The sequence below is a fragment of the Sorex araneus genome, chromosome 1 (genome assembly GCF_027595985.1).
Source record: "Sorex araneus isolate mSorAra2 chromosome 1, mSorAra2.pri, whole genome shotgun sequence".
NCBI classification, from domain to species: domain Eukaryota; kingdom Metazoa; phylum Chordata; class Mammalia; order Eulipotyphla; family Soricidae; genus Sorex; species Sorex araneus.
The window spans coordinates 301,335,894-301,619,470 of record NC_073302.1 but is presented as its reverse complement, the minus strand read 5'-3'; the positions used below and the strand labels follow the sequence as shown (position 1 = coordinate 301,619,470).

Sequence of the window (283,577 nt, the reverse complement as noted above, 5' to 3'; positions counted from 1 at the left end):
TGTTGAGATGGTGTCTTGACACATCCATAAGAAAGCCACTGAGGGGGCTGGAGCAATAGCACAGCGGGTAGGGCATTTGTCTTGCACGCGGCCGACCCGGTTTGATTCTCAGCATCCCATATGGTCCCCTGAGCACCGCCAGGAGTAATTCCTGAGTGCAGAGCCAGGAGTAATTCCTGAGTGCAGAGCCAGGAGTAAATCCTGTGCATCGCCAGTGTGACCCAAAAAGAAAAAAAAAAAAAAACAGAACGCCACTGAAATATTCAAGAGTGTCCAGAGGAAGAAGTCAATCTCAATGCCAAGATTCCCCTTGGAGTTACTCTCTTATTTCTCTGGGCAAAATCACAGTTTGTACTTACACCCCCATCTAGCGGGCTCTGGTCTCCCTCTACTGGAAGTTTCTTTGCTTTAAAGTAAACAGTATCTCTTCCTCCCACCCAGCCACCAGCAGAAGGCACATGTGACTTTAATTTTCAAAACCATGAAGGCAATTTGGTCCCTGGAATGAAATCACACAGAAAGAGCTACTAACAGGGGCCGGAGCTATGGGAGAGTGCGTAGGGTTCCATCCCCGGCACCCCAGATGGTCCCCCTGGCACCACCAGGAGTAATTCCCGAGTGCAGAGCCAGGAGGGATTCCCTGAGCATCCGTGGTAATTACACAACCCACCCCCGACTCCCCCCAAAAATACCAAAAAACAAAAAACACCTGCCTAAGGGGCAATGACAGTAAAAAAGCAAAAGGAAAAGATGCTTCATTACTATTTTGCAGGCGCAAAAGAACCTTTACTGGTTAAGAGCAACACGTGAGCCGTCTCGGGGCGAGATCCCAGCTCCCGGAGCAGCCACTCGGCTTGGCACGGCGCCCCCCGAGTCCCTGGAACCCCCGGGAGCATCCGCAGCCTCAGGTCGCTTCCCCCCGTTGCCCCGGGAGACGGCGCGCGGGGACTTCTGGGAGTGGCGTTACGACTTTTAACGACACTTTCACGACAAGCGGGGCGCTTGGCGGCTGTGGAGTTTCCCCGTGCTCTGAGCTGCTGCTGCTGCCGGGGCTGCTGCTGCCAACGAGCCAAGATGAAGCAGAAGCGGAAAGGTGCGCAGGGGAGGGCGCGGGAGCGGGGTCGGGGGGTCGCGAGGGGGCGCCCGGCGCCTGCGCCCTGCGCCCTTGCAGCCGCGGCCTCGCAGGGGTGCAGCCTCGCAGGGGCTCGGAGGGGGTCCCGCGGCCGCCTAGTTGCCTAGCCGTGATAGACACGTTTCACTTAAAAATAAAATAAAATTAATTTGGATCTTTTTTAAAAGCCCCGAGGGGCTCGAACAATAGCACAGCGGGTAGGGCGTTTGCCTTGCACACGGTCTGACCCGGGTTCGATTCCCCGCATCCCATATGGTCCCCTGAGCACCGCCAGGAGTAATTCTTGAGTGCATGAGCCAAGAGTAACCCCTGTGCATTGCCGGGTGTGACCCAAAAAGAAAAAAAAAAAAAAGAAAAAGAAAAGCCCCGAGTTTAAAAAGAAATTTAAAAAGGAAAACTGCCTGAAGATCATGGCATTCGGTAGAGCAGTTAAAATCCAAAAGTAATTAGGATTTTTTTTTTTTAGCCCCGAGTATATAAAAAAAAGAACAATTCTGACCATCCTGGCATTCAGTGGGGCAGCTGCTGCAGTGATTCCCCGTTGCATTACGGCTCTGGGCATCTGGTCTCCTGAGTGTGTGCCCTGGTCCCTGACCCCCAGCTTCCTGCTTCCTCACCCACCTTCGTTCGTAACTAATGTCTGAGCGGTCCTGGGAGCTCGTGGCAGGCCCACGGAAAGATTGTCACTCAGATTCTAGTTCTCCCCTCGCCCCTTCTTTGGAGCACTCTGATGAAGCTGACAGCATGACAGAAATGGTTTCTGTTGGTTGAGCGTTCCCTAATAGTTTTGGAGCCGGTGTCATCTCCATGTTAGAGGCGACGAAGCTGGGAGGCAAAGAGTAGAATGACTTTCCCAGCCTGGAGTGAAGCGTGGAGAATAGAATTGGTTATGTCAGGCTGCTGGGAGCCCCATTCCCCGACTCCCTAGCAGTTAGAGGGAATCTCGGGTCAGGGTGATAGCTTAAAGGGCTGGAGCTTATGTCTTGCACGCCTGAGACCCCCTCACCAAGCCAATGTCCTGCCGCCAACTCTTCCAAGTGTGGCCCTGGTGACCCCCAGCGCTGCCCCCAGATCCCAATGGTCCCCAGCCCCTTTGGGCTAGCATCAGATCACCTGGACCAATCAACTGCCAGGACCGAGTGTTTCCCCAACCTCTGTTAGGAAGCCGCACACCTGCCCCAACCTCCCCCAAGCAAAGAAGAGAGTGGAAACTCCTCCCTTAATCTCCGTGCCCCTGGCCTCTGCCGCTGTTTCTGGTCCAGTCAGTTGCCCAGCGGTGCAGCTGCCTTTGCTTTTGCTTTTGCTTTTCCCGTCGACAGATTCTACGGGTCCCAGATTAATGGTTCATCTCAGCCAGGTGGCTTTTGTCTCCATCTATCCCCATATCCCCAGCCCTTGTTCTTACCTTGAAATGGCCTGGAGGAAGTTTATTTTAATACATATTGGGGTCTTTAGGTGGTGGGATGGTCACGGGGTGGTGGGAGTGGTGAGTATTACAGAGAGGCATGAAGCTAACGCTCCTGAAATTCCATAAAATGAACCCATGATAAAGCAAGAAGAATTTTGAATTTTTCTTAAGACTGTTCTTCATCAGTAGCTGTTCTTAAGGCAGGTTACTTTGGGCACCGTCCCCAGTGGTGCATTTGGGGCCAGAAATGCACCCCCGGGGTGCTCAAGGCTTACTCCCGGTGGTGCTCAGGGGACCCTGTGTGGGGCCAGGAACTGAACCAGTATTGTGGGCACTGCTGTTGCAGTGCAAGGCAAGTGTGTCTCGCCCCTGTACTGTCTCTTGGATCCCGAGCTGCCTTGACCCTTAAGATCATTGGAGTGGGGGGGCGGGGAGGGGGGCGCGGGGCACTGTCTCCCGGCAGTGCTGGGAGTTGCAGGTGAGATCAGGGACTTTCTCCTCTCTCCTTTTCTCTGGCGACTTTTATACACTGGCTGGCCTCCCGCCGTTCACCGCTGGAGAGAGTTGGGAGATTTCTGCCTAGGGGTAAAGAACTCAGGTTAGTCTGGCCGGTGTGGCTGCCTGTCCTAAACCTGTCAGCAGGGGAGATGGGCCACGACGGCCAGGCCCTCTCGGCGTTTGCTCTTCAGCACCTCCATTGCCCAAAGGAAGGTGCTGGTGATGGGACAAACAATCCCTCAGAGATGCGTTAAGCCCTTTAGACACCACGTCTGCAGTTTGTAAATTGGCTTCAGTTACCTTCCACTCTTGGTAGCTCTTTTGCGGGGTGGGAGTGGGAGTTGGGGCCAGAACTTGCTGTGCTGAGGCTTACTCCAGGGTCTGTACTCAGGGATCATGGTGGGTGATGCCAGGGATCGAACCTGAGTCCACTCTGTGCCAGGCTAGTACCTTGACCCCCTATACAATTTTTCTGGCCCCCTTGGCAGCACTTCCGTGAGGTGACTGCCATTCCCAATCTCTTCCCTCCATTCTGAGAACCAGGTGAAATAATGCACCTGCATGTTCTTGAACTGCAGTGTTCTGCAGCTATCGGCAGTTACATACCTGGAGATAAAGGGAGGCGGTTCTAACTAATTTGGTCCTTCTTGGTGTAAGTTCTTTCTCCTCATGCTTGCCTCCTTCCTTTATTGATCTTTCCCATGGTATGATTCTCACGTGTCTTCTAAAGCAAGTGCTTCCCATGCATGCACCAGTGAAGCCCAGGTTAACTCAGCAATAACTGAAGATGAGGTCAAATTGTAAATGCCGCCAGTGATGTGTCATAGGAACTCGAGCTGTTCATTTGGCATGATTGTGAGAAAAACAAAAACAAAAACCTGCCATTCTGTTTCGCAAAGCCAGACTCCATTTTTGTGCCTCCGAGTCATGAGTTTACAACCTGGTAAGAAAAATGTGCCAGACCCCAAGGACATGAACATAAACACCCAGACATCTGACCAGAGATAACAAGGGGGATCCAAGTCAATGCAACAGGATGTGTGAATGGCTGTTTTGCTTCTGTGCCCTTTGCTTGCCTGTCAAGGCCATGAAAATGCACCTGGTAGTGGGTACCTGGGCACGTAGGCAGGAGGGCAGAGGACCTAAAATCTCCTGGAGGGTGATTTTAAGCTTCCAAGTCTCTTAAGCTTGCGCACCCTCAGTGCTAAATCCCGTGTCTGAGTGTGTTCCGGTGTGTGAATGAAACCGTGACGTTTTCTGTCCTGTCTCTGTGTGTCTCAGTCGGCGGCTGAGCTGAGGCTTGTGGCCACCTAACCTTTGGAGGTCCCACCGCGATCTCTGGCTCCTAACAGTCGGAGTGCCGTGGGAGGAAGACAGGGGCGGCGGAAAGTCTTGAGTGAAGAGTGGGACATTTTTTCCCACGGTAAATGCCTTTCCAGGAGATCTCAGCCCCGCGGAGTTGATGATGCTGACCATCGGCGACATCATCCAGCAGCTGGTGGAGGCCCACGAGCAGGGGAAGGACATTGATCTCAACAAGTGAGTATGTCCAGCCCGTCTCAGTGGGCACGCCCTTAGGAAACCATCAGATCCGTGCTTGCTCTCGCTCGGTTTGCTTTTCAGCGAGGAATGTGTTTTTCTGTCCTCCCCGGCCCTCGTTTATGACAAAATTGTCTCATGGTGCAACTGTTAGTAACGGCAGGTGACATGCCTCGGACGCCTCCTGCATTCTGGTCACTAGCGTGGCCACGTCCTGTGACTCAGTCAGTTCTCAGAAGCTTCAGGAGACAGACCCTCCGCTCGCCCTCCCTGGGGTCTGAGCCCACGGTGTGTGGGGGCTGGAGCACCCCTTGGTAGCCCCTGCTCGCGAGGCTTCTGCATCCCCTCCCGTCTCCGGAAGCAGCTGCCTCTGCCTTTTCCTCCTTCATTCCGACTCGTGCTTTATCTCCCCGACCAGCTCCTCCTCCAGGCCTTTTAAATCTTTGCCTCCAGCGCTGGTCCCCGGCCTGATGTCGGGCAGAGAGGCTGGAAGCTGCTGATCTGCCTGGTAGGACGGCTGGGCCGTTCCTGCTCCAGGTGGGAGGGTTGGGGTGCACTGGTCTGGCCCAGGGCCTGGCTGCTGCCCCTCGCTCTCCCCACCTCCCATCTCCTCGCTGCCCCCTGGTTCCTATGCTGGGCCTCTGGTCCCCTTGCAGGCCTCGGGATGAGCCATGGGCCTCCCTGCAGGCTCCTGTACCCCGCGGGTGCAGTCTCTCGGTCTGGCTTCCTCTTCCTCTTCCACCCTTCCTGCATCTTCCCACTCGATGTAGCAGCCTCCTGCTCTGGCACGCTGACCCACTGTGCCCTGACTCAGGCATTGGGGGCATTTGTTGGCAGAAAGGGCTGGGTGGTGGTGGTGGTGGGGGCATTGCAGCCCTTGGTGCACTGAGCAGCCCCCCAGTGAAAGCAGCTGCCTTGCGGGGGTGGGGTGCATGAGTCCTTCCATCCGGTTTGCTTCTGGGGCTCCCGGGTGAGAAGGGGGCATCTCTGGCTCACGGACGTCCTGCTGGCACACCTGCCATCCGCAGACAGGACGGGGGTGACCGGGGTCCACGTTCTAGCTTGTGTTGGTTTGGGGGTCACACCCAGTGTGCTCGGGGGAGGGGGCGGGGGGACCCGGGTCGGTCCGGAGACGCTGGCCAGCCCTTGCAGCCCTGTGCGGTGGGGCTGAGGCGCGTGGTAACGCCCAGTGCTTTTCCGCAGGGTGAAGACCAGGACGGCCGCCAAGTACGGCCTCTCTGCCCAGCCCCGCCTGGTGGACATCATCGCCGCTGTCCCGCCTCAGTACCGGAAGGTCCTGGTCCCCAAGCTCAAGGCAAAGCCTGTCCGAACTGCCAGCGGGGTGAGTGGTGGACCCGGGGCTCAGGGCCCCACCGCGGGTCCGTGGACGTGCAGCCTCCTATGTGTGGGGTGGGGGTGGGGAGGCGCTGCTGTTCCACGGGAGGGGCTGGATCCGGGCGACTATCAGGAAGTCGTGTCATCAGCCCCTGAGGCTCGTCACCCACCGTCCTCCCGTGATCTCCCCTACGAGACGTCAGCAGACTCGAGGGAAGCTGGGAGTCCAGCACAGAGACCCTGTCCCCGGCCTGCTGGAGCACGCTCAGAGCAGGTGCCCTTGGTCCGGGACCTGACTGGCCTGCGTGCCCCTGCCCTGGGCCTGCATCCTGCATCCCTGCCCTCATCCCAGCCGCATGCTGCCTTCCTGCCCTCTCCTCCTGGCTCCCATCACCTGCCCCGTCCCCTCGTCCTCGCCCCCTTCCATGGGGAGAGTAGAGGAACCACCCCTGCCTGTGCCTGCACTGTCCTGGGCTCGCTGTTCTGGGCCAGCTTTGGACCACTCTATTTTTTTTTTTGGCTTAACAGTTTTATAATGTATTTATTGTTTTTTGTTTGTTTGTTTGTTTGTTTTAATTGTGTTGAATCACCATGAGATAGTTACAAGCTTTCATGTTTGGGTTACAATCTCACAGTGATCAAACACCCATCCCTCCACCAGTGCGCATTCCCCACCACCAATATCCCGGGTATACCCCCCCTTTTCCGCCCTCCCTCTGCCTCCATGGCAGACAGTATTCCCCATACTCTCTCTCTACTTTTGGGCATTATGGCTTGCAGCTCAGACACTAGAGGTCATCATGTTTGGAGCTTTGGACCTCTCTAGGAAACGCCCATGTCCTCATGCACGCCCAGAGCGTAGGTTGAACAGTGGGTTTTCGGCGTCCCCCTCAGCTCCAACCCTGAGTTCACCCGCTCCCTCCTTCCCCTGTCCACAACTTCCCCAGCAGCGGGAAACTGGGCTCCAGGCCCATTCGTGGGTTTGAGCCGCCACCCGTGCAGCCATCTCCCGGCATACCCCACTGCGGTCTGGCACCCCGAGCCGCGTGCCTCTGTGCATCTGGCTGTGGGTCTCGTGGTCTCCACTCTGAGGAGCGAGGCCCCGGGGGCTGCAAGGGCCTAGGCTGAGTGTTGCGTCTCCTCCCAGAATGGACACGTTAGTAAGAGTCAGAGAGAAGGTGTGGCTCTCAGTCTCGGTCTCATGCCGGGCTGCAGACCTGACTGTCAGCTGGTGTGTGCACTGCCCCTGAGCCTCTCTAGGGACCCCCCCCCCCCCGCTGCTACACATGTATGTGAAGGGCCCAGACCCGGCCCGCAGGCACGTCATCAGGCACTGAGGTGGGCTCCCCGAGGCCACCGCAGCATCCTGCAGCCACGTGTCACTGGGTCCTGTCCGGGAGGGTCCCTACACTCCGCCCCTGGAAAAAAAGAGATACCACCAGTTCCACGCCGTTGTGGCCTCGAGAGAGAACCGTTCTCCGGAACGTGCCGCCGACGTGTCTGCGACCCACGTGCTCCTCCTTTGCAGATCGCCGTCGTGGCTGTGATGTGCAAGCCGCACCGGTGTCCCCACATCAGCCTCACGGGGAACATCTGCGTGTGAGTGGTCTCCGCGGGCGGGCAGGTGGGCACGGATGCCGCCGTCCTGGCCACACCCCCCAAGACTTGGGTCTAAGTAGTCATCCGTCATTTCTGGGGAACAGGGGCGAGACGTCTCGGTGCCCGGGAGACGGCTCTCTCGAGGCTGGAGCTGGTAGCCTTTCTGCCGGAACCTTTGTCTCCCACGTGCAGTGCTCTCCCCTCTGGGCCGTGCAGAAAGCGGGCGGCCGTGCCTGTGGCCACACGGAGGGGAGCTGTAGGAAAGAGACCCCGGAGCCCCGTAGTGCCGCAGGTCGTGCTGGGGCAGGCGGGCGGCGGCGAGTGTCTGGCCAGTGAGCAGAGTGGGCTGCAGGCCCTCCCGGGAGCCCAGGCTTGGTTGGGCCCCGGAGCACCCTGATAAGTGTTTTAGAAATTTTTTTTTTTAAGTCTCAACTATTAAAAAAAAGTTTATTCCCGTTCACAATGAAAACACATAGTTTCTAGAACTTTAAACGCTGGCACACTATTAACTTGCTAAAAGGAAGGTGGAAATAGTGAGCTGCCTAAATCCCAAATAGCCAAGACTTGAAATGAATTTGATTGAGAAGGTCGTCGTTATAAATGACCTTTAAGGGGGTTCCTTTGCGGGCTGTAAAGCCAGTCCAGTGTAGAGCACGGGGCACCCTGAGTTTGACCCCGTGCTGCCTGGCCCCTCCCCAGACATCCGCAGGGAAGGGCCCCGTCAGAGTAAGTTGCCAGGCTCTGAAGTCCAGATCTGTGGGAGGGAGAAGATGTGGTCGCGGGGGGCAAGATGAAGGCCTTAGTTCTGTTTGGGGAGAGAGCACTGTGGGAGCCCTAGCGCAGCTTCCTATCAGAGTTTCAAACTCTCGGGGCTGGCGGGGCTGCAGTCAGCCCCAGTTTGAGCCCCCGGCCCCATGTGTGGTCCAGTGCAGCCCAGGGAGGCCCCTTCCCCAGCCCGGCCTCAGTGGCACCATGGCACCATTCCTGAGCGGGTTCATGGCCGCTAACCTGCTGACTTCACTTTCTTGTTGTCTGCAGATACTGCCCCGGCGGCCCGGACTCCGATTTCGAGTATTCGACCCAGTCTTACACCGGCTATGAGGTACAGTCGAGTGGGGCAGAGGCCCGAGAGGGCTCGGACCCAGGGCCACTGAGGTGGGCCTGGCGAAGCTTCCCCTGTGTCCCCGTGCCGAGATCCTGGGAATTCTGTCCTGTTCTGCGGAGACACTTAGGAGCCGGGGGTGAGGGGAGGGGGACAGTTTGGGGGGGAGGTGGCAAGGCCCACCGGGATCTCGCCCCAGTAATCGGAGTGAGAGGAAGGAGCACCCTCCGGGCGCCTGGTCTTCAGAGCTGCAGGGAGCGTTGATCACAGCCCTTTCGAGACGGGCCTTCCCGCTGAATTTGGCGTGGGAATATCCGGTGTGTTTCTCTCTCCCCTTAGCCCACCTCCATGCGCGCTATCCGTGCCCGGTACGACCCTTTCCTACAGACGAGACACCGGCTGGAGCAGGTAGGTGCCCTCCAAAGCATGTGGAATGGGGTTTCACCCTCCTGAAGTCTCAGTCCTCGACTGGCACCTGGCAGAGGGCGGCGTCTGTGGGACCCCTCGAGGTCAGGCCACTCCTTGACTTCAGGCTCCATTGGTTGCCTGCAGGGACTTGAAGGTTCTCTGAGCTTCCGGTCTGTGGAAAGTGGCGCTGGGCAGTGAATATTAGCCTCCATCCTCTCTGCTGGACAGTCCTGTGGCTGTGTGCCCCAGGTGGGGGTGACCGAGACAGAGCCCCTGGGGCACTGGGGTTCCCCCGACACCCTCCAGGGAATCTAGCGCCACCCAGTTCTGAAGAACTCACGTGGGAAATGTGGCTGATGCACATCAAGGAGCGTGGCCATGACCTTGCTGTGTTCTGGGTATCAGGACAGATTTTTTTTTTTTTTGACAATTTTATTTCACTTGTGCCTGTTTTTAAGAAAGAGGAACCTTCATCCTCACACATCTGGCGACATTGAGTTCTTTTTTTTTTTTCCTTCTCCACTTTAAGTCCCTGGAGCTAGCTAAATGTCTCTAATTGCTCCTCATTTTAAAATTATGCTGATGGAAACATTACAATTAGGAATTTGCAGTGCCCGGGGGGCAGGCAGCTGGGTGCTGATGAGTTCCTGTGTCTTTCAGTTGAAACAGCTCGGTCACAGTGTGGATAAAGTGGAGTTCATCGTGATGGGCGGAACGTTTATGGCCCTTCCGGAAGAATACAGAGATTATTTTATTCGGAATTTACATGATGCCTTGTCAGGACACACTTCCAACAATATTCACGAAGCAGTCAAGTAAGAAACCCCCTTTATCATGTTCTTCAAAGGAGTAGTTGGGTTTATCTCTGTAGCAGAGATAGGCCGATGAGAATCCTTCTGTTCCTCGTTCTTACAGTTACTGCTTTTTGGTGGAAAAGATCTTTTTTGGTTGATGTTGAAAATGTTCTTTAAAAAATTTTTTTATTTTTTAAGTGGGCGTGGTCTATTGACTGGGCTGGAGCAGTAGCACAGTGGCAGGGCGTTCGCCTTGCATGTGGCCGACCCGGGTTCGATTCCTGCGCCCCTCTCAGAGAGCCCGGCAAGCTACTGAGAGTATCTCACTCAAATGGCAGAACCTGGCAAGCTCCCCATGGCATATTCGGTATGCCAAAAACAGTAACAACAACTCTCACAATGGAGACGTTACTGGTGCCCGCTCGAGCAAATTGATGAGCAATGGGAGGACAGTGACAGTTGCAGGTCTGTTGACTCGAGGAACCTCAGAGGAAGGGTGATTCCCAGAGTCAGCACACAGACTTTTCATCCGAGACAGGTCTAGCTGGGGGCTGTTTGGGCCGGGTGAGTGGGAAGAGCGTCAGTCCAGAGAACCGCCCGTGAGACAGCGGGCGCCCTGTCTGGAGTGACTGCCGATGCCCACTGGGGAGCTGTGGGCTTGTGTGGTTCTGGGTCCGAGCAGGATATGCCTCATAGCTCAGCTCTAGCGGTGTCGGCTTCAGCACTGAGTTTCCCCCGTCAGGTCCGAGGCCTGAGGGCTGCCTGGACGGGCCCAAGGCGGTCAGCCTCTGTGCTCTGTGTGAGGCCGGGGCGCAGCACAGGACCAGGAGAACCGTGGCCTTGACCTTCAGCGCTTCCTCCCGGCTCCCGGCCGTGAGAGCTGCCCCAGACCCTGCTGTGCCCGAGAGTGGGGCCTTCTGCTGGGGACACGGTGGCCTCAGCTGGGCCTGGCAGCATCGGGGTGAGCGTCAGGCCCGGAGCAGAAGGACAGATGCTGGGGCAGGGGTCACGGGGCCGCGGGTGGGAGCAGGGTATGGGGCCGTCTCTGGGGGTGGGTCTTTGCTCCGCTGTGTGGTGCTGAAGCAGATGAGGCGGAAGCAGTGGCGGATCTCTGAGTACGCCTGTGATTCCCACGTTCTTCAATATTTTCTTCCTTCTTTTTTTAAAAAATAATGTGGGAGTACTGGGGCCAGAGCGATTGCACAGCGGGTAGGGCGTTTGCCTTGCAAGCGGCCGACCCGGGTTCGATCCCCGGCATCCCATATGGTCCCCCAAGCACTGCCAGGAGTAATTCCTGAGTGCAAAGCCAGGAGTAACGCCTGAGCATCGCTGGGTGTGACCCAAAAAGCAAAAAAAAAAAAAAAAAAAAGTAGGAGTACTGCTATTTGTTCAGCCATTGATTAAGCTGATTGAATTGGGCATGAATTCCACATTACTTTTTTTTTTTTATTTTATCACCGTGAGATACAGTTACACAAAGCGTTCATGTTTGAGATTCAACCATACAATGGTGGAACATCCATCCCTCCACCAGTGCACATTCTCTGCCACCTGTATCCCCCTCCCACAACATCTCAGTCCTCACCCTCCCTCTATGGCAGACAGTTTCTGCCAATACTCTCTCTAATTTGGGGCATTATGTCATGCTCGAATTTTCCCACCACCATTTAAGCCTACCCGCCAGGGGCAGATGCTAGATAATTTATTTTCCATTGCTCATTTTGAATATCATGAGAGCACACACGACCAGGGTTATAAATGTAAATTTCTAGATTATAAATGGTTGGGTTCCAGAGACATCTCTGTATGGCACTAATCCATTTTGGGATTCACTGCGGAGTCTGTGGGCAGGGCTGTTGGTGTGCTAAGATGGCACCCGGAGGCACATTGTGGGCGTGACAGCCAGGCTGCTGGGTGGGCGTGGACCTGGGGAGGGACACCAGGGTCCTCCGCCGCCATGCAGCCTGGAGATTTATTCCTGGAATCTGCATACTAGGGGCCTTGCTTGTGGAAGCTCTTGGTCGCCAGGATTCCATCTGGAGTAGGCGGGGAGACTGCACCTGCTCCCTCTGGGGTGTCCCAGTGAGATTGGCTCGGTATGGGGCCCAGAGAGATCTCTGCCTCTGTGGTGTCTTCCGGGACTCGCGGCTGTGTCTCTGGGCCAGGGCTGTTGGTGCGCTAATATCCACATTGCAACATTTTCAGCAGATTACAGGGTGGTGCTGGAATTGGTTCATGGGGGTGACTGCCAGTGCTTCCATGTGTATTGGGAAGTTGGGAGGAGGTAGCCCACCCCAACTCTGAGAAAGCCTGGAGATTTTTGTCGCAAAACCTGCGTACCAGAATTTCCAGCAGATTATATCTTGGTGAGGTCCGTCCTGAGACAGTGGAGTCAGGCCGGGGATATGGCGGTGATTTTGTATTGTGGAAGCAAGTGGCTGCTGGGGGCTCTGCCCCTCCCTCTCTCCGATTTACCCCAGTCTGTTCAGCATGCTCGGGTCCAAGATTAACTGGTTTTTGATCTCTTTCAAGATTTATCTATGGGTCTCTGAAATAAGGTCAATAAATGTCCTTGTATAGCTGAGCCAGTGGTGGTTTGTGTGTGTGGCTCCCACATACCTAGATTTTGGCCATTTAATTTCTTGGTAAACTTGGTCCCAAGTTATTGAGGTCTGGCCAAAGACACAGTGGCAAATTTGGGGGTCTCAGGAAGCCTGAAGACACCATCAGGCTGCTGATGCACTCGCCCCCGCAGGTACAGGTTGACCTGTTGGTGGCACCATACCCCCTCAACATTTTCAAAGAATGGAAATATCGAATAATAAAGATGCTCAAAGTTGCAAAGTAGGAAAGTTGAATGGAAAGTAGAAGAGAAAAGAAAAGGAGCTTCTCATGTGGTGAGGAACTTAATATAGGACTAAGTTAAGGTCAGGGAGTTTTGTGAAGGCCATTTGAAGGGCCCCTGGCATCCCTTACCCCTTGGCAAGTATTTATGAAAGGTTAACAGAAAATCACAATGATGTCCAGCTGGTCTAAATCTCTCTGGGCATTTTTGCCCCTTATCTTTGTCTCCCTGTTGGCTGAGGCTCGGGACGGAGTTTTATGGGCCTGAAAATCTCTCTGACTGCAGGGGAAGGATTTTGGGAATGAAATGTGTCGGGTCAGTGGGGGACAGGGGGCAAAGGGGAGCTGCCTGGAAGAAGGGTGCTTCCTTCACTGGCAAGAGGAAACAAACTTTCCAGGCCTAATTGGCAATTATCTCAGTTTCCCTGACAGCCGAGACTCCAGGATTGCCCGTTATCTTGTGTCCCTGTCAGCCTGGAACTCAGGGCAGAGTTTTATGTTCCTGGGAAGCCCCAGGAATGCTGAGCTGGAGCCTTCGGGGTGGAACATGTGTCAGGGTGATGGGGGAGAGATGGAACATCTGGAGAGAAGAAACTTGCTTTCCCTTCCACTGGCACGGGGGAAACTGAGGCTTCCTATTCCTGTAGGAATGATTCACAGCAGGGGACAGCGCGTGGGGGGGAAGGACAGGAGGGCTCTGGCTGAAAGGGGACACCAGCTCCAGCACTGTCCTTGTCCCTGCCCCTGGCCCAGCTGCTGCCGTGATGGCGGGGACAGGGTAGAGTCGGGAGGTCTGAGCACTGGGTTGTGGGGGCCACTGTCAGGGGCTGGGATTGGCGCTGGGTAAGGAGGGGGGTGAGAGGAGCCCGGGTTGGGGGGAGCTGCCCTGGCGGGGTTGTTTGACGTGCCCGCGAGGCAGGAGAGCATGGGTGCTGGCCCGAGCTGCACGTGACTGGCCCCGGGCCACAGCAGGGCCGGCCATTTCTGCCCCTGAAAGCAGCCTGGCACTTCATTCTCACAGCCAAGTTCCTGGCCACTGCCTGCCATTGCGTCCAGCGTCCCCGGACCTTCTGTGTCCCCCCACCTCCCCAGGACAGGGTCCGTGCCATGGCCTCCTGGCCCACCCTAACCACAAGGTCCCGACAGTACTGAACCTCCTGGCCTAATCGGCCAGTGTCATGGGAACCCCCGGAGTACTGCTTGGGAGCCCCTGAGTCGCCCCCACGCCCAACACAAAAAGGGGCGAAGAGGCCTATTTCCTCTACCAGACAGTAGTACTTCCTCAGCTGGCCTCCAGGGGGCGAAACACTTCACTGCTGGGCTCAGTCTGCCAGTGTCTGGGTTTGCGGCCCTGCCAGTGTGCCAGATTGTCTCCGTTTGCGTCTTCCCCACAGCCCCTGACAGCCCGGCCAGGCGGCGGCAGGTCCAGGGACAGGTCCAGGGGCATCAGGGCCCCACCCGCCTGCTGCAGAGACAGGCAGGCCTGCCCCTCCGCATTTCGGGAACTCGCCCCTTGGCGCCCAGCCTACTCCTGGCCCAGGGATCGGGGTCAGGTGGGCAGTGCCGAGCCTGCAGCCAGGATCAGCTGCGGGCTGGGCCGCCCCCGGTGTGGCAGAGCCGCTCTACTGGCGGGTTGGACCCCAGCAGTGTCTGGGTCAGCCCCCCACCCCCCGGCCACTCGCCCCGCAGGTACTCGGAGCGGAGCCTGACCAAGTGCATCGGCATCACCATCGAGACCCGGCCCGACTACTGCATGAAGCGGCACCTCGGCGACATGCTCACCTACGGCTGCACGCGGCTGGAGATCGGGGTGCAGAGCGTCTACGAGGACGTGGCCAGGGACACCAACAGGTGCCCCGCCCGGCCCTGCGCCCTCCCCGCAGGCACCAGAGCCACCCCCTCCTTGCTCTGTACTTCCCCTCTGGCTGGGGCCCCCTCCCGTGTGCCATGGCCGTCCCCACCAAGGGCGCCCGACACTCCCCCATCCCACGCTGCCGTGGCCTATCTCCACCAAGGGCGCCCGGCACTCCCCCATCCCACGCTGCCGTGGCCTATCCCCACTCAGGGTGCCTGACACTCCCCCATCCCACGCTGCCGTGGCCGTCCCCACCAAGGGCGCCCGACACTCCCCCATCCCGTGCTGCCGTGGCCCATCCCCACTCAGGGCACCCGACACTCCCCCATCCTGCGTGCCGTGGCCCGTGCTCGCTGAGGGCGCCTGGACACTTGTGTATGCTCTCTCCCCAGGGGCCACACCGTGAAGGCCGTGTGCGAGTCCTTCCACCTGGCCAAGGACTCAGGCTTCAAGGTGGTGGCGCACATGATGCCCGACCTGCCCAACGTGGGGCTGGAGCGGGACATGGAGCAGTTCACGGTAGGTGCGACGCTGCTGGTCCCCCGTCGTCACAGACGGACGCCCCTGTTTCACTGTCGGTTTCCCGGGTATTTTCCTGCTCAGCCTTTCCGGGTGGGGGGGGTGATGTGTGTCCGTGCCCCCATACCCCTGTGTGCTGACAGGTGACGGCACAGGGGCTTTTCCTCTCCTCAGCACCGGCAGTTCACGTGTTGCCGCTTTGGCGTGTCATGAATGGCGGTGCCAGGAAGTGGCTGACACCCCTCGGCTTTTCTCCTCCATCGGGGTTCAGGCTGCGGAGAGTGGCGTTCAGCACCCCCGCCGCTGGGCTGGCTGGCATTATCCTCTAAGGACTGTTGAGTTGTTGCTATGTAAATGCTCGCGGGGAAATTACAGCCAGTTACAGATCCCCGAGACCAAACGTGGCTAGAGAATAGTGTCGAAGAGCAGGCTGGAACCCGTCCCCTGCCCGTCATGAGTGGGAGGCCCTGTGGGAATGACGCAGCTCCGCGTCAGAAGCCGGTTCCGGGGATGTAGGGCTCGGTGGGGGCACAGGACCGGTGGGCACCCACCGCCTCCCAGCCCCGCCCGATTCCCTCCTGGAATTAAGGTGGGCTCAGTTCTCAGTTCTCGGTGGCTGGTGGCGGTGGACAAGGGAATATCTGCTTCTTCCTGGATGGCCCAAATGAAGAAGTGGCCAGCTAGGATTATGTTGAGGAGCAGGCCGTGACTGTCAGAGCCTGGCGGGGTGCTCAGGGGCCCGTGTGTATGTGTGTGTGTGTGTGTGTGTGTGTGTGTTCACATGCGTGTGTGCATGTGTATGTCAGTGTGTGTGTGTATGTGTGTTTGTGTGTGTGCACGCACCATGCCGGCCTCCTTCCACCAGTGTGCCGGACTTTGGAGCAGTGTAGTGTTCTCTGTGGAACCGAGACAAAGAGACGGTGTCTTTCAAGGGCCCGTATGGAGGGGGAGGCAGTGACGGCAGCTGAGACATCAGGGCCAGAGCGCTAGGACGACGGGGAGGGCACAGGCACCTGGTCCGTCCGGTCCCCTGAGCCCCTTGTACGTAGGGAGCCCAGAGCCACAAGCACAGCCAGGAAGCAGGACGTCAGTCTTAGGGAACTTGCTGCAGTCCTGGGGGAGCCCTCGGGGAAGGGGTCAGGGCTGCTGGGGACACAGAAGAATGGGGACAAAACGGGAGACGCTGGAAGTCGCCTTGGTCTGTCATCCCGGCACAGGGTGGAACTCGGTCTCCGCCTGCTGTGGCCAAGGGGGAGGGACACCGGGCCAGGCGGCGCCAGCACTCACCACCCTCCTCCTCTCCGTGCAGGAGTTCTTTGAGAACCCCGCCTTCCGCCCCGACGGCCTGAAGCTCTACCCCACGCTGGTGATCCGCGGCACTGGGCTCTACGAGCTGTGGAGGTCGGGGCGGTACAAGAGCTACTCCCCCAGCGACCTGGTGGAGCTCGTCGCCCGCATCCTCGCCCTCGTGCCCCCGTGGACACGCGTGTACCGCGTGCAGAGGTAGCGTGCTCATGCCCGCATCCCAGGGGGCAGAGTCTGATTTCAGAGTGGGGGTGGGAGGGGCAGCAGACCCTGAGGCGGGAAGGACGGCCCAGCCACGACGCGTGGACTCATGTCCTCGTTCTCCCATGAGCCACAGATGAGCAGGGGGTGGTCAAGAGGTGTGGGTGCGGGGGCCCGGGGGAGAAAGCGCCGCAGCATCCTTCTCCGGCACCCACCGGGCTGCCCCCAGGGTTCTCAGGCCTTCCTCCTGGTGGAGCCCGGGAGACCTCTGCAGTGCCAAGGATCGAACCCGGACCGGCCACGTGCAGGGCAAGTGCCTTAACTGCTCTGCTCTTGCCCTGCCCCTAACCTGTAAGGCAAGCCTAGGCCATGCCTTGCAGATTCGTGTCAGAGGCGGCCTCTGAGCCTGAGCTGGGTCTGTGCCTTGACCCCCCGGGCACGGGCTCTCCCTCGGCTGCTTCGGGATCCTTCTCCTGGGCTTCAGGGTGAAGCATACAGTCTCACACGGCACTCTGCGTGTCATTGTCACACACTCACTCGGTGATCTTCTCGCACAAGCTCCCCTCGGACTTCACTGTGGTTTTATGGTTTTGATCTAGGAGGTCACATGAGGCACAGTTTGGGGTGCGTGTGGGGCCAGGGATTGAACTTGGGACTCCAGTGCAAAGCCTCCCGGCCGCAGGTCCCTCCCCGCTCCCCTGTGTTGTGTTTGGGAGTCTGTGCCCGTGACTCCCTGACGCTCAGCACAGCCTGCATTTTCCCGTGAGCTCACGTGAGCTCCCTGGGGCCCACTGTCAAGGCCGGATCCGCTCCCGGGAAGAAAGCTGAATGGAGCCAGAGGGCAACATTTCTCAGTCCATCCCCCAGGGAAGGCCCAGGAGGAATGGACGGGCAGCCGTGACCAGGTGCTGGACAGATGGTGGCAGAGACCCCCGGGGAGAGGGGAGATCCAGGGGCTCCTTCCAGCTTGTTTCCAACTTCGACCCATGTCAGAGTGTGCAAGCAAGTCTGTCGTATCTTGCTGCAGAGAAACCATTGGCAAAGGGGGGAAACCTCGTGGGGTTTAACCCGGCTAAAAAAAAAAAAAGAGTAAATTTTTGCTTGGAATCTGGGAAAGGCATGTGCCTCTCTGCCGGCACCCCCCAAAGCCAAACTGTGCCCCCCAAGGCAGGCGCAGCTCCCGGCGGGCGCTTCTCTCCTCATCCACCGGGAAGCTGTTTTTCAGAAAGTAAGTTTCAGGTTATTTCTCCGTATCTGTCAGAAGGGCGGAACAGGAGCAAAAGTAGATGGGGAATTGGACGTTGCCGGGAACGTGGTGCTTCACGCTTGCTTTCGTTCGTATTCTGCGTCACTGACCCGTCATCAGGCATTGTAAACGGGCCGTTTCCCCCTCCCCCCTCACCCCTCTTCTGCCCTGACCCATTTACACTCACCGTTTCCTCCGAGTTGAGTCACCGCGCGTCTTCCCAGCTGTTCGAGGCGGCGGCAGCCTGCCGTTAGGTGATTATCGCTACCCCCAGGCCTCGCTCCCTGCTTAAATGCACGATTCTGCTGAGCACAAGCCGAGCGCCATCAAAGCCCGAGGGTGAGCAACAGCTGCCAGCCTGGGTGTGGGGTGATGGCGGCGGCCCGAGCTGGGGATATCAGTTCACAACCACAACTGGCCTCTGACGCCCCAGGAAGCCCCAGACGCCACTCGGAGGGGTCGTGATGAGCAAATCGTGGATGTTAACTCTCCCGTCCTGTGGCCTCGTGTGTGCTGGCCGTGCTGGCGTCACCGCCATGAGTTCTTTTGTTGTTGTTGTTGTTTGTTTGCTTGGCATAAGGACGCACCGAACGTGCTCAGGGATCACTCCTGGCCACCTCTGGGGCCCGTATGGATGCCAGGGATCAAGTCTGGGTCAGCCACGTGCAACACGGGCACCCTCCGTGCTGGCCTACCACTCTGCCCTCCTGAGCCCTTTTTTAATTTTTTTAAATGAATCACCGTGAGGTACAGTTACAGACTTACAAACTTTTGTGATTACGTTTCAGTCATACAATGATCAGGTACCCATCCCTCCACCAGTGCCCATTCTCCACCACCAATGTTCCCAGTGTCCCTCCTATCACCCCCCATCCCACTCAGCCCCGCCTCTGTGGCAGGCACATTCCCTTTTACTCTTTCTCTCCTTAGGGTGTTGTGGTCTGCAATGCAGTTATTAAGTGGCCATCATGTTTGGTCTGTAGTCTACTTTCAGCACACATCTCCCATCCTGAGCAGGCCCTCCAAGCATCCTTTACTTGGTGGCCCCTTCTCTGTCTGAAATGCCTTTTCCCTCAGCATGTGAGGCAGATTTCCAAGCCTCACATGTGGAGTAATTCTCCTGATCCTTATCTCTGCTCTTGGGTGTTAGTTTTCCATTCTGTTACTTTATATTCCACAAATGAATGCAGTCTTTCTATGTCTGTCCCTTTCTTTCTGACTCATTTCACTTAGCATGATACTCTCCATGTTGATCCACTTACATGCAAATTTCATGAGTTCATCTTTTCTAACAGCTGCATAGTATTCCATTGTGTAGATGTACCAAAGTTTCTTTAACCAGTCATCTGTTCTTGGGCACTCAGGTTTTTTCCAGATTCTGGCTATTGTAAACAGGGCAGCAATGAACATTCGAATACAGATGTCATTTCTACTGTACTGTTTTGCATCTCTGGGATATATTCCCAGAAGTGATATTGCTGGGTCAAATGGGAGCTCAATTTCTAATCCTTTGAGAAACATCCAGCCCTTTGGAAACTGTTTTCCAAAAGGGCTGAACCAGTCAGCATCCCCACCAGCAGTGAAAGAGTCCCTTTCTCCCCACATCTGCCCCAACACCGGTTGCTTTTGATCTTCTGGATGTGGGCAAGTCCTTGAGCCACTTTTTTATCCCTTTCCCTCTCCTCCCAGCAGTGCTGCTTGTCGTTCAGGGCTGACTCCTGGCTCTGTGCTCGGGGATCACTTCTAGTGGTGCTCAGGGACCACGTGGGATGCCAGGGTCAGCTCCGTGCAAGCCCAGCGTGCTTCCTGCCGTGCTGTGTCCGCAGCCCCTCCCGTCTGCAGTTCAGCAGCACGCATGCAGCCTTCCACGTCGAACTTTGTGGCACAAACGTGTAGACCCTGGGTTTGAGTTCTTTGGAAAATACCTGGGCGTTCAGTAGGCATGAAGAATCTTCCACTCTGGTTCCGTCCTGTGATAGAACTGGAGGGTCCCAGCCCAAGTGCTCGCTCACCTTCATGCTGGCAGAAACTGGACTTTTTTATTTGCACAGCTTTCCTTCCGGCCAGCCGGCTGCCAGTGGCAAAAAGTATTTGATTTTAAAGTAAACGCCAAAGAAGTTTAACTCTCCTGAAAACAACAGGCCGCCTGTCTCCCTGGCGTCTATGGTGTGAGAGGGAGGTCTGCCTTCTCTCCGGCCCCTGGGCTTCCCGCCCTCGGTCTGGGCGCCTCCATGCCGCTCCAGGGCCAGTGCATGTGTGTGCAGGAGGAAGGTCCCGCTGGCGCTTGAACGGTCGGATTAGCGTGTTGCAGTCCCTGTACCTTCCGAGGCCTGAGCAAGGACCAGTCTCTGGGTGTCCAGAGCAACCGTGAGGTCGGCGACAGCTGCCGTCTCTTCCCGTCTTTCTCCGAGCCCCCAGGCGGGTATTCTGGGCAGACACTGGCTTTCACCGGAGACTCAGCTGCAGAGTCTGGTCAAAAGGGCGAGGCTACCGGGCCCCTGACTGGAGCCAGAGTTCTCGTCAGGGTGCTCATGGGGCTTTCCCTGGTCACCACCTCAGGGCCGGGAAGTGCAGAGCAGCCCTCCCTGTCCGGGCAAGGTGTCTGGCGGCGGGGAACTGAGAGATGGGGTCTCTGAGGTCGAGCTGCTGCCGTTGGCACTGGGTCTGGGCACGGCCGGGCAGGAACACGCGGGCAGCACCCAGCCTGAGGCCCTTCATTGCGGTCTGCCTGGCACAGGTGTCTCCTGAGCCCCCACCCGTTCTGATGGGTGTGCTGTGTGCCACAGCACAGAGACCCCCGCGTGGTGAGTCGGGGCAGGACGACTTGGGGGACCCCCGTCTCGCACACAGGACCTGGGGGCAGAGGAGGCCTGGTGCCCTGAGCCGGAAGACAAGGCTCTGCCCTGCTTGGCCCCCTCGCCCTCGGCAGCTGTCCCCACCTCACCTCTCCGAGAGTGACTTCCTCCCAGCAGTAACCCGTCCTTGTCTTGCAGGGATATCCCGATGCCCCTGGTCACCTCGGGCGTGGAGCACGGGAACCTGAGGGAGCTGGCTTTCGCGCGGATGAAGGACCTCGGCATTCAGGTAGGACCCCCAACCCTGACGCCTGGGAAAGCGGGAAGGGAGCACAGGGCTGCTGCGGCCCTGGTCCTCCCGCACCATGTCCAGCCCTGCGGGGGTGCTTTCCCCCACCCCCCCGCACCCTCCAGGTCCCCTGCTTGGCTTTCAGCCATGCGCTCGACTCTGGGGTGCGAAGGTGCCGGGGATCAAACCAGGGTCAGCAGCGCAACTCCCGTGTTAGCCCTCTGGCTCCTCAACTCTTTAAAAAAAAAAAATATTTAGGGCCAGAGATGTGATACAGCAGGTGTCATACACTTGCACATGGCCCACCACGGTTTAATTCCCGGCACCACTTAGGGTCCCCCGAGCACTGCCGGGAGTGATCGCTGAGCACAGAGCAGAGAGTCGGCCCCGAGCACGGCCAGGTGTGGCCCAGAAACCAAAACTAAAGCTTTGTTATTGGGGTGTAGGTGAGCGGCCCTGGTGCTGACTTGCAGGGCCCTTGCCCCCGCCCCATGCTGTCTGAGATAACCCCTCTGCACCGCCCCTGCCCGCCCCTCACCTTCCCCCCCATATCTTGATGGCGCTGGTCGCTCGATTTTTTTGTTGTCGCTTTGTCAGCATTTCATAGATCCTGAGTGTCGATGTAGGGTGTGCAGATGTTTTCTTTCAGCCAAGAGGGCGTCTTCACTTTAGCCTCCAGTTTCTTTTGTCATGCAAAAGCGTTCTCACTGGATGCAGTCCCGTTTGTTTGTTTGTTTTTGTCATCTCTGCCCTTGGAGTCTCGCACTGAGGGCACCTCTGAGGTCCCTGTCCAGAGGCTCTAGGCTGTCTCCCTGGGCGTGTCTCACATCTGGGAGAGAGGACCCCGTTTATTCATTCATCTGTTTTGCCCCCTCCCCCAGCAGGTGCTGCTCTGGGGTCCCCACTGCAGTTCTGGGCCTCCTGGGCCTCCGTTTAGCACCAGAGCCGGAGGTCACAGCGCTTCCTGGGCCCCAGTGCCGGGAACACCTGGGCCGCCAGTGGCTCTCAGCCGTGGAGTCACCCTTTGGGTTCATTTCTGCGCTGGCTTGCCGGCGGCTTATTGAAATGCAGCGGACGCTTGTGTATTGATTTGGTCGCCGGCTGCCCACTTGCATGGCTTTTAAGAGTTCTTGGGTCGTGTCTGTATGTCATCGGCTCACCTTCGTCCGTGATGGCTTAACTCCTGCTTCTCCGCCCCGCTCCTGATCGCTCCTGTGTCTAGGGTGAGACCACGGCGGCCTCCTCGCCTGTGTCTGTCTCGGGGGGACCCCCTCACCCACTCCCCTCTGAAGGGTCAGAACTGGAGAATCACGAAGCCTCCGTCAGTGCCATGCCCACAGCTCCGGCTCCCAGCCCAGCCACCAGTTCTCGGTGACCTGTTGGTTCCGGAGCCCGAGTGCAGCCTGCCACTCGCTGGGCAGCTTCTCGGTCATGGCCAGGCTTGACCCGCACATGCAGAACTCCCCTGGGGAGCTGGGCGGGTTCTGGGCCTCCGGCCTCCCTGGGCTGGAGTCGGGGGGGGGCTCGGGAGGTGGGTCTTATCTGGCCTCTGCTCTCGCACCCCCGACCCCTGAAAGACAGAAGCAGCAAGTCTCCATGCCAAGTTTGCTTTTGTGCCAGTCGTGATCAGGTGGAGCTGGGCCCGGATCCTTGATCTTTTACGGAACTGAATCAGGAGCTGTTGTCTTTCTAATTGGATTTGCGCAGATTCCTGGCGTCACATGACCTAGGATGATCTATCCTCGGGTGGAAAATGTTAGCAACTTAATAATAGTTTCTGCAGGGAAAGGCAGGGAAGGGCGTCAGGCAGGCTGTATCACCGGATGCCACCGTAGGCCGAGGTCAGCTGGGAACCTGTCACCTGCATTGTGGGCCTCCTGGATCCTCCGGCCATACCCTATCCAGGGAGACCCCCAAGGTTCCAGTCAGACTCAGTCAGTGGCCCCTGGTCCTGTTCCCTCATTTCTCCCCCCCCACACCTTCTTTCCTCCTTTCGCCCTTTCGCCCGCACGATCTCTGCAATAGCAGCCGTCTCTGCAGTCTTGATTTTGACATTTATAAATTGATCGAAATAACAGCTACTAAAACACAGTAACTCTCCCAGAAAGGCAAGTGTGTGGGATTGGCGGGGGGCGGGGGCAGGAGCGGTGCTTCTCGTCTCCTGCAGGCCTGACCCTGAGCTGACTGCAGGCCGGGGGCCACTCGCGCCCCTGGACGCTGCTCTGGTTTAAGTTCTCGCCCCCTGGTGTGATTTTGTGCGTTCGCCTCCCTCGGATTCTCCTCTCTTGACCGCATTTCCCTTCTGCTTTCTCCCATCAGGTTGGTTAAAGCTGGCTGTGTTTAGTAATTCCGGTTCTTTAATCTGGAGGTGATTATACCAGAACTGGGCTCTCACTCCTCCCTCTCGTTTGCTTCCGGCAGTGTCGAGACGTGAGAACCCGAGAGGTGGGGATCCAAGAAATCCACCACAAGGTCCGCCCGTACCAGGTGAGTGGCCGTATTCTCAGTAGCAGTGGGGCCCTCCTCCTTGGCCAAGCGCAGCTCAGCCCTAAAACCAGAGGCCAACAAAGCAACCAAGAGCAAAGCGGGGTTGAGGCTCAGAGCCGGATGTGAAGCCAGAAACGTGGGAGTGACGCGTGGCCGGCTGCCCCGTGGCCAGGCCAGGAGAGCCACAAGACTGAGCCTCATTTCAGCTCAGCTGGGTCCAGGGTAACCTAGCCTGGGGTTGGTCACGTTCTGGAACCTTCACTGTCCAGTGTGCTGTTGGCCATCAACTGCTGAGCCCCTCAGTGTGGCCTCACTGAGGCCGAGCAATGTCCACCGAGTTCACCTGAATGTGCCCCACAGGGCGCCCCCCACTCAGAGCTGGCTGGACCTGGCCACCTCTGTGCTGGTCTTTCTCTCTGTATGGACGGTCTGCCTCCGGGCCTGTTCCCGGTGGGGTTTGTTTCTCCGTGGCACCCCCAGAATGCACCCCCTGGTGTCTGCGTTGGCATGTCTGTTCTCCAAGCCCAGGGTTTGAGAGTTTTTATGTTTGGGGCCTTTCGAGAAAAGCAGAGAGACCACGCAGAGGTCATTGGTTTGCCCAGTGAGCCACCAGGGATGCCGCGAACATCCCATCGAGGACGAAGGTGCTGGTTCAGCTGTTCCCCTGGGGGTTCAGGCCGTCCCCTTCCAGCCAGGCCTGGGGTGCATGTTGTTACCTTCTGTTGTGTCTCTGCGGGGCCCATGGGCACCTGCGTCGGGAATCAACATCAGAAGCCTGGAGCCTGCCACAGGTGTCCCCCCACCCCCACCTCCCCAGCCCTCTGCAGTGGTGGATCTGTCTCGAGCTCACTCTGCGAGATGCAGTGTCCCTCGGTCCAGGGGTGCTGCCCTCTCCAGAGCCACCAGGGCAGGGGTGACCAGTCACACAAAAGCAGGTGTCAGTGCGTAAGGTGAGGGCCGCAGGGGGCGTGCTGGGCAGTCTGGGGGCCTGGTGGTGCCCCCTGAGAGCGATGCCTGTGGTGTGATCTTAAACTGGTTTCAGTATGGGCACCTGAAGGCAGGCCCAGGCCAGATTCTGGATGCCGTGCAGGTTAATCCTAGTAACTGTCAATGAAATTATAAACTTGCTTTTCCTTTCCCCGGTCCACGAAGGGGGCGAAGTTCCTACCCCATCCGAGACTAAACAGAAATCAGAATGCATGGTACACTCAGAGAATACATTTTGGGGCTGGAGCGATAGCACAGTGGGGAGGGCACCTGCCTTGCACACATGTGACCTGGGTTCGATCCCTGGCACCCCGTTAGGGTCCCCTGCACCTGCCAAGAGTGATCCCTGAGCACAAGAGTCGGGAGTCAGCCTCGAGCATTGCCAGGCGTGGCACAGGAGGGGGGGTGGGCTGTGCTGACCCGTCCCGTGGCAGGTGGAGCTGGTGCGGCGGGACTACGTGGCGAGCGGCGGCTGGGAGACCTTCCTGTCCTACGAGGACCCCGAGCAGGACATCCTCATCGGGCTGCTGCGGCTGCGGCGCTGCTCTGAGGAGACCTTCCGCTACGAGCTGATGGGCGGTGTGTCCATCGTCCGCGAGCTGCACGTGTACGGCAGCGTGGTGCCCGTCAGCAGCCGCGACCCCACCAAGTTCCAGCACCAGGTGCGTGCTCGCTGCTGCAGCCGGGGGCTCGGGCGCTCTCCGGGCAGTGCTCAGGGAAGCAGGCGGGGCCGGGGGCCAGCGTGGGGGTCTGTGCGCCCGCGTGGCGGAACTGAAAGATGGTCCAGTGAGGGGGAGACTCGGGCGGGGGCTGCGGGTGGCCTGGGCTGGGGGGGAGACGGGGGAGGGGCCCCTGTTAGGAGATGGAAGTTTCCTTTCTCCAGATCACGCCTTCTGGGGCTGAGCTGGGGAGGGAGGGGGACACTGGGGTCCAGATGGTGGAGTCCAGCTGTGTCCCACAAAGATGGTGTTTCAAATTGGGGGCCTCCTGGTAGTTCCTGGACCCCTGCCGTGGGCCTGAGCGTCTGTCCTGGCCCCGGCTCTGCGGTGCTAAGGCCATCGGGGGCCATTCAGGCCGCACCGGCAGTACAGAAGGGAGTCCCGGGCTGGACTCGAGCAGTCACAGTCCTCAGTGGCCTGGGGGGCTGCCCCAGCTGCCCGTCTGAGCCCTCAGCTGTCCCTCCCTGCGCCCGCAGGGCTTTGGCATGCTGCTGATGGAGGAGGCCGAGCGCATCGCCCGGGAGGAGCACGGCTCGGGGAAGATGGCCGTGATCTCAGGTAAGGGGGCGCGGGTAACCCCGGCCACCGCACTGGCTGTTCTCTACGAGAGCTGGTGCTGCGGCTGCGGGCGGAGCTTTCCAACCACGGCCCGGCGGTGGCCCGGGAGACTCGGACCCTGGGCACAGGGTCACCCTGGCCTGGCCCGAGTCCTCCCTTCTGTGCTGGCCATCACGAGGTCTCGGGGACGTGGCCGGTACAGAGGGACGGATGGACAGTGGGACAGATGGGCAGGCCATGGACAGACAGATGGACAATGGGGCAGACAGGTGGACGATGGGAAAGGTCAATAGGCCGTAGCCAGTTGATCCACCCAACCATTGCTGTGCCCTGGGCGATGCGGATCACAGCCGCCCGCCCGGCACATCCTCAGCCTGGTTGCCGGCTTCTCCTTACCCCTGCTCTGTGTGCGCTGCTCTGTGGGCCCACTGAGGCAGGGGCTGCCCAGGCGTGCTGCTGGTGGCTGGAGAGGCCTGGCAGAGCCTGGCAGGGGCTGGCAACCCAGAACTGGATCTCTTGTCCCTCTGCGGGGGCCAGCTGAAGGGCTCGGAAATTACAGTATCTTCTCCGGCGTTTCAGTCCAGAGCTGCTCTCACGTCGCTGGGCTGGGCTGGGCTGGGCTGATGGCTTCTGACGGACCCCGAGGTCGGGGTGGGGCCCATGGCCCTGGGCAGGGAGAGGAGCCCCGATCCCCGCGTCTACCGGACACCCCACCTCCCCGCGGTTCCTGAGCCTCGGGCCTTCCGGGACCAGCACCCCTGCCCTGAGTGCCCGCGTGCCACGCGCCGCGGCTGCTGTCCGGGACTATGGTCACCCGTGTCCACTCCCAGGCCCTTGCTCTGAGTGGCCCTGCGGAGCGTCTCCTGCTGTTCACCCCCGGGCAGCAGCTTCCTTTTGGGTCTCTTGTGGAGGTGCATGTCATGGGCAGTGCCGGGGTTCCTGCCAGCAGTGCTGGTGACCCGGTGGTGCCAGGTGTGGGGCCAGGCCCGGGCCTCCGCTGAGCCCGTCCCCCGTGTGTGGTTCTTACGCTGAGGGGTCCTCGGGGCACAGACCGGCCTTCCTTGGCTGTCCTGCTGTGGACAGGTATTCACTGCGTTGGGCCAAGGGCTCCACCTGTCTCTGTGCTCAGGGTCACTCCTGGTACTCAGGACCCTGTGGGGCAGGGAACCTAGCACGCGGGGCTATCCAGCTGGCTTGGGTGTCCCCGGGAAAGGGAGAGGGGAGCTTTTCCCAGCAGTGGCACATGAGTCTGCCCCTGCCGCGTCCCCTCCTTCTTCTCAACCTTACCCTGCTCTCGGCCTGCCCCGGCTCCAAGCCAGAGGCCTCTGTGTAAGTTGGTCGTCACGCCGGCTGTTCTGGGTGCTCAAGAATAGGAAGTCACTCGGGTCCCTGTGTCCTGGGTGTCGTGATGGCAGAAGCTCGTGTTTGTAAGGAGCTGCTTTGAGTGTTGCTCAGCCCCACTACGAGCCCTCACCTCAGACTTTGGTTCCACTCCCAGATCGTGTTAGCAGGTGCCCAGAGGCTCTGACTCAGTTTCCCCGGCCCCAGGCTTGGTTCTTCCCCACGGAAGCCCGAGCTGCTTCTCTCTTACCCGGGCCGCCCTGTTCCAGGCTCGGCTCGACTCAGAATTAACGTGTCAGAGTAAGAAAACGTCCTTTTTCCGCATAGAGAAAAGCGTTTTTTCTCTCCATGTAAATCGGTGGTATTAGAACAAACTGTTTACAAAACAATGTGTAGGCGGGAAATAACAGTTCACTGCTGCTGAATTTCCAAGCGATTAATTAGTCCTTATTAAGTCCAGGGGCTTTGGTATCGTTTCCAACTTACTCCCGCCGCTCCCCCACAGGGATCTGTGTGAGGTTAACAGACCTGGTTTACTTGGTGCCCCTGATGTTCACCCACCTAGATCATTAGCATTCTGCCTTCGAAAAGGCTCCCCGGAAGCACTTTCTGTCTTCCCTCTGCGGGGGACATGCACGCCGTCACCCTTTGGCTCCCGAGCACACAGTTCCGAATGCCATCACCAACGGTCACCATGGAAACCAGAGGTCCCCGTGTCCCCCCTGCCCGCACCATTTCCAAAGGGCACTCGAAGCTGTCGATGGCCACCTCGCGCGCGCACACCTGCCCCCTCTCGCACCTTTGGCAGCTCGGTCGGCGCCGCCAGCACAGGGTTCGCGTGCCAGGCTAATTGCTATGCGCGGCCAACCCCCTCCCCCGCAGCCGCGGCCTCCGTCATCAGCGTCTTCTATCTGTGCGCGCTGGAGTGGAAAATTAATCTGGCCATTGGCCAAGAACCACGCAAGGCCGGACCCACACGAGGCAGAGGAGAGATGAGGGGAATGTGTGAGCAGCGGGGGACGGACGTGGCTGTCCTCAGCCCTGTGGTCGGGGGAAGGGACGGAGGCGGCACACGGCCCCGCACCCAGCAGCCTCCTCTGTTTCAGGCGGGCTGCTTGTGTTCTCCACAGCGTGGTCTAGGCGGCAGCAAGGGAAACGGGGAGTCAGATCTGTCCCCCCAGGACTCGGGGTCCCCCGGGCTGCCCGGCTCAGCTCCTCGCTCTGCAGGGGGACTGGGGGCGCCCGTGCCCACTGTGCGGGGAGGGCTGCCCCGACTCTGCCCTTGGAGCCAGTGACCCCTAGCAGCTGCCCGCCGCCCGCCTGCAGCCCTGGATGCCTCTGGCCCCCTGTTTGGGTTCTGACGAGGATCGATGGGTTTCTTTGTCAGTGCTGGTCCAACCAGCTATTGTGCAGCTTTTCTGCAGGGACGCTCTCCACGGCAGCGTGGTCGTGAGTCACCCAAGCGCTGAGGTTTGGCTGATGCTCCCTGAGCTAGTGGCGGCCAGTCCTGGCGTGGGCCCACCCTCACTGGCCACTGCGAGCGAGGTGGTGGGGCCTTCCCTGCCACCCCTCTCCTGCCAGCTCCCCCCAGAGCTCCTGGTGGCTTCTGTGTTTTGTCGTGGTCTCAGGCTGGCCCTTGCCGTGGAGACAGGGGTCCTGGCTCCCTCTCTGCTCCAGCTGTCTCGGTGCCTTGTCAGGGCAGCCTAGCGTGGGGATGGGTGACGGAGCTTCATCGTGTCTGCCCAGGACACACGAGCTAGCTGGCCCTTTCAGAGCGCTCGGGGTAAGCCCCTGGTCCGCTGCAGCCAGAGGCTCGCCGTCCTGGTGTTGCCGAGCTGGAATCAGGCTCCTTTCAAGAGCGGATGAACAAAATTAACAAATCTGTTGGCGTTTATTAATGCCACTGTGTGGCGTTCTCAGTGCCTGATTAATTGATCCCCCACAAGTAATTTAAACAGCTTCATTTTTCACTAATTTCACTGCTTTTTTAATTAAATGATGATGAGTAATCATCTATATTATGTATCTAATCAGAAAAAATATCAAAGATTCGGGTTTGGCTTTCGGGCTGTGATGCATCCAGCCCAGTAAGAGCAGTGAGCCGGAACCTCCAGGTCCGTGACGCGATTCCTGCTCGAGACGTCAATGGGCCCCAGGGCTGGGCCAGCGCTGTCCTTGGCGTGAGCGTCCTCGCCCGGGCTCTGCGGACACCACAGGACACACTTGGCCAAGCACATGCCCCGTGCCTCTGGGACTGTGGCTGTCAGTGTGTGACTGGGACTGTGCCTATCGCTGTGTGACTGTGACTATGGCTGTGCCTGTCAGTGTGTGACTGGGACTATGCCTGTCATTGTTGCTGTGACTGTGCCTTGTCACTGTATGGCTGTGGCTGTGGCTATGCCTGTCACTGTGACTGTAATTGTGCCTGTCACTGTGTGACTGTGACTGGCTGTGCCTGTCACTGTGTGACTGGCTGTCACTGTGGCTGTGGCTGTGTTTATGACTATGTGCCTGTCACTGTGACTGTGGCTGTGACTGTGGCTGTCACTGTCACTGTCTGTGACTGTCGCTGTGCCTGTCATTGTGCCTGTCCCTGTGGCTGTGACTATGCCTGTGGCTGTGGCAGTGACTGTCACTGTGCCTGTGACTGACTGCCTGACACTGTGTCTGTCACTGCACCTGAGCTCTTTGTCCAGCTGGGATCCCTGAACTCGACTTTCCTCGCTCATGGAGACTTGATTTCCCCTACGAACGATGTTCACGTGGTTGGAATGAATCAAACTTCTTTCTTTAGGGCGTAGCCAGTAGGGGAGTCTGAGAACTGGGAAGTGGTGAATTGCGTCACCGCTGCCATGAGCCCAGCCCAGCCAGGTCAGTGCGGTTGTCCCCATCTGTAAGCGGGCCCATTCCCAGTGCATTTCCTCTCGGGTCAGGTGGCTGGGCAATGTTGTAGGCGGTCATGCTCCTCTTCACCCTGTCCGGGATTCTGCAGGTGTCTTCTGTTCGTTTCTGCTCCTGCCGCGTGAGTGGTTTCTGTGTGAGAGCGTTATCGGGCGTTGTGCCTTGAGGCGCTTTGGCGTGTGTCTCTCTGAAGCCTGCGCTGGGGTGCAGGCCGCACGCTGCAGAGCACGAGCGTGTGTCCAGCTGTAGTTCTGTAAAGTGGTTTTCTAACGTGCCGGCAGGCCGCACTCCTGCGTGGGGGGGATGGGCGGGAGGCTGCGGCTGCCATTGGAGTGTGAAGAGCGTGGACGGATACTGTGTGGCTTTCACATGTCCCTGATAACGGCACTGCTGAGCACTTGTTCAGGTTCACGGCTGCTCAGCTGGCCTCTTGGCTGGAGTTGGCGTGTGTGGTAAAATCCTCACGGTGTTGTCACTGTTGCCGACAGTCCATAGTCGCCATCCCTGGGCACAGTCACCCAGTACGTGCGCCTCAGTCCTTTGAGGGGCGTTTTTGGCCTGGCAGGAGGTGGGGGTGGAGTTCTTTATTTTTACGATTAGCAGGATTCTCTGTTCATGGACATCCGGGTAGCTTGTACACTTTCCTTTGTACCAGAAGAATTTTAGTGATAACCTGCAGATAACAAGTCACTGCTGCTCTGATAGTATGAAATGCCCTTACTGTTGCTTCCTTCTGTGTTGATGTTTGGGCCACCCACCTGGAGATGCCCAGGGGTCACTCCTTGCAGAGCTTGGGGGACCATCTGGGGTGCCAGGGATTGAAACTCAGGTTGACTACGTGCCAGGCAAGTGCATTACCTGCTGAGCTTTGTTTTTTGTCCGCTAACACCCCCCCGCCCCCCGTGCCCCCGTCCTTTCAGTGGCCTTAGTGTTCACCCTTGTCATCAGCCACTGCTGCTTGTCCCTGTACAGAGCCAAGAGCTGAGATCTGGGCTGTGTGAAAATGGGAGCCCTCTGGTCACTTGCAACCAGGCCCATCGACTGTCAGCCAGTCATTTAATCTTTTACCACAGAATTACCTTGCGGCCAGTTGCATATACAATGGAAATGCCTACTGTTAAAAAGATAGAGTGGAACAACTAGGACCAAACATTCCTCAAATTCTGTTCAAAAGCAGCAGAATAAACATTCTTTTTCAAGTGCACAGGCAACATTCTAGCAATAGATCCTGTATTTGGCCACAAATAAACTCAAGATCAAAATCCTGTGAGGCACCTTTTCCTACCCGTGTGGGATAAAATAAGAAATCCAGAGACTTTGCCACAGCCCAGTGATTCTACCGGGGGCTACCAATAACCACCGGGCCGGAAGAGAAGTTTAAGAAATAGGACGAATGAAAACAAATACAACACACCAAAACGGGGCTGGGAATGGAAGTGGAGCAGGAAGTTTAAAGCAGGTGCCCGCCTCAAAATCGAGAATGGAAGAAAATCTCCAAACAGCTTTACAGCTTAAGGACATAGTAAAAAGACAGAACAGAGCCAAGAGCTAATAGGAGAAACAAAGGTAGGGTGGAAATAAGTAAAATAGAGACACAAATCAGAAACAAAGGAGCTGTTACAGCTTATACCACAGAAACACAAAAGGGTTAGTAGACTTGTCAATGATTATACATCAATATGTTGAAAAGTAAATAAATTCCTAGACAAGTATAAGCTGAATCAGCAAAAAATCTGGACACCACCAGTTACTGATAAGGAGGTGAAATCAGAACCAAAAACCAAAAAAAAATCTCCTAACAGACAAGTCTAGGACCAAATAATCTCACAGGTGAATTTTACGGGTGTATTTTGAAAAGAAGTATTACTATTGATTCTTAAAGTCTTCCCCAAAATAGAAGAGGGAGGAACACTTACAAACTCATTGTCCGAGGCCAGCCTTCCCCAGCATCCAGCCCAGACAGGAAGGCTGTCAGGAAGCAGCATCTGCAGGCCGAAACCCTGACCAGAGGAACAGCGAACGGACTCGGGTACACTAGGAGGGAGACCGAGAAGGGGCAGAGCTGCCTCTCCAGGGACAATGGGAGGCGTCGGCATCTGCTCCGCCATCAGCACAGTCATCAGATCATCCCGAAGGAGCGTTTGACACAAGGCAGCATTCACTCATGATTAAAAGGCTGGCTCTGGGGGGGGCACAGCTGCGGTCGTAATGGTGAGAAGCTGGAAGCTTTGCCTCCGTTACCAGAAACACGATGGCTGGCTTCCACTCTCACCAGTTTTATTAGCATAGTCTTGGGGGTTCTAGCCGGATCAACTAATCAAGAAAAAGAAAGGGGGGGGGGGCAGAGCAGCCAGCTCAGGTTCAGCGTCCAAGCCTTCCAGAAGTGATCCCTGAGGGCAGAATCCCCCACAAAGGAGGGGTGGAGGGAGAGAGAGAGAAAGGAAATGTTTTTAACTCAAAGGGAAGTTGTTGCAATCTGCAGAAGACTTCAGGAAAACTGTTAAAACAAATTCAGTAAAGTTGCAGGATATAAAATAGGCTCCAGAAATGACTAAAGAAAGGAAAAATCATCTAATTCAAAATCGCATCGTAAAGAATAAAATCTCGGGTAGATGGAGCCGGAAGGACCGAGAGACCATTCACAGGAAACCGTCAGGCCCTGTGAAGGCCCGGCACGCGCAGAGCCGCCACTCGGGGATCTGGGGATTGGACTGAGCACACCGGGACCACCCTCGGCACAGATTCTGCACTGCCCAGGAGAGGACAGGGTCTGGGAGGGCCACTCCCTCGCTTGGTCCCCAGAGCTGTCGGAACAGAATCCGCGGGACTAGCCTACAAACCACACAGGGACCAGACACAAACATTGATTCACTTCAAACCCAGAGCGGGCGGTGGGAACCCCACCCTGTAGGGCGCTGGGGTAGCTCGTGTGTTGCAGGGCAAAGCGTGAAAGCGGCTGTTACTTTTACATCGCGAATATTAATTGACTGAAGGCTTGAAAGCATAAAATTCCTTAACAGTGATTCAAAAAAAAAAGTATGCCCAAAGGCAAAGGCAATGAAAGAATTAAAACTGTGGGACTTAAAAGCTTCTGTGTAGCCAAGAAAACCATTCACAGCACGAAAAGGTCACCCTTCAGACGGGAAACAAGATTCATGCCTGTCCTGCTGATGGGGACAGGGTGACTCCCACTAGGAAGGGGCCAGGGGGGCAGCAGAGGCCGCAGCTGGTGCAGGCATGGATTCAGCTTCCGTCCGCAGCACCGGGGGCTGGGGAGGGGGCAGCCTCAGCACTGAGCTATATCTCCAGGAGTTGCCCCCCGGGCACCCCTAGAGCCCCCCACATCCCCATGGCCCCCTGCCCAAATGGGCAGAGAATCTGAGTGTTTTCCTAAGAAGACAAAGGTTCACGCAGAGGCACTCGGCACCCCTGACCATCGGGAAGTGCAAGCCAAGGGCCCAGTGAGGGTGGCTCACGCTTGGTGGGTGACAGTTCCCAGGAAATATCAAGTGTGGGGGAAGGTGTGAGGAGGGCCCGTGCAGGGCGGGGGCAGCTGTGGTGGGACACAGCACCCCGAGGCCTCCTCGCACACAGAGCCTGCAGCCAGCAGCTTCCCCCCTGGGTGTCTGCTCCAGGGAAGCGCAGCCTGAGCCCGTGCGGGTGCTGGGCTATTCCCAGGGAGGGCCCTGTTCCCCTGTTCCCGCTGTCACCCGCTCTACTGTTCCCTGGCCCCGCGCGATCCTTACCAGAGGCTGACACCAATGTGCCTTCAATACCCGCAAGCACGTGCCGGGTGCAGACTGTGCTCTCAGGATGCCCGAGTTTGTCCCTGGCACCCCATGGTCCTCGGCGCACAGCCAGGAGTTCTCCCCGAGCGGGGAGCTGGGAGTCGCCCCCCAGCAAAACCCACCAACGGGGCTGGAGTGCCAGGACAGCAAGGTGGGGCTCTTGCCTGGCACGTGGCCCACCTGAGCCCGGTCCCCGACGGCCCGTGTGGTCCCCTAAGCCCCACCAGGAGTGATCCCCGAGCACAGAGCCAGGAGTCAGCCCTGAGCACCATGTGGTATATTCCCCACCGCCACCACCAGAAAAACAGCCCAAACCCCACAAATTATAACAGTAGAAAACTGGCCTGAGATCCTGCTGCTCTTCCTGCTCATCCGTTTTGTTGGTGTCGCCAGCACCAGCTAAAGCGACACCAAGGTGGAGGAGTTCTGGGACGCTGGTTCCACGTGGGTGGGAAGGACGCCAGCAGCCACGTCCCCCTGTCCAGGTCCGCGACGCCTGGGGACTGGGGTGTCTGGGGAATGAAATTCAACCCTGCAGCCACCCCCGAGGTGTCACCATTCATGGGGCCAATGTGTCGCCCCACCTCACAGCCACCCCCGTGGTTTCATGTGGCTCAAACATGGAGCGTTGAAATGTCGCCGGCCTGAACCACAGCTCTCTCCGGCCAGGGCTGGGCTCCGGGACTGGGTGGAGCGGGAGTGGGCGTGGGTGACTTCCAAGAACCCCGAGTCACACTCAGTCTCTTGTGTTTACTCTTTCTAGGGGTCGGCACCAGGAACTACTACAGGAAATTGGGCTACCGGCTGCAGGGCCCCTACATGGTGAAGACCCTCAAGTGATGGCCCCGGGGCCACCCACGCCGGGTCCTGAGCGAGCCCCACGCCTCCCAGCACCCCAACCCGGAGCTGCTCCTCGTCCTAGAAACCACTCGGCGGGCCTGGCGGGTGTCTGGGGGCCTCCTGGACAAGGGGTCAGCTGGGGCGGACGCTGCAGTTGACAGAACTAGCCTTGGCACAGTTTCCGCTGAGAAGGCCTGGAGCAGGGCGGGTGGGGGCGAGCTGGCCCGAGCCCTCCGCGCGGCCCCCCGCCCCACCAGCTCTCCAGCCCCGGGGGGCGGGGGGAACCAGCGTTGCAGACCCCAACCGTTTCATTCCACAGCGAGGTTGGGAGTCACGGCGTCTCGAAGAGGCATCGAGGGGTCGGGGCCTCGCATCCGCCCCGGCCACCGCCCGGAAGTTTCCGCACTGGGTTCTGTGCTTCGGCCACTGTAGAATGTGGGGGTGGGGTGCACCCCAAGTCAGGACTCGCTGCTGCAGACGCTGCCCCGGCCTCTGGCCTCTCTAAGGCGGTTTTCAGTTGGTCTCAGCAGAGGGAGAAATTCAGCTCGTGTGAGAGAGCAGAGGACGGGAGAGCTCAGGAGGTGGGATGGGGGTGGGGGACGTCGTTTCCCAGGTGCCTCGCGGTGACCTGGACCCCCACTCCTGGCCTTCCCAGAGCTGGGTGAGAGGGAACTGATCCCAGCTTCATTAAATGGCATTGATGGCGCAGAGGTTTGAACAATAAAGCCTCCACCTCACCCAGGGTTTCTCTCCCAGTGAGTTCTCTGACATTTGCCGGGGGCACAGCCCCCCGCCACGCTGCGCCGCGCACTGCCTCTCCCATGGCTGCCCCCCGCTGCCGTTCCATCAGCACCGAGCAAATGGTCGTGGCCTGCCGCCGCCTCTGTGTGGGTCAGGGCCTGTCTGCGTCCCAGTCCCGCTTCTCTGAAGAAAAATGATGCCATTAAACTCATCAAGCACCCCGGGCCCCGGGGCTGTGGCTGCAGCTGTCCTGATTACCAAAACGCTCCCAGAGGACCAGCAGAACCGACACACCAGGCCCTTCAGGTCCTACACATGTTCCCACGCCAGGCGTGTGGAGCAGAGCACAGACCTGAGTCCACTGCCCAGAGGTCACCCCGCAGGGCCCAGCTGCTGCCGCTGCCTTTGGCCTGGCCTGGCACTGAGGACCCCAGACAAGCACAGGAATCTCCTCCGCCCCTCCTGCACCTGAGGTCACTAGGACCCTCGACGGTTGTGGCATGGGGGGTGGGGGGGTCCCCCCTGCTTTGGGAGCAGCTCTGAGCACTGCCAGCTCTTGCTGCGGACGGGCAAGGAGGGGTCTGCTAAAGGCAGGATGTGATGGGGTCACCTCTCCCAGCCCCCCCCCCCCCCGGCCCCAGCTGCAGCCGCCGAAACACTTGTTCTGGTGGCCCCGGGGAAGCCCTGCACGCCCCCTCCTGTGAGCTGGCGCCCACGCTGGGGTCCCACCAGCCTCCGTTTCTGTATATCTGAGCTGGAGTGCCCGGTGCCCTGGCGTCCCTCTGGAGAAAGCCCCGCACGGTCAGGGCCATGGAGCGCCCCAGGACCCAGCCCCTGTTCAGCTATCTGTGCTGCATAGTCCGCGGGCCCAGAGCCACTGGCCAGGCTGGCCAGAAATGACCCGTGATCTCTGAGCGCCGCCCGAGGGGCACAGAGCAGTTCAGTAGGCTAGGCCTGGGCTCACTGCCCGCGTCCACAGGGTGCCCAGGCACTACTGGGTGTGGCCCCAACCAAAATAGGTAAACAGGCTGCTATTCATGACCGACAGTTGTGGGGGGCTTCCTGGGAAGTTCAGAGTGGGGGAGGGCTCTCCCCCTGGGAAAGTGACGGACAGGGGACAAGGTCCAGGGGGGCTGGAGATGTCCTGCTTTGCTGGCCACCCTCAGGCCCTGCCCGCACACCCCGACAGCCCAGCCTTGGAGGACGGGCCCTGCCGCACCGTCATGCGTCCACTCTGCAGCTGAGCTGCGTGAGTCAGCCCCGTCCTCTCTGCCTGGGGGAGATGGCTGGGATGAGTCATGGAGAAGCAGCGAGAAGGAGTCACTGAGTCACACGCTGCCGCCTTCCCGGACGTATGGTCCCGCGTGCCGCTCCCAGGCACAATTAAGAATCCATTTCTGTGCTCCTTACCCCCCCACCACCATTATTCACCTGGGACTGGCCTCCTTGGCTACTTGCCCGCCCGCCTGGGAAGGAGAGACAATCAGATGAAGGCCCTCACTGTTTCTAAGCGATAAGACAAGTTCCTGCCCCCGACAGAGACGCTAAAAAGCTTTCCTGTCTGTGTGAAATGGTTTCAGAACGATTTCCAGCGGCTTTGCAGGGAGGGAAGGGCAACAGGCCTTTGAAACGGATTAACGTCCCACCACAGCCCAACTGGCTCCAAGATCAGCAGGCAAGAAAAAAAAGAACCTAGATACATTTTCCCCCACATTCAACCGAGAAAGACATAAAGCAAGAAAGTAGCAAAACTCCTGCAAAGATTAGGGAGCACCAAGGAGAGATCCCGGGCTGGAGTGTGCGTTAGACCAGAGTTAGATCCTCAGTTAGATCCCTGGCTAGATCCTGCTTAGATCCCGCACCACAGGGTCCTCTGGGCCTGGCCAGGTGTGGCCTTGCTGGCCCCAGACACTGCAGAGTGCCCCCAGGAGGAAGGTAATTGAGAAGAAATTCTAAATCCTTGGCACCTGTGACAATTTGGGTTTGGCTCTGACACCAAAAGGCACAAACCCTGAAAGACGGTGTAAGGTGGAATCTATTAAACTCTCCATGTTAGTAACGGCTCTACATTAAACAGGCATATCGAACAGGATATCCAGGCTTATCTTTAACCTAGCTGAGACAATCACTGGCATAAATTCTGGGAAGGCATGTAAAAGCAGAATGAGCAACAGTCCAATCCCCGGCATTCCATAGGGTCCCCTGAGCACCACCAGGAGTAATTCCTGAGTGCAGAGCCAGGAGTAAGCCCTGAGCATCGTCAGGTGTAACCCAAAAAAGCCAAAAAAAGAAGATACACAGATAAGCACATGCAAAGGTAACATCTCAGACACAGCAACAGCAGAGCAGGCAAGGGGACCTGCCTGCGTGTGGCTGATCCAGGTTCGATCCCCAAGCCCCACCAGTAGTGATCTGAGCACTGAGCCAGGGGTAAGTCCTGAGCACTGCCAGTGTGGCACAAAAGCAAAAGAAAAAGTTGGGTTTTTTCTTTCTTTTTTTCCTTTTTTTTTTTTTTGGTCACACCCAGCAATGCACAGGGGTTATTCCTGGCTCATGCACTCAGGAATTACTCCTGGCAGTGCTTGGGGGACCATATGGGATGCTGGGAATCGAACCCGGGCCAGCTGTGTGCAAGGCAAATGCCCTACTCACTGTGCTGTTGATTCAGCCCTTGGGATTTTTTCTTGTTAAAGAGAGCTTCTCACATCATTTGGGAATTGCACAGTGAAAGGAGATGCTTGTGGAAGCCCGTATTTGGGAACTGTTGCACTGGTGTGGCCCTGGGAACACTCTCAGTGGGGGCGGGGGCAGCCCCGGGACTGTTCTCATCTGTGGGGGGCAGGGGGAGGGTGAGTAACAGCATCTGTGGGAGGCGATTTCATTGTTTCTTATGAATCTAAATGCAGCGCCTTCCTTGTGGTCCAGCAATAATGCTCCTTGGCGTTTACCCAGAGGAGTCTGTGGTGTCCCCATGAAAGGCTAATCAGATGTCCAGCTGCTGTACTCAGCACTGCCTAAGAGTGACCAGAGTGTCCTTTAAAGTGGATGAAGAGATACACAATCCTTCTGGAACATGGAGACAACTGGAATATTACTCGGCCCTGAACAAAACCCAAGAAGAGGCCGTTTGAAGGCATGTTGCCAGCAGTGCGGCTCTGGAATGGCAGCGCAGACAGCACCTCTGGGAAGGGGCAGAGTGGGTGGCAGGAGATAGATAGGCAGGTGGCTGCCAGGGTCAGGGAGGGTTGCAGTGTAGGAGGAGGACTGAGGCTTCTGGGAACAGCTGTGGAACTGACTCATGACATGGTCCATGGCTATCACCTCCTGCCAAAACCCATGGAATGCGCCAGAATGAACCCAGGGGCAGCTGCAGACTGTGGAGGCTAGTAATGTGTCTTGTACGCTCCCTGGTGTAGCCCTGAAAATGGAAGGCTGGCGTGGGGCGTGCAGGAACGTGAACCCTCTGCTCAATTTTGTCGTGACCCAAAATCACTCACAAAATAAAGTCTCTGGGGAAAATTATAAGGGGAAGATTAAGAATACGTGGGGCAAAAGGCATAGTACAGTGGGTAAGGAACGTGGCCTTACACGTGGCTAACCCAGGTTTGATCCCTGGGACTGCATAGAGTGTAGCCCTGCAAGGAGTGAGTCCTGAGCACAGAGCCAGGAGTCAGCCCTGAGCACCTCCAGGCCTGGCCCCAAAGCCGAAGATAAACAGACTGTCAGGCTCCTGTTAACTAATCGCTGCTCTGCGGAGCCGGGCTGCCGGGCCCTGGCTTGGCTCCGACTGGGAATGTGCCTCCGAATTCTTAAAACAAACCAGCCATGAGTGACAACAGTGATTTTGCTTGAAAAATTGTTTTTCTCCTTGAGTTTTTCTTTTTCTTCCTCACGCAGAGTCCCAGGAGAGGGGGAGTTATTGCCAATTCTTTGGTTGAATTAACAAGTGTATTGGCCAGGCTCTGAACAGCATTTGGAGGCAGAGGCTGAAACGGGGAGGAATGAGATGGGACTCCACGGGAAGCTGGAGCTGAGGCGGGGGTCTCTTGGGGTCCCCCCAACCCCCCGGCCCCTCCAGGACTGAAGGGTGGGGTGGAGAGAGAGGGACAGTGGGGTGATGGGGACAGTGGGGTGATGGGGACAGAGGGGTGACAGGGACAGTTGGTGATGGGGACAGTGGGGTGACAGGGACAGAGGGGTGACAGGGACAGTCAGTGATGGAGACAGTGGGGTGACAAGACAGGGGTTGACAGGGACAGTCAGTGATGGAGACAGTGGGGTGACGGGGACAGAGGGGTGACAGGGACAGTCAGTCAGTGATGGAGAGAGTGGGGTGACAAGACGGGTTGACAGGGACAGTCAGTGATGGAGACAGTGGGGTGACGGGGACAGAGGGGTGACAGGGACAGTCAGTCAGTGATGGAGAGAGTGGGGTGACAAGACGGGTTGACAGGGACAGTCAGTGATGGAGACAGTGGGGTGACAGGGACAGAGGGGTGGCAGGGACAGTCAGTGATGGAGACAATGGGGTGACAGGGACAGAGGGGTGATAGGAACAGTGATGGGGACAGTGGGGTGATGGCGGCAGAGGGGTGACAGGAACAGTCAATGACAGGGGCAAAGGGGTGACAGGCACAGAGGCGTGGGGCCCTTGTCACTGACCCTACTGTGGTCTTGAGCACAGGGCCCGAGCTCGTCTGTCTGTACTTGCCGGCGCTCGGTCATACCGGGACGCAGCCCATGACCTGTGGAGCACCACCCCAGGCACGTGCGTGTGGGGTCGGGCGGGACCCTCCGCCAGAGCCCCCTGCAGCTGCAGCACAGGAGAAGGTATCCCCGGGCAGGCCTGGTGCTCTCGAGCATGTCGTCTGAGGACAGCCTGCTGCTGCTATGCCAGGTGCCCGGGCAGTGCCCAGCAGGGACCCCGCGGGGCAGGCATGCCCCAGTGCCCTCTGGGTGCGGGACCTCCCCCGAGCAGACGGGTTGCACGGTGCGCAGGAAACCGTCTCCACAGAGCCGAACAGTCCGACCCTGTGTGAACACAGAAACCGGCAGACTGCCCCAATTCCAACAGTGGCACCTGGGGGGTCCCAAGCAGTGCTGGGAGTCCAGGGGGGCCTCCAGGATGGGGGACCAGGGGCCACCAGCCACAGGTGAGGCGTACCTTAACCCCTTCCTCTCTCTGCCCCAGCAACTCACTGTCGGTGATTACTGTTCTGTCCTCAGCCCGCCTGATTCGTGTCCTCCAAACAAATCAGATCCACAGGGCACATGAGAAGGGGCCCAGACGGCGTGCGGGTGTGCGTTTCCTTAGGTATAAGATACTGTGTGTACGTGGGGGTGAATGTGCCCATTAATATATAATGTATGTTATATATTAATCCTGGGGGGTGTATGCGACTATAACTGCTATCTATATTAATCCTATGTATAACTCGGGTGGGCTGGAGCGATAGCACAGCAGGTAGGGCGTTTGCCTTGCACGCAGCTGACCCAGGTTCAATCCCTCCACCCCTCTCGGAGGACCCAGCAAGCTACCGAGATTATCCCGCCCGCACGGCAGAGCCTGGCAAGCTACCCGTGGCGTATTCAATATGCCAAAAACAGTAACGACGAGTCTCACAATGGAGACGTTACTGGTGCCCGCTTGAGCAAATCGATGAGCAACGAACGGGGTGACAGTGACAGTGAGTAACTCGGGCCAGATCCCGGCTCTCAGCAGCAATGCGCCATCCCTTCCAGTTTCATGCAAACTTCCTCCAGACACCATCCAAGGTTGTCTTGGGAGGGGTCGGGGTGGGGGCTGGAGAACAGAGGAGCGGAGCAAGCATGTGGGGGTTGGGGTGCCAAGAGAGAGAGTGGATGTGCCAGCGTGCTCTCTAGAGAGCCACGTTGGTGGGAAAGATTGATTCTCACAGTAACCAACTAGAAATCATCATGAATTCAATAAAGCACATCTATCAGAAATTGAACCCGGGTCAGCTGTGTGCAAGGCAAGCACCTTCCCCGCTACACTGCCTGAGTGCTGGCAGCCACTGACCCCCAGAAAGTAAGTGGTCTTGAAATCACAGGCCCGTGTGTGTGTGTGTGTGTGTATGTGTGTGTGTGTGTGTGTGTGTGTGTGAATCACCACAATTTCACTGGTTCTCTATTTTCAGGCCTAGTAACCCTCACTTCCGCCCTCCTATTGTCTGCCATCCCCTTGAAAAGTTGAAGACAAGAAACTTGTCCGTTGTTTTCCTTCAGTTCGGTGACTGTACAACAGCATCCCAGAGGGCTGAGTGACTCAGGACTCAGGGCCCTGCCGTCTCCGCACACCAGCTAGAACAGCCCCGGGAAGCCAGACTCCATTTCCACAGCCCATTAACTCCTTAGGGTTCCGTCGCATTTCACAGGGGTTGGTTTCCCGGCCCGTTTGCTCATTTCCTCTCCTGCATGAGCTGCCTTCAGAGCTCGCTTCCCCCAAGTTTTCAGTCACCCCCTCCATGCCACGGACTGCCCCGCACCCCAAGAAGACATTCTTCGTTTCTTGCCCGCATCTGCCCTGGTCTGTCCTCCGGACTCTGGCATTTCCCTGTGTCCCTTTTCCTGGCTTACACCCCGCTGTCGCTGGAGAACATCCTCCGGTCACCTTCAAAGAAAGGTAGACCCTGAGGTTAGAATTTGAACCAACTAAGAAGGTCTGGACTCCAGCAGGAAGGGCATTTGCCTTGCACGTGGCTGACCCAAGTTCAATCCCCGGCATCCCATATGGGTCCCCTGAGCACGGCCAGGAGCGATCCCTGAGTACAGAGCCAGGAATAAGCCTTGAGCACTGGCAGGTGTGGCCCCAAACCAAATAAACAAATAAGAATTTGAATGAAGGGAACACAACTCCCAGTGCTGCTTAAAAATAATAATAATAAAATAAAATCTAACAAGAGACATGTAGAGTGCATCATAGAACAAATCTATGACTTGAAAGAAATGGGATGGGATGGATTCATTCTTTTCAAAGCAGAGCCCACGGAGGGGGAGAGGGCAGAGGTCAAGGCAGTGCCTGAAATCCGGGCCCCGCTGTGGGCACTCCCCCCATCCCAGCACCTTCAGGTATGGCCCCCAAAGAGAATAGAAGCTACAGATACTGTTGAAAGCCTGGATCAGTCCATAACCTGGTGATGAGCTGACTCGTCCCCACAATCTGACAGCCTCAACAGGTAAAACCTGCTCCTCAGGAGCGAACAGGCCCTGCCTTACCCCAAACCCTTGAGAGCGCAGTGATACTTCTGACTACTTGTGTCTTTTTTTTTGTGGGGGGCTTTTTGGGTCATACCCAGCAATGCACAGGGGTTACTCCTGGCTCTGAACTCAGGAATTGCTCCTGGTGGTGCTCAGGGGACCATATGGGATGCTGGGAATCGAACCCGGGTCAGTTGCGTGCAAGGCAAACGCCCTACCCGCTGGAGCACTCCAGCCCCTGCTTGTGTTTTTCTTGGGTTTGGGTTCGGTTTGGGGGCCACACCTGACTGTGCTCCTGGCTCTGTGCTCAGGAATCACTTCTGGTGGTGCCAGGGATCGAATCCCGGTGGGCCACGTGCAAGGGAAGTGCCCCCCGCTGGGCAGTAGGTATGGGCACATGCCCCGGCCCCCAACGTGCAGTAGTTCTGAACCCGGGGGTCCCGGACCACCTTCCCACCTGCTTCACCACCTCTGCAGCAAGAAATCCACTTCAGGGACGCAAAGCCCTAGTGGTCGGGGGGCAGCTGCCCACCAGGAGGGGCCGCCAGGCGTCCTGAGCGCAGCGTGGGAGGCCCAGCAAATAAAAACCGCCATGAAGGGAAGCTCCACAGTCAAGACAGATTCAGTTGTTCACATTTGCACAGACGAGAAACACCTGTGTCGGGTGTGGCTCTGGCGGGCTCGCAGAGGTTCTCAAGAAGGCGAGATGCCCGCACCCCAAAGAGGCGAGAACTAGCAGAGCACAAAGAACGTAGCAGGGGAAGCCCCTGGGGACACTGTGTGTGGGGGGGTGGGGGGTTGCGGTGAGAGGGGGGGTGCTCCTCATGGGTGCTCAGGGATCACTCCTGGTGGTGCTTGGAGGACCAGACTGGGTGCCAGGGATCAAATCTGGTCCCACGGCATGCCAGGCCAACGCCTTCCCCGCGATCCTATCGCTCTGGCCCCCCAGAACACTAACCAGAATCGCTGGTAAACAATACCCTGGCGTTCTGAACCGAGAGAAAGCTTTGGGAAGGGTTGTCCTGACGCTTACTGGGAAACACTGTCTAGCAGCTTAAGGGAGAAACACAGTCCTGGCTGCCCAGGCTGTGCTCCTCGGTGCCCAGCGACTTCTAGAAAGCACACAAGTCCCCATACATTGTAGCATACACACACACACACACACACACACACACACACACACACACTCACTCACTCACACATCCGTGTTCTCTTGAAGAATCCCTACATCCTGGGAGATCTCCAGGTGTTGGGACTGGTCAGCCAGGCCAGGCAGGGCTGGGTCATTACGTGGCCCCAGCTCTGGGGGCCAAAGAGCTGTACCTGGTATGAGCCTGGAAGGAAACAGCTGCTGGGTGCTCTAGAGTTTTCCATGAGACCGTTGCCTCCTTCCTAGAAAGCAGCCACCCTGTTCTCTGGGGCGCTGGTGGATACAGTCACAGTTCAGAGGGCCCAGCCCACACCCCACATGGCCTCCACACAGGCCCAGCCCTGAGCTGGCACTCTTTCTCTCTGTCTCTCCCTCCCTCTCTTCCTCTCTCTTCCTCTCCCTCTCCCTCTCTCCTTCCCTCCCTCCCTCTCTCTCCCCTCCCCCCTCCCACTCTCTCTCTCTCTCACCCTTGCCTTCTCTCTCTTTCTCTTTCTGTTCTGGAGCCACACGTGGCAGTGCTCAGGGTTAACTCCTGGCTCTGCACTCAGGGATCACTCCTGGCAGGGTTTGGGGTCCATACGGGGTGTCGGGGGTCAAACCTGGGTCAGCTGTGTGCAAGGCCAGCCCCCTGCCCCTGTCCAAGCCGCTGAGAGTATTTTGGTCCCTGGGTTATGATTCCTCGGTCCCTCTGACCTTAACACTCCCCTCCCCTCCTTCACTCCTCTCTCCCTCCCCCCTCCCCTTTCCCTCCTCCCTTCTCGGTGCTGCCCAGTGGACGGTCACGTTCACATTGCCACCCTCCCACACACAGACAACAGGAGCCACGGGGCCCACCGCGCCCACCTCCAGGCTGGGCCACGAATCCGCAGGGACCCTCTAGGGGGCTTCAAACACAGAACGAAGCCGACACTGCCACGCCTCCGTGCCCAGACCCTGGCAGGGGCGCTCAGAGGGAACGGGCACTGGCTCTAAGACCAGAGCCGCAGCGGGACCCACTGACCAGCCCGGGGGTAAGCACCGGGGGCCCGGCCCATGGGGAGACCGCTTCCCCCAGCCCAGATCCACCGGCCTGTGGAGCATGAACTCACGCTTCTGTTCCCCCAGGTCTGTGCTCAAGGGCACACAGCTGAGGACCCTCCGGCTGCTCTGATCCCGGGAGGGGACAGGCGCGTCTAGCCTGACAGCCGCAGATCCCCTGTATGTCCTGCGCTGCCAAAGCCCGTGAGCTAGGAGGGGGGACACAGGCCGAGCCAAGGAGACCTCCTGTCCTCACCCACACACACTGCTAGGCAGACTGGCCGACTCTGCCCGAGGTCGGCAGCCCCCGCGCTCAGGCTCTCGAGGGGCAGGTGGGGGAGGCGGGAGCTGGTAAATAAACACCAGACAGAGGGTCTTCAGTGGGCCTGGCCGAAGCTGCCCGCAGTGGCCAATTTCTGCAGCTTAAAAGCGCTGGGGTGAGTCCCAGGTCACAGGCGAGAACAAGATTTCGGGAGGCGGGGACTGGAGAGAGGGCAGGGGTTCAGGTGCTGGCCTGGCACACGCTGACCAGGGTTCAATTCCCAGCACCCCTTGTGAGCCCCCAAGCCAGCCAGGGGGGACCCCTGAGTGCAGAGCCAGGAGTAAGCCCTGAGCACAGCCGGGGGTGGCCCCCAAACCGAACCAAACGAATTCTAGGAGCAGGAGCCCCAGTGCAGCTGAGCTGAACTTGGCCTCGACACAGGTGACCTGGGTGCCATCTGCAGCACCACGTATGTGCCCCCGAGCCCCCCCAGGAGGGGGTCTCTGAGCAGAGAACCAGGAGTGAACCCCGACCACCACCGGTGTGGCCCCCTGACAAACAACAACAGAGAGGTGCAGAGAGGTGCGGGTGTTGCAGTCAGAGCGAGCCCAAGGGTGAAACACAAACTGCCTGACCCGCAGACCCCACGCATGAAGCCCATCCCCCCCAGCTCACATGTGCACACACATAGGAAGTGTCTGGAGCCCCCTCTCGGGGGGAGGAAACACTGGGGTGGGGGCTCCCAGGCCCTGCTCAGGACCGAGGGCTCTGCAAGGCCGGGAGCAAAGAAATCCTTGATGGCCCCCACCTGCCCAGTCCTTCCTGCTGAGATGGCCCCCACCCCCTTCTGGGCATGTGCTATATCCAGGGGACTGGGGCAAAGGGAGGGGCTGTGCCACCAGTAGAAGCCCCCTCCCCAGAGGCCCAGAACTTCCAGAGGGAGGGGCTCATTGATGGGGATGTACATCCGAGGCCAGAGGGCAGGAAATAGCAGAGAGACCCAGGTCCTGCTGCGGGGGGGCGGGGGGCAGTGGGGGTGTGGACAGCAGGACAGCAGGGCCAGGGGACCGTGTCAGTCCGGCCCGACAGCTCAAGTCTTGAAAAGCCCCCCCGGATGCATTCACCTGGGACATGGATGCTCCAACAGCAAGAAGCGCCCGAGCAGTGGCCCTGGGCAGCGCTGGACGTGGGTCAGGGCCGGATTCTCTGCTCCTCGGTCCCAATGGCCTGGGCAGTGAGGCTGCATCACCACAAGGTCTCTCTTCCAGGGCCCCCAGCTAATCGAGGCTCCAACAAGTGCTCGGCAGCCAGGGGCCTGGGACCCCCACTCTGGCAGGGGGCCAGGAGAGAGAACACCCACTTCCAGTTTGCCCCATCACAGGTCGCTGGGCTCGAGGGAAACCGGAACCAACCCTCGCTACCGCCCAGCTGGACTTAAGAGACAGGCTCCGGGCACCTCACGGGATCCCCAAACTGTGAGGACCTACTTCTCACTTGTCTGAGAGCAGAGCCCTGGGACGCGGGATTGGCCATGAGGTGGCGGGTGGCGAACTCCAGAGAAAGAAGAAGCTGGATTTTGGCAAGGGCCACAGCTCCACGGGACTAGAGGCAGATCTGGGGGGGAGGGGACCTCTGCACCCCCCTCCTCTGCAGCTCACTCTGACCTTCCCCACAGAGGCGAGGTGACCAAGAGCTGCTCCTTGTGGGTTGGCAGATAGGAAGGTGCATCCCACGATCACCATGTTGTTCTCTAAGTAACTACATCATGGATGAGGGGGACCCCACCCCCACAAGGGGCCCTGGTCAGACGGAGCCTGGCTCGGGACCTGTGGCCGCACATCTGCTGGGCTTTTGCAGGAAGCGGCTCTCTGAAACACACCCGGGGGCTCGGGGCGGCGGGGCGGTGAGGGGGGGCTCCTGTCCAGAGTCAGAGCTGGGAGAACGAAAGGCTACTGGCACCCCTGGCCGGGACCCTGAGCAGGTTCAGGGCAGGAGTGGGGGCAGGAGTATACCGCAAGGCAGCCGGGCACTGCCCTGGGGGCTGCGGAGTCCATCCCCCAACTGTGGGGTCCGTCCCCAGGTTGTTGGTACCTCTACCTGGGACTATGGGGTGTCCATCCCCTGGGATATGGGGGTCCGTCCCCTGGGACTATGGGAGTCCATCCCCTGGGACTATGGGGGTCCATCCCCTGGGACTATGGGGGTCCATCCCCTGGGACTATGGGAGTCCGTCCCCTGGGATATGGGGGTCCATCCCTTGGGATATAGGGGTCTGTCCCCTGGGACTATGGGGGTCTATCCCCTGGGATATGGGAGTCTGTCCCTTGGGATATGGGGGTCTGTCCCCTGGGATATGGTTGTCCATCACCTGGGACTATGGGGTGTCTGTCCCCTGGGATATGAGGTGTCCATATTCACAGAATAATGCTCCCCCTCCTGCAGCGCCCACTCCCACACCCCCCAGTCCTCACCTGCAAATAGCCCCGAGGGAAGGAGGGCAGAGGTGGGTGCTATGACCTTTGCATTTCACCTAACTAACCATCTTTGCGGGTGTGTCCTGTGCAGAACTGGGGGCGGGGCATGCCTGTCTCACGGATGATCACGATTCTTCTGCTGTTCAGATTGAACTGCGTGTCTGGGATTGTATCTGCTCAGTCGGCAGAGACTCGGCTCGACCTCTCAGGGAACGAGGAGGAACAAGAACGGCCGCCAGGAGAGCGCACGGCCGTAGCAGGAAACCATTCCCATACCTGAGCCCAAGGCCGCCAAGCTCATCCATCTCGGGGCTGCTAAATTTAGCTCTGGTCAAAAACAATTATGGGAGGTGCTGGGAGCGGCAAGCAGAAATCATCTCCAAGACGGTGGCGAGCCTCCAATTATAACTTTATCTTTTCCACGTTCTGCCCCAGCGGCTTCATCCCCTCCTGGTTTTTGAAGTGTCTGCGCATAATGAATAGGACTAATCACACTCTCCCCGCACCCCTGGGCTCAGTGGCAGAGGTATGGGCTGACTCGAATGACAATGGACTGAATCCTGAATCATTGTTTCTGCTCAATTAACTCCCAGTTCCAGATTGGGTCACTGAGCTGAGCTCTGAGCCCAGGGCCTCCTGGCCAAGCCCCTCTTCACTTGACACTCCCTCCTGCCACCTTTCTCCCCCTACATCCCCCACTCCTGTCACCCCAGGCTCTCTGTCTTGAATGATGTATACTCTTTTCTCGCCTGCATCAGGATCCCTGACCCCAACAACAGAAGCATTAATGGGTTTGCAGTGGTATCACACTTGGGGGGTTTAAGACTTAGGGGTTTAAGACTTGGGGGTGTCAGACTTGGAGGTCTCTCTAGCAGCCTCCAAGAATGAGGGGGGTTCATGCCATCAGACCCGCTGTTCCCACTCCTTTTCCTGTCTTGACCAGGTCCAGACGGCGCCAGCCCTTGGATGTTTCCAGTCAGTCAGTCAGTCGGCAGACTGTATGATGGGCACAGATCTGAGCCTCACACGAGCACAAAGAATGGAGGCTTGGGGAGATGATTGTGGGTCCAAAGCCACATCGCTGGTGAGGATGGATCCTTCAGAAGCAATGTGGAACAGGAAGTGTGAAGCAGATTGATTCTCACCACAGGCCCCTCGGTGAGCTGCATAAGCCAAGAATCTGTGTTTCGAGTATACGGGACGCAAGGAGATGGCTTCCGTTTCCTGCAAATCTTCTGACATCATTAAGACAGTCATATCTGGGCACTCATTTTGGTTTTTTGTTTGTTTGTTGTTGTTTTTTTCTTTTTGGGTCACACCTGGCAATGCACAGGGGTTACCTCCTGGCTTTGCACTCAGGAATTACTCCTGGCAGTGCTCAGGGGACCTTATGGGATGCTGGGAATCAAACCCAGGTTGGCCGCGTGCAAGGTAAACACCCTATCCACTGTGCTATTGCTCCAGCCCCTGAGCACTCATTTTGGGAATCCTCAAAACTATATGATACAGGGCTGGAGCAATAGCAGCACTATTCCTGAGTGCAGAGTCAGGAGTAATCCCTGTGCATCGCTGGTGTAACCGAAAAAGAAAAAAAACAAACTATATGATGCAGCAATGAAATTAAGTGACATTTGTTGGATGGAGATTCTAGATAACCCAGCAATGCCAGGTGTAGGCCCTGGATCCTGAGGCTATGAGAACCATCATTTCAGAGGAGGCCTGGCTGACACAGTCTCGGGACACGATCCTGCAAGGAAGCGCAATGCCTGAGAAGCATTTTCCATGGTCAGAGGGACAGCGGGGAGTTAAGGTGCTTGTCCTGCACGCGCAAGACTTGGGTTCGATCCCCAGCACCCCATATGGTTCCCTAAGCCCCACCAGGAGTGATCTCCGAGCACAGAGCCAGGAGTCAGCCTTAAGCACCACTGAGTATGGTCAACCCTTCACCCCAAGAAAAGCACTATGTATGGCCGCTTCTCAAAAAATTATAAATTGAGGGGCTGGAGCAATAGCACAGCGGGTAGGGCATTTGCCATGCACACGACCGACCCGGGTTCGATTCCCAGCATCCCATTTTGTCCCCCAGCATCGCCAGGAGTAATTCCTGAGCACAGAGCCAGGAGTAAACCCTGTGCATCACTGGGTATGACCCCAAAAGCAAAAAAAAAAAAAAATTAGAAATTGAGCTCCCATTTGACCCAGCAATTCCCACTATACTCTGGGAATATATCCCATAGATGCAAAAATATATAGTGGAAATGACATCTGCACTTATATGTTCATTGCAGCACTGTTTACAATGGCCAGAATCTGGAGAAAAACCCAAGTGCCCAAGAACAAATGACTATTTAAAGAAACTTTGGTAACATCTACACAATGGAATACTATACAGCTGTTAGAAAAGATGAAGTCATGAAATTTTCATATAGGTGGATCAACATGGAAAGTATAATGTTAAGTGAAATGAGTCAGAAAAAGAGGGACAGACATAGAAAGATTGCACTCATTTGCGGAATATAAAAACAGAATGGGAGACTAACACCCAAGAATAGTAGAGATAAGCACCAGGAGGATTACTCCACAGCTTGGAAGCCGACCTCGCATGCTGGGGGAAAAGGCAGCTCAGATAGAGAAGGGACCACCAAGTAAAGGGTGCTAGGAGGGCCCGCTCGGGATGGAAGATGCGGGCTATAAGTAAACTATAGACCGAACGTGATGGCTACCTAATACCTCTATTGCAAACCACAACACCCAAAAGGAGAGAGAGGGCAAAAGGGAATGCCCTGCCACAGAGGCGGGGTGGGATGGAGGGGACAGGGTGGGGGTAGTGGGAGGGATGCTGGGACCATTGGTGGTGGAGAATGGACACTGGTGGAGGGATGGGTACTTGACCATTGTATAACTGAAACACAAACACGAAAGTTTGTAAGTCTGTAACTGTATCTCACGGTGATTCACTAATAAAAACTTTTTTAAAAAGGCACTGTGATATGAAGCCACAATTCTGATTTGGATTACACAGATCACTTAGTGGGTCCAGGTTTAAGCCATTTCTAGGTGCTCCATGTGCATTTATACTCATCTCCAGTCTCTCTTATCTGTTCCAGCCTCGCACACGCGCTGGCCCTGCCCATCCACTGAGCCAATCCCTGGCCCTTAGCTCCTTTCGAAAGGAAGTCCCATTTCCAGTCATCAAAATAAAAACATTTCATCCCGTGCTCTTCCTTGCCCACGGAGAAGGAGGACAAGTAACGCTGGCGGTGACCTGGCCTGGGTCACAACCCACATCTGGGTGGCTTCTCTCTCTGCTGCGACACCAGTGAGCTCTGTGGTCCTGACGAGCGGGCACCAGGTACAAGCTCGCCCTTCTCCACCTGGAGGGCCGCTGAGCGATCCCTTAACCCGCTCTCGGGAAGCGGCTTTTCACGCTCCCGCGCAGCCCTCGAGGGTCCCTGTGAAGAGTGCCCGAGGGTTCTGCATTGATTTCCTTCTCCTGAGGAGCAATTCCGCGAATGCCAGGGAATAGACAAACTTCTGCCGCGGCGCTGTTTGCACCGCTGAGAAATTCTGCATGTCCTCCTCGGTATTAAAATTCATGATCTTCCAGCCCTCAGGCAGGAGTTTTGCCTCTGAAGACAATAAACACATCAGTGGACGATGTACTTGAACAGAACGCTCCAGGCCTCAGGAATAAAGTCGGCGTCATTACCCAGCCCCGAAAGACCTGTTTTTATTCCCACCCTCAGTTTCTCTCCGAGGCCCAGGCCACCTCAGCGGGGGAGGCCCATCCCCACCCCCAGAAATGCTGGACGATTCCCATCTCGCTCCTCCTGGGACCCTGGAGTCCAGATGTGAAACGCAGGTTCTGTGATTTCTGACTCCGGCCAGGTGAGATGGGTGATACACAGACATGGAAAGAGGCCGGTGGATCCCAGGGACCTCCCACCCACAAGGGGGGGCCACACCAGGCGAGTCACTGGACAGAGGGTGTAGCGGGGAACACCGGGGGTCTTCACGGGGTCTCCACAGGGAAGGTCAAGCAAACCCGGGAGGTGGGATCCGTCTTGCCGGCAGGCACCGAGCACAGCCCCAGATGGGGCGCCTGGTACTGGGCCGGGCAGGACGCGGGCACAGCTCTGAGTCCAAGAGCGGATGGTCCTCAAAGGCCATGCAAGGGATTTTCTTTTCCTCCTTAATTTCTTTTGTGCTGGGGCTGTGCTCAGGGCTGACTCCCGGCTCTGCGCCCAGGGATCACTCCCGGGGAAACTTGATGGGGTGCCGGGGATCGCACCTGTGCGAGGCGAGCACCTCGCCCGCAGTGCTCTCTCTCCAGCCCCTCAGACCACATCCTTCCCTGTCTCAGGAAAGAGCAGATCCCGGAGGGGGCACGGCCCGGTCTCAGCTCACCTCCCCACCCACCCCCATCCCTAATCCGTCCAAACCTTGGGGTGCAGGGACAGCAGCGCTACACAGGAGACACCCCATCAACCACCTTTGTTCTCGTGCTATGCACTCACTGGTCAGGGTGACCTCACAGTGCCAGGCAACCCCACCTAGACCTGTGCCCTGCTAGACCACCTCAGACGCCTCCCCAGTCTCCGGCACCGTGCACAGCCCATAGCCACCCCGTGCCTCTCCAGCAATCCATGCTGTTCTGGGGATCCACGAGACAAGAAGCGCCACACCTGAGTGCCCCTGGCGTGCCAAGAGGAGCATCAAGCAGGCTGGCACAGCAATGCGCAGAGAGGGCTCTCCTCCATCAGCACCCCATGTCCTACGGCACCTTTTTAAAAAAATTTTATAACTTTATAAGTCATCAGTTTAAGGGCTGGAACAATAGCACAGCAGGTAGGGTGCTTGCCTTGCACGCAGCCGACCCGGGTTCAATTTCAAGCATCCCATATGGTCCCCCGAGCACCGCCAGGTGTGACTCCTGAGTGCAAAGCCAGGAGTAACCCCCGAGCATCACTGGGTGTGACCCCCCCAAAAAAGTCATCAGTTTAGTTACAGACATTCAGTATTCCAACACCAGTCCCACCACCATCGCACCTTCCCACCACTATTATTTCCAATTTCCCAACCATCCCTTGAGCCTGTCCCCATAGCAGGCCCTCCATAATTTATTTTATATTGCTTGTTATAAATAATAGACTAAAAGGATGATCCAAAAAAAATTTCCTTAGAATAAAGTTAGTTAAGGACTGGAGCTATAGTACAGCAGGTTGGGCATTAGCCTTGCACACGGCTGATCCAGGTTCGATTCCCAGCATCCCATATGGTCCCCCGAGCACTGCCGGGAGTTATTATTGAGTGCAGAGCCAGGAGTAACCCCTGTGTATCACCAGGTGTGGCCCAAAAAGCTAAAAAGGGGGGGAAAAAGAAGAAAGTTAGTGAGATTGTTGTATCTCACCATGGAGCCCTTAAGCCTTTGTTATAAGAGATTCCTAAGATGTTACAGGTTAAGCCTTTTTTGTTGGTATTTTTTTCATCGAGATTGATTGATACATTGCATCCCATTCAATCTGGTGTGCTGTTCCTGGTGTATCAGTGTTGTAGAGTTTGACTGTTGTAGAGTTGGAGGTGTCGACATTCACGGTCGTGTACTCCAGGGTGTCCAAGATTTTTAATGAAGTGATACCGCTAGAGTTAAAGTGATAACAGACTGGCAGCTTTGGTGTGTGTGTGTGTGTGTGTGTGTGTGTGTGTGTGTCTGTCTGTCTGTCTGTCTGTCTGTCTGTCTGCCAGGGCTTTTGGAAGTACAGGACAAGGCAGGGAGGTAGCCCATCCCCAACTCTGTGAGATCCTGGAGCATTCAGTCATAAAAACCCACATCCCTGAGTTTTTCGGCAAATTAATTTCTGGATGAGGCTCATCTGAGCAGCAGAGTCCGGCCGGGAGCACGGAGCTGACTGTGGAGTGTGGAGGTTTCAGCTGCCAGGAGGGCTCTGTTTGGGTGGGCGCTGGGCTCACTCGCCCCCCCCTCTCCAGGACAGCATTTTAAAATAAGGCTCACCCTTTTAAAAATAAGGCTCAACCTGCAGCATGGTAGGGGGGGGTCACCCACAGCAGTGTAGGAGGGTCACCAGGAGCAGTGTAGGGGAGTCACCCAGAGCTGTGTAGGGGGTCACCCACAGCATTGTACTTCTGCCCAGGGCCTCCACAGCTGTACCTGCCAGTGCACCAGGGGCCCTGCACAGTGACGGGGTCTCCACCGTGCCAACCTTGTACCTTTGCTGCCCTCTCTCCCTGGCCACAGGCTTCAAGCTCCTGGGAGCCCCTCAAATGTGGCTTTCCATGGTGAGGACTGGGATGGGGAGGGGGAGATACTGGGGACATTGGTGGTGGAGAATGTGCACTGGTGGAGGGATGGGTGTTCAATCATAGTATGACTAAATTTCAAACATGAGAGCTTTGTAACTGTATCTCATGGTGATTCAATAAAATAATAATTTTTTTTAATGTCTGCAAAAAAAAAAAAAAAGTGGCTTTCCAATGAGTTCTGCTCCATGTGCCCCATGACCCTGGGCTTCCAAACACCACCAACGTCGTCACTGTGATGAATGAAGAAGTCGCCGAGGGCGGGGAAACAGTCCCCTGAGCTGGATGCTCGGCGCTGAAGCGTGGCAGACGAGATGGCAGAAAGGCAGCGCGAGCACACGGACCCTGTCCTGCAGGCAGTCACACCGCAAGGAAGAGAAACGGGCACCAAGGTCGTCTCAGCCCGCTCCTCGCCAGGGCCTGGCGGAGCCGCACGGGGCTGAAGCACGTAGGGCCCCACTGTTTGATCTCTGGAAACCCTGTGAGCTGCTGGCAGGGGAGAGGGGCCACAGCACTCACTAGATCTGTCGGCTCCACTTTACAATCGCCCAGATTGCTCTTGGGGGGAGGGGGCTCCCGAGCAGTGCTGGGCGGGGGGGGTCCAGAGACATCCCTCATTCCCCCCATGAGTCACAGCCAACTGTGCTGCAGCTTGCTGCAAGGATTCCCAAGGGTGTGAAGCTGTGTGACCCCTGCAATACTGGGGACGTCCGAGCCCCATGGTACGGGGGATACCAGCCTCTCTGACAGTGCTGAGGCCTCCAGGTCCACACCCAGGTCCACACCCAGGTCCACACTGCTGATGCTGGCCGGGGAGAAGGGGACCATGTTGACTCATACCTGGGTCAGATGCATGCAAGGCACAAGCCCTACCCACTCTCTCATGGCCTCAAGATTGCTTTCAATCAGTCTTATCTGTTCCATTTTTCCAGTTTCTCCCTCCACCACCACCACTATTTTTTTTCCAATTTAGAAAGAAGTGCTCCACCATAGTTGGCAGCCTGCTTCCTGAGATGGGGGAGAAGGCAGCTGGGATTGAGGAGGAATCACTAAGACAATGATGGCTCAAGGCATTGCTCAGGATGGGAGATGTGTGCTGAAAGTAGATAAAGGACCAAATGCGATGACCTCTCAGTGTCTGTATTGCAAACCATAATGCCCAAAAGAAGAAAGAGAGTGTGGGGGAAATTGTCTGCCATAGAGGCAGGGGGAGGGATGGGATGAGGGGGGTATACTGGGGCCATTGGTGGTGGAGAATGTGCACTGGTGGAGGTATGGGTGTTTGATCATTGTATGACTGAAACTCAAACATGAAAGCTTTGCAACTGTATCTCATGGTGGAAAGAAAGAAAGAAAGAAAGAAAGAAAGAAAGAAAGAAAGAAAGAAAGAAAGAAAGAAAGAAAGAAAGAAAGAAAGAAAGAAAGAAAGAAAGAAAGAAAGAAAGAAAGAAAGAAAGAAAGAAAGAAAGAAAGAAAGAAAGAAAGAAAGAAAGAGAGAAAGAGAGAAAGAGAGAAAGAAAGAAAGAAAGAAAGAAAGAAAGAAAGAAAGAAAGAAAGAAAGAAAGAAAGAAAGAAAGAAAGAAAGAAAGAAAGAAAGAAAGAAAGAAAGAAAGAAAGAAAGAAAGAAAGAAAGAAAGAAAGAAAGAAAGAAAGAGAGAGAGAAAGAGAGAGAGAAAGAGAGAGAGAAAGAGAGAGAGAGAAAGAAAGAAAGAAAGAAAGAAAGAAAGAAAGAAAGAAAGAAAGAAAGAAAGAAAGAAAGAAAGAAAGAAAGAAAGAAAGAAAGAAAGAAAGAAAGAAAGAAAGAGGGAGGGAAGGAGGAAGGAAGGGAGGAAGGAAGGAAGGAAGGAAGGAAGGGAGGAAGGAAGGAAGGGAGGAAGGAAGGGAGGGAGGGAGAAAGGAAGGGAGGAAGGAAGGAAGGGAGGGAGGAAGGAAGGAAGGAAGGAAGGAAGGAAGGAAGGAAGGAAGGAAGGAAGGAAGGAAGGAAGGAAGGAAGGAAGGAAGGAAGGAAGGAAGGAAGGAAGGAAGGAAGGAAGGAAGGAAGGAAGGAAGGAAGGAAGGAGGGTGGGCTCCAGAGGTAGCACAGCAGGTAAAATGCTCGCCTTGCCCATGGCCAGTGTGGTCCCCCAAGCACCGCCTGGAGCAATCCCCGAGCACAGAACCAGGAGGAAGCCCTGGGAATCGCCAGGTGTGGCCCCCAAGCAAAGCCTTTAGAAAGAATGTTACATTACATTTGTAAGGGGGACAATGTTGCTCTGGATTCCTCTGCAGGAGCCCAGTGTCCCTAAGAGATATAGACCATTCTGTAAATCTCCCTTCTCTTCCCTAATCTGCCCCTGGAGGGGTCAGTGGGCCTCCCAGGGGGCGGCCTCAGCCTCGGCCCTCCCTGCTGTAGAACTTCCAGCTTCTGCAGCCTCGGAGGAACTGCTGCATCTGGACGCTTGTCCGGAAGACCCAAGGGTGGGACCCCCAGGGCAGGCCCAGTTCTTGGCACTTCCACACGGAAAGAGCTGGCAGAAGGGGTTTCCCGGAGGTAGGCAGACCCAGGGCCCTGCCCGAGCTCTGGCTTCCGCTGGGCAGGCGCCCTGCCTGCTGAACTACCTCTCTGGCCCCTCTGGCTAGCGCCCCAAGGACACCGCCCTGAGCCTCTGACCCTGTGGCCCGTCCTCCTGGACACCAAGAGCTCTCTGGCCTGCTGTGGAAGTCACAGAAGTCTCTAGAAGCTCCCACAAGGGCCGGAGCCATAGTACAGCGGGTAGAGCACTTGCCTTGCATGCGGTCAACCCGGGTTCGATCCCTGGCATCCCGTATGGTCCCCCCAGCACCACCAGGAGTAATTCCTGAGTGCAGATCCAGGAGTAACCCCTGAGCATCACCGGGTGTGGTCCAAAAAGAAAAACAAAATCATAAAGAAGGCCCCACGAGGCTGGCCGGAGCTCAGGCTGGGACCCCTCCTCCTGACTGGGTTCGGCTTCTCTCCTTGGGGCCTCTATTTCCAGCCTGTTCCCAGCCCCTCTGCCGTGGCCTGATTCCGGCTACCGCCACGTCACAGCCCCACACCGTCCACGCGCCGTTTCCTCTAGGGGCCGAGGGACTGCTCTCGATGCTCATTCATGCTCAGGTGAGAACCACCAGGAGGGGGAGAGGATGTCAGCAAGCACATTCACCTCCTCAGCAGGCGGCTGCGCAGGGTAAATTTAGAACTTGATCAAGGGGAATGATTCGCTACGAGCATGGCCGAGCCGGTCAGCCCCGGAGAGAGGCCGTCTGGCCTCCAGCAGGTCACGGTCGGGAGCTGGTCCCTGGCCCTCCCGCTCTGGGGTCTCTCGCAGGCTCTGGGAGAAATCCAGAATCTTCCTTAGCATCATCCCCAGGGGCCTCAGCTCGCCGGTGGTCCAGGGGAGTCCCCCAGTGGCCTGAGCCCCAGAGCCGTATTCCAGAATATTCTGCTCCCAGATCTGCATTGGCTGCTGGGCCGCATCCCCCTCGCACAGCGAGGCCAGCAAGAAAAGGCAGGTCCAGGACCCCGGCCCGGGCGAGGAGGCAGTTTGGCCTCAGCATCCCCGATGCAGGGCAGAGGCCCTGGGCTGTTCTGTAGATCCAACACGTCCTCGGTGTTTGGGGTTCAGAGCCTCCCTGAGAAGCAGTCAGACGCCTGACTCCTGAGACTCGGTCCCAGAAACAGAGCCCCAACTCGGGAAGGCTGGCTCATTCTTCCCCGCCCCAGAAGGCAGTGTAGACCCTGCCCACTCTCTTGCACTTTGGAAGGCCAGTGTAGACCCTGCTCACTCTTCCCAACTCTGGAAGGCCAGTGTAGACCCTGCTCACTCTTCCCAACTCTGGAAGGTAGTGTAGACCCCACTCACTCTTTCCACTCCTGCTGATCAAAGCTCAGAGCCGAGTTGTTGCTCCAGCCACACTGACCCCTGCAGCCAGCCAGGGCCTGTCCTCACTTCCTGCTCCCAACACACCTTCCCTGCTGGGCACAGAGAGCCAATCCACTGCCTTGTCACCGGCCCTGCCTCCAGACCTCTCTATCTTATTGTCACTATTTTTTAAATTGTGGCACTGTGATTTACAAAGTTTTGTTTTGTTTTAGGGCCACACCTGGAAGTGCTCAGGGCTTACTCCTGGCTTTGTGCTCAGGGTTTACTCTTAGCTTTCTGCTCAAAGAACACTTCTGGCAGTGCTCCAGGACCTTTTTGGTGCCAGGGATAGAAGCCGGGTCAGCTGCCTGCAAGACAAACATCCTACCCAGCTTCCTGTCATTCTGGCCCATGATTTACAAAGTTATTCATGATGGATGCAAATTTAAACAAATTTTATTAGCTTTGATATTAATTAAAAATAGTGATGTTAAAACAATAGATTATAAAAATTAGGAAATGAATGGTAGAAGTATTAAAAATATGATGCAAGGGAGGGATACTGGGAACATTAGTGGAGGAGAATGGGCACTGGTGAAGGAGGGATGGGTAAACGATACTGTATGACTGAAATGCAACCACGAATGTTCATAAGTTTATAACTACCTCATGGTGATTCACTAAAAAGAATTTTTTTTAATTTCAAATAAAATAAAAATTAAAATATGATGCAAGTAAGGGCTGGAGCGATAGCACAGCGGCTAGGGCGTTTGCCTTGCACGAGGCCGACCCAGGTTCGAATCCCAGCATCCCATATGGTCCCCTGAGACTGCCAGGAGTAATTCCTGAGCGCAGAGCCAGGAGTAACCCCTGTGCATCACCAGGTGTGACCCAAAAAAGCAAAAAAATAAAAAATAAAAAATAATGATGCAAGTATAGCAAGTAGTTACTATGTTTTAATGTTATATGGTAGGTATTATACTATTTTTTTTATCTAGTTCCATGTTTTTATGTAGTTTGGAATACTAAAAAAATGGACTGATTAATGAAGAACAACATCATTCATGATGGAGCTGAAGGCATGCAGAGCCCCACCCCAGCCACTTGAATCCCCTCCCCAGTGTCCCCTTCTCCACACCAGTGTCCCCAGTCTCCTCCCACCCTCCCCCCTGCCTCCTTGGCAGGCAACATTCTTTTCCCTTCTGGCTCTGTGCTTCCAATGGCATTACCTAGACCGGTTCATGCACACCCCTTTGCCCCCTTCCAGCACCCCCGACCCCAGAGTGACCACTTCCCTCTGCCCACCAAAGTGCCCAGCCCAGTGGCAGCCCCTCCTGGGACCTGTTCTCTGGTCTCCGTTTCTCTTCTCTTCAGGCCTTTGTCATCCCCCGACCATGTTGTTTCTCGATGTCCCGCCTATGAGCGGTCACTGTGCGTCTGTCCCCTCCCTCTGACTGGCCTCCCTCGGTCCATCCACAGAGCAGCAAGCCGCCCGAGTGTGTCTTTTCTTACAGAGGCTCCGTGTTCACACAGGGGCTGGGGAGGCCGCGTCTGGGCTGTGTCGGGGGCTCCTGGGGAAGGGGTGAGGGGAGATGGTGCTTTAGCCGCTCTGAGGGGTTCGTGTGATGAGTAAGCACCTTGTAGAGGGACTCCTTACACGCTCATCTTCCCGGGAGCCGTGGGCCACGCCACAGTCTGTCTGTCTGTCTGTCTGCCCATCACCTATCTCACCACATTTCCTTTTCCGATTTTCTGTATTTCTTTAAATGAGGTGTTTTGATGACTGGTTGAAGAAACTCTGGTACATCTATACAATGGAATACTATGCAGCTGTTAGAAAAAATGAGGTCATGACGTTTGCATATAAGTGGATCAACATGGAAAGTATCATGCTAAGTGAAATGAGTCAGAAAGAGAGAGACAGACATAGAAAGATTGCACTCATCTGTGGAATATAGAATAATAGACTATAAGACTAACGCCCAAGAATAGTAGAAATAAGTACCAGGAGATTGTTTCCATGGCTTGGAGGCTGGTCTCTCATTCTGGGTAACTCAGGGAAGGGACCACCAAGTAAAATGTGGTTGGAGGTCATGTGGGGGAAGGGTGATGCGGGCCGAATACAGACTAGAGACTGAACACAATGGCCACTCAACACCTTTATTGCAAGCCACAACACCTAATCAGAGAGAGAGAACAAAAGGGAATTCCCTGCCATAGTGGCAGGGTGGGGTGGGGGGAGACGGGACTGGGGAGGGGGGGAGGGATTTGGGTTTACTGGTGGTGGAGAATGGGCACTGGTGAAGGGATGGGTTATCGAACTTTGTATGGGGGAAACATGAGCACAAAGATGTATGGATCTGTAACTGTACCCTCACGATGACTCTCTAATTAAAAATAAACTAATAAAAAATAAATAAATAAATAAATGAGGTGTTTTGCTTTGTTTTGTTTAGGGGTCAGACCCAGCAATGCTCAGGGGTTACTCCTGGCAGTGCTCAGGGAACTACACGGGATGCAGGGATCGAACCTGGGTCGGCTGCGTGCGAGGCAAATGCCCTCCTGCTATGCTATCCCTCCGGCCCTCCTAAATGAATTCTACGTGGTAACAGCTTCAGGCACACGAGCCCCACAGAGCGGCCCATGTCCCGTATCCCCACGCCCTGCCCGGCCCTAGCCCTGCCCCTGCCTGCCGTGATCCCTTTTTAATCTTCAGGGGGCTGTGGGGGGGGTTCTTCAGGACAGCCTCATGGCGGGGGGCTCCCTCCGGGCCAGGCCTTTAGCTCAGAGTCGGGGGGACACCCCAAAGGCAGTCGCACACAGCGGCATCATTTCAGAGAGGGTTTTCGGGTGACTGAGTGTTGAGGGGGAGTCACCAGTAGCCTCAGATTCGGTGACCAATTTCCTGCCCTGCCTGCACGAGGTCCCCTCCTGGTCCCTTGGTCCAGCCACAGGCAGTGCCCCCTCTGCCCTCGGCGCCCGGTTTGCTCTGTGGCCCTGACACGCCAGGTGCCACTCACAGTGGGACCTTGAGGCACCACGAGGCGCGGGGCACCCCTCAGACCCCAGAGGGTCGGGCTACTGTATCCAAGGGCTCGAGCTCCCAACATCTCGGCAATGTCTGGAAGCCAAAGCTCAAACCAGCTCCCCCAGCTGCTCCAGCGGCAGTGAAATGACTCCTTCTCCAGTGCTCACCTGCCAGCAACTCCACCTTTGGTCCCTGACACCCCCTGAGGAGTTCCCTGGTGCTCATCAGTCCTTAGTGCCATTCGGCAGCCGAACGGGGTACAGTGGGCAGCAGGACAGCAGCAGCGACAGTGGGCCGTGAGGGTCCCCAGTGAGCCGTGCCCCTTCCACCTGCAGGAACGTGGGGAGGGCTCAGGGAAGATCAGCAGCTGCGGGCAGCGCAGCCCAGCCTTCCCCGCACCACACCCGGGCTCACGTGGGGGCACAGGAGCCCCGGGAAGTCGGGGTCTGCTCTGCTCCGAGGCTGCTCTCAGCGGGGGCTGGGTTTGCTCCACAAAAGAAAAGTTTACAAATTAAGGCACGGTTTGGTGGAGGGACAGGGGCTGCGTGAGGCCCGCGGAAGGGCCCCCGTGGCCAGCCATCAGCAGTGCCACCGTCCACTCTCCTTCAATACACCCTGCGGTCGCCGGGGTGCCGGCACCACAGTCTGGGCGCACCCCCCACCAGCTTGGACACGGAGACACTGACCGGGGTGCCCCGGGGAGGGGGTGGAAAGCAGGAGAACAGGGTCATGGACCAGGCGCTGCTCAGGGACTTCGGGGCACCCCACCCCCAATTCTTCTTGCTTCCTTGGAATGAGCAGTCTCCTCCCGCCCCCCCCAGGCCCGCCTTGAGCACAGGACTGTTGAGCACGCAGGAAAACGCTGCTGGGGCTCGCCTGGAAGCTGCACAGTCCCCCCAGTCCGTCAGCCCCACGCGGCAGAGACCTTCGGGGGAGGTTGATTCGTGTTGGGACGGCCGGGGGAGGGTTGAGGCACGTGGCAAGGATGACCCACGTGGCTGAAGCCCCCGGGCAACCCATCATCAAGTAGTGTGTGACCCACCCTCCAGGGGGCTGCAGTCAGGGACATGCCCCCGGGAAGAAGGGACAGAGGTGGTCACCAGGATGCGAGGAAGCCCCGGGGCCAGCGGAGGGCCCAGCTCAGGGATTCTAGAGCTCCCCCCATACCCCATCCTGGGTGTGAGACGGGACCCCAGCTCTGCACACCACCTGCGGCCTCCACGAGAGACCCCAGACCACAAACACCGCCAAAGCCAGTCGAAAGGATCTGAGGAGGATGGGATAAAGGGAAGGGGGATGGGAGAAAGGGAGGAGGCAGAGGAAGGACAAGAGGGAGGAGGACAGGTGAGAGGACAGGGAGGGGGAGGGGGCAGGAGGTGTCCAGGCCCACGCCGGGCCTCGGTGAGCACCCGTAGACCAAGCAGGCGGCACGGGCAGCAGGCGGCTAAGCGGCTGGCAGCCCCGCTCCTGGGTAGCTAATTATGACTGTCAGCTCCGCATTTATCTTCATCTCTAAAATCACAGGCGCTGCCTCCCCTTGGGATCAAGGCTTCTGCTTGAGGAAGCCCTTCCAGAATTTTCAAAGCAGACATGTTTGATTTCTCCACCACACGTACCCCCTTCAGAAGGCAAAGGTCACACGCACTCTCAGAGGCCCCCGTCCAGACAGAGAAATCTAGTTCCCATCACTCCCTCCCCAGACTGGCAAACTAGTGTAGAGTCGGTGCAGACTCCCCCAAAAATGCAGTGAACAAAGCCATTGATTTGTACAAATGACAGTAATTGAAACCACATGGAACTGGAATAAGGACAGATGCTCAGATCAATGGAATAGAGTTGAGTATCCTGAGATAGAACCTCAGGCACATGACCAGTTAATCTCGGATAAAGGAGGAAAAAAATATAAAGTGGATCAGGGAAAGTCTCTTCGACAAGTATTGGGAAAACCGGTCAGCTACATGCAAAAAAAAAAAAAATCAGACCTCTTTTAATGCCATTAACAAATTAAAACAAAAATGTATAAAGACCATGATATCAGACTCGAATCCATAAGGGACATAGAGGAAACCAGAGGCAGATCCATCCATGACATTGAAGCTAGAAGCATCTTTAAGGATCAAACATCACTGGCCAAGCAAGTAGGAGCAAAGATAAATCAATGGGACGACATTAAATTAAGAAATTTCTGCATCTTGGCCTGATTGTTGGGGGAAAATTCCAAACAATAATAGTGAGTTCTCTATTGAAATATTGAATGTATTCAAAGTATAGAGAGAATAAAGTGAAGATCATGAGCTACTTAGGTGGCGGCTGGGTGGGAGGGGGGTATTTTGGGGTTCTTGGTGGTGGAACATGTGCACTGGTGAAGGGATAGGGGTTCAATCATTATATGACTGAGACTTAAACATGAAAGCTTTGTATTTTTTTCACAGTGATTCGATAAAATAAAAACTTAAAAAAAGAAAGAAAGAAATTTCTTTTTTTTTTTGGGGGGGGGTCACACCCGGCAATGCACAGGGGTTACTCCTGGCTCTGCACTCAGGAATTACTCCTGGCAGTGCTCAGGGGACCATATGGGATGCTGGGATTTGAACCCGGGTCGGCCGAGTGCAAGGCAAACGCCCTACCCGCTGTGCTATCCCTCCAGCCCAAAAGAAAGAAATTTCTGCATCTTAAAGGAAACAGTGATCAGGATACTAAATCTGCCCATGAAATGGGAGAAATTGCTCATCCAACTGTAGGATAACATTGTTTGCCCTTCCTCCTGGGCTGCTGGGAGTTCGTGTTTGTCAATTACCTTTGTCTCCTGATCAGACTCTGACTTGTAAATATTGTCTTTCTCTTCTCCTTACTGTCCTGCGCATGGTGAGTTATTTCAGAGCAATTGCTTTTTGTATGGATCCAGGAAGGCAGTTAAAAAGATAAGCCTGTGGCTTGGGAGTTGATTGACTCCAGATTGATTGACTCCTGGACATCTGCTCTCTCGACTTAAGCCTCAGTTGCCCTTACTTCCTAGATCCTTAAAAGCAGGGTCCTGGGGCTGGAGAGATAGCACAGCGGGTAGGCGTTTGCCTTGCACGCGGCCGACCCGGGTTCAAATCCCAGCATCCCATATGGTCCCCTGAGCACGGCCAGGGGTAATTCCTGAGTGCAGAGCCAGGAGTAACCCCTGTGCATTGCCAGGTGTGACCCAAAAAGCAAAAAAAAAATAAAAAAAAAAAATTAAAAGCAGGGTCCTGAAGAGGGACTGGATAGACCCAGAGCAAGCGGTGAGCTACGTGCTACCCTGGCATTGAAATGGACCTGGCCAAAGTGCCATAATGGTTAACTATAAGTTAAGAGCATGGTCATGGACAAATTCTATCATGATTCAAAAAGTAATACCTAGATTTGGACTCTGCTGAGGTTAGGAATGATTTATCCGGCCTGAGTACTGTAGTCTGAGTCTGTGGTAAGATGTCCCCAGGAGAGTCACTCTACAAGCCCAAAAGCATCTATTACTGTGTCCATACAGAACGGTAAATATTGTAGCACACGGTAGCACTGTCGTCCCGTTATTCATCTATTTGCTCAAGCGGGCACCAGTAACGTCTCCATTGTGAGACTTGCTGTTATTGTTTTTGACATATCAAATATGCCACGGGTAGCTTGCCAGGCTCTGCTGTGTGGGCGGGATACTCTTGATAGCTTGCTGGGCTCTCCGAGAGGGACAAAGGGATCGAACCTGGGTCGGCCACATGCAAGGCAAATGCCCTACCCGCTGTGCTATCGCTCCAGCCCGATGGTAAATATTAGGAAGGAGAATTAAAGATGCTAATCAAGTTGCTGGTCTAAGGAGAGGAGAAACACCCCTTAAGGGCTGTTTTGCCCTTGTGGGCTGCAGGTGGTCGGGAAGACTGGAAAAACATTTTTGATCACACTTCCTGTGGGGAGGCGTGGTTGGGGAGGCGTGGTGAGAGAGAAGAAAAAGAGCGGCTGTAAGGAGGAAGAGCATGGTGGCTGCAGAGATAGGGAGGAAGAGAGAGTGAGACAGAGACAGAGGAGATGGGTACAGTGGGAAGAAAGAATTGGGGGAAGAAGGGAAGGAGGACTGGAGAGTAAACTGAGAGACAGAGTTCGAGGAAGATTGAGGAAGAGCCAGAGACACAGAGCTGGAGAGAAGAAGAGACACAGAGCTAGAGGAGACGGTTGCGAGGTAGAGAGAAGGCTGAGGGCTGAGAGTAAGAGTGGTTGGGGACACTGGAGAGGAGTCACAGAGAGTTGTAGAGCGAGCTAGAGATAGGGTTGGAGAGAGCTGGGAGAGACGAGAGGTTGAATAAACAGCAAGGAATCAGCAACCAACTTGGTCCTCGTTCTTTCCTCATCCGTCCAAGGCAACAGCCGTCCTGGGTGGAGAAGTGGTTCAAGGGCACTGAACACAGGCATCGAGAGAGAGCCACCCAGACAGCCACCCTCAACACCTGTTAATGTGTAATGCCCGAGCCAAGGAGTTTACACAGCCCCTCAAGAGGGGTCTTCATACCCAGTACTCATTGATATGGTGGGAATATCAACGATACTTAAGGTACTGATAGAACTTTACAAGAAGAAAACCTCCAACCCCGTCAAATAATTGGGAGAAGAGGTGAATAGAAATTTCCCCAAAGAAGAAATACAAATAGTCAAAAGGCACCTGAAAAAATGTGCTACATCACTTATCATCAGGGAGAAAAAAATTGAAACAACAATGAGATATCAGCTCACACCACAGAGACTGCCACATATCAAAAAAAGAACAAGAACAACCAGTGCTGGCACGGATGCAGGGAGAAAGGAACTCTCATTCACTGCTGCTGGGAATGCCGATTGGGGTCAACCCTTTTGGAAAACAATCTGGACAACTCCGTTTAAAAAATCTAGAGGGCTGGAGTGATAGCACAGTGGGTAGGGTGTTTGCCTTGCACACGGCCGACCCAGGTTCGATTCCCTGCATCCCATATGGTCCCCTGAGCAGCACCAGGGGTAATTCCTGAGTGCAGAGCCAGGAGTAACCCCTGTGCGTTGCCAGGTGTGACCTAAAAAGAAAAAAAAAATAATTAATTAATTAATTAATTAAATTAAAAATCTAGAAATTGAGCTTGCATTTGACCCAGCAACTCTGCTTCTTGGATACACCCCAAGGGCCCCAAAGCAAAATGGAGAAAAGACAAAGTCTGGAAACAACCCAAGTGTCCAAGAGCAGGTAATGAGACTATGGTACCTATGCACGGTGGAGTATTCCTCGGCCACAGGGACGATGAATCCTGAAAGTTGTAGCTCCCGGGAGAGACCTAGCGAGTGTGGTGCTGAGTGAGTTAGTCAGAGGGAGAGAGACCCGACAGATGGTGTCTCAGATGCGGGGCAGAAAGAATCATGAAGGGGAAGAGGGGGCGGAAGGGAGGCCCAAAGGCCACGGAAGTCAAGAACCTGAGGCTAGGCCAGTAGGGAGGACAGGGAGGGGCGATGTCCAAGGTGAGGGGAAGCGTCCAGTCGGAGGAGGAGGGGCACTGAGAGGTGGGAGTGTGCATACGAGACCCTGGGGGCAGCAGGGTGGAAGCCACAGTGCAAAAGCTATATTTTAAACAGGCGAGACTGACACCCAAGGACAGGAGAGACAAGGGCCAGGAGAATTACTGCACACTTAGAAGCCTGCCTGCCTCCTGAGCCGGGGGAGAGGGCAGCTGGGATAGAGAAGGGATCACCAAGTCAGTGATGGTTGGAGGGATTGTTCGGAATGGGAGATGTGTGCTGAAAGCAGATAAAGGATCAAATGTGTTATCAGTATCTGTGTCTGTATATCAGTATCTGTATTACAACCATAATGCCCCAAAGTAGAGGGAGAGAGTATGGGGGAAATTGTCTGCCACAGAGGCAGGGGGAGGGGTGGGATGGGGGTTGATACTGGGGACATTGGTGGTGGGAAATGTGCACTGGTGGAGGGGTGGGTGTTTGATCATTGTATAATTTAAGCTCAAACATAAAAATTTTGTAAATGTAGCTCACAGTGATTCAATTAAAAATTAATTAAAAATAAATAAATAAAAATAAACAAGCCTCTCTTAGAAGCAGACCGGTGGGTTAGAGGCTCATGGGTGGGGTGGGGGAAGCACTCTGGTGAAGGGACCGGTATTGAATATTGCATGCCTGAAACCAATCATGAGTGACTTTGTAATTTCACAGTGACTAAATTTTAAAAGAGAAAGAAAAGAAAAGGAACAGGTAATGCTGCTCGGAATCAGACGTTACGCTTCCTGTGTCTAGCGGCAAGGTGCTTGCCTTGCAAGCAGCCAACTCTAGCTCCATCCCCGGCACCCCATAGGGTCCACCGAACCCCACCAGGGGTGATCCTGAGCACAGAGCCAGGAGTGAGCCCTGAGCACCACTGGTGTTCCCCCAGCCCCCAGGGGGAAAAAAAAAAGACAAAAATAGATCCTTGCCCCTGAGGTTGATTATGTCCTAAAGCTTTATTTGCCCCCTGCGATAACGCTTCACAATCAGAGCTGCATTAAGCCTGAGAGCGTTAGCCAGCGTCATCCTCGCCTTCCCCTGCAGGACGGGTCCCCGTTGCCGGGATGGGTGACACCCCCAGCTTTCCAACAGAGCCTGCGCGGTGCCGTGGGTCCGTTCTTCCCACCACTGCCTTCCACCCCCACCTTCCTGCAGGAGGCCCCCCTGCGGCCTCCCCCCACCCCCCACCCCTTCGTGCATCCCCTTCCTCCCCATGTAGCTGTTCACTGCTCCTGTGGCCTGGAGGGTCACACACTTTTGCATGCGGAGGTGCCGGCACAGGCGGCTGCATGCTCTCTGGGTTCCAGTGCTCCCACGGAGTCTCTCTGGCTGCTCACTGGGGCTCGAACCCCCTTAGCTGTGGGGCCCCAGCGATCACAGAGTCTGTCACAGTGTCCTGGGGCGCAGACAGAGGAGACGCTCAGACTGGGACTAGCATGTGCGTGAGACACCAGGGTCTAGCTCAGGCTCGGGGCCCAGCATCAGTGGGGGACAAGGGGAGGCCTGGATACAGGGTCTGCGGGGGTGGCCTGGACACAGGGTCTGCGGAGGGGAGGCCTGGCTCCCACCATGTAGGTCCCTGAACAGCCCCTGAGCACTGCCAGGTGTCGTCTGTAAAACCCAAGGACTGAAGAGACAGACTCACAGCCTCGTGCTCCTCTGCCCAAATCCCCGGGTTCTAACTCCAAAGATGGATGTTTTACTTCCTTCTTTGACATCGTCTGAGGAACAAGAAGAGAATTTGCCCATTTTTAATGAAGTCGGCTCTTTCCCTCTCGCAGTCCCCAGCGGGCCCACTGGGACCCTGGTCTGCGGAGACGCGCCTGAGACTCACCGTCGCTCTCCTACGTCCTGTTCGTTCCGTATCTGGAAACACGCCACTCTCCCATTCCCTGGCAATTATCGTCACTCACTGTTCCTCATCACTCCGCACCGACCATTCCGACTACGCCTGGGAGAAAGGAAGGGTGACGCTCATTCTGTAATGGAATAATGGAATCTCCAGAGGGACGGCACGGCTGAGGCTCCCGCAGCGCGAGTGTCTCGCCGCCAAGGGATCGCATCCGCTCTGAGAAGGCGGAGAGGGGCCAGACTCCGTCTTCACAGGCTGCTCTTAGCCTGCTTCGAATCCCGGTGACAACTCAGCATGCTCCATTTTCTACCCTTACAGGCAAAAAAAAAAAAAAAAGGAGGGGGGGAGAGGGCGGAGGAAGACATTTGCCGTCATTAGCTGAGCCTGAAGATGAATCAATGAGAGGCGATGCTGCAGGCGCCAACCGTGATGGGGAAAATTATCCCGGCCCTGGGAGCGCGACGAAGGCCTCAAACGCCACCTCCCAAGCGAATTTTCTCATGTTTAAGAATCCACATGCGCACAGTTTGCTTTCTCCCTGGCTAGGGATCCGGGGCCAGGAGAACTGGCATAGGCCCCAGCTCCAGACTCCAACTCAGCCTCGCTCTGGCTGGACTTTATCTTTAATAAATGGATTTATTTAAGAGTTGATAGACTCGATAGCTATTTAAGAGCTTTAGGGGCTGGAGCCATAGTTCAGCGGGTAGGGCATTTGCCTTGCATGCTGTTGGCACGGATTCGATCCCGGTATTCCACATGGTGTCCCCCACCCCTTACCTGACCTTGTGCACCATTTAAATCTTCGGTGCGTGTTAGGGTTCATGTGTGTGTGTGTGGGGGGGGGGGGGGATATAAGCTTTAAGTCTAGATTCTTTGGAGGCATGTAAATGTCCAGCGGTTCAACCCATCTTTTGGTTTCCGGTTTTTGTTGTTTCTTTGGGGCCGGGGGTGGCTGCTGGGCCATTATTACTCCTGGCTCTGTGCTCAGGGCTTACTCCGCGTGGTGCTCAGGAGACCAAATGCGGTGCCAGAGGCTGACCAGGGGTAGGTCACGTGCAAGCCGGAGTCTCAGCTCCTGCCCCTGTCTCTCCAGCGCACTCTGGCCCTTGGAGCTCTCATTCTGCCCCTCCACCACTCAGGCCTTTCAAACCCTCTGAATCAATTTCGACTTGGGCAAGCGCTGTTCATCCGGAATGCACCGTGGAAGGCCCGAGGATGGCGCTCTGTTCCTTCCCGTCTCTGTGCCCTGCCCAGGCCCAGAGACTGGCACCAAGGAAACCCTGGGGACATGTTTGTTGAATGACTGGTCAAGAATATGGGCATCCAAAAGTAGAGAGAGAGTATGGGGAATATTGTCTGCCATGGAGGCAGGGGGAGGGTGGGAAAGGGGGGTCTAACAGGGATATTGGTGGTGGGGAATGTGCACTGGTGGAGGGATGGGTGTTTGATCATTGTGAGATTGTAACCCAAACATGAAAGCTTGTAACTATCTCAAGGTGATTCAATAAAATTTAAGAAAGAAAGAAAGAAAGAAAGAAAGAAAGAAAGAAAGAAAGAAAGAAAGAAAGAAAGAAAGAAAGAAAGAAAGAAAGAAAGAAAGAAAGAAAGAAAGAAAGAAAGAAAGAAAGAAAGAAAGAAAGAAAGAAAGAATATGGGCATCCCTGATAAGAGGGAAGGCTGCTGGGTCTGGGCTAAGACTTGCCCCCCCACCCCCCCATGTGCGCACACACACACACACACACACACACACACACACGGACCCAAACAGGCATGCTGCACCCCACCCCGAGCCCTGACTCATAGCCTTCTGGGGCCTTTTGTCTCCCAGCAGCAGGGAATCCAAGCAGAAAATTCACTATTAATGGTTCAATAAAACATTCAGGTCCTGGATGCAGCCCCTTTGGAGGCCGAGGCAGCCTGGAATACAGATGTGCCGCCTCGGGAGGGAGCCGTGTTCTCATTTCATCTCCTCTGTCATTAGAGCAGGCGCCGGAGCTCCTGGGGCCAGGCCCGGGGGCCTCATGGTGGGCCCTGCCACAGAGAAGGGCAGCGCCGTGTCCGGGCGGGCAGCAGCCTCGGGAAGTGCCTCTCACAGAAGTCCGCTTTGTTCCATAGGTAAACAAGGGGTCAGAGGCCACCCCCGCCGGCCACGGAGGCCGTTATCTCAGCACACCAGGTGCCTTTGGGATTTCGGGACGCCCGTGTGACTCCGTGAGACGCATTGTGCAAACGATCCCTGGCAGTGCCAGCTCCTGCGGGGCTTAGTAAAGCTTGGGGACCGTGTCCAGGGCACAGGGGGCGCGAGGGAGGCTGGGGAAGGCTGCGAGGGACCAGGCAACCAGCCGTCTTCTGAGAGGCCTTTCACAGGACATGCAAAACTGGACGTGGAGAATCCTTCATTTCGCAGAGGACTAAAACAATTTTCTTTCCAAAAAGGTAAAAAAAAAATCTGGGGGCTGGAGCGATAGCACAGTGGGTAGGGCGTTTGCCTTGCACGCGGCCGACCCGGGTTCGAATCCCAGCATCCCATATGGTCCCCTGAGCACCGCCAGGAGTAATTCCTGTGAAGAGCCAGGAGTAACCCCTGTGCATCGCTGGGTGTGACCCAAAAAGAAAAAAAAAATCTGGTAAAATTTTCTCTTCTGAAGCCACAAAATCTAGCTTTGGGAAGGCAGTCTGCCCGGTCCCTTCCCCGCCAGGGTGAGCACCAGGATTTGGATTTTGAGTCAGGGCATTCGAGGAGCTTTTGCATCGACTGTCTGGGCACGGGGAGGAGGCGGGCTCTCTCCGGGCGTGGCCTGGGGCTGGCAGTTGGCCTAGGGAGGGGTTGAGTGGGCCTCCAACAAGAAATGTCAAGAGATTCGGAGATTTCCTGGCGACGCTCTTTGCTGAGAAAATGGAGTTTGTGGCCGGCGACTTGCCAGCTTGTACATCTATTTCTAGGGGATTCTCAAGCTGCAGCCATTTCTGCAGCACCAGAGATGAACCCCAGCGAAGGCACTCACATGCCAGTAGTGTTTAGTGTCAGCCCAGTCTAACGCACCCGTCAGCCAGCAAAGCTTTCCAAGCCTCCTACTGCCGAGGAAATAGAATTCCCTAAAAACACCCTCTGGAGCCATCAGCCTCCCCACCCGTCTGTGCTCCACTCCCTCTGCTGCAGCCCCCAGTGGTTCCTCTGCACTCCCCCTGCCCAGATCTCTCCCGCCTCCGACACATAAACCAGGGCCCAGAGAGCCAGCACAGGGGTAAGGCACTGGCCCTGCAGGGGGCCAATCAGGGGGACCCCTGACACCACAGGATCCCCCAAGCCCTGCCACCTGTGGCCCCCCAAACCCAAATCAAGCAAAAAACACAGCCCAGATCTTCCCATTCAGCCACAGTTCCCCCACCACCCCAAGCCAGAGAGCACCGCCAGCTTTAGATGCAGTTTCCTAGACACACACACACACACACACACACACACACACACACACACACACACACACAGAGTCACACTTTCAGATTTTCCAGCTGTGAGCTCATTGAGCTCAGGGCTTGAGCCCACGGAATCCTGTGCCTCTGGAGAAGAGACCGGTGTGTATTTGGGGCCAGGGGGACGCATTGCCATCTGCGCACTGGGAAGGGGAGATGACATGCAGCAGCTGCTTCCCGCCCCCATGGTCATGAGCCCTTTTGGACAGCGAGACATGGACCCTGCAGGGACCGGGCAGGCACACGCGGTGCCCTGTGGGTTGTCAGCATGAATGCATGCACGCAGGCAGGCGCTTTGCAAATGTGGGCATTTGTGCTAAAGGGTCCGATGTGGGCGAGATGGCTCTGGGAGGCAGCCACCACATTTTGCGGCCGTGGGGGCACCTGCACACTGGGCAGGTTTCACCCTGGAGTTCTTAGGTGTCACTGTGCCCAGGCTGGCTTGTTTTGGTGTTGAGGACACACCTGCTGGTGTACAGGATCAGGGGCCACTTCTGGTAGTGCTCTAGGGGACCACGCCTGTGCCGGGGATCAAACCAAGGCAAGTCTCACCCCCGTGCTGCCACTCTGCTCCTGTGCCCTGCTGGCAAAGAGTGACAGCCAGGGCAGGAGAGCGCCTGGCTGCCGAATGCCCCGGGAGTGATTCGGTGTCCAAAGGCAGGTGGAAGCATTTAGGAAAACATCCCACTCCATGGAATGGGAAGTCAGGAAGAGGGTCCCAGAGCAGCTATGATTGAGTGAGAGAGCCACAGCTGAGGTCTCTGGGACCCAACTCCCTTTGTCATGGGGCCCTGAAGTCTCCATCCTGCTGGTGACCAAAGGTAACACAGATGTCTTCCCAAAATTGACATCTTCTACCCTGTCCCTCTTGGTCCAAGGCAGCTGCCAGAGCACCAGCCCTCACAGGTGAGGTCCAGGCAGCAGGAAGGGAGGCCATGAAGAGATTTCCAGCAGCTGCATGGCCTCCCTTCCAAGACTTCTCCTGGAGACCCGCCCCATCCATGAGTGCCACCATGATGACCCACTGTGAGCCTCACAGAGACCATGAGCGGGCCCCCTTTCCCCACACCCTGCTTCTGCCTACACATTAACACGCAGCCACCGCCGGTTCCCTGCATGATCAGGCCTGGCTGCACTGGCATCACAGCCCAGCTACGAGGCCAAACGGGACTGCTGGAGGGCTGGGACAGACGCAGGGAGAGCCGGGGGCAGCGCAGCTGACCGTCTCTGGCAGCCGACCTACAGCTGACCCAGACGCAGGAGGGAGCCCAGCTGCCCGCAGAGCTGCCTGGCAGAGTGCAGCCTACGTTGCCGATTTGCAGCCGTGTGAGCCGAATGGGTAACCTGCTGTTTTACCTAGCAACCATGGGCGGATGCCTGACTGATTGGGAATCAATAGTTAAGGCTTTTCTCTTTAAAAAAAATTTAAAAAGAGGGGAAGGGTGGGGTGGGGGGGATAGGATGGGGGGGTAGGAGGGACCCTGGGGCCATCGGTGGAGGAGAATGGGTGCTGGTGGAGGGATGGGTACTCGAGCAATGTATGACTGTAACACAAGCACGAATCTCTGTAACTGTACCCTCATGGTGACTCATTAAAAAAAAAATTAAAAAGTTGAGGGATCAGAGAAAACTCAAAAGGCGGTGTGCCGACTAGGTATGAAGGAGACAGGCCCAGGTCCAATCCCCAGCACTGTAATGTCCCCCAACCATAATCCATGTCCATGTTCAAAGCACAAGGTGGAGGTAAGCCCCTCATTCCCACAAAGGTGGCCCCAAACCCTCAAATTTTAATATAAGCTTTAAAAAACAATAATAATGATAATTTGAAGCTTGTTTCACTTGGGGAGGGTCACAGCTGTTGATGCTCAGGGTTCACTCCTGACTCTGCACTCAGGAATCACTCCTGCGGGCACTCAGGTGACTATATAGGATGCTGGTGATTGAACCCGGGTAGGCCAACTGCAAGGCCTACCTTACCCGCTGCAGTATCTCTCCAGCCCCTGACTGGAAGCTCGGATATGTGAGTTGGCATGGCAGTTCCACAATCCTCCAGGGATCAGAAAATTTCTGTCTTTTTATGCCATCAGCGTTAGTCAAGATTCCCACCCTCAACACTGTACCTCATGGTCTGACGCAGCTGCCAAAGTGCCAGCCCTCACAGGTGAGGTCCAGGAAGTAGGCCACGAAGAGGTTTCCTGCAGCTTGTGTGGGCTCCCTTCAAAGACTCTTCCTAGAGACCCATCCGTTAGTGGCACCGTGGTGCTCATGGAGCACTGTGAGCCTCATGGCGGTCATGAGGTGACCTTTACTGCCACACATTGTGCCACCATGTTGTGATCTAGTATGAGCAGCCCGGGAAGTGGCTCGCGTGAAATCAGGATCGAGGTCTGGGACGCCCGAAGCACAGCAGGAAGCAGAGCAGAGCACAGGCCATGCGCAGGGGAGCGCTGGTTTGCTGGGGGTTGGCCCTGACGGCTCTGGCCCAGGGTTAAGGTTCTGGCCCCAGAGGGAACCTCAGTGGGCACCGAGTATGTGGCCCCCCTGAAGCCCGGGCTGGTGCAGGCTTCATCCTGAAAGCCGGGGGCTTTGCCCCCAGACCCAGGCTTGCTTTCCAGCCGTTCCTGATTTCCGCCTTGAGCGGGAATTCATACCGCAGCTACTCTAAAGCACACGATACAGTGGTGTGGGTGTCAGCCTGTCGTCAGGCCGGCACCCCTAGGCCCTCTGTAATCCCAGAATTCCCCATCGCCACCCCAGAAAGAGCCAGTCCCCAGTGCAATGTGCAATGAGCACGGGGCCTGCTTACCTCCTGCTCTGCCTGGTCCCCGGGGACGCCCAGGCACGGGGAGTCTGGGGGTGTTTCTGGGCCTTGGGAAAGCAGAGCAGCCTGCAAGTCTCCTGGGACAAGAAAGGGGGCTCGGGAGGACAGAGACCCTCCTCTACAGGGAATGGAAGGGGGAGGACAATTCTAAGAGTTTCAGCTCCCTCTCCCCCCCCCCCCCCGACACACCCAAGCATGCAGACACACTTTCAAAGGGTCAGAGAAATAACACAGAGGTTAAGGCGCTGGCCTGACACCCGCAGGAACCAGGTCCCATCCCTGGCACCGCCTAGGATGTCCCGAGCCCCGCCAGGAGTGACTCCTGAGCACAGAGCCAGGAGGAAGCCCTGAGCTCTGCCAGACGTGGCCCCCAAACAAAATACACACACAAAAAAACAGACATACTTTCCAGGCACACTGTTGTGGAGTGGAGTCGCCTTTTGTGGGTTTTGGGGGTGTCCTTTGTGTAAGAAGGTAGAAGCGGGGGCCGGACCAGACACTCGGTAATAGCCTTATGCTCAGGAGGTCCAGATACAAAGTCATTGATTTTTCTCCTTCCAGGGAGGGGTTAGACCCATTCTGCAGAGGGAGGGCCTCAAGGCACGCAGGGTGACATCTAGCTCTGGCAGCAGAGCCCCGATTTCAGCCACTGCCAGGTGAGTGTCAAGTCTGGACATCGGCCTGGTGCCACGCAGTGGGCAGCTGGCAGCCACCTCCTGCCCCGGCCTGGAAGGTCCAGCCACTCCCTCCAGTGCCCTGGCAGTGGCGGTGGCTGCCTGTAGCGCATGAGGAGGGTTTTCGGGGCCCCCGCCCTCGGCCCGCTCCCTCGCCTTTACTCCTCTGGCACCAAGGTGGCTCCGGATTGGGGGGCCGCCTCGTCACAGTCACCAGGATTCTGCTCCTTCCCACTGGCTCGCCACAGCTCCCCACGGCACTCGCAGCCTCTGGAAGCCGGAGGGAGGCAGCTTCGGGATCCGGCTGCCCAGAGCCAGGTACGGCGGTGGAGCACGCACGCACGCCCGCCAGCTCGCCATGTCACAGGTCCGATGTCACTCGCCGCCAGGCGGGCTCGGACGTTCTGCAGCCGACTGCATGCAGGGGGTCAGCGAGCGTCTGTGTCATCGAGGTGGGCAGGGAAGGGGAGGGCTGAGCGTGGGGGTGGGGGAGGGTATATATGCCCGGGTGGCTGAGCCGGCTGCACCCAGCCCTGCGTCCGGAGGAGCCCCGCGCAGACACCTCTCCGGCAGGTAGGTACCCGCAAACAAACCCCAGCTCCAGGCCAGCTGCTCGGAGCCGGAACCGCCGGGCAGCCGGGGGCTCTCTCGGGCCCTCTCCTTTGTCCAGGAGGCAGCTGCCGGCCGGCAGGGAGGGCCTTTTGACATCGTTTTCTTTGCAGCACTCTGACGAACGGACGGACGGGTACGGGGGTGGGGAATGGAGGCCGTGGGGGGCCGAGTTGTCTTGCTTTGTTCCATCCTAAAGAGGGACACAGGAGAAAAAAGCTGAACTTGGGAAGGAGGAAAAGTTTGGCTCGCCCAGATGTGTGCTACTCTGCTGTGGCTGGCCGGGGAGGGACGGCCGGCAGTGCCGTGAGACTGAGGAGGGGGACACAGCGGGGCCAGGGGCCTCGCCGTGCAGGGAGACCCCCCCCCACCGCTGAGTCTGCGCGCCCCATCCCCACAGCCAGGACCCTGGGGAGCTGCTTCTCTCGGAAGCTGGTTCTTCCTTTGCTTCCCAGCCGCCGCGCCTTCGATGTATCCCTGAGGTGGGGTTCGTGGCTGTCGGTCCCGGGGCACGGTTCTCCTGTTTGCACCAGATGGCATCGGCTCGCGGTGGGGCCGTGGGGAGGACAGCCGGACCTGGGGAGCCGTGAGCGGTCGTGACAGGGAGCTGGGGGGCGGGGGCCGTGCTCCAGGCTGCGTGGGAATCCCACATCCGCCTCTGCAGGGCTGACCTTGGTCTCCGGCCGGGCCCCAGCGCTGCAGGCGCTCCTGCCGGTGCCTTGCGCTTTGCTCGTCTGTCTCGTTCGGAAGTGGTGCAAACTCTCTGGCTCTTTCTCAGCCTCCTTTTTATTCTCCTCCCTTTGTGTGTCTCTCTTGATTACCCATCCCCTCCTCCCACCCCGCCCCAAACCCCCCCCCAACCCACCCAACATCGCACACTCCGTTCCCCGGGCAAGTTCTGGGGGGAATTTCAAGTAAGGCAGGATGATTCGGGAAAAGCAGACTATTTAAAGCAAGCTGCTTCGGACTTGAATACCCGCTGGAGGGTTTAGACAGCTGCGTCTCGCTTCTTCTTCACGCAGCCCATAATTGCCCCAATTATCACCAGCAACATTGTTCGGCAGACTGACAAAAGATGAGCTTCGCGTGGCATTCGCCAGCGCGCCCCAGCCGGGGTTTTCAGCAGAGAGGAGGAAAAGTAAGCGCCTGGCTTCTTCTCAAAAGCTCCCAGAGAAATCACTGCTCTTTCTCGCTGCCTGTGGGTGGTTGCCACGCGCGCGCGCACACACACACACACACACACACACACACACACACACACACACACATTTACAAAGTGTGGAAGCGAAAGCCGTCTCCTCGCTCCCACGCAGGCGGTGATCCCTTCCACCCAGAGGACGCGTGTTCCGTGGCGTTCCTGAGTCTCCTGCGGGGAGGGTCCCTGCAGCTCAGGTCAAAGGGTCCGACGAGGGCGCTGCCTGATGGGCTATGCTGGAGCAGCCCTGGGCTGGCGGGGGGAACGCAGCTCTGCAGCCCCAGCTGCTCTCTGGAGGCGGAGCGGGGGCTGGGGGTGGATGGGGTGGCAGGGTTAGGCTCGGGGCTCTCCTCTGTCCAGTGCAGCCGTGACTGCCCAGCCACGCTCCAGGGGTGGGGGGCTCGGAGGGGCTCGGGTACAGCCAGCGGAGGTGACCTCTATGTTCACGCCTCCATCTCCCACCAGCCGAGCCGGGGGACCCTCATCTCCCTAAGGGATAGGGAGGTGCTGCCAGGCACGCCAGAGACGGGGCGGGGGCACGCCAGGAGGAGGACTCTCAAGGGGACAGTATCAGGGGACAGTGCCAGACTATAATGAAGCCCGGAGGAGCCTGGTCCAGACCGGCAGGGCTGGAGGAATGTGGGTGTGTGTGTGGGTGGGGGGGGGAGGAGAAGCAACAAGGCATGGGAGCTGGGCCGGGGGGGGGCTGTGTCTGAATGCAGGGGGAGACAGGCACGCGCGGGAGAGCGAGGGGAAGGGAACTTGGTGGCTCCTGGGGGGAAACCGGGCCTTGGGTTTGGGTCATTTCATACTGATGCCCTCGCCCGGGAGCACTCAGAAGGAGGCAGTTCCAGGTTCTGCTTTCTGCCTGCTGGCTCGGGGGGGCTCCCCCTCCCAGCTACATAGACCCTCGAACCCATGAAATACCTTGGGACCCCCATCCTGCCCCCATGTGCTCAAGGAAGGGTCCCTCCACAGAGCCGGGAAGCGGTGGGCTGCAGGGGGCCTTCTCTGCATCATCCTCTTGGCCAACTGTTGGGAGCACTGCAAACGGAGCGGGCTCTGGGGAACACTTGCGTGGAACCGGCTGTCACGTGAGGGTTACTGCCCCGCACACACTGGCTGAGATTCAGGGCACACTGATGGGGCCTGGTAGGCCGACGGGGGGCCAGGGGCTTCTCCCAGACAGACTACAGCCTCCCAGAGAGTCTGCAGGTGCCCACGGGCCGGCAGCTGCCTCGCCCCGGCACCTTCCTTGCACAAACCGACTTGCTGGCTCTGAAGGCCCAGGGGTGGGGGGAGGGTGGGAAGCAGAGAGTTTCTCCCCCACCCACCCCCAAGGAGTCTGGGGTCCCAGCCCCTAGCCCCAGGGCTCTGCCCTCCCGATCCCCCTCCCACGCCCCACCTCCAGCCCCTGTGCACACAGACAAGAACCACCCTGGGATTCTGTATGGGAAATCAGACTCGGCGCCCTCCCCAGCCCACCCCTGGGCCAGAGACGCCCCCTCCCCAAAGGGGCCTGGGTCCTGGACAATACTGAGTTTCTGGAAATGGAGGTGGGACTTTAGTTTCATTTCTGTTGTTGTCATTAATGCCATCCTCTCATCTGCATCTTTGTGGGTCAGACTGTCTGGACACTTGCTAACCCGCCTCCCCACTGCCAGGTCAGAGGGTGGAAGGTACTTGGTGCTAAGTGTCTGGTCAGAGGGTGGAAGGTACTTAGGGCTAAGTGGCTGGTCAGAAGGTGGGAGGTACATGGGGCTAAGTGGCTAGTCAGGGGGTGGAAGGTACTTGGGGCTAAGTAGCTGGTCAGAGGGTGGGAGGTACTTGGGGCTAAGTGGCTGGTCAGAGGGTGAAAGGTACTTGGGGCTAAGTGACTGGTCAGAGGGTGGAAGGTACTTGGGGCTAAGTGGCTGGTCAGAGGGTGAAAGGTACTTGGGGTTAAGTGACTGGTCAGAGGGTGGAAGGTACTTGGGGCTAAGTGGCTGGTCAGAGAATGGAAGGTGGGGCTGGAGCAATAGCACAGCGGGTAGGGCAAATGCCTTGCACGCGGCTGACCTAGGTTCGATTCCCAGCATCCCAAATGATCCCCTGAGCACTGCCAGGAGGTAATTCCTGAGTACAGAGCCAGGAGTAACCACCGTGCATTGCTGGGTATGACCAAAAAAGAAAAAAAAAAAAAGAGGATGGAAGGGTGGCCCTACTCTCAGCTCTTTCGTTTCTGTTATCTTCTAATCTCTCTGGAAGGCACCCAGGGAGGTCTGGTCACAGGCTCTGTACAGCCCATTCACATTTTTCTGTCCATGAGTATAGAACTGTGCACTGAGGTCAGGGCAATGAAAGGACTGCCACTGTCCAACCTCGAGCAGCTCCCCGCCCTGCCCCACCCCTGCCCACCTCCCCAGCCCGCTACTGTCAAAGTTCACACACACACACACACACACACACACACACACACACACACACAGCCCCGGGAGCTGTGTCCTCTGGCCCTTTGGCCCTTTCCTCCGCAGTTCCTCCTACCGGGAGAGCATGTATGCCTCTGAACCCCTCCTATGAGCCAGCACATTAGCCCCGCAGTGCCAGGGAGAGAGCACAGGCAACAATCTGGTGACCCCACGGCGGGCGCAGACCCGGGAGGTGCTGGCCGCTGAGCCGGTTTGTTTACAGGCACGGACTGGCCTGGCTAACGGTGAAAGGCAACTCTGCAGGTGAGACGCAGGCGTTGCGGGTTCCTTCCCCCTGACGGCCACGGAGCAGGCTTCCAGCGTCATCGCTAACGCAGTTGCTGGGTCGGTGATTAATGCCGTCGTTTCCGAGTTCCAGTGCACGTTCACTGTCTCTGCGCCCCCGTCCGTTCCGGCCCCGTTCTCCCACTCTGTTCTGGCGGCCACCTTGCGGTTTGCACCTCCCTCCTCTCAGCCCCACTCCCAGGATGGGTCACTCAGAGGTCCTGCCCTTCGCCCCCCACTTCTACCTCGAGCGATTCCCATTTCAAGCCAAGCCAAGGCTTCCGTCTCCAGCATCACCTGGGGTTGCCCACGTGCCGCCCCGGACCGTCCGACTTGACTGGACACACTTCCTCAGGAGTTGCCCTCTGGGCCCCTGCGGCCTGCTAGGGCAGTTCCCCACCTCCCCTCCAAAATAAATATTAGCTCTGCACTCTCATTGCCATGGTTTGCACCAGGGAAACTGAGGCCGAGTAAAGGGCCAGGGTCCTTGTTAGTGGAAAAGGACGCTTCCCCTCCCCCACCCCCCGCCTGACATCCCCCCCTTCCAGGGGGCATGGTGACCTCCAGAGGGACCTGGTGAATGTAGAAGAGGAGGAGGCCCAGAAAAGGAGTCCCAGCTCATTAGCGGGCTGGACTGGGGTCTTGCCGGTGAAGATTCCGAGAAAGCTCTGTGTTGGGAGCACAGACTAGGGAGAAATCAGCACAGAGGGGTGGCAATCAGGGGTGGGTGATCAAGGTGTAGGACAAAAAGGGGTCCTCAGGCGGTACATTCCCCTGTAGGAAGGCAGACAAGAGGCAGCCGCAGGTGCGGTGGAGAGCATGAGCCTCAGCTCTGCGCTCCAAGTGAGCTTTCCTAACCTGCCTCAGTCTTCTCAGCTCTGAAATGGGCACCACCGTGCTCAAGCCCAGGACGGATATTCGGAAAGCAGCGTGCTCAGAGGGCCTCTCAACGGAGTGTGTGAGCTGCGTCTCGCCACAACAGCAACGTTCTCGTGAGACTCCACTCCCACTCACCCCCAGTCATGGTGCCCAGACACACGATTTGGAGGCAAAGCGGCCCTGTCTCAGTCCTGCCTGTGCTCCCAATACACTGGGTGGTCTCGGGAAGCTGCCTGGCCACTAGGAGCTCGAGTCCCTTTAACTGAATTGGAGGCACTCGGCGCATCTCGGAGAGTCAGGGGTCCGGGGCCAGAGTCCAGGGGGAGGGCACTTGCCTTGCACTCGGCTGACCTGGGTGCAGTCCCTGGCACTTCATGTGGTCCCCCAAGTCCTTACCAGGAGCGACCCCTGAGCATAGAGCCAGGAGTCAGCCCTGAGCACTGCCCACAGCGCACAGGAGTACAGCTGGCCCTTGTGCATGGTGTGGGGGCCACTAGGGTGTGTCCCAAGGAGAGGTATTGCTGGGCCTACGGAAACTCACTAGCCCGTTTCTCAGGAATGTCCAATATTGGTGTGTTGGTTTTTTTTTCATGAATTGAAACAATAGTTTTACTTTATTTATTTTTATTAGTGAATCACCGTGAGACAAAGTTACAGACCTACAGGTTTCCATGCTTACGTTTCAGTCATACAATGATCGAGTACTCATCCCTTCACCAGTGCCCGTTTTCCACCACCAATGGTCCCAGCATCCCTCCCACCACCCCCACCCTGTCCCTTTCACCCCACCCTGCCTCTGTGGCAGGGCAAGGAATGTCCATATTGTTATCCAGAGAGGCTGGACCATTTGGCATCGAATGAGGAAATGAGAGTCCCTCTCTCTCTACATCCAGGCCAGCGCTGGTTGTTCTTTTTGATGTGCCAAATTCTGTGCTGCAAGATGACATTTCATCGTTGTTTTGATTTGCATCTCCCAGCTGGGTTGCAAGTGCACTTTTTCATGTGCATTTTGGCCATTTGAATTTCTTCTTTGAAAAAAAGTTTCTGTTCCTCTCTTCACATTTTTGATGGGGCTGTATGTTTCTATTTTTCTTGTAAAGTTTTATCAGTGCCTTACAGTGACAGTAACAGTGAGCAGGTGTAGCCCCAAAAATCAAAGTAAAGAGGGGGTGGAGAGATGATTCAGTGGGGACACCTCTTGCCTTGCACACGATCGACCTGGGTTTGGTCCCCAGCACCCTATAGGGTCCCTCGGGGCATTACTTACACCACCAGAAGTAATTCCTGAGCACAGAGCCAGGAGTAACCTGGGTGTGACAAAAAAAAAAAAGCCCCTCCAAAACTCTAGGGGCTAAAGTCAGCCAGGTTCTCTAGGCTGGTGTGGGAGTAAGAGAAGCTCATCGGGAGCACGGCACACGGAGGTCACAGGGGGGCACGCAGCAGGAAGGGCTCCCCCACCCCCTCTCCGCCAGAGCACCCAAAGCGCAGGATTCCCCATAGGTCAAAAGGCAAATTCAATTAACTTTCAGCTTCAGCTCGAGCCTCGTCTGTAATTCTCCAAACAGATAAGCACCTAATTATATTGGCCTTGGAAGCAAGATTACATGCAAATTGATTAAGGCTAAAAACCCGCAGTGGTATTTTATCTTTCTAACAGAGGCATGATTAAATTCAGGAGACGCCATCCCCCCCAAATACGAGGCGATTATGTCACGGCACGGGGACGCAAGGTGGAGACGGAGCTGAGGCCACCACAGGGACCTCAGGGGGCCTCCAGGAAGTCGGGGTCACTAGGACACACAATCACACATAAAAACAAAATCAAAAAGTTGTGAAGTGCTGTAGGGGCAGAGAAGTAACACAAAACTTAACTTGCCTGGCACGCGCTGGCCCTGGTCTGTTTACCAGCCCTGAGCACTGCCAGGTGTGGTCCAACACCCCCAAGCACTGTGGCACTGTCGTCCCATTGTTCATCAATTTGCTTGAGCGGGCACTAGTAATGTCTCCAATGTGAGACTTGTTACTGTTTTTGGCATATCGAATATGCCATGGGTAGCTTGCCGGGCTCTCCGAGCGGGACAGAGGAATCGAACCCAGGTTGGCCGCATGCAAGGCAAATGCCCTACCCGCTGTGCTGTTGCTCTAGTCCCAGGATCATATGAAAATAGCCATGAAAGCTAACAGAAGGGGCCAGAGTGATAGTACAGCGGGGAGGGCGTTTGTCTTGCAAGGGGCCGAATTGGATTCGATCCCCGGCATCCCATAGGGTTCCCCGAGCACCGCCAGAAATAATTCCTGAGTGCAGAGCCAGGTGTATCCCCTGAGCATTATTGGATGTAACCCAAAAAGAAAAAAAGAAAAAGCTAACAGAAGCATTTTTCAGGCTAGAAAGAAAAAAGAGAGCAAACAAAGAAAACCCCAGAGTCCAGCTGAGACCCTGGCAGCTTTGTGTCCGGGGTGGGGGGCGGGGGCTGCAGGGGGAATCCATGGTGTTGCCCTGACGAGGGTCGTTCCATATACAGAGGCTTCCACTCTCATCCCGGGTGTCCTGACCCCCCTGGGGTGCGGACATGCATCCACACAAGAGGGCACAGGACCCAGAGAGGAAGAGGTGGGGGCTCAGGGGCAGCCTCGGGTTCCCTTGGGGAGGGCAGGGAGCCCCACCCCCAAGCTGACCCTGTTGGGCTGTCCACAGCAGGACGAGTAGGGGCCACTTCTCCCTGCACCTAGAACGGCAGCTAACAAACACCAGGCCACCCCCAAGCAGTCCCTGAGGGCGAAGGGAGTTTTACTGAAGTTCATGAAAAAGACAGAAAGAAAAAAGAAAAAATAAATTAAAAAAAAGAAACCTCACCAAGGGCACTTCATTAACCTCAATCTCAGAATTCTGAATTAAGCAGATGAGGCCAGCCCCTTCCCGCCCCGGTGGCACACACACACTGCCACCGTGTGGCCGTGGATGGCACGGCGGGCCCCGCGTGTTCTAGAGGGCAGGGGAGGCAGAGCAGTGGGGCGGGGGCGCCAGCCGGGCCAGCAGCCAAGGAAGCAGAGGGAAGGCCCCGCGGGGCTCCCGGACTGGGGGCTTCCGAGGGCACCGTTGAAGGCGCCAGGGGCTGCTCTCCGTGGTGTGGGTCACGGGTTTGGGTCGGGTCTGTTGGGTTGGGAGCCACATGGACCAGTGCTCCGGGATCTCGCCTGGCGATGATGGGGGCCATCTGTGGTGCTGAGGATGGACCCAGAGGGGGCTGTGTGCAAGGCAAGGGCCTCACCCCGAGCCCCCTCTCCAGCCCCAGTGTCATACGACAGCTGGCAAACGGGGAACCTTTAGCCACCACAAGCCACAGACACTCTCTGGCCCGTTTTGCAAATGAGAAGCTGATGTTGAGCCAGGGAGTCTACAGTGTGGGCAGAGGAGAGAACACCACCATCCCCACAAGCCAGCCATGGGGCTGTCCTACCTGCCGGCCCAGGGTCGCCCTGCTTCTTACTGTAACCTGCTGCTTTGCAGTGCCAAGGAAGTGGAGGGACACAGCTGACCTGGCCCAGGTGGCAGCTCAGAGGGACTCATTCAAGGCCAGGAGGGGAGGGAGAAAGAGAAAAAGCCATTAGCAAGACGAGAGAGGGAGAGAGAGAGAGAGAGAGAGAGAGAGAGAGAGAGAGAGAGAGAGAGAGAGAGAGAGAGAGAGAGGAGGGAGATAGAGGGGAAAGAGAGAGAGGGAGAGAGAGGGAGGGAGAGGGAGGGAGAGGGGAGAGGGAGAGACAGAGGGAGAGGGAGGGAAAAAGAGGGAGAGGGAGAGAGAAGAAGAGAGAGGGGGAGGGAGAGGGAGGGGAGAGAGATGGAGAGAGAGGGAAAGGGGGAGAGAGAGAGACAGAGGGAGAGAGAGACAGGGGGAAAAGGAGGGAGGGAGAGAGAGAGGGGAGAGAGGGAGGGAGAGGGAGGGGGAGGGAGAGGGAGAGAGAGAGAGCGAGCAAAAGGGGGAAATGGCACTTGCTTTGCATACAGCCAGCCCAGTTCAATCCCCAGCTCCACATATACTCCCCGGGCTCTCACCTGAGCACAGAGCCAGGAGTCAGCCCTGAGCCCTGAAGGGTGTGACCCCAACTTCCGCTCCCTCCCAAAGACATTTAAAAAAACAAAATTCATTCAAAGGCACGAAGGACCAGAGGGAGCTGGGGACTGGATGAGTCACCGGAGGAGTCAGCCGACTAGAAGGGACGCCGGGGCGGACATGGGGAGGTGAGGCAGGGGCACTGCCAAGTCCTTGGCTCCCTCAGCCCGGGGGCAGCGCCGTCCCTGCAGGCAGGAAGTGATGTCAGCAGGTGTGACCGTGGCTGGAGGGAGGCCGGCTCAGTGGGCAGACGGATCCGAAGGTGACCCAAGGAGACCGGCTCATCGGCACGTGCTCAGGATTCCCACTCCTGGGCCACCCCAGCACCCGGAAAGTGTGACCCTTGCTGGCCCTCGGATGCGGTTTCCCTTTTCGGGGGTTCTTCCTGGGGGGACGCCTCCGAGAGTCTATGTCCTGTGCTCTCAAACCCTCAGCCCTATCCTGCTGGCCACCTCTTGCTCTGGTGAAAGCTCTCCAGGTCTCTTGATTGTGAGAAATACCCAGCTGATGTACCCTGCCAACGGGGGCCTCTGCCGAGGGCCCTCCCGGCCCCCGTCCATGGCACCTCCTTGGACAAATTCTCCCCATGCTCATGCAGGAGATGCTTGCAAGTCTCAGAGGCTGCCGCAGACTTCGTGTCTGATGGCCAGGGGTGACGGCTGCCTTTGCAAGGCTGTTCGGGTGCCAGCACTCTCAGCAAACAGAACAAAGGCTCCTGTTTTTGTTTTCCGACACTCACTCTGCCGAGGCAAAACTTTCCTGCATGGAACACACAGACTTGCAGTGCATCCATCCCCAGATTCCTCCTTTGGGGACACTCACACTTCCCCAGGGCTCCTCGCTTCCCCTTCCTGCTTAATTCACCAGGGTGGTTCCATGGGGACCCAAATGGCACCGCTCCTGACTCAGGGGCCCGGCCGGCCGGCCGGGAGGCTGCACTTCAAGAGAAGCAGGAAAAACCAGCCCCTTTTTCTGGCCCAGTCCTGCAGGAAGAATAGAAACTCATGCTTTGGCCCTGCAGACTGCCGCTCAGCCTTGGACTGTTTCTGCTCCCTGCTAAGTGGCCGGTCCCGTGCTTTGCACCCACATCAGAGCTTACGTTCCGGAAGCCGGGTCATGTCTGCAGAGGAAATAGACCCAGAATCCGGCAGAAGCTTCCAGAAAGGCACATCCCCAGAGAGGGGCACTGCTGTCTACACAGGGTTCATCCCTACACCTCGCTCGGGCTGCACGGCCCTGTGCAAACCTCCCAAGGGACCTCACTTCCCTTACGTGGGGGCCCTGAGATATGCAGGTACCCCCCATGCCCCTCATGGCCCTGAAGGCTGAGGCCGGTCAGCTTGCTCGGGGCATTCACCGGGAGCTGCCCAGAAGGCCGGTCCCTGGGCACCTGTGCCCCCTGCGGGTTCTGAGGCTGCTCGCCCTGTCTTCCAGGCCCCGCTTTCCCACGCTGCACCATGAAGCGCCTGCTCTGCGGCCTCCTGCTGCTCAGCCTCTGCCCGGGCCGCACCTCCGGCAGCTGCCACCGGGCCTGTCTGAGCTGCCGCGAGAAGCTGGGGCCTGCCCTGGACAGCTTCAGCCTCGAGGTAGGTGCAAGCACACCCTGCAAACTCGGGCCGCCACCTCCAGGGGGCGCCCTTTGCCATCCGCCGGGATGCACGTGGGGAGGAGGAGGGTCCAGCGTTGAGTCCCTCCCGGGCTGCCCTTCAAACAGGGACTTGCCCCATCCCTGGCTCTCTTCACTTTAGAGAACCTGACGAACTCCCAGATGGCTAAAAAAAGAAAATTCGGATCACCTTCAGCCCCATCTGTCAATCCGAGTTTTTTTCCACTCGCTTTCCCCCCACCCCAGGATCCCTCCCCGTGTGATTCATCGTTCCAGGAAGCCTTTCTCTCCCCCTGCACTCGATGATCGGTTTCACCCTTCCGCCGAGGGCAGCATCTGTCACCCTCCATTTCTAAAACTCTAGATCATGCTACGGAAACACCTTTTTCAAGCTCTCCTGTTTACAAGTTTTGGGGGCTCTGTTTTTTGTTTGGGGGGCCATACCTGGCTCTGCGCTCAGGGGTCACTCCTGGCGGTGCTCAGGGACCCTATGGGATGCCGGGGATCGAACCCTGGTCGGCCGCATGCAGGGCAAGTGCCCTCCCCACTGTGCTATCACTCTGGCCCCCAAGTCTCCTATATTAAAGGTTGGGCTAGAGGTGCAAATTCAGAGTGAAATTGCCTTTCATGAACTAAGAGGTTTCCTAAGTGTTTGCTTTTCTGCGCAAATTTTTACATTTTACATCCTCAGCCTTTTCCTCTGAAGACAAAAAAAAAAAAAAAAACCTTCTTTTAAAAGATGCTCCATTTGATTTTTACTTTGGGGCCACACCCAGCAGTGCTCAGAGCTTATTCCTGGCTCTATGCTCAGGGATCCCTCCTCGCAATGCTGACGGGACCCTACGTGGTGCCAGGGCTAAAACTTGGATCGGCTGCCTGCAAGGCAAGAAACATACCCCCTGTACTATCTCCCCAGCCCCCAGGATGCCCTGTTGTTGTTTTTTTTTTTACAGAAGTATGTAGTTTTTATTAATGTAAAACTATTAATACTATTATTGAGGTAGTTTTATTTACAATAGTGTGAATCTTTACCTATGATTTGGGCATACGGAATGGCTTACATCACCATCAAAGGGTCAGAAAACTTCCACCATTGTCCTCATATCACCTGTCTGTCCCATCTCTTTCAACTTCCCATTGCCACTTAATAACTTTAGTTTTGTTGCTGGTGACTAAGGGTCTATCCTTGCTTTTGATTTGTTTCTTTATAGCACTATGAATGACATCATTGAGCATTTTCCCTTCTCACTCTCTCTGATTTACTTCACATAACATGATATCTGCTAGGTCCTACCAAGTTGAGCAAAAGGAAACAATTCATGTCACAGGTGAGTGGTAGTATTGAGGATGCCCTGTTTTAAACTCGTCAGCCTTTTTATTTTTATTTATTTATTTATTTTTTGCTTTTTGGGTCACACCCAGCGATGCACAGAGGTTACTCCTGGCTCATGCACTCAGGAATTACTCCTGGCGGTGCTCGGGGGACTGTGTGGGATGCTGGGACTCGAACCTGGGTTGGCCGTGTGCAAAGCAAACACTCTACCCGCTGTGCTATCGCTCCAGCCCTCTTCAGCCTTTTTAAAAGCAACCTTTTAAAAGAAAACTCCTTTTGTAAGCCAGGGTAGAAACACAGCAGCCAAATGACGGTGGACAAGCAGGCAGCCCAGAGGCCCACACGCCAAGCTCTTCCCGGCTGTAGAGACTGCTCATCTGCTTTAGGAAGAGCCATGCCCCGAGTTTATTCATCCCTCCGGGCTTGCCCTGAGTTTCTTCTCTGCGCAGGACTCTGGGCTAGGGCCAGGGAGTCAGAGGTGAGCAGAGAGAGTTTGCAAGTCACCTGGGGAGACAGGAGTCCCCACCTACTCGTCAGGACGGTGATAACTACACCAAGAAGGCACAGAACAGGGGCTGGAGTGTGGAGTGACAGCACAGCGGGTAGGGCATTTGCCTTGCACACAGCCGACCTGGGTTCGATTCCCAGCATCCCATATGGTTCCCCAAGCACCACCAGGAGTAATTCCTGAGTAAAAAGCCAGGGGTAACCCCTGTGCATCGCCGGGTGTGACCCAAAAAGCAAAAAATAAAAGGAGGCACAGAACGGAGGACCCCAACATTGTCTAAAGAGGGCTCTTGGGGGAAACTGAAATCTCTGCAGAGACCTTACGTGTGGCAGAGAAGGGGCAGGGAGCATGGGGGAGGGGGACCATCAATGCCTTTAGGAGTAAGTGGATCCAGTGGACTGAGAAGAGCTGGCTTTGGCCACTAGGCCCACATGCCTTTCCCTCCGGGCTGCTCCCGGGAGGTTTCAAAGTTCAGCCCCCAAACACTTGACTTAGTCCTTGTAAATAGAGCAGGGAGCGAGTTCACATGCAAGCCAGCAAGGCTCGGATTAGGCAATCTCTTACGCGATAGCTGCTCGGGGCCAGGCCTGGGTTGTGGCTGACACACAGCTGAGGTCGGGCAGGATCCTGTTCTCACCAGCTTCCTCTGCAACCCTCTGCCTCGCACTCACACACCAGACACGTGTGTTCCCAGTCAGCGCTACTCACTGTCGCCAGTAGGCATGACAAATCGTGTCCAACGTGGAATCCGTGCATCTCATAGGCAAGTGCGTTGGAATATTATTCGCCCTTGAAAGGGAAGGAGCGTCCAGCGCAGGGGCCAGTGGGGGTGGCCCGGAGAACCCCATGCTCTGTGGCCAGGCCAGAGAGAGAGAGACTTAGAGACAGCCCGAGAATGGGGGTGGCAGTGGCTGAGAGGAGGGACGAGAGGGGACAAAGTTCCAGCTGGTGTAAATAAAAACCAGTGGTACTAGCTGCCTGCAGGCAGAACTAGTGCTAAGTCCCTGAGGCACACAGGGTCACTACTTTCATACTACGCATATTTCCCAAAAGAGCATTAGGGGGGCTGGAGCGATAGCACAGCGGGTAGGGCATTTGCCTTGCACATGGCCTACCCGGGTACGATTCCCAGCATCCCATATGGTCCCCTGAGCACAACCAGGAGTAATTCCTGAGTGCTGAGCCAGGAGTAACTCCTGTGCATCACCGGGTGTGACCCAAAAAGCAAAAAAAAAAAAAAAAAAGCATTAGGGATTTCTCTGTCAAGATGATACTGAGAGGGCCAGAGCAATAGTACAGCAGGGAGCGTGTTTGCCTTGCATGTGGTCAACCCAAGTTCAATCCCCGGCATCCCAGATGGCCCCCTAAGCACCACCAGGAGTAATTCCTGAGTGCAGAGCCAGAAGTAACCCCTGAGCATCGATGGATGTGATCCAAAAATTTAAAAAAAAAAAAAAAAAAAGAGGGGCTGGAGCGATAGCACAGCATGTAAGGCAGTTGCCTTGCATGCGGCCAACCCAGTTAGATTCCCAGCATCCCATATGGTCCCCCGAGCACTGCCAGGAGTAATTCCTGAGTGCAGAGCCAGGAGTAACCCCTGTGCATCGCCGAGTGTGACCCCCCCCAAAAAAAAGAAAAAGAAAAAGAAAATACTGAGCCTACCTCTGCATCCTGGGCCACTCCTGGCTCAGTGCTTAGGGACCGTGGGTGCTGAGGGTAGAACCTGGGTTGCCCCCAAGCTTGGCATAAGCTCCAGCCATATGTCCCGACTCTGCAGAAATGTATTATTTTGTACTGGGGGGCTGCACCTCAGGACTTACTCCTGGCTACGTGCTCAGGGTGCGCGGCTCCCTATGTGGTGCCTGGAATCAAACCCAAGACAGCTGTGTGAGGCAAAGCCCCTCATCCTCTACTATTGCTCCGGCCCAAATATTTTCACAAAATGAATCAGCCCTGCGTGTCAGTGCCCCCTTGATAACTGCCATCATCACCCCTACCCCTAAAGCATGTGTGGACGCCCCACCCAGGTACCATGACCTCAGGGCCTCCGTACTGAGATGGAAATTCTCTAGGGTCTCCCGAAGACCTCTTGGGCCAGGCCTTCGTTGTCCCATCTCCCACCTGCCTCCCATCTTCCTTTGCCTCTCGGGCATTCTCCTTCATTCCTCCCCAGGTTCTTCCCTTCCCTTCTGGTCACATTTCTTTTCTTTTTTTTTTTTTAATTTTGCTTCTTGGGTCACACCCAGAAGTGCACAGGGGGACCATACGGGATGCATACTCCTGGCTCTGCACTCAGGAATTACTCCTGGCAGTGCTCGGGGGGACCATACAGGATGCTGGGATTCGAACCCGGATCGGCCGCGTGCAAGGCAAACACCCTCCCCGCTGTGCTGTTGCTCCAGCCCCTTGGTCACATTTCTTGAAAGAACAATTCACATGTGGGACTCTGACAACCCCCCCAACACACACATACACACACACACACACACACACACACACACACACACCACATACAAGGTACACGAGAGAAAGGTATCAGTCCTGGAAGATGCTCTTGCCATCTCCCAGGGCAACCCCAGGGCACAGGACACTCCCTCAGGTGCCCACTACCTGCCTCTCTGTGTGCTCCAATGGCCGGAAATCCTGTCTGCCCCTCAGCCTGCCCCACGGTGTCCAGCTGCGCCCCTTGCTCCCTCCCCTAGTTGCTCCTGTGCATGGTGGGACACCTTTAGGGAAGCGTCCACTCTCCTGAGACCCGAGGCTCTCTCCACCGGGCCCCTTGGGGCTGTCCCACTGAATCCCCTGGACCCCCTCCTCCAGGGCAGGGCTTCCTCTCCAGGGGTCCCCGGCGACCCTCTGCCCCTACAGCGTGGCACAGCACAGCGCTCAGCAGGTGGCCGGTGGAGCTGGCCCGGTGGCCGGACCTTCCATTGATGGGCTCAGCCCTGGAGCCGTTGGTGCGTTTTCACAAAGCGAGCCGCCCGAGGACACGGAGGCCGTTTCCTCGGCTCCATAACGTCCGGAGTCTCTGGGGTCCAGATTTACTGTTCGCTTTACCTCTTTGGGACAAGTCAGAAAGGGGCCGGTTAGACCTCAGTGGGGTCTACAGACGCCCCAACCCCAGCCCGGCTGCTCGGGTTACTTCCAGTCTGTTTTCTCCTGTAAGCCGGTTGTTTTGAAACTTGGAGGAATCCCTCAGAGGAGCAACCACCGCTTAGCCCGCCGCAGCTGTAGCCACCCTCGAGACTTGGACAGTTCGGGGTCACCTCCCCAAATTCTTCACCCATTTCGGCCTTCCTGGGCTCTTTCCAGAACCCTCTGGGCTCTTAGCTTCCTGGGGAATCTTTATTGGTCCCTGGAGGCTAATGGTCTGAGTGTGACTGGGTTTTGTTGGATTGTGACTTTGGTTGGTAAATGACTCACCCCTCCCCGAACTTATTGCAACATCCCGAGCTTTCTCCTAATTGTGATACTCTGAGACCTCCAGGAGAGAAAAAATGGATTTACAGAGTTGTTTCAGGGACAAGAAGATAAAATACTACCCCTCCCCCTCCCCGTCCCCTGCAACTAAATAAAAAGTCTTGGAAATTTTAATTTTTCTAAAACAACAAACGGGTGGAGGGGGGACCTACTTTCTGGCGATTCTATTTTTATTACCAGGAAGCTCTTAGCGTTGACTGGCAGCAGGGGCCCTCTGCTCCTCCTCTGCACGATTGCTCTGCTGGTGCTGGCCCGGAAAGAGGCTGGCAGAACCTCCGGAAGTAAATAGCTCCCACGTGCCTCTTGTCAGATGTGATCGGAGTCTAAAGGCAGAAACTGGATGGTTCCGAGTCCGATGAGCTTCTTCTTTTCCTTCCAGGGGACGAATGAGTCTATTTTCCTAATCTCTCGCCCCGGGCATTGAAATGGCCTTTTGCTCAGTTTCTCCACGGGCCCAGCTTTACAGCTCCATCTGGCAGCAACCTAAGACATTGCAGATGTTCATTCAACTCTGGCTTAATGGAGCCGTATCCACAGCGTGGCTTGTGACTCTGTACCCAGCTCACTAATGGGCTATTAGCTCATCTCTGGAAAGAGACTCGTGGTTCGCTCACACCAGAGGGTTAGGCGTGCAGCTCACACACCCATCTGGTGCTACAAATGCTATTGTCCATTAGGTTCCCCATTTTTTCCCCAAACCCTCCCCTGAATCAAAACTGAAGGGAAGAGGAGCTGGAGCAATAGCACAGTGGGTCAGGTGTTTGTCTTGCACTGCCAACCCGGGTTCGATTCCCAGCATCCCATATGGCCCCCGAGCACCGCCAGGAGTAATTCCTGAGTGCAGAGCCAGGAGTAACCTCTGTGTATCGCCAAGTGTGACCCAAAAAGAAAAGAAAAAAAAAAAAGACTGAAGGTGAGGGGCGTGCCCCCCAGTTCAGCCATGGGTGTGGGTTCGGCCTCTGTTTTGGACCATAGAGATGCAACTTCTGACTGACACACAATCTGATTTCCATATGGGCTTGGAAACCTAGATCTTCCGGGGGCTTCCAGAAGGTCCAGCCACCTGCAGGTCCAGCCACCCTCCCCCTGCTGCTGTGCAATGAGGGAGACAAACAGGAAGCTTGGGTCTCCTAGTCTTTGCGGGATGAACCATGTTTTCTCCCCAACCTCCACACTTCTCTGGGCTTCCCAAGTGCTGTGCGTGCTGCCCTGCCTTCCTGTGCAGTCCAGTGTCACTTCCGAAAAGTTCTAAACAGGACTTTTCAGGCTCACCCAGGAGGCTGGTCTAAAATGCAGATTCAGGGGGGCTGGAGTGATAGCACAGCGGGTAGGGCATTTGCCTTGCACGCAGCCAACCGGGGTTCGATTCTCAGCATCCCTGAGCACTGCCAGGTGTGGTTCCTGAGTGGAGAGCCAGGAGTGACCCTTGTGCATCACCGGGTGTGGCCCCCCTCCCCCCATAAAAAGTAAAATGCATATTCGGGGTTGGAACAATAGTATACAGCGGGTAGGGCATTTGCCTTGCATGCGGCCAAACCAGGTTCAATTCCTGTGTATCCACCGGGCGGCTACAGCTAGGGAAAGCCCTGATGGCGCTCTCTCTCTCTCTCTCTCTCTCTCTCTCTCTCTCTCTCTCTCTCTCTCTCTCTCTCTCTCTCTCCCTCTCTCTCCCTCTCTCTCTCTCTCTCTCTCTCTCTCTCTCTCTCTCTCTCTCTCTCTCTCTCTCTCTCTCTCTCTCTCTCTCTCTCTCTCTCTCTCTCTCTCTCTCTCTCGATGTCTGGGTTCGGTGGACTCGGGTCACTCCCCCCACCCCCGCCTGGGCAGCCCCTGCCATAGGCGGATGAAGGAGGACTCGAGGGCCAAGCTGGTTGGTGATCAGTTGCTGTTCACTCCATTCTCCCCACGCGCCTGTTCCAGTCTCCCTGAGTTCCCCAATCTAGCCTCACACTGCCCCTCATTCCCGTCTCCTCCTGTCTGTCTCTCCCGCTCATCTCCCTGTGCTCCCTCTCGCAGCCACATCTCTCGTCTCTCCATGCGCCTGCTCCTGCATTCTTCCCCTACACTCTTCTCCCTCTGTCCCCCTTGCTAGTCTCTCCATGCTCCATCTTGCTGCCCTGGTCTCTCTCCCCAACTCTCCACACTGGGGGTAGACACCGCACTCCGTCTGGTAGCATAATCAACATATCGAAAGCCCTTCTTCCACTCAAGGGCAGAATATCACTTAGGGGTGTTTCTGCTCTCCTTAGTCCAGTAACTTAATTAACACCCTAAATAGCATCTTAATTATACTTCTTAATATTGGTTATTTTGTACAGACACAGTAAGAGATACATTGAGCTTGTAGGTTGGCTCTCCTGGGGACATCTCGCCACAGACTCAGACTACAATGCTCAGGCCAGATTAATCATTCCTTACCCCAGCAGGGTCCGAATCTAGCTATTGCTTTTTGGATCATGACAGTATTTGTTCATGATCTTGCTCTTAACTTATAGTTAAGAATATTATGGCACTTTTGCCAGGCCCATTTCAATGCCAGGGTAGCACACAGCTCACAGCTTGCTCTGGGTTCATCCAGTCCCTTGTCGGGACCCTGCTTTTGGGGTGGTAGGAAGTAAGGCAACTGAGGCTTAAGCTGGGAAAACAGATGCCCCAAAGTGAATATCATTCGGAGTCAATTAACTCCCAAGTTACAAAAGCATAGCATTAACTGTCTTCCTGTGTCTATACAAAAAGGACACTGATCTAAATTAAATATGCAAATGACTTACTTAGGAGAAGAGAAAAACAATATTTACAAGTTAACAGAGCACAAATAAAGAGGTTATAAATAAACACAGAGGAATGGGAGCACTGTGATGGGAGTAACCCAATAAACCTAAGGTTCCTGTGGCAAGGTAGAAAGGACAAACCAATGTTATCCCAGCATCCCATATGGTCCCCAAGCACCGCCAGGAGTAATTCCTGAGTGCAAAGCCAGGAGTAACCCCTGTGCACTGCCAGTGTGATCAAAAAAAGCAAAAACATAAAAATAATAATAAAATAAAATACAATAAAATCAGATTCCGGAGGCTGGAGTCATAGTACAGTGGCTTACACACAGCCAACACAGGTTAGATCCCCAGTACCCCACATGTTCCCCCTGGCTGGCCAGGAGTGATTCCTGAGTGCAGAGCCAGGAGTAAGTAAGCCCTGAGCGCCACTGGGTGTGCCCCCTGACACACACACACATGCACACACGCACCCGAAAAGTCCTTGATTGTTTACATCAGTCTCCAGCGATTGTAGGCTGAGAATCTGCATCCTGACAAATGTCAGAAGTGAGTCTTAAAGAACATTATGTGGAGGCCAAGGGGCTGCTCAGCCATCCGAGACTCTGGGTTCCAAGGGCCCGAGGGCGCACTGGGGCTGAGCCCGGTGAGTCAGGGCTCAGGCCGAAGTCAGCCACGTGGCCAGGCATGTGCCACGACCCCCTGGCCTAGCTCCGCTGCCCTGTGGCTAGTTCTTACACCAACCTGGCACCTCCAAACCCAAGAGAGAACAAAATGGACCTTCTGAGGGCACTCCTTGAGCTGTGCGCGGCTCCCAGCACCCGGGAAGGCCCGAGGGGGGACATGAGCCCAACTCTCAGGTCTGGGGGTCTCGGGTTCATGGGAGCTGAGCCAGCGTCTGCCCGGGAGAGGGGTGTGGACTCCGCCCAGCCTCGCCTGACACAGTCCCCACCCCGTCACCTCAGGTATGTGTCCTCCAGTGTGAGGGCCAGGGCCTCTCCGGCCCCCCTCTGGACTCCGTGCACCGAGGCCACAGCGGGGGACTCCTGGCAGCTGGACCCCACCGGCTCGGAGCAAGTGGGGGGCGCCCCCGAGACGCAGCAGCTGAAGCGCATGCCCCGGGTCAGGAGCCTGGGGCAGGAGCAGGAGCGCCCGGAGCCCGGCCCTCAAGACGTGCAGCAGAAGCGGCTGCAGAAAAGGTTCGGCGGCTTCACAGGGGCCCGCAAGTCTGCCCGCAAGCTGGCCAACCAGAAGCGCTTCAGCGAGTTCATGAGGCAGTACCTGGTGCTGAGCATGCAGTCCAGCCAGCGCCGGCGGACCTGGCGCCAGAAAGCACACGCATAGCCGTCGGGGGGCCCCCCCACCCTGCCGTCCACCCTCCTGTGAGTGAACAGGGCCGAGAGGAACCCCTCAGATGCCCGCTGTCCACACACACACACATACACACATATACACACATACACATACACACATATACACACAATACACATACACACATATACACACATACATACACACACACATATATACACAGACATGCATAGCCACACATATATACAGACACATACAGACATATACACACATACATATAAACATACATACATACACATACACACACATACACACACACACACACACACACACACACACACACCCCTTCCAGAGTGTTGTCTCTGCTCTCCTGACCCTCCTCTGGGGCGCCCCTGGCGGGGCTGAGCAGGGCCAGGCAGAGATTGGTTACCATGGGGATCGTGGCGGTAGGTTAAGATAACTAATTCTCTCTGGCTCTCCCGGGCTTAGTTACTATGGGGACGGCAAAGAGGACGGGCCATCCCCACCCCCAGTTGCCATAGTCACCATTCAGCAGCGCCCCCTCTTTCCCTTGGACCCTTTATCTCTAAGAACCCAGAGCTGGAGCTGGCCGGCCGCGCTGGCTAATTCCGAGGCTGTGACGTGGGGATTTCCGCCCTGCCGCTCTGGCCTGGACGGGCAGGAGGCAGGAACCCGGCCAGCCCTGATGGCCCCCATGCCCAACTGGTGAGAGCAGGAGCCTGCCCAGCTGCTTTCCCTGGTCCCCTCCTGGTACATCCACAGCTGGCCAGCAACGGGCCCTCCGCGGTGCCCCGGCGGCCTGCCTGCTGGGCATGACGTGGACAGTTGCCGTGGACCTCGCTGCTTTGAGGCCACGGGCGCCATCTTCCCCCTTTTTCCTGCTTCCCGGGAGCGCCTTCTGCGGTGAAGGGCCTTGGTGTGTCGCCCGCTCCGTCCCCCTGTTCTGTTCCTGCCTGCCCGGGCCATGCCCCCTGGCGCCTAGAAGACAGATCAAACAGCCACAGCCGAACCTGGCCGGCCGCCCCTCCGCAGGAGACTCACCCAGTCTGTCCCCCTCCCCACTCCTGTCTCTCGTCCCACTATTGGAACTCATTGCAGCCACTTTGCAGGGGACCCCACGCTGGCCCCTGGGCCTTGCTCTCAGACCGGCACTTGCTCTCCCCCGCCTCAGCGCCGGGCTGCATGTCCTCAGAGCTCGGGCCCACAGAGCCTGACCTACGGGTGGCTTGCGGGGGGCATGAAACGAGTGTCTGTGGGCACCAGCAACCCTAAGGAGCGCTCGCCACGGCCCGCTGGGCCTAGAGCAGGGGACGCTGTGACCCCCCCTCTGGCCCCGAGGGGGACATGGGTGAGAGCCAGGTCAGTAGGAGCCCACGGCAGGATGTTAGTGGGTCCCACAAGGGAACCTTCCTATGAGGTCGAAAGGGGCCACAAGAAACACTGGCTAAAAGGAGGGTCTCACAGCAGCTGCTCACGAAAGACGGACATGTCTGGGGGTCGTGCCTGCCCAGGGGCAAACCCCTTCCTCTCCCCACCTCCACCCTACGTTTGCCTGCCTTAGGGACCCCACCCAGCCCTCCAACTGCCCTGAGATTCAGGATTTGTGAGCTCGAGGGATGGCTTCCTTCCTCTCCCGTAACTGCCACGAGGCCAGAGCAGCTGAAGGGGCTGGGAATCTCGGGTCACCCTATTCTTATATTAAAAAAATGACAAGGGGCACAGCCCATGGTGGTGCGGGGGGAGGGGGCGGGGGCAGGTCCTAGGACCACTACCAGCCTCTCTCTGCAATGCTGGGGGAGGGGTGCGGTGCTGGGGTCAGACTCAGGGCCACACACATGGGCACTGCCATTTAAGTTATTGGGGGGGGCTCCTGTTTAATCCTTTCTGTCTCCCCAGGTATCCCGCTGACCCCCCCAAACAGCATGTCGCCAGCCCACCGGGAACCGAGGCCGGATCCACTTCCAGATCCTCCCTGCCCGTCTGGCCGCCCCTCCCCCACCACCCGGCTGTCCCCCCATTCCGTCTGGCTTTTCCCCCACTCTCCCCTCACCGGCATGTTCCATGACACCCGTGTGTCCTCACCAGAGTGTATTTTTGTAACTCCCCGCTAACGTGGACCTGCTCGCTGCCCTCTCCCTCCTGGGCGTCCTGGCCAAAGGAAGTAGTCAGGGCCCCCGGCTGCCCACCTCGGGTTTGGAAAGAGCTGTCCTTCTAAAGACGTCTCTCCATTAAACTTCTACTGAGCAAATGGTTCATACGTTGACTGGGTTTTCTTCTACTTTAATTTATTGGGGAGGAAGCGGGGCCAAACCTGGCAGTGCTCAAGGCTGACTCCTGGCTCTGTGTTCAGGGTCACTTGTCGTAGTGTCCACAGGACCCAGGTCTCCCACTGGGTCAGTTCTGTTTCTCTCTGGCCCCTCTTGATTTTGCTTTGGGCCATACCCAGCTGTCTCAGGGCAGGCCCCTGGCAGGGCACAGGGAACCATACATGGTGCCTTGGTGCCTTCCCCGGTCCGATCTCCCCACCTCACAGGAGTGGAGCTTAGGGGGCTGTGTGACACCAGGGGTCACATCCAGGCCCTTGTGGTTGTCAGGCTCACATTCTATCCTTGGGGTCATCTATCGCCCCATCCCTGGCAGCTGCTTTTAAAGGTACAAGACAGAGGTGCACAGACTCCAAACACCACAAAGTCTCTCTCCCTCTCCCCCGCACCCCTGCACTCCCCAGCCACGGCTTGGCTGGACACAAAGAGTGATGGTGAGCCCCAGGGCAAGCGCCCATCTGTGCTGAGCCCCCACACCCAGGGGCAGAGTAACGCCCAAACTGTAGGAAGCAGGGGTGGGGCACCCAGCACCTCACCCTGTGTATCTGCAACAGGGTCCCCAACACCCACATCACCATCACCACCATTCTCACCACTACCACCATCAACACACCATTCTCACCAACATCACCATTCTCACCATCACCATTTATCACCACCATCAGTAGCACCAACACCATGATCACTACTACCTTTATCATCATCACCATGATCACCATTACCATGATCACAACACCATGATCACCAACACCATGATCACCAACACCATGATCACCATCACCAAGATCACCATCACTATGATCACCAACACCATGATCACCATCACCACATGCTCACCATCACCACCAGCACTATAACCACCACCCCGGCATCTCCAACTTTAAAAACACTTTGCCCACAATCCCACAAACCTTACTCGTGGTTCTTCTGCCTCTCCTGAAGGTCTGGCAAGGCAGGCAGCAGTGCACTGCCCGGGGGTGATACCCTGTTTCCAAAGTCCTTTGCCCAGGGCTGGGATTCTGCATGGACAAGGCCGAGCTCGGACCCTGGCCTCCAGGACGAGAACCAGGCCTGTAGCCCCCTCGGCTGCATTCCCCTCTCTCCCCTTTGTTCTTGTCACACACGGTGGCCACACTTGGCTGTGGCACTGGGAATCACAACAGCAAGGACAGGGGTCACACCTGAGAGTGGGGTGCCGGGGTCAAATGCTTGGCCTCAGGCATGCAAGGCCCAGGCTCTGGCATGGAGGGAGACCCATCCCAGGCCCGGGGTTGCCTTGCATGGGTGACTGAGTCGTTCTGATTCTTGTTGGTTCCAGTGACGGTGCAGGGGATCAGGCCCGGTCTCCTGCAGGCTGGCAGACCCCTCTCAGCCCCCAGACCACGTTCACCCAGGAGGTGGCAACCCAGGCCTGCACTGAGGCGCCCAAGAGTGCGAATCGGCATGACTTGCTCCCTCCTCAGTCACTCCCACGGGGCTCAGGCATGTGGCCGGAATGTGCTGGCCCTGGTGGGCCGATGCCCACAGTGGATCCACGCTGTCCTGCAGGATCATCCTCCACCAGCTCCGACACAGGTGAGGGGCTGCTGGTCCGCGAGAGGGCACAGAGGCCAGACTGCGCCTCCCCCTCGAGGGCCACATCACCCCAGTGTGACACACAAAAGGGAGACGGAGAGGTAGTACAGGGCCTTAGGCGCTTGCCTGGCTCATGGCTGACCCAGGGTCCACCACTGCCTCCACGTGAGGTCCCCCAAGTCCTGTCAGGAGTCAGCCCTGAGCACCACCAGGAGTGATCCCCAAGCACAGAGCCAAGAGTCAGCCCGAGCACCACCAGGAGTGATCCCCGAGCACAGAGCCAGGAGTCAGTACTGAGCACTGCCGAGCACAGAGCAGGAGTCAGCCCTGAGCAGTGCCCGGGTCAGCAGCATCTCACCCCATGGACTTCAGGTCCGAGGGACAGGCAGTCACACAGACAAGGCACCATTTATTCCTTATAAAATATATTTCATATGGTTGCTGTAAAAACATTACATTTCACATTTCTCTTTTAAAAAATTTCGTAACAGTAAAAATAATACTTGGAAGACAGCTGCGGGGGGGGGAGCGGGGGGGGCACTAAGCCGAATGCACAATGTGGTTTCATCTTCCTCCACTCCTGCTTTCTGTCTGTCTGTCTGTCTGTCTGTGCTGGGCCGTGCCTGGCCGAACCAGAGCCGGCGGGCCCAGGAGGGAACAGGACCAAGTGCTTCCAGACATCCTGAGCACCCCAGCCGACGTCTTGGGGGGGCCCCGGGGGCGTGGGTGGGGGTGTTGGCACACGCCAGCCGCCATCTGCCCCTCCGATGCTTTTGGGCCAGCTCAGAACCTCCCATCAGACTCCGTGGTCAGCCCAAGTGCTGGGTGGCTCTCGGTGGAACCTGACCGTGGGCTGGACCCAGTGACCGAGCCCTGGGCTCGGCCATCACAATCCCAAAGGCTGTTCCCCCAAGTCCATCCAGCACAGGAACCGTCCCTGGAAGCAGAAGCTTGCAGACAACTGCTTGGCCGGTCAGCGCCGGTCCTTCCCGGGACCCCTCTCTGTGTTTAAGTTAGCTCTGCCCCCGGAGAGGGGGTCCTGGGGAGCGGCAGGGGGACGGAGATGAACAGCCCTGGCCTCCCCAGGCAAGCCCCCTCCCCTTCTCCAGCAGAGACAAGCAGGGCGACTCCAAGGACCCACACGACAGCCACAGGGCGGGGCCTGGGCTCGAAGCCCCCGCTGGAGCACAGCCAGAGGGGCCTGGTCGGCGGGTCCGAGCGATGCCAAGAGCCCCCCATCCCCACGGCTTCTCTCGCCATCCCTGCTGTCTCCATGCAGACGGGGGAGCCCCAAGGGAGATGTTCCGTCATCAGGGCCGCATGGAGGGGGCAGCTGTGAAGGGGCGGAGAGAGGACACGGGTCTGGGGACGGTAGAATCGACAGGGGTCTGGGGGCGGTGGAGTCCCCCAGCCCGACCTGGGAGCGAGCCTGGGAAAGTGCCTATGTCCATTTCCCACGGGGACCGGGAGACGAGGCACGGAACCCCCACACGGCTTGGACGAGCCCCAGCTCAGCAAGGGCGGGGCGCCTCTCTCGTGCCCCGCCCTGAGCCTCAGCTCAGCCGTCTTCGGGGTCCTGAGGGGGCCCACAGACCCCCGAGCGGCGGCTCCTTTCCCCGAGAAGCCACCACTGGTGACTCGGCAGACTGGACGATGCCAGGCATGCACACCAGCCACACGGACCATCCACCCATGCTGGGCACGCATGCCAGGTATGCCCAGCTGAGGCCCCGAGGCCAGTGTAAATCAGAGTCCAGAGTGGCTGAAGCTGCCTGGCCCAGGGAGAGCAGGGGTGGGGGGGGGTGGAGGGGGCTTCTCTGAGCCCCTAAGGGCACCCAGCAGGCCCTAGACACCCCCAGTGGGCGAAGGCTGGGTGGGCCTCGCAGGGCCAGCTGTCCTCACTCAGTTCCCGCCTGAAGCCCCAGAAGCAGCCGGCTTCCTCCAGGCTGCCCTCCAGGCTCCTCTGCCTCCCTGGGCCAGGCCCCTGTGCTCATGGGGGGACCCATGCCCCAGAGGGACAGCTGGGCACTCTCGGGCACCACACTGGCGTGAGCGTGGTACAAGTGCGCCCCCAAGTGCTGGCAGAGAGGGGGGGTGCAGGCGGGAGAGAAGGCGGGAGCTCGAGACGGGGCCGGCCTCAGCCGCCCTGTGATAGCAGGTGCAGTCCTGGGAGCCCACATTCAAATGGCAGTCACCCCCAAGGAGGTGTCCGGCCGCCAGAAAGGCTGCTGAGTGGGCACGAGCCCCTGCCCCAGCCAGGCACTACACCCACCAGCTGGCATCAGCCAGAAACAGGGGGAGAGACCCCCACGTGCCCACAGTTCCCTCGGGAAGAGCGGAAAGCCAAGAACCCCCGGCCCAGGAGTCGGGGCGGGGGTGGGGTGGGGGTCCTCATTCTTTGGTCTCTGGTTCATGGCAGAACACCCCTGGTCAGGCGGGGCTCGCTCCTAAGTTTAGGGGAAGAAAATATTTCTTTTCTTAAAAAACAAAAATCCCAAGTTCCGGGCAGGGGCGGCGTTCTGCGGGAAGCCCCGGCCCGAGTCCACTGCTGCTCTCGCCTTCAGTCCAGGAAGCGCTGGCACGCCTTCTTCCAGCGGCAGGCTGTGCACCACTGCGCCCGCTGCTCCACGCCGTACACCTTGCGGCACTTCTTGGCCTCACCACGGCCTTTCCTGGCAGAGTGGGAGGACACCGTCAGCCGCCCACAGCCGCAGCCGGGCAGGAAGTGGGGGGCCGCCAGCCTCCCCCACAGCTCACCGCGCTTCCCGATGCCGGAGCCCCAAGTGTACTGGACAGGACAGGAGCACGGGCACAGAACACAAGATCAGAGCACGGGTGCAGACGACAGGGCCAGACCACAGGGTCAGACCACAGGCACAGACCACGGGGTCAGACCACAGGGTGAGACCACGGGGTCAGACCAATTACAGGATGAGACCATGGACACAGGCCCTGGACACAGACCACACATGCAAACCATGGGATCAGACCACAGGCCAACCATGCGTCAGACCCTCGCACCTGGCACTGCTCTGGGTCCGGGGTGGAGAAGTGACAATCAGGTGAGACTTCACGGCAGGAGGTGGCGGCTGTGGCTCGCTGAAGCTGAGCGAGCGGCTCCGGCCCTGGCCGATGGAGAGAGAGGCTGTGAGCGGGAGGTGAGTGTGCGACCTACAAGGAAGGCTCTTTGGGGCAGGGAGTGGGGGGCAGGGGGAGGTGTGGCCAGAGGTGTGGACAGAGGCAGGTGGGCAGTGAAGAGCACCAATGGCGGGTGTTCCTGCCTGCCAGGGAACTGTTTTCTTTCACTTTGTTTTGGGGCTACTCTGGGCAGGATTCAGGGCTGGCTCCTGGCTCTGTGCTCAGGGCTGACTCCTGGCTCTGTGCTCAGGGCCGACTCCTGGCAGTGCTTGGGGGAACCCAGTGCCAGTGATGGAATCCAGGTCAGCCTTTTACCAGGCAAGCACCCTACCCGCTGTCCACTCCTCTCAGGCCCCAATCAGAGAATGTCACGTCCAGCTGAAACCCACAGTACCTGGTTCTGGACATGTCCACATTACAGCAATCGAGGCCCCTGGTCCCAGGCATCCTGACCACCCAGAGGTGCCCACTTCTTCCTCTCTCGGTTTCTGGCATCTCCTCCCTCTGCTGCCTGAGACCCCCGGAAACCTGCTTAGGCAGGACAACCTGGCCTCATCCCCCCTGGGTCTGGCCCTGACCCTGACCTTGGGCCGGGGCCCACTCTGCAGACGCCCCTCACCCTCCCGGGGCCTGGGTGGGAGCCCCGAATGAGCACAGGACACCCGTGGACGGGGCCACCTACCGGAGAGAGGGAGGCAGCCGTGGACGGGGCGGCCCAGCTTACGCTGGTGTAGATGTGCGGGGACACGGGCGTCTGGAAGGATGGCACGGCCTGCGGGACACCGGGGGTCAGCCTGGGGGTGCTCCCTCCCAAACGGCTGCTTCGTCTCCATCCTGGGGCCAGCCCAGAGCCCGGCCTGAGAGGGGATAAGACCGCCCCCTCCACCTCTCCAACCAAATCCATCACCCGATCACTCAGGTCTTCAGCCGGAATGTTCTAGAACCCACTTAAGAGTAAGTGACCCGAAACTCAGGACTCTCACTCCGATCTTTCCTCTGGGGGGGGCTGAGAAAGCTTTGGTGTGGCGGGGTGGGGGGTTGCTGGCAGCCCTGGGGGACTCGGGCGCCCAGGAGGTGCTGGGGACCATGAGGGCTGCACCCGGCTGCTCAGGGGACCGTGTGGCAGCGCAGATGGAAACCAGGCCGGGCGGGCCCTTGCCAGCCACACGCCCTCCCGCTGCTGAGGCCCGCACAGGGAGAGACAATGGGGTCCAGTGCGTGCCCACCCCGCCCCGTACCTGGTAGGCGTGGTCGGCCTGAATGTGCCAGAAGGAGCCGGGTGCCGACTTGCTGAGCGTGCGGGCGGGCAGGCGGGGCTCCGGGCTGCCCTGTTCAGGCCCCGAGGGCGGCACAGGCGGGGGCAGCAGGGCGAGGGGAGCACTGGCCGCGCCGGGGTTGGGCACGGGCTCAGCGGCCCCCTCCCTCGCCTGCACCTCCGTGTAGTAGAAGTCCTCCTCCCGCTTGAACTGGTCGGACCCCGCCGTGTCCCTGTCGGGAGAACCCGGCCCAGTTCAGGGGCGCGACCCCTCACTTCCAGGATGAGGGATACTGAGGCACCGGGGGCGGGGGGAGGGCGGGGAGGGCGACAGGGGAGCAGGAAGGAGCCCCTGCCCCTCCCAACAGCCTCTCCAGGGAAACACGTGCACATGTGGGGTGGGGTTCCCTCCTCTGACCCCGAGCAGGGCTCCAGAACCAGTGCTCCCCAGGTTCCTGCTGAGGCCGACCCACTCCCACTCCCGCAGGCACTGGGGCTCCGGCCGGTACCTACCCCAGGTGGAGGGTCCTCACGTGTCTCTTGATGCCCACGGTCGAGCGCAGGACCTTGCCGCAGCTGGGCCACAGGCATTTGTACATGACCTTGACGGAGTTCTGGTGGGGGTAGGAAACGCGTGACTGGGGTCTGCTCCCCCCAACCCAGAGGGGACCCCCGGCCCGACACCCACCCCACCACGCACCTTCCGTTTGCGGGGAGCCGGTTCGTCCAGCAGGAACGCGTCGGGGTCAGTCTCGAAGCCAGCATCGGTCTGGGGCGAGCCAAAGGCGTCACCCAGGTACTTGGGGCTGGCCTGGGGGTGGGGGGGCGACGGGGTGGAGATGCCGCTGCTCCCGCTCCAGTGCCCGCTGGTGGTGCTGCTGCCGCTGTCTGACACGTCCCCGCTCTCCTTCCACGGGTCACAGGTTGCACGGGACACTGGGGGGCGGGGCGGGGAGCCACGGGTCTCAGCCCAACGCACGGCTTCCACCCAGAACGGCCCATTTCAGGGGCCACCGCAAGGACAGGAGCTGACGCATGAGTGGACACATGTGCGTGTGCTGTGTATAATGTTGTATGTGTGTGTGTATGTGGTGCATGCTGTGTGTGTGGTATAGGTGTAGCTTATGTATGTGCGGTGTGTGTGAAAGGTACAGGTGTGTGTGCTTGTGTGAGTGCATATGGTTCAGGTGGTGTGTAAACGTATATATAATTGTTTGAGTGAGTGCCTATGGTTCAGGGGTGGGGTGTGTAAATGTCAATCTAAGTGTGTGTTTGTGTGCATGTATATGGTACAGGTGTGGGTGTGTGCAAATGTATGTGCACAGGTGTGTGTGCTTGTGTGAGTGTGTATGGTACAGGTGAGGTGCGGGTGTGTGTAAATGTATGTGGTACAGTATGTGCTTGAGCATGTGTACATGGTACAGGTGTGTGTAAATGTATGTGCACAGGTGTGTATATATGATACACGTGTGAGTGTGTATAAATGTATGTGCACAGGTGTGTGTTTGTGTGAGGGTATAAGGTACAGGTGGATGTGTGTAAATATATGTGTACAGGTGTGTCTGTGTGAGTGTATAAGGTACAGGTGTGAGTGTATGTAAATGTATGTGTAAGTGTGCAGTACAGGGGTGTGTATTACACAGGTATAGGTGTGTAAAGGTACAAGTGTGTTTTGTATGGGTGTATGTGTATGGTATACACGTGTGTGTGCTACAGGTGTGTATGTGACATAGGTGTGTGTATATGGTACCGTTGTGCATCTGTGTACTGTATAGGTGTGTGGTACAGGCGTGTGTGGTACACTGTGTGTGAGGGATAGTTGTGCGTGTATATACAGGTGTAAGTGGGGGCTGAGAGCGGCACTGCCCCCCACACGGGGCAGATGCAGATGCCCACCCTCGGGACACTTCCATCCCTCACTCTGATGCTGCCACAGGCGTACGGAGCAATGGGGTGCTGACTTGGGGCACCCACACTGGGCGGGCCTGTCCGTCAGGGGTGCAGAGACAAGCCTCCCTAGATTTCTCCCTCTGCGAACCGCACGTGCTCCCCGAGGCCCGGCTCACTCCTGCTGGACCAGCCCAGAGCCCTGCTCCCCACCTCCAAGGTGCACTGGGGGAAACTGAGGCAGTGATGGCCCAGCAGCCCCGTCGCCAGGCTGGGGCTTGACCGGGATTAGTTGCAGGTGGTGGGGGGTTGGTCCCGGCCTCTGTCCTCACCCGAGAAGCTGGCCTCAGCGCCCGGGGGGCTCTGCAGCACGGGGCTGCAGGACAGGGACGTCAGCACCATGGCCGCCATCATCTCGTCCATCTCCACTGCGTCCGACTTCCTGTGAAGCCCAAGAGGCTGTGTGAGCTCCTGGCCTCCCCGTCACCCCCCACGCCCCGATACCTGCCGGGCTGCCGCCAGCGCTCCCTGCGCCAAAGCTCTGCCCCTGCCCGGTTCTCGCGGCAGGCGCCCAAGGCCGCCCCCCCTCACCCCAAATTCACCTGCGCCCCACTGCTGAAAGCACAAAGCCCACCTTCCCTTCCCATCTTCTAGTTTGCTTGTGTTTTGGTGTGGGGCCACACCAGCTGTGCTGAGGGTTTACTCCTGCCACTGCGCTCGAGTGGGTTCAAGGACCATAACACGCACACAAAACCCATAAAGTCGCATTCTTGGGAAGCAAGACCTCAGTGGCTGCCTCACGAACACGCCAGCAGGAGAAGGAGCGGGGAGGACTCCCAGAGGCTGGTCTACTCCCGAGCGGCACGTGTGCCCATGCTCGAAGGTTCTGACCCGCTGCACTCTGCCACCCGGCTGGGAGCAGCGAGACCAGCTGGGTCACCCACGAAACCAGGGAAGGCACCCGTGGCTGGCGTGGGGTCCTGGCGCTTTCCTTTCCAGTGTTGAGAGCAAATGCTCTGTCAGTCCGTGGAACACACGGACAGACGCGGTCCTGGCCACAGGTGCATCGACACGGTGCGCCCATGCATGATGAGCGTGGGCCCTGCGAGAGCCCGACCCGGCGTCTCGGAGCAACACGTGAGGAGGAGAGACACGAACAGAGGGACACGGACAGAGGGACACGTGCTCCCCGTCCTGGCCCTCGCATCCACTCCCAGAGCTGGCTGCTCTCCTCCTGATCTATTTGATTTTGGTTTTCTTTAAAATCTTTTTCAGAAACAAAGATAAGCAGGGGCAGGGAGGGTGCTGGGCAGCGGGTGCTGGCCCAGCAGGAGGCTGACCGGGGCAGGGTTCCCGGCAACAGGGCCCCCGCAGCCCCAGCCGCTATCCCTGCCCCGGCTCTGGGCAACACATCAGGCGATGAACTGCGGGAAAGCTGAGGTCCAGGCTGGTGGGGCTCCAGCCTTCCGAGCACTGCTGGGAGCACCCACCCCCAGCAAAGAAGAGAAAAAAAAAAAAAAGCCAAGAGTACAAGAGTGTATGACCCTTTCCCCAGCCTCCCCTCCTTTGCCCTCAGGGAGTCTCAGCCCTGGGGCAGTGTGTCCCTGGGGCGTTCTCATGGCCTTAACCGCAACCATGGCTGTGGGCAATTGGGCCGCAGGGGGTGGCTCAGAGCCGCAGGTGGTTTCACAGCCTGGACACGTCCAAAGGACCAAGGAGATGGTTCAGGGAGAAGATTCCAATACGAAGCAGCAGAGACAGCAGTGTGTAAGCAAGCTTTGCTCGGGGCCAGGTTGGGTCTGGCCCCCCACCCCGCTGGGTCCCCCAAGACACCAGGTGTGGCCCCAAACAACAAACACAATTAATAATAGTTTTTTTAAAAAAATCCTGAAATCCAGGCAGTGGGGAGGGCGTTCCACATGGCCAACCAGGGTTTGGTCTCCGGCATCCCATATAGTCCCCCGAGCACTGCCTGCAGCAATTCCTGTGTGCAGAACCAGGAGGGACCCCTGAACATTGCCAAGTGTGACCCAAAAAGACAAAAAAAAAAAAAAAAACACCTGAAATCCTAGTGTCCACTGGTGAAGTGTTACTGACACACCCCCTGCCTGGCCCCAGGGCCGGCTGTGGCCATCCGCCTGGCATCTGGTGACTGAGACACCCCAAACCTCCACGCACTCCCCAGGACGCCAGTTTCCCGCGTCTCACAGGCCGATGACTCTCTTCCGGATTGCGTGTACCGCAGGGGAGTGATGAGTGTAGCGCTGGCATCGCCGTGTGGGGAGTGAGGCAGGGGAGAGCACTGCAGCGCAACAGTCCTGGGGCAAGGACGCTCCCGGCACAACCCGGCCCCCAGAGCACCCCCAGGAGAGGTCCGCAACAGTGGCAATGAAAACTAATCACAAACAGCTGGAGAGAGCACAGCCTGGCCATGCACGCGCCAACCCGGGTTGGGTCCCCAGCACCGCACAGGGTCCCCTGAGCCCAACCAGGAGTGACCCCTGAGCACAGAGCCAGGAGTAAGGCCTGAGCACCTCCGGATATGGCGCCAAGACACCCCCGTCCCCCAAATAAAACCATTCTCGGCCATACCCCAGGGCTCCTCCATGACTGAGTTCCGGGGCGGCAAGCACTGACTGCCCTGGTTATCTGGGCCCTCTCTGCCACCCACCCGCCCGGCCAGCGCCCTCCTGCCCCCACAGGCCAAGCCCCGCACCTCTTTGGGACATCGATGTTCCTGGACACAGGTCTGTAGACGGGGGTCTGGGGGCCCGGCTCCGGGGGGGCCTGTGCCTCAGCCGTCCGCACCTCCTGGGCACGGCCACGCCCCAGCGGCCTCCGCTCCGCCAGCCCCGCGGTCACCGGCTCCTCTGCCCAGCTGTGCTCCAGCAGCCCTGGGGCCCCGTGCCACACAGCCACCTGGGGGCAGAGACCCGTGGTCAGAGACGCACCTCGCCCGCTGCCCTCTCCGGGACCCCCACCCCACCCCAGCACATGGCTGCGGGAAACCACAGCCCACACCCCCCGGCCCCCAAGGGGGGCCGAGCAGACCTGCCCCCTCCCGGGATTTCTCTTCTGTTGAACGGGGCTCTGGACCCAAGTCAGATAGACGGTGATGGGGCCGGAGAGTGCAGGAAATGGGGGTGCTGGCATGTGGGAGGCCCCCAGCCCCCACTCTGCATTCCTGGGGTCCACAGCACCACACCATCGGGCCCACACCATGGCGTCTCAAATCCCTAGGAGTGGCTCCAAGACCAGCTGGGAGGCAGAAAAGTATTTTTTAAAAAACAAGCAAGTCAATAAAAGGCAACAGGGGCTGGAGCAATAGTCCAGCAGGTAGGGTGTTTGCCTTGCATGCGGCCAACCGGGGTTCGATCCTCAGCATCCCATATGGTTCCCTGAGCACCGCCAGGAATAATTCCTGAGTGCAAAGCCAGGAGGAACCCCTGTGCATCGCCGGGTGTGACCCAAAAAGCAAAAAAAAAAAATTTTTTTTAATAAAAAATAAAAATAAAAGGCAATAGAAGGACCCCCAAGACAGGAGAAGCAAGATAGCCCCCAGCCCCCCAAAAAAAATCAGCCACGACAGCAGAGAGCTGAATGATCAGAAAAAAAATCCAAACAGCTACATCTACCTGCCTGCTGTCCCCAGACCCCCTCGGATCCCAACCTTCCCGCTGACGTGGTGCAATGCAGGGAATGGACAGTCACCCTAGCTGACCACACACGGCAGGGGCCTCCTGTGGGCCCTCAGGGAGGGGGTGGGGGAGCTGTGCCAAGAGAGGGGGCCGCTGGGGACCTGTGTCGGGGGAGAGGAAGGCTCCCAGGGGCATCTGCCCGGGGGAAGCTGGAGACTGAGGCAGACGAAACACCGGCGGGCTCCGGCTTCCACAGCTTCCAGGGGCACCGGGGTCCAGACCTGAGCGGCCGGCCACTGCAGGCCAGTGGCTGCGGCTCCTTCTCTGGCTGTCTCAGGAGCCGGCCGCAGCAGGAGTCTGTGTCCCAGCCATCCCCGCACACGGGACAGTAGAGCCCCCACCTACCTTCTGCCCGGGCTGGAAGGCCGTCGGGGGCAGCCCTGCAGGGCCAGCAGCCTGCAGGGCCTCCCGGGGCTGCTCGGGGCAGGGCGCGTCCTTGGTGGCCGGCGCCTCCTCCGGCACTTCGACCTGTGGCTCCAGGGAGGGTGCGGTTCCGGGGGGGCCCAGCACCCGGGCGCCCAGCAGGGACCGCTTTCCCAGACGCCGGGACAGCGCGCTGGCCATGCTCCTGCCGTTCCTGTGGGGACAGATAGATTGCAGCCTGAGACGGCCGCGCCGAGCTCATGGAGGGCCCAGGGGCCTGGGAAACTCGACTAGCCCCTCTTCTGGCCGGGTGGGGGACGAGGAGAAAGTTCCAGTAAGCAAAGAGCTGCCCCAACACCACTGCCCGCACGTGATTCTGAGAAGCCCTCGGGGGGACCCATTTTTATGCTTCATTTTAGTGACTGAGGTTCTGTGGAGTCCAATAACACTGACGGCTCCCAGGTCCGGGATTCCAACTCAGGCTTTGATCCCTACAAAGTCGCCGTCCACTGTGGGGGGAGGATACATGGCCAGGACACTCCGTGCACGCAGCCACCCCAGATTCCATCCCTGGCACCCCACAGGCTCCGTCCCCGACCCTCTCCCACGGCCGTGCCAGGAGGGAGGCTAAGTCGGCTGAGTTTCCCAAACCACATGTCCACCAAGGAACATGGGCAATGCAAGGCGAAATGCTTTGGTGCTCTCTCTCTCTCCCCTCACCCCAGCATTTAATTCCAAATTTCAAGGGCTGGAATGAGAAAGCCAACACCTCCTCCAGGAAGCCCCTGGAAAGCAGAAGCAGGGATCCCGGTTTGAGCAGAGTTCAAGGAATCTCTTACATGCCTGGAACTGAATCAGAACACCCAAAGGGGGGCTGGAGCGATAGCACAGTGGGTAGGGCGTTTGCCTTGCATGCAGCCAACCCAGGTTCGATTCCCATCATCCCATATGGTCCCCTGAGCACCACCAGGAGTAATTCCTGAGTGCAGAGCCAGGAGTAACCCCTGTGCATCGCCAGTGTGACCCAAAAAGAAAAAAAAAAAAGACCCAGAACACGCAAAGGGGGACAAATGTCAGGTATGGGACCTTCACCAGGACCAAACACCCTGAGAAGCTCTCTCTCCCCCCACGGCCCCCGACTTCAGAAGCGGCAGCCACAGAACTACCACCGGACACCAGAGGGCAGCACGTACCCGGAGCCCACAAACCGCCCTTCTCCCACCAAAAACAACCCAGGGGCCGCCCCCACTTTCCAAACAGGAAGTTTGAGGTTTCCACCACCGAAATCGAAGAAAGGGTAGTTATTTCCAAAATTCCTGGCCTTCCCGCCTGCAGACAGAGCCTGAAGGATCTGGCCCGAGGGCCGGGCAGCGGCTTCTCTGAGTCTTTTCTAAATTAAAGCAGGTTTGTGCTTTTTGTTGGGGACCCAGGGCAGCTTGAGCTGGATTTGCATGAAGCTCTTCGCGGGGAGTTCCTGTGGAGAAGGGGTGCCCTTCCTGCTCTGGCCTCTCTCAGCTGCTTACCCCCGCCCCCTCCTTGAAATGCGCTTTCATTCTTTCATTTACAGGAGGCCCAACTTTTAATTTTTGAATTTGATTTTACACAAGTTAAATTTGTAAATTGCATTTGTATGTAAAATACACAAATCTTAATTTTCACGTGCATTTTATTATTTGGGGGCTGGGTGGGGGCACCACACACCTGACAGGGCTCAGGGAGCCATACACAGTGATACGGTGCCAGGGGCCCACCGGGGGCGGCCACAGGCAAGTCACATGCCCGACCTTGGGGACCCCAGAGGCAGGACAGTGGGTAAAGTGCTCGCCTGGGACGCCGCCAACCTGGGCTCCATCCCCCGCACTATGCACAGAGGTCAGGAGTGATCCCTGAGCACGGTGCCAGGAGTAAGCCCTGCGCAACTCTGGGTGATTCAAAACCCCAAGAAGGATAAGTGAGCCCCGACCAGGGGTCCCCACTTCAGTGCTAAGTGTGGCCAAGCTTCTGGGGTTTTCCTTGACTGACACCTCGCAAACGGCTCAGCAGGAGCCCAGTGGGCGAGCCCCCCACCTTGTAGGCACAAGGCCAGCTCCGCCCTGGTGTCCAGGGCGATCCCCAGTGCCACAGCCAGGTGGGGCGGTCCCTCCTGCACTCTGGGCAAGTGTGAGGACCCCCCAGGCAGCGAGCAGAAGGGAGGGGGGCTTTGGCTGCAGCCCAAAGGGGCGTCTGAGTGCTCCTGGGCTGCCCCGGGTCCCTTGGTGTCATGGGGGATGGCTGTCCCAAAACAGCCGACACCAACAGGCACCAAAGCCCACAGCTGCAGGGGGGCTGTTTCAGTCCGTGGTTAGAGGGTCACACTCGTCCAGGCTCAGGTGGTGTCCAGGGGGGTACTGGCAGCCCTTAGTGTGAGCCCCCCAGGACACCTGGCACTGGCGAGGGCAGGAGGATGGACGGCACAGCCCTGTCCCTCTTTCAGATGCAGACCCCTGCTGGACATGTGACATGACATGGCCGGTCCCTGTGCTTGTGTGTGTATGATTGTGTCTGTGAGTCTGTGTATGTGCCTGTGTCTGTGTGGACATGCATTGATGTATATGCGTCTCTATGTACGTGCATGTGACCTGCTAATGTGTGTGTCTGCATATACATGTAAGCACATGTGTGGTTAAGTGTCTCGGTGTGCATGTGCCAGAATGGGTCTGTATATGTGTACATATATGTAAGGACATGTGTGTGTCTGTGTGCATGTGCCAGAATGTGTCTGTATGTGTACGTGTGTCTATGTGTCTGTGTGCATGTGTCTGTACATGTATCTGCATATATGTGTGCGTGTGTATATGCTAATGGGAGGCACCAACGCACGGGGGTTGCTGACCGCTAGGGACAGCATCGGCATCTAGGACAGTGTCCGGTGACACAGCCAGGACACAGGCCCCAAGCTCCAAGGACGCAAGGCACAGTCCCTGCTGAAGCCGAGGAGGGTGGGTTGGCAGAGTCGCTCCGCAGTGGGCGGGTGAAGACAGGGGCAGCCGGCCGTGCCCGGGATCCACGCCAGGCACCCCACTTTCTAGTTCATCCCCTCACCTGTCCCGCGGCACAGGAGAAGCTGCAGGGCTCGGCCCCCGGGCTGATAATCTGCGTGCTGCTCGGAATCTCGGATCAGAAATGTGCTCGTTTTACTCTCTGTCTGTTTCGGGGTGCATCTCAGTCGTGGCCCAGGGGGTGGTCACGACTACCGGGGCTGGGAATCAGTCCTGGGGCCCGGGGCATGCCAGGTCCAGCCACTGGACCCTCCTCCAGTAACTCGGGATTTCTCTTTTCCTATTTTTAGAACCACGCCCGGCCGTGCCCAGGGCTGACTCCTGGCTCTGCACTCAGCGATCACTCCTGGAGGGGCTCAGGGACCATTTAGGGCGATGCGGATCAAACCTGGGTGAGCTGCATGCACGGCCAGCATCCTCCCCGCTGTACCCCAGCCCCTGGGCCTTTCATTTCTCCCCACTTTGGGGTGGTCGGAGCTCACCCAGAGGTCTGAGCCAAGGCTGAAGCAAAAACCACATGAAGAACCCCGTGGACCAAGGTGCTCCCGGCTGTGCTGAGCCACAGACACACCACCTGCTGGGACCCCGCAAGGGGCCCCGGTGGCTGGTCAGCAGGCCACGCGGTCACCGCCCAGATGCTCCCAACAGCTCCCAGCCTCAAGCTTTCTGGGAATGCCTTTCTATCCAGAAAGTTCCAAAGTTCCTGACTGCGAGGCACACAGTGGTCTGCACCCCCTTCGAGCACTCAGGGCATATGTGGAGGTCTCCTGAGGGGGCCCCGAGTCCCATACCCCGTGCCACCCATGTGGCCCCTAAGCAGCAAGCGGGTGGGAGACAATCAACGGGGCAGACAGGCAAGGCCCCAAATTCAGTCCCCAAGTGCCAGCCACGAGGAATCTCTAATTTATGTTACTGTTTTTGTGGCCACACCAGGCAGTGCTCAGGGCTGACTCCTGGCTCTGCACTCAGGGATCACTCCTGGCAATATCTGGGGACCAATGCAAGGCCGTACCCACAGTGCTATGACTCTGGGACCTCTATTTAAAAATAAGCTTCTCCATCACTCCAGCATTCGCCAGGCTCAGCCATCCAGTGCTCCCAGCACCAGGAAATACAGAGAGGCCAGCTCAGCCCCCTCCGGCCTCCCCCCCAACCCCCCGGCGCTGACCCCCTGGCTCAGGGCTCAGGAGGACCAAGATGCTTCAGACTCTGGGAAAACTTGAAACTGGATTCTCAGGACGGGAAAACTTGAAACTGGATTCTCAGGACTAACAGGATGAGTAAAATTGGTTTGGGTTTTGTTTGGGGGCCACAACCGGCAGTGCTCAGGGGTTCCTCCTGGCTCTGTGCTCAAGAATTACTCCCAGTGGGGCCCAGGGAACCATCTGGGATGCTGGAGATCGGACCCACGGTAAGGTGTAAAGCAAGTACCCTGCCCATTGTACTACTGCCCCAGTCTTGGAGGTTAAAGTTTTCCAGGGACCCCTGGAGGTGGGGATGACCCCACAGCTGCACCTGGGAGCGAGCAGCATGCAGAGACGCCCAGTGCGGCATCAGCAACAGGCGCCATTAACGGCACTAGCGGCAGAGTGCCATCAGCACATTCTAGCAGCAGGGCTGAGGGGCGCGGCCGAACCGGGTTTTATGCCCAGCATCCCATACGGTCCCCAGGACTAATTATTGAGTGCAGAGCCAGGAGTAACCCCTGCGCATCTCTGGGTGTGACCCAAAAGCAAAACATAAATAAATGCCTTTTGAACAGCTGGGAAGTTTGAGGTTCCCCAAGACGCTACCGACCGACTCTGCCCAGGTATCCGAGGCTTTCCTGGCTGCTGGGGGGAGAGGAAGACGCCTCCTCTGCACGGAAGAGCTGGAGCCAGTGGGGGAGGGGAGCCTGCGAGGTCTGTGGGGGCCAGCAAAGGGCCACAGTGAATGCCTGGGTCTAGGAGCCCCAACATGGACCCCTCAACACATTCCAGGTCGTCTAGGGATGACTACCTGTGACTCAAAAATATAGTGTGAGGGAGCGAGGCTGGGGTGTGCGAGGGAGCAGGTGGGCTGTTGTGGGGGCAGGGCCAGAAGGTGTGAGGATGCGGGGTTCGGATGTGTGAGGGAACAAGCAACGATGTGTGGGGAGGTCCCGATTTCCACACCCGGAACTCCACGTCCCCCATCCCGGTACCCAGGAGCGGGTGGCCCCCACAACCAACCATGACAGGCAAAGAAATGCAGCAGCCCTGTGTCTGCAGGCACCACAGGGCCGAGGGCGTGCAGGCTGGAGGGTTCTGGGTTTGCGTGGAGAGCGTGGCCTGTGGGTGGGAATCGGATTTTTATTTAAACAACCCCCCCTCCGCCCTCCCCCTTTTCCTGCTGTAGTGCTGACCGAGGTCAAGCACATCTGCCTGTGCCGCTCACACACCCCGGCGAGCAGGGACATGGCATGTGGCTACAGCGCTGGCCACTGACCATGGAGCACACGGGCAGCACCTGCATCACTCACGGTGCTTACGTTCTGAGTCCCTGAGCCGTCTCGCATGGCGCACTTCAGAGGGTTTGGGGTGGGGGCGGTTAGAGGCCATACCTGGCGGTGCTCAGGGGCTCACTCCTGGCTCTGCACTCGAGATCACTCTGGGCGGGCTCAGGGACTGATATATACAGTGATATGCACAGTGCCAGAGACTGAATCCGGGTCAGCCCCATGCAAGGCAAATGCCCTCCCCGCTGTCCTATTGCTCAGACACCCCCCACCCCGCAAAAAGTGATTTTTGTTGTTGTTGTTTGTTTTTTGGGTCACACCCAGTGATGCACAATGGTTCCTCCTGGCTCTGAACTCAGAAATTACTCCTGGCAGTGCTCAGGGGACCCTATGGGATGTTGGGAATTGAACCCGGGTCAGCCACATGCAAGGAAAACACCCTATCTACTGTCCTATCACTTAGGCCCCCCAAAGTGATCTTACAGAGGGGTCCTAACCCACAGCTGGAACAGGATGCATGAGTCATCACCCCTCCTAGCTAGCAGAGAAAACTGGGATGCCCACACGGAGGTGGCCCACCATAGGGGGGCGTAGATCAGCGAGTCCTCACAGCTGGGGTGTTCAAAGTCAGAGTGACAAAACAATACAATCAGGGCCCGTCTCAGAGACCAGAGGGCGCAGGCCCCAGAGCTGCAGAGAAAGGGGCTGAGAGCACCGCCAGCTCCTGTGGTGGCCTGCAGTATCAAGCAAAGTGGGTGGCGTCCACGGGGCAGCCGCCGCCAGTCTGCCCATCCAGCTCTGACTGCAAAAGTCCCCCCCAAAACCTCACTGCTGGGGCTGGAGCAATAGCACAGCAGGTAGGGCGTTTGCTTGCATGCAGCCGACCCGGGTTCAATTCCCAGCATTCCATATGGTCCCCGGAGCACCGCCAGGAGTCATTCCTGAGTGCAAAGCCCTGGAATCCCTGTGCATCGCCAGGTGTGACCCAAAAAGCAAAAAAAAAAAAAAAAAAAAACCTCACTGCTACCAGCCTGCTGCTGACTGACGCCTGACCGATGGCCATGGCTGATGAATGCTGAAGCTTGTTGCCATGGCCAACAGGCCTGAGAACCCGCCAAGAACATCAGGAGGGAAACTCCAGGCAGTGGCCCTGAGTCTCCATGACGGATCCCCCTGCGCTTGGGGTCCCAAACGGACCTTCACCTCTGCACAGACTGTCTGTGGCAAGGGGTGGGGCAGAGCCGGGCAGTGGCTCCCCTGGGGTTCGGCAGGGCTCAGCCCAGGATTGGGGGGGGGTGCTCAGGGACCACGAGCAGCAGGTCCTCCAGGGTCACCTGCTTAGGAAGAACGCGACTCTCGGCGAGACTATGTTGATGGTGGCTGGAAGGTGGACGAGACGACCGCCAAGGGCAGGCACGGGCTCCCCGCATGCCAAGAGCTACCCTGTGCATACATGGACACACATGCTCACGTATGTGCCTACGTGTGTGTGCACGCATGCAGAGCTGGGGTGCTGAGCCCTGTGTGTACGTGTGTGTGTGTGTGTGTCTGTGCGCGCACACACGCGTGCATGCAGAGCCCAGTTCCCACTGCATAGGCTGACACCCCATAGAGGGCAGCTTGAGCCATGCAGTCGGGGTGACCTTCCAGCTCCTAGGTTCCCTGCGTGGGAGAGGACTTGGACACAGGCCACAGGACCCAAGGGGGGGAGGGGGTCGCAGCCAGGCCCTGGCGTGGGCAGCCAGGGGTGTCTAAAAGGAACCCACGAACTGGTGACAACTGGGACACGCTACCCCTTCCACGCCCAAGGCGGGCAGTGCGGTGACCTCACCCAAGCAGGAAAACCCTGGCCCATGAGCAGCTGTGGGGTCACACGCCCCAGCGCCTCCCCGGGGCCGGCAGACCGCTTAGATCCCCGTTTGCCAGAGGCTGGCTGGGCCCATCCCCCCGGAGCAGAGCTGCGCTGAGCGAGCTGGTATAAGGAATCATTGGCAAAATTGCGGGCGTCTCTGAAGGAGGCGGCAGGAGGCCAGGGTCACAGTCCAGGGTCAGGGACGCAGGCTTCGCTGGGCGAGGGCCAGAGTCCATCCCGGCAGCCCCAGCCCCCACACCTCAGGGTGGGTCTGGTGTCTGGGCAAGAGCACTGGACGGTCCAGCGCAGCTGGACAAGTACTGACAGGAGTGGCCCCCTGCTAGGGACACCCCCAAAAGCAGGAAGGAAGCACGTGGGCTTCTCGGACACGAGCCTGTTGTTTGGGGGCCACACCTGGTGGTGCGCAGGGTTCACGCCTGGCCCTGCACTCAGGGTCCTTCCGGGAGGACTTGGGCAGAGGGGGGGGCTGGGGGTGAGACCCGAGACAGCTGCGTGCGAGGCCTCGCCCTCCCGGCTGTGCGAGGGCCGTGGCTGGCCGCACTTTATTCCTGTGTGTGCAGCCTCTGGCTCGGCCGAGGAGCCTCCCGGGGGCCAGCCCAGCCCGTGGCCGCCAGCGGGATCTGGTTTCAGTCCCCCCAGCCTCGCGCTGGGTGAGCAGCACTGTGGGTTGTGAAATGTAGACACTAGTTCAAGGAGAGGCGGGAGGAGGGGGTAGGACAGGGGCGTCTGGGGGACCCGGAGGGCGGTCCCAGAGAAATTCCAGTTCTGCGAGCTGAGCAGAGCACGTCGCTGGCGCTCTGGCCAACCCCTGCCCGCACCCCACCCCCACCCTTCCCCCAGCACGCGTGCAGTACGGATCCCTGACATCCAGCCGGCCCCAGCTCTGAATCGCTCCCGTCTGTTCGAAGCCACAGAACCACTGAGAACACCAGGGGTGGGGTTGGGGGTGGGGGGGCTTCTCCCAGCTCCCAGCTCGGTGCTCAGAAGTCATCCTGAGTACACTGGGGACCATTGCACAGTCTCCGGCCCACAAAGCCTGCAGTGTGGCCTGCTGAGCCTGTCCCCTGCCCAGGACTGGCCTTGCTGTGCACCGGTCACCACACAAAAGCACCCACGGGGCCAGGGGGGTCGGAGGTAGATTTCACTGGCTGTAGGGGACCTTTCTGGACCAAGGAAACTGCCCTGCCCCAAAATGCACTGGTCAGGGGCTGGAGCAACAGTGCAGTGGGCAGGGTGCTTGCTTTGCATGAAGCGGACCCGAGGTCGATCCTCAGCACCCCAGATAGTCCCCTGAGCCCTGCCAGGAGTGACCCCTGAGCACAGAGGCAGGGGTCCAAACAGGTAACCCTGAGTACCGCCGGGGGTGCTCCACCCCCACCACGGACGAAAAGCATTTGTCAAAAGGGCTTTGGAACCCAGCACAGGCCTTATGCAAATCACCTCTCCGTTACACCAAGAAAAAGACAAAAAGCCCCCCCCAAACACACACACCCCGTCAGAGCAGGCCCTGTGTCCGGCCACCGGCCGCCCACTGCAGAACTATGGCCAGGCCAGCAGGCAGCCGAGATCTCCACGGCTCTAGCGCAGTGAGTGCCACAGCGGCGACAGTCCCCATGAAAACGGAAAGTGACAGGCCAACAAGCAGGACGCCTGCCTCACAAGCAGCTAGCTCGGGCCCAACCCCCAGACCAGGAGTGACCCCTGGGTATAGAGCCAGGAGCAAGGACGCCCTGAGCACAGCCAGGTGAGGCCCAAAGATCAAAAGAGAAAAAGGGAAAAAACAGACAACAAGGTGACTGCGGAGGGGAAGCAGGAGTGAAGCACAGGCCCCAGGGAGAGCCCCCCACATCCACACCTGGAAAGGGGGCGCTGAACCCCCCAGGCGCTTCCTAATAAGTCTCCAGGCCTTCCGGGTCCCCAATAACCAGAGGACAGAAAGGGTGGAGGGCATCTGTCCTTTTTCCTGTTTTGCTCTAAAAGCACATGTGCAGTGGCACATGTGCTGCTTGTGCCCACAGGGCCGAGCACATGTGTGGCCTGCATCTCCTCGAGATGTGGACTGCCAGGCTTTCCTACCTAATGCTAGGGTGTGTGTAGGGGCTCGCTCCGCCTCTGGAGAAACCCACACTCTCTCAAGTGCCTTATTCTCTCTCCCTTTCTCTCCCTCCCTCCCCTTCCTAAAAAAAACTCCAAATATAATGTTTTTTACTTCAAAAAGTAAATTACACACACACATACACACACACACACACACAGGGCCAGAGAGTGCAGAGATTAAGGCACTTGCCTTGCAGGCAGCAGACCCAGGGGTGATCCCCAGGGCCCACCAAGAGGGCTCCCTGGGCAGAGCCAGAAGGAAGCCCTGTGCACCACCACATGTGGCCCCAAATCCAAACACAACTTGAAAAAAATGGGCCAAAGAGACAGCACAGCAGGCAGGGTGCTTGTCTCGCACGCGGCTGACCTGGTTCTGATCCCTGGTTCCCCATCTGGTCCCCTGAGCCCCGCTAGGAGTGCCTCCTGAGCAGAGCACCAGCAGGGCGTGTCCCCTGAACCAACAATAAATAGAAACACAGGCACTGATGTGCGGCCAGATAAATCCTCCCGGTCCCACTGTGTGGCCTGGAAACTGTTCTCAGCACAAAGCAGCAGACAGGCACCTGCGGCCCTTTACCACCAGGAGCCAGAGACACCAATGTCGGTGTCAAACCACCAGGCGCTACCTACATATTTGCTGCCCCATGCGCAAGATGGAACCCAGGGCCTGTGCTCTAACCACTAAACCACCTCCCCGGCCCCCTACTGCTTCTACTTATCACAAGCATCTAAAAGGCGTCATCCCTGGGGCCACAGTGATAATACAGCGGGTGGGGCATTTGCCTTGCACGCAGCCAATCCAGGTTCAATCTCCCCCCTCCCCACCCCCCCATCCCAATATGTTCCCCCAAGCACCGCCAGGAGTGATTCCTGAGTGCACAGGCAGGAGTAATCCCTGAGTGACACAAAAAGCCAAAAAAAATATTTTTTTTTTCACAAATAAATAAAATGGGTCATTCCCAGGGTCACATGCCCCCACACTTTTTCTCCATGTAAAGAGGGGGCGCTTTCTGGCCCAAGGCTCATCTCCCCCCAGGCTGAAATGTGTGCATGAATCTCGTGGACCTGCAAATCATCTTGCAGCTGTCTCCAAACAGGAAAGAGACGTCCACGCGTCTCCCTTCTCTGCTGAACTCGCCAGAAACTCTTGCTGGGGGGTGTAGCCTAGCAGGGGGCGCCCCCTCTCACAGGTAGGGCAGATCCAAAGACACCAGGAGACATTTTGACACTGGCGACGGTGCTGAAACTCAGACCCTGAGAAAGGCGGGGAGCGGAGGCCCCCCCACCTGTCACCCCACGGAGCTCATGCAGAGGCATCCTGAGATCGGGGGCCGCTGGCTCCTCCTGCGAACACCAGGCCTGCCCCGCTTACCAGCCTCACCCTGCCCGGGGCTGCACTGGACACTCCCCCGAGCAATCTCACAGCGTCGCTCCCACCTGCCCTGCTTTCCCCCCACCCCCGCCCGCCTCCACCTCCCACGTGGGTCCACGCTGGACCACAAAGGGCAGAAGCCTCTCCCGTGGCACACTCTCTGCGGGGACCACCAGCCGTGCCCCGTCCCGTCCTTGAGCAGTCAGACAAGTCACACATGGGGAGAAATGATGTGTTGAAGGAACAGCGGGGAGGGGAGGGGGGGGTCGAGAGATGGTGCCGCCGCCATTAGGGCACACACCCAACAAGCGCCCGGCCTGGGTTCAATTCCCTGCCCCACACAACTCCCCGGCACCTCCAGGATGGCCCACGGACCCCCAGCATGACTGAGCAGCACACCCTCGGGGGGCTTGAATGGAATCAATGGCCTGGTTTGCTGAGAATCACCCATGGGGCCCTCAGTCCTCCTGAGCACGGTTTGAGAGCATCCCCCAAACACAGCTGACACAGAGCACCCCCAAGCCCCCCAGGGGTTCCTCAAACGCCACAGCAAGGCAACAGCTGACTTAGAAATGCTGAAGACTTTGGCAGAGGACGCCAGAGGGGCCACTCGGCTGGCAAATGCCACCGAGAGTTACAAGACACCCCAGCACACAGCCGGAGCATGGACACCAGCAAAGGCACCCCAGGCACACTCATCAGGGGAGACACGGCCACGACGGCACAAAGGACGGTGGTCTGGTGGGTTCCCACCAGTTCAAGACTCTCCTCCTGGGTGACCCGTCAGCCTTGGTCCTGGGCATCTCTCATTCACACAAACACCTGCCCACCAACGCTGGCTATCTCGGCTCACTGCTAAGTGCCACCACAACCTGCAGGGCCAGCTTTGCACACCTCAGGCTGATCCACCGACTGCAGCCTCAGAGCACTGTGGCCAGAGGGCCCAGCACCCCCAGCAGAAGGGACAGAGGGAGGCCCAGAGAGACCCCTGCAAGGCGCCCAGGACAGAAACCACATGCAGCCTGTACAGACGAGGGAGCGAGCCGGCCCGATGCTAGGACAGTGTGTCTGTGTCAGTGGACACCTGTGCAGACTCACGCAGTGGACACCCCTTGAGAGGACATAAACCAGGGACTCTGGATGCAACTCACTGACCAATTCACACGCTACCCATCCCGCCGTATTGTCCCAGCGCCCCCTTAGAAAACTCGATACAGAAGCAAGCAGTACTAATGTTTTAGAATGAGAATTATGCTTCCTCCCAGTTATTGTCTATGCACTAAGGTCTTTGCTTGAGGGTGAGGAACATAGGAGGGTGCGGGCCATCCCCGGTGTTACACAGGGCCTACTCTTGGCTCTGTGCTCAGGGATCACTCCTGGCGGGGCTGGAGGAGACGCTCGAGTTCACACCAGGTGTGGCCACATGAAGGCCAAGTGCCGTAACTCCTCTCCTCCTTCTGGCTCTTTTGTTTGTTTGTTTTCTTAAGATTTAAAATCATATCCTAGATGCCTCTTACGGTTTCGCATAATCATTTCTCCACGTGGTTTTAATACTCCTAAACAGTGCTGGGGAGACAGCACTGCGGGCAAAGTGCACGCAGCTGACCCAGGTTCGATCCCAGGACCAGCATACAGGTCCCCAGGCCCCGCCAGGAGTGATCCCTGAGCACAGAGCCAGGAGTAGCCCCTGAGCACTGCCAGGTTTGGTCCCAGGAATCAACAAACAGAAAATTGCAGAAAAACATCACCCGATTTGGCATGTATCCCTTGCCACATCCGTTTCTGAATCCGGGCCCTCGTGTGAGATGCTAGGATCCGTCTTCTAATGAAGCGATGCCTCCCTCCCACCTCTGCACCCTCCACCAAGCTAACAAGCAAACCGCTGCACCCTAACAAGCAAACCGCTACACCCTCGCCTCCAGCCCCTGGGGAGGGAGCGGAGCTGAAGGCTAAGAATAGAACCCAGGGCACTCACGGTCAGACCCCCTTCCAGGCTGACTCAGAGCTGCTCATAACGGGTCTTGCATGCGACTGTCAGATTACATGAGTAACACCACGCAGCCTGCAGCCCACCTCTTTGCAAACATGGTCAGGGCCCCCACGGATGCTCCAGCTGCTGAGTGCTCGAGCCAGCATGGTGCCGAGTGGGAGCAGGGGGCAGGGTCCCGTCAGCAGGGAGGCTGACGGAGCCTCACTTCCCCCCAGTTTGTGTGTTTGTTCGCTTTTTTTGGTTTGGGGGCCACCCTCAGCAGTGCTCAGGGCTTCCTCCTGGCTCTGTGTCCAGAGGTCACTCTGGGGTGGTGCTTGGGGGACCCTGTGCTTGCCAGCAGTCGAGCTGGGGTCTGCCTTGTGCAAGGAAGCGCCCTCCCACTGTCCTTCACTCGTCTCCAGCCACCCAGGTTTAAGCTTCGGCTTCCATCCTGAACGCAGCACAAAGCCGGGGTTTCTTTTCCACCATCAGACTTTAGGCCCAGGGAAAGCAGGGCATGTCCCCTCACAGACCCAGGGCCCCTGAGAACATAACAGGTGACACTGACTCACACGTCCCCACGCTATTACCCAACCTGGCTCTCCAGGGATGCAAGACCAGGCTGGCACATGGTCACACCTGACAGACATAAGAGGGGAAGGTCTGAGAGTCGCTGGGGTCCCTGGGGTCTCTGGCTCCCAAGCACAGCCCGGCGTCCTCGCTAGTGGGACCTCCACTCCCACCGGAAGGGGCTACAAACCCAAGGGAGAGCCACACAGAAGGAAGGGCGTTTGCCCTTGCACTAGACCAACCCGGGTTCGGTCCCAGACCTGGTATGGTCCACTCCACTCACAATCTGCTGAAGAAGGGAAGGAGAAAGGAAGGGAGGGAGAGGGGGAAAGAAAAATGGAAAAAAGAGAGAGGGAGGGAGGGAGGGAAGAAAATAAGAAAAAAGGAAGGAAGGAAGAAAGGAAGGAAGGAAGGAAGGAAGGAAGGAAGGAAGGAAGGAAGGAAGGAAGGAAGGAAGGAAGGAAGGAGGAAGTAATGAGGGAGGAAGAGAGGAAGAGGAGGAAGAGAGGAAGAGAAGGAGGAAGGGAGGAAGGAAGAAAGGGAGGGAGAGGGGGAAAGAAAAATGGAAAAAAGAGAGAGGGAGGGAGAGAAGAAAATAAGAAGGAAGGAAGGAAGGAAGGAAGGAAGGAAGGAAGGAAGGAAGGAAGGAAGGAAGGAAGGAAGGAAGGAAGGAAGGAAGGAAGGAAGTCAGGCAGTTAGCTGCAGCCTACAGAAATCCCAGGTCCGTACCCACGCGCCTGCCCGGAGAGTGAGCCCCAAGCCCCAATTCCCGTGCGTGGCTCTCCGTGACTGAGGTCGCAAACACAACAGCCAACAGGGCCCAAACCAGGGAATGAAAAGTGAGCCAGAGCAAGCGTGTGAACGGGGTAGCAAGGGGAAGCCCTGGGGTCAGGCGACCTCGGGAGCCCCAGGCAGCCCACTCAGGGCCAGCAGCCTCCTGAGGGACCTCCCGAGTCCCCAATCCTGCGGTTGGGGACCTCTCCAAGGTCAGAGCTCCCCGGGGAACGAGGGATAAGTGGTGCTTACCAGGATGCAACACCGTCCTCCCTGCCTCCCCCCCACTCCTGAATTACTGTTTGGGTTTAGGGGAAACCACGAAGGGGCCCCACAGACAGGCAGCCCTCTACAGTCCCACCTCACGGCTCTACACCGTCCTGAGCTGCCATCTGCGCTCAGTAAAACCACATCCACGTGTGGGCCACCGGTGGAACGCGCCAGTACCCACCTAATGTTGGAATCCATGCTAGAATTATTCCACACCAGGGGATGCCACGTCCCCAGTATTCATTCTCAGACCTACCTCACAGGCCACATCATCTTCGTGTGGCCTAGACACACACAGACACAGACACAGACAGACAGACACACACACACACACACACACACACACACACACACACACATCCCCGTCAGTCCAGTTGCTTCCAGCCATGTGCGGGTCCTGGGCGCCTGAGGGACCAGGTTCTCCTCCTGCTGAGGAAGCCACCTGCGGCACCAACACACAGGGTCTCTCTCCTCACACCCACAGCTCTCCAACGCCCATCTCTCCTCGGCCTGTCACTTCTCTCCAGTGCTCAGGAGCCACTCCAGCCAACTGGCCGAGCAGAACATGCTCTACCCCTACGGTCTTCCACATCCCACTACAAGCCGTTCTTGCGTGATGCAACCTGGTGGAATTTGGCTCTCCTGGGGCACAAGAAGTCTTTTTGATCGAAAAAGAAAAGGGAAGAAAAAAAAATGCATCCGAGGAGACAGCACTGCGCAAAGGAAGGACGAACTTCCAGAACGTAAATTTTTACCAGCGAGAGTGAGTGCGCTCGCTGGTGGTGTCCATTTCGTTTCCTAACGCAGGTCCCGGTTTTAAAAAACGGTGCAAAAAACACAGCTCCAAAGTGAAGAAACCAGCTTAGCGCCCGCTCCGGGCAGCGGCTTCTTCACGGCCAGATTCCCACTGAAGGTTCCGGGCCAGCCCGCCTGCCGCTCTCCCCACCCGAGGGAGAGCCAGGCCCCAGGCAGCTGACAGCAGGCGCCTTCTCCGCTTTCTGCGGCCTTTTGCAATCCCGCACCGAATCCAGCGGCCCTCAGATGTTGCAAGCGGAGGCCTGGGGAAGTCATTCAGCAAACCACCCTGCACGGTCCTAGCAATGAAACGCAGGCAAGGGGGTCTCTGGAAGTACCTACCAGACCCGGTCGCCCCAGGAGTCAAAACAGGCCTGCTCGTGGCGAGGGCCTACACCCCAACCCCCTCCCTGCACCTGGACAGCATCCTGCTGCTCCCCGATCTTGGTGCTCACCTCCCCCCCCACACACACACAGACACACACCCCAGCCCCAGAAAGAGCCACCAGGGAGAGTTCGAAGGTCTCCATGGAGAACAAATGTCAAACTGCCTGGAAGCTTCAGTCTTCAGTTTCACATAATTCCACACAACTTTCCCCCCCACCTCTAAACCCCGACTCAGGGTGGAGCCCACGGCCCCATTCTCGATCCTGACATTCAGGGACCCCACCGTACTGGCATTTCAGAAGCAGGCCTTCCTAAAGCCTCGTCGCCCTGAACGCCACTTGCTCCATCCGTGCCCAGAATCTCCCCTCCCCTCTCCCCTGGGGGCCCTAGCAACCTTTCCCCACACACCCGCCCACTGCAGAACCTCATCTGCCTGCAGGTCACCACGCTCAGGCTGGCTGGGCAAACGCCTAGCACCTTCTCTGCAGCCCAGTGTGAACTGCACCTCTCCAACACACGCTTCCGATTTCTCAAGTTACCCATTGCCGGAGCTCCCAGGCCTGGAGCGCCACAACTTTCCACCAAGAGCTCATTTATTTCTGTACTTCTCTTCCCTTCACACCCCGTGGGGGCCCCTCCACCAACACCCCATGTACTTGAGCAGGTCTGTGTTCTCCAAAGCTGGAGAATCTCCTCCTTCCCCTTTCCAGTTTATCCCAGTCCAAACACGGGACATTCCTGCTTACTGATCTGTCTCCTAAAGTACTTTGGAAAGAAAAACTTCCTTTGGGGCTAAGTGATGGTACAGTGGGCACTTGCCTTGCACGCGGCCGACCCAGGTTCAATCCCTGGCTGGCATCCCATATGGTCCCCCAAGTGCTGCCAGAAATAACCCCTGAGTATCATCGGGTGTGGCCCCAAAACAATTTTAGGAAAGAAAAAACTTCCCAGGGGCTGGAGAGATAGCACAGCGGGTAGGGCGTTTGCCTTGCACGCGGCCGACCCGAGTTCAAATCCCAGCATCCCATATGGTCCCCTGAGCACGGCCAGGGGTAATTCCTGAGTGCAGAGCCAGGAGTAACCCCTGTGCATCGCCAGGTGTGACCCAAAAAGCAAAAAAAAAAAAAAAAAAAGAAAAAAAGAAAAAACTTCCCAAATACTCTTTGCATGCCACAAAGGCCCCCCTGAAGCCCCCACCTCAGGGCATACAGCATACTCGAGGTTAGTGCTCTCGGGGACTGAAACCACCCTCCCTATTGCCCCTCTCCAGCCTTCATCTCCTGTTGAGGGAAAGGTCCTGGTGTGGCCACAGTCATCTCCCTGGGTCAGGAAAGCCACAGCACAAAGGCCCCTCTCACTCCTGTGCCGTCTCCCCCTGTGCCCCTGCGCCTTACGGAGACTTTGGTTTTTGGCTTTTGGGGGGTCACACTTGGTGATGCTCAGGGGTTCCTCCTGGCTCTGCACTCAGGAATCACTCCTGGCAGTGCTCAGGAGACCCTATGAGATGCCAGGTATCGAGTCAGCTGCGTGCAAGGCAAACGCCCTCCAGGCTGTGCTATCGCTCTGGCCCCTTATGGGGGCACATTTATGCTTTAGCGCTACATGCGTTTGACTTATTTCTGAGCTTACTGCTCTAAGTCCAACCTCCAAAGTTCATCCCACTCAGACACAAGCGCCCCCCCCCCCCCCTTGCAGTCAGAGGACATTCCCTCCAAGCCAAGCTCTCAGACCATTCCACCTGGCAGTGGGGCTCCCCAAGGCCACAGGTTTCTGGGTCTTCCCTGTTCTCCCTGGAATGCCAGGCCTCGCTGCAAACACAGAAGCCCCGCAAAGGTAGCTGAGGCCTGAACTCAACTGCTTCTTCCTCCGGCCCTGAGTTCCTGGGGACGCCACCCTCCACCTACACCCACAGGCTGGCGAGCCTCTGATCCATAGCTGATCACCCACTTTCCATGAACCGCACCAAACAGGCTTTTCCCGACTAGAGGGGTGTCAGGAAAGTAGGTAGGAGCCCCTTGCAACCCACGATGGGCCCGGGTGCTGAAAGCTTCCAAGGCCACCATGAACCGACCAGGGAGGAGGCCGAGGGGGGGGCGGGGGATACACTGCCAAACAGGTGGGCTGCTTTAGATTCCAAACGCACAGCGAAAGCCCAGGCGCCAGCCCCCGGCTCCAAAGCGGGCAGAGAAACTGTTGCCCTGAAATTATTTGCACATGCCAAATTCCCGGCCCGCTCGGGAAGGCCCCCTCCCCCCCGCCGCTCGGGCACCCCGCGTGCCCCTAGTGCCAGCTCCCGGGAGGGCGGGGCGGGGGGCACCGGTGAGGCGAGGCAGGGTGAAACCGCGCGGAAGGAAGTGGGGGTGGACAGAGGGGCCAGCAGGGTGGGGGCGGCCCCGCGCGCGCTCGAGGGTGTGTCGCGGCGCGGCCCGGGGCCCGGCACCCGCTCGCTGGCGCGGTGGAGGAGGAGGAGGAGGAGGTGGAGGAGGAGGAGGAGGAGGAGGAGGAGCGGGACCGCCGGGCCGGAAAGGGTCCGGGCGAGGGGGGCAGGTCCGGCCGGTCCCGTCTGCGCGGCGACTCGGAGGCCAGCGCTGGAAGTTGGGGCCGCGGGGCGCGCGCGATCCACAGTCCCCCCCGCGCCCCGCGCCCCGCGCCCCGCGCCCCGCGTCGCTCACCTCGACCGGGCAGCTCCCGCCCCGACAGCTCGGCGCCGCCTGGCTCGGGGCTGCGGCGGCCGCGGCCCAAAGCCTGCTTCGCGCCCACCTGGCCGGCCGGCCCTCCCTCCCCGGCCCGGCGCTCACGTACGCGGCCGCGGCCACAACCCGGCCCGGATTCCCCGCCCGGGAAGGGAGCGCGCGGGCGCGCGGACACACCCCCCGCCCCGCGTACACAGTGGGCGCTCAATAAGTGCCCAGCGCACATGCGCACTCGGCCCTGACCCGGGGCCGACCCCCCACCCCCCGAACCCCGCTCAGGGCTGGGCCCCCTCCCCCGCGCGCCCGCACCGCCCAAACTTTCTCGCGCCTCCGCTTCCAGGCCTGGCGCCGGGACGGGCGGCTCAGAGCACGGCCGAGCTCGGCCCCCCGGGCGGGGAAGGCGGGGGCGGGCCGGGCTGGGGCTCGCCAGGCCGAGTGGATCGTACCGGGCCGGGCCGGGCCGGACCGGCGGGGGCGCAGCCGGGACCCGGCGGGGCGCGCGCGCGCGGCGAGCTGCAGACCCACCTTTGCATGGCCCCGCGCACGTCATGGTGCCTGCTCCATTTTAGGGCGTTTGACTGGGTTTTGCTCGGCGGAGGTGGGCGGGCGAGGTCTGGAATGAAATGGGAGAAAGTTAACGATTAGCCGTCGGGGCCTGGGCGCACAGTCCCCGCCGCGCGCGGCCCCGGCCTTTGGAGAATTTGCCACGAGGGGAGTCGAGCTGTTCCGCTGTCTTGCTCTGGGTTTGGGTGGTTTATTGACCTATTTATTTTATTATTATTATTTATTTTTTAGAGCTAAGGCCCGGGAGCGCCGAGGGGGGCCCCAAGAACCTACATATTCATCAGGAAAGCAGCGGCGCGGGGAATCCGCCCTCCCCTCCCAGAGCGCCGGATCTGTTTTGGGTCCTACTTGTTGAATTTCCAGTTCCCCTACAGTCTGAGCCAGGCTGATTTTCTTGCAGCGAGGGTGCTGGGAAGACACAGAGGCGAGGAGCCGGGCTTGTGATTCTGATGTAACTGCCCCGCTCGCTTTATGGTCTCCCGCTGGCCCCTGAATTTGCCTTGGGGGGGGGGGGGGACACTGGGCGTAATGCCTCGCTCCGGCCAAACAAGCAATAAATATCCCTGGCTTCTCACTGACCACCTCCCACCCTCGGGAAAAGAAGGACAGTCTCTAAATAGAAGCCAAAGTCCTTAAGGACCTTGATTCTCCGCTGGGGGCGGGGGTAGCTGGGGGCCCCAGGAGACAGGCTGGCCAAGTGGGGAGACCTTTCTGATCATTGCAGTCAGTGGGAGGTTTGCTTCTCAAAACCAGCTAAGTAGGTGGAGCCCATTTGCTGTTGCTAAAACCCGAAGCCCAGCCCACAAGGGTCTCCAATGCCAAGAGCGCCATGTCCGAGGAATCGCTCCAGAGTCCAGCTGCTTCGGAATAACTCACCGAAGAATTCTAACCTTTGAACTCCCCTCCTCCAGCAAGCATCCTTGGTTTGCATGAAAAAGAAGCAGAGGAGATAGGGGCCAGAGCAACAGCACAGGGAATAGGGTTTCTGTGCCTTGTACACTGCCGACTGGGGTTCAGTCCCCAGCACCCGCTACGGTCCTGTGAGCACCGCCCAGAGATTCCTGAGCTCAGCGCCAGGAGTAAGCCCTGAGTAGTGCTGGGTGTGCTACCCCCCTTTAAAAAAAAATGTAAAAAGACTGAATATCTGAAAGGACCCCAGGGAGAAGACTCAGAGGACCAGAGAGATGCAACAGTAGGTAGGAAAACATGGAAATACAAGGGCTGGAACAGTGCAGGGTGGGGGCAGACCCCCACTCCCCCGGGTACCCCCAGCACTGCCAGGGACAGCCAGAGCTCCATGCCAAGAGTAGCCTCTCAGCACCTCTGGGTGTGACCCCAAGACCAAAACCAAAAATGCAAAAAGGCTGGGGCTGGAGCAATAGCACAGTGGGTAGGATTTTTGCCTTGCATGCGGCAGATCTGGGTTCGATTCCCAGCATCCCATATGGTCCCCTGAGCACCGCCAGGAGTAATTCCTGAGTGCAGAGCCAGGAATGACCCCTGTGCATCGCCGAGTGTGACCCAAAAAGCAGAAAAAAAAGTGGAAAATGGTTGGGAATGTGGCTCAGCCCTGGGTTCAAGCCCCTGGCATGAACAAAAAGGCATGCAATGTGTTTCTGTTCTTGGATGTCAAGGTGCTTTGCTCAGGTGGGGTTTTTAAACAGGAGCTGGGCTCAGGTTCCCACAGTTGTGGGGGAGGGGCGAATCACCCCCAACCTCCCCTAGCCTCAGGCTTCTCCTTCAGTCCTTTGGGAGGAACAGAGGCCCCAGGGATGGGGAATACCGCACACACGACAATTACCACACAATCACCATCCATCGCCAGTAATTATACTTTAATTGCGGCACAGGAGAAGTGCCTTAGAGGAGAGGGAGAATGAGTCCAGGCACACACACACACACACACACACACACACACAGTGTGCAGGAAACAGCTGTTGTGAAATGAAATCGTGCCTTTCTAGACGTGAGCTTGAGCCCAAATGAAAGTGAGCAGCTCCCTCGCAGGATTGAAACCACGGGTTTCCGCACACGGGTGGGGGTATCCAGCCCTGGGTTTGGGGATTTTGTGTTGCTTTCTCCAAACACTAAGTGCCAATGCTTAGTTCCAAACAGCCTTCCTAGAACAATTGAGACTGCATCCACTTGTCGCGTGTGTGAGAACCTGCTGGTGCAAGGGAGGTGGAGGGCCTTCGGCTGTGCAGAGCCCCCGGGGTGCTGCCTAGAGGGTGTCTGGCGAGTGCGTTCTGCATGGATGTTGCTGCAGGTCCGCACTTGCACAGCCCACATTCCAGAGGTCTGCACACTAGCACCGACTTGGAGAGTTTCCTGCCCCAGACAGCAGTCTCGGCCGCACCCTGCACCTAGCGCTTTCTTGTAGGATCCAGAGTACACGTGCCTGGCACACACAGCCCACAGAGAGAGAGACAGACAGACAGATAGAGGGAGAGAGGGAGGGAATGAAGGTGAGGGAGGGAGGGAGGGAGGGAGGGAGGGAGGGAGGGAGGGAGGGAGGGAGGGAGAGAGAGAGGAAGGAAGGGAGGGAGGGAGGGAGGGAGGGAGGGAAGGAGGGAGGGAGGGAGGGAGGGAGGGAGGGAGGGAGGGAGGGAGGGAGAGCCCTAAACCATACTCGGCCAAGGCCTAGTGGCCCCCTGCCCCCATGAACTTGCCCTTCTAGGGCAACCCTTGTCTTGCTTCCTCTCACATCCCACAGCCCCTCTCCCTGCTGTGGAAGTGTGTGTGTGGGGGGGGGGGGCAGGGGGTAGGGGACATGGCTCAGTGATAGAACACAGGCCTTGTGTGTTTGCGGGGGTATGAGGGGTACACTCACTAGCACTGTAAGGAAACACGCCAGCCCGCAGGGGGCTCCGGCCCTGAGCACGCACTTTGCAGCTGATTCTCAAACCCACGTGCTACCACGGGGAGCAGCCCCGAGACCAGAGCCAGGAGTAGCCCCCAAGCCCTGCAGGGCACGGCCCCCAAACAAAATGGAACAAACGCAAACCGCATGGGCATCTCAACCCTCCCGTCCAGCTGAGGATTCGGCTTCTGCAGAGCTTTCCTCCGACACTCAGGGGTCGAGCAGAGCCAGCCCAAAGCCCCCACCAGCACATGCGTGAGTTCAAACCCCTCCCCCCAGCCCCCCCCCCCCCGCATCACCCACAAGTGTGACACCAAAACAGTCCAGAGGCTGCAGCCACGCACCACAGTCGGCAAACACAACAGCCACGCGTGTCTGGTCACCGAAGCAGAGCGAAGGAGCTATGTAGAGTTTAAAAGTTGTGATGGCGATACAGTTTTTGGGTTTTTTTTCTTTTTTTTGTCTTGGGAAGGTCACACCCAGCAGTACTCAGGGCTTGCTCCTGGCTCTGTTGCCCAGGGACACTGGGGGCTCTGGGATCATATAGGAGGGGGAGAGGAGGGTTCAAACCTGTTTGGCCACATGCAAAGCAAGCACTCTACCTGCTGCATGACCTACCACTCTGGCCCAACGCAAAGATATTATAGAAACACCCAGTAACAAAGATCCCCCAGGCATCACACTGCCCCTCATTCTCACCTTTTCCCCCTTGGCAGCCGAGGGATGAAAGCCAGGAGCTAGCCGCCCAGCCAAGGCCCAACAGCAGGCTTGCCCTTGCCCTGACTAGACGCCCTCACCCCTCATGCACAGTTCCTTCTTGTCTGTCCTGTTTGGGGGAAGTACGCCCCGCTGTGCTCAGGGGTGCCTTGTGCAGGCTCGGACTGGGCGGCACACCTGGGGAGGAACCTGGGTCAGCCCCCGACGCCCACCCACCAGTCACCCTCCCCACTGTGCTCTCTCCAGCCCCCAGCGCAGGACTTTCTGAGCAGGTTATAGTTCGCTCGACCTGAGCCCCATTCTCCTGTCCTAACCCCCTAGGACACCAGGCATTCTCTGAGGGTAAGTGGTGTGTCTTGTTCTCTGCCCAGCCCCCAGTGCCTGGGCAGACTCCGTCACTGGACAAATGGCAAGCGCTAAGTCGCCGTTGGCCGTACAACTGAGCAGGGCTGGGGACAGGGTCAGGCCTCAGAGGCACAGTAGTTTCAGGGGCTGGCACACCTCCTGGTATTTTCTGTCTTTGGAACAGGAGAGGGCAGGCAGAACGCACTGACCTTGGGCCAAAGCAGTGGTACAGCGGGGATGGGGCTTGCCTTGCACACAGCTGACCCTGGTACAATCCCTGGCATCCCACAGGGTCCCCTGAGCACCACCAGGAGTGATTCCTGAGTGCACAGCTGGGGGTAACCCCTGAATACCACAGAGTGTGCCCAAAAACAAAACAAAAAAAAGAGGAAGAGGAGGAGGAGGAAGAGGAGAGGAGGAGAAGAAAGAGGAGGAAGAGGAGGGGAGGAGGAGGAGGAGGAAGAAGAAGAGGAGGAGATGGTGGTGGTAGTGGTAGAGGAAGAAGAAGAGGAGGAGGCAGAGAAGGAGGAAGAGGGGAGGAGGAGGGAGAGGAGGAAGAGGAGGAAGAAGAGGTGGAGGGGAGGAGGAGGAGGAAGAAGAGGAGGAGGAGGTGGTGGTAGTGGTAGAGGAGGAAGAAGAGGAGGAGGCAGAGAGGAGGAGGAGAGAAAGGAGGAGAGGAAGAGGAGGAGGAGTAAAAGGAGGAAGAAGAGGTGGAGGGGAGGAGGAGGAGGAAGAAGAGGAGGAGGAGGTGGTGGTAGTGGTAGAGGAGGAAGAAGAGGAGGAGGCAGAGAGGAGGAGGAGAGAAAGGAGGAGAGGAAGAGGAGGAGGAGGAGAGGAGGAGGAGGAGGAGGAAAGGAAGAGGAGGAGGAGGAGAGGAAGAGGAGGAGGAGGAAAAGGAGGAGGAAGAGAGGAGGAGGAGGAGAGGAAGAGGAGGAGGAGGAGGAGGAGGAGGCAGTGGCAGCCAAGACCTGGTCATGTCCCGCCTCGGGCGGGCACAGAGTCCCCATCTGTCCCACAGTCTCCCCACCTGGCTTTCCCCTGTGGCTCCGGGCAGGTCTTCTGTTGGCTGCAGTCTGTGCCCAGTGCCAGGGGCCGCATCTTCCGTCCTGCTCCCGACAGCCGGCTCCCTCCAGGGTCCCCAAGCCCTTCCCTCTTCTCTGCCTCTGCTCCCAGGCCAGCAGCACCTAGGCTGTCCTGAGGGCGGGAAGGAGCTTCCTGCAGACGCCCCCTGTGAGAGCTCACGGCACTGGTGACAGACCCCTGCTGTCCCCCCCACACACACACTTGACGCCCTTTGTCCCAGCACTTTTCACCACCACACAACGACCTGTCGCCATTGACTTCATTCTAAACTCAGGGAGAATCAGGCCTTTATTTCTGTGGGCTGCTGTAGGCACCGTTTCTGGATCATAATTGTTATTCTACAAATAATCATGGATCCGCTTAAAAAACCAAGAAGCTCCCCCAGCCCCAGGTTCTGTCCACACCGCCTCAGCCCCAGCCTGTCCCTCGGGACTGACCCTCCCTTACTGCCACAGGACTGTGGTTCCCAACAGCTTTGGAAAATTTCTCAGAAGTTTTGGAGAGTTCTTAGGAGATGAAGAATTGGGCATCCACGTGATCAGTGGCTCCCGTACAGGGTACACGCACACAGAAACCATCCAAAGGGCCTGAGCACACCTGTGTTCACAGCAGCCAACGTCTGGCCACAGAGGGTGAGTGGGGAAAGAGATCGTGGTCTGCACGCACAACGCACACGACTCAGCTCCGAGAGACAGTGAAATCTCGCACTTGGCTGCAACTTGGATGGAACTGGGGGCTGTCATGCTAAGTGAAGTGAGTCAGAAAGAAAAAGACAAACACAGATGATCTCACGCGTATGCAAAGTACAGAGAAACCACGCCAGGGATTGGATGGTCCCTGGTGGAGACAAGCCTCGAAACACTCCCCAGAACTGTGATCTGAGGGGGCTGAAGGGGAAGAATCTTGGTATGATGGTGCAGGCATCCTAACACCCCGGCACCCACCCGGGACGGTGTAACAGCACTGCAAGTATGAGACAATAAGAACTGTGCTGTCTCAAAGGAGCGTGATCATCATAAAATGTTTCCAAGGTGCTGGAGCAATAATGCAGCAGGTAAGGGTCGGCCTTGCACAGAGCTGACCCTGGTTTATCCCCAGATACTTTTTCCCCAGATACTTGTGCAATGCGGCCGCCTGACATTTGATAGCCTAGTTCTCCCTCTTGGAGAACCTGGCAAGCTATCGAGAGTTTACTGCCCGCATGGAGAAGATCCTGGCAGGCTCCCCGTGATGTATTCATATGCCAAATACAGTAACAATGATGGGTCTTATTCCCCTGACCCTGAAGAGCCTCAGCCACCATTGTTGGGAAGGATGAGTAAAGATAGGCTGCTAAAATCTCAGGGCTAGGGTGAATGGAGATGTTACTGGGCCCGCTTGAGCAAATCGATGATCAACGGGATGACAGTGATATAGTGATACTTTTGTATGAACCCCCAAGCACAGAGCCAGGACCCACTGACAGGAATGGCCCATAAAACAAGTTTAATAATAGCAAAAACAAGGACAGTTACGAGGGGGTCTTTGTCAGTTGGGTGATAGTATAAGATAGAGCAACTTTTTATAATCGGAGTATGAGCACTGGCACTATTCAAACTATGCTATTACATTAATTATAATAAGATAAAAATTAAAATCTTACCAAAAAGCAGAACTGAGTCCTCCTAGAGGGTGTTGCCCCCACCACTTCCCAGCCTGTCGGGTTGAGGATGCCTATGACCTCCAATCCTTCCACCACAGGCTGAGCTGAGCCAAAGAGTTCCAATGAGAAAGGGGAGAGAAACGCTGCTAATTCTTAAAAGCTGGACCGTCATCAAAGGCTGGACAGCACCATACTTGGGGCTTTCCTTTTGACTGGGGGGGTGTGAGCTGGGGTGGAGGAGTTCACTCTGTATCCTAGTGGGCAAAACCAGGCCCACTGATTTTTCTTCTTTTGTTTTTTGGGTCACACCCGGCGATGCTCAGGGGTTACTCCTGGCTCTGCACTCAGGAGTCACTCCTGGCAGTGCTCGGGGGATCATATGGGATGCTGGGGATTAAACCAACGTCAGCCGCATACAAGGCAAATGCCCTACCTGCTGTGCTATCGCTCCAGCCCCCAGCACTGATTTTTCTAAACATGGATTTTCATTCTGCAGGTCCCAAGATTGAGGAATTCTAAAGAGATGTCACTCAGCAGGGATGCCTGGGGCAAATGCATCTTCTCTCCAGTCCCTCTGCCAGGCATCCAAGGGCGGCAGTCTGGGCGAGAAAGGATAACTTACATCTGAGTTGTCGGGGTCTCCCGGGAGGTGTTTTTTCCATCCCCACCGCCACGTTTACGAGCCAACAAGCCCCAGCCAGCCCCCACAGGGGCAGCCCTACCTGCAGCCCCCTCCAGCACCTCTGTGCCAGCCTTGGCACGCCTCCCTCTGAGCTCTGAATTGGTGAGGGTGAGAAAGGGCATTTTGCAAAGGGAGGAAGTAGCTGGCTTTGGGAGCACAGGCCCTAAAGCCCGAAGATCTGGGCTGTGGAAGAATGCATAAGTCTGAGCACATCTGGTTTCCCCTTTGATGGCTCAGTGATTTCTCTGGCACAGGAAATCCATTCTGGAGCAATGCTGTCTGCTCTCTCGTGAGCGCAGGAAAGACGAAGAGGGAGTGGGGAAGGATTAGAACTGTCCTTGCTCCGGGTGGGAAGACAAAACCTAGAACAGAACCAAGTGAGAGGGACCTGGCTCTGGCCTCACCCCTGCATCATGCCCCCAGGGAGCTGTGGTGATGGACACTCAGGGTCAGTGGGGAAGTTTCTGCTCAGGCTCCGGTTGGTCTCCAGATGTGCCCCTCACTGGGAGGTTCACCAGGGAGCAAAAACGTTGCATTCAAAAGCAACGTTCTCCGGAGCAGTTTCCCCGTCTCACCAGGAGTTCTCCTCCAGGAGGGTCCCGTTTTATAAACTCTGCAAAAGCATTCTTCTACACATTCCTCGTAAAGAGGCTGACAACAGCCAGTTTCCCTTCCATGAGGGAGATAAGGCAGCTGTTTAAAAGATAAGCAAGTTACAAATAAGGTGGGAAAATGACAGGAAACCTACAGGGAATGTCTAAAGGGTTATGCATCCCAGGGGGGAGGCCAGCAGTCACCTCACTTCCTAGAAAACAAATATTTCTAGAAAAACCCCAGGAGGCCATGAAAAGAGAGAAGTCAGACAATAGCAGAACCACCAGTAAGAAGTCAGGAAGTGGGGACCGGGAGAGAGCTAGGGGGCCTGGAGGACACACCTTGTGTGTTCCAGGTCCTGTGTGGAATCTCCAGGACGCGTGGCCCCCTGGGCACTGCCAGGGGTGCCCTGAGCCTCCAAACACTACTGGGGAGCAAGAAGCAAAGTATAGTCTGAAAAGTGTAAAGAAAACGTCCAGCCCTGTCCCACCAACTCATTTCCCACCAACACATACAAATGTCTGCTGGCTGTTGTCCTGGCCTCAGTCCACTGGGCATCTGCTCCACCTTGTCCTCTTGTGGCCTCCTGCCACTCATGCCCCAGCTCTCCAAAGAAGCAGATTTTCTACAGTGGACATCTGGATACCGTTTGTCCAGCTCTTCACCTCTATCCCCTCAAAAACTTTCCATCTTGCTCTCAGGTGTTCCAACCCTTCTTCATCTTCCAAGGACCCAGAGTTTGGGGGGGCACTGTGACGCAGGACACCCCAATCAGCAGGAGCCGGGGGGTGCCTGGCAAAGGGACCCCCACGGAGGTGTGTTATAGTTCTGACCAAGGGAGAAAGGAGTGCGGGGTGATCTGAACCCAACCTCGCTACTCTGGGTCCCCGGGACCCCACAGGGCACCCAAGGTCGGGCTGAGAAAACCAGCAGCTCCTCAATGGACAGAATGAAGGAGGGTTTTGAGAAGTTTAGGAACTCATAAGCACGTCAGACAAAATGCCAGCAGGAGTGCCTGTTTCTGAAAACTTTTTTTTTTCCTTTTTTCTTCTTGGGTCACACCCAGTGATGCACAGGGGTTACTCCTGGCTCATGCACTCAGGAATTACTCCTGGCAGTGCTTGGGGGACCATATGGGATGCTGGGAATCGAACCCAGGTTGGCCACGTGCAAGGCAAATGCTGTGCTATCGCTCCAGCCCCCTGAAAACGTTTTTAAAGCCATGAGGATTGCGGTGATTCTGATGGAAGAGCTGGTACATGGGCTGTTTGGAGCCCATGTCTTGATCCATACACTGAATGGTCAATGACCAGAGTCCGCAGGAGGTCTGTCCCCACAGTGCCCGGTGGGATTTGAATGTCCTAAGACCAACTGGTTTCACGAAGGTAGGGGTCACATCTAGAAGCGCTGGGGGCCAGTACAGTGCTGGGGACTGAACTCGGCGTCTCACCCAGGCAAAGCATGGCTCTGTCACTTGTGCCAGCTCCCCGGCTGCCCCATTTGGAAGATTCTAGAAGCCCAAGCAGACAGCCGCCCTCACTGAAGTCCCTCCTGCCGATAACCCGCCAGGCTGTAGTGACATGGACACCCAAGACTAAAAGGCTGGGCCATCATCGAGGACACACAGCCCCCCGCTCATGCCTGCCTCCACCTGGAAACAGGGAGTTCATCATCGTCGAGACAAGGCACTTGTTCGCTGGGCAGTTGCTGGGATAAGACGCAATAGCAGTTTCAGTAAGAGGGAGAAGTGACCCACAGGCTGAGTGTCCTCCTGAAGTCAGGGTGGGAGTCCTGGTCAGGAGGAAACAAACTCAACTTTTTTTTTTTTTTTTTTTTTTGCTTTTTGGGTCACACCCAGTGATGCTCAGGGGTTACTCCTGGCTTTGCACTCAGGAATTGCTCCTGGCAGTGCTTGGGGGACCATATGGGATGCCAGGGATCGAACCCGGTCGGCCGCATGCAAGGCAAATGCCCTACCCGCTGTGCTATCACTCTGGCCCCCAAACTCCACTTAAAGGAGCCTCAGAGGGTCCTGGGAAGGCTCAGGGACAAGGCACCTGCATTATGAGCCCAAGGCTTCAAGTTCAATCCCTGGCCCCACCCACATGCACTGAACCAGGTCCCTGCAGTGCTACAGTTTGGGACCACCAGAGCCATAACAGTGTGGACATCTCCAGAGCATGGCAGCCCCAAGAACAAGAGGGTGCAAGCCCTCATGAGCATGGCAATGAGAAATGTTTGAGTACCACAGCCAGAGTCTCGAACCACACTCTGCCCCGTCCCTAGCAGCACATTTGTGAATACCCCATGAGCCAGTGGATACTGTGACTAGAATGCATGTGAGCATCACAGTCACACCAGCATGAGACCTGCATTCATGGCACTACCACAGCGAGGGGAGGGGGACAGTTCCTCCATCAGCAGAGTGCCTTGAAGTCAGCCAGAAGAAGGCCAAACACAGGATGGTGTCACTCATATGTGGTCTTTAGCATAACTGAGTTAAAGGGGGAATGTCCAGATCACCCGTGGCCCCAGAGTAAAGGGAGGAGAAGGAAAGAAGTAGAGTGAAGGGGAAGGGGAGAAGAGATGGATGAGAAGCATCGGGGGCAGGGGGCAGGGATACCCAGGTACACTGGCAGAGATAAGGAAGGACAGAGCCAAATATCCAAATATCCCCACCACAGACTCAACGACACTGAAGTCGTGAGACCCAAACTTTAATAACCAAACTTCACAGGTGCCTGTCGAGCAGGCCGGCTGGGGCTGGGGCACCTGGGAACGCTGGTGGAGGGAGTTGACACTGGCGTTGGGATCAGTGACGAAACACTGCCTGTCAGAAACCAACTATGAATAACTTGTAACTCACAGTGCTTTAGTAAAATAAAATGTTGAAGAAAAATAAAAACGGTACCTTGAAAAATGGGCTGGAGTGATAGCACAGCGGGTAGGGCGTTTGCCTTGCATGCAACCAACCCAGGTTTGATTCCTCCGTCCCTCTCAGAGAGCCCAGCAAGCTACCGAGCAAGCTTGCCCGCCTGCACGGCAGAGCCTGGCAAGCTTCCCGTGGCATATTCGATATGCCAAAAACAGTAACAAGTCTCACAATGGAGACGTTACTGGTGCCTGCTCAAGCAAATCGATGAGCAATGGGAGGACAGTGCTACAGCGCTACCTTGAAAATAACCTGTAGCTATTTTGTCCCTCGGGACAAGCCCGGGGCTGGCTCTCAGCCGCTCACCCCAAACCGTTCCTCTGCCTTCTCTTCCCTCCGTGCTCCATCTTCGACTTTCTCCTCCAGGTCCCCTCTCCTGGCCTGAGTCCCCGACCCTGGACGGCGTTGGTGTGTGTCTGTCACCTCTCTCAGCTTCCTTCTCTCAATGCTCTCTCCATGGCAGCACCGGGCCAAGAGCTGAGGGACGAACACCGTTTCCAGAACTTTCACCCCTGAATGCTGAGAACGGTCAGGGTAGACAGATGTAGGGAAGGACCTGACCTTCCTGCCCTTCTGGTGCCACCGATGACCTTTGGCGTGATCACCGGGGGCTGAACCACCTGCCACTGTTTGGAGGACGAGTGATCCTGGGTGTTCCATCTGGCTTTTCGATTCTGTGATTCGGGGCTATATATAGATAGCACAGGGGTAAGGCACTTGCCTTGCATGTGGCCGATACAGGTTCCAAGCCTGGAATCAAATATGGCCGAGCCCTGCCAGGGGTGATCCTGAGCACAGAGCCAGAGGTCAGCTCTGAGTGCCACCAGTGTAGCTCCAAACCACTTCACCGACACCCCCCCCACACACACACCCAAGATTCTGTGATTCTGGGCCAGAGACTCACCCAAGTTTTATCCACAGCACTACATGGTGCCCCCAGCATGACCCAGAGGCTCCCCCAAACACCACTTGGGGCCACCCCAAGCACAGAGCCCCTAGGCACCATTAGTTGTGGCCCCAGACCCTCCCTCCCACGAAAAAGATGGCAGGATTCCAAGTGGCCTCCACTTGTGGCTGGCCCACGTCCGTCCCCTAAGTTGCTTCTTTGAAACCGACCCCCCCACCTTTCCATCTTTAAAGTCGTGTCACTGGTTTTTATTCCTTTCCCCATCCTGCTAAAATGCCTGCCATAACCCAGAAAGCTCAGTCTTTGTCTCTGGGTGATTTCCTCAGCACAGGGGCGCGCTCAAGCGTGCGGGGAGGAAGTAAAGCGCCACCAGCGCTGCGCTGTGTCCACTCGTGCACTCCTCGTCCAGCACACCCCGGGGCCCTCACTCGGATGACTCAGAGGAGCGGGAGCACGCCAGGCCTGCTCGAGGTGGCAGGCACCCAAGTTCCATTCTTTTCCAAGAGAGAATCAGACCGCTCTGCCAAACGGATTAGTCAGATCTCTTCTGGAGGCAGTGACAGGCCCTGATTCCTGCTCGCTTCAGCAGAAAATGTGACCGTGCTGCTGGCTGCCCCGAGTGGGGAATCCAGGAGTCTGCGGAGAGGACAGACTCGGTGCAAGCCTGGTCGAGAGAGAACCCAGAGGCCCGAGCTGTGCCTCAGTGGCAGCTCCCAGGCCCCGGGGTGGGAAACCCTCACCTTAGCTCAGGCTCTGCAAGATTACCTTTTAACAAGTTTCCTGGTGGGGTTGGCAGTGGGGTGGGGCAGGAGAGAGAGTGCAGGGGGTGAGGCTCTTGCCTTATACACCTAAACCGGGCTCCATCTCCGACACCACATATGGCCTCCCAGCCCCGAGCACAGCCTGGTGTGGTTCCCAAACAAAGAAAGAAAAAGTGTTCTGAACTGGAGAGCTGGTCTAGAGGTTGAGGCATCTGCTTTGCACGTCACTGACCCCAGTTCCATCCTCAGAGATGCAAATGCTTCCATGAGCGCTTCCAAGAATCATTTGCACTCCTTGAGCACAGAGACCAGGAGAAGCCCTGAGTGCCTTAGATTCCAGCTCCTCCCACCCAAAAGTGTCCCAACAGAGAGAGTTTCAGGGGGCCGGAGCACAGACCTGGCATGCAGGAGGCCTGGGTTGGAGTGCCAAGAACTGAGGGTCTCCCAGCACGAAGCACCAGGAGTCACTTCTGAGCTCCAGGGTGTGGCCCCCTATCAGAAGAAAGCTCTCCACCTCCCACTCTCCCAGCCTAAAGATTTTCCTTCGTGTATTTAGGAACGAGACTGGGAGCAGCTCCCAACTATGACACCCCAACTTGGCAACACCAGCAGGAAACAAACATCATATATATATATATGAAATATATATAGGTATGCATATGTGTGTGATGATGGGTGGACAGGCTAGTTTGAAGCCTACATAAACCACAGGGGACAGAGGACTGACTTTCCAACAGAATGGAAGCTCAAAAAGGAAAATTTACACATGTCCCAACAAGGGAGGGGTCAAAGGGGCTTCTGTTCCTGGACCCTTTCACTAGCCACGATTCGAGCCCGGGCCCTCCTGTGTACGTGGTCACAGGTCAGTGAGGAGGACAATTGTCCACCACCTGTTACAGGTGATTTGTCAGTGCCTGAACCCCAACCCTGTGAGGAGGGCACTTTGCCACAGGGCCTGCTCTCTGCTGTCCCGAGGAACCTGGGGAGCGTTCCACAGTCCAGGGAAACCTCTTTCATCAACCTTGGGCAAATGCAGCCACAGAGGCTGGACGCCGGACACCCACCTGACTTGAACAGATTCGTGCAACTGTAGCCACAGGCTACTGCCGCAGAATCATTTCCTGCAGTGAGAAGAGGGGCCAGAGCTCCCGCCTGGGCAGCAGGCACGCAGACACCCCCAGCTTGGAAGGCAGTGCCCCTAGGGAGCACCCACACATGCACAGACTAGGAAGGGGGGGTGGTCCCACGGGTAAAGCAATTCCAGGGTCTGCCCTAGGAGTAGTGGGTGGACATGTGTGTATGTGTGTGCGTGCGTGTGTGCATGTGTGTATGTATGTGTATGCATGCATGTGTGCTCATGTGTGTGCGTGCGTGTTTGCATGCGTGTGTGTGCATGCGTGTGTGTGCGCGTGCGTGTTTGCATGCTGTATGTATGCATGTATGTATGCGTGTGTGCATACGTGTGTGTGTGTGTGTTCGCGCGTGCACGCAGAGCAGGGCGTGCAACAAGCATGGAGCAGGCTAAGAAATTCAAAAGACTCACAACGCCCTCTCCCCCTCCAAACCCAAATTGCGCAAGGAGCCCCAGCCCGACCCTGGAGCGCAGCGACCTGGGCCCCTCCGGGCAGACCCCGCCCGCGGCCCCGCTCCGGCTCCGGCGGCGGAACAGATCCGCGCCGTGTTTTCGCGCCTGCCCGCCTGCCCTTCGGGTTCAAGCTCCCCCGCCAGGAGTAAACAAGCCGCCGAGCGGCAGCCAGTAGGACCAGCCCCCGGCCCGGTTTCCGGCGCCAGCCCTGGCAACAGGCCCCGCCCCTCGCGACAGGCCCCGCCCTCGGCCCGCGCCGCGCGCCCGGGCCCGTCCCCTCCCCCGCGGCGCCCGCCCTGCCCGGCGCGGTGCCCGGTCCCCGGCCACGAAGGGCGGGTGCGTGGCGCACACGTGACCGGCCGGGGCGGGGCGTCCCTCTCCGGGCCCCGAGCTGGCCCCCGCTGGCCCCGCGCCCGGCCGGCTCCCGCGGGCCCCCGACGCCTGCGCCGCCGCTGCAGCCGGGACCCGGGCTCGCCCCCCTCGGCCCTCCCCGCCCTCCCGCACGCCCCACGGCCGCGTGCACGGGCAGCCCGCCCGCGTCCACGCCGCACACAGGCCTCCGTTGTCCCTACTGCCCACACCTCCTTCCCGGAATGTCGGAGGGCCCCGCTGGCCCAGCCCCCTGCCCTTCCTCTGACTTCCAAGCTGGGGAACCCGAAGGTTCTGCAAGGTGGGCCCTTCTCCCAGGCCAGAACCTGGCCTTCCTTCCCGTTCTGGGGGTCTGTCGGGACCATCCTGGAACCGGTAGAGCCGGTCGTGGGCAGCCAGTTCGCACCTTCCGAACGCCCCCGCCCCCACCCAGCGACCACGTCTCTGCCAATGACTTCCATCTGTCTTCAGGAAATGGATCAGAGTCGCAGAAACGATAGATAGAGAGATAGTGCAGTGGGCTGGGCACTTGCCTTGCACAAGACCCACCTGGCCGGCTTCAAGCCCTGGGCCCTCATGCGATGCCCCCAACCTCACCAGGAGTGTTCCTTGAATGCAGAGCCCAGAGTAAGCCCTGAGCACCGCCGCCGGGGAGGGAAATAAATGGAAAACCCTTTAGCAGCTGGCCTGGAGGGGCAGTTTCCTCCGAAGTTGAGAACCTTCACTGTGGAGTCAGGCTGGAAGGTTTTGCTCAGTGGCTACTCCCAGTTCCGTGCCCCTGGGGTTGTGCCTTGCAGTGCTGGCTCGGGAAGCAGTGGGCTGCATGCAAGGCAAGCACCCTAACTGCCTCCCCCTTCCATCTTTTCGGCTCTATGCTGGGATTTTCTTTGTTTCTGTTTTGAGGGCCACACGCAGCGATGCTCAGGGGTTACTCCTGGCTCTGGACTCAGAAATCACTCCTGGCAGCGCTGATGGACCATATGGGATGTCCAGATCAAACCCCTGTTGGCCACGTGCAAGACAAGTGCCCTGTTGGCTGTACTATGGCTCTGGGCCCGTGCTGAGGTTTTAGTATTCTTATCCCTCTCCCTGATGCCTCCACTAGGTTGCTGGCAGGTAATCTATCAGACCAGGGCTGGAGAGATGAACGCACTGGAGCACGCACTTTGCATGTAGGAGCCTGGGTCTCGGGCACAGCAGATCCCGGAACAGCTGGGGAACCAGCAACCTTAGCATTAGCACAGAGCCCAGAGCAGGGAGATAACTCCTCCAGTGTGGCCAAAAGGAAAAGTCTCTCAAGCCAGGCTCAGCTCTCAACCTGAAAGCCGGTGTTGGGGGCTCACAGAAGGTAAATGGAAAGCGGGCAAGTCCATTGGAAGTGGCTTTATAATGCAGGGGAACTCAGTTTTAGCATAGAGAAAATAGAGAAATTCTGAGCAAGGAGTCTGCAAAGTGTGTAGGGGCCAGGAGGTGCTGGGATAGGAGAAAGATGGATGCAGAGAATGAAGACAGCCTAATGGAGCGGGGAGGCGGGAGACCCCAAATATCAGACAGATAACCTTCCTAGGGAAGAGCCTGGCCACCCATACAGTAAATGCCAAGTGAATAGGCTTGTAAAATTGTAAGTTAAATTGTAACCTCACTTGTAAATTACAACTTGTAAGTTACTTCACTTGAGAGTGAGCCACATGTTTTCTTTCCTTTACATTACTTCTGCTTCTAACACCTAACTCAGCTCTTATAGAGAGTGAATGATCAGATACATATTTGAAAATTTCACAAATGGAATTATAGGTACATATCAGGAATTAGGGCCCTATGGAAAGGGCCCTAATTTTAAGGAAATTAAACTTTGAAAACTTTGAGCTCCCTCACTTTTTGAATTCAAGGACTCTCCTTGCTCCTGTGAATGTTAGGGATTGGAAGCAGAACAAGGCTTTCCTTTTAGTCTGATGCGATTTCCATGGCCAGACACTGTACTGACCATGCAATTGAAAGGAGAAAAACTGCACTGTAGCACTGTCGTCCAGTTGTTCATCGATTTGCTGGAGTGGGCACCAGTAATGTCTCCATTGTGAGACTTGTTACTATTTTTGGCATATCAAATACACCACGGGTAGCTTGCCGGGCTCTGCCGTGCAAGGGTAGGATACTTTCAGTAACTTGCCGGGCACTCCGAGAGGGACGGAGGAATAGATCTCTGGCCTCGTGCAAGGCAAATGCCTTATCCGCTGTGCTATTGCTCCAATCCAGGAGAAAAACAAAGCTCCCTAAAAGCTATAGATTACAAGGAGTGTGGGGTTCAGGCCTGAGACCTTGGTAGGAGAGGACTAAACTGTCTAAGGGCTGTGATCAGTCAGAAAATGCTCAGATTCTCATTGAGAGAGAACCTGGGCTAAGAGAGTTCCATGGTGGGGGAGGGGGCAGCTCATGCTCTGATCTCCACCTGTCCTGCATAGCCCTCCCAGCAGTACAAAATCCCCCTTGGATATTGGGGAGCGACCCCAGCATCCAGTTTGGAGGAGCTCCAGGGGAGAGAGGGAGAGAGTGGGAGGGGGGAGAGAGAGAGAGAGAGAGAGAGAGAGAGAGAGAGAGAGAGAGAGAGAGAGAGAGGAGGGAGGGAGGGAGATGGAGATAGAGAACATTTGAATGATGGGAAAGAATTGGTAGGATTTGGCGCTGACCAAGACAGAGAATTTCTGGAGCGGCAAATGGCTCTCCTCTAAGGCAACAACAGATACTGAGAAAACCAAACCAGCTCAGAGGAGAGATCTGAGTTGGATAATATTGGAAGATGTTAGAGGGTTATGTAGAAATCAGATTTGGAGAAGTCTTACACCTTAAGTGAAGGGGTTTTGACCTCAGCCTGTGGCTGATGGGGAAGCCCTGAAAATTACCTGCAGCCAGGTGCTGAAGCAAGAACGGTACCCGGGCAGGCCTCTGCGAGCGCTGTGATTTGCATCTTCCCTAGACAGTTGCTGGTCATATATGAGCATTCACTTAACTTACACGCACGGGAAGGCAGCTCCACCAACCAGCATGTCTATTTATTTCCAAATACACATATCTCTGTGTGGGTGCCAGGGAAGGGAAGGGGGATGAGGTGTGGGTATCGGTGCCCCGGACCCCGGGCATGGTGAGATCATAAGCCACTTTACACGCTGCAGAGCTGGAAAGCGACCGAGCCCAGATTCCAGCTGCCCTCCGACATGGAGACTCTCCCGTCACCACCATCACTGAGACTACAGAAGCACCATGTCCCCACATTCTGGGCCTTTCTCCTGAGGGCCAGGGGGGAACATGAGGTGGTCATGGTCCCTAGGCTCACATTTCTAGAAATGCTTTCACATTCTGGGTTTTTTTTTCTTTTTTTTGAAAGGTGAGTGTTTTTTATTTTGGGTGGGGGGTCACACCTGGCAATGCACAGGTGTTACTCATGGCTCTGCACTCAGGAATCACCCTGGCAGTGCTCAGGGGACCACCTGGGATGCTGGGAATCGAACCTGGGTCAGCTTCGTGCAAGGTAAACGCCCTACCCGCTGTGCTATCGCTCCAGCCCGAGGTGAGTGTTGTTTTGTTTTTCAGATTTGGGGCCATACCCAGAGGTACTCAGGGGTCATTCCTGGCGGTGCTCAGGGGGACTATATGCAGTTCGAGGTATTAAACCAGGTCGGCCATATGTAAGGTGAGCTCCTCACTTGCTGTCTTTTAGCCCCTTAGTCCTCTTTAGCCCCTCCAGCATGTTTTTGAAAGAAAGGAGACCCCTGTTTTGTGCCTTTAGAAGCAGATGGAGCTGGGTTTGTCCTCTGCTCCCAGCTCTTACTACCGGGCAGCTCCAGAACCCTAAGCTCACAGTCTGCCCCAGTCCCTTGCAGTTGGGGGTCCCTTGTGCCCAATTTTGAACTCCTGTGCGCATTAGGCTCTGACAGTCATTTCAGCTTCACGGCCCGTAAAGCCCAGATCTATTCCAACTGCCTAACACCCAGCTTGCTTCAGAAACTTACTTTCCTCACCTGAATGAAAGGGTCCCGGATGGGCTGTGGTTGAAGGTGGACATCTAAGATCAGAGCAGCTGGAGGAACTGAGGAGAGCCTGACCACCCCAGGTCTCACCTAAGGCAAAGGCCCCCAGGCTGAGAAGTCCCTAATGAGCCAGGCACTTTAGCAAGTATTTATGGCCTCCTTGCAGTTTCCTCCCTGTTGGCAAAAGTAATCCATGTAGAGATTTTTTTCATTTTATGGTTTTGGGGCCACACCCAGCAGTGGCCTAGAGTCTGGGCAGTACTGGGGGCTGGGGAGAGCCCTGCATTGGGCCTCTCTCCTGCACAGGAGGCACTCCAGCGCTGTGAGCTGCCTGGCCATTTGCTTCCTTCTGGGGTAATGCTCCTGCTTTCACAGAGACCGAGCCTGCAGTGCGGTGCATTGCATGTCTCTGGCCTTGGAGTCAGCCACAGCCAAGAACCTGAGGCCTCTCTCCGGAAGGCCTGAGGTCACTGTTGGTGTGTTATCTGCTCACGGAGTGATATGCATGAGAGACCCCAGAGCAAAGCAGATGGGGCAGGAAGGAACATGGGGACAGCCTCAGGGGCATGGCTGGTCAGGGAGCACAATGATCAGAACACCCCCCCCACACACCATGGAGTAAGAATCTGGAGGAGGGTAAAGTCCCCTGGAGCTTGAAAGTTGAATCGTTTATGAATTAGTGATTCTTAGATCATGGTCTTGCAGGGACTGCGGGACTCCCACGCTGTGCTCAGGAGGTCTGGGGGACACTCCCAGTGAGGCCTGACCTAGTGGACCAGGTGCTCAGCGCAGAGAATCCTTAGGGGCCCCGCCCTGCAGTGCTTCAGGCCTCCAGGGCCACACCCATGCCTGGAGATTAGCTGGGGCTGTGAACTAAAGGAACCCCCTGACCCTGACCCTGAGCTTCCTCCCCCGCACCCCCCCCCAGCAGGATAAAGAAGAATGAGGCCTTCTGGGGAAGGGCGAAGGCGCCTGATAAACAGCAGCAGGTGAGTGGATGTTCTGGCTGGGGGAGTGGCCGTGACTGGAGAGCACAGGGAACTCAGTGGACAGCAGCAGACAATAGGGAATGCAGTGGACCAAGGAATGCAAGGGATGGTGGGGAGCGCAGCGGACAGCAGGGAATGCAGTGGGCAGCGGGGAATGCAGCAGACACCAGTGGACAGTGGACAGCAGGGAATGAAGCAGACACCAGCAGGAGGCAGGGAATGTAGCAGACAGCGGGGAATGCAGTGGACAGCAGGAAATGCAGTAGACGGCAGGAAAAATAGGAGACAGCGGGAAGTGCAGTAAACAGTGGGGACCACAGTGGACAGCAAGGAATGCAGCAGACACCAGCAGGAGGCAGGGAATGCAGCAGACAGCGGGGAATGCAGTGGCCAGCAGGGAATGTAGTAGACAGCGGGGAATGCAGTGGCCAGCAGGGAATGCAGTGGACAGCAGTTTTGCAACATGATCTCCGGAAGCATGAGGTGTGCTTGCAGCTGCTGCGTTTAGCCCCTTGAGGTGCACCCAGGATGTGGGGCCTGGATGCCGGGCTGGGGGCACAACTCAGTGGGACAGGCATAGCCTGCTGCAGGGGTGGGGTCCTGGGTTTGACCCTTTCCACACAAACACACACTGCAGAAAAGACATGAGGCAGGGTGGGCATGCCATTCCTTCATCTCGCATCACAGGAGCAAAGCTGGGGCTGTGTAAAAGCAAAGTGACAGGTGTGAACCTCAGACCCTGACCTGAGCCTTAGGGCCCCTGAGAGCAAGCGCTCGGCTGGAATCTTCCTGAGATGGGGCCAGTGCTGGAGATGGCCCCAGGAGCAGGGAGGTAAGGATTGGTCAGTGGGACTGCTTCAGCTTGTTTCTAGAATATTCTTCCCAGATTCCAGACTCTCAGAACCTCCCCCTTCACTCTGTGGGGGAATCACATCTGGTTTGGCTGGTTTGCTCGGAGACTGCAGACTCATTTCTCCTCCAAGGAATTCCTTCTTCCAGCATTGTTATCTTTATCCTCATTACAGCTCTTGTCCATTTTTTTTTCTTTTTGGATCACACCCAGTGATGCACAGAGATTACTCCTGGTTCATGCACTCAGGAATTACTCCTGGCGGTGCTTGGGGGACCATATGGGATGCTGGGAATCGAACCCGGGTCGGCCGCGTGCAAGGCAAACACCCTATCCACTATGCTATCACTCCAGCCCATCCATTTATTTCTTTTTTTTTTTCTTTTTGGGTCACACCTGGCGATGCTCAGGGATTACTCCTGGCTCATGCACTCAGGAATTGCTCCTGGAGATGCTGGGAATCGAACCCAGGTCTGCCGCATGCAAGGCAAATGCCTTACCCACTGTGTGCTATGACTTCAGACCCCCCATTTCATTTTTAATATATATATTTTGTGGAATGAGGCTCAGAGGGAGGTCATTTGCATGCAGAATGTTGCTTCTGTGTATCGTCTACGGTCTGACTCTGTGCAGCCTTTAGAAACATTAGTAAAATGGGCTGGAGTGGTACCACGGGGGTAAGGTACTAGCATCTTCCAACCCAGGTTGGTTTCCCTGCGCCATATGGTTCCCTGAGCCCCACCAGGAGTAATCCTTCAGTGCAGAGCCAGGAGTGAGCCCTGAGCACAACCTGGCGTGGCCCCCTCCAAGATAAAACAAAGTAACAAATACAAAAAATTAAACATTAGTGAAATGTATTTGGTAAATAACATTGTATAAGTTTAAGGAGCATAAAACACTGACTTGATACATTGAAGCGGGCCAGTGTAGCTTTAAGTTGCATTTCCGGCACTCCTGCTATTCTATTTCCTTTTAATAATGGAAATGGCAAAAATCTGATCCTCAAGTAAGATCTATTAAATGACATAATAGAATATTATCCCCTAAGTCACTACAAGGTGTATTAAATCTCTCACTGCAAATGTGTATACTTTTCTCTTTTTCGCAGGACTTGGTGAAGTGGGGTCCTCAACCTTATACCTGCCAGACCCACACTTAGCACCGGTCCAGTCTAGGGCCCAAATCTGTATCTTTAGTGACAGTTCTGACATGCCCTCCAGGCCCCGGCTCTGACAACCACCACTTTCGTTCACCACATTCATTTGTTAATCTTGGCTGGGCTTTTGTGCTGGTTCCCACAGATTTCACATCCAAGCACTGGGCCGCAGTCTGTGATTTAGGCTCCCTCAGTGTCCTGTGCTCAGGGCCTGCAGGCTGCAGAGGGAAGAACTGCTAGGGCTGAGTGATGCCCACGTGGCGCTCACCTGGACCCTTGGCCACCCACAGACGCAGACACGGCCTGGGTGAGAGGTGGGCTGTGTGCACCAGGCTGGCTGGTGTGTGCACACTCCGTGCTGCCCACACAGTGAATTCTCCTACCCATGCAGGTTTTCATCGCTGTTTGCTAGCTTGCTTGATTTTTAAATTTTTTTTTTTTGGCAATGTCAGCCCGAACCCAGGGCTCTCCCTGCAACTCAGCCACAGCACCTGTCCGATGCCCACACTGTTAGGTGGCACCTGGAGGAAAGACCATCTTACTCTCCTTTCACCTGCTGATGGCACTCATTTGCTCTAGGCAAGTGCTCCCAGCCATCAGTGTTCACCAGCCTTTCATCTGGAACAAGTCCCTCGCCTGCTTACGGCCCCTGCCGGGCAGTGAGCACCGGGCAGTGAGCACCAGAGGCCAGCGGTTTTCAACCTTCCCACACCTGTGGCTCCCCACCAGCGTGTAGTGTGGTGGCTGAAGGCTGCTGCCCTAAGGATTCGTTCGTCTCCAGTTTCTCAGCTCTGACCAGCTCAGGCCTTTTGCCTCACTGCCCTTTGTCCTCAGTCCCCGGCCTCTGCAGGGAACTCTTGGGCTCTCTGGGCAGCCTCGCCATGGGAGTCCGTGTGTCGGGAGGACACTCTGGCCTGGCATCCGGTGGTGGGTGGGGCCTAGAGGAGAGATTTCTGCTTAGTCCCTCTTTACAGTAGGATGGGGGCTGTGGCCACAAGGTCTTTGAGGGACAGAAGATGATGAGAAAGCTGAGGAACAAGAACCGGTCATGCTCCACAGGCGGCTGATGTCCCGGTCCAAAAGTGGCATTGTTCTCCAAGCTTGGGCTGGCAGGAAGGAGGTGAGCTAGCATGGACGGTGCGGGGAGAGCAAGCCACGAGGGTCCTGGCTGCTGTACCTGTCCTGTCCCCCTCAGGAGGTGTGGGAAGACCAGCCTCTCCCTCCAGGGGCTGCAACTAGGAAGGTGTCAGTTTTGGGGTTTTGATTTTAGCTTCTTTCTTTCTTTCTTTCTTTCTTTCTTTCTTTCTTTCTTTCTTTCTTTCTTTCTTTCTTTCTTTCTTTCTTTCTTTCTTTCTTTCTTTTTCTTTCTTTCTTTCCTTCTTTCCTTCTTTCCTTCTTTCTTTCTTTCTTTCTTTCTTTCTTTCTTTCTTTCTTTCTTTCTTTCTTTCTTTCTTTCTTTCTTTCTTTCTTTTTTGCAGGAGTGTGGGGTGAGGAGGGGTCAGGCCACACTCAGCCTGCAGGGCTCAGGGCTTACTCCTGGCAGTGAGTCATTGGTGGTACCGGCAAATGGTGTAATCTCTCCAGCCATAGTCTTCTGGAGAAACTGAGTTAACATTCATCCAGAACTTTAAAAATGTCTGCACCCGCACTGTTCACAATAGCCAAAATCTGGAAACAACCCAAGTGTCCTAGAACAGATGACTGGTTAAAGAAACTTTGGTACAGCTACACAATGGAATACTATGCAGCTGTTAGGAGAGATGAAGTTATGAAATTTGCTTATAAATGGATAGAAATGGAGAGTATCATGCTAAGTGAAATGAGTCAGAAAGAGAGGGACAGACATAGAGGGACTGCACTCATCTGTGGAGTACAGAATAACATCACATGAGGCTGACACCAAGGACAGTAGATACAAGGGCCAGGAGGGTTGCCCCATAGCTGGAAACCTGCTTCATGAGCGGAGGGGAGAAGGCAGATGGAATAGAGAAGGGATCACTAAGAAAATGATGGCTGGAGGAATCAGTCAGGCTGGGATATACGTGCCGAAAGTAGATAATGGACCCAACATGATGACCTCTCAGTGTCTATGTTGCAAGCCATAATGCCCAAAAGTAGAGAGAGAGAGTATGGGGAATGTTGTCTGCCATGGAAGTAGGGGGAGGGTGAGAAAGGGGGGCTATATCCGGGATATTGGTGGTGGGGAATGTGCACTGGTGGAGGGATGGGTGTTTGATCATTGTGAGATTGTAACCCAAACATGAAAGCTTGTAACTATCTCACAGTGATTTTATATATATATTTATATATAATTTATATATATATAAATGGAATATATATATATATATATATCTGCACCTTTGGATTGTGCAAAGATGAACATGGTTACCTTCGGCATACAATGTTAGCCCAGAACCACTGAGCACTGTGAAGAGAGCTGGAGGGAGGCCTTGGGGTTTGATTCCCGACACTTCACGACACCCCCACCCTACACTGCTCAACGCCCCCAGAAGTGGCCCAGGTGGTCCCAAGTAATGCTGAGTCGGAGCAACACCAAAGCATGGCTTGGGAGACGCCCTAAAACACAGCGTGATGTGTTGGAGGAAAGCGGAGTGTCAGAGATATTCAAGGGTGCTCAGCGCGGCTCCTCCCCGGATATGTGAGGAAAGAGCCCAGCAGCCGCGGCTCTGCAAACCGTGCGCGGCGCCCGCGGCTCTCCCCAGCTTCCTGGCCCTTTTCTGAACTGGCCGCTTTGATACGGCCGCACCTTCTACTTTGACACCGTGGCAGGCGGCCTCAGCCGTCCTTCCGTCCTTCCCAAATCTCTGGATCAGGCTCATTTCTCCCGTAGAGACCCCACAATACACCTCGACCTGAAGGAAGGAACATTCCAGAGGCCCCGGTGCAGAGTGGGGGCGGGTCCGCGTGCGCGCACCGAGGTCTGGGGGCGCTGTGCGCGCTTGGAACCGGGAGGTCCCGTGAGGGCGCCGGCTCTGCCCTGTCCGGCCTTCCGGGGGAGAGGGGCCCCCGCCACCCAAGGTAGAAGCGCCCGGATCGGGAGAGAGCGCCCTGCTGGCCCCTCCCGGCCGGCTCAGGCTCAGCGCGGACGTGCCGACACCCACGCGCCCTCTCAGCGCCTCCCCGTGGGCCCCTCTGCCCCGGCGTCCGCTCCCGGGAACCAGGGGGTGGGATTGCTGGGCGGGGGTGGGGGCACGGTGATGAGCGCACTACGGGGTCGGGGTGGGCTGCCCGGAGGCAGCGGTCTCTCCCTGCTCCTGCCTTCGCGTCTGCGACCCCCGGTGGGCTCTTCCCTGCGTTTCCCGGCGCCCCACCAGGTTTTTGGGCCCTCTGCCAGGACCTTCCACCCGCCCCGAGCTCTGTGAACCCCCTTCCACCTCCCCTAGAAACCACCCACCGTCCTTCACCAGCTGTGTCTCTGGCCAGCCAATGGGACAAGGCGCTGGCCACTCCATTTCCAGGAAAATAGCCCCAAAGCTGGGCTCTCTGCCCCAAAAGAACAGTGCCAGGGGTTGGAGTTGGAGTGATAGCACAGTGGGTAGGGCGTTTGCCTTGAACACAGCAGACCCGGGTTCCATTCCCAGCATCCCATATGGTCCCCTGAGCACCACCAGGAATAATTCCTGAGTGCAAAGCCAGGAGTAACCCCTGAACATCGCAGGGTGTGAACCCCCTCCCCGCAAAAAAAAAAAATACAGAACAGTGCCAGGGGCCGGAGTGAGAGGACACCAGAGAGGGCACTGACCTAGCACACAGTCGATCCCATTCGGTTCCCGCACCCCATCAGATTCCCCCCCTCCGCCCCCAGAACCGCCCCCAGAACCGCCAAGAGGGATTCCTGAGCGCAGAGCCAGGAGTCAGCCCCCAGCATACCAGCTGTGGCCCCCGGAACAAAAACAACCAGAGAGAAAAAAAGGGAGGGAAAGAACTGTCTCAGGGGCCTTAAACCGTGCAGGCCGTTTAAGGGCACTGCAGGGGTGTTTGCTGAGTGCGGAAAAAGCCTGGTTGGAACTCCTTCCCCTTAGGGTCCCGGCTCTTTCAGCCTTTCTCCTGGGTTTCGCTGCTCCCCCTTTCGCAGCCTCTGGAGGCGGCCAGCCCGGCCCCGCCCCCATCACCACCTTTGTGGTGGGGTTAGCTCTCCAGCCTGGAGACCCTCCCACGCTGTTGTTCCTCCCCGCCCCCCCCCACACACACACACACACATACTCAGGTGTTGGGCAAGTTCCAAGTGCCAAGGCACAAAGGGAAGGTGTGTCAGTTGGCCCCTTCTCCTTTACCTCCTCCTCCTCCCCCTCCTCCTTCATCTTCTCCTACTCCTCCTTCTCCTTCCTCCTCCTTCCCTTCCCCCTTCCCCTCTTCCTCCTCCTTCCCTTCCTCCTTCCCCTCTTCCTCCTTTATTTTCTCCTTCACCTCTTCTCCTTCACCTTCTCCTCCTTTTCTCCCCTTCCTCCTCCTCCTCCTCCCCTTCCTCCTCCACATCCTCTTGCTTCTCCTTCCAGATGGGGACAGAAGCCCAGACTGTCAGGGATGCTGGGGGCCAGGGCAGCAGGAAGTCACACCGACTGGCTGTGATTGGGGTCCCACACCAGAGCCTTGTGCCATAAGGAAGTTAATGAGAGTGAAAGCTGAGTGGACCTCTGGGGAACGGGGATATGGGACTTAAGGGGGTCGGTGCAGGGCTGACTCCTGGCTCTGAGTTCAGGGATCACTCCTGGCAGTGATGGGGGGCCTTGAGTGGTGTCTCGGCCCCACGCAGAGCCAGCATATTCTGGGCTGTGCCACCTCTCGGGTTCCCAGGACCTTTTAAAAATTTTTTTGTTTATTTTTATTTTGACAGTCCTGGTGCTGTGCCTCTTGTGCCTCTCGGCCCAGCCACCTCCTGGCCCACGTGGGTTCTTTGACCACCCTTACCTCAGTCCGACAGGACTGTAGCCAGGAGAGGCGCTTCCCGGCAGGGTGGGCCAAGAGCAAGATTCTTCCCATCATCCCGTCCAGACCTCTGACCGCTGTCGCTCCCTGCCCACCAGACTCCCTAAGTCCTGGTGGATCTTTGCGGGGCTGGGGGGAGGATTTGGGGCTCCACCTGCAGTGCCCAGAGTTCGCCCTGGGTGATGCCTAGGGGCGCAGTGTAGTGCTGAGGCTGGGGCTCTTTCCTACTGGAATCTCTGCCTCATCTTCCTGACTTGACTCACCCTGCATCCAGGTACCCGCGTAATCTGCCTCAGAACATACCTTTAGCCTTGGGGCCTTGCTTCCCGAGGTCCTGGGAACCCTGGTGGTCTGGCTCGTGTTAAATGACCGTGACCTTGCCCAAGAGAAAGATGGAGCAGCCAGTGTTTCCTAGGCTTGTAAGGGCTGACCACCTCCTGGCTGTTCCCTCCGTTAGGGTCCAGTCTTTGATCTGCTGGCCGGGCCTGAGGGTCCCTGCCACACAGGCTCTGCTTCCTTGCAGGCACCTGCGCGGGGGGTGCGGCCGTCCTGACGCGGGTCCCATTATCAACCTTCTTCTCCAGGATTGTTTCTTTCTCAGCCCATGGAATTAAACCTATCAAAACTGCCTTGTGAGACAGTGGGAGAAAAAGGCCTTGCCCTCCCAAATAAAAAACCTCAGCTCTTTCTCGGGGCTTCCCCAGCCTTATCACTCTCTCCCCTCCCGAGTCCTTGGCCTCAGACAAAGTTGTCTAATCTATTCGCTTGACTCCCCGCCCCCCACTGCCTTTTTCTTTTCCTTTTTGACTCACCTATGCTAGTTTGGAACTCTGTCCTGATGCACACCTGTTTCTTTTATTTATTCATTCATTTTAGGATTTCCTATGTTTTTTCTTTTTTGGTCCACACCTGGTGATGTCAGGGTTACTCCTGGCTGTGCACATAGGGATTACTCCTGGTGCAGCTCAGGGGACCCTATGGGATGCCAGGGATTGAACCCAGGTTGGCTGTGTGCAAGACAAATGTGCTCCCTGCTGTGCTATCTCTCGGGCCCTTCACATCTGTTTCTAAACCCCTCCTGCCTTCCAGGACCAAATCCACACTTGACTTGGTGAGAATTGACAGCGCCTATCCGCTCCCCTGACAGCACCTCCTGTCCGCTGCCCTGACTCGGAGCCCCTCATTCAGCCAGGCACGTGCTCTGGGCATGGTACAAACCTTCTTTGCCATCTGCCTGCTGGGGGAAGATGCCAGCTGCCCCCAGTCACACGGCAAGCAGAATATGGTGTGGAGGAGAAAGAAACAATGAGCTTGGAAAGTGCTTCGGCTCGGACCCAGGACGGCAGGCTCCATCAGTCATCAGTCAGTCGGTTCCTTATTTTGCAAACAGAGGTGTGCAGGCCAGTCCCAGGGCACTTGTTAAACACACGGCTCAGAGATTCACTTGGCTCAGGGGTGATCCTGGGTCTGTTTCTAGCCCGTTCCTGAGTGTGGACGGTATTGGTCCCAGGAGCAAGATAGTAGGGATGAGGGATGAGCCTGGACCTTTAGCTAAAGAGCGAGAGCCGGAGGGGTAGTGCAGCAGGTAAGACACTTGCCTTGCCTGTGGCCAGGTGGGCTTGATCCCCACCAGGAATGAGCCCTGAGCACAGACTGCGAGTCAGTCCTGAGCCCTGGTGTAGGATAACGTTGGTCTGTCCTTTCTTCCCTGCTGCAGGGAGCTTAGCTTTATTGGGTTACAACCATCACAGTGTTCCTGAGGCATTCCCATTCCTGTGTGTTTATTTTTAACTTCTCCTTTGTGCTCTGCTTCTGCTATCTGTTAATCACCTATATCCCCAAGGTCAGGTCTGGAGCCATTTGCCTTGCACGCATTAGACCGGGGTTCAAGTCCTCCGTCCCCCTTGGAGAGCCTGACAAGCTACTGAGAGTATCTCGCCCGCACAGCAGAGCCTGGCAAGCTCTGGCAAGCTTGTATTCGATATGCAAAAACAGTAACAAGTCTCATAATGGAGACATTCCTAGTGCCCTCTCGAGCAAATCAATGAGCAACAGGATGACAGTGATACAGTGATCCACTGATCTCCAAGGTCAGCTCCTTCTAAGGACTCTGGATTTGATATTTGTAAGTGAAATACTGCTTTTCTCCTTCCCGTATGTCCTTTGCATAGTTTACTTTAAAGCAATGTCCTTTTTTATAGACACAGGAAGTCAGTTAATGCTATGCTTTTGTAACTTGGGAATTGACTCCAAATAATATTTACTCCTGGGCATCTATCATATTTACTCGACTTAAGCCTCAGTTGCCCTTAGTTCCTAGCACCCTCAAAGCAGGGTCCCGAGGAAGGGATTGGATGTGATGTTGGTGGGCCCCACGGGTGACTAATGTGAAGCAGGGAGGAGAAAGACGATGACTTTCTCCTGATCTGCCTCTGCCACCAGGAACCCAAGGCTATTGGATTCTTGTCTCGCCTCACAGAAAGGAATTTCAGAAGTAGACAGTCAATAAATAGAATAAATAGATTTTATTTGGAGGATTTTTAAGGTGTGGAGGGGGAGAGAGAGAGAGAGAGAGAGAGAAATGCACTTAAGAGGGAACACGGGCTTCGCCAGGGGTAGAGAGAGCTCTACACACATCCTAGCATTAGACACGAAAACATGAAAGTACACATCTCAAGAGGGGAGATGCGGGCCACACACATGCTCAGGCACCACTCATGTGTTCCCAAGCAGCACATGGGCTTGGGCTTGGGCTTGGGCTCTGGCAGCATATGTGCACCCTTCCTTTCTTCAAGGTGTCTTTTATAGGCTTTTCCCGGGTTGCCTTGATCCAGAAGTTCTGCAGTCTTCTCAGGGCTGGGTCACATTTTAATCAGATTGAGGGAGGGTTTCGGGAACTTCATGGGGAGGGGTCCAACCTCCTTAGGGTCAGCTGAAGGTCTTATCAGGTCTGTTTTCTGTATCCACAGGGTGGATCGGTTTTAGAATTTTTCTCCCAGAAGTTCTGTTGACCTAAATTTCATTGCCGAGGGCCTTTCCCTATTTACCTGCCTACATCATATCGACCCGGGGCAAGCTGTAAGCTACCCTGGCATTGAAAGAAGACAGGCCAAGTGCCATAAAACTTATAATAAGTTAAGAGCAAATTCTGTCATAACCTAAAGAGAAGTGACTAGACAAGGACCATGCAGGGATTAGGAAGGACTCATCTGGCCTGAGCACTGTAGTCTGAGATCTATAGTGAGATGTCCCCAGGAGATCCACTCTATAGGCTGAATGTATCTCTTACTGTGTCCATACAAAATGACTAATTTTTTTTTTCTTTTTTGGGTGACACCGGCGATGCACAGGGGTCACTCCTGGCTCATGCACTCAGGAATCACCCCTGGCAGTGCCCGGGGGACCATATGGGATGCTGGGAATGGAACCCAGGTCAGCCGTGTGCAAGGCAAACGCCCTACCCACTGTGCTATCACTCCAGCCCCACAAAATGACTAAATATTTTTAAGAATTAGAATTAAGATGAATGTTTGAATGGTTACTGGACTAAGGAAAGGAGAAACACAGCCTTAGATGAAATTCTGCCCTTGAGCAGATTTCCTAGCAGGAGGAGATCTTTGTCTTAGAAGAGCTGCCCCGGAAGGAAGGAAGGGCTTTAAAGAGGTTGATTGTGCTACCTGATTTACGTGTAGTTGCTCCCCCAACCCTTTGAGATTGGGCTCTTGACTGAGGCAGTGGCCTGGGGAGAGCAACATGGGGAAAGCAGGAGATGGGAATGATGGGCGGTGTGAGACTGGACCAGGGCACTCAGTGAGGCTGGAACAGGCGTGCGGGGAGAATGGAATAAACAGCGGGATGGAGATGGGAATAAACGGCGACTGACCACCAACCAGCTTGGCGGCTGTGTTCCCTCCTGCATGTGTCCGTTGGTGGCGGCTGCAGGCGGGGCTGGAGAAGCGGCTCACCGAACACAGGTGGTAAGAGAGAACCCGCGCTTATATTCTGTGGACACACACCCTGGCCACTGCATTATTGCTTTTCCCCGCGTGCTCTTTAGCTCACCCATTTACGTCTGGAGCTGTTTTTTCCATCTTTTTCTAAGTTAACTGATGATGTCGTCTACAAATTTCTGCATTTCCTTGAACATTGATAGAATGTTGGGGACACCGCCGGCCCCAAAACAAAACAAATAAATACACGTGATTTTGAAAATAAAATAGTCCACGACTAAAACTTGAATATTTTCTAAAGGTTCACAAAAGCCTATAATATGCGGGGGAGGGGGGAGAAGCCTCAAATGTCAATGCCTGTCTTCAACCACACAGAGCAATTGTAAAGCAAATGCTCCGTGGTCAGTACCCACTCCCCGCTGTCTGGACAGGCCCCAGCAGCCCTCGGCAAAAGGCCTGGACTGGAGTCCTGCACTCCCTGCCCCGACACACTCCCGCCTTCCCGGAGCCACAGTTTTTCCTTTTTGTTTTCTTTTTCAGTTGAAGGATTATTATTGTTATTTTGTTGTTGCATGTTATTACTAGTTGGGGGGTACTCCCAGCTCTGTGCTCAGGGATTCCTCCAGTGGGGGGTTCCAGGGGTCAGACCCAGGCCTCTGGATGTCAATTATATACCCAGCCATTCACTTCCCTCCCCTCCCCTCCTCATCCCTTACCTTCCTTCCCCTTCTCTCCCCTCCCCTCCCCTTCCCTTTCCTCTCCTCCCCTCCCCTTCCCTTCTTTTCCCTCTTCTTCTTCTTCTTTTTTTTTTTTTTTGGCTACACCCTGCTGTACTTGGGGCTTACTCCTGGAATCACTCCTGGGGGTCTCGGGGGACCCTATGGGGTGATGGGAACCTAACCTGGGTCAACTGCATCCAGGCAAGGGCCCGGCCCCCTGTGCTATGGCTCTGGCCCCTCCAACCTCAGTTTTCTTTGAGAAACCCACCAAGTGATGTTCTGGAGGGAGGTTTGGAGGCACTCCAGCAGGTGCTCAGGAGTGCCCCTGCCTGTGCTCGGGGGACCATACGCCTTGCCAAGGCTCTTAGCAGATTCAGGCACACGCAGGGCAAATGCCTTCTCTCCTGTTTTATCTCTTTTATGAGTCTTTTAGCGGCTCATTGATCTGTGCATCTTTCCTTTTCTCTCCTTGCTTTAAAGAGTTTCTTTCCATCCTCCTGTTTCAGTTACCATGTGTCCTGCAGTTGTGTTTGGGTTTATTTTGTTTGAAACATCTTCGCTTCCTGGATCTGGCTACATGTATCTCTCCTCAGATTGGGGAAGTTCTCCTGTTGGTATTTTTAGTTCTACCAGCATTTCTTCCCCCTTCTTTCCTCTCCCTCTGGCATTCTTCCTATGCAAATGTTTGATTCAAGTTTTGGCTTCTTCCGTTGCTCTGGCAAGACCTGCTATTGCAGTGGTGTGTGTGTGTGTGTGTGTGTGTGTGTGTGTGTGTAACCATGTGTGTGGTGCTGAAATCGAACCCAGGGCAAAGCAAGCACTTCTACCTTTGAGCTGTGTCTCCAGCCACTGCATTATCACTCCCCGCTCCTGTGCTTTTTAGCTCACCCATTTCAGTCTGGAGCTGTTTCTTCATACATTCTTCCTTTTTTTTTTTTTTTTTTTTTGTTTTTTGGGTCACACCTGCTCAGGGGTTACTCCTGGTCTTGCACTCAGGAATTACTCCTGGCGGTGCTCAGGGGACCATATGGGTTGCTGGGAATCAAACCCGGGTTGGCCGCATGCAAGGCAAACGCTCTACCCGCTGTGCTACGGCTCCAGCCCCTCTTCCATCTTTTTCTAAGTTAACTGATGATGTCTTCTACAAATCCCTGCATTTCACTGAATGTTGGTAGAATCAATATTCAGAGTCTTCCGGGGGCTGAAGCGATAGCACAGCGGGTAGGGCGTTTGCCTTGCATGCAGCCGACCTGGGTTCGATCCCCGGCATCCCATATGGTCCCCCAAGCACTGCCTGGAGTGGTTCCTGAGTGCAAAGCCAGGAGTAACCCCTGAGCATTGCTGGGTGTGACCCCCCAAAAAAAAGCAAAAAAAAAATATATATTCAGTGTCTTCCTTAGGTACTGTAGAAAGTTCTGCCACACTGGGGCATCTTTCCGGACGCATCCACTGTCGAGGGGAGTTCTCCTCCTCTTCACCATCCTTGGTGCCGGGGAGCGTAGGGACAGACACCTGAGTGCTCGCCAGCTGAGCAATGGTCAAGGACTCACTGATCACAGAGTCTGGCCGTGGCTTTGGCATTGGGTGGTTTGGAGGCTAGCTGGGTATCTGTGGTCACTTGGGACCCATAGCAGCCTCCATACTGCCACCCACAGCTCACTGCACCCCTGCATCCCATGTTGGAGCCCCCGCAGCCCCAGGCCTGGTCTCGGGCTTACCTGCCTGGCTTCACGGGGGGTCTGTATTGTAGCAGAGGCGGGTCAGCCTGCAACCTCCCACTGTTCCAGCCGGCCTGGTGCTACCCAGGGGTGCCTACACACAGCGGCTCTGCCTGTGGTTTTAAGAGGTGAAATTTGGGGCCAGAGTGATAGGACAGTGGGCAGGGGGCGCTGCTTTACACGTGGCTTTGGTCTGATCCCGGGCATCCCACACAGTCCCAAGAGAGCCCTGAGCAGGAGTAAGCCCCAGGCGCTCCAGGCTGTGGTCCCCAAACAAAACCAAACAAAAACACAAACAGAAACAAACAGAAAGTGGAATTTTCCCTGCATTGCTTCCTGCTGGGGAAGCTTGGGCGGTAAGCTGTCTAGGTTATTTCATTCAACAAATTAATGTACTGAATTTATTTTAAATTTATCTTATTCTCTTCATTCTCTTATTTAAATAAAATGCATTTATCTCATGGTCTTAGTTAATGTTAATTTACTTTCTTTCCTTTTATTAAAAAATTTAGTTCTAAAAAAATTAAAAAATAATAAAAAAATTTTAAAAAATGGGGCTGGAGCAATAGCCCAGCCAGGCTCTGACCCGGGTTCAATTCCCAGCATCCCATATGGTCCCCTGAGCACCGCCAAGAGTAATTCCTGAGTGTGGAGCCAGGAGTAACCCCTGAGCATCACTGGGTGTAAACCAAAAAGCAAAATAAAATAAAATAAAATAATTTAGTTCTAACTTATTGATTTTACTTCTGTCATTGTCACTGTCATCCCATTGCTCATCAATTTGCTGAGTGGACACCAGTAACATCTCCATTGTGAGACTTGTTGTTACTGTTTTTGGCATATCGAATACTCTATGGGTAGCTTGCCAGGCTCTGCCGTGTGAGCGAGGTACTCTCAGTAGCTTGCTGGGCTCTCCAAGAGGGGCGGAGGAATCGTACCAGAGTAGGCCACATGCAAGGTGAACGCCCTACCCGCTGTGCTATTGCTCCAGCCCCTTTGTCATTTGTTTTGTTAATTTATTTTCATTCACTGTATCACTGTATCACTGTCATCCTGTTGTTCATCAGTTTACTTGAGTGGGCGCCAGTAACATCTCCATTCATCCCAGCCCTGAGATTTTTAGCAGTCTCTCCTTACTCATTTTTCCCAACAATTGGAGGCTCTTTTCAGGGTCAGGGGAATGAGACCTGTTATTGTTACTGTATTTGGTGTATCGAATACACCACGGGGAGCTTGCCAGGTTCTTCCATGCGGGCGGGATACTCTCTGTAGCTTGCCAGGCTCTCCAAGAGGCATGTGTATTTATTTCCCTCTATGATGACGTGTGGTTCAGTAATATGTTCACTCATGCTTGAGGCTCAGCCTGAGCGTGTGGAAAGCGGCCTGGAGCATGGTGGGGGTGGGGTCGTAGAGGTCGGCTGCCGGGGTTGGGTTCCTTGAAATTTTAAGTAATGAAAATTTATTTTCATTACTTAAATTTATTTTTATTTATTTATTTATTTATTTTGCTTTTTGGGTCACACCTGGCGATGCACAGGGATTACTCCTGGCTCTGCACTCAGGAATCACTCCTGGCAGTGCCCAGGGGACCATATGGGATGCTGGGAATCGAACCCGGGTCGGCCACGTGCAAGGCAAATGTCCTACCCGCTGTGCTATTGCTCCAGCCCCTTAAATTTATTTTGTTTGTGTTATTTTTTCCCCACTATTTTATTTTCATTCAAGTCATCTATTTTGTGCATTGTAGTCAATATGTCTTATTTATTTTATTTCATTTCACTTATTCTCTTCCATTTATATAATTTTGTCATTTAATTATGCTATTTTATTTTATTATTTTGGGGGGATTTTGGTTTTGGGGTCACACCTGCCAGTGCTTGGGACTTATTCCTGGTTTTGTATTCAGAAATCACTCCTGGTGGTGCTCCAGGGACCATATGGGATGCCAGGGATCAAACCTGGCTTGGCCACATGCAAGGCAACTGCCCTTCCTATTGTCCTATCACTCCAACCTCCTATTTATTTTTAAGTCCAGAGTTTAGGGGATCAAACCCAGCCTCACTGATGTGAACCAGAAGCTCTACCCCTCAGCCCCAGTCGAACAGTGGCAGGTAGGGCCCTTGCATGGCACAGAGCTGACTGGGTTTGGTTCCTGGTACTTCATGTGGTCCTCACGCACCACCAGGAGTGACCCTGAGCATCCCAGGGTGGCTTAAACCCCCCCAACACCCTCCACATTTTTTTTTCTTCTTGGGTCACACCCAGCGATGCTCAGGGGTTACTCCTGGCTTTGCACTCAGGAATTACTCCTGGCGGTGCTTGGGGGACCATCACCCTCCACATTTTACTTCTTCCTAAGACTCTGTGTGGATTCTTCAAACATCAGGTGGAGGGTCAGAGAGATAGTACAGAAGTCAAGGTGCCTTTTAAAAATTTTCTTTTGGCTTTTTGGCTTTTTGGGTCACACCCAGCGATGCTCAAGGGTTCCTCCTGGCTCTGCACTCAGGAATTACTCCTGAAGATGCTCAGGGGACCCTATGGGATGCTGGGAATTGAACTCGGGTCAACTGCGTGCAAGGCAAGCTCCCTCCCTACTGTCCTATCACTCTGGCCCCTCAGGTGCCCTTCTTGCATTGGGCTGACCCCAGTTAGATCCAGGGCATCTGCATATGGTCCTTTGAACAGCGCAGGTGAGCCCAGCCCCACCCCTACCACCCCCCAAAAAAAAGAGAAAAAAAACCCTCTGTGGGTGTGTGTTGGCTCGTTGTGCTGTAATCAAAGCTCTGAGCTGCAAAAGCACCGCCTGTAGGGGGGCAGATAAGTAGCCCCAAGCCCCTTCCCAGTGCTGCGAATCGGCTTCCAGGCCTCCCGTGAGCCCCTGGACCGCAGGGCCGCCCCCGCTGCTCTCTGGGCGCGGCGCGCCCCCGCGTGGCCTTTCCCTGTCATTGCCACTGAGTGAAGCCGCCGGCTGAGACCCGCCACCAAAACCCAGTGAAACGCGGAGCCTGGGAGAAGGCGCCTTTCCGCCAGGAGCGGCAGCGGGCCAGGCAGCGCCCCCAAAAGGACAGTGCCGGGAAGACGGGAGGACACCGGCGGCGAAGGAGGAAGGTCGGCTTCATATCACTGTGCCCACCTAGCCTGGGACTGGGCCCCTGTGCTGGAACTTCTTGTGGCCTTCGTGGTCACACAGTTCCTCTGGCCCCTGCTTCTGTGGCACACGGGTCATCCCTGACACGCCCTGGGGTTTCTTTCCCCGAAACCATCATGCATGGACAGTATCATTAGTCGAAAATGCATTTCATACACAATGCTACTGAACTTCACAGCTCAGCCAGCCCACCACCGCATACTCAGAATTCCGTGACCACGAGCACAGAACCAGGCAGGCCACGTGCATATGGCTGAGGTGGCCACAGGGTGGACAAGCTCAGGGAACGGGGCTGGGGGCCAGCGGGCTGTAAGGGATCTGGCTGACAGCCTCCGCAGGTGCTGGTGTGGCTGTGGGTACAAAGGGCAGAGCCAGGCTCACAGGGAGAGCTGCTTGCCAACGTGTCGCCCTCACCCCCCCCCCCCGGCCGTGAGTCCTCAGTGGACCCGCTAGAACGTGTGATGGGAATAGCAGCAAAGGCGTGAGAAACTCAGTCCCATGGGCCGGAGAGACAGAGCAGCAGGGAGGGCGTCAGCCTTGCCCAGGACTCACCTTGGTTCCTTTTCTGGCACCCATGGGGTCCCCAGAGCACCTCCAGGGGTGATCCCGGAGCAGAGCCAGACCCCGAGCACCACTGAGTGAGGCCCCCAAACAAAAACAAACGCAGAATCTGGACACATACAGACTTGACATCACCGGGCTGTTCTCCTTCTGCACCCATGTGGGCCGGGAATGGGGACGGGGGGCTGGGGGGCGCTGTTTAGCATTCTGACTTCTATTTTTGCAGGAAAGCAACTGTTTCTGTATTCCCAAGCCCGCTGCTCCTCTGTGGACATGGGTGCCCACCCAGTCAGGGCAAACATCCCTGCTCCCTCTTTCCCAACCTCCTCACAGGTACAGCCAGGGAGGGACTGATGGAGTTGAGGTCCCCTCCCCCGCTGTGGGCTCTGTTCCACCTCCAAGAGGCAGAGTCTGTGGCACAGCTGCTGACCTGGGTCTCCTTGGATCAGGAACCACCAGGCCTGACCTTTGAGCTTCTGCAGACAGAGCAGTTACAAAGCCCCGTGGGGTGGCTGTGTTGGGGCTCCCCCAACCCCTGTGATGCTCTTGGCGTCCCACGGGGACCCCCTAAACTCCAGGACTCAGGAGCCTGCTTTGAGCAGAGGTGGAGTCTTCTCTTCCCAGGTGAGTAAATGAGGCATCGGCGTGACACTGTCCTCCGAGGAGTGAGAGAACACGGACGCACACAAAGGACACGGGGCTTCAGGAGAAGCCCTGAGGTCCCACCCTGGACACTTCCGGCTCAGACTTCCAGCCTCCCAGAGGGCGAGAGAGAAATACCCTGTCGCCACTAACCCATGAGTGTGCTGGTGTCCTCTGATGCTCGGCAAGTTTCTTCAGGTTTTCAGCCACTTCATCGACTTACTGTCTGGCTAGTTCCAACCTGCACTGGAAACCCACGACATTTCTGGGGTGGCAGCTGGAATGAAGACACAGGAACCAGCCCCGTGCGCGTCCTCCTGGAACACCACTGCTGCCCTTGATGTCACTGGATGTGAGCCTAACCCCCTTCTTCTTCTTCTTCTTCTTTTTTTTTTTTTTTTTTTTTTGCTTTTTGGGTCACACCCAGTGATGCACAGGGGTTACTCCTGGCTCTGCACTTAGGAATCACTCCTGGTGGTGCTTGGGGGACTGTATGGGATGCTGGGAATCGAATCCAGGTCGGCCATGTGCAAGGCAAATGCTGTACCCGTTGTGCTATTGCTCCAGCCCCGCCTAACCCCCTTCTTATTGTGACCTTGTGTAGCATCACACGCGCCCTGAATCTGTATCCCCAGTGGCCCCCAGAATGCCCTTCCCTGCGGCACTCAGAGGCCACACAGGAGAATCTGAAGGACCTGCCAGAGCGATAGCACAGCGGGGAGGGCGCTTGCCCTGCATGCGGCTGACCCAGGTTCAATTCCCGGCGTCCCATATGGTTCTCAATCCCAGCCAGGGGTAATTCCTGAGTGCAGAGCCAGGAGCAAGCCCTGAGTATATCTGAGTGTGGCACCCACCCCAAAGAGAAACAAAACAAAAAAGCATTTGAAGGAAAAGCTTCTACTAGAGGGCGGCCAACACGCACCCAAGTCCTGACAGCATCAGGTGATCTTGTGGTGGCGACACGGTCCCCACTCTAAGTCAATGGTACGTCCAGGGCCCGGCTGGGGAGCAGTGGGAGCCTGGGCTGGCCCCGGAGCTGCTGCAGGAGAATCTTCGCGGCTGTTTCTGTGGTTGGGAGTGTCGCCGAGGGCTCGGGAGACCAGGCCAGCCGAGCCGGCGCTTGACGAGGGGAGCTGGGATCTGTGTTCAGGGATACCTAGGAAGGAGAGAAGCCATGAGCTCAGAGCCCCACAGGAAGCGCTCCCACCAAAACCTCCTCGTGACGGGAAGCAGGGATGGTCAGATCAGACTTCCCACCAGCTGCCGCCCACTTCTCATGCTACTGAGTCTTGGCCTCCAGCAACTGCGAACCCCGTTCCTGGGGTTCCAAAATGCTTTCACAACCAGCTTCTCCCCTAAGCCTCAAGAACAGGGGTTCCCAAGCAAAAAATAGTGTGAAACGTGGGTTCCGGAGAGGAGGTGTGGCGGGGGTGGTTGGAGAGAGCTGCCATGTGGTTCTGGGGACTGAGCATGCAAGGCACGTGCTCTGCGGCTGCATCCATCCCCCAGTTGTCCCAGCGAGGCCCTCCAGGCAGCCGTGGCTGGGAGCGTTCATGCACGCCCCTCTCCTCTCTCTCCATGCACGCATGCACGGGCTGGGACCCTCCAGGCAGCTGGGGCTGGGAGCATCCCTGCAGGCCCCAATCCCAGCTCTCCCTGCATGCACGCACACACTGCCGGCTGGCACTGCAGCCCAGACTCACAGCGAGAAACAGCTTTTCCTTGACATCTGCACGTGAGCAGGAAAGAGGAGCGGAGGGAGAGGAGAGAGCAGGAGAGAGAAGTAAGAGCCGCTGGGCTAGCAGCGGAGGAGAGGGAGAGAGAGGGGAGCTTTTGCCTTCACTCAGACCTGGGCCCACACTAGGCCAGAACGTCTGGGTAGGGCCCCGGAGGCACAGCCTTCCCTGACGACGTCCCCACCGGCCCCTGATCCACGCTTAGCTCGTTTCTTCCTGCGGCACGCGCGCGAACGCAACACGCGGGGCGTGGAGTCTGTGGCAACCCCCTATTCCTGCTCTCCCTGATGCAGACAGCAGCTTAAGGCGCTGACCCTAACCTAGCTTCACTCTCCCACCAGGGGTCGCCCTAAAGCACAGAGCTGGGCGTGGCTCTAAAGCACCCTGGGGGCGGCCCCAACCCCGCGACAAACAAGGAGCAGAACTTGGCTCTGCTGGTGGCCTCACCTCCCGCCTCTTCATCGCTTCTAAACGCCTCACTGCTGCACAGAGGCACCTGGCAGACACGATCCCGGCTGCCGCCTTCCTTCCCAACAGCGTGTGCCCTGGGTGGGGACCTGGGCTGGGGCAGCTTGTGGGCCCAGTGTCTTGCCAGCCTGGCATGGCGTTTGCTGATGGTTTGCGGGAGGGTGGAAGAGGCCAGACTGGGGTGAAGCAGAGTAAAGGAAGCACCCGAGAGGCCCCGCAGAGAAGCCGCCCTGGACTGAGCCATGGGGTGCACTTGTGCAGCGGGCACCAGCCCAGGTGTGCAGTGGGCTCTAACCCAGGTATGGGGCGGGCACCAGCCCAGGTGTGCAGTGAGTGGGCTCTAACCCGGATATGAGGCGGGCACCAGCCCAGGTGTGCAGTGAGTGGGCTCTAACCCAGGTATGGGGCGGGCACCAGCCCAGGTGTGCAGTGAGTGGGCTCTAACCCGGATATGGGGCGGGCACCAGCCCAGGTGTGCAGTGAGTGGGCTCTAACCCAGGTATGGGGCGGGCACCAGCCCAGGTGTGCAGTGAGTGGGCTCTAACCCGGATATGGGGCGGGCAGCAGCCCAGGTGTGCAGTGAGTGGGCTCTAACCCAGGTATGGGGCGGGGCAGGCACCAGCCCAGGTGTGCAGTGATTTCTTTTTCTGATTTGGTGCCATACCTGGCAATACTCGGGGGTTACTCCTGACTCTGCACATCACTCTGGGCAGTGCTCGGGGGGCCATAGGGGGATCGAGCTCAGGTCGGCCGTGTGCAAGGCAAACGCCCTCTCCACTGAGCTATTGCTCCGGGGCCCAGAAATGCAGTGGGTTCCCGCGGGTGATGAGTTCTAACCCAGACTGCGGTGAGTGGTCCCAATCCCCATGTGCTCTAACCCAGACGAGGTCCCGGATGCCCCTTGGGAGGCTGCCTGTGCCCCTCCGGGCCCCAGGGACAGGAAGGCGAGTTTGATGCGATCCTCTGACCACCTGTGAGGAACCCCACCTCCACAGCCTGAGGCCCACACGCCCAGGCAGGAGCCTACAAGCTGCTGTTTTGACTGGGGCTGGTCCCAAGTATCCCCCCTCCCTCGAGGTAACTGTCACTCATCTCTGCAGACTGCTCTGGGCTCCCGCCCCTTCAGCTGCCCCCTGAAAACAGGGGCTACAAGGGCCTCTTCGTGAAAGGCTTGAATGTTCACCAGCAGAGGAAAAAAGATGAAAGGGGGTGGGGGGCAGTACAGAAGGGGGTGAACTCTGGGCTGGGCTGCTGTGGTCATTCCACAGAGGGCAATCATGGCTGAGAATCCCAGAGTGGGAAGTTTCTGCTGCAAACACTCAAACAGTTGCAGTTCCTGCACCAGCATGCAGCGGGATCAAGAGGGGCCCGGGAGCTGGGGATACTATCCATGGCAGGGACAGTCCATCTGCCCAGCCGTCCCCCTAGAACAGGGCCTCAAGGGGCCACCGCGTGTCCTGACACTCACATTCTCCCCAAGTCTTGGCTTTCATCTGCTCCCACCTGGCAGTGCAGGGAGCCTCCCTTGGTCACCCCCTTTGCAGAGGGCGCCCCGTTTCCTCCACGCTGCCCGCTCTGGTGAGAGTCAAGTCAGGGAGGGAGACAGCCCCGCCGTGCACAGGAAACCACTGCTGGCCCTTGGTTTCTCTTTCAGTAACTTGGGGTGTCAGCCTCAGCAGAGGCTGAGCAACTGCAGGGATGGCCCCGAGACCGACGTCGCGCCCCACAGCCTCCCAAGGAGTGAGTCCCGGGGTGGGCGCGGGCCTCAGGCTCACCAGGGCGAGGGGGTGGGGGAGGAGCCCGGGGACAAGGTCCTGCTCTGTGTGCCTGAGACCCCGGTTCCCACAAAAGACAGGGGAAGTGCCAGGGAGACAGGACGGAGGTTGAGGTGCTGGCCTTGCACGCAGCTGGCCCTTCGTGGATTCCCAGCACTGCCTGGGTCCTGCAAGACCCTTCAGGAGGGATCCCTGAGCACAGCCAGGAGTAATTCCTGAGCACAGATCCAGGAGTGAGCCCCGAGCACAGTGAGGAGTGATCCCTGAGCACAAAGCCACGAGAGAGCCCTAAGCACAGCCAGGAGTCAGCCCTGAGCACAGAGCCATGAGTCAGCCCTGAGGAGAACAGGAGTGAGCCCTGAGCACTGCCCAGTGTGATATGACAACAGAAATAAACCCACTCACAAATGAGCGTCAGCAGAAAGGCTGTTTCCAAAATGTCCCTGTGCAGACCCGGGCTGCTTGCTCCACTTGTGGGGAGATATGTGTGGATGGACGCTACGCATGTGCATGCGTGCCTTCACGTCGTACATGCTAAAACTCCAGTCATGGGGCTGGCACTCCACTACTGTGTACAGTGGCAAGGACACTTGCCTTGTGAACGGCTGGCCTGGGTTCCATCCCTGGCCCCCCAAAAGTGATTCCTGAGCACAGAGCCAGGAGCAAGCCCTGAGCACCACTGGGTGTGCCCTCCCCACCCCCCCAAAAAAAAATCCTTAAAACCCAGTAGTGACAGGGACTACGATTTCTCAAACTAGGATACCGAGAACCAAGAGTGCCGCTCAAGCCCCAGACACACGCTTCTCTCCTGCCGGCTCCAGCGAGAAGCCCGGGCGGGCGCAGGGCCCAGGGGCCACCTGATCAGTGATTCCGGGCCAGGCCCAGGATTGGCGCTGCTCAGCCCTGCCTTGGTGGGAAGGGGGAGTACCTGGGCCACACCTGGCGCAGCTGAAGATGGTGCGGGGCTGGGGAGGGGGAGGACATGTAGTGTGGGGGCGCTGCCCCCTGCCTCCTGCCATGCCCCCTAAGCCCTGGCCCACCCCCCTGCCCTGGGTGTGACCCTTTCCGGGGGTGGGGCGGGACGGGTGGGTGGCGAGATCGACCCTTGCAGTGTCCAGGGCTTTCCTCCCTTAGGGATCAATACTAAGCGCAGCCGGGAGGTCAGTGGGTGGACGGGTGCTCGGAGCCCAGAGGCCACCGTGGGTGCAGGGGGGGCGCAGGGAGCATGAGAGGGCCCAGGAAGGTGCAGGGCGCATAGAGGGGTGCAGGAGGATGCAGGGGGGCACAGAGGGGTGAGGGGTGCAGGGGGCACAGGAGACCCAGGCCCAGGCCGCCAGACATCACATGTAGGTCCCACAGAGCCCGGCAGGAGAGGACAGTGTGCGTCCACTTTGCACTTTCATTTCCCACAGCTGTGACTTTAGACATCGGTGCCCTGGGGCGGGGGATGGGGTGGGGGGCCGAGGGGGTGTGGTTGGGGACAGAGGGGAACCGGCTCAACTGGAGCCGCGGGAGTAAAAGCAAGCAGGGAAGCAAGCGAGCGCCCCCTGCTGGTAGCCCTGGCAACCCTCACCCTCAGCCGCCGCCGCCGCCCCAGGCCTCAGGTGACCACTGACCGCGAGGGCAGTCTGACCAGTGACCACTTCTGGTCCCCACAACAAGAAACCAAAAATGATTGTTTTGGTCACACCTGGAGGCGCTCAGGGGCCACGAGAGAGCTTGGCGGTGCTTGGGAGACCATATGTGGTGCTGCGGGTGGGAACTGAGGTCAGCACCATAGTGTATAGGGTGGGAGACAGGCTCCCTGACCCATGTACTAGCTCACCACCTGACTTGTTAAAATTAAAGAAAAAAAATTATGTGTGTGTTTCACATCTCCACACAAGTGAGGGAAACCTCTGAAATCCCATTCAGAGGATGCCTGCTACCCGTCATGCTTATTTATTTATTTGCTTATTTTGGGGGGTCACACCTGGTGATGCACAGGGGTTACTCCTGGCTCTGAACTCAGGAATTACCCCTGGTGGTGCTCAGGGGACCATATGGGGTGCTGGGAATCGAACCTGGGTCGGCCATGTGCAAGGCAAATGCCCTACCCGCTGTGCTATTGCTCCAGCCCCCCGCGATGCTTTTTTTTTTGGGGGGGGTCACACCTGGTGATACACAGGGGTTACTCCTGGCTCTGCGCTCAGGAATTACTCCTGGAGGTGCTCAGGGGACCATATGGGATGCTGGAAATCGAACTTGGGTCGGCCGCGTGCAAGGCAAACGCCCTATCCGCTGTGCTATTGCTCCAGCCCCCCGAGATGCTTATTTTTAATTGCTTTGCGGTCCGTGGAATTTTATAATCATGGAGTACGGGGCGCTGCTGGGTGTTTAGACACTCTCGATGGGCAAATCTTTGCCACTGTAAAGTATCCAGGATCTGATAGGCGCCATTCCCATCCTTCTCTGTGAGTCACACGAGGAGGTGGCAGAGGTGAGTGACGCCACTGTTAGCCCGCAGCCCTTGACCTGAAAGTCGGGGGGGGGGAGGGGAAGGGATCCTGGAAAGCCTCTGCCTGCTAAACAACGACAAACATGACCAGAGCCTCGGTGTTGGAAACAACCCCCTCCCCCCGCCCCGGGATGCTCTGAGAAAGATTGGAGTCTGCTGGGACAATGAGAAGGAGGAGAGGGTCTCGGTGTGGCCAGCGCCCCCCCGCCCCTACCCCCCCCACCCCTGCAGGCCTTATGCACGATGCTTCCTGGCCGCCAGCCCTCCCACTCGCCCAGCTCTTACTCCCCAAGTATCAATTGCCCTTTGGGGCGGGTAGGGGGAGAGGAACTCCCCCCCCAATGTTCAAATCACTACCCTCCTGCCCCAAAGGCCTTTCATTCTGGCCTCTAGAGACAGTTCCCCTAAATTCAGCTTCTCAAACTGTTTCTCTCTCCCAAGCACTTTTCACCCAAAACCATTTTTAAGCGGCTCCAGGTATATAAAATATAAAGCAGGAATACAAACTGCACATTTACTGGTCATAAATCAGAAAGAAACTTACCCTGAAACTGGGTTGGGAAGAGTACAGGGGCTAAGGGGCAAACGAGTCTGACCCCTGTTGGATTCTCGGGGGGGTCCCACACATCCTGCTGGAAGTGACCCCTGAGCACTGAACCAGGAGTAACCTCTGAGCACCGCCAGGTGTGGCCAGAGATACCCCTACCATGCAAGGCCCTAATTCTCATCTGTGCACCTGTTTGTGTAGTTGCTTCTGAAACCTTCCCAAAGACAGCGGTCTCAAGATTCTAGAACTCTCTATGAAATGAGTCCACAGTCTCCTCCACTGCAGCTGCGGTTGTCAGGGTGGCCCATTGTCGCCTGGGTCCCCTGTGGCCTCTCCTCCATCTCTGTCCCGAGTGGCAAGACCTTCCTAGTGGCCTCTTGCCTCTGAGTGTGACACCCTGCTCACCCAGTGCAGAGGGGCTGGCCAATCACAGCCTAGGGGCCCTGCCAGCCAGGCTTCTCCCCTCCCCTCCCTGGCGGGAGAGCACGGCAGGATTGGGGGGCCTAGTGCTCCATGCTCAGTGCTCTCGGAGAAGCCTGTTGTTCAGTGACTTAGAAACTCTCTGCCTTAGTACATCGGCCCTGGTCTCCCTCACAGCTCTAATACGTGCCACTTTTGGGGGCTGCGGGTGCATTTGGCGCCATACCTGACAATGCTCAGAGGCTACTCCTGGCTCTGTGCTCAGGGATCATTCCTGGTGGTGCTCAGGAGATGCTATGTGGTGTCGGGGATTGAAACAGGATCGGCTGCGTGCAAGGCAAGTGCCTTATCCTGGGACTATCTCTGGGGCTCCAAATTACTATTTCCTTTGTTTTGGGGGCCACACACATGGCAGGGCACAGGGGGGGGGGTCCCTGGCTTTGTGCTGTCGTGTGGGAGTGGGGATCTCCCGGCCAGGCTGGACCCCGAGGCCTCCTGCGTGCAAAGTCTGAATGCCACTTTTTATGTTTGTATTTTCATGTGAGCCAGGGCAGAAAGTGCGTGACACATAGTGAGTGCCAGAGCCCGGGGGCGGCTTCTGATTAGCCTTTTTGATTTGTTTAACTCTGAGGCCATTTGTAAGTATGCACGGCCCTCCCCGCTCACTGGCCTTCAAGCTCCCTGTCCACCCAGACCCACTGGCTACTTCCAGGGCGCCAGGTAGGACAGCCGGGAGGGCCTGTGACGTTCGCCTCATGCCATTATTCTGCACAATTAAGTTTGCACCGACAATTTTACTGCGTGGCTTTAAAATCCGCAGATGGCTGCCATCAGCACATCCTACCCCCTGGGCTCGCCCCCCACGGGCCCACTGCTCTCTTTAAAAACGTTCATTTTGTCCCTCATTTTCTCTCTGAACATAACACTTGAAAATGCATTTAAACAGAAAGTAACAGGGCTTTAACGGGGGGCTATAAAAGTGATTTATTTAAGAGCATATTCTTATTCCTCTCCCGAATGGCATCTGTTTTATATGAATTTTCCTGGTGTGTGGAGCCTAAACTTCTTTCAAGATCTTTATGTGTAATCAGAACTTTTTATTCCATCCTCATTCCCTTTTACCTTGCTCTCGGGACCCGTACGGCACCCCCTCACTGGAATCGACGGGAGGGGTGGGTGCAGAGAAGCACCCCTGGGAAATTCTGCTAAGAAACGGGAATGTTCCTTGTCCCCAAGAGTGGCTTTGGCAGATAGTCAATTAGGTCTTTTTTAATCAGGGAAGGATAGGGTCTTAATTCTTTTTTTTTTTTTTTAAGTCACTTGAGATGCACTTTAATAATCCTGTTTTCCTGGCAGCCGCAGGAAAGGTGGGGGAAGCCTGGTCTTCTATTTGGGTCAATGGATCCTACATTCCAAAGAGAAGTCATTTTCTGCACCCTCACACCCCCACCTGCCCCATGGGACTCCCTGTGGAATACAGACCTGTAACGATGCTCCTTTTCACTGTTTTCAGAGCGGATTCATTCACACACATTCATGAACTTTTCTTAACCAAAGAAAATGAGCTGAGATGAAATCAAGGGCATTCTCAAGGTTGCAAACTGAGTGATTTCAACCATGATGATCCTGGTATATATATGTATATATATTTTTTGGCTTTTTGGGTCACATCCAGCAATGCACAGGGGTTACTCCTTGCTCTGCACTCAGGAATTAATCCTGGTGGTGCTCAGGAGACCATATGAGATGCTGGGAATCGAACCTGGGTTGGCCACATGCAAGGCAAATGCTCTACCCACTGTACTATCATTCCAGACCCTGATCCTGGTATATTAAAAAAAAAAAACAAAACAAGCCCAACTTTGAGATAGGCTCTTTGGTGGAGCATCTTTAGCATCTTTAGTAAGTCATACTCACCAGTGATTGTGCTTTCCTTAACTTAGCTCTGTCCTGCAGTTTATTTTTCTTATCGCATGACTGCTGGCTGGAATCTGGGGTCATTTCGTGCCTTTTCCTTCTCCTGTAAAGTAAAAAAAGCACAGCGAAGATGACAAATGGTTGTCAGACATCTTGACTGCTTTGCAGAGCTATTGGTCCCTGGGGTCTTGTTCCTGTGATGATGGAAATGGTTGCCTTCTCTCATCTGGGAAATAAGTGAATGTCCGTGAATAGAGACATGGAGGGTCGCCACATTGGCACCACGCAGAAGGGAAAGCGACAGATCGGTACCCACAGTGACTGTATAACCTCCATAATAGACTCTTTCATAAAGAAAGAGAGTGGGGTCGGGGCTGGAGCGATAGCACAGCAGGTAGGGTGTTTGCCTTGCAGGCGGCCGACCGGGGTTCGATTCCCAGCATCCCATATGGTCCCCTGAGCACCGCCAGGGGTGATTCCTGAGTGCAGAGCCAGGAGTAACCCCTGTGCATCGCTGGGTGTGACCCAAAAAGAAAAAAGAAATAGAGTGGGGTCAAGGCGTGTATTGTGTAACTCAGAAAGGAGTCTTTGAGTGTGCATTAGCTGATCTCTTTCAAGGTGGGAAAAGTTACACCCAGAGATTTGGCACCATGGTCATCCCTCAGCAAGTTCTTATGTGATCAAATCAAAACTGAGGAGCACAATGGCAGAGCGGGAGCAGAAGCTAGATTTCTCCAGACACATCTAAAGATATTTGGCTTTGGAATCCTCTCCATCCATTCCAGCTCCCCCCCCCCCCCCCCCCGCCTCAGTGCAGTTAGAAAAGAAAGTGAAGTGTGGGGGTGGGGGAATCCCTAAAATTGAAAAGCAGAGTCAAGCAAATGATGTTGTCTACAGTCAAGCAAATGATGGTGGTTTACCATACCCAGAGAGATTATGGGTGGGGCTTAACCACCATCATTTGCTTGGATATTCTCAGGATGACAAACGCTGAGGACAGGACACAGGTAAAGAAATGAAATGTGGGACTGCCTGCATCATCTGGTGTCTGTAGTCATGTTAGTATTTGCTTCTTTTTTTTTCTTTTTGGGTCACACCTGGCGATGCACAGGGGTTACTCCTGGTTCTGCACTCAGGAATTACTCCTGGCGGTGCTCAGGGGACCATATGGGATGCTGGGACTCAAACCCAGGTCAACCACGTGCAAGGCAAACACCCTACTTGCTGTGCTATCACTCCAGCCCCCAGTATTTGCTTCTTACCGTCATATTTCTTTCTTTCTTTCTTTTGGCTTTTTGGGTCACACCTGGTGATGCTCAGGGGTTACTCCTGGCTCATGTACTCAGGAATTACTCCTGGTGGTGCTCAGGGAACCATATGGGATACTGGGACTCAAACCCAGGTCAGCCACGTGCAAGGCAAACACCCTACCTGCTGTGCTATCGCTCCATCCCCTCTTTCTCTCTCTCTTCCTCTCTCTCTTTCTTCCTCTCTCTCTTTCTTTCTCTTTCCCCTCCCTCGTTTTATTTTTTTTATCACACCCAGCGGTGCTCTGAGCTTACTCCTGGCCCTGCACTAAGGAATCACTCCTGGTGGGCTCAGGGGAACATTTGGGATGCCAGGGATTGAACCCAGGACAGCTGTGTGAAAGGCAAGTAACCTACCCACGGTACTAACTCTCCAGCCCCCTTACAGTGATGTTTCTTGGGATAAAGCCAACACTGTTTCAACATCCACCTCAGAAGATAAAGACTTCTGCTTCCACAACCACACGACCATCATTGTATCTTAGAAGAGCATCATAGAAATCGTCATTCTGGGCTGAAGCGATAGTACAGCGAGTAGGGTGTTTGCCTTGCACGCAGCCAACCTGGGTTCAATCCCTGGCATCCCACATGGCCCCCCGAACACCACCAGGAGTAATTCCTGAGGACAGAGCCAGGAGTAACCCCTAAGCATTGCTGGGTGTAATTTAAAAAAAAATAGTTATTGTGTTGTTACGAGAGGGGAAACCAGAAAGAGGGACTTGTTTTATCTCTGCTTTTATAGTTGCCTCGAACTCCCTAAGGTGAAGAATCCAGACAGATTCATCAGAGACTCTCCAACTTCACAAGGGTATAATCCCCGCTGTGGCCACCAGCGGCCACAGTAGATGCACAGATGTCTGTCCTCGAGGCTGGTTCCCAGAAGAGGGGTCTTTGGGTCACAATGTGAGACCAGGGTTGACATGTCAAAGCTCAGCTCAGTCCCAGTACAACCCAGCTCTACGCACCAACAGGTGTGGCCTGATGGTCTCCGGGCACCCCCTGGGGAGTCCCTAATGGGGTAGCTAAAAGTGCTCCAATGTCCTCAGCACCACCGGGGAGACCCCCTCCAAAAAGTAGATACAATCTATATATTTTTGTGATTGTTTTCATGAGAGGTCATCAAGATTTATAAGCTATGTGGCATTCTCTATTTTGTTTTTATGTGGTATGGATTAGCAATTCTGAAATTACTTTCATGATGTATAAGTGAGTATCTCCTGCACACATTATATATGAAAGACAATATTGGGGGGCACCACCCCAGCTTCAGGAGCTGTCCCTGGCGTGGCACAGAGAAGCACAAGGCACCAGGCATTGAACCCAGGGCTCTCACACGTCAAGCCGGACTGAAATTTGAGGTGTTAAAAATACTAAAAGCAGCTGTCATGTTAACTCATTCCAGCTACAAAATGCAAACAAATCCCAATTAACCCCGCAGATTTACTAAAAACGGTTCATTTACTTTTCAATTTGTTTTGCATGTATCGAAAGCATTTGCATATTTCCCAAGCTCTATTTTCATCTTTCCGTATCTTGAAGGGCCAAGAGCAAAGCGGGGGAGGGGTGGGGGCTGCCTACCCTGGCCAGGCTTGCTCAGGGGGGTCACAGTTGTCCAGGTAGTTGAAGCGGATGATATCCGTGGGGTGCTTGTCGGAGGATCGCCATGGGGGCTGCGTCCCCTCCCGGGGCACGTTCTTTTTTCTCAAAGAAGAGAACCAGAAGGTGGAGGAAAGGGATGCCTTTTCTTCTGGAGGACTGTGTGTAACTGGCTGGATGTCGGCGATCTCAAAACTGTCTTTTGGAGGAGTCTAAAGAAGAAAAGGGATATCGTTCTCAAAACACTGTCATAGGGCTGGAGCTATAGTCCAGTGGGGAGGGCATTTGCCTTGCCTGCAGCCGACCCGGGTTTAATCCCCAGCATCCCATTTGGTCCCCCAAGCACTGCCAGGAGTAATTCCTGAGCACAGAGCCAGGAGTAACCCCTGAGCATCGCTGGTGTGACTCAAAAAGCAACAAAGCAAAACATAACAAAAACACTGTTATAGTAAGGGTGGCGAAACCAAGAGAATCACTGAACTCCATTCCAGGCGCTGCAAAAGCAACAGAGCTGTAAGAAAGTCAAGCAAAAGGGCAGGAGAAAGGACTTGCTTTCTCCATCCCATGCAAAAAGTGTCCTCACTCCGAGGAGAAAGTGCCAGTGGGATAAACCAATTCGTTTGTGCCTGACTGTTTCAGGGATAACATATGGGCTCAGAGCTGGTATCCAGGGCTATGACGTCAAGGACCCCTCCCATTCTGTCACTTCTTTTGCCATTGTGTGGTCTGACCACAACTGCAGTTTATTTATTTATTTATTTATTTATTGCTTTTTGGGTCACACCTGGCGATGCACAGGGGTTACTCCTGGCTCTGCACTCAGGAATCACTCCTGGAGGTGCTCAAAAAACCATATGGGATTCTGGGAATCGAACCCTGGTCAGCTGCGTGCAAGGCAAACGCCCTACCCACTGTGCTATCGCTCCAGCTCAACTGCAGTTTATTTATTCCTAAAAATTTTCAGTCCCACTCACCACCACTCCCAGCCCCACACGAAGGTACTTGAGAAATAATTACCTATAACTCACAGAGACAATTTCAAGTTACATAGATATGATTGGTCATCAGATGTCAAGTGGGTCCAAAGAATACTTTTGCTTTCATTTTCCAAATAGAAATTCTCTTCTGTGTGTGTGTGTGTGTGTGAAATTCATAAGACTTGCATATGAATTTAGCCTGGGGGAAGTGGTATTGGTATGTTGAGAAGCCATTAAAGGCTTAATTTTGTTCTTTAGGAGATTAGGGAAGCTTTGCTGGGTAAATTGGTTTGCTTGAATTCTGAAAATTAAGAAATTCCCCAGTCCCACCTCCAAGCAGAATCAGCTTCTTGTTCTTGTTCCACTGCCCTTTGTTTAGATTTCTGTTACAGGATGCATTTGGTACCCAGAGCGCAAGAACAAATTTCTCTATTTCCTGGGTCTCTAGGCTGATGTGCTAAAAAGTAGGGCTAGAATAATTCTATTCTTAGCACCCAGGATACAATAGTACTTAATACACAGTGCTTAAATAATGATTGTTGTCTGCAGATCAGGAAGATATTTTATATATTTGTATCACTGACAGCTCATTATTGGTTAAGTGTGTGATATTTGGATTTCATTTAGATTATAAAACCCATTTCTCTGAGCTTCTATCAAATCAGAAGCTGGGAAAGACAAGATAAATACTACCAGAAATAATCAAAATAATAAAGAAAAATTACAGAACCCGAAAGTGCCACCATAAAAGTTAGGTATGATACATAAATAAACATCATGAATTCTTAAAAATGTACAAAATGTTTGGGGCTAGGAAGATAGAATAGTGGGTAGGGCGCTTGCCTTGCACATGGCTGACCTGGGTTCAATCCCCGGCACCCCAGATTGTCCCTCCAACACTGCCAAGAGTGATACCTGAGCACAGAGCCAGGAGTAAGTTCTTAGCACTGCCAGGCGAGGCCCCTGGCAAAAAGTACAAAATGCTTGACACTTTAGCAAAATAGGGAATGGTGAAAGTGATGATGACACTTCTTATGAAGTAGACACATTTTGTTCACTTTACCTGGAGTTTTTGAGCCTGTTTCAAATTACGAGTTGATACTGAATGTTTTGGTAAATGCTCTGTGCAAATTTGACTGTTCCTACATTGTTCTCTTTTATTCTGTGAATTCCATCCATTGCTTTTAGAATAAAGTGACGCCAACCCGTGCCACCCACAGATCCAGCCACATGGGCATCACCCCACTTATCTTATTCTTCCCCCCCACACACATTACGGGATTTAATTGACGAATATTTAAAATGAATTTTTAAGTCTATGTGCATGAGTGATATTGATGTGTCTTTTTATTGGGTTTTCTTGTAAAATCTTCATCTGGATTTGCTATAAAGTTAATGAGTTGGAAAGTAAGTGTTCTCTGTTCTTCTGATTTTCTAAAAAAGAGTTTGTGCAGAATTGATTGCTTCCTGAAATATGCTATGGATTTCACCAATGAAGTTATTTGGGGGTGTGAGACTTGTAGGGACATCTAAACTGTAAGTACTGCTTTGGGCTGAGAGATAGCTGAAGGGTTGGGGCTCAGGCTTTGCCGGGCAGGAGGCCTGGATTCCATCTCCAGCATAGCTTGGCTCCCCAAGGCTCCCCACCAGCAGTGAGCCACTGGGTATGGCCCCCAAACCAAAATAATAATAATAATAATAATAATAATAAATTGAGAATTCCTTTTTTTTTCTTTTTTGGGTCACACCCAGTGATGCTCAGGGGTTACTCCTGGCTCATGCACTCAGGAATTACTCCTGGTAGGGCTTGGTGGACTATATGGGATGCTGGGAATTGAACTTGGGTTGGCCGCGTGCGAGGCAAACACCCTACCTGCTGTACTATTGGTCCGGCCCCGAATTCCTCTTTAGCACTGATGGAACTCTGTCTAAGTGTCTAAGTGAGACAGGTGTTTGGAAGTTTTTCTAGAGCATGTCGGCGGGAGGGAGCGGGCACCAAGGGGAGTGTGGTGTCGGGGTGGGGGGGGGGACTAGAGGGGCAGTGACTGGGCTCTGCTGAGGCCCCAGCTGGGAATCTGAGTTTTTCAAAGATTGTCCCTTTCACCCAGATAGATTTGCTGCCCGTAGTGGCCAGGAGCTGCTCACAGTCCCTCCTAATTCACCTTCTGCGGGGTCTCGTGTCTGGAAGTAGCTGTGTTTCCTTCCCTTTCCCTGGAAGACTGAAGCTGGAAACACAGTTGGACTTATCTTTCCAAAATACAGCATAAGACCACCGACCTTTCTGCACTTGCTTGTCCCCTTTCAGTCCTTGGATCTCAGCTCCTTATTTTCCTTTCTTTCATTTACTTTGGGTTGTACTTACTTTTCCTTTTCCAGATGAAGGTGATTTTTGTAATTTTTGTAATCATGGTTGGTTTTTTTTTTTTCTTTTTGGGTCACACCCGGCGATGCTCAGGGGTTAGTCCTGGCTCTGCCCTCAGGAATTACTCCTGGCAGTGCTCGGGAGACCATATGGGATGGTGGAAATCAAACCCAGGTTGGCCGAGTGTAAGGCAAATGCCCTACCTGCTGTACTATTGCTCCAGCCCCGTGTTTTTTTTTTTTTTTTTGCTTTTTGGGTCACACCCAGCAATGCACAGGGGTTACTCCTGGCTCATACACTCAGGAATCACTCCTGGTGGTGCTCAGGGGACCATATGGGATGCTGGGAATCGAACCCGGGTCGGCCGCATGCAAGGCAAACGCCCTACCCACTGTGCTATCGCTCCAGCCCCCCCCTTTTTTTTTTTTTTTTTTTTTTTTTGCTTTTTGGGTCACACCCAGCGATGCTCAGGGGTTACTCCTGGCTTTGCACTCAGGAACTACTCCTGGCGGTGCTTGGGGGACCATATGGGATGCCGGGGATCGAACCCAGGTCGGCCGCGTGCAAGGCAAACGCCCTACCCGCTGTGCTATCGCTCCGGCCCCACCCCCCCCTTTTTTTTAAGAGTAGGAATGTAGAGGCTGGAGCGATAGCGCAGCGGGTAGGGTGTTCGCCTTGCACATGGCCGACCCGGGTTTGAGTCCTCTGCCCCTCTCGGAAAGCCCGGCAAGTTACCGAGAATATCCCGCCCACACGGCAGAGCCTGGCAAGCTCTTCGTGGCATATTCGATACGCCAAAAACAGTAACAACAAATCTCACAATAGAGATGTTACTGGTGCCCGCTCGAGCAAATCAATGACAGTGACAGTGATGTTTTATTATTTTTGAGCACACACAGCATTGCTCACCATTTACTCCTGCCTCTGTGCTCTGTGATCACTCCTGGCAGGGTTCAGGGCTTATTCCCGCTTCTGTGCTCTGAGATGATTCCGGGGTCATGTGCAAGGCAAGTACCTTAACCCTTGTATATCTCTCCGACTCCACAACCACCTTTAAGAAGCCAGGAGCTAGGTCCACATGAGAGACAGGGATGGGGGTGGGCAGTGAGAGTATGGGGCTCCGTCTGCCTCTGCCCGTGGCCTGTGATTGCGGCGCCTCCAAGGGAATCACAAGACCTCAATGGTGTGGTGCTCACAGTGACTCACATAGCCAGTGAGTGGCCTCACTAGCTTTTTGTGACTTTATTAACCTGAACATTTGATTTATTTTTATTTTTATTTTTATTTTTATTTATTTATTTATTTATTTTTTTGCTTTTTGGGTCACACCCAGCGATGCTCAGGGGTTACTCCTGGCTCTGCACTCAGGAATTACTCCTGGCGGTGCTTGGGGGACCATATGGGATGCCGGGGATCGAACCCGGGTCGGCCGCATGCAAGGCAAACGCCCTACCCGCTGTGCTATCGCTCCGGCCCCTGAACATTTGATTTAGAGCAATTTCTTTCTTTATTTTCCTTCTTCTTCTTCTTCTTCTTCTTCTTTTTTTTTTTTTTTTTTTTTTTTGCTTTTTGGTTCACACCAGGCGATGCACAGGGGTTATTCCTGGTTCATGCACTCAGGAATTACTCCTGGCAGTGCTCGGGGAACCATATGGGATGCTGGGAATTGAACCCAGGTCGGCCACGTGCAAGGCAAACACCCTACCCGCTGTGCTATCACTCCAGCCCCTTTTTTCCTTCTGTTTTTCCTCCTTCCTTCTTTCCTTCCTTCCTTCCTTCCTTCCTTCCTTCCTTCCTTCCTTCCTTCCTTCCTTCCTTGCTTTCTTTTGTCTTTTTGGTTGCTTTCTTTTGTCTTTTTGGGTCATACCTGGCAATGCTCAGGGGTTACTCCTGACTCTGCACTCAGGAATTATTCCTGGCTGTGCTCAGCGGACTATATGGGATGCTGGGGATCGAACTCAGGTCGGTCACATGCAAGGCAAACGCCCTACCCGCTGTGCTATAACTCCAGTCCCTAGACATATTTCTTTAACAGAAAATTAAGTTGACCATAACAAAGTTCTCCTGACAGAAATTAAATACTAAGCAAATGAGTGGCAGCTTTTTTGGAATCAAAATGAGGCGTTCGTATTTTTTTGGGGGGGTCACACCGCTGGTTGTCAGAGGTTCCCCACAGCCTGATGCTTGGGGATCACTCCCAAAGGTGCTCATGGGATCACGTGGTCCTGGGGAAGAACACGGGCCTTCCGCACGCAAAGAGTGCGTTCCAGCCCACTCAGAGAACTTTCCAGCCGTTGGTCATTACTTTATTTGTTTGGTTTTTGTTTGTTTGTTTGGAGCCACACCCAGCAGCGCTCAGGGGTTATTCCTGGCTCTGCACTCAGGAATTGCTCCCAGTGAGACTCAGGAACCATATGGGATTTCTGGAATTGAACCCGGGGTCAGCTGTGTGTAAGGCAAGCACCTTACCTGCTACTCTCACTCTCTCTCTCTCTCTGGCCCCTGTTTTCATTATTTTTTTTTTCTTTTTGGGTCACACCCAGCGATGCTCAGGGGTTACTCCTGGCTTTGCACTCAGGAATTACTCCTGGCGGTGCTTGGGGGACCATATGGGATGCCGGGGATCGAACCCGGGTCGGCCGCGTGCAAGGCAAACGCCCTACCCGCTGTGCTATCGCTCCGGCCCCTGTTTTCATTATTTTAAAATGCAGTCACATGAAAATATTTAGTGGAAGAAGAGTATTTTTCAGGGTTCATACCCAGTGATACTCAGGGGTTACTCCCAGCTCTGTGCTCAGTGGTCACTCCTGGGGGTGCTGGGAGACCACGTGATGCCAGGGATCAAACCAGGGTTAGCACATGCAGGTTAAGTGCCGCAAACCTTGTCCTACCTCTCCACCCTAGGAAGAAGTCCGTTATAAAAAAAAGGCACTGAAATCAGTTTCCTGCCGAACACTCAGGACTTCTTTCATCCTGTGACTTCATCACTCTTCGCGTCTGTGCTCCCAAAAAGAATGTCTCAATGTCTCTCTTGTCTGCACTTCAGGAAGAAGTCAATTCAGGAAGTCATAACTGAGAATCTTTAAAATGACTTTCCCTAGGAACTGGAGACATCATACAGGGCTAAGGGACTTGGTTTGCCCCCACAGATCTGGTTCGATCCCCAGCACCCTCATGTAATCCCCCAGGACCCACCAGGAGTGATCCCTGAACAACTCCAGGTATGTCCCCCCCACCAAATGTAGTATGTTGTTTAAAAAATGAAAATAACCTTGTAAAAGTGACTGTAGGTGAACATCATTTTTAAAAGAAATCCTCATGAAACAAACCTACTTCTGAAGTCAGAAAGACCAGTTTTATCATTGTAGCATAACATTAATTATGCAGAGTTTACGGCAATATTAAATGTAGATGGATTCTGCTTTAAGGTAATAAAACTAAACCTAAATGAGCAGACATGGAGTTGACTATTCATATTTCAAAAGGATTCTTCAATTGTAAAAACGTTTACTGCTGCCTTTTTATAGAATATGATGCCCCTGTGGTTTTAAAAATCATTTTAAAATTTCATTTACACATAATTTCTCAGGAACTCATCTATTCTACAGGATCACGCACAACTCTGCAAGTATATGGACTGTGTTGGAAAGAAACAGCTCATAAAAATTTCCAATAAGTTATCTAATTAACTGTGACGGTAAGAATGGGCCACTACGTGACTGGTTATAACACAAAGAAAGCAACCAGAAAAAATATTCTTGCATTATTTACTTTTTAATAATTATATGTACGTGCTTTACTTTGCTTAAGTTTCTTGCTTGAAAAGGAACTTTAGGGGCTGGATAGGAAGTTTGCCTTGAATGCAGACCCCCTGGGTTTGATTCCCCAGCATTCCACAGGGTCCCCCAAACCCTGCCACAAGTAATCACTGGGTACAGAGCCAGGAATCAGCCCTGAGCATCACAGGATGTGCCCCCACCACCAAAAAAAAACTTTAGGCACCGCAGATAGGGAGCTTGCCTTGCATGCCTAAGCCTTTGGTTCTATTCCTGGAACCCCATGTGGTCCCCCAAGCCCTGGTAGCAATGATCCCTGAGAGCAGACCCAGGAGGAAGCTCTGAGCACCACCAGATGCGGCCAAGAAACATACAAACAAACAAACAAACAAAAGAATTCTAATGTGCTGGTATGCCTTTTCCTAATAACTAAATTATTGAGAAACTTTTCTTTATAACTTACATAAAAAAAAAACTCAACTCCTCAGCTCAGTTGGAAGAATATAGAAAACTGAATTTAATCGGGTCAAATTCGGTGACCAGAGATAACACACAAGGCACATGGGCCTGCGAGTCTGGTATCAGCATCAGAGATGCAGGAAGTGAGGCGGAGTTGGGGGGCCTTTTCCTCACTCGGCGGGAAGAGTGTCAGAGGGAGGCTCTCAGAGGAAGCTCCCTTGGGAAGTGCTCTCAGATCTTAGAGAAGGAGGATGTTGACGTCCTAGTGTCTTTCTCCCTCAGCATCACTGGGCTGTCTGGTCTGAGCTGTGTAGCTCAAGTTCAGATGTGAGCCAGCTGTGAGCAGTCCCTGGCTTACCTTCGGCTTGGTCACGTGCAGCTCTTCCACCCTCTGGATATAGAGCTTCTTCCATACGCCCTGCTCGAAGGGCGTCGGGCAGAAATCGATGCACCAGTTGAACCGCAAGCACTTGAGCATCCACAGTTGGTCCAGCTCCGTTAAATTCTTCCAGTGCCAGCTCACCTGCGAGGACAATGGCGTCTGAATGGATGCAGACCACCTGCCCACTGTGCTAGAGGCTCTAGGCGGCCCTCTCACACTGGAGAGAATGAACAATGTTTTGGTAGGTTCTGAGTGCACGGTGCTTGGGGTTTGCTCCCAGCAGTGTTTGGGGGACCCTGCGATGCTAGAGATCAAACCTGGGCCTCTTGCATTCAGAGTCTGTGCTCTGCCCATTGGGCCATCTCTCCAGCCCCTGTTAGGCCTCTTTCTAGAAAATCTGCACTTACGCTGCTAGCCTTTCTGGCTTGGCATGCCTGCACTCTGCAGTGTAGGATCCCTCTTATTGCTGCACAATCCGAGACCGCAGGCATTGCCGCAGCCACTTCCGGCCCCTGAGCCCATCCCCCCAACAGGTTTGCGCTGAGGGTATCCCATACGCCGAGTTAGATACAAAGGGGACAGGGCTGATTCGGGCGCCCCCATTTCTCCCACAGAGGCCTTCCTCCGGCCGATACCAGCCGTTTCCGGCTTCCCACCTGTGCGCAGCGGCAGAGGGTCCGGGGGTCCAGGAAGGAGAAGATGCGCAGGGACAGCACGCGGGGCAGCCGGGTGGTGAAGTCCAGCGCCTCGGCGGGGATGCGCGCCTGCAGCCTCCGGCAGCAGAACTTCTGCTGCGACAGCGAGCAGCGGTCCAGCAGGCCGGCCAGGACTCTCCTCCGCTGAGCGTCCGTCCACTTGTCAAACTGGAAAGACAGAGGTGACCAGCCGCAGGGCGGGCCGCAGGGTCCACATGGGGGTGGGTCCCTTCCTCCTGACCCAGCAAAGGCTGAGCTGGGCCTCCACTGTCCTTCCCCGCCACATGCCCCAGGCGAGTGCCCTGGGCCCTGGGCCTCAGCAAACTGCCAATGACGCTGGCCCTTCCAGAACGGAGGAAGTGCTGGCGGAAGAAATGCAGCTTCAAGACAAGGCCATGGGGACAGAGCGGTAGGACAGCGGGGAGGGCATTTGCCTGTCATGCAGCCAACCTGGATACGATCCCTGGCATCCCATATGGTCCCTCAAGAACAGCTAAGGAGTGATCCCTGAACACAGAGCCAGGAGTAACCCCTAATCATTGCCACATGTAGCCCCCCAAACAAATAGTGTGGGCGGGATATTCTCGGTAGCTTGCCAGGCTCTCTGAGAGGGATGGAGGAATCGAACCTGGGTCGGCTGTATGCAAGGCAAATGCCCTACCCGCTGTACTGTCGCTCCAGTCCAAACAAATTAATAATAATAATAATAATAATAACAATAATAATAATCACTGTCACTGTTGCTCATCGATTTGTTCGAGCGGCACCAGTAACATCTCTCATTGTGAGACTTATTGTTACTGTTTTTGGCATATCGAATACGCTATGGGGAGCTTGCCAGGCTCTGCCGTGTGGGCAGGATACTCTTGGTAGCTTGCCGGGCTCTCCGAGAGGGGCAGAGGAATCGAACATGGGTCGCCCACGTGAAAGGCGAATGCCCTACCACTGTGCTATTGCTCCAGCCCAATGATAATAATAATAACAATAATAATAAAGACAAGGCCCCTGGCCGCCCCTCTCTTTCAGCTAGTTTCTCTCTGAGCTCACCAGCAAACCTTCTGAGACAGGAAAACCCCCACGTATGGGCCAAAGTCTCACGAGGTGTGAGGATGGATGGGGCTGAGAGGAAGTGGCAGCAGCTACGGGAAGTGGAGACGAGGACAAGGAGGCGGGGTGGGAAGGAATTAGCCACCATCCACCACCCAGACTGCCCAGCTGATGCTCTGACTACAGCCGGACTGTGTTCCCCGGAGAGAACGCTCCGTATGCCCCATGTGTTCCTGTGTCTCAAATGGGAAGGGACTTCATGGGGCCCTGAACTGTGGGGACACCTTGGCTGGTCTCTCCGCTTTCGTCCCTCACCCCTTAGAGAAGAGGGGGACGTTTGGGCTGTACAGGGCACTCACAACACATCCTGGTCCTCCAGGTGCCTTCCAAACAGCTGGCTGCCTTATGTCTTAATATCACGGTTTCCAAGAACCTATCCATGCTGAGAACTGACTGCACTCGGACATTGTGAGTGACTGCATGGCACATGGGTTTCCTGTGTTACTCCAGATGGTCAGGATGCTATTAGGAGCGTTAGTGGTCAGAAAACACACCGGTCTGGCTTGCTCTTCCAGGCCCTGTTCCCTCTTGAACACACGGGTCTTGCTTGTTTTTCTCCGCATTTCTCTGCTTGCCTATTTCCACTCTGGAGAAACATGTTCTCTTCCAAGCATGCTAATCCCTCTCTCACCCCCACATCTTTTTAAATAGATTTCAATTAAACCTACCTTGCTTCACGAAAAAGAAAGAACATATGCAACAAACTGACTAAAAACATGTATATTGCCAAAAAAAAAAAAAAGCATTTTTGTAAGCCTGTTGGACAAGCCAGCTTTAGTGTAGTGAGGTCATGCATTTCTCTAATTGGTAATTCTAATTCTTGACTATAAGGTTTCATAATTCTAAACTCTACTCAGTGACCCACAATTGCACTTTGGAGACTAATCCGAGGGGGTGGGGAGAGTAAGGAGGAGGAATCCTAAAAAGAAGGGCCAGGCCAGGGGCTCAGCTCAGGGTGAGGTCCACACAAGGCACCCGGCACTCCACTGGTCCCCCTTAGCGTCACTGGGAGTGGCCTTCCAAGTTTTTCTTTTAAAAATTAGAGCTGGTGGGGCTGGAGTGATAGCACAGCGGGTAGGGCGTTTGCCTTGCACGTGGCCGACCCGGGGTTCAAATCCCAGCATCCCATATGGTCCCCTGAGCACCGCCAGGGGTGATTCCTGAGTGCATGAGCCAGGAGTGACCCCTGTGCATTGCTGGGTGTGACCCAAAAAGCAAAAAAAAAAAAAATTAGAGCTGGAGTTGGGGGGTGGCAGGAGGAAAACTGGGGACATTGGTGGTGGGAAATGTGCACTGGTGGAGGGATGGGTGTTGGAACACTGCATGACTGAAACCCGATCATGAAGAACGTGTAACTGTGTATCTCATGGTGATGCAATAAAAAATAAAAACAATTAGGGCCAGAGAGAAAGTACATGGGTTAACACGCTTGTCCTGTACTCTCAACAGTTCAAGCTCCGACACTGAATGTGGTTCCCTCAGCACTGTCAGGAAAGACTGCTGAGCACAGAGCCAGGAGTAAGCCCTGAGCACTGCTGGATATGGCTCAAAAACCAAAACCAAAACTAAACAAATCAAATCAAACAAACCAACACACAGGACTGGAGAGCTAGCTCAATGGGCTAAGGGCAGGATTTGCATCAGGGGTCTCAGATTTGACCCCCAGCACCACCTGGTCCCCAGGCATCAATAGGCTGGACCTCTCCAAGCATAGCGCCAAGAGCAGCCATTGAGCACTGCTGGGTATGACCCCAACTAAAAGAATATAATAAGGAACAAAGACACTAATTCTCTAACCACTAGCGAATAAACTGTGTTTGTTTGCAACAAACCCTCTTATTTCCTAGTCACATGGCTACACAACCTATATGTTGACCTCCTGCCAAAGGTGCTATTGCTCTGGCAGGGGTGACAGATGGATGACGATGGTTCGGAGAAGCCCAATGGGAATGGCCAGGACCATCAACTCCTAGACCAGGCAGCTCGTGGAGTTGTGGACTTGGAGGAGCCCTGTGGTTTGAACTTGCTGGGAATTTGGGGACCTCACACTGCAGTTACCTCTCTAGCAGCTAGAGAGAGAGAGAGAGAGAGAGAGAGAGAGAGAGAGAGAGAGAGAGAGAGAGAGAGAAAAGTTTCATATCTGAGTACTGCCATAACTTTTCATTTGCTTGCTTTCTATTTTCGGATCACACTGGGCGGTGCTCAGGGCTGATCCCTGGTTCTGCGCTCCGGGATCTCTCCTGGTGGGGTTTGACGGACCACAGACATTGCTGGGGATCAGATATGGGTTGGCTGCGTGCAAGACAAGTGCCTTTCTTGCTGTCCTGCCCCTCCAGCCCCATACTAGCATAAGTTTTAGTCTGAATTCCCTGTGATTCTTCTTTGAAAAATAAATTGAAAATTAGAATTCATTTTAAAAATTACTTTTGAAGGCCAGAGAGATAGTTCAGGGGTTAATGCATTTCACTTCCAACCTCCCTTCAACCCCCAGCACCTCATATGCCTGTCACAGTGCCAGGAATAGCCCCTGCACTGCTGGTATGTCTCAGAGGACTCCCCCTACACACACCCCATTTACTTTAGGGCACTGCTAAATGGTTCTGTGGAAACAAAGCAAACGTGGGAGCCAAGGACGACTAGGTTACCAAAAAATTGCATCAGATGTTATCACTGAAAGAAATCAGAAATAACATAAAATGCCCAACAGTAGGGAAGCAGATAAGTAATCGGCAATAAATTAGCAGAGTAATATGACATTAGGCACTGACCAGGGGGTTCTCGGGTTCTCACTTCCATTCTTCTATTGCTTCTATCACTTGTCTTTTTTTTTTCTTTTTTTGTCACACCCAGTAATGCACAGGGGTTACTCCTGGCTTTGCACTCAAGAATTACTCCTGGCGGTGCTCTGGGGACCATATGGGATGTTGGGAATAGAACCCAGGTCAGTCGTGTGCAAGGCAAATGCTCTACCCATTGTGCTATCGCTCCAGCCCCAACTATCACTTGTCTTGATAAATGACTAAATCCGGTGTCATCACTCACCGTCTCTCTCAGGCTCAGTCCTCCTCTACACATTTAAGAATAATTATATCTACAATGTAGTCAGGAGTAAATAAATAAGTGTATAAAATCTCTATGCAAGGCCATAGCTCATGGTCAGCATGGCAGCTCATGCTATAAAATATTATAAATATTGACATGGAAAATAATAAACATGTGGGTTAAACAAACGTAAAAGAACATATTCAAGAACAAATTAAAGGAATAAAATGACCTCCTTTGTTCACAAAGGGTCAGAAGTACATTTACAAAGACCGACATTAACTCATCTATTTTCACTGAAGCCACAGAAAGAGAATGGTTGGGTTGAAGACTGAGTGATTTAAGATGCATATAAAAGAATATTAGGGTTATAAGATGACGAATAAATCTATAAAACATGAACACATTCTCCTGGAGAGATTCAAAAGATAATGACACTGGCTCCTTCTCATTCAGTTCCCCGGAGACAAAGGCCCAGCGTAACTGGTGTTTGGCTGGGAGATGTGTTCTTTGCCCACGGGGGTTTTCCTTTCTAATTGTGTTTGCTGAGGTGAACACTCAGGAATTTGCATCCCTGGAACTCCTACCCAAAGAGGTGGCTGCATGACTCAGAACTCTGCACAGAGGGGAAAATCCCCTTGGAATCTACGAGGTGCCAGGAATAATCCCCAAAGCAAATAATCCCTGCGAGAGTTAACTGTACAGGAATTCGCTAATCCCTCCCCCCATCTTCTGCCTCACCTGTCAAATGAAAATGCCCAAGTGGGAGCAGCCAGGAGCCCCATGGGTGAGCCAGAGGCGCAGCTTGGACTCGGAGGCCGCGATTATTCTGGTCTGCTGGAAGGTCCGCTGCACTGACTTCCTTTCTGACATGAAGTGGCATAACAGAGTATGATATGCTTTACTGTTTAATTAGTTTTGGGGGCCACACACGCTCCCTCTGCATTCAGGAATTGCTCCTGGCGGGGCTTGGGACCTGGCAGGGTGCACTGTTCTCTGCATTGTCCAGTGACTGCGAAATCAGTCCTGGGGATGGAAGTGCCTCAGACAGAATCATCTGCCAGGTTTCTGCATTCCCGGCTGAGTCCTTCCGGGAAGATGCGGTCCCTCTGCAGACCCCAAGGGCTCTCTGCGTCCCCCGAGAACAGGGCCGAGTGTGGAGAGAGAGTTCTTTCAAGCTTACCCATTTGCCCAGCAGAGCTCTTCTTTCTTCGAACACCTGCAGTGGATGAGAGAGAGGGGAAAGATTTCGTATTTCACGGTTCAGTGCTACCACTGCCAGGAAGACCTCATTAAAGGCTCACTCAGGCAGTGGCGCTCTTTCATGTGCTCACGGAGTATGAAAGGACGCAGACTAGCGCCAGGCAGAGAGCAGAAGTCTAGCATGTTCGAAGCACTGTGTTCTACCAAGCACTGCAGGGGTGGGTCTGGGGTCCCCAACATCCTAGCACTTGGCCAAAACTTCTGGGGCAACACCTATATATTTAAAAACAAGTCCAATCTCATTTCACAGTATCACTTACTCGGTTCTCATCTGGGGGTCACTCCCAGCAGTGTGCAGGCACTACTCCCAGCTTGGTGCTCAGGGGATCATGTGGTAGTGGGGATGGCACCCAGGCCTCCTGCATGCAAAACCCTGGCTCCAGCCCATTGAGACACCCCTCCAGTCGCCTTATTATTTTTTTTTTCATCACAAAGAATAATTTGTTTATTAGTGAATCACGGTTAGATACATAGTTACAAAATTTTCATTATTGGGTTTCAGTCAAACAATGTTCCAACATTTATTCCTCCAGTGTACATTTTCCACAACAAATATCCCCAGTATCCTTCCTGCCACCATCCCCCACTTCTTACCTGAATCTATGGTAGGCACCTCTCTCTCTCTCTCTCTCTCTCTTTCTCTCTCTGAGCATGATGGTTTGCAATACAGATACTGAGGGGCTATCATGTTTGATCCTTTTTTGGTGGGGTCACACCCGGTGATGCACAGGGGTCACTCCTGGCTCTGCACTCAGGAATTACCCCTGACGGTGCTCAGGGGACCATATGGGATGCTGGGAATCGAACCCGGGTCGGCCACGTGCAAGGCAAACGCCCTACCACTGTGCTATCACTCCAGCCCATGTTTGATCCTTTAACCACTTTCAGTACACATCTCCCATCCAGAGTGATCTCTTCCAATTATCATTGTCATAGTGGTCCCTTCTCTATTCCAAATGCCCTCTTTCCAAGCACTTGAGGCAGTTTCCAACTGTGTACCAATCTTCCTGGCCACAAGGAATAATTTGTGAAGTAAATATCGTAACCTAAGGTAGTGAGACTTACTATACATATCACTTTTAAGTCATGCTAATGTTGAATCATTATCTTGTATATCAAAACTATATACTGTTACCTATCAGTTTACAGCTCAATTTAGGGAATAATAAAACACAAGAAAACCACAGCAAGTTCTGTTGTATGCCAAAGGATGTTGGCTCTAGCTCCAAGTCAAGCCCTTATCTGTACATAGTTGATTTTTCTTTTTTTTTTTTGCTTTTTGGGTCACACCCCGCAATGCACATGGGTTACTCTGGCTTCGCACTCAGGAATTACTCCTGATGGTGCTCAGGGGACCATATGGGATGCTGGGAATCGAACCCGGGTCAGCTGCGTGCAAGGCAAACACCCTACCTGCTGTGCTATTGCTCTAGCCCCCAACACAGTTGCCTTATTATTTTTTTGCTTTTTGGGTCATACCCAGCAATGCACAGGGGTCACTCCTGGCTCATGCACTCAGGAATCACCCCTGGCGGTGCTCAGGAGACCATATGGGATGCTGGGATTTGAACCCGGGTCGGCCAAGTGCAAGGCAAACACCCTACCCGCTGTGCTAATCACTCCAGCCCCAGTTGCCTTATTTTTTAACTTGAACACATCTCTTTTTATCAGCGTTTCTCTGTGGCATGGATCATGTGGAAAAATAGGGCTGGCAAGAGCAGACGGGAATGAAGGTGCTTACCCTGCACAGTCACCCCTAGTTTCAAATCCCAGGACCACCCTCCCCACCCCCCACTAACAGACTTTTATAACATTGTGGTTGCGTTTGTCTTATTTTAGGCTGCACACACACCTGTGAGGCACATGCACGTGAGTGTCTGTAAGGTTGGCGCTGGTGCTCTGGGCACCCCTGGGATGATGTCTGAGTTTTTTTGGAGCGAGTTCGAGACACCGTGTCACTCACCGCCCTGCCACCTCAGAGGTGACAGCCATCAGGAGTGACCTGCTCGTGGGCAGTTTTGGGGGCTCCCTCTGATGTGTGCTGGAGCCAGTGAGAAGGAGCAAGAGGAGGGGGAGACTGTCTGGCAGAGCAGGGCGCGAGCAGGGAACAGCTGGGCATGCCTCGCTCCTGTGCCCACGCCGTCCTCCCCAGCTCAGTCTTCCTTCCCACCGTCCTCCACACAGAGCAGCTCTGGCCTGTCTCTCCTGTTTCCGTGGGGGCTGAGGCGACACTCTGGCAGATGGTGCTTCCCTTCCTTCCTTCCTTCCTTTTTTTTTTTTTTTTTGCTTTTTGGGTCACAGCCGGGGATGCTCAGGGGTTACTCCTGGCTCTGCACTCAGGAATCACTCCTGGCGGTGCTCAGGGGACCATATGGGATGCTGGGAATCGAACCCAGGTCGGCCGAGTGCAAGGCAAACACCCTACCCGCTGTGCTATCGCTCCAGCCCCTCTTCCTTCCACTCTTGCACTCACTCTGCAAAGGTGATTGTGATCATCAGCAGCCTCAGGGCCAGTGGAGGGTCTGCACTGTGGGGCCAGGGAACCTCAGACCCCACAGCAGAGGCAGTCAGCACCAAGGCAAAAAGGAAACACCGAACCTCTCCCTCACCTGGAGAGGGCCGAGGAAGGGGTCCTCCGGAAGCCAGATGCAGGCCCAGGAAGTTGCTTCCTAACTGAGTCTTCTCTGGGCTGGCCCTGCAGTGGCCTGGCCGAATCTGACCGCCCCGCCCGTTCTCCTCCCCAGGTGTGAGTCTTGCACACCAGCTCTCTGCTTGTCTCTCTCCTCTTCCAGGCCTTGACCTACCTATGCGTACAACCGCAGATGGAACAACCACCAATAGGCTTCAGAAGCTGCAGACTTTCAAGGCTAAAGGGGCCTTCGGGTCTTTGGGTGTAATTCCCCTATTTTATTTTAATTTAAAAAAAGATTGACTGGGGCACACCTGGAGGAGCTCAGAGATTTCTCCTGGTTCTGTGCTTAGAGATCGTTCCTGGCAGAACTAGGATGTAGTCCCATGGATTGGACTTGAATCTGCCTCATGCATGGAAAGTGCCCCCGTCCCCCGCTGTGCTCTCTCTCAGGTCACGATTCTGCAGGAAACATCACCCCAATATCAGGGATTCAAAGGGATTTCCAGGCTGCTGGACTCAACCCTGATGTGGTTCCTTGGAAATTGTGCTGTCCACTCTTCGGACTTCCTGCCTCAGTTTCTCCAAGAATGGCTGCCTTATGTATCAGGTGGCCAGGCAGAAGGAGAAAAGGCCAGTCCATTTGTCTTCCCGAGAGGGCCAGGAATGTGACTGGACACTGGGAACAAGGCTTGAAAGAGAGAGAAAGAGAGGGAGAAAGAGGACAGCAGCAGGGGGCTGTGGCGGTGGTGGTGGGGGGGTGGCAAGTTCTTCACCAGAAGAGGAACAGAAGGTGAACAGACCCACATGGGGCTGATGGGAGAGTGGGACAAGGATACCCATGGAGGAAGAGATCCGGTCCCCCTCCTGTGGTGCAGGGGACCAATCATTCCTCAGGATGAACCAAGAAGCCACTCCTGATCCCCCAGAATGGAATCAGGGACCAGTGACACCAGTGGACCAGCACCAGCTCCCCCTCTACAGAACAGTGGAGAAGGACCCGCAGCCGCTAGGTTCTCAGTGGCATCTACAGGGGCACGTTGTCACAAGGCTCTTCTTCTTAAAGAACCCCAAGACGCGGGGCAGTTGGAGAAACACAGGGCAAGGCGCTTGCCTTGGACGCAGCAGACCCTGTTCTAGTCCTCAGCACCACACAGGGTCCCCTGAGCGCCACCAGGAGCCACTCCCGAGAGCAAGCCAGGAAGAGTTCCCATGCACTGCAGGGTGTGGCGGCAGCCCATTAACAAAAAGACCTGGAAGGCAGGATTGGTTTGGGGGTGGAAATCTGGGAAATGCTCGTTTGGCCTTGCAGAGCCCTGCTGTCTGTTTATATCACAGTCTGCTCGGAGCCGGCAGCTAAGGCTGTTTTGCACGGCTGTTATTTTCGTCAATTGAAACTGCGATTACGTGGCTCACCCTGTGCATCATCCCAGGGTAGGAGGAAGGCCTGAGGGGCTCCAAAGGCAAGAATGAATGACGGAATGAGGCGTTTTCCTTCTCAGGACACCCTCCCCTCCCACCAGGCACTGCACAAAGAAATGAGTTTCCTTCTGTGGCAGCCCTTGATGGCACAGAAATGCATCCTCAGGGCTGGAGCGATAGCACAGCAGGCAGGGCTTTTGCCTTGCATGCAGCTGACCCGGGTTTGAGTCCCAGCATCCCATATGGTCTCCTGAGCACCTCCAGGAGTAATTCCTGAGTGTATGAGCCAGGAGTAACCCCTGTGCATTGCGGGGTGTGACTCAAAAAGAAAAAAGAGAAAGAAAAAAAAAAGAGAAATGCATCCTCACCCTTCTAGACACGAAGCAGCCCTCCTCTCTATATCCCTACTGCTTCCTAACCTTGCCAGTGATGCTACCACTATATTTTTAGGCAACTCTGTTTCAATCCAATCTTTCTGCCTGCTGCAGAGGAAGGGAAGACGCCCACTCTTCCCATCTGGAATATTTACCCACGTGGCAGTTCAGGACTGAAGAAAGACAAAAGTGAAGCCAAAATAAATCAACAATCTCAAAAGTGTACTGATCATTGGTGACAAATATTTTAGAACAGAGAACAGAAACGCTCTGGGCATTTGGCCTACATGCTCTTGATCAGTGAACCCTTGAAATTCATCTCTGTCTCTTTCTCAGAAGTCTGGGTCCATCCGGGTCACCAAAGGCCATGGGGTGGAGCTCAGGAAAGGAAGGTTCTTACGAAGGAGGACAGGACAGTGTGGGAGCCTGAGGCTGCCTCCTCACCCCCTCCCCATCTTACAACCTCCAATACAGAGGCAGTGTGGATGGATGAAAAAACAGAGGACTTGGGGCTGGAGCGATAGCACAGTGGGTAGGGTGTTTGCCTTGCACGTGGCTGACCCTGGTTCGATTCCCAGCATCCCATAGTGTCCCCTGAGCACCGCCAGGAGTGATTCCTGAGTGTATGAGCCAGGAGTAACCCCTGTGCATTGCCAGGTGTGACCCAAAAAGCAAAAACAAACAAACAAAGAACCAGAGGACTAACTTCACGCAGGAAATTATGGATACTACAGATCTGAAACCAGCATTTTCCATGTCCAGAGCTGTTGTTATTCATTTTCATATAGAAATATTTACTTCTCAAATCATGTGAAACTTGGAATTATTTATTGTCTGTTAATTTGGGGGGGAGAGCATCCTCCAAGCAGAGCTCGTGTGACCGGGATGCCCTCAGGCAATACTTGGCACTGTTGTGTAGCCTGGGGCCTCAGCTAGATGGTTTGGGGGGCCAGTAGGACCTCATCAAGCCCTACACAGGGCACCAAGTGGTGTCAGGGGCCAAATTTAGGACCCAACACCCAAGGCATACACTCCAGCCCTTTAGGCTATATCTCCAGTCCTTAAAATTTGAAAATTACAGACAAACAAAAAGAGTGGACTGAAATATAGGCCAGAAATACAGGACCTTATAAGAAGCCAGAGTTGGATCCCCGGCATTGCATATGGTACCCTGAGCACAGAGCCAGGAGTGATTCCTGAGCACAGAGACAGAAGTAAGCCCTGAGTGCTACCAGATGTGCTCCCTAGCCTCCCCCCCCCCAAAAAAAAAAAAAAGAAAGAAAGCAAAAGGAAATAAAAAAGAAAGGGAAAGATGAGAGACACTGTAAGGCTGGGGGCAAGGCGAGCCCACCCCTAGGGGCTGAAGGGTCAGAGGCGGGCAACCAGGCATTCCAGCCACTACAGACTCCACACAGGACTGACCACTGGGGTTCCGTGGGGATACTAAAGCCCCCCAGATCCAGCAAAGGCTAACAGGATTTATTGGGTGTACTCTGGGGCCAGTGGACAGTCTCTTCTGCCATTCCCTGGAGACTGCACCCCAGAATCAAACACCCAAGGTATGATTCTCCAGGACCACAACCTGCAGCCATTCATCCAGTTGTTTCTGGCAATGAAGACATAGCTGCTGAATTAACCAAGACTTCTAATTACCCAAAGAAGATTTCTGAGGCATCCAATGAATATGAATCTCAATTCAAGTCACTTTTTCACACATGTCTGAAACCTTCACAGACTTTTGGGGAAACAGATTTCATAAGGAAATGCTGGAGCTGGGGGGGGAGGGGTCTTTGTTTTGGAGTGGGGAGAAGCAGAGAAGTTGTTCCGTAAACTGTGGTAGAGCCTTGAGCTTTGCAAACAGGTGCTCAGCAACCAACCCTCAGAGCAGACAGGAAAGACTCTCCCTGGCGCTGTTGTGGGAATCAACACAGGCTCTCCCTTTTGCTCTTCACTGCTCTGATGGGTTTCCCCGAATTACTCCTGTCTCCCCCGGAAGTCGGGGGAGACATAGACGCCAGGGTATGAGAACTCGGCTAGGTTCCTGGTACAAAGGGTCACATTCCGGCTGAGGAGTGAGGGAGGGGGTCGTGTGGGGACAGGAAGTGGGTATCCCCTCAAGGAGGTTCGGGAAAGCAGAGTTGGACTCTCCTTCCAGACCCCTGGCAGGGGCTGGAGAAAAAGCAAAAGGGCAGAATCGTATTGAATGCTCTGGGAAACAACTTCAGGGGTGAGACTGAGGGGAGCAGACAGTTTCTCAGGGGTTGCTATTTGGGGGCCACACCCGGCAGTGCTCAGGGCCACTCCTGGTAGTGCTGGGGGAGGGAGATCAAGTCTGATGCTGGTGATTCAAGCAGCATTAGCTGGGTGCTAGGCTTAGTCCTGTCCGATCACTCAGGCCCAGAAAGGTACACTTGGAAGAGACCCTCTGAGCTTGTGCAAAGGCCGGGAGGGCGCAGCCAGGCTTGGATGGATAGTAAGAAGTAGCAGGGACCTGGGCTTGCCGGCCAAGATCAGCGCATAGAGGAAAGTTCCTCAGTGCTGGGGACCCTGAGTAGAGCCAGGTGTGGCCCCGAAACCCTGGACACAGATTTATCTTCCTGAGAGGGGCCAGGGGCTCCCAGCAGTGCTAATGGGGGCTCTGAGGGCCAATCCCAGTAATTTTCCTCCCAGGCCAGTGGTTCAATGCGAGGACCCAAGGGTACCGTACTGCTTGCACCCTGATGCGCATGGGCAACCCGCTCCCACAGTGCTCAGGTGGGGTCTGCACCCAGCTGTGCTCAGGAGACCATGTGGTGCCGGGGAGTGAACCAGGTTTGGCTGTTCCGGTTTATTTTGAATAGCAACATTTACAACATTGCCCTGAGTGGGGGCAGTTCCTGAGCAGTGCTCCAGGCTCTGAGGACGGCATTCAGAGCCACCACTCAGCCAAGCACCGAGCCACATTCTTGGTACTGGGCTGGGGAACACGGTGCTGCTTGGGCCCTGCAGGGCTGAGGACCACCACAGCACCCCCCACCAGAGCTCCCCCACATTGCTCAGGGGCCTATATAGGGTTTAAACCTGGATCCTGGTGCATGCAAAATCTGCACCCCTGACCAGAGAGTTATTGTCCCAATTATTTATTTATATATTTTGTTTAACACGTGGATCCAGTTGAGAAATTAGCCCTGGTCACTTACCTGGTCATTCAAAAGCTGATGGTTTAAGGGTGTCCAGGTACTCATCTTGGTCTGCATTTTGGGACCATCTATGCGTTTCGGAGGTGCGAACGCCATTGTGCATGAACAGGACAATCCTTCATGAGAAGAACTATACCTAACAGGAAAAACTGAGTCATGTTACCCTCAAAACGCTCTGGTCTGCTGGAGAGGGCAAAGGGCACGGGGAGAACCAAGACTAGATCTGGAATCTCTGACGCTCTCACTTGACATTTACCACAGTCTCTGAGTTATGGTTGAGGCTAAAATCAATGTTTAACCTTCCTGCTCTGGCCTGCTGCCTTCCGCCCCTGGAGTTCAGGACACAAAGAGATACTCGGGCTCTTCATACCAACCATAGCAACCAGGAATTGATACCTCCCCTAGGTAGGAAATGACCCGTTAGCTCATTATCTGCATTGCACAGCTACAAAATTGCACAAGACAAGAGGGGTCGGGTAGAGAGCAGAGAGCCGGAGAGTGTGCTTTGCATGTGCTTTGCATGTCGGAGTCTTGTGGGTAATCCCCAGCACTTTTACAGCCCCCTGAGCACCAACTGAGCAGTAGCCCAAGACCTACTACTGATTCTGTGCTGAGGGATCACTTCTGATGGTAACAGGGAATCAAACCCAGCTTGGCAACACAAGAGCCTTAACCTCGGGGAAGCACCTTTTATTTTGATTTCTTATTATTTTGGTTTGGGGGTCACACCCAGTGGTGCTCAGGACCTGTTCCTGGCGCTGAGCTCAGGGGTCACTTCTGGCAGGGCTTGGATTGAATTTGGGCCGGCTGCGTGAAGGCTATACTATCTTTTTCTGCCTCCTGTTCTCAGTCCTTCGTACCCTTCTCTCAGGACACACTGACCATCCTTCGCTCAGAAAATATGTCCCAGAAGGATTGTTTCTTGGCCTGTGTGATTTTCTAATGCCACACACTTGACGTCTAATCTCAGTGGCACCTAATCCGTCCTCAATAACATTTATTAAGTCAACTGAATGAATATAGGAGTAGAGGGGGGCTGGTTTAGAGAGTGAAAGGAGAAGAAACGTGGGGTGAGACTGGGGTCGTGCTGAAGCCCATCGCCTTCCTAACGTGAAGTTTTCAGGGCTGAGCAGAACTGAGATGCTCTGGATTGCACCACGCGCCCCCTGTCCACTGCGGCATCACTGTCCAAAGCGCATCTCTGCTCTAACTAGGAAGTTCTCAGCAAAGAGAGGGCCTGGTCATCTTAGAGCCAGCCCGTTAGAAACCGGGCGAGAACTATCCTCCCAAGGAGGCTGGAGAAAGGAGAACGTGTGATTGTTTAGAGGAGCAGTCGCCTCCACTGCAGCTGGAAAGGGAGGAGGAGCTGCAAGCCCCCCGGCCAGGCTGCGGAGCGGCGGGGCGGCGGGGAGCGTGCGGGTCTCTAACCAGCATCTCTATCTGCTGCTCCCACAACATCTGCCTGGTCGCTCACCTGTTCTGCGGGCCTCCCTCCTCCAGCCTCGGGTGCTGCTGTTGCTACAGTTGCCAGTTGCTTTCCTTGCACTCTCCAGCCCCCACCGCTTGCAGTGGTCCAATCACCGTCTACGCAGCCTTTCCCCGGCATCCGGGGTCTCTTAGGCAACAATGTGTAGCCTCTCGATTGGCCGGGAGATTCGAGGGTTGGCCCCAAAATGGGGCGCTAGGCGAAAAAATGAGAAGGGTGAGCGCCCAGGGGGCGGGGGCGAGGGACTGAGCCCCCCTCCATACCGACATAAAGCCAGGATGTCGACGCGTCCAATCCTGAAACCAGGCTCTCATTCAGACGCTTTTGTGTTGCAGCTCTTCTAACGTACTGAGCATGCCCAAGCCTATTACTCTGGTCAGTCCCGGGCGCGGAAACCAGAGATCCACGTTTCCAGGTTTTAGGAACGACCAGCAGGTAAAAAGAGGTTGTGGGGGGGAAGAGGTGGCGGGCGCCTGGTTCAGTGAAAGTGTGGCTCCTGTGGCAGGAAGTGGGAGGATGTGGGGGAAAACCAGCCCACCCAGATTGGCAGAAGCTTCAGCAGGAGTTTAAACGGATTGGATTCAGAAAAAATGAGAAAAAATTCAGAGGGACGGATACATCAGGGAGCCAGCAGGTGGCATGCCTCAGTAAGGATAATTCCAAATTTGGAGGGGGGGGGCATTTAATCTGGCCTAATTAATTAAATTTATCAGAGGCATGTTCCACGTTATAAGGAGGAAGGAACGAGAATGCAAAATGTGTTTTTTTTTCCCCAAATAAATCTAAAGAGGAAACACAATGTAAAAATCAGGAATGTAAGGCCCACACTAGTCATTTCTGTGATAGAATCATAAGCAGGAGTTGGAAAATAACAACAACAACAACAACAAATCTAAAATTTCTGAATGGAGCTTCATTGGTGAATGCAAAGCAATTCACATGGGCAGTCAGGAACCAAAAGAAGACAGAAAGGGAAAAAAATGGTGTTTTCTTTACTGTCTTGAGTTTCCTAAAATCGTAAGAATGCACTCCCATCCCATTTAAACAGGTGTAAACTCTTTGTTTGTACCTGTGTTTATATTGTTTCATGGCCCGGAAACAGGCAGTATTTGTAAGAGTGAAACTTGTAAGAATTGTTGCTTTCCTTGAGTGACCAAATCATCGGTAAGTGGCCTGACATTAGGATGGAGCTTGTATGAGTTCTTGCTAGTGGTTTTGCCACAGGATCAGATTTATTACAAATGAATAAGCAAAGGAGAAGGCGGGGGTGGGGGGTATATGTAGTGGCTGCTATGCTGTACTAAATTACCACATCGTACCAGTAAACATGGAGGTTTTGAAAACGGGTTCGCCCAGAAAGAGACCAGTTGTAAAGACGCGCCGAGTGCTGACTCTGAAGTCCTGATCATTAAAGACTTTCTATGGGTGGTTACAACATGGAATAAAGGAGACACGGGATTAAAGAGAGCATCTCACTGATCCCTGTTGGATTTAAATATATATATTTTATCCCTGGAAATAAGGTCCCTTGAGTGCCAGTTCCCAGCCAGCATTTTCCGGGCGTCTTCTCGTCCCACATGTCAACTGCTGACTCTCCGTTTCTGTCCCTCTGAACTCTGAATCGCACCCATCACACTGCACCATAGTGGGCACACAGTGCAGTGATGTCCACAGAGAAAAGTTTATACTCACCTAAGAAACACTCTTGCATGTCCACTGAGATTTAAAAAATTTATTTATTTGGGGGGTTTCGGTGTCACACCTGGCAGTTTCAGGGATCATTCCTATCAGGACTAGAGGGACCTTATGTAATATCAGCCATCAAACCAGGGTCAGTTGTATGCAAGGCAAATGGCTTAACTCCTAGGCTATTTCTTGTCCTCTCATCAAGATTCTTTTTTTAATGGGGAGGGGGGTGCACACCCAGCTGTGCTCAGGGCTCACTCCTGGTTCTGGGCTCAGGGCTTTCTCCTGGCTCTGTGCTTAGGAATCACTCCTGATGGGCTCAGGAGACCATATGGTGCAGGGGATTAAACCCCAGTTGGCTGAGTGCAAGGCAAGTGCCACACCCACTATGATAGCCATTTGGCCCCCATAGAGAGTTTTAAAAGATATTAACATTCTGGGTTTTTTTTTTTTTTGGCTTTTTGGGTCACACCTGGCAATGCACAGGGGTTAGTCCTGGCTCATGCACTCAGGATTACTCCTGGCGGTGCTCAGGAGACCCTATGGGATGCTGGGAATCGAATCTGGGTTGGCCGCATGCAAGGCAAATGCCCTACCCACTGTGCTATTGCTCCAGCTCCTATTTGTTTGTTTGTTTTAGGGTCCTACCACAGGTGCTGTGCTAGGATCACTTTCTGCAGTGCTCAGGGATGGGAACTTGGGATTCCTGCATGCCAGGCATGCCCTCTAGTTCTTCCACTTCCTTCCCAGGCTCTTTTTTTTGGGGGGGGGTGTCACACGTGAGTGTGGTGGTGCTCCAGGGATCCTGTGTTGTGGATCCTGTGTTGTGGATCCTGTGTGTTTGTGTTCGTGTGTGTATGATTAGTGGTTGAAGCCTCTACCATACACTTCCCGAGTCTCATTCTCTCCCTGCTTGCCTACAGGCACAATCCTGAATTGTTGTGTAGCCCTACTGGCCCAATTTTCAAAGTTCATTATATGTATGCCTGCCCTCTCAAACCACAGTATTGGATGGCTGGGTGTTTTTTAAGAGGCATCATCATCTCCAGATCTTGTAGCTTGCTTTTTCACCCTCAAAGCTATAATTTTGACGTTTAATTATATTAATTCGTTTGGTGATACTTTCTACATCATCCCCTTATCCCCACATGAGCTCTATATCCAATGACGGTTTTCCAGGTTTCCAGCAGATAATGTGTGAACCACATGACAGTACATCAAGCAGGAGGTCTCCAGAGGCCCCATGGGCCAGGATGTGGAAACGGGTCCCACTGTAATCTTCACTCACTCACTCACTCACTTACCCTGGGTACAAGTCAGGCCACTCCACACCAGCGTGTTTAGAGTCAGCCCAAGGATCACTAGCACAGAGAAGCAATTTTTTTTTCTTTTTGGGTCACACCCGGCGATGCACAGGGGTTACTCCTGGCTTTACACTCAGGAATTACTCCCGGCGGTGCTCAGGGGACCATATGGGATGCTGGGAATCGAACCTGGGTCGGCCGCGTGCAAGGCAAATGCCCTACCCACTGTGCTATTGCTCCAGCCCCGAGAAGCAAATTGTTATTGGGACAGTTCAGTCAATTGAGCAGAATGCCCTCCCTGAGCACAGAACACAAGCTCTGCTGGTGTGCCCTCACTACCACTCAAACGTATTTGCACAAATATTTATTAAAATCAAAGGGGCTGGGGCTGGAGTGATAGCACAGTGGGTAGGGTGTTTGCCTTGCATGTGGCCAACCTGGGTTCGATTCCCAGCATCCCATATGGTTCCCCAGCACCACCAGGAGTAATTCCTGAGTGCATGAGCTAGGAATAATCCCTGTGCATCGCTAGGTGTGACCCAAAATGGGAAAAAAATTAAAAAAACAAAGGGGCTGGAGCAATAGCACAGCAGGTAGGGTGTTTGCCTTGCACGAGGCCGACCCAGGATCAATTCCCAGCATCCCATATGGTCCCCTGAGCACCGCCAGGAGTAATTCCTGAGTGCAAAGCCAGGAGTTACCCCTGTGCATCGCCAGGTGTGACCCAAAAAGAAAAAAAAAAACCCAAAAATGTCTGTTCAGATTCGTTTGTTATTTTCCCATCGTTCTCCTTTGGATGGGGAACTATAGGTTATCTGAGCTCTGTACTCCATAGTACTGGGCTAACGCTTATGGGCTGTGTGGTCGAGTCCACAGGACATGGGTCATCCTAGCTCGAGCGCAAGGTTGGGCAAACAGGGTCAACAGGATTTGAAGCCCTTGTGATAAGGACAATGAGGCCTGCCGAGTCCAGGCTGAAAAGGGCCTGAAAGGAAGCGCCCCAAAAGCAGGTGAAAAGGGGGAGCTGTAAAGGGGCAGCTCTGGCGTGAAGCGGTTTCCAGTCTCTGGGGAAAGTACCGAACCTTTCCGGGCATTCCTCTCTTGTTCTGAAAACTGCAGGTGATCCCCAAGAACTCTTTCCGTTTCAAAACGGTTTACGTAGAAACGAGAGGGGAAACGTCTCCCAAGGAGCAGGGGGCGGCCACCAATGAACAGAAGCTCCACCTGTCCACCGAGCGCCTCGCGGAGACGCAGGGTCCGTTTTGCAGCTCCCGAGGGGCCCGCCTGGGCTTCGCGTTCTGGCCGCACCGTGGCCGGCTGGTGGCCACCAGCAAGCCCGGCCGCCCGAGGTCCGCACAGCCGCTTCGGCAGAGCAGATTCCGGTTGGATTTTCTGGGGGTCTGGGGTGGGGGAGCGCGAGGGGCGCCCTGCGGCGGGAGAGCGGAGTGGCCGCGCCGTGCCCGCGGAGGCAGGGGCGAGGCCCTGGCCGGCAGGTGCATCGAGGAAACCCGCGCGCCCGGCCCGGGGGTCCCCCCGCGGGAGGTCGGGGAGGGGGCGGCGCGGGCCAGACACGCGCGCGGGCGGCCGGGCAGAGCTGGGAGCGCGCGGCACGCAGCGCGCCTGCGCCGTGCGTGTGCGCGCCTGTTCCCCCCCTCCCGCAGCCCGCGTGAGCGCGCGCCGGGCCCGCGCCCGAGCTCCGAGGCGCGCCCCCGCCCCCGCCGCCGCCGCTCGCTCCGCGCCGCGTTTACCTGAGGCCGCGGCGTTCGCCCGTCAGCGCCCACTCGGAGGCGGCGGCCGGGCGTGAGGTGAGCTGCGGGCGCACGGCCGGACGCCCCGTCGGCGCCGCCAGGGCCGGGGCGGGGGGCGCGGGGGGCGCGGCCCCCGCGCAGGGCTGAGGGGCTGAGGGGCGCCAGGGCAGCCGGCGCCGGCGTCGCGGGGGCGGCGCGAACAAAAGCCGGGGGCGGGGGGACCCCAGACTCCCGCCCTCGCGCCCGGACACCTGTGCGAGTGTGGCCCCTGGCGACCCCCGCGGGACCCCCGGGGCCGGGGGCGACCCCCCACTTGGCCCCGGCCCCGCACCCTCAGCCCCCCGGGAAACCCCGCGCCCGGCCCCCCCCCCCCCCGGCTCACGCACCGGGTGGGTTTGCGGGGTCGGCTTGTGTGTGTGTGTGTGTGTGTGTGTGTGTGTGTGTGAGAGAGAGAATGTGTGTGAGTGTATGTGTGTGCCTGTGTGCGCGTGTCAATGTGCGTGTGAGTGTATGTGTATACGTGTGTGAGTGTGTGTGCGTTTGTGTGAATGTGTGCGTGTGTGTGAGTGACTGCGTGTGTGTATGTGTGTGAGTGTGCATCTGTGTGAGTGTGCATGTTTGAGTGTGTGAATGAGTGCGTGTGTGAATGCACGTGAGCGTGTGAGTGTGTTGTGAACTGTGTGTGTGAGTGTGAGTGTGTGAGTGAGCGCGTGTGTCAGTGTGAATGTGAGAGTGTGTGAGTGAGCGCGTGTGTGAGTGTGTGTGTGAGTGCGTGTGTTAGTGTGCGTGTGTGCTCGCGCGCGTGCCGCCGCCTGGGGAACTGGAGAGATGCCTGGGGGCCCGCGGCGTGTTGGGGACCGTTCACCGTCGACCTGGGTTTGGGGGTTTGAATGGGGGGGTCTCTTCAGAACAGACATGGGGAGCTGGGGCTGGGGGGGTGAGGGGGGTCGCATTTGTTTGTTTGCGCGGTGTTTTTTTGAGAACAAAAGCGCCTGCCGGGAACCGGGGCTCCCGCCAGCGCTCGGGAGTTGCAGGAGCAGCTGCCCTGTGGGAGGGATCCCGCTCGCGGGTGGGGGCCGAGAGAGGGGCCAGTGGGAATCTCGGACCTCGTTGCCGGCCACAGAGCCTCTCCCAGCCCGCTGGAGGCGCTGGCAACAAAAACGGTAGCGGACCCCCCCCCCCACACACACACACTTCAGTCGTCCCCTCCCAAAGTGGCCCCCACAAAAGGTGAATTTAGTGTCTTTTTTAAAATGCAGTTTTGCTCGACTCGGCGAGCCTCGTGCCCGGGAAGTGGGTTACTTTGCAAAGCCCGTTGTGCCAACCCGCGGAAACAAAGGCCAGACTGACATTGGGGGCTGGGGGCTGGGGGGGGTCTGCTCTCACCGCCGCTGCGTGCCCACGCGCCCCTTGGGCCAGCGGGCAGCAGCTGTTGGATGCAGCCGGCCAACCCCGGCAGGACCCCCAGGACTCCACAGCCGGGCATGACCAGCTCCCAACACCCCCTAGAGAAAGGCAAAGAAAAGAGCCCGACTGGGGAGGGGGGCGGGGGAGGGGGGCGTGGAGGAAAAGGCTGTGCACCAGAACCGCAGCCTTCGCTCGTCCACGCTGTTTGGGGACATGTGCAACCCCCTTTAAGTAATAGAACTACCGGGAAAATTAGTTCTAATGAAGCTGACCACCCTGCCTTCTCTGTCCTCCTTTTTTTCTCACCCACTGTTCCTGTTTCCGTGTCTCTCCTCCTGTTAATCCGACAAGACTGTTAATAGGACGCTAAGCCCTTAGTCTCTTTCAGCCCTTTATTTCCCATCCATTTTACAGCTGCTCTGTTCCTTTGGGATTTCTTTTGTGTTTTGAGCGGGTTATTGGAGGTCCCATGATGGGGTGTTGGCGTGCCCACTCATAGGAAGTGTGTGTTTTCCTGTATAGGGTCATGTGAAGGCTCTGTCATCCCCACTTGGAAGGAGTGTGGAGTATTGACACAGGAGAAGTTCTGTTTTACACTTGACAGCAGAGGAAAAAAAAAATGATAGCTCCTCAACTTAGATTTCACATTTGATAGTAAAGCTGTGAGATTTGACATCCAAGCTTCCTCTGGGTGTGCTGTTTGTTGTTGGGTGGCTGCTGAATTGTTTTCTTTGAGACAGGTGGTACAACATGGCTTTTATACATTTTTACCTTCTTTCATAGAGAAGAGCACTCTGGTTCCCCCCCCCCCCATACCCTTAGAACCCCAGACTGATGGCTGCTTAAAGCATATGGAGAATCCTTACTGGGATTTTTTCTGGGAAAGATTTGGGAAAGGTTGTGAAGCAGAGAAATGGAAAGTACTATTTTCAAGAGTGGCTTTTTCCATAAGGCCAGGAACAAGTGTTTGTAGATGAACAACTTTCCCTGGCTAGCAGACAGTTCTAACTGATGGTTGTGTCAGAAACGGATTGTCTCTCAGCTTTCCAATTAATTACACTGAGAACTATTGGCAGTTTTGGTAGATCCCAGGAATATATTGCAAGTGGAGCCTGAGATGACTGGAACTAGGGGTGTGGGCTTCAGAAGATGCTGCTCCCCAATACTATCTCAGGGAAGCAATTTTACAGTCAAAGTATAGAAGACACATAACTTTGTCAGGGGAAAAAGCAACAAGGGACTTGGTATTAAATAACTTTCTGGTTAAAAAAAAATCTTAATTGGAAATGAAAGCTGGGCTGGAACTTCAGCTTGTTTTATTTTTAGCTTAGAGTCTGGCCATCTTTTACACTTTCTAGTTCTGTTTCTTTTGGTTAGAAAATAATTGCAAAATTGTAGGGTTGGAGAGATAGCTCGGAAGGTAAGGTGCTTGCCTGGCAGGGCCTGCCTTCCTAGGTCCGACTCCCAGCACTGTGCCAGGTCCCCCAAGCACCATCAGGAGTGATTCTTGAATGCCTGCCCCCACCTTCAGAAAAAAAAAAGGAACTATTTAGTTTATCTGCCATTCATTTAAATTTTGAACCTAGAGTTGTTTCATTTATTTATTTATTTATTTTTTGTTTTGCCCTATCACTGGGCATATTGGAAGACTAGGTGAATAGATGATGAACTGGTGAGTATTTTGTCTCAAACAAGGTAATTTTCCTTTAAAGGAGAAGCTGTGATTTAGGTTAGTCACAGCTAATTATTCAGTTGGTTCTGGAAAAATTCCTCTGAAAGATGACAAAAATTATTGTTCTTGTTCCCACTGTAGCCACTTGGAGTGAGGCATCCTTTCCATGGTGTTTGCAGATTGGAAATGCAGATGTTATCTATATTCTATGGGGAGTTAAGAAAATGAAAACTTAGCAGAAGGTGATGAGATGGATCACTTTCTCTGTAGAACTTGTGAATTGAAATAGATTTGCTTAGATTCTCTTGACAAATTCTAGGCCCCTTTTGGTATTCAGTCTGCCTTCCTAGTCACAGTTCCCACCTTCCCTCCTGAGGTCTTCAGGTCCAGCTTTGCAGCCAGCCTGTAAAGACTGTCCTCTGGGGTGCATGTCCCTTCCCCTTTATTGATGTCCTTAGGAAAGATACTGGGCTTATTTCTCTTTCTCTCTCTCTCTCTCTCTCTCTCTCTCTCTCTCTCTCTCTCTCTCTCTCTCTCTCTCTCTCTCCTCTCTCTCTTTCTCTGTCATCTAAACAAAACTGGGGGGTTTGCCTTGCATGCATTTGACCCAGTTCGATTCCCGGCACCTCATATGGTCTTGTAGCCTTGCCAGGGATTAAATGCCTGAGTGCAGAGCCAGGAGTAAGCCCTGAGGCACATCTGGGTGTGGTTCAAAAAGGAAAAAAAAGAAAACTGATAATCAGGGCATTTTAGATTCTTGATGTTACACTTTCAGGAAATGAAAAACATAGCTTTAAAACTACAATTTAAGGAGTACTTTTTGTTTTCTGATGGAGGATTGATCAAGTACTTAATCTTAAATTAGTTTTCAAGATACAGTTCATTGTCCCATGGAAGTGAATGTGCTCATTTCCCACAGGGACTGTCCAACAACTAATGTTTTGCTGGGCCCTGACCCCTGAAGCCATTTGCTTCTCTAGTTACCCCTCACCCCAAACAAAGTCATTTACTCAGTTGGGATAGTGTAGCACTGTCTTAGCACTGTCATCCTGTTGTTCATCGATTTGCTCAAGTGGGCACCAGTAACGTCTCCATTGTGAGACTTGTTGTTACTGTTTTGGCATATTGAACATACCACAGGTAGCTTGCCAGGCTCTGCCATGCGGGTGGGATACTCTCGGTAGCTTTCCAGGCTCTCCGAGAGGGACAGAGGAATCGAACCTGGGTCAGCCAAGTGCAAGGCAAATGCCCTACCCGCTGTGCTATTGCTCCAGCCCAGTATAGATTCTTTTTTAAAAAATATTATTTTCATAAGATTGTTCACATTAATTGATTACACTCAGTATTTTAACACCAATCCCACCGCCATTACACTTTTCCACCACCATTATTTTGAACTTTCCCACCACCATTCAAGCCTGCCTGCTAGGGGCAAATGCTAGATAATTCATTCTCTATTGCTTATTATGAATATCATGAGAGGTTGCATGGCTGCTTTCACACTTCTGGATATACAAATCTGTAAATAGTTGGGGTCCAGAGACATCTCTGTAGGGAACTAATACATTTTGAGATTCATTTCATTTTGAGTCTCTGGATCAAGGTTGGTGATGCGCTGAGATGGTGGGCGCGACAGCCAGGACCCCAGGTGGGTGGGGAGATGGGAAGGAACAGCATGTCTGCACTGCCACATGTGGCCTGGAGTTTTAGTCCTTGAACCCACCTACCTGGGTTTTGCTTCTGGAAGCTAGTGGCCATCAGGGTTTTGTCTGGATCGGGCTGAGGGGGCACACCCGCTTCATCTGAGGTGCTCCAATGGAACTGGTCTGGTATGGGGTCCGGAGAGATCTCCAGCAAGCTGCTGTCTCCCGGGATTCACTTCTCTGTCCTATTGTAGATTCTTGTAGTGCAAAATATCAGTAAGACTGTCAGAAATGGGTTGCCTTATTTAACGAGTTCCTATATTTTGGCAGAATCTTTGGAACCCCAAGTCTTGGTCTTGTAGGTTTGGAACTTTAGTTTATAGCTTTTCCAGGAGAGAATTACTTTTGCTACCTATGCTTACATGATCCTGATGAGGAGCAGATATTTTATTTTTGAGAAATTTGGAATATACACAGTTTTAGGAAAATTTAACATTTGATTCACTTGGTAGCTCTCTTATTTAATGTTGAATATCATTTTGACTCCTGCTAAATTGGCTGTTGCCTTTTTACTTTCCTAACTTCCAGGAACAAGACACCAGTGTGTCCTTGGCTTGTTGAGTAAATTAAAGCCAATAAACCAGTGGTTCCTTAGTTTTTATTCTTTAAGCTCACTAGCACATATTTCTAGATGTAGCAGAGTTAAATTATTGCATGCACAAATTAATGTATCATAGATTTTTTTTCCCCTTGGGCCACATCTGGCTGTGCTCAGGGCTTACTCGTGGCTCTGCACTCGGATCACTCCTGGCAGGCTCAGGGGACCATTTGGATGCAGGGATCAAACCTGGGTCTGATGCATGCAAAGCAAGTCTTCTACCCACTGTACTATTGGTTTAGACCCATCATAAGTTCTTTTATAAACTCTTAGAGCCATCATGATATGTTTTTAAACAATTAAAATAATTTTATTCTACTTCTTGTGGACTGGAGCGATATCACGGTAGGTAGGGCGTTTGCTTTGCACTCAGTCGACCTGGTTCGATTCCTCCGTCCCTCTCGTAGAGCCCGGCAAGCTACCGAGAGTATCCCACCCACAGGGCAGAGCCTGGCAAGCTACCCATGGTATATTCGATATGCCAAAAATAGTAACAAGTCTCACAATGGAGACATTATTGGTGCCCGATCGAACAAATCGATGAACAACGGGACGACAGTGCCACAGTGCTGCTACTTTGTGTATATATACTTTTTGACAAAAATGAAGTGCATATTTGATTTTTTAAGTATAGTGTGTTGTTGATATCTTACCATGTCTATCGATTAGATCTTGCTCATCATTCTATTTATTTATTTAGTTAATTTTGATTTTTGGGTCATACCCAGCGATGCTCAGGGGTTACTCCTGACTCTGCACTCAGGAATTACTCCTGGAGGTGCTTTGGAAACCATATGGGATGCCAGGGATTGAACCATGTTGGCCACGTGCAAGGCAAATGCCCTACCCACTGTACTATTGCTCCGGCTCCCCATTTTATTTTCTAAAGTTATGCATTTTACTTTTTGCTTGTTTAAAACAAGTATTTACTTATCAACATTTTAGTCTTTTGTTATTGTTGGGTCACATTGGTGTGCTCAGGGATCAACCTGGCTGGCTTGGGGGATCATATGTGGTGCCAGGAATCTAACCTGGGTTGACTGCTTTGTCACTTTGGTCTTTGGTTTTTGGCACAGACCCAGCAGTGCCCAGAGGCTACTGTGAGATGGTTGCTTGAGGGTAGTTCCTGGGGGTGCTCTCGACGCCATATGCAGAGCTTGGCACCAAACCCAGGCCCCCCGCATGGCTCTAGCCATTGAGCTATCTCTGGGGCAATTTATTTAAAGAGATAAAGGAAGCAAACACCCCATGCTGGGGTTGAGGTCAAGTGTTTATCTGAGGAAAACAGAAAGTAGCAAAGACATTCTCTAATGTATAGGGAGTGGGGAAGCCCAGAGGATAACACTCTTTGGGTTTTTTTTTGGTAGGGTTGGGAGTGGTGGAGTTTTTTGGGCGTTGATAGGGATAAACCCAGATCTCAGACATCAAGCAAGTGCTCTGACCACTGAGTTTCATTGCCGGCCCTTGCACATCATTTTTTAAAAAAAATTTTTATTTATTCATTTATTTATTTATTTTGCTTTTTTGGTCACACCCGGCGATTCACAGGGGTTACTCCTGGCTCTGTGCTCAGGGGACCATATGGGATGCTGGGAATCGAACCCGGGTCAGCCGCATGCAAGGCAAACGCCCTACCCTCTGTGCTATCACTCCAGCCCCTTGCACATCATTTTTATGATCGTGTACTATGCAGTTGTACCATGCATTTTGTAACTAGTTTCTTTCTTTAATTTGTTTTGGGCTCATAATCTGGTGGTGCTCAGGGGTCACTTGCTTGAGGGACCATGCAACGGTGTGGGTCGAACCCAGCCTCCTGTGTCCAGGGCAAGCTTTCTCTCATGTTGCACTATCCCTCCTGCCCCACCTATTGTTGTTGTTGTTGTTTGGCTTTGGGGGAGGGGGCACATCAGTGGTGCTCACGGTTTAGTCCTGGCTCTGTACTTAGGGATCACTCCTGGTGGGCTCTGGGGACCATATGCCCCATGTGCTGGGAATTGAGTAAGGGTTGCCTGTGTGTAAGACAAAGCCCCGCACTCCCAAACCCCCATCCTTCTTTTTAGACCACACTCAGCAGTACTTGGGTCTCCTTCTATCTCTGTTCTTGAAGACCGTGTGGTACTAGAGATTGAATCCCTCCCTCTCACATATGAATCATGCCTTATATGTGCATGCTTAGCCATTGGGCTATTCCTCTGGCTCCTAGCATTTTAGTTTTTGAAAGAATATTTTACTAACTTCTGTGGCTGGAGCAGTAGCACAGCAGGTAAGGCATTTGCCTTGCACACAGCCGACCCGGGTTCGATTCCCAGCATCCCGTTTGGCCCCCTGAGCACCTCCAGGGGTAATTCCCGAGTGCAGAGCCAGGAGTAAGCCCTGTGCATTGCCAGGTGTGACCCAAAAAGCAAAAAAAGAAAAAAAAATTACTAACTTCTTGCTTATTCATTTGTGCATTTGTATTTATGTTTAGGGGCAAAGCTTCTAAGTGGTACTTAAAGGGTTCTGGGTCACAACCAGGGACTCACAGTCAACTAGGCCATATGGCTCAATACCAGGGACTGGCCCCTGGGACCTCCAGGCTTTCACTGGTGCTGCTTGAGGCCAGGTGGTGCTGTGAGTAGAAAGAGTGTCCAGAGCATAGAAGATGAGAACCTGAACTTCTGCACTGTCTCCTGGACTCTAGTGTATTTGCTCTCATAGTTCAAATTATGGAATGAGCTTGTTAGATCAAACGGTACACGTGTTAAGTAGCTGTTTTTAAAAATGCTAACTAGACTATATTTCTATGGTTGTTATTTGGAAAGGTTGAAATTTTTTTCCCTTGCCCCCTCTTCTATACTATATTCAGTATTTATTTTTTTGTCCACCTGATATGCAAAGAGTGTTATTTGCATTTTTATTTACTAGCACTGTAGCACTGTCCTCCCATTGCTCATCGATTTGAAACTCAAGCGGGCACCAGTCACGTCTCCATGGTGAGACTTGTGACTGTTTTTGGCATCTCGAATATGCCATGGGGAGCTTGCCAGGCTCTGCCGTGCGGGCGCGATACTCTCAGTAGCTTGCCGGGCTCTCTGAGAGGGGCAGAGGAATCGAACCCGGGTCGCCGCGTGCAAGGCAAACGCCCTACCGCTGTGCTATCGCTCCAGCCCTTTATTTACTAGTAAAATGAAATATCTTTATTTTTTTTGCTTTTTTTTTTTGGGTCACACCCGGCGATGCACAGGGGTTACTCCTGGCTCTGCAGTCAGGAATCACCCCTGGTGGTGCTCAGAGGACCATATGGGATGCTGAGAATTGAACCTGGGTCGGCGGTGTGCAAGGCAAACGCCCTACCCGCTGTGCTATCGCTCCAGCCCCTAAAATGAAATATCTTTCTTTGTATTCATTGACTATTTATATTCTTTATTTTTAAAAAAATGGTCTTGGGGCCATCCCTGGAGAACCTCGGGGAACCATATGTGGTGCTGGGGATCAAGCCCAGTTGGTCTCACTTAAGACAAGTGCCATACTTGCTGTTCTATCTTTGTGGCCTGGCTATTTGTATTCCTTTCTAAATTTATATTTACTTTTCTGTTATAGTTTTTTGGTTTTGTTTTTTGGGCCATACGTGGCAGTCCTTAGGAGTTGCTCCCAGTTCTGCTCCTAGTCGAGCTTGGGGGACTGTGTGGTGTCAGGGATTGAACTTGGGGCTCCTGTAGGAAACACACACTCGCCCCACTGACATGCTTCTCTGTCCCTAAAGGGCTACTCTGATTAATCTGTTTTGTTTTTGTTTTTGTTTTTGCTTTTTGGGTCACACCAGCGATGCTTCAGGGGTTACTCCTGGCTTTGCACTCAGGAATTACTCCTGGCAGTGCTTGGAGGACCATATGGGGTGCTGGGGATCCAACACGGACACGGGTCGGCTGCGTGCAAGGCAAACACCCTACCCGCTGTGCTATCGCTCCGGCCCCTGATTTATCTGGTTTTATTTGTAAAATTTCCTTTCTACATTACTTTCGCTAAGCATATCATTATGTACAAATATACCTATGCTCTTAAATCATTATATTTATATTTATAGCATTTCTCAAAACATGACACCAGGACCACAGTAGTCTTTGAGATCATTGTTAGAATATATATCAATCTCTAGAGATTTCTATCTACATTCCTTCCTTCCCTCCTTCCTTCCTACCCTTCCCTCCTTCCTACCCTTCCCTCCTTCCTTCCTTCCTTCCTTCCTTCCTTCCTTCCTTCCTTCCTTCCTTCCTTCCTTCCTTCCTTCCTTCCTTCCTTCCTTCCTTCCTTCCTTCCTTCCTTTCTTCGTGTTTGGACCACACCTGGTGCGGCTGACGGCTATTCCTGACTCTGTGCTCAGGAGTGGCCCCTGGTAGTACAGTGAAACCATATGTAGTGCTGGGGATTGGCTGCATGCAAGGCGGGTGCCTTACCTCCAATTCTACCTCTCTGGTCCAATATTTTAATTTCTTAGACACTTGACAGAATCTACTAATTTGCTACTTATTTAGAGAATCAGCGACTTGGGAAATATAAATGAAGATATTTACTGTTATTATATTATTTTCCTTTCTCTATATTACATATTTTATTTTATTTTGGCTTTCTGGGTCACACCTGGCGATGCTCAGGGCTTACTCCTGTCTTTGCACTCAGGAATCACTCCTGGCAGTGCTCGAGGGACTATATGGGATGTCGGGGATCGTACCTGGGTCAGCTGCATGCAAGATAAACGCTCTACCTGCTGTGCTATCGCTCCTACTCCCAGTATCTTATTTTTTATTTTAATAATGTAATTATATAGTTTAAAAGAAACTTGATATGTTAAGATAATGAAACTCAGGCCAGAGGGTAGTAGTGGGTCCCAGCACCTCCAGAGTGTGATGGGTGCAGCACTGCTGGGATGGCCCAGGTATCACTGGCACTGTAGGTCCTAAGCACTGTCGCATGCTTGGGCACTGGAGTTAAACCAACAGCCTGGCGGGCCAACAATGAGCCCTGGGTCTCCTAAGCAACTCTGGAGAGGGCCCTTTCCACCAAAAAAAAGGTTTGTTATCCCACCCCAGCCTAACACAATAGCTTTTACAAAAGCGTTATAATAATGGTAATTATGATAATGGCAACTTGAATGTCCTAGTAACGAAAGGAAATGCATTTATTTATTTATAGATTTTGGGGTCACAGCTGGCAGTACCTAGGAGGATCCTCCTGGTGGTGCTTAGGGGACCAGGCGAAGGCATCAAACCCTGTGTTTGCTGCAGCCTCAGCCTCTCAGCCTGAGCTCTCTCTGGCCACCCCAGGAAGCACTTTTCTGAGATGAGAGAAAGCTTCACTTACAAATGAGGCTAAAGGAGTAATTAAGAAGGAGTGAGGTAAATTAGAGCAGGCAGACAGCTAAGAAGGTGTTGGAAGCCCAGCCTGGTCTTCTTACTCAGGCTCTTCCACAGTTTTATGTGGTAGTCTTCTCTGACCCTGAATTTGGAGCTTATAACTGCTTGATAAATAGTTTTAAAGTAAAAACTATTTTTGAAATTATTACAGATATATTCAAATGGACAGAAATGTTTCCTGTAATTGTTGCAGCTGCAAGCTGATGAGAATGCTATATGAGCAATAAATTACAAAGACTGAACTTGCACTGATATGTTAATACTATAACCAAATAAATTTTTCAGCAGTTATTTGACATATTTAATGATAGGTATAATTGTTACTGTGCTACATGTAATTAAACTTAAATATAAAGTTCTGTGTTTAATATTAGTTTTCTGTAGCTGGACCTTGCACTTCTGAGGCTAGCTTGCAGGAGGAAAAAATTGTGTCAGGCCAAGAAGCTGTCGCTGGTGTCTCTGATTTAGAGATTTCCACTACCCAAGACTATATAGTAAAGAGAGAAATTGGGAATATTCAGCAAACAGCAAAATATTTCTTCAACCAGATTTTTTGTTTTGTATTTGTTTTGGGGCCACACCCAGCTGTGTTCAGGGCTTACTCCTAGCTCTGTGCTCAGAGATCACTCCTGATGGTCTCAGGGGACCCTGTGTGGTGCTGGGATCATACAGGAATAATCTACATTTAAGGCAAGTGTCTGGCCTGCTGTATTCTCTCTCTTGTCTCCAAATGGGTTTTGTTTGTTTTGCTTATTAACTAAAACTTGTGATGTCTAAGTCCCAGTCATAGATAGTTTCGAAAGAACTTTCTTTCCCTGCTTAAGTCAAATCAGTAATAGCTCTAAACTGTCTTGTATTTAAGGTGTCCTGGTAACTTAGGTCTCTGATTCTAAACTGAATTTCTGATGTTTTTCTAACTTGGGTGCTGGATAACAAATATCCAGTGCATATGAAACAGTGAAATAAAAAAAAGCACTTGTAGGCACCAGGAATCTCTCAGAGTAGAGCATTTGGCTTGCATGAATGAGGCCCTAGGTGATTACTAGGTAACCACTCTGGGAATACTCTGGAGCATAGCTGGATAGAGCACAAAAGCAAGAAACAAACAACGAGTGAATTTAGTATCATTACTGAAACAAATTAAAATATGATAGCTTAGAGTGTGTGTGTGTGTGTGTGTGTGTGTTATTTTTCTCTTCAGTGCCAGGAATCAAATCCAGGACCACACATTTGCTTGGCATGTGCTCTCCCAATGAGCTGCATGCTTGGGCCTAGGGCTGGAGTGATAGTACAGCTGTAGGGCTCCACCTTGCACACAGTTGACCCAGATCCAATCCCCAGCATCCCATACCATTTCCGGAGCATCCCCAGGAGTGATCCCTGAGTATAGAGCCAGGAGGAAGCCCTGAGCATCATCGGTTGAGTCTCCCCCGCCCTCCCCCCAAGCAAACGCAGAAAAATACATATTCAGCCCTAGAATGTGTTTTTTTTTAATCAACTCTATTTTCCTCACCCTTTAACCCCAAATAAGAGAGGTATTTTGCCTCTAAAAACATAAAACAAGTGAAGAGGCTGGAGCTATAGTATAGCGGTAGGGCATTTGCTTTCCACGCAGCCGACCCAAGTTAGATTCCCAAGCATTCCACATGGTCCCCTGGCAACTTCTAGGAGTAATTCCTGAGTACAAACCCAGGAGTAATCCTTATGCATTGACAGGTGTGACCCAAAAAAGAAAAAAAAGAACATACAAAAACATAAGACAAGTGAAGCTTAGTGGTTGGTCTTCCCTCCCTCTCCCCTCGCCCTGTCTCTCCCTTCCTTCCCACTTCTCCTTTTCCCCTTTGTGTCTCCCTTTCTCCCCTCTCCTACTCTTCCTATATCTCCCATTGTTTACCCTTTTTCCCAGAACAAACTCAGGCCCTCATAAGCATGAGGCATGTGGTGGAACGCTGAATGCCATCCTCAGCACGTTACTAAGAACATTTTAGAGGGAGTGCAGGGAGTGGAATGGGGGGACTCTTAAGTTGTGCTCAGTTCACTGTGAGGATAGGTGCTACTTGGGCCCTGAGGTGCTGAGGATTACCTGGAGTTGCCTGGTGGTGCTCAGGAGGCTTCCAGGGCTGCACCTGAGTTGCACCCGGCAGCCCTCAGGAGGCCATGTGGTGCTGGGTTTGGACTAGGATCGGCTGCACGAAAGGCACATGCCTTGCCCTTATCTCTCCAGCTCCGAGTAGGAAGTCCTTTTTTTTTTTTTCTTCCCTTCTTCCCTGGTGAGCCCTTACCTGGTGGTGCTCAGAGTTCACACCTGGCTCTGTCGTCTTGGGCCACACCAGCCGGTGCTGGGTGCAGTAGTACTAAGTGGGGTGCTTTCAAAATGGGTATGGTATACTTGGTGACAGATTTAAGATTGCTGTCCTGTAAAGCTGAAGGATATCAAGTTAAGTGGAATCAATCTGAAGGAGAAAAACAAATACTGGATGATCTCGGTTATCTGTGGTTTATAGTAGACAAAACAAGGGAGTGGACAGTATGTCTGGCATACCCTCCTGGGCCTTGCATTACAAAATTGAGATTACCAAGTGGTGGAGGCAGGGAGAGAGGCAGGGAGGAACTAGAAATGACAATGGGACGGTGGTGCATCATCTTGGGCACTTTGGTTGTGGTAGATGTAGTAACTTTGTACATCGAAACCATAAACATAAACCAACCCTCTATAACCATTTTATGGCCACTACAGTTGAAAACTTTGTATTTATTTTTGCTTTTAAAAAAATAATTTGTAGTGAGGTACTGTGATTTACATAGTCATTCACTATTGAGTTTCAGGCATACAATGCCAATCCCTTCACGATGTGACATTTCCTCCCCCAATGTTCCCAGTCTCCCTCCCACCACCAGCCTGCCTCTATGATAAGCACTTCCATAAAAAAAAAAATTTAAGGGCTAAGCAACAGCACAGTGGCTACGGCTGACCTGGATTTTGACCCCCAGCACCATATATGGTACCCCGAGCTCACCAGAAGTAATTCCTGAGTGCAGAGCCAGGAATAACTCCTGAGCACTGTCATATGTGGTCCCAAAGCAACAAAAATTTTTTACTTGCAATCATAGATAAGAACTTTATGTTATTTGAGCAACTGAGTATTTATTCCATTAAATACTTTCTAAGGAGTATTTTAATATATAGCATAATTAAATGGAAAAGTTTTTTTGTATAATATTCATGTAGTTTTATATCTTAGGTTGGTATGATATTACCAAGATTGTATTAGGGGCTGGAGAGAGATAGTACAGCAGCCCCATGACCCTATATGGTCCCCTAAACCCTGCCAGGAGTTACCCCTGAGCACAAAGCCAGAGGGTAAGTCCTAGCCACAGTTGGGTGTGGCCCAAAAACAAAATAAAAAAAAAAGATTTTACTTATTTTTCTACTGCTTTGTGAAACTGAATTTTCTGTCTTTAGTTTGTTTACTGCTACTGAGCTCTTTGAAGAGTATGGTGTGGAGTCCACAGTATGCTGAGAGGAAATTACTAACTTCACTATTTTTCAAAAATTTCAGATATTTCAGTCAAAGGAAGAACTAGCTCTTCTCCTAAGATGGAATCTGTTGTTTGGGAATGTGGCTGATCAACTTCATATGTTGGCCAAATATGCCCTATGTAATAAAATGAACAGAAGAGACACGATGATGTCATTTTCCCATGTTGTGAAACCAAAAACAAATGCCTTTTGTGAGACCAAGCTAACGAACCTCTGACAGTGCAGAGTATCGAACTGTTTGAAGAACTTAACAGTAAGATAGAAAGGACACCTTTCAGCTGAGACCTGCAGGGGTCTGAAGATCTAAAGTACGTATTGAGTTTACCTGATTACCGCCGCTCTCCCAGACCCAGGAAGGATGGCTATGAATTGGATTGTCTTTTATTTTTGGCCCTTGACTATGTTTGTGGAGCATATTGGTGGGCACAGTTTGTTTTCTTGTGAACCTATTACCTTGAGGATGTGCCAAGATCTGCCTTATAATACTACCTTCATGCCTAATCTTCTGAATCATTATGACCAACAGACAGCAGCTTTAGCAATGGAGGTAAGGCTTGATTTCTTTGACATATCTTAAAAAATTGTTCTTAATTTTTTTTTTTTTTTGCCACACTGGCTTTGCTCAGAGTTTACTCCTGGCTCTGTGCTCAGGGATCACTCCTGGTGTGCATCAGGGGATAATAAGGGGGGCTAGGATAGGACTTGTGTCGGCTGTGTACAAGCCCAGTGAGCTATCCGCTGTACTATGTCTCCGACTCCAGAAAATGTTTCTTATATTGTTCTGTAAACCAATGTAATGAATGTACCTAATAAGCAGCATGGAAAAATGTTATTTTTAACTACATCTTGTTTATTAAAATGTCACATATCTACATCCAAACTGATTGATTGAAGAATTTATGTTTGCGGAATGTTACTTTTGACTGATGTTTTAATCTACTTTTATAAATTCGAAATGCTAGAACTTGGGAGAGATAATAGTCATTCAGAAGTTTAAAACTACAAGGTATTACATCATTTTGTTATTTGATAGTAGAACTGGACAGAAATAAAACATATAATTGAATTATTATTTAAGGAATGTGATTTACAAAATTGAGTTATTCAGCATTTAGAATTATAGCTTAATAGAATTTTAATCTTCTTGAATACTTAATTGTATGGCTTTATCACATTCAGTCAACTGAACAATGATAACTTTCTTTTTTTTTTTTTGGTTTTTGGGTCACACCCTGCGATGCACAGGGGTTACTCCTGGCTCTTCACTCAGGAATTACCCCTGGCGGTGCTCAGGGGACCATATGGGATGCTGGGATTAGAACCCGGGTCGGCCGCGTGCAAGGCAAACGCCCTACCTGATGTGCTATCACTCCAGCCCCACAATGATAACTTTCATGTTATAAAAATTTTTTGTTCTGTGAATTATCTGTGCTTGACATCTTCGGATTTTATGAAAATTTGTAACCTTACTTGACACTTTCTAATGATAGTTCTACAAATTCTTTTAATAATTTTACTTTAGAAATTATAACAGATATTGGGGGCTGGAGCGATAGCACAGCGGGCAGGGCGTTTGCCTTGCATGCGGCCGACCCGGGTTCGATTCCCAGCATCCCATATGGTCTCCTGAGCACCACCAGGGGTAATTCCTGAGTGCAGAGCCAGGAGTAACCCCTGTGCATCGCCGGGTGTGACCCAAAAAAGCAAAAAAAAAAAAAAAAGAAATTATAACAGATATTTAGGCACAGTTAATAGTAGGTTTATATAAGTATGTGATTATTTCTATAGTGGTGGTTACAGAATTGTTGACAAATATATATTTGTCAGAACTAGAGATGAGGGTAATAAGGAATAGAAGCTTTCCAGTTGCAGTAACCTGGGGTTTGAATTTTAGTTCTTCTGTTTTTTAACTGTTGCTTTGGGCAAATTATATGGGAAAAAATTTGTGTATAAAGCCAGAAATTGAACCCAGAGCCTCAGACTTGCAAAGTATGCACTTTACCACTGATTTACATCCCTGGCCAAGATATGTAAACCTTTTTGCCTGTATGTCTTCATTTATAAAATGGAGCTAATAGTAATCGTACTGGCTTGATTTTTCTTTTCCTTGGTAAGGTGAAAAATGAAGTTGTATTGTCAAGTATTTGTACAAAGTAAGAATACTCTAAAAGTAATTGCTTTTGCCATTTACTTATTCTCATTGATAGTGCTATATATATACATATATATACATAAATGTGTATGTGTAATTTACAGAGAATGTTTTCTACTTCAGTCTTTTTTTTTCTTTTTGGGTCACACCCAGCAATGCACAGGGGTCACTCCTGGCTCATGCATTCAGGAATCACCCCTGGTGGTGCTCAGGGGACCATATGGGATGCTGGGATTTGAACCCGGGTCGGCCGCGTGCAAGGCAAATGCCCTACCCGCTGTGCTATCACTCCAGCCCCTATACTTGAGTCTTTAATTCATTGTTACGGTTCTTTCAGCAAATGGAAGTCTACTTGCTTTGGAATTTTTCCTTTTTTTTTTTTTCGGTATCAATTACAGTTTATTCCAATCTCCATTCCCCTTCTGCTTCTGTCTCTTCTGGAATTCTTCCTTTTATAGTTAAACTTAAAGATTTATTACTTCCAACTAGACTAGTATAAAACATGGAAATTTGTAAAAAGATTCTTAGATCTTAAGATATGAAGGGCATCTTCTATAGTCCAAAAAATTGAAAATGGTATAGAGTTTGAACATTTTCTGCTCTTCTGAGTGAGTACATAGTTCTGACTAATAAAGAGAGATCTGTCAGTTTAGAATGGATGAAAATGGGTATTGGTTTCATACAGTGATTTGGTTCCAGGCATAGTGGTCCCTGTTGTGTATTAAAGACATCAGTTTTCTTACAAAAAAAATTGAAGTAGAGTACCTTTGTTTCTAATACATTATAAATTGTACAACTTCTTTTGAAAACAACTAGGGTAGCAAGGAGGAAGTCAAAAGATATTTGTACTGATTTGTGCTCCAGCAGTGCTCGGGCTTACTTCTGGCCTTGCATTCAGGGATCACTCCTGGTCAGGCGTGAGGAGTGGCGTGTGCCTGGGATCTAACCTGGGTTGGCCATGTGCAAGGCAAGTATACCTGCTGTACTGTCTCTCTGGCCCCTGGGTTCGACTTTTGACACTGCCATGTAGTGACTTTTCAGACCTTAAATAAGTCATTTACCATCCTGAGCTTTGGTTTCTTTCTTTGCACAGGCAATAATAGCAATACCTCAAGGGATTTTTAAGATTATGCAAAAGATTTATAAAGTAATTGCACAATGTATGGCACATTTGCAAATGTAAATATCATTTCTAGATAAAAACATTAGAAAGGTCATTCCAAGTGAACATGTCTCCTAGTTGTAGGCTTAAAGGTAATTCTTAAAGGTGTTAGGCCAAGTGTTCACTTGCTCCTTCGAAAACATATCATTGTTGTCTGCTATATTATTGGATGTAAGGTTGCTTCTCTGGTTTTCACAGTTTCAGAAGAACACTTAGGGGCAGTAGTTTCTAAGAGAAGGCTCTAATGATTTGAAGTAATCTTGGGTCTAGTTGCTGTGGATGTTGGATCAGGATGATGTTGCCATTGAGAGGCGCTAGACACTTCAGAAGTATAAAGAACATGGGAACTTAAAGTTAACAGAACATCCAGATGAAAGCAAGGGTTCTTGGGTACTTACAGTGACAGCTGTCTGATGATGACACCTACCTCTGATCTGGGAACTTTGAGTGTGCCTGTCAGCTGCTACCGGGCACATACAGTTCAAGCTCAATCTTGAATGTTCAGTATGGAACAGGATGAATGAAAAGATGATTTTCTAGGTCTAGGGTCTTTGAGTATGCCTACCCTTTAGATTGCCTAGATTTCATTCCCAAACAGATGCTTTGATGAGTCAGGATGCCTGAGCATAACAATATTATGTGGCTGTGAGGAGGGAGGGATGCCACAGATGAGAGCAGGTGTGGGCTGTTGGTTGTTTCAGGTTTGGCTTTTCACTACCAACAAATTGGACATTCTTTCTTTGTATATAGGGCATTCCAGTCTATGTTTTCATTAAAATTATATCATGGTTTAATTATCCTCATTGATACAAAAATACATTTGTTAAATTTTTATGACTTCTTCCTTCCTTCCTTCCTTCCTCACTTCCTTCCTTCCTTCCTTCCTTCCTTCCTTCCTTCCTTCCTTCCTTCCTTCCTTCCTTCCTTCCTTCCTTCCTTCTCTCCCTCTTTCCTTCCTTCCTTCCTTCCTTCCTTCCTTCCTTCCTTCCTTCCTTCCTTCCTTCCTCTACTTCCTTCCTCACTCCCTCCCTCCGTCCCGCCCTCCCTTCTCTCTCTCTTTCTTTCTTTCTTTCTTTCTTTCTTTCTTTCTTTCTTTCTTTCTTTCTTTCTTTCTTTCTTTCTTTCTTTCTTTCTTTTCTTTCCTCCTGATCATACATAGGGGACCATATATGTGGTGTCGGGGATCAGACATTCCACATGCAAATCATGTACTCCAACCCATTGACCCTTCTTGGCCCTTAGCTGATTTCTGTCTCCTACCCTTCCACCCCACCCCTTGATAGAAAAAAAAAATTTCTCATTCTTGGGTTTCTAAACCCATTTTGAGCTGTGTAGATTGCAAAGTAAATTTTTTGGGAGCTGTCCAGCACAGACAACAAATTGTCAGTAACTCTTAGCCTACTTGTTATCAGGTATTTATGACTCTAGAAATAAAAGAGAGCTCAATCGGTCTGCACTGGATAATTAAAAGCCCAGTTGAACAAGAAAGTGACAATTTTGTTGAAAAGTACTAAAATAGGGTTAGGAGACTCAGGTTCTGGCTGCTTTGGGTTGGTCTACTCTAGGAAGTGTATGCTTTTTCTCTTTACAGGATTTTTGTTACGATCAAATAATATGTGTCATGTATTTTAAAGAACTTTGAAAAGTTGAAGTGCTATGTAAAATGCAGAGCATTATTCTTTGTTACCTGTCACCCTGTTTAATTTGTTATTATGTGGACCGAGCTTTAGTCTCTGTAGGAGATTGGTTGCTGCTTTTTTCTGTCTCTGTATTCTCTCTCTCTCTCTTTCTCTCTTTCCCTGTCTTACCCCTCCCCTGCCTTCCCCAAGTACACCTTTTATAGAATAATTAAAGAAAAAACTCCTAGAGTGGTTTGTGTTTGTCTCCTGTTTCATTGTCATGTTATTCTCACTCAACAATTTCTGTAAATAGGGGCCTGTTGGTAAGGCAGGTAAGCCTTGTACACAGCTGACTTGGGTTTGATCCTCACACCCCATATGGTTCCCTGAGCCCACCAGGAGTGATCCCTGAGCACAAAACCAAGAGTAAGCCCCGAGCATCACTGGGTGTGGCCCAAAAACAAACAAACAAAAAGAAAATTTCTGTAATGTTGGAAACTGCAGGACAGATCCCTTGTGGGAACAGAGATTCCAAAGATCTGAACAGCTTGGTATCCTTCTTGTTTATTAAGAACAAATGTATTTGAACCAATCTCCCAGTTAAAAAAAGCATTATTATGGAAAATAATTTTATTATGGAAAATTTGTCTTATAAAATGTTGATAGTATATGTATATATATATATATATATATTACTTTTTATTAAGACTCCATGATTTACAAAGTTGTTCATTCAGGCATACAGTGTTCCAACACCAATCCCACCACCAACTTTCCCTTCCCTCCATCAATGTACCCAGGTTCTTTCCTACCCCCACCCCTGCCTCACCTGCCTTCTTCGCAGGCATATTATTTGATGTTATTTGCTTAAATAAAACGTAAAAGAATGGCAAGTAGAGTTATCAGAAGATAATTCTGATAACTTATTGTCAGTTAACAAATTGACAGTAAAAGTCAATTTGGGATGACTGATTGCTGTGTTTTTAACCTTTCTTAATTCAGTAGAGGACAACTGTCGGCACCATTAGTGAGCATCATCCTCACTGCCACGTGCTGGGAAGTTTCTCCCGTCCTTTAAAAGAGCTCTTTACATAAAGTGTCTTATAAAACTGTTTTCAAGGCTATGAATTCCCTGGGCTGTTGCCTGTCCACGAAATCTTTCTGGTTCCTTCTGGTCTGAATAATAACCCAACTGGATTGAGGATATTCTTGGTAAAAATGTGCATAGTATAATGACTGCTATATGCCATCATCCAACTTCAGAAATTACCAACTCATAGTCCAGTTGTTTGTTTACAGGCCACACTTGATGGTGCTTGCCTTTGTGGTGAGGGGTCACTCTCTCAGTGCTGGGGGTACCAGGGTCAGAGCCGAGAGCTGCTTCATCTAAAGCCTGTGCTCAATTCCTTGGCCCATCTCTATGTCGCACAAAGGGTTTCTTTGAAACAGCTCCTGAGCATCATCGTTTCATCCATAATTATGTGTGTTGTGTATACATCTAAGAATATAGAAACCTAGTAACCCTTATTGCTTCCTCAATGTAATCAATAGCCAGTTAATGCTTAAGTTACTCCTAGTATTCACAAATTTTGTAGTTGTCTTTTCAAATTCACACATTGTATTCAATTAATATATTCCTTAAGCCTCTTATTTGGTAGTTTCTTCTCTTTCTCCTCCTTTTTTTCTTGTCATGTGTGTACCCTGCAGAGTTTTTTATAGTCTTTCTTTTGCTGACTGCATACCAGGTGGTGTTCACTCCTTTGAAAGTTTTTCTTGGTGGGGGAGTGGGGATGGGGGTGGGGTTGAAGTTTCCCAGTGGTGTTTGGGACCCAGAGACCACTTCCTGCTTTATCTGGTGCAGGCCTACATTTTAGTGCCTGGGCCCATGCTGTAGGGCCGCCTGCCCTGAGAGCTGTCCATATGCAGCTGGAGGGTCAAACTCAGGATCTTGTGCTTGTAAGTCATGTGCTCCAGTCTTTTGAGCTCTCTCCCCAGATTCCCCTCTTTTTGATTTTCTATAAGGAATATTTCATAGGTACATAATGATTATCACTTCTTAAAATCTTATCAGCCAATGATTACTTCCAAAATCAGTAATTTTATTAGGAATTTTTTAAATGATAATATTTTATGCTATCATTTATTTCATGGCTGGAATACTTTATAAATAGAAAATACCTCATTGACTATTAGACTTATTTACTCTAATGTACAGTTTATATTAAAAAGACAGTTCAGGACTTGGGGTGCCCCAGGAACTATAAGATGCCAGAGATTGAATCCAGGCCTCCGGCATGCATTAGAGATAGTCATTTTAAACATTTTTGTTTCTCCTTCTATTAAAATTTTGTAAATATGACATTTACATAAAATGTTTTTATAACACCTATGTATATATTATTTTGCCTTTGTAAAAATTCAGGTATCATAATTTACAGTAGTATTAGTATCCAGTGATATTGTACTACAGCCACCACCAGAGTGTCCATGTAAAGAGAGGTAAATTTTTTTTTTCTTTTTGGGTCACACCCGGCAGTGCACAGGGGTTACTCCTGGTTCTGCACTCAGGGATTACTCCTGGCGGTGCTCAGGGGACCATATGGGATACTGGGAATCGAACCTGGGTTAGCCACGTGCAAGGCAAATGCCCTACCTGCTGTGCTATTGCTCCAGCCCCTACAGCGGTAAAATTTTATGCTGTTCTGGGAATTCCCCTTTAATTTAAGAAGATAAATATGTTCCCACAATAATGGCAAATTTCTGCAAACCAACTCAACTGAAAGTCTTTGAAAGTACTTAAGATATTCTCATGAAACTTGCAGAAGTTTTGTAAAAGAAAAGCAAATTCATGGGATTAAAGGTGTTCTGCAAACCTTTTTTTCCTAAATACAAAAGAATTCTTCAAGTTTGAAATATTTCTCATTAGGAATTAAAATTATTTACAGAAAATAAATTGGAAAGATCTTTTTGTTACTCTAAAAATTATTTCAGTACAGTTTCTTATTCTACTTTGGATGTGGAATAGAATGAATATCATTTTTGAGTTTTCAGCACCATTCCACATTTGCTTGCACAATTAGTGAGTTCAATCATAATTTCCCCAAACCCAGGAGGATATAGTTTCTATGGTTACCAAGTCCTTTGTGGAGGGATAAAGATTGGAATCCTGATTCTCATGAGTCAAATTTTGGCCTTTGACTCTGTTCCCCTTTCACACCCTTTGCCAAGCTTGGGCTGTTGCTATGCTTACAGGCTTGTCAGCTAGCAGGTTCCTATAGTAACAGGAATGGAAATGTGAAAAGAAGAAAGAGAATAAGGGCACAAAGACTGGGTCGATTTGAATTTGAACAAAGAATGGAAGGTTCCCTGTAGTGCACCTTTGTTGTAGAAACGAGAAATTTAATTTTAGAAAGTTACTTTCCAGTTTGTAAACTTCCTATATGCTGGTCTTGATTTAGTGGACAGCAGTAGCCTGCGTAAGGAAGTGTTCCGCAAGTCTTAAAAATTTAATCAGCTTAAATTCTTATTCTACTTCATAGAGCTTTAAGATATCCCTTCTCTTACGAATTTGTTCTCAACTGGGCAGTAGTCAGTCTGCCTCATTTACTTTGGTTTTGCTGAGATTAAAGATTGTTCCTGTTTGGGGTCAGAGATTTTAGTACAGCCTTGCCTCCTGAGGACTGCTGGAGTGATTTTTGAGCACAGCTGGGTGTGACTCAAACTCCCTTCCCCCAAAGAAGTTAATATTAAAATTGAAGCAGTTTGCTTATTTGAGATAGTAATATTTTGTTTTTATATAATTGTTTTACTGAGGTATTTGAATACAGCTAACTGCATTTACTAAAATGTTCAGTAACATTTTAGTTGTTACTGACTAAACAACTTGCACCCATGAAACCTTCATCACAGTCAAAATATTAAACTTTTTTTGGGGATGGCATACCCAGTGATGGTCAGGGGTTACTCCTGGCTCTGCACTGAAGAATCACTTCTGGCAGTGCTCAGGAGGCCATGTGGGATGTCAGAGATGGAACCTGGTTTGTCTGCTTGTGAGGCAAGCACCCTCCCCACTGTGCTGTCTCTCCAGCCCCGCTATAGAAAACATTTTCATCACCTCAGCAACTTCCCTGAGCCTCTGTATATTTTTCTCACCCTCTAACCTCCTGCTTTCAGCAACCATTGAGCTGCTGTCTGTGTCCCTAGATTTTTATTTCCCAGAATTTATATAGATGTTGTCATTAGTACCAACATTTTTGCTCTGGTTTCTTTAACCAAGAAAATAACTTTAGGGACTGGAGCAATAGCACAGCAGGTAGGGTGTTTGCCTTGCACACAGCCGACCCGGGTTCGATTTCCAGCATCCCATATGGTCCCCTGAGCACTGCCAGGGGTAATTCCTGAGTGCAGAGCCAGTAGTAACCCCTGTGTATCAATGGGTGTGACCCAAAAAGCAAAAAACAAAAACAAAAACAAAACACCTTTAAAATTCAGCCATGCTGTGTCTGGCTTTCTAGAAGGGTCTTTCCAGTTGATTTTCCTACTTGCGAGGGCAGGGCATTCATCTAGGGCTGCAAAAACTCCCTGAGCCTTTAAGCCATCACTTACTGGATCTGTGTGCTATTGCATGTATGACATATGCTAATTACACAATATTGTAGAAGAAAAGTTTAGAGAAATTGTGTTCAAAGACTTGATAAGAATGCAAAGGTTAGGGCCGGAGCGATAGCATAGCGGGTAGGGCGTTTGCCTTGCACGCGGCCGACCCAGGTTCGATCCCCGCATCCCATATGGTCCCCCATGCACCGCCAGGAGTAATTCCTGAGTGAAAAGCCAGAAGTAACCCCTGTGCATCGCTGGATATGACCCAAAAAGCAAAAAAAAAAAAAGAACGCAAAGGTTAGACTCTTTTGTTTTTTGGGGGGGTCACACCCATTGATACACAGGGGTCACTCCTGGCTCTGCACTCAGGAATTACCCCTGGTGGTACTCAGGGGACCATATGGGATGCTGGGAATCGAACCCGGGTCGGCCGCGTGCAAGGCAAATGCCCTACCCGCTGTGCTATCACTCCAGCCCTGTGAAGGTTAGATTCTTGGGCCTATTTTGCAGCTGTATAATCTTGTATGTATGTATGTATGTGTATGCATTTTGCTGGGGGTACATCCAGCAGTGCTTGGGTGCTACTCTTGGGTTGGTGTTCCATGGTCACTCCTGGCAGTGTTCAGGCGACCGTGTGGTGCTGAGGCTCAAACCCTGGCCTCCCTCATGCAATCATGCATTCCAGCCTGCTGAGTTATCTTTCTGGCTCTAAAGTTGTGTAATCTTGGGCAAGTTACATCATTTATTGTGTTTCATTTTCTTTACAAGTATTATAAAATGGGATTAACAATAATAGTATCTTCCTTCTAGAACTGTTGAGAAGATTAAAGGAGATAATACAGGTAAAACGTTTAGAACATGCCTGGCAATAGTGTGTGTTGGTAAATACTTGTTGAGATGTAGCACCAAGTATACAACACTTGAAGCTATTAAGTTGCAGAAGTATAGGGGCCGGAGCGATGGCACAGCAGGTAGGGCGTTTGCCTTGCACGCGGCTGACCCGGGTTCAGTCCCTGGCATCCCATATGGTCCCCCAGGCACCTCCAGGAGTAATTCCTGAGTGCAAAGCCAGGAGTAACCTCTGAGCATCACTGGGTGTGACCCAAAAAGCAAAAAAAAAAAAAAAAAATTATAAACTTGTAGCTTTAGGCTCAGTGCAAGCAGCATGAAATAGTCACTCCAGTCAATTTTATAATTCACAATAGGGCTCAAGGGTGAGGCTTTAATTAACATGTTATATTGGGTTGCTATTTTTTGTATTGCTGAGTACCAAGCTACTTGGAGATTTCTTAAGATATCCTCGCTATATATGTGCTCTCTGTCTCTGTCTCTGTCTGTCTGTCTGTCTCTGTGTGTGTATATAAATATATATAGATATATGTATGTATGTATGTATGTATGAATAAGCCCTGAACATTCCCATCAATATTTAGGACTTCAATCCCGACACTGTGCTCAGGATTCATTTCTGGCAGGGCTTGGGGGACCATATGCAGTGTCAGAGATTAAAACCCTTGGGAAGTTGCAAAAATAGGACAGAGTTTATTTGTGCTTCCCAGTTTCCCCTAATCTTATTATCTTATAAAGCCATTAAAAGGCTCAAAACTTGGGATGTGGGTGAGAACTCAGCAGACAGCTGGGAGTAAGCCCTGAGCACTGCCAGAGATGGCCCCCAAACAAAATAAAAAATATCAAATTCAGAAAAATGATGTTAGTGTTATTTATAGACTTGATCATATTACACTAGATTTTGCATGTACTAATTTTTATGTGTATATGCGTATATCCACGTGTATAGTCTTTGCATTTTATCACAGGTATAGATTCATGTGGTCATTGCCACAGTAAAGCTGTTTTGTCACCACCAAGGATCTCCTTGGACCTTTCTCCTTCCTCCCTTTTCCTAGCCCAAGAAACTATCTGTCAAATTTCTTCTCTTTAGTTTTGTCAATTCAAGACTGTTATATAAGTGGAAACATATTATGGGTCTCTTGGAAATATCTTTTTCCCACAGCATAATAGTCTTGAGAGCCTCTCCAGTGTTGCCTGTGTTAGTAGTCATAGTTTTTAATTGCCGAATAGTTATTCCATGATATATGTATATCGCAATTTATTCAGCCAACCACTCATTGAGGGACATTGGGCTGTTTCCAGCCCTTTTCAATGATAAAGCTTATATGAACATTTGTGTACAGGCCTTGGGAAAAACTTAAAATTTCTTTTTGTGGGCATAATTGTCCAAGAGTATGACTGTGGTTGGTTTGATAAGCATATGTTTAGGTTTTTAAGAAATTGCTAGGCTGTTTTTCATAGTGGTTGTACTGTTTCACATTCCCACAAGCAGAGTATCGGAGTTGTGCTTTCTCTGCATTCTCTACCAACATATGGTATTGTCATTTTTTTATTTCAACTTTTCTAATATGTATGTAGTGATATCTTATGTTTTTAATTTGAGTTTCCATATGGCTAATGAAAGTGAACATCTTTTCATGTGTTTGCTTGACATTCATGTATCTTGTTGGGGGAAATATTTGTTTATATCATTTGTTCATTCTCTAACTGAATTTTTTTTTATTTTTGAGTTTTTAGATTATATATATATACATATATATATAGTCTTATAAAAAATCTTTGTTAGATTTGTGATAGCACCAGCATATCTTTACATTTTATTTGTTTATTTTGGGCCATACCCAGTTGTGTTCAGGATCACTTTTGGTGGTGCTTGGGGGACCATATGTGGTGCTGGGATGTGAACCCGGATTTGCCACATGCAAGGCAAGCATCCTGCCTACTCTAAGGTCTCTGGCCTCTGTCTTTTATTTATTTATTTATATTTATTTTCAAGGAGCTGTTCACAGTAATTGATTACATTCAAATTTTCAACACCAATCCCACCACCATTACACCTTTCCACCATCACCCCAAAGGCAGATGCTAAATAACTTATTTTGCATTGCTTGTTATGAATAATTGACTAAAAATGATCCAAAAAGGTTTTCTTAGAGGAAAGTGTGTGAAAATTGTTGTATCTCATTTTGGAGCCATTAAGTCCCTAAATTAGAGATCATTAACATGTTGTTAGAATTTGAGTTTTGCTAATATACTATACATATGTATGTATATATGTATATATATATATTTTTAGTCAAGATTGATTGTCTTCTACCTTATACCCATCAAATGTGGTGTGCTATTCTTGGTAGGTCAGTTCTAGCCCCTGTCTTTACATTCTTAATTTTTGTGGTGTGAGCCCCAGATTCACTGGTGCTGGGGCTTGAACCCATGTCAGCGACTGCAAGGCAAGTGCCTTAACCCCTGTGTAATCTCTCCACTTGCAGAGAAAAATTTTATTTATTTAATTGTTTAAAGCTTTTTTGATTTACTTTCAAAATAGTTCTCTACTTTCATTTCCGGAGTTTTCTCCTTAATGTTTCTGAAACCATGCCTTCAATTATAAGACAAAATCAGCCTGCTTCTTAGTTGAACCTGGGTCTTAACCTGTAAAATAAACCCTACAATTATTCAGTCAATTTTGAGATCAAGAGAACAAGCTTAGTTCTTGCCAACCAAGGGGAAAGAAACAAAACAAAACCGTCCGGTCTCACGATTTTCCCTTGAAGCTCACAAAAGACGGAACTGAAGCAAAGGCAGGTTGAGAAGATAATCTCTCCTCTTACTTTCTGGAATTCCTGGATCCTACTCACTTTGTTGCATTTTCCCTCCTTTATATCTGCGATCTTAAACTCAGAGCATGATTGAAACTCAAGGGTCTCTTTAGAGTTTCTCACTGGCTATGAGATGTCTGCAGCTTTTGCTTTTCAGAATGTCCTTCTTGGGGTCAGAGAGATAGTACAGAGGTTATGGTGCATGTCTGGCACACTGTGAACTCTGGTTTCATCCATAGCAATATGTGGTCCCCCCGGATTGCTAGGTGCAGTCCAGAAAGCCTGTGAATACTGAAGGGTGTGGCCCTGGGTGCCACCAGCACAGCCAGGATCACCCAGGTAACCCCTGTCACCACAGGGCCTATGCAGCATTATTGGTGGGCCTTGCATTGACCTGCCAGCCCAGTTGGCTAGGGACTTCTCAGTCTGTGTTCAGGAGTAATGCTTGGTGGCTATGCGAGTGTGCAGTGCTGGGGACAGAAAGGGGGTTGGGAGCACGCAAGGCAAATGCCCCAAAGTAGCTGTTTTTAATGTGATATTTTTATTGAGGGTATAATGGATTATTATAGTATTAATATTTATGTGTTAGTCATGTACCATTACTACACAGGACACAGCTTTTTTGTTTGGTATAGTCCTACTTTTAAACTTATACTTTCTCCCTCTGTCAGTGGAGTTGGATCATGGATCATAAGTGTCATGGAGAGTTTTATGTTTTCCTCAGTGCGTGGATTCGGGTCCTATGTTCAGTCTTTAATTCTGTGTGTGTGTGTGTGTGTGTGTATGTGTGTGTGTGTGTGTTTTGGGGGCGTGGTATTGGACCACACGCATTGGGGCTCAGGGCTTATTCCTGGTTCTCTGTTGAGGGATTACTTCTGGCAGTGTTTGGGGGAACAAATGTGGGCCAGGTATTAAACTGGGTTGGCACATGCAAGGCAAACGTCTTTACCCCTGTAGTATGTCTCTAGCCCTTTAATCCATTTTCACTGACTTTTTACTATAGCATGAAGTGATGCTCCAATTTCTTTTTCTTTTTTCCTTTTTTTTTTTTTTTGGTAAGTGGCTGACCAGTTTTCCCCTATTTGAAGAGACTTTCCATCCTCCACTTTGTTCTAGATGACCATATGTCCCTCACCATTGTCCTAGGTCCATCTACCTGAAGGGTCACTTCTGGGCTCTTGTTCTTTTCCATTGGTAGAGTCTGCTTTGAGTCCAGCAGGACATTCTTTGGTGATGGGGCTTTGTTGAAGGGAGTGCAGTGCCTCCTGGTTTCTTGCCTTTGAATTATTTTGAACTTCATTTGTTACTGTTTTTCTACTTTATTGAGGTGTGAGGATAGGCTCTCCTCTTTTGTTTCTAGAAAATCTTTTTATTTCCTTCCTGGATTTCTTCTTTGGCTCATGGTTGCTTGAAAAATATATGTTAATGTCAGATAAATTTATTTATTCTTACCCAATAGACACGTCTGCTGAGTGAGACTATTTGCAACTGAAAAATCAACAATGACTGTGAAGCTTTTATATAAACAAGTAGAAAAAAAGAATTGATAATCCAAAGTCCAGATGTACATTCCTTGAAGTATTTGCTCTATTCCTGTCATTTAATGATTATTATATCATAGTTTTATATTTGGGAACACTTTTTTTTGTTTCCTTACTAATAGATTACAGTGTTAGCAATTGTAATTTAACAATTAAAACATGTGTATAGATTTTGTAATATATCTCTGACTTAACCAAATCAGGATTTCCAAGGTTAGGATAATGGGTTTTTTAAAACAAACAAACAATAACAACAACAACAACTATACAGTTTTTCTGCTTAATTTGATAACCTTAAGAATTTCTTTTTTTTTTATGCTTTTTGGGTCACACCCCACAATGCACAGGGGTCACTCCTGGCTCATGCACTCAGACCTCACTCCTGGCAGTGCTCAGGGGGCCGTATGGGATGCTGGGATTAGAACTTGGGTTGGCCGCGTGCAAGGCAAAATGCCCTACCCGCTGTGCTATTGCTCCAGCCTCCAGAATTTCTTAATGGAAAAATAATGAATATTGTAATATTGTGTGTAGGAAGCTTTGACTTGTATTCAACTCTCTCACTAATGATTCCGTTTTAATTTTTTTCCAGCCATTCCACCCTATGGTGAATCTGGATTGTTCTCGGGATTTCCGGCCATTTCTTTGTGCACTCTATGCTCCGATCTGTATGGAATATGGGCGCGTCACTCTCCCCTGCCGTAGGCTGTGTCAGCGGGCGTACAGCGAGTGCTCCAAGCTGATGGAGATGTTCGGCGTTCCGTGGCCTGAGGATATGGAGTGCAGTAGGTGCGGACACTGTGGATCTTCAAGGGTCATTTACTTAACATTGCACTACACCTCAATTATTTGTCTACCAGTTCATCTATTTTTAAAATGTCCTTGAAGCGTATATATTTAAGTATTTTAAAAAGCAATTTCATGGCCTCAGTTATTCATTTCCTTAGAAGTTTAGAGCACTAAATTAATAGAGAAAAATGTTTTATTAAAGAGACTTTTGGTCCAAAAAAAAACAAAACAAAAAACCCACAAAAAAAGGGCTGGAGCGATAGCACAGCGGGTAGGGCGTTTGCCTTGCATGCGGCCGACCTGTGTTCTAATCCCAGCATCCCATATGGTCCCCTGAGCACTGCCAGGGGTGAATTCCTGAGTGCAGAGCCAGGAGTAACCCCTGTGCATCGCTGGGTGTGACCCAAAAACCAAAAAAAAAAAAAAAGAGACTTTTGGTTTGGTTTATTTGGGGATTCAGACCCAGTGGTCCTTAAGGACTACTCTTGGTTAGGTGCTTGGGGCCACTCCTGGCAGTGCTCAGGGGACCATGTGGTACCTCTCCAGCCCCAAAAGGAAAAATTTTTAAAGAAAAATTAGGGAAAACATAAGGCATTAAGTTTTTCTCTCTTGCATTTTATTTTATTATTGTTGGTTCTGGAGTCACACCTGAATGCTCAGGGCTTATTCCTGTTTCTGTGCTCAGAAATCACTCCTGGAAGGCTTGTGGGACCATATGTGGTGCTGGGGATCAAAGCCAAGTTGGTGGTGTGCAAGGCAAGCGCCATTACCCACTGCATTATCTTTCTGGCCCCTGTTTTACATATTTGAGGTCCTAGCTTCGATTCCTGGCACCCAAAAATGGGGGCAGGGGGAAAAAGAATAAAAACAATGCAGATAAGGGTAGAAGGTTCTTCCTTGCTTGTCATCTCGACTTATTTCTCCTCAGATGTAGTTTGGGGAGCCACACCTGGTGGTCCACAAATGCTACTTTCACCTCTGTGCTGGGTGGATGCAAGAGGGTGGGGGTGGGTTTTGTCCAGCTGTCCTCAAGGGACCCTTGTGGTGCCAGGCATTGGACTGGGGCCAGTCGTATGCCAGACAAGCACCTTAACCCCTCTTCTATCTCTTCAGTCCTTGGGTCCCAATTATTTTTCCCAGCTCAGGCCTGTCTTCCGCATTGTTACTTCCTAGTCATTTGTCTGATAACAAATGGCTTAGGGATTTATGCATATACTTAACAACAATTAATCCAGCAAGTAGCATCCAAATGTCATCTCTTGCTTGGCATCATTCTAGGTATTACAGATGAGCAGCGAACAAAATATTGTTCCTCCCATTAAGTTTTAGAGGTAGATCAGAAATACATGGATATTGGTAGCAGGCAGTGATCTACAGAGAGTAAGAGCAGAGGCAGGTGCTGGCGATATTCAGCAGTCCCTCTTCAGACCTCTCTGCCTTTGCTTGGCTTTCTTGCTACAATACTGATTGGCAAACTGACAAATTTTGAAAAATTTGAATCAAAGTTTCGCATACTTTTGAGGGTTTTATTCCAGGAGGTATTTCAGAAGCTCATCTGAGGAAATAGTCAGCCTTCTCTTTACCATTTTATTGCATTTAATATTGTGTTTACAAGTTTACTTCTCTTTTTAGACTCAGATAGAGATCCTGGTTATTTTTATGTTTTGTCTGCTGTTTAACCACCTTTCTAATGATGACTCCAGTAAATGCGTCAATGAAAGTTTCTGTCATTGACTTTATAATTCTGAGCCTAGTGAGGAACATGAATTGTGTTAGAAAATAAAAAGATTAATTAGCTACAGCATAAGGTTTTGTGTGTATTTGGCAAGCGTATCAATGATCGCTTTTTGGAAACTATTGGATGCATATAAATTTATAAGCATGTAGTTAGTGGAAGTCTGAAGGATTAGACACTGATACTGGCAAGAAAACTGATGATGCAGAAAATTCACCCTGACTCGTGTAAGTATGTCTGCAGAAAAAGCTGGTTTTGTCTGTCCTCAGACAGTGGCACTTTCTCAAGCCTGTGTGCCACAGCCCTCTGGTAACTAGTTAAAGTGTGGATTTATGGGCCCTAACACAGGCACACAGTCACATTAAAATAGGACTTGTAGTGGTAAGAGCAAATATTGATACTTCTTAATGGTGGTGTGTGTGTATATGTGTGTGTGTGTGTATACGTGCACATGCATGCATGAACAACCAATGTAATACTGCTCATAAAAGAAAGTGAAATATTTTGCTATTCATGGACAAAATTTTTTTTTTTTTTTTTTTTTTGCTTTTTTGGGTCACACCCAGCGATGCTCAGGGGTTACTCCTGGCTTTGCACTCAGGAATTACTCCTGGCGGTGCTTGGGGGACCATATGGGATGCCGGGGATCGAACCCGGGTCGGCCGCGTGCAAGGCAAACGCCCTACCCGCTGTGCTATCGCTCCGGCCCCTCATGGACAAAATTTGAGAGTATCATGTTAAACAAAATAAGAGACAAATACTGGATGGATGATCTCACTCGTATGTGGTATATGAAAGAACAAAACAAGGGAACAGTGTCCCGTGAAAGCAAACCCTTAGATTCTGACAATGGAACTATGGTTACCAACCAGTGTGGGAGGGGGAGTGGATGGAGGAGTAGGGGCAGATGAGAAGGGACCTAGGACAATGGTGAGGGACATTGGCCTTTGGTGGGATGTTTTGTGTAGTAACATTTATGCCTAAAACATAATTAATAGTATTGTAAACCATGCTACCTCAACTAAGAAAACACTCATAACTAATACAATTTAAAATTGTTTAGAAAAGAATTGGGGCTGGAGTGATAGCACAGCGGGTAGGGCGTTTGCCTTGCACGCGGCCGACCCGGGTTCGAATCCCAGCATCCCATATGGTCCCCTGAGCACCGCCAGGGGTGATTCCTGAGTGCATGAGCCAGGAGTGACCCCTGTGCATCGCCGGGTGTGACCCAAAAAAAAAAAAAAAAAAAGCAAAAAATTGTTTAGAAAAGAATTTACATTTAAAAAATGACCAAAATTTTCATATGTCCACCGTATGTTTGTATTCGTAATTCATATAATTCAAAATAATTTATGTGCCCTAAGCTAATTTGGTTTGAGATAACTGAATTAAGAGAATGCGGTGGTTGGAGAGAAATGAGGGATGGTAAAAAAGTAAGTGACAGTATGGACTTTAAAAGGCCTCTCATTATCCCATATGATAAGCGGAGGGTGAGGATAAAATAAGAAGAACTTATGTAATATCTAAGCCTCTTGTAAGGATCTTTAATGGTAGTCTGACTGGAACCCTTGGGCTGTGCATTCAGAAAAGAGTTGTGTGTTTATTTTAAAATAAGGGCAGCTCCCAGCAGAGCTTAGCCAAGGGCTACTGTGCAGTTCCAGGGATTAAACTCTTGAGCACCTAGGCCTGTGCTGGGCCCCTTGTGCCATCTCCCTACCCCTAGGAAAGATGTTTTAGTGCTTGTGTTAAATAAATCTACCTGAGTCTAGATAAATTGAGAACCATATTATTAAAGTTTAAGAAAAAAGCTTTTAGTTATGATTCTGTTGGAGTTTACAAATAGTATATTTTATATAGATATGTATATATGTTCATTTTTATTTTAAAATCTTCCTAAATAGGGGCTGGAGCGATAGTACAGCGGGTAGCGCGTTTGCCTTGCACGCGGCCGACCCGGGTTCGATCCCTAGCATCCCATATGGTCCCCTGAGCACTGCCAGGAGTAATTCCTGAGTGCAAAGCCAGGAGTAACCCCTGTGCATCGCCAGATGTGACCCAAAAAGCCAAAAAAAAAAATTCTTAAACAGTTTCTGTATATACTGTCAATTATTAATGACTGTGTTTATACTGTGTTTATATATATATATATATATATATATATATATATATAGTTTGTTTGTTTGTTTTTTGCTTTTTGGGTCACACCCGGCGATGCTCAGGGGTTACTACTGGCTCATGCACTCAGGAACTACTCCTGGCGGTGCTCAGGGGACCATATGGGATGCTGGGAATTGGATCCGGGTCAGCTGCGTGCAAGGCAAACACCCTACTCGCTGTGCTACCGCTCCAGCCGCACTTAAATATTTTTGAAAGCAGTACTTTTTTCTCTGTGTGAGTGTGTGAAGCAAGATAGTTTTTATTTAAACTTATTTAGGAACATATGAAGAGGGAGAAAAGAGAGAAGTTCCTGTTGAAGAGAATACACAGGCTTCTCTAGAGTGGAAAAAGGCAACAAAGAAACACCGAGAACACCAAGTGAGATACATATTCAAGGAAGAACATGGGCTTGGAGAACAAGCCAAGACTACTATTTGTGAAGCCAAAACAAAATTAAGTTTAAAAGCTTTTCACTTATTTTTGTCAGTTAAGAAAGGCCTAATTATAGGGCCCATAAGTTATTCACTTTATTCCTAATTATTATTATCATGTGTCAAAGACATAAGAATAAACAGAGCAAAGGGCTCTAAGTTTGGAAACTCACAGGTGTCAGTAGACTTCCCAGGAATAAAGATGATTTTTCTCCTTATATTTTGTAGGTTCCCAGATTGTGATGAGCCGTATCCTCGACTCGTGGATCTGAATTTAGCTGGAGACCCTACGGAAGGGGCCCCAGTGGCAGTGCAAAGGGACTATGGTTTTTGGTGTCCCCGAGAGTTGAAAATTGATCCTGATCTTGGTTATTCTTTTTTGCACGTGCGTGATTGTTCGCCTCCTTGTCCGAATATGTACTTCAGGAGAGAAGAACTTTCATTTGCTCGCTATTTCATAGGATTGATTTCAATCATTTGCCTTTCTGCCACCTTGTTTACTTTTCTGACTTTTTTGATTGATGTCACAAGATTCCGTTATCCAGAAAGACCAATTATATTTTATGCCGTCTGCTACATGATGGTTTCGTTGATTTTCTTCATTGGGTTTTTGCTTGAGGACCGAGTAGCCTGCAATGCATCTAGCCCTGCACAATATAAAGCTTCCACAGTGACACAAGGATCTCATAATAAAGCCTGTACCATGCTTTTTATGGTACTCTATTTTTTTACTATGGCTGGCAGTGTTTGGTGGGTCATTCTTACCATCACCTGGTTCTTGGCAGCTGTGCCAAAGTGGGGCAGTGAAGCAATTGAGAAGAAAGCGTTGCTGTTTCACGCCAGTGCATGGGGCATCCCTGGAACTCTAACTATCATCCTTTTAGCGATGAATAAAATTGAAGGTGACAATATCAGTGGCGTGTGTTTTGTTGGCCTCTACGATGTTGATGCATTGAGATATTTTGTTCTTGCCCCCCTCTGCCTCTATGTGGTAGTTGGGGTCTCTCTCCTCTTAGCCGGCATTATATCCCTAAACAGAGTTCGAATTGAGATTCCATTAGAAAAGGAGAACCAAGATAAATTGGTGAAGTTTATGATCCGAATCGGTGTTTTCAGCATTCTTTATCTCGTACCACTCTTGGTTGTAATTGGATGCTACTTTTATGAGCAAGCTTACCGTGGCATCTGGGAGACAACATGGATACAGGAACGCTGCCGAGAATATCACATTCCATGTCCGTATCAGGTAAGGGAAACCTTCTAAATTTCACATTGTGTGTAATAGTGGAAGAAGGCATATTGCTCTAAAGACCTAATTGTGATTGAATGTTTTTTCCCTTCCGTACTCATGATGAATCTTCAACTTGTAAATGAGCAGAAATATGGAGGGTTGGAAGATTGTCATACACATGTTTCTATAAACATTCTTTTCTTTTGCAGAATATGACTTTTTTATTTGTAAGCTATGGCCTTTTAAAGCAATTGCTTCTTGATTATTTAGTGTTCTGCAGGGCTGAAGGGAAGGAACACTTTACCAACTGATACAATAGCACTCTTTTTTTGTGTGTGTGTAGGATTTCCTGGTGGTCAGAATAAAAAAAAAATTTCATGGTTTTGCGAAACTGACAGAATGCATATGTACAAACTGGCATAGCTCTTAACTGGCTTTGGCTTTTCCAATAAACATGGACTATCGAATCTTCGAAAAAGTTGATACAGCCTCCTGTAAAACCTTTGTCTTAGCATCTCTGAAATAAGGAGAGGGAAGTAATGTAGGACACTAAGACTTGTTTGTGTTTTGTGGGTTTTTTTGGGGGGGGTTTCCAAGCAGTGCTCTAGTGTCCCAAGAGCCCCTCCCAGTGATTAGCATGAATCAGTGCTAGGGTTCGAGGATGTCGTACTCCAGGGGCTAGGGTCTGCCTGAGCCATGCTGGTACTGGCTGGAGGCCACCGGAGGTGTACCCAGCCATGTTTGTGTGAGTGTGTGATGTGTACAACCCTGCAAATGTGCCAGGGGCATCCAAGACAAGCACGTTAAACCCGGTACTTTCTTTCCAATCCCACACTAAGGTGATTTTTAAAGGACAACTTAATTTTTATGAGTAGTGCGTAGGCTTTTGTGGGGGGAGGGGTCTCATTTCTTCTTCAAACAATTTTGGTAATTAATTTTTTAAAATTTTATTTTTGGGTTACCCCTGGCGATGCACAGGGGTTACTCCTGGCTCTGCACTCAGGAATTACCCCTGGTGGTGCTCAGGGGACCATATGGGATGCTGGGAATCAAACCTGGGTCAGCCGCCGTGCAAGGCAAACGCCCTACCCGCTGTGCTATTGCTCCAGCCCCTAATTTATTAATTTTTAATGATTTTATCTAACTTTTAAAAAATATTTTGACTTAATATCATTCAATTACAAAAATATTTTACTGTTTTCTATTTGGGTTTGCGATGTATGTTCTCATGTTTTCCCTTGATCTTTTGTGCTTGACCATTCTTTTTTTTTTTTTAACTTTTTATTAAATCACCATGTGGAAAGTTACAAAGTTCTCAGGTTTATGTCTCAGTTATACAATATTCAAACACCCATTCCTTCACCAGTGCCCATATTCCACCACCAAAAACCCCAGTATACCCGCCGCCCCCACCCCCTACCCCCTACTGTATAACTAATGAATTTCACTCCATTTTCTCTTTACCTTGATTACATTCCATAATTCAACACAAAACTCACTATAGTTGTTGGAGTTTCCACCCAAGAGAGACAGACCTACTACCAAGGAAGCATTTGATAATTAGTTTTCCATTGCTGGAAATGATGAGATATGTAGCCCCACTGCTACCAGTACATAACTCTTTTTTTTTTTTCCTTTTTCCCTTTTTTTTTTTTCTCCCCCTCATCCCCCTTCCCACGCCTCATAGTATGGTGTACGCCACGCCGCGTCGGCCAGCGTGGGGCTTTCGCTTAGTTCACAGTCCAGAGAGGTGGCTGCTACATTAATAACCTTCAATATTTCAACAAAAACTTACTGTTATTATTTGGAGTTTCCCCCCCCAAGTCAGACCTGTTCAAAAGGAACCGTTTCACATTGCTGACAATTATAGATGTTAAGTCTATAATTGTTTTGGATTTCTGTATAAAGTCCAGGGAAAATTCTGCCAGAAATTGCATAGCCCAGCTCACAGTCCCAGTGCATTGCTGTAAGAAGTCTGGAATCAAAGTCTTTAGGCGCAGAGGGTCCGCTTCACGCTCAGCGGCTCCGTATTTATCTGGGCCGAGGGCGTGCCGGTTACGCCCCCTTCCCTTGAGTCCCTGGGAGCCCCAAGTGTAAAAATCGAATACCTCTGGGTTAGGAGTCTTAGAAGATGGCGCCTGCCATGTGGGTGCCGCCAATGTGCTTGACCATTCTTGCTTGAATTTTTTTAGCTCAGCTCTTTTCTTATTTTTCTCCACCTGTGTTTCTTTAGAATTATCTTTTCTAGGTTCTTAGAAAAAAAATTTTGTGGGTGTGGTTTGAGCCAGACTTGGCTATGCTCAGGGCTTACTTCTGGATCTCTCCTGGCAGGGCTAGGGGGCCCTATGGAATACTGGGGATGGGCCCTGAACTGCATGCATGTGCCTTACTCTACTATTCCTGCAGCTCCCATTTCTAGATTCTCGAATGGAAAGCTTAATGCATTGAGAATATTTTCTCTCATAGTGCATTTAATGGTTTTTTAATTAATTTTGTGTTTGTGTGTGTGTTGGGGATCAAAGCTTGGGCAGGAGTCATTTAAAATTTAACCACTTAATCCATTATTAGCCAGAATGATCACTAGTTCTGTTTCTCATATATGGCTCTGTGCAACTTAATTTTTTTCTTTAAGTAGTTCAACTTAGAGCATCTCTGAGCTTTTAAATTTTTTTTCACAAAAATTTTTCTGCAACGATTTTTTTAATGGTAACACTGCATGGAGTAAAATATTTAGTCTCTATATATATTTAAAAAAATATTGGTTGACCTAGAGATAGTTCCTGTAGTAGAGATGATGCTGAGATGTTCCAGGTTCTGAGTTCTTCCCTGGCACCTGCCTTGTCCACTGGCCCCCAGCACTGGAGGATGTGGTCCCTACAAACAAAGATGCAGTGTGTGTATTTCTTCTAGAATCAGTTTGAACCCTTTCCCCTCCACATAGTAATTAAGGAGCTGTCTGGAAGGTAGTGAAGTATGGTTGGAACTTATCCCCCATAGGAATCACATTCAGTACCTTCTACTCTCCCTTTGCCTCTTACTTCAGTAATAGTTCACTTACACCTAGTGTGTTCAGAAAAGATAAAATGCTAGAAACAAGAACTGTTATATGTATGAGCTTTATTGTGGGTAAAATCTCTTATTGATAGTAACTATAACAGCCCTAGGGTACAGTCTTCCATCTTACTGATAACTAAGTGGCCTTCAGTCTTGCCACTCCAAAAGGAGGAAGTTGAAGCAGGAAGAAATATTGTGGCTTAGAGAGTTGTGTTAGCTCAGGGGTCAGCAAAATGTAGCCCATCCAAACTTTATCTCAGTGACAAGTTCTAGGACTGGATTTTTTTGAATTGTGGTAAAATACTCTTTATAAGCGGTAACATAAATTTTACCATGTTAACCACTTTTAAGTGCATAGTTCTTTGTGATTAAGTGCATTTGCATTGTTGTTTAACTCAGCACCACCTGTCTCTAGAAACTTCTATCTTCCCCAAGAAACTATGCCTGTTAATCAGTAACTTTTCCTCCTCTCTTTCTCTAGCCCCTGGTAGCCATCATTCTGCTGGAAATCCTGAGGAACTGCACTACTCTGGGTGCCTCAGATACAGGAAATCACATATTTGCTCCATTTTATGACTTTACTACAATTTTAATACTAGTTTTCATTCAGAATTTTTCTTTGAACAATGCCTGAGTGGTTAAATTCCTATTGGAATATTCCCATATGTAGCTGAAGAGCAAGATTTGCTATCACTGAGCATGACCAAGAGAGTATTTGGTTTAGGCCAGGGAGGTAGAGTAAGGACCAGAGTGCATGTCCACCTGTAGAGTCCTGGGCTCTGTCCTCAGAACGCCCACTAAAGAGACTGCTTCACCAGCATGCTCTGTTGGTAACCCATAATGGGAATTCTAAAATATTTTTCATTTGTGGTGGCAGTGCGTTGAGCAGTCTCCTTGAGCAGTCTCCCTGCCCCATGAGAATCTCATTTGTTCAGCCCCATCTGGTGGTGCTCAGGGATTGTTCTGGACTTAGTGCTTGAGCATCATTTCTGGTGTTGCAGTGTTGGGAAATGGGACTTGAGCCCATGAGGTTTTTTCTATTTTGTTTTGTTTGTATGTGACACCTAGCAGTGCTCAAGGACAACTTCCAGCTCTGTGGCTGTGGTTGTACCTGGGAGTGCTCAGGGGACCATGCAGTGCCAGGGATTGAACCCTGGTCTCTTCTACGTAAAGTATTGTTCCAGCTCATTGAATATTCTCTCTGATCCAAAAACTTTATTTTTGGGTCCTAGGTGGTGGTGTTAAGGGGCTGCTCCTGGCTCAAGTACTTGGCTCACTCCTGATAGTGCCAGGAATCAAACCCAGACCTCCCATATGCAAAGTGTAGGTTCCAGCCTCTGGAACTCTCTCCCAGCTTCCCAGGGGAAGGTTTGTAAGTGTGTTATTGATGGCCTTGGAGTGGCCTCCTCAGATGATCTGACAAGCACAATTTTTGAATACATTTATTTTCTTAAAAGAAGTGAGGTGATTTTTGTAGTCAGTTTCATAATGTGAGGTTTCGAATAGCTGAAAAATAAGGTTTTTAATTTGTTGATCATGAGTTCAAAATACCAATTGGATTTAATGTAATTTGTGTATATTTAAAGTTTGTTCATAACTTGAAGAAAAACAGACTGGTATAAGATATTTTAAAATACTTTCTCTGTGTGTACTTGATGAAAGTGCCAATATACTTTTTGACAAATACTTTTTTAAAAATGTGTTTTTAACAATATTTCAAGTAATACTTAATTCCTTAATTTAGAATCCATTATAAGCTAGAGTCAGAGTTGTTAGAATGATAATAAGTGAAGTTTATTCCATGAGTATGTTTCTATATTATTTAAATAATTAAATAAATGTTTCTATATTATTTAAAGAATACACCTAGTGGGGCTGGAGTGATAGTACAGCGGGTAGGGCGTTTGCCTTTCATGAGGCCGACCTGTGTTCGATTCCACCGCCTCTCTCGGAGAGCCCGGCAAGCTACCGAGAGTATCGAGCCCACACGGCAGAGCCTGGCAAGCTACCTGTGCGTATTGGATATGCCAAAAACAGTAACAATAAGTCTCTCAATGAGAGACATTACTGGTGCCCTTTCGAACAAATCGATGAGCAATGGGATGACAGTGACAGTGACCTAGTGGGGCTGAAGCGATAGTACAGCGGGTAGGGCGTTTGCCTTGCACACAGCCGACCCGGGTTCGATTCCCAGCATCCCATATGGTCCCCTGAGCACCGCCAGGAGTGATTCCTGAGTGTAGAGCCAGGAGTCAGCCCTGAGCATTGTGGGGTGTGACCCAACCCCCCCCCCAAAATATATATATAGTAAATTTCCAGGTACTTTTGTTGTTTTTCCTTCTTTAAAACTAATTCAAGGGGCCCAGAAAGGTAGTACAAGAGGAAGGGCCCTTGCCTGCTCCTGGTTTTATCATGGGCACCACATATAGTCCCCTGAGTACCACCAGCTGTGGCCCCCAAAACAGAACAGACAAGCCCGGGGTGTGGGGGGTTGGGGGGGAAGCAGCTCTGAGCTGGAGGGACAGCTCAAAGGGCTGGAATGGGACTGCAGCGAATACCAGCTGTGGCCCCAAACAAGAACTAGCCATTGTCTATTTGATACCATCTCAGAGATGTCAAGAATTTTGAGTTTCAAGGCTCAGCATTTGTTAATATTTCAGGAAATAAAAAACATTTGAATGTAGCATTTTGTTTAAAAATCTGGGCTTTAAAGTCTGACAGCTGGGTTTATGTCCTGACTCCCCTTCTCAGCCTATTTCCTTATGTAAAATGCAAGGAATACTGTTAAACATACTAATATCTACCTCGTTGGTAACTGTGAGAATTAAATGAGACAATAAATTTAAACCTCTTAAAAAGAAAGTTTCAATATTAACTTCTGTTGATACCAGTGTATCTGATTCACTGTTGTATGTCTTGAGGTTTCAGTAGCTTACCATAGTAAAAGCAGCATGGCTAGAACTATCAAGTGTGAATTAGAGCTACTTGTAGATTTCTTTTTAAGGATTGTTTTTATTTAAAAAAAATCCCATTAGTTGTATTCTTTAAGCCAGACAAGGCAACCATCTGTTGTTTATTTAGTTCTGATTCAGAAAAATAGCAGAATAATGTCAAATTTAACTTACTATGATTTTAGCTTCATTTTCTAATAAGAATGGAATTCCCTTTATCAGGCAATTCCAAAAGGAATCAGCTTTGTTTATGAAAGAACCATGAGGGAAATTAGTATGTTTCATGCTTCCAATGTTAGCGGTGAATAATTCTTTATAAATAAATGCTGCTACTGATCTCTCTTTTTTTAAAATCTGCCTGTATTCTTGTATTAAATTAATTTTTTTCTCAAACTTCTGTCATTTTTCTCAGAATTTCTCAAAAATCTTCTCAAAATTTGTAATAGAAAATACTTAAAATTCCCTGAAATAGTCCTAATAGAAAAATATTGCATACATTAAGAATATTTATTTTCTTATATATAAGGAATATTTTAAAAGCAGCAGAGAGATAGTGGTATGTCTTGCATGCAGTCAGCCTTGATTCTGTCCTTAGCAATACGTATTAGTCCCTGAGCACAGAGCCAGGAGTAAGTCCTAAGCATCTCCAGGTGGGGCCCCAACCCTCCCACATATAAGAATAAATTTATAGGTAACTATCAATACATTTATATACTGGTTGTAAAATACCACTAATGGTACTTTTGGAAAACTATATTTGAATGTAAAAGTTGTGGTTTTTCTGGCCTTTGTTAAAAAGAATACCTCAAGCCACAGGTTCTGTTTGAGTCTGAACTGCAGATATATTTGATGTAAACATGGTTTGTACATTTTCAGGAAAAATAATTCAATATCCTACCACAGGGCATGACATGCTAAATTCTTGGGCTTTGCTGGTCATCTGGTTTCTGTTGCAACTACTCAACCAACCTGATACAATGCAAAAATAGCAAGCAGTTCACTGGATGTGAACAAATGCAGTATCCCACAAGTTTTATTTATTAAAGCAGATGTGGTGTGCAGATTTAAGTTTGCCTGTCCCTGGTGTACAGTAAGCACTATTCTGTATCCTTTTACTGCACACTATATTCTGTCACTGTAATAAAGATGTGCCAGTAAATCTTATTTCCATTAGTCTTGAAGGCATCATGACGCCAACTTAAGGAAATAATTTTAGTAGTTTATGGGAATAATAAAATAGAAGCAGCATAGTTTAATCATCACAGAAGCGTCTAGTTATTATGCTCTATGCACCAAGCCCTGTACACAGAAAATTATATTATATATTTCAGTTCTGGTAATAACTCAGTTAGGTCATGCTCAGTTTCCCAAATGAGGAACTGAATCTCATAATTATGCAACTATTCAAATTCCCATAGCAGGTGTTAGAGCTGGGATATCAGAGCAAGGGATTCCAATTGTCTTCCTGATTACAAAACCTACAATCTTTATATCAATTTAGCCCTCATTTTTTTTTTCTTTTTGAGTCACACCCAGCTATGCACAGAGATTACTCCTGGCTCTGCACCCAGGAATTACCCCTGGCGGTGCTGAGGGGACTATATGGGATGCTGGGAATCGAACCCGGATCAGCCGCATGCAAGGCAAATGCCTTACCCGCTGTGCTATTGCTCCAGCCCCCAGCCTTTATTTTTTAAAAAAATATCAACAACAACACGATATGGGGATTTGGAGAGCCAGTCCCAGCAATATTTTAGTTGTGTGTCTTATACTAATCACTATATTTATTATTAGTATTTAAAATTAGGGAATTGGATTGAATAATAATTCAGGTTACTCACAGGTTTAATATAAATGACTTTAGAAACTGTTCTCCGTAAACCACAGTTTACTTTTTCTCTTTTTAAAGCCTGTTCATTATTTCAGCAACCATTTATTACGTATTTGTCATCTGGGTACTGCTTTCACTAGTAAGTGCTGGGGAGGCATCAGTTAATGAGATACTCCAGCCTTTAAAGACATAACCTCAGTTCCAAATGTAGGGTTTTTCTTTTTATCATTTTACCCTCAATTAAAATCTGACACATGAATCTCAAAGGGTAGATATGGAAAAAAAATCCTGGTTATTGTAAAAGTGCCATCAAAGGCTGGAAATATAGTCCAGTGGGTAAGGCGCATGCCTTGCATGCAGCCGACATTGTTTGGTCCCTGGCATTGAATATGGTCCACTGAGCACTGCCAGGAGTGAGCACAGAGCCAGAAGTAAGCCCTGAGCATAACCAGGTGTGACCCAATTCCCCTCCCTCATTCTGCCATCACCAGATATAGCACTATGCATCAAACGCATTTCTGTGTGAACATTAGAAAGTATTTTTCATACTTGATGGAAGGAGAATTGTGAATGCAATCCTTAAACCCAGATCCTTGCCTAGCAGTTTACATTGTTCTATTTAAAGATTCTAGAGCACTTCCTCTTGTTCTTTTTTAGCAAAAGGAAAGCCACTGGTCTGCTTTGAAGGCTTCTCCTTGCTCTGCTTTCTATCTTGCCAGTGTGTGAGATGTGTTGCCTAAAGCGGAACTAGAAGAAGTGAGGAATAAAGGGAAATGTAACTCTTCTTCAGAGGCCTAAAAGTCACCCTCTGTGCCTGCTTCCTCCCTAATCCCTCCCTCATTTTAGTATTGTTTCCCAAGGAAGGAATGTATCCACAGCAAGAAAAAAGGAAAAGAGAATCACTAGAGTTTTCACTCAGTCCTTTGAAATTCTCTTTCCAACTGTCCATCTGTTGGTCTGATTTTTTTTTTTTTTGGTTCTCTCTGAGGTCTGCGTTATTTGTTCATGGCTTAGAACATTTTGCTGTCAGAGGTAGAATGAAGAACTGAGATGTGAATCTCTGCTTGAGATGTTGAGTTCCATAAACAGATCCCAGTTATGCTGGAACAGCTGCCCCAGACAAGACATGCCAGGTCATAGCGGGTCTGTCAGGTTTCATGAAGTAAACTGATGAACAGGAAGTGTGCCTGTTCGGGTAGAGGCTGTCTTCTGGAATACCTGATTATTTCACATCCTTACCAAAGACTTTATATTAATATGAGTACTTGTAATGTTGATTCAAATCTATTGTCTTTATTATATTTATCCTAACATCTTTTTTCTTTTTTTGGGTTTTTTTTTTTTTTTTTTTGCTTTTTGAGTCACACCCAGCAATGCACAGGGGTCACTCCTGGCTCATGCACTCAGGAATCACCCCTGGAGGTGCTCAGGGATGCTGGGATTTGAACCTGGGTCGGCCGCGTGCAAGGCAAACGCTCTACCCGCTGTGCTATCACTCCAGCCTCCTAACATCTTTTTTCTAACAGTAGTATGCGATAAAGTAGTATGCGACAATTCAGTGTAGTATTAAACTAAATGCTAAGTAAACCATTGAAGTATGAGATGGAAAAAGTATATTGTTTTAATAATTGATAGCTTCAGAAAAACTCAATAAGGCAAGTCGATTTTTAAGTTATAAGATCATTGAAGTTACTATGGGAAAGGGGAAACATGAGTTTAGATTATAAAATTATCATTTTGCACTTAGATTGCTACATAAATATTCGAGTTCTCTTATTACTTTAAAGAAAAAGAAATGGGTTATGATGGGTGATAACTAAACTGGTAGCATAAAAAAAAACCCTGAAATTTTAGCCACCTGCCTGAGTATGTAAAAATGAAACATTGTCATTTCCTTTTGTGACTCTCAAAACATTCTGTCATAGACTTTATAGACTGTGAAGGTCACTGACCTCACTATTATTTTGTAACTTTGCCACAGAAAGAGCTCCTTGTCTTGAAGTTGATTGTTAGGAGAGTACCAAAACACAATCAAGGATCTGGAAGTCAACTGAAAATGACTTTAACAATCTAAACAGGAGTGTCAGCAGCTCAAGTCTACACCAGTCTGAAAGAACATTCTGTTTGAGTCATAGGCCTACACGATCTTTCCTGCAGGAAAGATCTCCAAAGAGTCCATCACCTGAAAAATCATGAATTGGAACTGGGCTGCCAGGCAGATGGGGGTGGAAGGTTGCCTGAGTGTGGGAGCAGGTGGTAGAAGCAAGAGACTCGAGCCAGCTTGGGCAGTTGAGAAAAGTTGCCGGAAGGCCCTGGTGAGCTGAGATCACCAGAGCCTGGATCGGGATCAGAGCCTAACATGTTTACAGGTTAATTGTACCTCCTAGCAACCCATGGAGCCAGTTCTCTGCAGGACTTCCTCGGGTTGGCTAGCCAAGTCGCTCCGAGTATAATGAGCTGAGAAAGCAGGCCGCTGTGAGGTGGAGTCTTGGGCTGTGATGGCAGCCGGAATCCTCAGACTACAGGGATCAGCACGGTCAGGTGTGCACAGCTAGAGGAGATACGTGTCAGGCTGGAAAGACAGTGCTGGGGTGATATGTATGCCTGGCGTGTGGCCGACCCTGGTTCAAGCACACGATCCTCCAAGCACTGCCATCTGCAGACCTGGAGGTGCCCACGCACTGCGGGATGCCCCAAGGAATCCTGGCACGGCAGGGCCCAGGCAGCACTGCATCCTTGGGCCCCTGCATTGAATTGTCTAGGTTGTCTGAGATTCACCCGGAGGTGCCCCCAGGCCTCCTGAGTATCACTTGGGGGTCCCCCTCAAAAAGGAAGTGTCTCATGTATAGAAATTATACAGTCATGGGGCCAGGGCAATAGTACAGGGGACAGAGCACTTGTCTTGCACGTGGCCAGCCTGGGTTGGATTTCTGGAACCCCACTTGATCCCCTGAGTTCTGCCAGGAGTGATCCCTGAGCACAGAACCAGGTGTAAGCCCTTAGTACTGTGTGGCCTCGAAACCAAAAATAAGAAAGAAAAGAAGAAGGAAAAGGTTATTGATCTATAATTTCTTGAAAAAATGGGCTTTGAAAATTTTAGACTTCTAGAACCATAGGACTGGAGCCATAGCACAGTGGATAGGGCACTTGCCTTGCACATGGCTGACCCGGGTTTGATTCCTCTGTCCCTCTCGGAGAGCCTGGCAAGCTACCAAGAGTATCCCACCCGCACAGCAGAGCCTGGCAAGCTCCCCGTGGCATATTCGATATGCAAAAAACAGTAACAACAAGTCTCACAATGGAGATGTTACTGGTGTCCGCTCGAGAAACTAGATGAACAACGGGATGACAGTGTTACAGTGCTAGTGTTTGAAATAGAAATATGATGAATTATGGAAATGTAAAATAGCAATTTAGATTGCTATTTGAAGAGAAATTGGGGGAAGTGGTATTTGTAGGGGAAATTAAAGTTGCTCAGAAATTGGCAAGAGATGAAGAAAATGTAAAAATGATGTTACGAGAAATGGAAGAAAGAAAAAGAAGGCCTAATAGCATAATCAGAGTTCCAGGAGGAAAGTTGAGAGAGCGTAGGAGATGCATTATCCAAAGATGATAGCTGTGATTTTCCAGAACTGCCAAATGCTGATCCACATACCGAGAAGGATGAATTAAGAGACTGTTAAAAGCATGCCAGAGAAGGGATAGATAATTACAGGCAAAAATCAAACAAAACCAAAGAAATGATGGCAGAGTCCTCAACCACAACAAAGACCAGAACTCAGGAATGGGGCAGTGTCTGGGCGGCCCAGTGGCAGTGCTCCTGCTGGCATATCTGAGGCCTTGGGCTCGATCCTGATGACAGTACAATCATATCTTTGAAATATGGAAGAATAATATACCCCACCAGGAATATGCGCTGTGTGAAATCACTGTGTGCGCTGAGATGCTGACAGTGGACATCTGCAGAGAAGGACTTGCTGCTCCCGGCCTTCCCTGCTATCTCACTGTGGCCATGCCCTTTCCAGGACAGCCCTCCACCAGCGGTCTGGGCTGGGCTGAGAAGGCCCGGCCCTTGGCCCTGCATGGGATCCTCCACGGCTCCAGCCTTCTCTGCTGGTTTGAAAGCGGCAATGCAGCAGTTCACCTCAGACCGCCCACTCCTGCTTCCCTTTTATCCAGATAACTTCCCTTATTGGTATCTTCCGTCTGGACTACCTCTCAGCCTCTCCTGGAGAAACCGTCCTCATTCTCAAGAAGTAACATGAACTAAGCCGTTTTTCCATTTCAATTTCAAGAAGATACCGAGTTTGCCATCCAAGAATGAACTTCTAAAGGCTATATTTCAAGAGTGCAGATGAACTCTGAAGGATAGGAGGTAATGCAACAAGAATGACAGGAAGTAAAGCTGTACAAATACTTCTGTACAAATGTAAAGCTAAACAAATATTTCTTTTTATTTGGTGGGAGTGGAGCAGGGGCGGGGGTGGAGTTGGCTATGCCTGGCTGTGCTCATGACTTACTTCTGGCTCTGTGCTCAGGACTCACTCCTGGTGTGCTCTGGGGACCAGGTGCAGTGATGGGAATTCAACTGGGATTGGCTACATGTAAGTGCCTTACCCCTGGTGCAGTCTTTCCATTCCCTAAAGAAATATTTCTATAAAATGCGCCTAGCAGCATATCCCTTAGGGGTTTAAAATACATAAAATTCGGGAGAAAAAACAACTGGGCAAAGTGTATATAGAGACCAGAGTCGGGTTAGTGTTGGAATCAGCTACCTGCATGGGTCAGTTATGGCGATCTAGCACATTTCTTTCCAAATGGCCTTGCTCTCTCCCTGAAACGGCTTGTGTTTGTTAGTGGTTTTATTTTTTGTTTGTTTTATTTATGGCTTTGTAATTTAATTTTTTTTGCATAGGTGGTATCTTGGCATGAGTTGTCATGTTAAATATGTAAAGCATATGTATGTATGATGAAATTTCTCATATTTTCAGATTTTCTCTCTCTCTTTTGTTTGGGTCACACCAGCAATGCACAGGGGTTACTCCTGGCTTTGCACTCAGAAATTATCCTGGCAGTGCTCAGGGGACCATATGGGATGCTGGGAATCAAACCCGGGTGAGCCGCGTGCAAGGCAAACGCCCTACCCGCTGTGCTATTGCTCCAGCCCCTTACTCCTCTTTTATTTCACCTTAAGTACAGACAGTTTCTTATATGTATATCTTCAAGATTTCGTTTTTTCATAATACTGTTTTGAGAAGTAAAAGCCAAAGTATGAGTGCCTACCTCACTTGGCCCGAGGCCCTAAATTTGCTCCCTAATACCACCCTCCACCCAGAAGCCACACCATTCTTAAAAGAGTCCAGTGTAGAGTAGAGGATCAATAAGTTTAATTCCCTCATCTCCTCTACCATTTTCTAGCATTAGAATCCAGAAAAGATCATGTATTTTGCCACTAAAAGCAATAATATCCTTTATATCTGTAAACATAAATTAGGATATTTTCTGTATCTTCTTTGGCAGGGGGCAGGCATGGATGTCAGGGATTGAACCTAGAGCCTCACTCTACACCTGACTGACACCCCTAGCCATGCCTGTCATTCCTCTTCTCCCAGTGTTCTGGGGACCACATTCTGGAGACTGAGCGTGACATACGTGCAGAGCATCCGCCCCAGCCTTGGAGCTCTCTCCCCAGCCCTTTGGTCATATTCTTAATGAAAAGTTCACCGGGCTCCTAACCTTGGTCTAACCTTAATTGCAAAATCAGCATTTTAATAAATGAAAATTGTGAGTTTCCTGAAAACAATTCTGATGGTTTAGAATTTGACATTCATAAAATTATAAAGTTTGGTTGTTCTATCTGGGGCGGGGTTTCCCTTTGGGGCCACAGCTGGTGGTGCTTAGGTGCTACTCCTGCTTCCATGTTCATTTGCGGCTGTGCTTGGGTCCATGGCAGTGCTGGGGGCTGATGTCAGGGTGCTGGTCCAGCCCTTTGAGCTGTCTCCCGAGTTTCTGCTTGTACCTATGTCTTTCCAAAATAAAAGGCTTTTAAAATTATTTAAAAGTAGTAGGAAAGTAGGAGATCAGGCTTTTGTTTTGTTGTTTTGCTCTGTAAATCATATGAATGAAGAGCAGTTTTGAGGCATTTCAGAAGACTCACTTTTGAGTCTTCTGTCTGTCTCACTTTCCCGTCTGTCTCAAGGCAGAGCCATCGTACAGGTAGGATGTTTGCCTTGCATATGACTGACCTGGATTCCATCCCCAGGATGCCATATGGTCCCCTGTGCTCTGCCAAGAGCGATTCCTGAATGCAGAGAAAACAACAACAAACAAACAAACAAACAAAAAATGCCTGTCTCCTAGTGTTTTCAGGCTGAAGTTGACCGTGGTAGTGCTGGATAGTCTAAACTTGTTTCCTGTTTCATTGCACTGTTTCATTTCATTACATCTCTAACAACAAATAAATTATTAATTTCCCCCCTTTTTAAAAAATTTTACACTTAGATAACAGAGCTTTTTAAAATCACTTTTTATTTGATTATTTTTGGGAAAACTTTTTGTCTGTTTACTTATTTATGAGGGCTGGAGCGATAGCACAGTGGGTAGGGTGTTTGCCTTGCACGCGGTCAACCCGGGTTCGATTCTTCCGCCCCTCTTGGAGAGCCCGGCAAGCTACCAAGAATATCTCACCCACATAGCAGAGCCTGGCAAGCTACCTGTGGCGTATTCGATATGCCAAAAACAGTAACAAGAAGTCTCACAATGGAGACATTACTGGTGCTCGCTCAAGCAAATCGATGAGCAAAGGATGACAGTGACAGTGACTTGTTTATGGCTTTTGGACCATGCCTGGTGATGCTGGGGGCAGCATTCTGCTCCGTCCTTCAGGATCACTCCCAGGGGTTCTCAGGGAACAATCTGTGTCAGGGTTAGAACCTGCACAGCATGTCCTCCAGCCCTGGTTGCCTGACTTCTTCCTAATTTTTTTAATACAAGAAAAAGATGATACTTTCAACCTGATGAAAGACATCGGTATATTGTGACTGAAGATTAGAGTTGCTTATATGCGTCAACATGTCTATGTTGTCTATATGTGTGATCTGCTTCTCTCCAGTTTACCATTGCATCTGTTATGACAAAGTGTAGGTGTTCATGTTGTTTTTTCATTTTCTAGTTACTTCTAGTTCATTAAGACTAACTTCAGAGTGATGATCACCTCTCACCTCCTCAGGTGTAATTTGGATGGAAGTTCAAAGTATTGTCCTTAGCTCAATCAAAAGCAACTTCTGAAAAAGTGAAAACTTGTATTTCACAAGACAATCAAAGGAAAGGAACAATAGACTAGTATTGAGATAACAGTGCTGTTTGGGTTGCTGTTTTCAGTTACTGAGTGAGTTTTGGCTTCATGCCCTTCTTACCTCACTTGTGAGTTTTCTACAAGGCTGATTGAATAGTGGGTATAATATATCCAGCTGTCAGTATAGAAGTTTGAAAGAATATTCTACGGAGGACTTCTCTGAACACTTCTGCTCTGTACCGATCAATTATTTTCCTCTCAAGCAACTTCTGCATTATTTCCTGGCTATTGACTTTGCCTAGCTAGTCAGATTTCCTTTTCACTTGGGAACCTGGATGTCTCTTAAATGAGGACATACATTTTTTTCTTTAATCTTTAATTTTTTATTTATCTAAAAGTAATTGCCCAGAGCTTTATGGCAGCGATTGGTAAATTGAATCTAAATTGTTTAACTTTCCTCATTCCATTAGCCTTGCATTTGAATTTCAAAGGAAGAATCATTTTAAGTCAGTTTCTGTGTTTGAGAAGAAAGTGAGCTTGTTTGCAGAATATTTTAAATGTGGAGTTTGTGCTTGGTGAAGCTTGAGCATTGACTTCAAGTGCACTATACTTATTTCTCCCTGGGTTAAAAATTAATACCTGGACCAAGGATGAACTCAGAGAGTGAGTGTAGCTAGATATAAACCTAGTTAAAGGAGTGACTTACTGGACTGCATGGTGCCTCTCATTTCCAAACCATCCCCTTCATTGCAATGATGGAAGCCTTGACTTCCCTTTTGTTCTTTCTTTATCTTTATTTAAAGGTATTATGTTTCAGAATAAAGAATAAAGTGTGAACACTGCTAGACCTACCAACCATTGCAGAAGTTGAACTGTCACAAAATACCTAGTCCCCTCCCTGATAGAATCTCCCTTTCTTAAATATCATATTAGGACAGAGAGATAGTGCAGGGATAGTGCCTTGCATTCAGCTGATACTACACACGGTCCCTCAAACACCACCAGGAGTGATCTCTTAGCACAGAGCCTGGAATAATCCCTGAGCACTGCTGGAAGTGATCCGAACACCACCCCCACTGAAAGAGCGCATTCAGTAAAACCTCAGTGATGTTAAGGGCGAAACTTCATTATTTAGCAAAACAAATTAGTAAAATTAAAATGTAGAATCTCCTGCCCCTGTGCCAGGCTGTCTTCACTAGGGCCCCCTCAGAGGGGGGCGGGTTGAGTTTGCCTCCCCGCTGTGGCTGTGGCAGTACCTCTTTATTTTTATTTATTTTTATTTTTATTATTATTAATTTGTTTTCCACACGGCAGAGCCTGGCAAGCTATCCATGATGTATTTGATATGCCAGAAACAATAACAACAACATGCTCTTCGTGTTCCTGGAGTGAGCAGATGCCACTGGGCTACACTAGCACACGACAGGGACAAATGAAGATGTTACTGGTGCCCACTCGAGCAAATCGATGAACAACAGGATGACAGTGATACAGTGATGCAAAATATGTAGTATCATTACCAAAAGTGTTTTTGTATATACTCATGTATAATTTTTCCTTTAAACATTGTAATATTAAAATTGGATATGCTTTCTTCAGGTTTTTCATTAAGAAGACTTTATTGTCTGTATAATCTTATATTTTTTTCTAATTTAATTTTAATTGATTCATGTAGGATCATCATTTTCTGTTAGGTTATAAAATCTTGTAGGGAAGAAAACCTTAAGGTCTTCCTAAACCCAGCCACCATTATTCTTCATTGGTTGATTTGTAACGATTTAATGCAATGTTAATTTATTATCTGTGATTGAGTAGTGTAATGCTTTCTCTGCTGGTCAGTCCTGCATCTTAGTAAGTCACACCATATATGTAACTTACTTTGTCATTCTTTCCTAGTTTGTATCCTGTATCCTGTATCTTTAACCTTCCGTTCTTGTCCTCAGTGCTATAGTATTATGATTGATCTTTATGTCTAATGCAACGAGTAGGTGTCTTTCAAAGCAGAGTAAAATTGAGTATAGGAAAGCAATGTAATGTAGAAAGTGCACAAAATTTGCAATCAGAAGACTTCCATTGTAGAACTGTTGTCCGTGAGAGCCTAATTAATATTATTTTTGCATTTACTTTCTTTGACCACAGGCTGAGTAGAAACCAACATTTTATGATAAACCTTTTTTTGTTAATTTGTTTTGGGGCCTTACCCGGATCACTCCTGGCAGTGCTCATGGGTCCATATGGGATAATAGGGATTGAACCCAGGTCAGCCGTGTGCAAGTCAAACGCCCTAGCTATTGCTCGGGCCCCCTGGACGTAATACAGATCTAAGGGAAAATGTGTCCACAATAGAAGAGTATAGATTCTTATGAGAGGAAAGGAGCCAGGGGCGCTTTCAGACTGACACAAAGCCACAGTCTCAGGAGAAAAAAATTGAATTTAGGCTGTCACAATTGCCATAAATGTGACCTTGGTGGCTGGCTGGCTTTCCTTGCCTTTTTTCCTCTTTTGTGTAAGGCTTTTTCCCTCCCTTAGCATAAATAATTTTTTCCTGTTTAAAGATAATTTAAGCCCCAGGGTCTTTGATGGATTATGGATATAAAATAGGAAAAACAGTATCAGAAAATATTTTCCACATTATGGTTGAACAAAGTTCTATTGCACAATTGTGTTAGTTACAATTAGAGTGGTGTTAATGGAGCTCAGTTCAGCAGATAGTGAAGGTGAGCTGGTCACAGCTATTCAGGCTGATGTAGGAAAGGAATTAAGGCGGGCGCTTCATTAATGCCAATGTCACTGTGCTCAGTGAACAGGCCAAAGAAACAAATCTGATGTACTTTCTCAGTTAAATGATATACTTTAACATTAATAGTAATACAGTAGAAGAATGAAGTTTCTCACATGTCTGCTTTAATTATCTAGCACTGTAGCACTGTCATCCTGTTGTTCATTGAGCGGGCACCAGTAACGTCTCCATTGTGAGACTTCTTGTTACGGTTTTTGGCATATTGAATACGCCACGGGTAGCTTGCCAGGCTCTGCCATGTGGGCGGGATACTCTCGGTAGCCTGCCGGGTTCTCCAAGAGGAACAGAGGAACCAAACCCGGGTCAGCCGTGTGCAAGGCAAATGCCCTACCCACTGTGCTAGGAACTGAAATATTTCGTGACTTTTTTTTTTCTTAAATAATTCATGGGTGTGGGTATTGGAAAGATAGTAGAGTGGGGAGGTGAAGCCTTGCACGAGACTGACCCGGGTTCAATCCCTGTATGGTCCCCTGAGCACTGTGCCAGGAGTAATTTCTGAGTGCAGAGCCAGGAATTGATCCTGATGTGGCCCTGAAAACAAACAAACAAAAAAATCACCAGCGTTTAGATTATTTCATAGCTACTTAAAGTAAAAACTAGATGTGATATTCCCTGTCCTTAAAGTAATATCAAGGTATTCCTTGATATTACTTGAATGTCCTTGAAGGTGACGCCCTTCAGTGGGCTTCACCCTCCCATCTGGTTCACGCTTTGCATATCTCCCAGGTTCCAGCATTTGTTTGTGCTCCCTGTCCGGATGATGGAACTGTGCTCCCTCCCGTAGCCAGAGCAGCGGCTTCCTCCTTCCTCCCCAGTACCTGTGTGTGCTCACCAAGCAGAGGTTGCCCGAGTTGCTTTCTCACTGTGTCCTTAGGGTACTGTTTTCTGGAATGTTCCACGTTCCCTTTCTTCTTCTCATTTCTCTGCATTATTCTGCCTCACTGAAGGGTCTAGTTGGTGCTGGTATGTCTGAAGTTTTAGCATTCCCTCCAATCAAAGGGTTCCTATTATGTGGACAGGAGGTATTTCTTCTCTCTCTCTCTCTCTCTCTCTCTCTCTCTCTCTCTCTCTCTCTCTCTCTCTCTCTCTCTCTCTCTCTCTCTGTTTTGGGCCCACACCAGGGCTTACTCCTGCTCTGTGCTCAGAGATCACTGTTGGCAGGACTGGGACATATATGGCATGCTGGGGACTGAATCCAGATTGGCCGTGTGCAAGGCAGCCACCTTACCTGCTGTACTGTCTCCTGTCGGGCCACCTCTGGTGATGTCCAGGGATGACTCTTGGCTCTGAGTTCAGGGATCACCCCTGGTGGTGCTTGGGAAACCTTGTGGGGTGCCTGGGATCAAACCCGGGTCAGATGCATGCAAGGCAAGCTCTCTCCCTTGTCCTATGACTCTGGCCCCAGTATTTCTCATTTATTGAAGAGAACATGTTGCAGCTTAGAGCCTGATAGGAAGGATAAGACAGGGTTTCTCCCCGTGCCTCTCCTCCCCTCCTCATTTTCAGGGCAGTCCTTCCATTACCCTGCTGTATGCTTCGTTTCCAAGCTCCAGACATCTATCTGTTCACCTGTGGCTGTATTTCTGTCTGGAGGCCTATATGGCATGGCCAGCCAAACAGGTGGGAGGTAGAGCACTCTCATTTTCTCCTCTGCCTGCTTTCAGCAGCTGGTCCCTGCTCACCCCCATTCACAAACTGCTGAGGCTCCTGCCGAGAGCCGGCTCTGTAGACCCTCCTCCTCCTCTCATACTTCAGTGCTCTTGACTTTCTCACCGCCTACCTCCAAGCTATCCCATGGCTGAAGGCCGGAATGCCCTTCCAGCCCATTTTCTTTTATCATATTCCTTTATGGTTATTCCCACTTTAGTAGCCAGGATGATCTTTTTTGTTTTGTTTTTGTTTTTGTTTGGGGGAGGCCACATCGGCTGTGCTCAGGAGTTACTCCTGGCTCTGCCCTCAGGAATCCCTCCTCTCAGGCTTAAGGGCTCGTGGGATGCTGGGGATCCAACCATGGTCAGCCGTAAAGGAAACCCTCTGCATGCTGTATGATCTCTCCAATCCCAGGATGATCTTTTTTTAAACATGAGGTCTTGTTGCCCTTCAGACAAAACCCTCCCAGTGACTTCCTATTACTGGTAGCATAAAATCTGTGATTCTTACTATTGCCTGCAGTGCCATATGTAATTTGGCTCCCGCCTGCTTTTTTTGCCTTCTTTCCTGCTGTTCCACGTATGTGATCAACTCTAATCATGCTGGCCTTCTATTTTCAGAGAGCTTGTTCTCTTAGGATTACCGTTAATGCTGTTCCTTCAACTTCAAACACTGTCACTACAGAATATGTTCCAAATCCCTGCATAATTGTATCCTGTTCTCTCCACCCACCACACCATATCCCAATTGCTGCTTCTCTGATACCCCCCAGCACTTCGTATTGAAGTGACTGAGTGAATTAGCTATGCAGCCTTGATTTCCAGAGTCACCTCCCTAGGCTTGATGTCACATGTATGAAGGCAAAGGTGTGAGACCACATCTGTAAGGTCTCCGAAGAACCGTATTTTAGAGCGCAGTCAGCCATCCGGAATGGGAGGCAGCGGCCGAGGTCACTCACTCCGAATCCTACTTGACAAGTGATTTCGCCTTAGTCAGGTTGCTCTCTCCATAGCATGGAACTCCTCGGATTATGTTCTTCACTCATAGCTTTCTCCTTTATATCTTTGACTGCTTTCAGATTTGGGCTTCCTCTTTCCACATCTATAAAAGCAATTGTAGAGTAACATAGAAAACACTGAGATAGCAAAAGGTAAATAAAGTCTTTCCTAAACAAACAAACAAACAAACAAAAAACAAAGCCCTTCTGGACTTTTCAGGGCATTTCAGATCCAATGACCAGGTGTGGTTCTTCCATTTTTGTTTCCCTCTAGAGCAGGGCTTCTAAACTGTTTTCAGACTTTGTCCACCTTCCAGTCTTATTTCCTTCCTCTGGCCCCTGTCCTACTGATTGGCTCCTTGGAGTCTTGCTATGGTCCCCCATTGACATGATATATATATATATTTTTTTTACTTTGCCTCTCCTGAAATATCCTGGGGGGCCATAGGATTTCTTAACTGGAGGTTGATGATCAACTTGGTGAAAACACTAATCAGTCCTTACTTCTGTTAGATAAGTCTCATGGGGGGGCTTAAAAGACCATGAGGCTTAAAGGAGGGAGGACCCATAAAGATGTGTTGGTTAATGGAATACTGCTCGGCTGTAAGAAGGAATTAAACCCTTCTGTCTGCCGCCGCTCTGGTAGCGCTGGAGGGTGTCAGGCCGCGTGAAGTCAGAGTAGGGGACAGATACAGAATGACCGCTCTCTTCTCTTGGGTGGGATACAGAGAAGCACAGTAAGGGAATCGAAACGGCCAGTGGAACAGCCCTGAGGGTGAGCCTGCAGAGCTGAGTTTGCCGGAAAGCTGGGGTGCGGGATCAGAGAGGAACCACACTCATTGATGGAGAGTTGCCAGCCCTTGCTGGTGGGCATGGTGCTGGGACACTGAATGCCTGCAACACCACTATTCATAAGCGTGTAGCCACCAGCTAAAGCAGAATTGGAGGAAAAGATCAAAAGGAAAAATATATGTTAGACGAGGAATTGAACCTTAATTTCAGGTTGTGACTGTAATCCCATGGTTCAGTGTTTTAAGTTATGGACCAACTTCTATCATGGGCCTATTACAGATAAAATAAGAAGATAGTTAAAATCTCTGCCTCTGCAGCCAGAGAGGCTTATACTGTGTATGTGGCTGAACCTAATGTGACCCCCTGTGACACACAGCTCCTGAGCACTGCCTGTAGTGGGCAGGTGGTTCCTGCCCTATAGGGCCCATGCAGCATGCATCCTGGTACCCTGGCAGTCACCGTTGGTTCAGTTGAGTATCAGGGAATGGACCTGGGGTTCTTTGAACTCTGCTTGGGAGACATCCGGTCACCCCCAGAAAAAAAGGAATATAGAAGATCTGAATATAACTAATATATATAAAAACATTGTAACAACCAAAGATAAAATGTTTTTGTGTGTTTAATGAATATGTAAAAACTTGTTAGTTCCTAAATCACACACACACCAAAAAAAAAGTCTCCAAACTTTAAGGCAGCCAGAATTACATAGACCACCATCTCTGAGCCCAGACAATAGTGTCTAAACTTGAAGTTAGCAATAAAAGAAATGTGGGAGCCTGGAAGACAGTACTGCAGTTAGAGCAACATGTGCCCTGTTTGATCCTAGTGACACCTGGTTCCCTCAAGCACTTCAGGGCAGCCCTGCAGGGCCTGAGGATTTAACCACCGGCCGGGCTGGTTGAGTACCATTGGAAGTGGCCCCCAGATCCCCTGAGCATCATACGAGAGGCTGCATGAGATGCTCCCCTTGCAAAAACAAAGATCACTCATTTGGCAGGCCATTGAAAAAGTAGCACTGTAGCACTGTTGTCCTGTTCATCGATTTGCTCGAGTAGGCACCAGTAACGTCTCCTTTGTGAGACTTATTGTTACTGTTTTTGGCATATCAAATACGCCATGGGGAGCTTGCCAGGCTCTGCCGTGACTAAAAAAGTACTTATAAGTAATTCTAGGCTAAAGAGGAAAAGCTTGAAAAAAGCAAAATGACCATAAAGTAGGTGGAAAGGGAAGAGTTTATTAGAGATGGAACAGAGACAAACATGGGGTGAGGGCAGAAATTGTGACAGTGAATGACAGGAGCCGTGAAATCGCCCGGGATAATCTCTGGCTCATTTGAGCCTCCATGCTCATGGCTTATTTTCTGTACTACTCTTTTACTTTAGAGAAGATAATTGTGAGATAAAAATCTACAGGATTAAAAAAATCTCATCACAGTTTTAGAAATGTATCCTTTTTTTTTGCAACACCACTACAGAACAATATAAGTGCAAATATTCAAATTTGCGGAGATAATTTACTATGACTTTACTTTAAAATTTTAAGATTGCTTTTAATGGAAAGTTCTTTTTTTATATTGAAAATATTTTTATTTCTCTTTCTGTAGGTTACTCAAATGAGTCGGCCGGACCTGATTCTCTTCCTGATGAAATACCTGATGGCTCTCATAGTAGGAATCCCCTCCATTTTTTGGGTTGGGAGCAAAAAGACATGCTTTGAATGGGCCAGTTTTTTTCATGGCCGTAGGAAAAAAGAGTAAGTTGAGATAGATTCTCAGAATGTTTGTGAATCTCACATTTGTATCAGTTTATTGTGTTGCTTATGTCATGACAATTTGAATTTTGAGAAAATACTATGAGTGTCACCTTAGCTGCCACAAGTTATAATTGGCACAGCATCGCCTCAATTGAAACTTAAAAATTATTCGGAGAAGATGTCCAGGTAGAGCTAAGGTTTATTCTTTACTCTATCACAGTATTTGAGGAGAGTTGTTTTTTTGTTTGTTAGCCCAAATTACAATTTTCTTAAAGCAAATTAACGATTTGCTGTATTTGCTCCTCTTGATATTTCTGTGTTAGTATATCTTATCTCCATGTGACTGGTAAGAAAAATTAAGAGATTAAATGCAGAGAGATAGTACAACGGATAAGGTAAGTAAGTCACTTGACTTGCATGTGGCAGACCCAGGTTCAATCCCTAGCATCCCATATGGTGCCCTGAGCACCACCAGGAATAATTTCTGAGCATTGCCAGGTATGGCAAAAAAAAAAGAAAGAAAAAGAAGAAGGAGAATGAGGAGGAGGAGGAAGAGAAGGAAGAAGAAAAAAGAAGAAGGAGATTAAATACCTTGGCCATAATCAAAAGAGGAGGAGGAGGAGAAGGAAGAGGAGGAGATTAAATGCCTTGGCCAGAATCACAGGAGAATTAGATTAGATTTCCACCTGTCTGTTGTTCCTCTCATGTTAGCATTAATGATTTAAGGAGGTAGCATGCTGATCCCATGTTAAACCCCAAATAGACTATAGCATTTGTGATAAGGTGAACTCACGCAGTGTCCCGAGTTGAGTCTGCTCCTTGGCACCACCCCGTCACCAGTGCCCCTCCTGCTTGTCGTAACCTTCAGCACAGCTGTGGGTGCTCCCCAGGGGGCAGCAGGGCCAGGTGTGCAGCCCTGAGTCAGGAAAAACAGTGCATAGCACAGGGTTTTGACAAAAGGCTCGCCAGCATCTTTGGAGGACATACCTTAGTTTTTTTTTTTTTCTTTGTACGCCACACCCAGCGGTTCCCAGAAGTTTCTCCTGACTCCACACTCAGAAATAACTCTTAGCAGTGCTCAGCTGACCATAGAAGGTGCTGGAGATCAAATCTGGGTCAGCCGCATAGAAGACACGCACCCTGCCCTCTAGATTCTCGCTCCAGCTCTAAATTTTTTAAATTCTTTTTTTTTTTTTTTTTTGCTTTTTGGGTCACACCTGGCGATGCACAGGGGTTACTCCTGGCTCTGCACTCAGGAATTACTCCTGGCGGTGCTCAGGGGACCATATGGGATGCTGGGATTTGAACCCGGGTCGGCCGCGTGCAAGGCAAATGCCCTACCCGATGTGCTATCACTCCAGCCCCTAAATTTTTAAAATTCTTAATTCATAAGAACTTGCAATATTCACATGGGAACAGATTATTTATTTATTTTTTATTTTTTTTATTTTTGGCAGGGGAGAGGGGAGGCGGGGGAATACCTGGCTATGCTCAGGGTTTACTCCAGAGACTGTGCTCAGGGATCACTCCTGGTGGTGCTTGGGGGACCATATGCAGTGTGCTAGGGTCAACTCCGTGCAATGCAAGTGCCTTGCCTGCTGTACTCCTTCTCTGGCCCAGGAATAAATAATTTTAAATTTTGTACTTAGTATAATCGTTGGGCTGGAGCGATAGCACAGAGGTTGGGCTTTCACCTTTCACGCAGCCGACCCGTGTTTGATTCCTTCGCCCCTCGGAGAGCCCAGCAAGCTACCGAGAGTATCGAGCCCGCACGGCAAAGCCTGGCAAGCTACCGATGCGTATTGGATATGCCAAAAACAGTAACAATAAGTCTGTCAATGAGAGACGTTACTGGTGCCTGCTCGAACAAATCGATGAGCAATGGGATGACAGTGACAGTAACAGTGACAGTATAATCATTATGTATGTACTATATCTGAATTGAGAATTCATAGTTTTAGAATTTTACTTCATCTGGAGTCTGTGGAAAATGGTTTTGGGAGTAATAGTCTCAGAAACTCACAAGAATATATATGAAATATTGTGCCTTAAATAGGTTAAAGGACTTTTCTTATGCAATGCGAAGTACCTCGGAAAAATCTCTAATTTCTAAGATACCAGTAATTAGCTATTTCTCGCACACAGATTAGATCAAGATAAAATAATCACAGTTTAAAAATGTACACTTATTATATCTCAGACAACTAGTAATTCAGATAATGCAGTTTCCCTTTATTAGTTTATTTATTTTGGACCACACCCAGCAATGCTCAGGGCTTACTCCTGGCTCTGTGCCCAGGGATCACTCTGGGTGGGTTCAGGGGGACCATAGGCAAGCACCTACCTGCTGTATTATTCCTCTACGCTCCCCATCCACCTCTTCAATGCATTCCCCCTTTAAATACAGCTTTAGGGAATAGGGTATGTAGCTCTGGGAGAGTATTTGCTTTGTATGCATAAGACTTGGATTCGATGTCAGCACTACAGAAATGATCACACAATAAATAAATAAATCACTTCAGCTCCATAAGGCAGGGAAGGAAAGAAGGGGCACATTCATTGAACAACAATACAAAAAATGTATTTCCTAGCCACTTATTCATCCTCCAAGAAAGCTGTCATTGAGCTAGAGAGAGTCAGGGGCACAAGCTCTGCGTTACTGAGCTAGGGAGAGAGGTCAGGGGTCAGGGGCACACGCTCTGTGTTACTGAGCTAGGGAGAGAGGTCAGGGGTTGGGGTACATGCTCTGCATGCCAGGTTTGATCCCTGACACGCCATGCCCCAACCCCATCAGCACCAGTTATAGGCACTGGCAGATATGAGCAATATAATAATTATTATAAATAAGTTTTAGAAAATAGTAATCAAGACTGATTTGTAATATAGCTCTATGTGATATCACCATTGGTGATAAAAAAAAAACAGTTGCTTACTTAGACTGTTTTATGCTTATTCTTTTTTCTGTTTAGTTTTGATACTGTTTTCAGGAGATTTCATAAACGTATCTTTTATTATTTTAAAACGTTCTATCATTGTTTTATGATTGACTTCTAAGACATTTAAATTTATGTCCAATCCACAACTCTTGATTTTGTTGAGTGATTTTTTAGAAAGCTTTGTAAATCCCTTAGAACTTTCGTTTCTTTGCCTATAAAATGGGGATTATGATATTTATTACTGGTAGTGTTCTGATGTCTTCTTAGGACATTAATCTCTGGAGTAAAATAATTCATAAGAGGGCCAGACCTAAGCAAAAAAAAAAAATTAGGCTGGAGTGATAGCACAGCGGGTAGGGCATTTGTCTTGCACGCGGCAGACCCGGATTCGATTCCCAGCGTCCCATATGGTCCCCTGAGTGCCGCCAGGGATGATTCCTGAGTGCAGAGCCAGGAGTAACCCCTGTGCAGAGCCAGGTGTGACCCAAAAAGAAAAAAAAAAAAAAGAGGGCCAGACCTAGCTTGATGCAGGCCCTGAGCTCATGTCTATGTTCAGTCTCTCTTCCCTGTTCTACCAGCAGCCTTCACAGCAGCCGCCCTGCCGTTGAGCAGGTGCACCGTACTTTCTCAGTGTATGGCCCAGTCTTTTGAATTTTATCTACTTTTTAAAATTTATCTATTTTGGGGTGGTGTCGTGCCATCCTCTGCTGTGCAAGTGCTCAGAGGTCACTCCTGGTAGTGCTTGGGGGACCCTATGCAGTACCAAGTATTGAACCAGAGTTGATTGTGTATATGGCAATTGCCTTAACTCCTATACTATCTCTTTGGCCCTGGAGCTTTTTTGAATAAATCATTGATCTTATTTTAACCTTCTCATAGTCATGTACATAAAACAAGACATTGATCTTTATAACTAGTTCATTGGGTCTTTAATTTAATCACTGCTTTGTACAAAATCATAATCATCTCTGCCTTGAATCCTTTCATAGCAGTTTAAAAACTTTTGTTCCTGCCAATAATTCATATCCTCCTATTTTCCCCTCAAGTTTTCTATATGTCTGGGACTTGTTCATATAGTTGCTCAAATGAATTTTTCATTAATTTTGTTCAAATTTATGACTGTGTTTCTTATAGCATTTTATAACTGCTGTCATAAGAATCAACTTGTAGCTTAAAACAGCTGCTCCTACAAGTTAAAAATTGTTCTTTCTACACTATCAGCAGGCCTCTCCTACTACCATAAACTGTGGAGAAAACAACTTCTCCATAATAGTATCTTTATACACTTGTACTGTTCTTAGGATTCACAATTTCTTTTTTAGCTGAAAGGGACATTTTAGAAATGATGAAACTGCATCCCCATTGTTTAGGTGTGGAAGGTGACTGAACAGGAAAAGGAATATTGACTTGCCTAAGATCACATACTTATCGATGGAGTCGGAGCTGAAGCCCTCATTTCCTTACTCTGGCAGGTCTCTCCTCATCCCTTTTTAGGGGCAGGGTGATAGGGGTGTGTGTTAGTCTTTCCTCTGGCCAGTTTTACCCTAGACTGAAGATGTTTCAGAATAGTACCAGCATGTCTCCAAACTAATACCAGCTGGGTCTGGAGGGATGTTGGCCTGTACCTTATTCTTAGCCTCTCTCTGTCTTCCAGGATAGTGAATGAGAGCCGACAGGTGCTCCAGGAGCCTGACTTTGCTCAGTCCCTCCTGCGGGACCCAAATACTCCTATCATAAGAAAATCCAGAGGAACTTCCACCCAAGGGACGTCCACGCACGCCTCCTCAACGCAGCTGGCCATGGTGGACGATCAGCGGAGCAAGGCGGGGAGTGTCCACAGCAAAGTGAGCAGCTACCACGGCAGCCTGCACCGCTCCCGAGATGGCAGGTGAGGCCCCAAGCATACACCAACACACACACACCCCAAGACACACACACACACACACACACACACACACACACACAGCTTAATACGGAAGAACGTGACAGCTCTTCCTGAGCCTTTTGAATTTGGTCCAGTTATTCCAGATGATGGTCAGACTTGGAGCCATTCAGAGAAGGTCTCACTGAAGGAATTGAGCAAGGAGAGGAAGGTGGGTAGAAGTGGATGGCAGGTGTTTGTGGAGTACCTACTGGGACGGCACGGCACTGTGCTGGACACCGGCTGTACAGAGATGATATAAATGTGAGCATTGTCATACTATGCACACAACAGTGTCCCTAGAAAGATTTTATGGAGCAGAGCAAAGTACAGTAAATAGGGCATTTGCCTTGCATGCAGCAGACCCAGGGTTGTTCCTCGGCATCCCATATCATCCCCTGAGCACCACCAGGATTAATTCCTGAATTCAGAGCCAGGAGTAACCCCTGAGCATTGAAAATGTGTGTCCTTGAATCAAATACCATTACCCCTTCCCCCCACCCTACATACACACATACACACTCACACTGAAATCATACACATCCTTTTCAAAGGATTTTGAAAAGAGGGTTCTAGAATCACATATGGTTGTCAGTCCAATTTCCTTATTTGTAAATAGAGTTGATAATATTTGTCATGTTAGGAATGTTATAAAAGTTAAATTTAGGATTGTATGTTTTATTACTTGGAACACTACCTGTCTCAGTAAGTGCCAGATATTAACTTCTACGATGATTGCAAATGAACAATTGAAATAGACATGTAAATAAGTATGATCATCCCATACCTAGCAGACCCAGGTTAGTGATCCCAACCCTTTAATACTAAAAAACTTTTTTGTTTGTTTTTATGCCACCTCCAGTAGTGCTCAGGGCTTATGCCTGGCTCTGTGATCAAGGATCACTTGTGTTGGGACTGGGGAATCAATCATACAGGGCGCTCGGGATCAAACCTAGGTTGGTCTGGCCACATGCAAGGCAAGTGACCTACCCTCTGGACTTGTACTACCATAACAAACCTTTTCGATAGAGTCACATGATAAATCTTTTATAAATAAATAGTAAAATCTTAAAATGGTAAGATATTTTAAGATTTTTTTTTTTTTGGTCCCGAGGTCTCTGGCATTACTATTCTATTATAACATGAGAACTGCTTACAGGCTAAAGTACGAATGGTTGTGTTCCCCCAAGACCATTATTTACAACAATGGGGGAGGGGCGATTGGCTTGGAGGCAAGTTCTAGCTGCTGTGGGAGCATTAAGGAGAGAATGGCTAATTCTGGTGCGGGGTTGGTCTAGGACACCTCATGGGTGTGTTTTCTTGTGGCAACACTAGAGCTTGAACTTCTTTTGGAGCTTGAGAGGCAGTGAGGCTTCTAGAGGGTAAGATCAGGGAAGGAGAGAGAGAGCCAGGGACCAAACACTCTGGAAGGGAAATGAAGTGATTGGAGTTGGTAATGGGCGCAGCTGTAGGAAGGAACACACCAAAGATGATTTTTTCCAGATGTCTAATTTGAGCGACAACAAGATTTAAAAGTTCTAGTGCCTAAAATGAAAAGTAGTCATTCTTCCTTTTAAAAATCTGTTTCTGCAGTATTTTGTTTCCTTCCAGTCGCATCCTAACCTCTCCCCCGACCCAAAAGAAGAAAGTTAAAATGTAATGTCTGTTCTAGGCACATATAGCCTTATAAGAAATAGAAAAACATGTCATAAAAATAATGGATGTTGGGGGCCGAGTGGTAGGAAGCTGGTAAGGTACTTGCCCTGTATGCAGTTGACCTGGGGTTCAATCCCCGGCAACCCATTTGGTCCCCTGAGCCCACCAGAAGCAATCCCTGAGTCAGGAATAAGCCCTGAGCACTGCCAGCTATGCTCCTCCATCCCCCACCCCCCACCCCCCCAAAAAAAAACCCAAATAAATAAAATAGTGAATGTTAGAGATAATTGGAGCTATAGGACTTACGAAAACTGGGAAGATTGAGTTGGCCCATGAAAGTCTCTTAAAAGGAGCTCAGCAAGATGATAATGGTGAGATAGAGTCCCTTGAGTCGTAGTTTTAAGAAGAGACAGACTAAGAATAAGAAATGGTAAACAGGTGGAGTCCAAGTAATGCTAGAAGAAGAGCCAGCAGGGGATGGGGGGCGGGAGCAGGGATGGGAGGAGAAAGCCTAGGTCAGGGCTATTGGGGGAGAGGAGATCCCAGCTGCCCTCAAAGGCAGTGGAGCAGCTCTGAAGAAGCTCAGTCTAGGGGCGGGAGCAATAGCACAGCAGGTAGGGCATTTGCCTTGCATGCAGCCGACCCGGGTTCGATTCCCAGCATCCCATATGGTCCCCCGAGCACCGCCAGAAGTAATTCCTGAGTGCATGAGCCAGGAGTAACCCCTGTGCATCGCCCGGTATGACCCAAAAGGAAAAAAAAAAAAAAGAAGAAACTCAGACTACATGGGTCCGAAACTCTTCAGTTCCTTCATTGCAAGCACCGTGTCTCGGTGAGAGCCTGGCCTGCCTTTCCACTGCTTCACAGTCAGATACCCTCCAGGAACTGCTCCCTTCCCCTGTCTGTGCAGGTGACTGCTCTTTTTGGCTTTTTTTTTTTTTTTTAGTATGATCTATTTTTGTATTGTTATCTTTCCTCTGTCACTTTTGCTGCTCTGGAGAATGAGAAACAGGCCAGGCCCCTGAGCACCCTGTCTCAGCATGTAGCACAATGCTAGCATGTACACACTTGGAGCTGAGTGAATCTGATGAGTAATTACTGACTTTAGGGATAACTCTCCCTGAAGTCCAGAGCCCAGGACTACAGTTGGCAGCTTGTAAAGGTCATGCTGTGACACGGCACAGTGCCCTCCTGGGTCCTCTGCCATACCCAGGGCTTCAGAGCAGATATGAAGGATGCCAAGGCTATTTGGAACCTAAAAAAAATATCAAAGCAACTATTTCCATAATTCCAAAAGTCATCTCTCAGGTGGTTTGTTTTTCTGTTACTTTTCAAGTTTACATGTTAACACCCTCTTTGATCATTATTTTCTCCTAATCTCCAAATATCTTAGCTCTGAGATCACATTTATACACAAAGCTGCTTCTCAATACTTTAGTCCATATTTCTTTAGAGACATTTATTGATCTCAGTGTCCTTTAAAGTAAAATAGGCTTAAAAAACATGGACACATATGTCTAATTCAAAGAATAAGCAATTGGTAATTGGATGAGAAGAAAGTCCAGAAAAGCAGTAGATTAATAGGTAAATAGAGATGGAAAATATTTTATGGTTAAAAAAAAAAGATTTTATGGTAAAGGAGAAGGAAAAACTAGGCAATAAGTAACAAGAGAGTCAGGGCTGGAGTGATAGCACAGCGGGTAGGGCATTTGCCTTGCACGCAGCCGATCCACTTTCGGTTCCCAGCATCCCATATGGTCCCCTGAGCACGGCCAGGGGTGGTTCCTTAGTGCAGAGCCAGAAGTGACCCCTGAGCATCGCTGGGTGTGACTCAAAAAGCAAAAAAAAAAAAAAAAAAAAAAGTAACGAGACAGTAAAATTACAAGGACTTTAATAATTTCTATTCATGTTGGCAAATAAGATCAAAAAAGAGTAAATCATCTTCAAGCTCTCTGCTATTGACTTTAAACTACATCATATTTCAATAATTAACTATCATAATTGTTTTACTTCAGCTTATATGAAATATAACACACATTTTTATAGTATATGTTAGCACGCATAGCCACTGTGATTCAAATGGCTATGAAAAGAGAAATAAATCTGGTTGCTCTCATAAACCTAAATATAAAATTAAAGCCTGTAATTCTTTTTCTCTTTCCTTTCTGGCTTAGTTTTTTTGCTGTTCCAGGAATCAAATTCAGGCTCACAGTAAGGTCTCTACCACTGAGAACACATTCATGCTCCTTCCCCCCTTTGTTTTTTCATGGCTCTATTTTTCTTTTAAAAGTCTTTTAGAAGTCAGGGATTGAATCCAAGGCCTAACACATGCAAAGCATGCACTCTACACTGAGCTATGTCCCCAGCAAATTATTTTTTCTATGTAATCAATTCCTAATTATCCATGGGAAGATTGTGTGTATTCTAGAATTTCTTTACCTTACATAATTAACTGTCAGCACATAATTTAGTGGGGTTTTTCCCTGTGAAAAATTTGTCTTATTTGTAATGTAAAGATTTAGCTTTTGCTCTATCTTATAGTGATTCCATTTTTTAAAATTAATTAGTTAATTAAAAATATGTAGTTTTTGTCTAAGAAATACCCAGCCCAGGACTGGAGAGAGCTCAGCTGGCTGAGCACAGGGTTTACATGCAGGAGAACTGGGTTCCAGCCCTGGCACTGCATGGGCTGCGGGGAGTGACCCCTGCGTGCTACTGGGTGAGGCCTAGAAATAAACAAAAACCCTCAATTCATATTTTAAATAGTTATTTGCCTTTATATTTCAATTAACTTGGTATTCCTAAAATACTATATCATATAATTGCTTTTTAAACTTGAATTAGAAATATATTTGGGATTGGAGAGACAGTACAGTGAGTAAGGTGTTTGCCTTGCATACAGTTGGCCCAGGTTTGATCACCAGAACCTCGAATGGTTCCCTGAGCCAGCCAGGAATAAGCTTGGGCACAGCCAGGTGTGACCAAAAAACAAACAAACAAACGAACAAAAAAAGTGGAGTAAAGAGATGAAAGATCTCTAAGCTGGCAGATCATATTTGGAAAACTCTTTCACACAGGGCAGAGGGATAGACATAGAAAGATTGTACTCATCTATTGAATATAAAATAACAGAGTAGGAAACTAAGACCCAAAAATAGTAGTATATAATAACAGGAGGTTGGCTCTATGGCTTGGAAGCTGGCCTCATGTGCTGTGGGAAAGGCAGCCCAGATAGAGAAGGGAACACCAAGTAAAATGTGGTTGGAGACCACGCACAGGAAGGGAGATGCGTGCTGAAGGTAGACTAGAGACTAAACACAATGGCCACTCAATACCCCTATTGCAAACCACAACACCCAAAAGCAGAGAGAGGACAAAGTGAAATGCCCTGCCACAGAGGCGGGGTGGGGTGGGGGGGATGGGATTTCGGGGTGGGAGAGATACTGGGATCATTGGTGGTGGAGAATGAACACTGGTGCAGGGATGGGCTCATGAACATTGTATGAGGGAAACATAAGAACAAAAATGTGTAAATCTGTAACTACCCTCACAGTGACTCACTAATTAAAAAATAAAAATTTAAAAAAATACTTAAAATGGAGAATTAAATTTTGTTCAAATTAACGATTCCTATTATTGATGTAGGTATTGTGCCATAAACATTTTAAGTCTGTGAGGATGTTATGTTATATAACTACATACTTTCTTTTTTTTTTTTTTTTTTTTTTTTGTTGGTTTTTTTTTTGGCTTTTTGGGTCACACCGGGCGATGCACAGGGGTTACTCCTGGCTCTGCACTCAGGAATTACCCCTGGCCGTGCTCAGGGGACCATATGGGATGCTGGGATTTGAACCTGGGTCGGCCGCGTGCAAGGCAAACGCCCTACCCGCTGTGCTATCTCTCCAGCCCCTATAACTACATACTTTCAATAAGAACATTAAATATAAAAAGTATTTTAAAAGTTATTGTCAATTATGAAGTAATGTTCATTTAGAAGTTGAGTGATTCTGCAGATAGTCTGTTCTAACATTATAATAAATTTGTTTAAATAAAAAAAAAACTCTTTCACACAGGCCAACGGTCATTCTACAAAATGTTAACGGTTAACTAGAATAACAAGCACACTACAAAATGTTTTCACTTGGAAACACTGTGATTATTTTACCAAAACATGCTAATCAAATTTAGAAGAGTTTAGATCTGTAACACAAAGTGTCTTTTAATAAACAAGAATTGGTACTTTTCCATTAACATGAGAAATATTTTGTTTAAAAATGAGTCTTTAATTTTAAAAATGTCTTTCCTACCTTTTTTTCCCCACAATTGTTAGACCTCACCTGATGGTGAAGGACCAAACCCAGGGCCCCCAGGTACAGAACATGTGACCCAGAACTTCACACCTCTCAGCCTTTATTCAAGTCGGAAACAAAAGAGCATACTTTCTTTTTTTTTTTTTTTTGTCACACCTGGTGATGCTCAGGGGTTACTCCTGGCTCATGCACTCAGGAATTACTCCTGGCGGTGCTCGGGGGACCATCTGGGACACTGGGAATTGAACCCGGCTCGCCCACGTGCGAGGCAAATGCCCTACCCGCTGTGCTATCGCTCCAGCCCTGAGCATGCTTTCTTTTGTCATCATTAACAGGCTTTCTCCATTTTTATTCCCAATCTAATAAAATCACTTAACAAGACCACTGTAAAATGAAATCACCTCAGTAGTGTTTGAATCAGTCTTCAAAATGTTTAAATTTTACAACAGACTCACATTGAGTCATACAACTTATTATTATGAAAGTGTAAGTGAGCACTTTTTGATAACTAGTTCTATAACTGTTTATGATTAGTTCTTTTGATGACTGTAAAATGAATGGCCTGTTAGGTCCTTTTTATTTTTAGAAACGTCACCTGACGCTTACCATATTAAAGTTATAGCTCATATTCAGTTAGGTTTTCTTTGAACTTTATTGTCCTGAATTAAATACTCTTAATAAAAGGTGTGCTGTGGGTTTGTTTTCTGACAACCAAGGAAACTCAGCAAGTCAGATTTGAGCCAGCTCTGGTGTTACCTTTCCAGATAAGGCCCTCGAGGGAGAACAGACTCTCTGTGACCAGCACTGTCGGTTGTTGTCATCCTCAAAAGGAAGACATCTTACCTGGCCTTGGACTCAGGGAAGAAGAGGCATTTGCTTTGGCAGAAATCTAGGTTCCACTTTATTAGAATGGTCTATTGAAATAGCTGTAGCTTCTAGGAAATAAGGCGCTCGCAGCCTCAAGTCCTAGAGAGGAGTGATAAAGCCTATTTCCAGGTGGCCAACTCAGCTGTCAGCTGGGTGGGTATGTGGAATTAGTCACTTGCAATCCATTCACTCCTTACACTTTTTTTTTTAGCTTTCACTAATTTCTCTGCTAATTCTATATTCTGATCCTAGTTTTTTAGCCTGGGGATCGTCGTCCTACTGCACTATCATTCGACTCATATTCCAGACTCACTGGGACTGTGTCATATTTCTCTGCTCTTCTCCTCGATCCCCGCCCATGGCCCCACTGAACTTGAAAGAGAAAAGTACCCAGACCTCAAGTGTCAGTCAGCTTTCCTTATCAGCCAGAGCGCTGCCCTTTCGCAAGCGCTAGCACCTCACTTCTGATCTGAGTGAACGTGATCTCTGCCCGTTTAGTGAGCCGTCTGGGTAACAGCCGTCATGTTAATGAAATGGCTGTGAATCAGAAATCGGTCATTACTTTTTACTTTGTTTTTTGGGGGGGCCACACCTGGCTGTGCTCAGGTTTGGGGGGCCCTAAGGAGGGCCGGGGATGGACCCCCATCAGTTGCTTACATTCTATCACTCCGGCTCCCTACTCTCTAGCTGTCGGTCTCCAAGTCCTTGCACTCTCTGAGACATTTGCATGAGACACCCTAGTGGCCCTGTCCACGCTGTGTGCCGCCCACTGAGCCAGCTCTCCTCCACCAGGTACACCCCATGCAGCTACCGGGGCATGGAGGAGAGACTACCTCACGGCAGCATGTCGCGCCTCACCGACCACTCCCGCCACAGCAGCTCCCACCGGCTCAACGAGCAGTCGCGCCCCGGCAGCGTGAGGGACCTCACGAGCAACCCGCTGACTCACATCACCCACGGCACCAGCATGAACCGGGTCATTGAGGAAGACGGAACCAGTGCTTAACTTGTCCACCCCGTGGGAAACTTGTGCTGTTGAAAAAGCAGGTTTTATTTTTTGCCTTTGCATGACTGATGGCTGTAACTTGCTGTTATCACGCTCTCAGTCAGGTGCAGATTGTCCACTGGAAAAGTAAATCTTGTCTTTTCTATCGCATCACACTGGGGGCACCAAGGCGTCCACTATGCCACAAAATAATGTCATCGCGCCAACACTTATTTCTAGGTTATAAAGAGATTACTTATTTGTCTGGTAAGCATTTTTATAAATCTACTTATTTTATATTTAGAAAACTCCTAAGTGTGTGGTGACTGCTTTGTAGTGAACTTTCATATTCTGAACTAGTTGTGAGAGAACGTTCTGGTAGTTCTGTGAATAAAACAAGAATTTCAGAATTAAATTTTCTATGCAAGATTGACTTCTCAGATTAATAGCAGGACTTTGTAGTTTTCTTTCCAATAAGTGAAAAAGAACTGTGTTTTTAAACCATAGGAGAGTTTGATAAATCAGCAAGGGTATTTTAGCTAATAGGATATGAGTGCAACTGAAGAATCTAATCAGTGTACTGAAGGCTTTCTCGAAATTCTGTCGAAACAGTCTTTATCCAGGGAGACGCAGAATGAGGACCAGCAATGGAATGAAGGCAGAGATGGGCATTTTCCCCGAGAATTGTCCTGATCTATTATTTTTGTAAATATTACTTTTATTGGCTGTGTTCTTATAACATTCATATGCATGATGGAAAAAATTAATTTATAGCCATCTTTTTTCCCATGTGGAAATTTTGATTCCTGTTCAGATCTGTTCTTGGAGGCATGTAATAATATAAACATCACACATTATGGGGCTTTCAGTGGTAGCCACAGTTACAAAATGGCAGAATGTTCTCTCGGTATTTATGGTTGTACTTTTCTGCAGTGAAATGTGATCTTGCTGAAGCCACCAGGCCATCCCCAGGCCCAACCATCAGTGAGGTGATTGTCTGCACTTACATTGCCCAGTAGCATCTAGGCTACAGTTTTTGTCCTATCCTTTATTTTCAGATTCTGGATCATTCCTGTTTATAGCTGATCTATATATACATAATCTGAGTCCAAAGTAGTGATGAATCTGGGGTATTTGAAAATCACTGTAGCTAAATGAAGCATGAGTAGTTTTGCTGTGAAGTATCTTTTAATCTTAAAAACTATTAACTCAAAAATGTTTGACTTTTTTTGTTCTATAGTGTTTAAATAATTTATGATAAACTGTGAATTTTTATCAGGCATGAAATTTATCCAAAGGGAAAGAAAGGTTCTGGAAAATGCTTGATGTTTTCTATAGAAAAACCATATTTAAACAGGTGATCCTCAACTATAACTCCAGATAAGACTCTTGTGGGGAACTGTATTTCCAGCTCCTTCCTGTCATTGAGATGATAATTGAGAGTTCTTTTGTTTTTCTTTAAGTTTTCGAGATGATCCTAACCACAGCCAGGCTTGAAACCTGCTATTTAAACCTTAAACTGACTTGCCCTTGAGGGCCATCCGATGCCATCATATTGTACCAAGTGGAAAAGCTAGTTGGATTCAGCATTATGCTTTTATATCATCACCATCCTTACCTAATACACAGTAGTTCTCTACTTTATTTTCCATTATAAGATGTGGAATTCCGGGCCCCTCTCCTAAGAGATTCTTCTTCAGTTAATCGAAGGTGGTGTGACTTTCAAAGCTGTACTTCTAAAAATACCATAGATGATTCTTAGGCTCAGAATCCAAGAGTCACGTTTTGAAAAAAATATTCTGGACTCTAAAGAAACCTGGCCATGCCATGTGTCAGTTTTCAACCTTTAATAAGTCAGCCTCTCTGAACCTCAGACCTCCTGTTTGTAAGTGAAGACAGAAGATAAATACCTACCTCAAAGTTGTCAACTAGGGATCAAATGAAAAATCCTATGAAAGCTCTTTGAAAACTTGGAAACACGATGAAATAGAAGGAATTAAGCTTATAGAGGATTTAAGAGATGTTTGAGGGTTACTATAGGACCTTCCTAGATATGTTTATTTCAGGTGTACTTTTCTCTCATTTTCTAAGACAAATCGTACCCAGACTCAGGTGTTGAAAAGGAGCTTTCATCAGGCACAAAAGTCAGGTTTCTGATAATGCTAAGTTGTTTATATATCATATTGTCTCTTCCAAAGCATATGTATCTTAATATTTGCTATTAACCAATTTTTCATCAGATATATTTTGGCCCCAAGTGTTTTTCTTTTTCCTGTCTTCATTGTCTTTCTCCTTGGAAATGGAGTTAGTGCTCAAGACAGGCAGACTCTGAATTAATTCCCTCATAACTGATGGTTAGCAAGCCTTTCTCTGAAACCAGATTTATAAAGACTTAGTTATAAATAAATCAGTTACTCATGAGACTTTTGTCTGAGAATCTCTCCTGAGAACAGCATGAGAGGACCCAAACAAACATTCAGAAATAAAAATAAGAAGTTAAAATAGAAGGTACCAGTTTGAGCTCAAAGATGTTGTCAGTCATCACCATCTGCATTCTATCAGCAATTGCCAACATGTTAGTCGGTTTCCTTGTACAAGTGGGCCAAGTAGAGACAGTTCAGTAAACATCGATATGGAGCTCTTGTGCCTCCTGATTTGGCTATATTCCTTTGTATCTTCTCTATTAAACTTCTATCATTATTGACTTACATGCAAATGCTATATTGACCTTTACGTTTCTTCCAGTATCTTACTTTTTGCTCCACAAAATTTATTATTTTAATGAATACTTTGAGATTCACTTAATCCATTATTTTAGATAACAGTATTTCATCTGTGCTGCATTAGATATCTAACTAGTGCTCCAAATTCAGAATTTATTTAAAGAGACAGTTGAAGAATTGTAGCAAAACATCTAGCTAAAATCCAGTCGAGCAAGTCTGGGCAGCTTTCTTTCCATATGTTTAACTTTAGTATGTTTTGCAGTTGGCATATGATAGTGTTTAGTGTTTAGTCTTTGTTCAGTTGACAACTGAGAAAATAATTCTCTCTAAAATGTTAATATATAATCAAAAGGTTTTTGAAAAGTACTTTGATTTCAGAAATGTTTTATTTAGCAATCTAAAAAAGACTCAAGACAATATTAAGCTCAAAACAATAATTATTTTTCAAAGAACAATTGATTAATAACTCAGCAGGTAACATATAACTTAGTACACACTTAAATTTTGTAAAGACTATGTAACTGGTTTAATAACACATCATTCAACTCACTTTATCCTAGTAGTGAGAGTATTATTTCAATGAAGTTTGAAGACTTTAAATTTAAAATAAGTGACATCTCTACTATAATAACAAGTGGCAAATAAGGAATATATACATTACACCAAATGAATCCTATTTCTTTTAAAGTGACAGTCCATTCTATGAGTTTGATTTAATATGTATACACACAAACTCATTTCAATATCTTATATCAATTTCGAACAGTGATTTGTTGAAATAGAACTTCGTTGGTTTTATGTGAAGTTAGATCTGTGTTCCAGTGGGGTACGTGAATATTCAACCAAACCTTATTTGTATTGATTTTCTTTTTCTTTCACTTCTTAGGGCAGAATTATAAAAATTCTAAAAATTTAGTCAAATTAGAAAAAGTTACTATATTTGAACCTACCTCATTAATATTTTTATGATTCTAGAAGGAAATAACTGATATTGTACCTATCCTAATTTAGGCTTTATCTCTATTAAGTACCAGGAACTACTTACATTTTTGTCATAAAATGTCAGGTTGCTGGCTGGAGCTTAGAAAACACAGATGCCCAAATTTCACTATGGTGATGGTTAAATTTCTTTTGACATGCCAAAGGCACATTAAATATTCCCATACTTAGCATGTTGGTGCTCGCGCTGCAGTTTGTGTAATTAAGACACATCCGAATGGGAGCCACTGGTGGTCTCTGCCAGCAAACACATGTTCAGTAACTCCTATAGGCTTTCGTGCAGAGGTTCCTTGGCTTCATTGGCCTACTGACTCCTTTTCAGAAAGAAAAAAAAAATCACTCAAACCCCCTAGAAACATTCCTTCTTTAAGCAAACAAACTAAAAGTGCCCCTCATTGCACTGAAAGCTACTACCAGCCCCTAGCCCCATCGTTCCTGCAAGACCCTGGGCGCCAGTATGTCCCACTGTGGGAAGCACCCGTCTAGTGCAATGACAATTCTCTGACTTCTAATTCGAAGCCTCCTATTATGCTGTGCACCAGCCTGGTCTGTTCACTCCATCCCGTGGTCCCAGATTCTTCAGTGCAGATGAGAAGAGTCCTGTCACTGCACTTGAGTCTGAGCGGATCAAATGGAATTACATGTAACATAAGATGTGTGTGGTGAATTACACATATCAGAATACATGTTCCGGGGCTGGAGCAATAGCACAGCTGGTAGGGCGTTTGCCTTGCACACGGCTGATCAAGGTTCGATTCCCAGCATCCCATATGGTCCCCCGAGCACCGCCAGGAGTAATTCCTGGGGGGTGCATGAGCCAGGAGTAACCCTTGTGCAGCTCGGGATGTGACCCAAAAAGCAAAAAAAAAAAAAAAAAATAGAATACGTGTTCCTCTCTGATGATTTTTTTTATTAGGAGGTGGGAATTCAACAAGGATCTGGCCTTTGGTGTTCTGTAGCAACAGCAGAACGGGCCAGCCAACAGATCCTGGTCTGAATACAAGCCATTGACCCTTCGAAAATGAGGTTCTCATCAAGGAGCATAGATTTGGTTCTGTAGGATACATTCTATCAGAGCATGGTCTCAGATTTTAGCTAGTTGAATTTTCAGCTCATCTTAAACAGAAATTTGGGGATCTCATGACATTTTTTCCCTTTGATATGCGATTATAGAGATGCAGTGGCTTGACTTCACTGAGACATACAGGATACAGAGGCTGTGGGTTACTTGACTTTTTCCTCTTTGAAATCTATCTTCCATGTCCCTAATTCTCCCTAGTTAAGATCAAGTCTTGAAAAAGACGATGATGGTTTCTTTTTGATTTTTATCATTATAAAACTTTGCATTTTTAAGTCATAACATCTGGATTGTTTGTATATATTTTTATATATAATTTTAAACCTACATTAGGCAAGGATTTCTCTATTCTTTTCCGCACAGAAAAACACAAAAGATAACATTTTTAGAGAACCAGTCTTTACAAAGGATCTTGTGAGTCTTTTAAACTTCCTCCATGCCTTTTTACAACTGATTCAAATAGGGAAAAAGTGTTTACATGTAATTCAGCTATGTTTCAAGTAGCTGTCTAATTTTGTATATTATTCTTACAGAATTTCTGTTTGACATAAAAATATGTTGACATGTCTTTATAATTTAATTTTCCTTTTTCCCCCCACTGACATGAGTTTTGCAAGAAATAGAAAGATTAATTTTAAATCATATACTGTTAAATTTATGCAGGATTATCATTTTCTGTCAGGTTCCAAAATCTTGTAGGAAAGAAAATAAGGTCTACCCAGAGCCAGTCATCTCTATAAACATTCCTGTTTGGTTGATATGTAATGATGTCATTAAATGTTAATTAACTTTATCTGTTATCTCTAATTACAAAGTATGGGGCTGGGAAGCTGTCTCCTTGGACCTAGTGTATGTCTGCGTGCAAGAGGGCCAGGCTTGATCCCCGCCAAAGCATGGTCTCTTGAGCACTGCCAGGAGCGATCCCTGAGCATTGCTCGGTAGGACCCAAAAGACCAAAAGAAAAGAGAAGGGGCCAGAGCGATAGTACAGTGGGGAGGGTGTTTGCCTTGCACACAGCCAATCTGGGTTTGATCCCCAGCATCCTGTATGGTCCCCCAGTACCACCAGGAGTAATTCCTGGATACAGAGCCAGGAATAATTCCTGAGCATTGATGGGTGTGATTTAAAAAAAAAAATCAAAAACAAAAGAGAAAAAACAAATAAAGTAGAATTTTGTTGTCAGAAAGATAAAATAAAGTTTCAATTGATGTTAGTCTCTTGTCAGTTCCGTGGCACTTCCTGAGAGAGAGCCGTCCGGGAACTGCATCAAAAGGCCAGTTCTGCTGCTGACTCGGTCACCAGTCACCTCTCTGCAGAGTCTGCTGTGTCCAGGGCGTTGCTGTGGGTGTGACAGCATTTCTCATTTATCCTCCTCATTCTGCATGCTATTAACCAATTTCCCTTGATAAATAGCTTCTTGCTTCCTAATAATTCGTATTTTGAAGATTCACTGTTTCATTATTTTGGTAATTATCATTCACTAGATATGTTAGTATTTATAAGACAGTGACATTTTTCTAGTTTTTCGAATTTATGGAGTAGAGTGGATTACACTACTTTTCCTTTTCGTGTGGCCCTGAGGATTTTGTTCTGTTTACCTGCTACTTGCAGAGCAGCTTTTTAGTTTTGTGGTGCTTATTGATTTAAAAAACTTGAGAACTTAATTTCTAAACTGGCAGGTT

At 52.0% G+C, this 283,577-nt stretch overlaps 5 protein-coding genes across 8 annotated transcripts; 3 read left to right on the top strand and 2 right to left on the bottom strand.

Moving 5' to 3' along the window:
* Positions 1 to 983: 983 nt before the first annotated feature.
* On the top strand, positions 984 to 35,243 carry ELP3 (elongator acetyltransferase complex subunit 3). The gene is made up of 15 exons (XM_004614693.2): positions 984 to 1,093; positions 4,478 to 4,577; positions 5,781 to 5,919; positions 7,441 to 7,511; positions 8,550 to 8,613; positions 8,953 to 9,021; positions 9,682 to 9,836; positions 14,349 to 14,510; positions 14,907 to 15,033; positions 16,343 to 16,536; positions 20,779 to 20,869; positions 23,291 to 23,356; positions 24,778 to 25,005; positions 25,539 to 25,620; positions 34,414 to 35,243. The coding sequence occupies exons 1-15, from the start codon at positions 1,075 to 1,077 to the stop codon at positions 34,488 to 34,490; spliced, it is 1,644 nt and encodes a 547-aa protein (XP_004614750.2). The 5' UTR covers positions 984 to 1,074; the 3' UTR covers positions 34,491 to 35,243.
* A 39,913-nt stretch (positions 35,244 to 75,156) lies between these two features.
* Positions 75,157 to 97,709, top strand: PNOC (prepronociceptin). The gene is given in 5 exon segments (XM_004614742.2): positions 75,157 to 75,357; positions 85,864 to 86,015; positions 95,090 to 95,110; positions 95,112 to 95,506; positions 97,353 to 97,709. Coding segments are annotated over 4 exon segments (624 nt in total). The 5' UTR covers positions 75,157 to 75,263; the 3' UTR covers positions 95,469 to 95,506; positions 97,353 to 97,709.
* A 2,038-nt stretch (positions 97,710 to 99,747) lies between these two features.
* Positions 99,748 to 128,168, bottom strand: ZNF395 (zinc finger protein 395). Its single transcript, XM_004614743.2, has 10 exons — positions 127,990 to 128,168; positions 109,679 to 109,910; positions 108,352 to 108,554; positions 105,968 to 106,077; positions 104,449 to 104,684; positions 104,262 to 104,362; positions 103,732 to 103,981; positions 103,176 to 103,265; positions 102,377 to 102,480; positions 99,748 to 102,027 (listed from the first exon to the last, which is right to left on the bottom strand). Exons 2-10 carry the CDS (start codon positions 109,895 to 109,897, stop codon positions 101,916 to 101,918), a joined length of 1,425 nt encoding a protein of 474 aa, XP_004614800.2. The 5' UTR covers positions 109,898 to 109,910; positions 127,990 to 128,168; the 3' UTR covers positions 99,748 to 101,915.
* Positions 128,169 to 162,989: 34,821 nt separating this feature from the next.
* On the bottom strand, positions 162,990 to 201,475 carry FBXO16 (F-box protein 16). Of its 2 annotated transcripts, none has more exons than XM_055121769.1 (9): positions 201,158 to 201,475; positions 199,684 to 199,813; positions 192,000 to 192,035; positions 186,629 to 186,835; positions 185,949 to 186,113; positions 177,999 to 178,228; positions 175,114 to 175,216; positions 167,457 to 167,482; positions 162,990 to 166,909 (listed from the first exon to the last, which is right to left on the bottom strand). In XM_055121769.1, the coding sequence occupies exons 2-9, from the start codon at positions 199,777 to 199,779 to the stop codon at positions 166,900 to 166,902; spliced, it is 873 nt and encodes a 290-aa protein (XP_054977744.1). In that variant the 5' UTR covers positions 199,780 to 199,813; positions 201,158 to 201,475; the 3' UTR covers positions 162,990 to 166,899. The 2 variants fall into 2 exon arrangements, with proteins under 2 accessions (XP_054977744.1, XP_054977739.1); XM_055121764.1 differs by having other exon boundaries at positions 162,991 to 166,909; positions 199,684 to 199,819.
* A 3-nt stretch (positions 201,476 to 201,478) lies between these two features.
* Positions 201,479 to 279,883, top strand: FZD3 (frizzled class receptor 3). Of its 3 annotated transcripts, none has more exons than XM_055121747.1 (7): positions 201,479 to 201,604; positions 220,238 to 220,765; positions 235,549 to 235,745; positions 240,297 to 241,314; positions 264,272 to 264,420; positions 269,011 to 269,244; positions 276,903 to 279,883. In XM_055121747.1, exons 2-7 carry the CDS (start codon positions 220,577 to 220,579, stop codon positions 277,114 to 277,116), a joined length of 2,001 nt encoding a protein of 666 aa, XP_054977722.1. In that variant the 5' UTR covers positions 201,479 to 201,604; positions 220,238 to 220,576; the 3' UTR covers positions 277,117 to 279,883. The 3 variants fall into 3 exon arrangements, with proteins under 3 accessions (XP_054977722.1, XP_054977727.1, XP_054977719.1); XM_055121752.1 differs by lacking the exon at positions 201,479 to 201,604 and adding an exon at positions 205,393 to 205,508; XM_055121744.1 differs by lacking the exon at positions 201,479 to 201,604 and adding an exon at positions 205,849 to 205,964.
* The last annotated feature ends 3,694 nt before the right edge of the window (positions 279,884 to 283,577 follow it).

Coding starts and splice junctions, on each gene's coding strand:
- ELP3 (XM_004614693.2), top strand. Junction 5,920..7,440: donor CTGTCCGAACTGCCAGCGGG/GTGAGTGGTGGA, acceptor CCTCCTTTGCAG/ATCGCCGTCGTGGCTGTGAT. Junction 25,621..34,413: donor GAAGATGGCCGTGATCTCAG/GTAAGGGGGCGC, acceptor TACTCTTTCTAG/GGGTCGGCACCAGGAACTAC.
- FZD3 (XM_055121747.1), top strand. CDS start 220,577: ATGGCTATGAATTGGATTGTCTTTTATTTTTGGCCCTTGACTATGTTT. Junction 241,315..264,271: donor ACATTCCATGTCCGTATCAG/GTAAGGGAAACC, acceptor CTCTTTCTGTAG/GTTACTCAAATGAGTCGGCC. Junction 264,421..269,010: donor CATGGCCGTAGGAAAAAAGA/GTAAGTTGAGAT, acceptor TCTGTCTTCCAG/GATAGTGAATGAGAGCCGAC.
- ZNF395 (XM_004614743.2), bottom strand. CDS start 109,897: ATGGCCAGCGCGCTGTCCCGGCGTCTGGGAAAGCGGTCCCTGCTGGGC. Junction 104,363..104,448: donor CGGCTCCCCGCAAACGGAAG/GTGCGTGGTGGG, acceptor TACCCCCACCAG/AACTCCGTCAAGGTCATGTA. Junction 102,481..103,175: donor CGGCTGCCTCCCTCTCTCCG/GTAGGTGGCCCC, acceptor TCCATCGGCCAG/GGCCGGAGCCGCTCGCTCAG.
- FBXO16 (XM_055121769.1), bottom strand. CDS start 199,779: ATGGCGTTCGCACCTCCGAAACGCATAGATGGTCCCAAAATGCAGACC. Junction 175,217..177,998: donor CCTGAGCAAGCCTGGCCAGG/GTAGGCAGCCCC, acceptor TTTACTTTACAG/GAGAAGGAAAAGGCACGAAA. Junction 167,483..175,113: donor TAAGGAAAGCACAATCACTG/GTGAGTATGACT, acceptor GCTCACGTGCAG/ATGTCAAGGAAAAGCTGTTT.